At 38.2% G+C, this 288,358-nt stretch overlaps 4 protein-coding genes, 1 long non-coding RNA gene and 1 pseudogene across 16 annotated transcripts; 4 read left to right on the top strand and 2 right to left on the bottom strand.

The window, feature by feature from the left end:
• Nucleotides 1-58,093: 58,093 nt before the first annotated feature.
• sle (slender lobes) lies at nucleotides 58,094-164,069 on the bottom strand. Its single transcript, XM_067760355.1, has 7 exons — nucleotides 163,911-164,069; nucleotides 163,619-163,723; nucleotides 100,468-104,987; nucleotides 80,224-80,335; nucleotides 77,431-77,519; nucleotides 61,389-61,485; nucleotides 58,094-58,852 (listed from the first exon to the last, which is right to left on the bottom strand). Exons 1-7 carry the CDS (start codon nucleotides 163,945-163,947, stop codon nucleotides 58,290-58,292), a joined length of 5,523 nt encoding a protein of 1,840 aa, XP_067616456.1. The 5' UTR covers nucleotides 163,948-164,069; the 3' UTR covers nucleotides 58,094-58,289.
• Nucleotides 164,070-174,782: 10,713 nt separating this feature from the next.
• LOC137237100 (formylglycine-generating enzyme) lies at nucleotides 174,783-177,468 on the top strand. The gene is made up of 3 exons (XM_067760353.1): nucleotides 174,783-175,392; nucleotides 175,455-175,626; nucleotides 175,692-177,468. The coding sequence occupies exons 1-3, from the start codon at nucleotides 174,858-174,860 to the stop codon at nucleotides 175,999-176,001; spliced, it is 1,017 nt and encodes a 338-aa protein (XP_067616454.1). The 5' UTR covers nucleotides 174,783-174,857; the 3' UTR covers nucleotides 176,002-177,468.
• On the bottom strand, nucleotides 175,654-177,504 carry LOC137237101 (leukocyte receptor cluster member 1 homolog). Its single transcript, XM_067760354.1, has 3 exons — nucleotides 177,099-177,504; nucleotides 176,943-177,042; nucleotides 175,654-176,884 (listed from the first exon to the last, which is right to left on the bottom strand). The coding sequence occupies exons 1-3, from the start codon at nucleotides 177,119-177,121 to the stop codon at nucleotides 176,048-176,050; spliced, it is 960 nt and encodes a 319-aa protein (XP_067616455.1). The 5' UTR covers nucleotides 177,122-177,504; the 3' UTR covers nucleotides 175,654-176,047.
• Nucleotides 177,505-191,325: 13,821 nt separating this feature from the next.
• Nucleotides 191,326-285,485, top strand: LOC137237099 (succinate--CoA ligase [ADP/GDP-forming] subunit alpha, mitochondrial-like). 12 transcript variants are annotated; one of them, XM_067760347.1, is made up of 9 exons: nucleotides 191,326-191,498; nucleotides 191,574-191,825; nucleotides 194,528-194,730; nucleotides 195,369-195,443; nucleotides 276,919-277,092; nucleotides 277,169-277,269; nucleotides 277,356-277,395; nucleotides 282,496-282,676; nucleotides 282,747-283,558. In XM_067760347.1, exons 4-8 carry the CDS (start codon nucleotides 195,371-195,373, stop codon nucleotides 282,516-282,518), a joined length of 411 nt encoding a protein of 136 aa, XP_067616448.1. In that variant the 5' UTR covers nucleotides 191,326-191,498; nucleotides 191,574-191,825; nucleotides 194,528-194,730; nucleotides 195,369-195,370; the 3' UTR covers nucleotides 282,519-282,676; nucleotides 282,747-283,558. The 12 variants fall into 12 exon arrangements, 6 of the variants coding, with proteins under 6 accessions (XP_067616448.1, XP_067616449.1, XP_067616452.1 ...); XM_067760351.1 differs by having other exon boundaries at nucleotides 191,336-191,498; nucleotides 277,165-277,269; XM_067760348.1 differs by having other exon boundaries at nucleotides 191,326-191,825.
• Nucleotides 241,124-241,741, top strand: LOC137249633 (probable trafficking protein particle complex subunit 13 homolog; annotated as a pseudogene).
• A 357-nt stretch (nucleotides 285,486-285,842) lies between the features above and the next one.
• LOC137242025 (uncharacterized) lies at nucleotides 285,843-287,862 on the top strand. The gene is made up of 2 exons (XR_010950055.1): nucleotides 285,843-286,980; nucleotides 287,051-287,862. It is a non-coding gene; the product is annotated as an uncharacterized lncRNA (long non-coding RNA).
• The last annotated feature ends 496 nt before the right edge of the window (nucleotides 287,863-288,358 follow it).

The following is a 288,358-nucleotide window of genomic DNA, read 5'->3' as shown; positions in this document are numbered from 1 at the left end:
TCTATTTTTGTATCTATATTTGACAAAGACACCTCTGTTGCTGACATTAAGTCCCATGTTGCTTCTAGATATTTCACAAGCTTTTGATCGCGTATGGCATTACGGACTTTTCTATAAAGCAAAATACACCCTCCCTATAAACTTCTTCTTATTTATACAATCATATCTAAAAGATCGTTATTTCTTCGTTAAACAAGGTGTGGAGCAGACTACCCTTTATGAGTGCTTAGCAAGCGTCCCGCAAGGCAGTGTAATGGGCCCAATACTTTATCTACTTTACACATATGACCACCCAATAACAGAAGGCGTCACTATAGGCACGTTTGCCGATGATACTGCTGTGCTGGCCGTTGATCCTAACCCTGCGTGGCTTCACTCGAGCTCCAAGGAAGTTTAAATAAAATTACCCATTGGCTGAAGGGATGGAGGATCAAATCCAATGAATCAAAATCCGTTCAAGTGATACATTTGGCAAAATATATTGGATGCTAAAAAAAAAAATAAAGGCTGATGGTATGACGATAAGAAAATTTAATTATGAAAGAAATATTTCCTCTTTTAGAATTGATGTTTATTCAAAACATTTCGAATCACTTTTAAATAGATCGTTTTGGCCGCCCGGGGCTTTTGTTCGCGAGTTCCTTCATAATACAAATGAGAATATCACCCAAATTCCTCGTCAAAGCTCTGGTCCAAAAACTTGAATTTCAATTCTGCCTTCAGTATATATTACCAGAACGTTAGAGTTTTAAACTCAAAGTTAACCGATTTGTACTGAAAATCTTTTCACTGTAATTACAATATTATTGCTTTTACTGAAACTTGGTTGAAACCACATGTTTTTAATTCCGAAATTTTTTTGTGACGAGTATCAGTCTTATAGAAATGATCGCTTAAACAGAACCGGGGGTGGTGTCTTGCTGGCTGTACATTCTTCAATACCATACGAGGAGGTTAATTACCAGCTACTGATAACATCGAATTTAAATGAGTCCGAATCCTGCTAGACAGAGGACGGATTTACTTAGTGGTTTGCTACATTCCTCCCTCATCTGATCAATTAGTGTATATAGCATTGTGGATAAGACAAGTGTGATAACTTCTGCATATATACAATGATATATATATATACCACAATGGCATGTTTCACTGACAGAAACTGCTCATTCGATGATGAAACCATGTGACTCAGTGCTTGTCTTGGGCGATTTTAACCTCCTGCCGGATATATCATCAGATAAATATTTTTTCAAATAAGTACGGAAAACTTTTAGATTTAGCCTTTGTGGATGACGTATGAAAATTCTCTGTGACCCGATGTGTGCCTATAGTTTTACCTGGAGATGTTTACCATCCGTCCCTCGAGATAGTTTACGAAACCATGGGCAACGTTTATGGTTGCATAAATAAACCAGGTGTTTATACCAGTCGTTTTGATTTTTCGAGAGCCAATTTCAAAAAATTAAATGAAGAACTTTCTAAAATAACTTGGCCTCAACATAATTCAGAACATTTTTTATTTTAATAGTATCATTTATACCTTATTTGAAAAGTATTTGCCGAAACGTATTTGTCCATATAATGAGCCAATGTAAGCCTGGATCACTAAAAAACTAAAATCTTTGAAAAACGTTACTTCAAATTATATAAGAAGACTGGCTTACATTCCGATTACGTTGTTATGCTATTCTGCGTCATAAGTATTTGAACTTGATAAAAAGTGCTATAAAGCTTACGTCTGTAAAATTATGAAGAAAATTATTAGCAACCCGCGGTCGTTTTATGGTTTCGTAAATTCTAAACGTGGGGTAAAGAGTTTTCCTTCTGATATGAAGTTTAATGGTAACATTTCTAACGACAATCAAGAGATTGCGAGGTTCTTCGCTCTATTTTTCAAAACTAATTATTCCGGCGAGATTGCTTTGCCACCTGGGAAATATCCTTATGAACTCCTACAAGTAATTCAATATCTGCTCCACATTTATTACCTGAAGATATTTTATTGTACCTAAATACCCTAAAAGAATCTTTTACGTACGGCCCTGATTTAATTCCCACATGCTTTCTTAAAAAATGTCCAGAATGCATCTGCCAAACTCTTACTGATCTGTTTAACCTATCTTTGAAGTATGGAATTTTCCCGACGGTATGGAAAGAATCCTTTCTCATCTCTCTCCATAAAAGTGGCCTTAAGTCGACCATTGAAACCTATCGTGGCATAGCTAGACTATCCGATATGCCTAAGTTGTTCGAAGCAATCGTCACAAGTCACCTAACATTTTCGATTTCAACATTAATTGCAAGTTCTCAGCATGGGTTCTGTAAAGGCAAATCAATCATCAAATTTAGTTCACAACTCACATTTCGAACGGGTTCAGAGAAAATCTTCACATAAACTCGAGCAAGCATTTTCAACCTAGTCTCCCTCGTTAGATTTCCTCCTATCTTTGTGGCAGAACACAAAGAGTAATCTTTAAAAATATGTTTCCCTGTATCATTAGTGTCACCTCTGGTGTTCCTCAGGGCAGCCATCTTGGCCCGATTCTGTTTTTGCTATTTATAAACGACTAGCAGACCAGGCAGACGTTGTTCTGCCCTAAATTTGGTCTATCTGCACACATCTTAATAAGCTCTTTCCGTCTAACTCTGCCTCCCCCCTCTTATATTTTCCTTAATCTTTTATTCGCTCCTCCCTCCCTCTTTTTCGATTCATCTATTTCGTCTCACTCTATCTCTTTCTCAGTCTTCTTCTCCTACTCTCTTTTCTCTTCTCTCAATTTCTTCTCATTCTCCTTCATCTCTTATTGCCAGTAGGGTGGTCCTAATCCCAGTCCCAGTCCGTCTCTGGTCTAGTTCCCGGAAAAAAGGATCGTAAATATTAATACAGGCAAATTAATACAATAATTTCAGGCAAATCGAATAGGACGTACACAGGTACATATATAGGTATGTGGGTATTTTTAATTCATGTCTTTATCTCGGCTTATTTATCAGTTTTGCCAGGTTGATGCTACTAAATCGAATATTACAATGGAAATTACTTTAAAGCTCTCAGCAATAGCTTTCATTTGATATCCATAATACACACACATTGTACAGGTATCCGGTCGACGTTTTGGCCTATATCTCAAGACCCTTGTCACTCAGCGATATAAAAATTACTCTGTACTAAAGCACACATCAACAGCTTTCATTTGCTATCCATATTACACACACCTTCTAGGGGTATCCGGGTCCACGTTTTGGCCTATATCTCGAGACCCTAGTCACCCAGCGATATAAGAATTACTCTGCACTAAAGCACACATCAACAGCTTCAATTTGATACCCATAATGTAAAAACACATCCTAGTATTACCCTGATCCACATTTTGGCCTTTATCTCGAGACCCTATTCACCCAGGGATATGAAAATTACCCTGTACTAAAGCACTCATCTACAGCTTTCATTTGATATCCATTTTGCATAAACACATTTTAGGGGTGCCCGGGTCCACGTTTTGGCCTATATCTCGAGACCCTAGTCACCAATAGGTATGAAAACTACCCTGTACTAAAGCACTCATCAGCAGCTTTCATTTGATATCCAAGTGTATAAAAACATTCTAGGGGTGCCCTGGTCCACGTTTTGGCCTATATCTCGAGACCCTAGTCACCAATAGGTATGAAAACTACCCTGTAGTAAAGCACTCAGCAACAGCTTTCATTTGATATCCATATTGTATAAACACATTCTAGGGGTGCCCGGGTCCACGTTTTGGCCTATATATCGAGACCCGAGTCACCCAGGTGTACGAAAAATACTCAGTATCAAAGTACTCATAAACAGATTCCATTTGATACCCATATTGTACAAACACATCCCAGGATTACCCAGGTCCACGTTTTGATATCAAGACCCTAGCCAGAACGGGATAAAAAGTATCGTATGTCCGTTCCCTGGTTATAAGCTACCTCTCCACCAATTTTCAGCCAAATTGGTTCATCCGTTCTTGAGTTATGCGTAGTGTAACTAACACCACTTTCTTTTATATAGTATTTTTCTAAAAAAAAATCATAACTCAAGAATGGCTAAACCGATTTGGGATTTCAAAATCAACTGACCATCATCTCTCCTTCCTGTATCTTTCCTAAAAATTTCATGGCAATCTTTCTATCCGTTCTCGAGTTATGGAGTGACAATCAAAATGTACACTTCTTTTTATATATATAGAGATCTCTGCAACTATAAAATATTCTAAAATCTTGATTTATGCTGATGATGCTTACGCGTCGATTGAAAACCGTTCTTTACTTCAGACGGATTTAAATTGCTTGGTGCAATATGAACCATATGCCGCTTAATCTTCAAAATGTAAATTTATGTGATCTTATGTGTATTTTGCGTAGGAATTTACAACCATATTCTTACACAATTAACAATCAAAACCCTGAAAGTGTTAATTTTTTGAAAACTTGGGAGTTACAATGGACTGAAAACTTAGCTCAACTCTCATATAAGTGCCACTGTCAATATAGCTAAAGTCCATATTGACAGGCTCGAGTAAATACAAAAACAGACTGGTAAAATCAATCGAAATACGGGTCAATTCAACCGAAATTTCTGTCAATTTTTATCCATCGTAACAAGATGTTGAATCAACTGCGCACAAATCGTTGATTCGTAATTGACCGTTTTAGTAGTCAAATAAACAAAAAAAGTTGTTTCATTATACTTTACCCATAAAAAATAAAAATAAAAAATAAATGTAAGGCGCGATAACCTCCGAAGAGATCTAAGGCCGAGCTTCTCTTCCAATTTGCGTCGTGCTCCTCTTGATTTTCCCTACAAATTGGCCGGACGGGACCTACATGTTTTATGCCGACTCCGAACGGCATCTGCAAAGCAGATGAGTTTTCACTGAGAGCTTTTCATGGCAGAAATACACCCGGAGTGCTTGCAAACACTGCCGAGGGGCGACCCCGCTTAGAAAAATTTTCTTCTAATTGAAAAATCTTATTTCTAAAATTTTGATGTTGCTTTGCCCGGGAGTTGAACCCAGGGCATACGGTGTGATAGGCGGAGCACGCTACCATCACACCACGGTGGCCGCCAATTATTATTTAACAATTATTTCTCTCGCTCTAGGAATACCAATCGAAACTGTTAATATGAAAGGGATTTCTGTTCTTTTGAAATTACCAGTGCAAACTGTTAATTAACAGAGTTTATTGTGGAAATAACACTACCAGTGAAATCTATTGAATTAACAGATATTCTGTTTTTTTTTCTAGATTAAAAGCGTAAATATTTACATCAACAGAGTTTTCTGTTCATATGACATTAATACCTGTGGAAAAAATAAAAGCCGAATAAATATATACTTAAACTTACGCAGTTTTTTTTATTTGTATAAATTACACATAAGTACATTTCATTTCTAATGGTTTTATTGCTATATTTAGTAATATTAATTAAAATAATAATAACTTAAATCTGATTTCAAATAAACAAAACTTGTTCCAAAGTACCATCGACAGCTTTTTACGAAAGTATGTTGCCATATATATACGTATATATGTGTATACATAAATACGCATGTTTGCTACATACATATTCACACACGTGTCAGTACGGTCCCATGGTGGAATCACCAGGTGAAATAAATAAAAAAAGACGGAAGATGTACACTATCTGAAATGGTAGTGATGTATTTTCGACGGTCAGAAGAGGGTAAAATTTTTACGCGCTTTGAAGAAATAGGACTAGAAAAATAAATACCTTGCTATGAAAGCCATTATAGAAATTGCTGTTTTCAGCATATCAGTGCCACCTAACGCCAATGCAAAATTGAATACATAGGACCAGTGCGAGTTAACATTACTTTTAGGAAGGAATAAAAATAAAACAAGTAAGGAAGGCTGAGTTCGGGTGTAACCGAACATTACATACTCAGTTGAGAGCTGTGGAGACAAAGTAAGGGAAAATCGCCATGTTGTAAAAAGAACCTAGGGTAACCCTGGAATGTGTTTGTATGACATGTGTATCAAATGGAAAATATTAAAGAGTATTTTAAAAGGGCGTGGGCCTAAGTTCTATAGATCGACGCCGTTTCGAGATATCGCCATAAAGGTGGACCAGGCCTCACTCTAGAATTTGTTTGTACGATATGGGTATCAAATGAAATGTGTTAATGATAATTTTAAAAGGGAGTGGGCCTAAGTTCTATAGGTGGACGCCTTTTCGAGATATCGCCATAAAGGTGGACCAGGGGTGACTCTAGAATTTATTTTGTACGATATGGGTATCAAACGAAAGGTGTTAATAAGTGTTTTAAAAGGGCGTGGGCCTAAGTTCTATAGATGGACGCCGTTTCGAGATATCGCCATAAAGATGGATCAGGGGTGACTCTAGAATTTGTTTTGTACGATATGGGTATCAAATGAAAGGTATTAATGAGTATTTTAAAAGGGCGGGGGCCTAAGCTCTATAGATGGACGCCGTTTCGAGATATCGCCATAAAGGTGGACCAGGGGTGACTCTAGAATTTATTTTGTACAATATGGGTATTAAACGAAAGGTGTTAATAAGTGTTTTAAAAGGGCGTGGGCCTAAGTTCTATAGATGGACGCCGTTTCGAGATATCGCCATAAAGATGGATCAGGGGTGACTCTAGAATGCGTTTGTACAATATGGGTATCAGATGAAAGGTGTTAATGTGTATTTTAAAAGGGCGTGGGCCTTAGTTCTATAGGTGGACGCCTTTTCGAGATATCGCCATAAAGGTGGACCAGGGGTGACTCTAGAATGCGTTTGTACGATATGGGTATCAAATGAAAGGTGTTAATGAGTATTTTAAAAGGACGTGCGCCTTAGTTCTATAGGTGGACGCTTTTTCGAAATATCGCCATAAAGGTGGACCAGGGGTGACTCTAGAATTTGTTTGTACGATATGGGTATCAAATGAAAGGTGTTAATGAGTATTTTAAAAAGGAGTCGGCCTTAGTTCTATATGTGGACGCCTTTTCGAGATATCGCCATAAACGTGGACCAGGGGTGACTCTAGAGTTTGTTTGTACTATGTGGGTATCAAATGAAAGGTGTTAATGAGTATTTTAAAAGGGCGTGGGCCTTAGTTCTATAGGTGGATGCCTTTTCGAGATATCGCCATAAACGTGGACCTGGGGTGACTCTAGAATTTGTTTGTACGATATGGGTATCAAATGAAAGGTGTTAATGAGTATTTTAAAATGGTGTGGGCCTTAGTTCTTAAGGTGGACGCCTTTTCGAAATATCGCCATAAAGGTGGACCAGGGGCGACTCTAGAATTTGTTTGTACGATATGGGTATCAAATGAAAGGTGTTAATGAGTATTTTAAAAAGGAGTGGGCCTTAGTTCTATATGTGGACGCCTTTTCGAGATATCGCCATAAACGTGGACCAGGGGTGACTCTAGAATGTGTTTGTACGATATGGGTATCAAATTAAAGGTATTAATGAGGGTTTTAAAAGGGAGTGGCCCTTAGTTGTATATGTGAAGGCGTTTTCGAGATATCGACCAAAATGTGGACCAGGGTGATCCAGAACATCATCTGTCGGGTACCGCTAATTTATTTATATATATAATACCACAAAGCTCTCAGTGAAAACTCATCTGCCTTGCAGATGCCGTTCGGAGTCGGCATAAAACATGTAGGTCCCGTCCGGCCAATTTGTATGGAAAATCAAGAGGAGCACGACGCAAATTGGAAGAGAAGCTCGGCCTTAGATCTCTTCGGAGGTTATCGCGCCTCACATTTAATTTAGCGCCAATTAAGTAAGTAAGTAAGTGATATAATACCACGAACAGTATTCCTTCTAAGATTCCAAGGGCTTTTGATTTCGCCCTGCAAAACTTTTTCATTTTCTTCTACTTAATATGGTAGGTGTCACACCCATTTTACACCCAATTACCATGTTTCATCCCTTTTTTCGTATTTGGTATATAATTATGGCATTTTTTTCATTTTTCGTAATTTTCGATATCGAAAAAGTGGGTGTGGTCATAGTCGGATTTCAGCCATTTTTTACACCAATACAAAGTGAGTTCAGATAAGTACGTCAACTGAGTTTAGTAAAGATATATCGATTTTTGCTCAAGTTATCGTATTAACGGCCGAGCGGAAGGACAGACGGTCGACTATGTATAAAAACTGGGCGTGGCTTCAACCGATTTCGCCCTTTTTCACAGAAAACAGTTATCGTCATTAAAAGTATCCTAGACAAATTAAATGAAAAAGGGCGGAGCCACGCCCATTTTGAAATTTTATTATATTTTTGTATTTTGTTGCACCATATCATTACTGGAGTTGAATGTTGACATAATTTACTTATATACTGTAAAGATATTAACTTTTCTTTTAAAATTTGAATTTAAAAAAAAAAATTTTTAAAAAGTGGGCGTAGTCGTTCTCCGATTTTGCTAATTTTTATTAAACAGGCATATAGTAATAAGTGTAACGTTCCTGCCAAATTTCATCATGATATCTTCAACGACTGCCAAATTACAGCTTGCAAAACTTCTAAATTACCTTCTTTTAAAAGTGGGCGGTGCCACGCCCATTGTCCAAAATTTTACTAGTTTTCTATTTTGCGTCATAAGTTCAACTCACCTACCAAGTTTCATCGCTTTATCCGTATTTGGTAAGGAATTATCGGACTTTTTCGATTTTTCGAAATTTTCGATATCGAAAAAGTGGGCGTGGTTATTGTCCGATATCGTTCATTTTAAACGGACGGACATGGATCCATCGAATTTTTTTTCGATACTGATGATTTTGATATATAGTAGTCTATATCTATCTCGATTCCTTTATACCTGTACAACCAACCGTTATCCAATCAAAGTTAATATACTCTGTGAGCTCTGCTCAACTGAGTATAAAAATCAATTTGGCCACTTTAACTGACCTCAATTTCAACTGCAGTTGAAACTTTCATTGAAAAACCGGACATAAAAGAAACATGTGTTATTGATATAAAGTACATACATATGTACGTCAGTTATTTAGTTGTACTTTTCTGCCTTTGGCGGAACTTAAATGGGTTTCGGGTTCGATGAAAAGTTTTACAGTCACACTTGGAAGTGATCGCGATAGTCTTAAATGTGTTTCCGTCCCTTAAAATTCATTGAAATGTTCATCGGCTTTATTGTTTTTCTCGTTGAGAGTCGGGATTAAAAAATATGCTCTTCTAATATATAATAACAAACTTAATCAGAAGATCCCCCAAAAATTCTTGACAGTTGAATTCATGATGTATTACTAATGTTACCAAGTTATTATTTACCAAAATATGTCAGGGGATAGACTAGCCCAGTGGCATTCGGCCTAGATCGATAAGATGCTGATCCGAAGCGAGCTGGATTCATATCTTCTAAATCACAATCTTTAAGTGTAACATTCCTCCCATCTTAGTGTTCGGATTTTTAGGTCCAAACAGCAACAGTGAGTTAAAATTTTTTGTATATTTAGAATACCGTTTAGCCGAAGTTTTTTCAAAATAAGGTATAATACGACAATTTTCGTGTTCTTGTAGGAATGAGAAAAATATTCTTCGAAAGTCTTCACTAGTACTGTACAGGGGAGAATCCTTGGTTGAATATGACGTGAATGCAAATAGTTTGTTTTAACAAAGACCCTTTTTCAATTTTTTGGGAACAAATTAAACATATTGTAACGAATTTACTTGCAAATTCTCTTATTTGCCCTTTTGCTAAGTTCGTATCACTAAACTGTTGAATAAATAACTCCAATATTGAATAATGGAAAAATGGCCTTTATTAAAGTACTTCACAATAACACTTATACTTTGCAACTAGCTGGCTTAATAACCAAACTGAAATGAAACTGACTTTCAAAATAATACTGCTATGGCTAGCTAGATAGCGTCTTAATCGAAACTGCCTGCTTGATAGCTCAAATTAAACTGAATTCCAGCGCCTCTACATTTGCTGCCTTTTATACTCCCTGATTTCAACGTTCGCATCTTCTAGGCGCTTCCATTTCCAGAGTCTACTAGATGCCATCAGCTCTCAAACTTCTCAGCTGTAACTACAATTGCACGATTTTATAGCCTCTCTCATTGCATACTTTCAGGAGTATCTCAGATATATGCATGTGTTTGTGCATTGATTCTCCGCTGCTCGTATACGTACATGGTACATATGTGTAGACGCAATTATTGTTTCGTTTATGTAGATACATAATGATTGATTTATGGATGTGCATGATATCACTGTTTATCATCGGCTTAGAGGTAGCAGCACCCCTTAGTTTTGCTAATATTCGTAACACTGCCCTCCGCCTAAGTCTGTTCGTCCCGATTAGACAAATCTGCCGCTCTAAACGTTGCAAGCTTTTCCAAATGGACCACTTTTATTTTGGTTCGTGGTTTACCGATGCTTTGTATGCGGTACACTACATCGCTGATCCGTTTAAAAACTTTGTATGGGTCTTCCCGATTACACTGCAATTTCGGGGACAAACTTTTTTTACGTTGTGGGTTGTATAACAGCACCAAATCTCCTGCCTGAAAACCTTCTGAATTAATTGCTTTATCGTATCTGGCTTTCATCTTGTCACTCATAATCTTTGTTCGTTGCCTTATCAGATCATGTATTTCTCTTAGCTCTTCTTCCAAATCACTAGTGGATTTCTTGACATTTCTCTCCGCATTGGCATCTATCCCAAACTTCAAATCAGCTGGCAGTGTAAGGTCATTGCCAAAAATTACTTTGCAGGGGTTTGGCCCGTTGTCTCATGCACTGCTGATCGGTAAGCCATCAAGAATAATGGTATGCGGGTATCCCACTCTTTATGGTATTTGTCTACTACTTTCCTTAAGTGCTCCTCCAATGTTCTATTGAATCGTTCTACCATACCATCGGATTGAGGATGCAATGCAGTTGTCCGTGTTTTTCGAATGCCCAATGATTTACACATTTCCTGGAACACAGCTGATTCGAAATTCCTGCCTTGGTCAGAATGTAACTCCAGTGGTACACCACCACCTTGCAACCCAATTGTTTATAAACACTTCTGCTACCGTTTCCGCTTCTTGATTTGGGATTGGGTATACCTCTGGCCATTTGCTGAAATAATCCATAACTACCAGTACATATTTGTTTCCGCCGTTGCTAGTAGGAAATGTACCGGCGACATCCATAGCGATCCTTTCAAATGGCGCACCTGAGTTATATTGCTTCATCTGGCCATGACTTGGGGTTCTGGGCCCTTTCGCTCTGCTGCAAACCTCGCAGTTCGCAATCCACTCAGTGACCGACTGACGGCAACCAACCCAATAGAACCTCTGTTTAATCTTCTCGAGCGTCTTCGTGATTCCAATATGACCTCCGCTTGCTGAGCACGTCAGGAATCCTCTTTCTGGGAACAACTATTAGTTTCTTCTTGCATTGAACGTCATGCTGAACATATACCCAGTAGATATTGCGGGAAAGGCGGCCGCGGCAAGGTCGTTGGTCAGGCTTCGTGATATGGGATATAGACTTTCTGACCGCGGACACTCTAGCCTTCTTACCAGTTTCGACTTCATCCCGGACAGAACGGAATACTGTATGCCGATAACTGCTCCCTATACAACCTTCACCTCAGTTATTCCAGAGAGAGAGGATTGGGGAAGAGGAATTATCTGGGGCATGGGACCCGTTAACTTGTTCACGGATGGGTCAAAGCTGGATGGAAAGGTTGGTGGGGGGGTCTTTTGTCAAGAGCTAAATTTAAGCCGCAAGTTTAAGTTGGCTGATCACTGCAGTGTATTCCAAGCGGAAATTGCTGCGATTAAGGATGCGGTGGATGGAATGCTATCCAGTGCTACCACGGTTAGGGAATTTAACATCTACTCTGATAGCCAAGCGGCTATTAAGGCCTTGAGCTCAACTACAGTGCGATCGAGGGTGGTCTGGGAGTGCCTGACCTCACTTGCGATTGCATCGAATTATTTTACAATTAAGATTATCTGGGTCCCGGGCCATAGTGATATCCCGGGTAACTGTCAAGCGGATCTCTTAGCCCGCATCGGAACAACTGAACCGGATGAAGATGGCTGTAGCGATTTCGGGATCCCGCTGGCCACCTGTGGATTGCTCCTCCATAGCTGGGCCTCGAATCAGCTCAGCAAACGTTGGGCGGATACCACGTCTTGCAGGGTAGCAAGATCTTTCTGGCCAAAAGTGGATGGCAGGAGGTCTGCTGAAATAATTGGGTTCACTAAGGCTCACCTATCAATGGTCATTGGGGTTTTGACAGGGCACTGTCCCATGGGTATCAATGCGGTACGTCTCAATATACTGGAAACTCCATCCTGCTGCAGCTGTATGGAGGATGATGAGGTGGAATCACCAAATCACTTTATGCTTGATTATCCAGCTTTTGCCAGAATTAGGCGAAAGTACTTCGGTCGCGACTCACTTGAATCTCCCGAGGATATATCCAAAGTTGAGATCGGTATCATTCGGAGCTTTATCGTTGCTACCCAACGATTCTCTAAGTAGCTAGATCTAAGTATGTGGTATCACAACGGACCTTCGTGTTGTCCAAGTGAGCTATCCTTATCAGGGCAGCTACCACCTAACCTATCCTATCCTATTCTTCTTGCATTTACCATCCTCACTCTCCCATACTCGATGAAGGCAACCGGATATCAATTCTAAACTGTTCCACTGTGCCCAATATGACTTCGCAATGGGACTCTCTGCTGACATCTCTTCTCTGTTTGGTCTTTCGTTTCGTTCGAGCCTTGCATAACACGTGACAGATCTGTATCTTCTAGCTGACACTTTCTTAGCTGTTCCTTGTCCCATTCATCTGTACATGTTATATTCATTAGCCGGACATCTATAATGTCTTCTTTAGCCTCGGCTTTTGAACAGTGCTTGCATTCCAAACTACATGGTCTTCGTGACATTGCATCGGCATTTCCATGGGTACTACCTTTTCGATGCTCAATGGAAAAGTCATAGCTTTGTAGTCGCTCGATTCACCGTGCCAATTGTCCTTCCGGATTACGGAACTGCAGAAGCCATTTTAAAGCTGCGTGATCTGTCCTGACACGGAATCGCTGGCCGTAGAGGTATTTGTGAAAATGTTTAATGCACTCTACCAATGCCAACAACTCTCTCCGCGTAACGCAGTAGTTCCTCTCTGGTTTTCCAATCGAATGGCTGTAATATGCAACTACCTTATCCTGTCCATCGACCAGTTGTGATAAAACGCCTCCTATAGCATATCCGCTCGCATTTGTATCTAGAAAAAACGTTGCTCCTGGAATCGGATATGCCAACATTGGGGCAGTGCACAAACGCTCTTTCAATGTTTGGAAAGCTACTTCTTGCTCCTTCTTCCATTCAAAAGCTTTATTTTTTCTTGTTAGCTCGTGGAGACTATGGGCTACGCTGGCAAAATTTGGTACACATCGGCGGTAATATGTGCACAGCCCAAAGAAACTTCTCAATTCATGCAGATTCTGTGGTCTTGGCCAATCCTTTACTGCCTCTATCTTTTCATTCGCTGTACGGATACCTTCTGTCGTTACCTTGTGACCCAAATAATTTACTTCCTTTTTAAACAGCGCACACTTTGTGGGACTTAACTTCAGACCAGCGCCAGCTATTCTCTGGAAAACTTAATCTAAATTTTTAAGATGTCCATCAAAGTTCTTGCCCAATACGATGATGTCGTCCAGGTACACCAAGCATGTTTTCCAATGTAGTCCTTTCAATACCTGATCCATGAGTCTCTCGAAAGTAGCTGGTGCATTACATAGTCCAAAGGGCATTACTGTAAATTACCAAAGACCATCTCCGACGCTGAAGGCTGTTTTCTCTTTAACTTCCTCCTTCACCTCCACTTACCAGCAGCCGCTTTTCAAGTCCAGTGTGGAAAACCATTTCGTAACAGAGAACGAGTCCAGATTGTCGTCAATTCTTGGCAATGGGTAGCTATCCTTTTTCGTCACGTCATTCAACTTCCGGTAGTCCACTCAAAACCTCATTTTCCATCCTTTTTCTTTACAAGTACTACCGGTGAGCACCAGGGACTAGCTGATGGTTCGATAACGCCGCTGTCGCTCATTCCTTGTATAATTTGACTGACAACTTCCCGCTTCGCCAGTGGAACACTACGTGGAGCTTGACGTTTAGGCCTCGCGTCTACAGTGTTAATTTGATGTTTCACAACATTGGTGCGGCCTGGTTTGGAACCATCCTGGTCAAATATGTTTGCGTACTTTAAGAGCAGTTGCTTTGCCTTACTCTGATAATCTTCCTCTAGCCCCTCCGTCCATGCCGTGATGTCATTTGAAAGATCAGTATTACTAGATGAAAGGTGTTCCTGGAGCTGTTCACAGTTATTTGTGAAAATGTTTAATGCACTCTACCAATGCCAACATCTCTCTCCGCGTAACGCAGTAGTTCCTCTCTGGTTTTCCAATCGAATGGCTGTAATATGCAACTACCTTCTCCTGTCCATCGACCAGTTCTGATAAAACGCCTCCTATAGCATATCCGCTCGCATTTGTATCTAGAATAAACGGTGCTCCTGGAATCGGATATGCCAACATTGGGGCAGTGCACAAACGCTCTTTCAATGTTTGGAAAGCTACTTCTTGCTCCTTCTTCCATTCAAAAGCTTTATTTTTTCTTGTTAGCTCGTGGAGACTATGGGCTACGCTGGCAAAATTTGGTACAAATCGGCGGTAATATGTGCACAGCCCAAGGAAACTTCTCAATTCATGCAGATTCTGTGGTCTTGGCCAATCCTTTACTGCCTCTATCTTTTCATTCGCTGTACGGATACCTTCTGTCGTTACCTTGTGACCCAAATAATTTACTTCCTTTTTAAACAGCGCACACTTTGTGGGACTTAACTTCAGACCAGCGCCAGCTATTCTCTGGAAAACTTAATCTAAATTTTTAAGATGTTCATCAAAGTTCTTGCCCAATACGATGATGTCGTCCAGGTACACCAAGCATGTTTTCCAATGTAGTCCTTTCAATACCTGATCCACGAGTCTCTCGAAAGTAGCTGGTGCATTACGTAGTCCAAAGGGCATTACTGTAAATTACCAAAGACCATCTCCGACGCTGAAGGCTGTTTTCTCTTTGTCTTCCTCCTTCACCTCCACTTGCCAGCAGCCGCTTTTCAAGTCCAGTGTGGAAAACCATTTCGTACCAGAGAACGAGTCCAGATTGTCGTCACTTCTTGGCAATGGGTAGCTATCATTTTTCGTCACGTCATTCAACTTCCGGTAGTCCACTCAAAACCTCATTTTTCCATCCTTTTTCTTTACAAGTACTACCGGTGAGCTCCAGGGACTAGCTGATTGTTCGATAACGCCGCTGTTGCTCATTTCTTGTATAATTTGACTCACAACTTCCCGCTTCGCCAGTGGAACACTACGTGGAGCTTGACGTATCGGCCTCGCGTCTACAGTGTCAATTTGATGTTTCACAACATTGGTGCGGCCTGGTTTGGAACCATCCTGGTCAAATATGTTTGCGTACTTTAAGAGCAGTTGCTTTGCCTTACTCTGATAATCTTCCGCTAGCCCCTCCGTCCATGCCGTGATGTCATTTGAAAGATCAGTATTACTAGATGAAAGGTGTTCCTGGAGCTGTTCGCAGTTAATAATTACTTCAGCCTCTTGGCATCTTCCCAAAATAGCTCCTTTGGTCAGTTTGAGTGGTGACTTGAACTCATTGAGTACTCTTACCGGAATATGTCCATCTTGTTTTGTCATAGCCAGGGTTTTTCCTATAAGTATGTTCGGTGCTGATTTGTTTGCTGCTTCGACAACCCACAATTTGTTTGCCCTACAATCTCCATCAACCTTTGCCCAGATGACTGCTTCGGATTTTGGTGGTATTTGCTGACTCTCTTCCACCAGCACTCGTTTACTGCTGTAGCCTCTCTCGTAGCCGAAATTAACTGGTACATCCATGTTCTTATATCGCATCGTCTTGCTTTGCATGTCGATCTTGATGCCTTATGATTTCATCAATAATCTCTGCCACTATAAAATTGTGTACTACCGTGACGTTCCCAATTGCGACTTCACATGATACTTCTAGAACTGTGCTGTCTTCTCCAGTGGCTGTACGCAATCTTGCTCCATGCAATGGTTTTATCTTCTTGTTGACTAAATCCGCTCGAATAATGGAATGGGACGCACCCGTATCTACAGTCAGTAAACGTTCCTTTCCATCCACATGTCCTCCAGCAGTAAGATTGTTTGACCTTGTTCCAATTTGTGAGATAGAGATTATTGGGCATTCAATTGCGGGAGCCAGCTGTCGCCCCTTGCGGCTGACTCGATTTAGTTTAACGATTGAATGGTCTTGGAGATTTGCTCATCTCCTTCTGCTCGGCGTTTACGACCACCTACATTGTTGGTACTGTTAGGGTTGGTGTTGCGATAACGCGCAATATGCCCTGGGTTGCCGCACTTGAAACATTTCATAACTCTAGAGTTTTTCTGTTGTGATCCCTTCAGTGCTTCCAAAATTGTGTCCAACCAATCTGGCCTTTCTACTTCCACACGATGGGCTTTGTACGCTGGCTTACTCAAAAGTGACGCTGTCCTGAGTCAGTGCATAAGATACCGTTTCAGCAAATGTTTGCTTTGGGCTTGCGTATGTAGCTCGCTTTGTTTCGACGTCCCGTATGCCGTTTATGAAGCTCTGTATTTTTACCCTTTCAGTGTATTCCACGGGTGCGTCCGCATTTGCAAGATGAGCCAATCTTTCAATATCTGAAGCAAACTCCTGCAATGTCTCATTTGCTTTTGGGTAGCGGTTTTGCAACTCAATTTGGAATATCTGTTTTCTATGCTCGCTTCCATAACGTCGTTCTACAGCAGCCATCAATGCTTCATAACTGTTCCGTGCGTACTCTGGAATCGTCTGTAAGATTTCCGCTGCAGGCCCTTTCAATGCCACGAACAGTGCAGCAACTTTATCTTCCGCGTTCCAGTTGTTCACTGGTGCGGTTTTCTCACACTGTAGCTTGAAGACCTGGAAAGGAACAGAACCGTCAAAGGATGGTGTTTTTACCTTTGGATTACTCGCTGAAACTGCTGGGCGATTTAGTTGCAACTCCTGTATACGATCTTTCAAAGCATCCATCTCGGCCTCCATTTTATCTTGTCGTTCACTAAAAGCCTCCAGCTGCGATGAGACTTTGGTTTCCTGTGCCTCCAGCTTCGTTGAGATATGCTCTTCCTGGGCTTCGAGTTGTAATGTTATGCGTGCCTCTTGCTCTTTTAATTGTTCTACAATTTGTGACGCCATGTATGTTTTCTGTTCATCCAATTGTGCTTCAATCTTCGCTGTTATACGGTTGTCCTGCGATTCCAGCTGAGGTGACATTTGCGACGACATTTCGGATATACGTGTCTCCTGTGCTTCCATCTTGGATGTTATACGTGTCTCCTGTGATTCCAATTGAGATGACATTTGCGACGACATTTCGGATATTTGAGCCGATATTGCAGCCAATATCATGTTCAGGTCTGTGTTCGCCATTGTCTGCGGTTTTTCGTTTTTCTCTTAAATTTTTGTTGTTGTCTCGTCCCCATCAGGATAAAAGACATACTCGTCCACATCAATTCCTTCTGCTTCCATTGCCTCTCGTAGCCGTGCCTGAAGTTCGAGTTTAACGCCGCACAGTGTTTCGTGTAGAAGAAGCTAGCTGGACAAAAACAAAGTTCTTATTCCAAGAAAAGTGTAATGAGAAATGAAAGAAAACAAACAAAATAACGGGATTTTTGCTTTTTTTTGATATTTTTGCTCATATATATTGAGTAATTGAAGTAAGAAGGCAGGAGTGGCCGTAAAATGCATTGATTAATTTGCGAAATTCTTGTTGAATATTAAGCTTCATATTTCTTTTAAGTGAACACTTTTATATAATTTTTTTGATGGATTCTAAGCTCGAAGGTAAGTAAAATTTTTTAATAGTAATTCTTTCGCAATTAGAGTATTTTCAATATATTTAGCATTCCGTTATTAAGAAGAAAAGGTATTTTTTCTCTATATTTTTGAATTTAGGGACAAAAAAGTTACATACATCCGCGGACATCCGGGCTAAATTTTACATATGTTATAGTCGCAAGTATTCTCTAATAGTCGAAAGAAAAAACCATTGCGAATTCTTTGCACATCTATTTTTAATTTTTTTTTTTTTGTAGATATAGTTATCTCTACATATAAAATACGATGTATGTACGTACCGGCTCCGACGAGATATTTGAACCTTTAAAGCTGATCTGCAAACGGCAAAGCCAATTCCCAGGTACAGGGAACAAACGCGTAGCCATAAAACACAAAAATAAACGCGCAAGGTCAACAAGAGCACACCAAAAGCAAAAAGGCGAAGATCACTGACTTCAGCCTGCCACAATCAACCGCACCAGTCTCCAAGGCATAAAAACAGGTACATACAAAGCAATCCTAATGCAGGTATAACCACACAGGAACGCTACACAAAACAACCGCATTTGGTAGCATCTACGCTAATACCTGAATGTAATATAAATACTGCACAACTGATAACAAATCAGAACGATCGATCAACGACACTTAAGATGGCAGCACAACAATCATCAACTATTCACCCTGTCGGAAAATCACCAACAGAAAGCAGTTTAGTTATAACCGTACCAAGAAAGGAGTTTTTTGACATTTGGGTTCAACATTCGAAGGAAACCAGATATAAAGAATTATTGAGTTTTGTTGTACTTAAGTATGATTTAAGCGAAGCAGTCGAGTATTCGATAAAAAGTTTAAGCTTACAAATATCGGCATATTCGTCGAAGCTGGATCAAAAGTGGAACACTTCTGGAAGCCATAAGGAGCGATTTTTGAATAAAAACTCGGAGTGGCTTTCGGATCCAGACTTCACATTTACAATAACGGTGGATTCAAAGTTGCCATCAGACATCAGACCAACCAACCACTTCTTCAGGTAACCCCGGCCCCAGAAGACGAACGAAGGACTTTGTTAGCTGCAGTGAAAAAATCAAACGGCGTCGAGTGGATGACCTCTTGCAATCTAGAAGTCCTGGTGAGTTACTTTATGCGGCAGAAGTATCAACGCGTATGTCCGGCAACAGAAATGTTGCTAACATTATACAAAAATCATAGGAAACCACTCAAATATCCGGCAAAAAGATGACATGTGAGCCAGATGCAAGATGCTTGAGCAATATAGAAGCTTTATCATACTACGTAGATAGCAAGTCGACGACTCATGGGTACAAAACGACTCGGAAGTGGAGCATCAAGGCAGGCCATAAGGTTTATCCATCATTTTATAGTCTAAGAAAAGCTAAGGCAGAATGCTATCCAAATGAAATTGATGTGGGTGAAACACGTGCGGAAATTAAAGTCCAGTCCGTATTAGATAAAACTGTTGTACGTTTAGTTTTAGCAAATCAAGAAGTTTTTGTTAGTTTATTACCTACAAACTTGACGTATACTTTAATCAGCAAGTAGGGTTGCGATGAATGCTCTGGCCATAGCACATATAAGCAAAAGTTTACATGCAGTTCTGACACTGATGAGTTTTTGTTTATATTTTCTTTCGTTCCTCTTCAATTACAGGATGAAAAAGGTAACATTGTTTGGCAGAATCCTCGACCTTCTTCTATCATGTATTGTCGTCCAATTAAATTTATTTTTCCTAAGGAAGCAAAAGATTTTATTGTTTTTGAAACGAACAAACCTTTAGAGGAGATAAATGCGTTGTTGCCAACAAAGTACATGCTCGAAGAATACGAAGTTTCCGTAAATCACAATATGCTTCTAACAATGATTAACGGAAAAGTTTGCAATGCTTTGACTGAAACTTCTTCCGCACAAAAGTGTTATATTTGTGGTGCCACTCCAAAAGATATGAATAATGAGTTACGGGACTTTACGCCTAACCGAGATAATCTTGGTTTTGATTTGTCTACTCTCCATGCATAGATAAGATGTCTTGAATGCTTGCTTCACATAAGTTATCGCCTCGAAGTAAAAAAATGGCAGCTTAGGAATGAGGCAGATAAAGAGAGTGTAAAGCTACGTTCCAACGAAATCCAGAATAAATTTAAAAGTGTACTTGGATTGATAGTAGATAAACCAAAACCAGGTTTCTGCAATACCAATGACGGCAACACTGCTCGTAGGTTTTTCGAAAATTCTGAGGCTAGTGTTGAGATTACGGAATTGGATGTAACGCTCATCAAAAGATTCGACACTCCTTCGCGCATTAGCATCTGGGTAAATATAAATATCAAAAGATTTGAAAAATTTGCGGTCGAGACTAAAAAACTATACATAGATCTCTATCCATGGTTTAATATGCCTGTTACAGTTCATAAAATCTTAGTGCATAGTACTGATAATATAAAATCAGCAATTTTACCTATTGGTCAACTTTCTGAGGAAGCACAGGAAGACCGTAACCAAGATTTGAGACGATTCAGCGTTGATAACACATAAAAGCAGTCGCGTGAAGCCATGAATAGAGATCTTATGAATATGTTGCTTATAACATCGGATCCTTTAGTTAACAGTTTTAGGGAGATACCTAAGAAAACATTTAAAAGTCTGACTTCAGAAGTGTTAAATTTACTGTCCCCCGATAATGTTGAGGAGTCAATAAATACCCCAGTTGTTTCAAGCTTTCACAGTAGTGTTGCTGATGCTCATGGCTATTCCACAAGTGACTCATCGAATGTCGAAGTGATGATAGCGAATAATAACATAATTATAAAAGATAACCTACCCTATAACTTTTTGTTGGATCAGGTTTTATTTAATTTAAATCTATTGGCTTTTCTACTTTGTATGATACTTTACTTTTAAATTTTTTTAATAAGTAATTTTCACATAATTAATTTAGATATTTACATTGTTATTATTATTATTGTAATTCACTTTTACATTCCTGACTGGTACTATAAAATAATTTTGTAAAAATTGTAGTGCCAGGATAAATACTCAAATAAATACAAAATATGTATGTACATATGTACAGTCACTCACATAAATAAGTAGACACCCCTTTTTGGACAATTCTTACAATTTTCGCTTTCGCAAATTTATTTTAACTAATTTCCCATAAGAAAATTTGTCACGATCTATAACAAACACTAAATTATATTTATAAAATGTTTGAAAAATTCGACGAATTTTCATAAAAAATTTTAATTTTTTTTTCGGAACCGTTAGAATTTTTTAGAGTATTGAGATTTGTAGTCCATTCAATTTAAGTACAATAAAGTAATATTCTTAAGTCCTTTAAATTTTTTTTGGATCTATGACACTTGTTCACATGAGTTACAGCATATGAAATAAGCAAATGTATGCATATGAAGTAAAATTTTGGAAAAAAATCAAAAAAAATTACGTAGTTGTAATAAATGACTGCATATGAAACGGAAAATCTCATAAAATAATTTTGTTCAGCTAGCTTGTTCTACACGAAACACTGTGCGCCGGTTGTATTCAATCCACGGCTCTCCAACTCCTTCTTTAGTTGCTGGATCTTCAATTCACTGAACTTTGCCATGTCCTTGTTGTCCTCTGGAATTTATTCAACAATTCCTCTTCTGACACCAATTGTAACGAATTTACTTGCAAATCCTCGTATTTGCCCTTTTGCTATGTTCGTATCACTAAACTGTTGAATAAATAACTCCAATATTGAATAATGGAAAAATGGCCTTTATTAAAGTACTTCACAATAACACTTATACTTTGCAACTAGCTGGCTTAATAGCCAAACTGATAGCTTAAATGAAACTGACTTTCAAAATAATACTGCTATGGCTCGGCAGATAGCGTCTTAATCAAAACTGCTTGATAGCTCAAATTAAACTGAATTCCAGCGCCTCTACATTTGCTGCCTTTTATCTTTTATACTCTCTGATTTCAACGTTCGCATCTTCTAGGCGCTTCCATTTCCAGAAGCTACTAGTTGCCATCAGCTCTCAAACTTCTCAGCTTTAACTACAATTGCACGATTTTATAGCCTCTCTCATTGCATACTTTCAGGAGTATCTCAGATATATGCATGTGTTTGTGCATTGATTCTCCGCTGCTCGTATACGTACATGATACATATGTGTAGACGCAATTATTGTTTCGTTTATGTAGATACATAATGATTGATCTATGGATGTGCATGATATCACTGTTTAGCATCGGCTTAGAGATAGCAGCACCCCTTAGTTTTGCTAATATTCGTAACAATATGTATATAATGATAATATCAAAAATATGGGAGTATTAGTTTAGCAAGGCCTTACTTATGGAATAGAACACCAAAGATACCCTAACGGATGAATTTTTGTAATTAAATCCAGTAAAGGTCTATCGATATTCACCTCATAGTTTATGTGATAAAAGTACTAAAAGCGGCATATTTTCCTCCTGAAAAATGCAAAAAGCAACACTTTTTCGGGGACAACATTGGTGACAAATTTTCAGATAGCCGAATGACAGAACAAAGAAGAATTTAGAGCGAGACAATTGACGGCTTACTTCACCTGGTTATTCCACCATAGTAGGGTACAAGAGGACACATTCGCCACTGGGCCACACACGCCAAACCTTGTTTTCTCTAAATTAATCAGTGCTATCCAACTTTAATAATCGACACAATTTACTGCAGTTTACCACCCCTAGTTTAACTTAGTTTGACATTTGATATTTTCAAGGGTTTGTAAACAGTCGCGCATATTCACTTTTTTACCTTGGTAGAGCCATTTTTACATGTAAGTATATTTTGTAATAACTATTAATTTGTGATTTGACAAAGCTTTTCATAAGTGTGATATGTGCTATGCTTCTGTAAATCAGATTTAAAACTAGTTTTACAAAAGTGCTGTGGAGTGCAAAGTTAAATTAACTTTTGTAAGAGTGGGTGCACCTGGGGCACATACGCCAGCTCAAAAGTGGGGTAGTTTCGCCGGCGTATGTGTCCCATGGTGTGGCAGTTTCGCCGGCGCGTGTGCCCCATGAAAATGTAGATGCTCTAAATAAAAAGACTAGATGCTGTAATAAAGTTTTATATTTGGGTTGTTTTTGTGTAAATATGGTTCGCAATTATAAGAAAAAAACTGACCGGGGCAATTTGGATGAGGGAAAATTTAAACTTACAATCAAGGACGTTCTTTCTAAAAAGTTAAACATAAGTGAGTCTTCACGACCATATGGCTTAAGTCGCACAAAATTAAGGGACAGAATAACAAAAATTAGCAAAAAAGAGCCGAAGCACTTGATGACTCGGGAAATTCCTCGGACGACGAACCATTGCTCTTCTCTTCAAAGTACAGCGTAACGCAAGTATTTACAAAAAAACAGGAAAACGAGATAGCAAAGTACTTCAAGGTGTGCTCTAATCTCCAGCATGGATTCACGTACAGCGCTGCGCGGAAGTTTGTTTTCGATTATGCCCATGTGAACGATATAAAAACTCCTGTAACTTGGACAACTACCAAAACAGCAGGAGTTGATTGGATACAAGGCTTCATGAAAAAAACAAAGACTTAAGCTTAAGAAAGCCTGAAAATACTAGCCTATCTCATTGTTCATCTTTCACAAAAGCAGCTGTAATGGCATTTTTCGACAATATATATATTTTGTATTGTAAATATATGTTCAACCCTCTAGACATATATAATTTGGATGAAACTGGTATTACCACACTATTGCCCCCGCCGAGGGGAGGGTTAACGGGGGTCCGAATGGCAGCATTAGAATTCTTCGCACAAGATGCAGACATATCTGTATTCGCGCCATTTAAAAAATATTTGACGACCTCGTACAATGATTTTCTTTTATCTAATCCTGGCCGGGCTATAACTATATACGATATACCTCAGCTGTCAAAAATTCCGTTCCAAAAGGCATTTGTATCTGAGAATATTTGCAAAGGTTTTGCTGCAGCCGGGATATGTCCATTTAACAGGCAAGTATTCCACGAATCAGACTTTGTGGATATAGCTACAGGTCACGCAACTGCTGATAACATTGATGACGCTGAACTTGACACGACCTGCGAATTTCTATCTATACCACAACCTAAAAAGCTCCAGAGCAAGTTCGCCCGTTACCTAAACTCAGAATAACTCATAACTCTTCCAATCCAAAAGAGGGATCATCTAAAATTCTTACATCCTGACTAAACAGGGAAGGAAGAAAAAGAAAGTACTGCATTGAAAAATATATCACCGCGCAAAAGGGCTAAAAGTAGCCTGAATTTTAAAAAGCGTAAACCTTCGGAGGAGTCATCAGAGGATTCAGAACCTATAAGTTAAGCGGATACGGATAAATCAATTTGCTCGGTCACTGACACCGATAATTTGGATATAAATAACTATGTTCTTGTGCGTTTTGAAGGTCAAACAGATAAATTTTATGTTGGTCGAATTGTAGGTGAGTGGGAAGATTTATACGAAATTGAATTTCTACGAAAAAGAAACCAGTCTTGGGTATTTTTTGAACCATCTATTAAAGATGTTTCATACGTACCCAAAACAGATATTGTACTCAAGCTTCCCGAACCTATTCATCCACCTGGAACTTCTCGAGCTGCTGCAACATTTATATTTGAATCCGATTTATCACAATTTAATGTTAACTGAAGTGCATGTTTTGTTCTTAAAAAACGTATATGTTATTTTCATAACAATAAATCCACTAGTTTACTTACAAAAGATTTAGTAAAAATACGAACAGTATACTTATTTCTTTTGAAATAATTTCATAGGTGGTGGCGATTGTACCCCACCCCCTCGGCGTATGTGCCCCATGGATGGGGCAGTTTCGCCAAATTGGGTAAGTTCATATAATCGTTAAAAAAATACTAAGGCAATAAAAAAAGGAGACATACAGATACAAAGACGAAAGCTGAAATGTATATGTTTCCTGGGAAGCAAGCTTCAAGCAAAAACAATTAGGGGTTTGATCTCCACGGCAATCCAAAAAAAAAGTAGCGAATGTGCCCCCTTCTACCCTACATGCTCTAGCAAACCACATTGGCGTCGGTTTCAAGAACTTTATTTCAACATATTCTTAAAAAATTTTCACCGTATTCTTATATTATAATTATAGTTATATTATATTATAGTTATATATAAAATGTTTCCATTTTCTTTGAATTTAAAACAAAAATCGGACAAATAAGTACATACATATGTATGTACTTACTAACCGAACTTCAATTGGGCGTACATCAAATATGCTGGCACACATTAAACATTATACACTTTTTTAAACGCACTTTCACAAAATTTTATTTTTTATAATTTATTTAATTTATATCATGGTACAATTACCAGGTAGAAGCATAAGTGAAAATGCAACCCTCCTGTGCATTTTGTTGTTGCCGATCGAATAAACTGTCAATCGGTCTTTCAATTTCTTCTGCCAAAAGTGATGGAAGAAGAAAAATGTCACATATAATTTTCGTCAACAAAGCCAAAACAAAAAAAGAAAAAAGTTTGTTTCCTGATGAAGCTGGAGGAAAAGGCATTTTTAACGGAAAATAAAGGTAATTAGCTGATTTTTAAATGATATATATTTAATTTATTGTTATTATTTATTTACATATAGCAGCTGAATCATTTCTTCAACGTTTCCAGCGCATCAACTCTTGGTAATTCTATACAACAGCATGACACTGATAATACGCGTCCACAAATATTGAGAGAGGTGTTAACCTCGACAACAATAATCCGAAGGCGGAGGTAAAATATTTTGTGTTGGTCAAGAGATATTTGCAAAAGAAGTTGAAAATTTTCAATTTAAAATTTTCATGTGGGCGTTGTAATGTTGATGATATTTGCACCCACAAAAAAGAAATTGTGGACATAAGTGTTTTGCGCAGATATAGTTTTGGGTTCCAAACCAGTGTTGGACCCACCCAGATTAAAAATACTATGGATCCCACCCCGGTTTCGAAGCACTCCGGGGTAATTTTTCGGTTTTTTGGGAATACCTTTTGAACGAGCTAAAATTTTTCTTTTCCGCCTTCGGATTATTGTTATCGGATTTGGTGCTGCATGTGATCTTGCACTCAAAGAAATGGAATATGATAAGAAATTTATAGATTTTCTTTCGAAACATTTATATGATGGCATCACTTCAAGATTATCACATGGTATATGTAATAGTGATCCAGAGCAAAGCTATAGTGGTTTATTAAATTCATCATTAATGATGGCCTCAAAAGATGTGGCGTTGTCTAGTGCCTCAGCATGTTCTTCTGCATCACTGGAACCTTTGTACGTACTACGTGCGATTGGAACTGATGAGAATATGGCACATAGTTCAATAAGGTATACGAGTTTACCGTACTGAATCGTGTAGTTAATTTGAAAGTATTTTATTGTTAAATTTTTATAGGTTTGGTATTGGCCGGTTACCACCATTGAAGAGGTTGATTATATTACAGATACATGCATCAAACATGTCGAACGTTTAGGTGAAATGTCTCCATTATGGGAGATGGTGCTAGAACCAATTGATTTAAAAAATATCCAATGGTCGCAACAGTAACTTTGTTTATGATATATAAATAAGGGACCGTTTTGTATTGTATGCATCTTTTAATGTATGTATTTATATTCCAAAGCAGTTTAATGTAAAGTGAGATACAACTTTTTAGGAAGTATATAGTTCCTACTTTATCTGCCTAAGGTCGTTATTTTGTAGTATTAACATGATATTGGGAAATGCTATCGCAATTGCTAAATGTTTTTTTAGTGGACCTTATTTTCAATACATGTATGTATGAGTGCTAACGTCACTGTCTTCAAGAGAATTTGACAGTTTAGGATGAGATTGTATATAAAATCCTGAGTTAATAGTATGTCCATGAATAAGTACTGATTTATTTTAAAATTTCATGTATTTTGTAAAGTAAAAATTAATTAATTTAGTAACCTAATAAATATCGAAGATACATATTGTAACGAATTTACTTGCAAATCCTCTTATTTGCCCTTCTGCTAAGTTCGAATCAATAAACTGTTGAATAAATAACTCCAATATTGAATAATGGAAAAATGGCCTTTATTAAAGTACTTCACAATAACACTTATACTTTGCAACGAATAGCTTGCTTAATAACCACACTGACTATACTGCTATTGCTCGCTAGATAGCGTCTTAATCGAAACTGCTTGATAGCTCAAATCAAACTGAATTCCAACGCCTTCTTGCTGCCTTTTATACTCTCTGATTTCAACGTTCGCATCTTCTAGGCGCTTCCGTTTCCAGAATCTACTAGTTGCCATCAGCTCTCAAATTTCTCAGCTGTAACTACAATTGCGCGATTTTATAGCTTCTCTCATTGCATACTTTCAGGAGTATCTCAGATATATGCATGTGTTTGTGCATTGACTCTCCGCTGCTCGTATACGTACATGGCACATATGTGTAGACGCAATTATTGTTTCGTTTATGTAGATACATAATGATTGATCTATGGATGTGCATGATATCACTGTTTAGCATCTGCTTAGAGATAGCAGCACCCCTTAGTTTTGTTAATATTCGTAACACTGCCCTCCACCTAAGTCTGATCGTCCCGATCAGACAAATCTCCCGATCTAAACGCCGCTAGCATCTCCAAATGTACCACTCTTCTAATCCGTGGTTTCCCAGTGGTTTGTATGCGGTAGATGGTATCACTGATCTTCTTCACAACTTTGTACGGGCCTTCCCAACTGCACCGAAATTTGGCTGAAACACCTTTCCGCCGGTGAGGGTTGTTTAACAGTACCAAATCTCCCTCCAAGAAATCTTCCGAATTTTTGTTCTCATTGTACCTGCGTTTTATCTTACTACTACATTATTCTTGATCGATCCCTCGCACTCTGTTGTTTGGCCAATGAACTTCTTCGCAGAGCTTCGCTTGACGGATTGGCTTCGCATAATCAGTATCGTACCCACGTTTCACAACAGTAGTGCGCTATGGCTTGAAACTACCCTCGCATTCTTTCTGGGAAATTCGTTGCTTCGGTTTTGTGCGTCCATTAGTTTTTGTCAATGCCAGTGTTTCTCTCGCAGGTACCTTCGGTTTCGATTTGTTTGGCCCATTCGTTCCATCAACCCTTGCCCTGCTGCCTTTGACTTTTGCGGTTTTTGTCGAATCTCTTTCACCAGCACTCGATTACTGCTGAACCCTTCTTCCAAACTGAAGTTAAGTGGCACATCCTGGTTCTCAAAGTGCATAATCTTTCTTGGTATATCGATTCTTATGTCATGGTCAACTAAGAAGTCCAATCCCAATATGACTTCATCAACGATCTCCGCCACAACGAATTTGTGTAGAACCATGACCTTCCCAATTAGGACTTCACATATCACTTCTCCCTGGACTTGGTTATACTCGCCTGTGACCGTACGCAACCTTGCTCCAGGTAACGGTTTTACTCTTCTGTTGACTAAATCAGATCGGTTCATGGAATGAGATGCGGCCGTATCTACAGTCAGTACAAGCTCCTTGCCATCCACATTCCCTCTGACGGTAAGACTGCTTGATTTGCTTCCAATTTGCGGCACAGATATCATTCAATAGCCGGGGCAAGTTTCCGGCACGCTCTTGCTCATTTCCTCCAGATTTGCATTTACGGCCACCCACATTGTTGGAACTATTAGGACCAACATCGCAATGACGTGCAATGTGAACGGGCTTCCCGCATTTGAAGCATTTGATAACTCTTTCACTCCGCTTTTGCGATCTTTTCAGCGCCTCCAATACGCTGGCTTACTCAAAAGTGAGGCTGTTTCCTGAGTCAGTTCATGCGATACCGTTTCAGCAAATGTTAGTTTTGGATTCGCATATGTAGCTCGCTTCGTTTCCACATCTCGTATGTCATTTATTTTACCCTTTCAGTGTATTCCACGGGTGCGTCCGTATTTGCAAGATGAGCCAATTGTTCAATATCTGAAGCAAACTCCTGCAATGTCTCATTTGCTTTTTGGTAGCGGTTTTGCAACTCAATTTGGAATATCTGTTTTCTATGCTCGCTTCCATAACGTCGTTCTACAGCAGCCATCAATGCTTCATAACTGTTCCGTTCGTACTCTGGAATCGTCTGTAAGATTTCGGCGGCTGGTCCTTTCAATGCTACGAAGAGTGCAGAAACTTTATCTTCAGCATTCCAGTTGTTCACTGTTGCGGTCTTCTCAAATTGTAGCTTAAAGACCTGGAAAGGAACAGACCGTCAAAGGATGGTGTTTTTACCTTTGGATTACTCGCTGAAACTGCTGGACGATTTAGTTGTAACTGCTCGATACGTCCTCTCAAAGCATCCACCTCGGCCTCGATTTTATCCTGTCGACCACGGCCTTCATGAAACTGGGTTAGTTTTTCTTCCATATGCGCTTCAAGTTTAGACGATATACGGTCTTCCTGCTCTTCTAGTTGTGTGGAGATCTGAGATGATATCTGAGCTGAAATACGCGTTTCTTGTGCTTTAATCTGTGATGACATATACGTTTTCTGTTCTTCCAGTTGACTTTCCATCTTGGATGTAATCTGTGTCGACATTTCTGACATACGCGTTTCTTGTGCTTCAATCTTCGATGTAATCTGTGTCGACATTTCTGACATTTGCGACGACATTGATGTTACTGTCGATGTTTGTACAGATATTACAGCCAAAATCTTGTTCAAGTCTGTGCTGGTAACTGTCTGCGATGTTTCGTTTTTCTCTTCAATTTTTATTGTTGTTTCGTCGCCATCAAGATGAAAGACATATTCTTCCACGTTAATTCCTTCTGCTTCCATTGCCTCTCGTAGTCTTGCCTGAAGTTCGAGTTTATTGCCGGTTGTATTCAATCCACGGGCTTCCAACTCCTTTTTCAGTTGCTGGATCCTTAATTCACTTAACTTCGCCATGTCCTCGTTGTGCTCTGCAACTTTGCAATTTATTCAACAATTCCTCTTCTGACACAAATTGTAACGAATTTACCTGCAAATCCTCTTATTTGCCCTTCTGCTAAGTTCGAATCACTAAACTGTTAAATAAATAACTCCAATATTGAATAATGGAAAAATGGCCTTTATTAAAGTACTTCACAATAACACTTATACTTTGCAACGAATAGCTTGCTTAATAACCAAATTGACTATACTGCTATTGCTCGCTAGATAGTGTCTTAATCGAAACTGCTTGATAGCTCAAATCAAAACAAAAGCGCCTCTACATTTGCTGCCTTTTATACTCTCTGATTTCAACGTTCGCATCTTCTAGGCTCTTCCATTTCCAGAATCTACTAGTTGCCATCAGCTCTCAAATTTCTCAGCTGTAACTACAATTGGATGATTTTATAGCCTCTCTCATTGCATACTTTCAGCAGTATCTAAGATATATGCATGTGTTTGTGCATTGATTCTCCGCTGCTCGTATACGTACATGGTACATATGTGTAGACGCAATTATTGTTTCGTTTATGTAGATACATAATGATTGATCTATCAATGTGCATGATATCACTGTTTAGCATCGGCTTAGAGATGGCAGCACCCCTTAGTTTTGCTAATATTCGTAACAATATATACATAATAAAGTTTAATGTTGGAAACTTGTCGTGTCGGTATTTCTTTGAAGGATATGTACTTCATGTCTTGAGATGTAATCTTTTTTATTTAAAAAAGCGCGAGTGTGTTGAAAATTTTAAATTGAGTCGCTATGCCACAAAAGTTTCGGGTTCAGCGCCATTGCATGCCTGTTTTGATCCAATTTTTCATTTGGCTCCTCTGTTCGGAACCGATTTTGCTTTCGGTTTAATTTGTGGATACTAGTTCGGTTGTAGTGCTGACTTCAATTACGGTTCCGGGTTTTCCTTCTGGCTCTAGCCAGGAGGCCTTTGTAGCAATTTCGGCTTTAGGCTGGATCTAGTATCGGTACCTGTTATGGAAAAAGTTCGGCTTGGAATATTTCCGTTTTCAACTCCAGTATCGGTTATACTCCAGTTTTTTTTCTTTTCAACATGTGGATGATATAAATAATCCAAAAATAAATCTATACCATGTAAAACATAATTATCTAGCAATATTTTCTCTTCGTAAACTGTTTGTGGCCCTGATAAGGGCCGCTTTTCGTAGGTATGATTGTTCAGCAATTTTTTTCTCTTTGTTGACTAGTGGTGGCCCTGATAAGGTCCGTTTTGCGTATACTTGTGTAGCATATTTTCGCTCTTTGTAAACTAATGGTGGCCCTGAAACTAGGGGAGCTTACTGCGTCTGGGTTTCACAGCTTATTCGTGGTACATCATGCATATCCGTTTGTGTGCTGCAGCTGTTCCGTGCCAAGTATTGGCCTTTCGCTCCAACGGTGTCACTTAAAAAAAAGGGAACATGTAGAAGGGACTTTATTATTTATGTTTCGTCCTTCCTTCACGTTGTAGCGGTGAAAGTATTGTCCGATATTTTGGTAGATAACTGTGGGAATGACCGTTGGGAACGATGAAACAACTTCCATTTTTTACAAGCTCTTGATTAGCACTGCTAAGTCATACATAAAATTCTATTAAATTTTTTATCTTACAACATTCGGGAAACTGGATATTTACATCAAAGACGGTAAATATAGCGATGGAGTGGAGTTGGGCATCAAATTTACTCTCTGAGCTCCCACAATAAGGTCACAGGCCTGAAAATGGAGCGAACAATTTAAGTCATTTTAAGGAAGCTAACGCCACAAACTTTTTCCCAATATTTCCTCTTCCTTGATCTCGCGGGGTAATTCCTTACTTTAGCTCACAACTGCAAAAACTCGTGCAGGAGAGGTGTCAAAAATGCGTTTTGGACTCAGGACGACGAATCCGAAAGCGAATATTAAAAATCCTATTTCTGTCAAAAAATATTCCCAAAAAACTGAAAAACGGCACCGGAGAGCGGCGGTGGAATCCATAGTATTTTTGCGCAGATCGCCTATCTGCATTGGCGGCCTTCGGCCGCGCTTATAAAAATTACCATGAGGACCAAATTTATATCCGCGCAAAACACTTTTAACCACAGTTTTTTTTTGTGGGTACACACACCATCAAAATTACAACAGCCACATGAAAATTTTCCACTTTGTTTGTAAATATATCTGGAAAGAAATAAAATTTTCAATTTCCGTTTTCGGATTCATGGTCCTGGGTCCAAAGCGCGTCTTTTGACACCTCTCCCGATATTTTTGGACGAGTTTTAGTAGTTGTGAGCTAAAGTAAAGAATTACCTAATAAATTGTCACATAAAAAGTAAATAAACAAAAAATGTAAACATAAACAAAGTTTGACTTTTTATAACCAGCTTCGAATGAAAAAACATGTAAAATGCAACTCTGATGCTTTTACCTGGTTATTATATATACCATGATTTATAGCATGGCGCCGCCATATTGAACACCCTGTCAAAACGCTGAAAAGCAGCCATATTGAACATCCTGTTAGGCATTTGACAGATAAGATATCACACTTAGTTATCATTCACAATGAAATCAGCTTTTGTTTTAAGTGTGTATACAGAAAATGAGACTACCAATTAATATTGTCACGGATATTAGCATCACTAAGCTATACCATCACTAAGGTGATGCTAAGGCTATGTTAAGCGATATTTACGTCAATAATCAAATCATGTATACACATATATAAGGCAGCCGAGAGATGTCACACACAAATGCATTTACTTATACGCCTATGTGTGCGCGAGAGACTGTAAACTACAAACATTCACATCAATAATTCAATCATTATCTATCTACATAAACGAATAAATAATTGCGTCTATACATATGTGCCATGTACGTATACGAGCAGCGGAGAGTCAATGCGCAAACACATGCATATATCTGAGATACTCCTATAAGTATGCAATGAGAAAAACTAAAAAATTGTGCAATTGTAGTTACAGCTGAGATGTTTGAGAGCTAATGGACTAGTACATTCTGGAAGCGCCTAGAAGATGCGAATGTTAAAATCAAAGAGTATAAAAGGCGACAGATGTAGAGGCGCTGGAATTCAGTTTGATTTGAGTTGTAAAGCAGTTACGACTAAGACGATATCTAGCGAGCAATAGCAGTATTATTTGGAAAGTCAGTTCATTTAAGCTATCAGTTTGGTTATTAAGCTATTCGTTGCACAGTTTGAGTGTTATTGTGAAGTATTTTAATAAAGGCCATTTTTCCATTATTCAATATTGGAGTTATTTATTCAACAGTTTAGCGATACGAACCTAGCAAAAGGGCAAATAAGAGGATTTGCAGCAAATTCGTTACAATTGGTGTCAGAAGTGGGATTGTTGAATAAATTCCAGAGGACAACAAGGACATGGCAAAGTTCAGTGAATTGAAGATCGAGCAACTGAAGAAGGAGTTGGAGAACCGTGGATTGAATACAAGCGGCGTTAAACTTGAACTTCAGGCACGGCTACGAGAGGCAATGGAAGCAGAAGGAATTGATATGGAAAAGTATGTCTTTCATCTTGATGGCGAGGAGACAACAAAAATTGAAGAGAAAAACGAAACATCGCAGACGGTTACCAGCACAGACTTGAACATGATATTGGCTGCAATATCTGCACAAACATCGACAGTAGCATCAACGTCGTCGAAATTGGCATCCCAACTGGAATCGCAAAAGACAGAAATAACATCTCAACTGGAATCTCAATAGACACGTATAACATCAAAGATTGAAGCACAAGAGGCACGTATAACAGAAATGTCATCACAAATATCCACAAATATGTCATCACAGCTGGAAGAACAAAAGACATATATGGCAACACAACTGAAAGAACAAGAGACACGCATAACAGTACAACTAGAAGCACAAGAGGCGCGTATATCATCAAAACTCGAAGCGCGCATGGACGAAAAAATTATGCAGTTTGAAGAAAAATTCGAGGCAGAGGTTGAGATGGTCGTATACAGGAATTGCAACTTAATCGGCCGGCTGCTTCAGCGAGTAATACGAAGGTAAAAACTCCATCTTTTTTTACAGTTTGAGAAGACCGCAGCAGTGAACAACTGCAATGCGGAAGATAAAGTTGCTGCACTGTTCGTGGCATTGAAAGGGGCCAGCAGCGGAAATCCTACAGACGATTCCCGAAGGAGAGCGGAACAATTATGAAGCATTGATGGCTGCTGTAGAACGACGTTATGGAAGCGAGCATAAAAAACAGATATTCCAAATTGAGTTGCAAAACCGCTACCAAAAAGCAAATGAGACATTGCAGGAGTTTGCTTCAGATATTGAAAGATTGGCTCATCTTGCAAATGCGGACGCACCCGTGGAATACTCTGAAAGGGTAAAAATCCAGAGTTTCATAAATGGCATACGGGACGTGGAAACGAAGCGAGCTACATACGCAAACCCAAAGCTGACATTTGCTGAAACGGTATCACATGCATTGTCTCAGGAAGCGGCCTCACTATTGAGTAAACCAGCATACAAAGCTCATCGTGTGGAAGTGGAAAGACCAGATTGGGTAGACACAATTTTGGAAGAACTGAAGGGATCACAACAGAAAAATGCCGGAGTTATTAAATGTTTCAAGTGCGGCAACCCAGGTCATATTGCACGACATTGCAGCAGCGGTCCCGATAGCTCCAACAATGTGGGTGGTCGTAAAAGCAGAGCAGAAGGTGATGAGCAAATCTCCAAGACCACTAAATCGTTAAACTAAATCGAGTCAGCCGCAAGGGGCGACAGCTGGCTCCCGCAATTGAATGCCCCATAATCTCTATCTCGCAGATTGGAAGAAGATCGAGCAATCTTAATGTTGGAGGACATGTGGACGGAAAGGAACGTTTACTGACTGTAGATACGGGTGCATCTCATTCCATCATTCGAGCGGATTTAGTCAACAAAAAGATAAGACCATTGCTTGGAGCAAGATTACGTACAGCCACGGGAGAAGACACCCAGGTAATTGGAGAAGTAGAATGTGAAGTCGCAATTGGGAACGTCACGATAGTACACAATTTTATAGTGGCAGAAATTGTTGATGAAATCATAATTGGAGTGGACTTCTTAATCGACCAGGGCATCAAGATCGACATGCAAAGCAAGACGATGCGATATAAAAACATGGATGTACCACTTAATTTCGGCTACGAGAGAGGCTACAGCAGTAAACGAGTGCTGGTGGAAGAGAGTCAGCAAATACCACCAAAATCCGAAGCAGTCATCTGGGCAAAGATTGATGAAGATTGTGGGACAAACAAATTGTGGTTTGTCGAAGCAGCAAACAAATCAGCACTTAACATACTTGTAGGAAAAACCCTGGCTATGACAAAACAAGATGGACGTATTCCGGTAAGAGTACTCAATGAGTTCAAGTCACCATTCAAACTGACTAAAGGAGCTATTTTGGGAAGATGCCAAGAGGCTGAAGTAGTTATTAACTGTGAACAGCTCCAGGAACACGTTTCAGCTAGTAATACTGATCTTTCAAATGACATCACGGCATGGACGCAGGGGCTAGAGGAAGCATATCAGAGTAAGGCAAAACAACTGCTCCTAAAGTACGCGAACATATTTGACCAGGATGATTCTAAACCATGCCGCACCAACGTTGTGAAACATCAAATTGACACTGGAGATGCGAGGCCGATCCGTCAAGCTCCACGTAGTGTTCCACTGGGGCACAGGAAGTTGTGAGTCAAATCATTCAATAAATGAGCGACAGCGGCGTCATCGAATCATCAACTAGTCCATGGAGCTCACCGGTAGTACTTGTAAAGAATAAGGATGGAAAATGAGGTTTTGCGTGGATTAGCGGAAGTTGAATGATGTAACCAAAAAGGATAGCTACCCATTGCCAAGAATTGACGACACTCTGGACTCGCTATCTGGTACGAAATGGTTTTCCACGCTGGACTTGAAAAGCGGCTACTGGCAAGTGGAGGTGAAGCAGGAAGATAAAGAGAAAACAGCCTTCAGTGTAGGTGATGCTCTTTGGCAATTTACAGTGATGCCTTTTGGACTTTGTAATGCACCAGCTACTTTTGAGAGACTCATGGACCAGGTACTGAAAGGACTACATTGGAAAACATGCTTGGTGTACCTGGACGACATCATCGTATTGGGCAAGAATTTTGATGAACATCTTAGGAACTTGGAGGAAGTTTTCCAAAGAATAGCTGGCGCTGGTCTGAAGTTAAGTCCCAAAAAGTGTGCGCTGTTTAAAAAGGAAGTAAATTATTTGGGTCACAAGATAACGACAGAGGGCATCTGCACTGCGGACGAAAAGATAGAGGCTGTAAAGGATTGGCCAAGACCACAGAACCTACATGAATTAAGAAGTTTCCTTGGGCTGTGCACATATTACCGCCGATTTGTACCAAATTTTTCCAGCGTAGCCCATAGCCTCCATGAGCTTACAAGAAAAAATAAAGCTTTTGAATGGAAGAAGGAGCAAGAAGTGGCTTTCCAAAAATTGAAGGAGCGTTTGTGCACTGCCCCAATGTTAGCATATCCGATTCCAGGAGCAACATTTATTCTAGATACAGATGCGAGTGGATATGCTATAGGAGGCGTTTTATCACAACTGGTCGATGGATAGGAGAAGGTAGTTGCATATTACAGCCGTTCGATTGGAAAACCAGAGAGGAACTACTGTGTTACGCGGAGAGAGCTGTTGGCATTGGTAGAGTGCATTAAACATTTTCTCAAATACCTCTACGGCCAGCGATTCCGTGTCAGGACAGATCACGCAGCGTTGAAATGGCTTCTGCAGTTCCGTAATCCGGAAGGACCATTGGCACGGTGGATCGAGCGACTACAAAGCTATGACTTTTCCATTGAGCATCGAAAAGGTAGTACCCATGGAAATGCCGATGCAATGTCACGAAGGCCATGTAGTTTGGAATGCAAGCACTGTTCAAAGGCCGAGGCCAAAGAAGTCATTATAGATGTCCGGCTAATGACTATAACGTGTACGGATGAATGGAACAAGGAACAACTAAGAAAGTGTCAGCTAGAAGATACAGATCTGTCACATGTTATGCAAGGGCTCGAACGAAACGAAAGACCAAGCAGAGAGGAGATGTCAGTAGAGAGTCCCATTGCGAAGTCATATTGGGCACAGTGGAACAGTTTAGAATTGATATCCGGTTGCTTGCATCGAGTATGGGAGAGTGAGGATGGTCAATGCAAGAAGAAACTGATAGTTGTTCCCAGAAAGAGGATTCCTGACGTGCTCAGCGAGCTGCACAATGGTCCAAGTGGAGGTCATCTTGGAATCACGAAGATACTCGAGAAAATTAAGCAGAGATTCTATTGGGTTGGTTGCCGTCAGTCGGTCACCGAGTGGATTGCCAATTGCGAGATATGCAACAGAGCGAAAGGGCCCAAAACCCGAAGTCATGGCCAGATGAATCAGTATATTTGAGGTGCACCATGGATCGCCATGGATGTCGCAGGTCCATTTCCTACTAGCAACCGCGGAAACAAATACGTACTGGTGGTTATGGATTATTTCAGTAAATGGCCAGAGGTATACCCAATCCCAAACCAGTAAGCAGAAACAGTAGCAGAAGTGGTTAAAAACGAATGGGTTGCAAGGTATGGTGTACCAATGGAGTTACATTCTGACCAAGGCAGGAATTTTGAATCAGCTGTGTTCCAAGAAATGTGCAAGAAGTTGGGCATTCGAAAAACACGGACCACTGCATTGCATCCTCAGTCCGATGGTATGGTGGAACGTTTCAATAGAACATTGGAGGAGCATTTAAGGAAAGTAGTATACAAGTACCATAAGGACTGGGATACACACATATCATTATTCTTGATGGCCTACCGATCGGCAATACATGACACAACGGGCCAAACTCCCGCAAATGTAATTTTTGGCAATGACCTTCGACTGCCAGCTGATTTGAAGTATGGGATAGATGCCGATGCGGAGAGGAATGTCAAGAAATCCACTGGTGTCTTGGAAGAAGAGCTGAGAAAGATACACGATCTGGTAAGGCAACGAGCAAAGATTATGAGTGACAAGATGAAAGCGAGGTACGATAAAGCAATTAATTCGGAAGGGTTTCAGGAAGGAGATTTGGTGCTGCTATACAACCCACAACGAAAAAAAGGTTTGTCCCCGAAATTGCAGTGTAACTGGGAAGGCCCATACAAAGTTGTAAAACGGATCAACGATGTAGTGTACCGCATACAAACCACGAACCAAAATGAAAGTGGTTCATTTGGAGAGATTAGCAGCGTTTAGATCGAGAGATTTGTCTGATCGGGACGATCAGACTTAGGTGGAGGGCAGTGTCACGGATATTAGCATCACTAAGCTATACCATCACTAAGGCGATGCTAAGGCCATGCTAAGCGATATTTACGTCAATAATCAAATCATGTATACACATATATAAGGCAGCCGAGAGATGTCAAACACAAATGCATTTACTTATACGCCTATGTTTGCGCGAAAGACTGTAAACTACAAACATTCACATCAATAATTCAATCATTATCTATCTACATAAACGAATAAATAATTGCGTCTACACATATGTGCCATATACATATACGAGCAGCGGAGAGTCAATGCGCAAAGACATGCATATATCTGAGATACTCCTATAAGTATGCAATGAGAAAAACTATAAAATTGTGCAATTGTAGTTACAGCTGAGATGTTTGAGAGCTAATGGACTAGTACATTCTGGAAGCGCCTAGAAGATGCGAATGTTAAAATCAAAGAGTATAAAAGGCGACAGATGTAGAGGCGCTGGAATTCAGTTTGATTTGAGTTGTAAAGCAGTTACGACTAAAACGATATCTAGCGAGCAATACAGTATTATTTGGAAAGTCAGTTCATTTAAGCTATCAGTTTGGTTATTAAGCTATTCGTTGCACAGTTTGAGTGTTATTGTGAAGTATTTTAATAAAGGCCATTTTTCCATTATTCAATATTGGAGTTATTTATTCAACAGTTTAGCGATACGAACCTAGCAAAAGGGCAAATAAGAGGATTTGCAGCAAATTCGTTACAATATTCATTTTTAAAATATTGTTAATAGATAAAATATGAGCAGTCAGTTATGCAAATATTTTAAAATATGTAAATAACGTAATGTACTAGTCGTCTTAAAAAAATTTTGAAAAACACTATTGAACAAATTATTTAAGTAATCGAACAGCGATTTAACAAGTGATCCAGGCTGTTAACTATTGTGAACGTTGTTTTCAAACATTCGCCACTTGTATGAATTCACAATGATTTCTTCTCTCGCATGTAGAGTTGGCACACTTGATTGTTTCGAACAAAACTTGGAGTATAAATGTTTGAGATGACATTAACTTGTAAGTTATAGAAAAGTAAAGAATCAAATCGCGGAAAGGCGCAATTTTGCATTTCGCTTGGAGGAGAAGTTGCAAAATTGTACCCGATAAATAGGTGTCCCGGTATCGCAAAATTTTTTGCAGTGTTATGCACAGTAAATTCAAAAAAGGGTTTTTTCGTTTTGTATTAATAACTGAAACACTAGTTTTTTGTTGTTTTTGCAATGTTTGTGTTTTTTTTTTTTTTTTTTTTTGATTTGGTGGTTTTCTTATTTTGGTGTTTTTTTTTCGTCATAAGTACAAAGTAGAGAGCACAGTGAGCGTAAAATTCTCTTTGAAATTTACGCATGCATTGACTGTTGTTCGGTGTTGAAATGACCAGTGAGATCAATTGTGTTACCAAAAAAATTAGTTAGATTGATTAGGAATCTGTCAATTTTACAGAATTTTGTTAACTTAAGAGCGACAATTTCTCTTTTGTTGAAATGAATAAACTAATGTGTTCGCTTGACAAAGAACTCGGTTGAATTAACCATAATTCGATCAATTTCACCGAATCTCCGTTAAGTCAAGAACTACAGAACCGATTTGTTGATTTTACTAGCACCATTTCTTTCAGTGTGCCTTAAGGAATTTTAAATGGGGCTCTTTATTTAATCTTGCACCTTACACTAATCGATTAACCAATCTTCCAACTCTTGCAATCGAAGGGAAATGCTTGGCGTAATATTTATGACAAAACTAGCAGACCCGGCAGACGTTGTTCTGCCCTAAATTTGGTCTATCTGCATACATTTTAATAAGCTTTTTCCGTCTAAATCTGCCCTCCCCCCGTTACACTTTTTCCTAATCTTTTTATTCACTCCTCCCTCCGTCGCTTCATCTATCTCCATCTTCGTCGCATTCTATCTCTTTCCGAGTCTCCTTCTCTCTTTTCTCATCTCTCCAGTTTTTCTCACTCTTCTTCATCTCCCATTGCCAGTCCCAGAGAGTTGTATGTATTTTGTTCAAGTCCCATTCCGAGTCTCAGTCACAGTCCCACTCCAAGTCTCAGTCTCAGTCCCAGTCCCAGTCCGCCTCTGGTCTACTTCCCGGAAAAAGCATCGTAAATACTTATATAGGCAAATTTATATATCAAATTTCAGGCAAATCGAATAGGACGTATGTAAATAGGTATGTGGGTATTATTAATTCATGTCTTTATTTCGGCTTCGCATGCATATTTATCAGTTTTGCCAGGTTGATGCGACTACATCGAATATCACAATGAAAATTACTTTAAAGCTCTCGGCAACAGCTTTAATTTGATATCCATAATACACACACATTCTAGGGGTATCCGGGTCCATGTTTGGAGTATATCTCGAGACTCTTGTCACCCAGCGGTGTAAAACTTACTCTTTACTAAAGCATACATCAACAGCTTTAATTTGGTACCCATAAAGTAAAAACACTGTTAAGTGTATCCGGGTCCACTTTTTGACTTATATCTCGAGACCCTAGTAACCCAGCGGCATAAAACTTACTCTGTACTAAAGCATACATCAACAGCTTTCATTTGATATTAATATTCTATAAACACATTCTAGGGGTACCCGGGTCCACGTTTTGGCCTATATCTCGAGACCCTAGTCACCCAGGGGTATGAAAATTACCCTCTACGAAAGCACTCATCAAGAGCTTTCATTTGATATCCATATTCTATAAACACATTCTAGGGGTACCCGGGTCCACGTTTTCGCCTATATCTCGAGACCCTGTTCGTCGATCGCAACCAAACCTATGTGCAAACCACCGCGTGAGGTATGCGCATATTATGTGAAAGTTTGAACAAAATCGACCGGATAGTGTTTGATTCTATAAGCGTCACACAAACGGACATTCATTTATATACATATATTTTTTTTCAAATTTTGAATTTTTTCTAAAAAAAATCATAACTCAAGAATGGCTAAACCGATTTGAGATTTCAAAATCAACTAACCATCACCTCTCCTTCCTGTATCTTTCCTAAAAATTCCATGGCAATCTTTCTATCCGTTCTCGAGTTATGGAGTGACAATCAAAATGTACACTTCTTTTTATATTTATGACAAAACTACTGAATGAATCGATTTCAAGCCAATTTCTTCCGAACGAAGTGAACTTTAGTGTTCCCTGTCGAACTACGAGACCTCTTCATTTAAAACAATGTACAACGAATATCGAACTTAACGAATCTTTCCGGTGTTTGTGCCTAGATTATAACTCTAACTCAAACACATTTGATATGACGGACTCCCTTTTTTCTATAAAAAAGACTGTTCTTATCTCTCTTAGTCGTTAATGCAGTATATGCATTCTATTCTATTAATTTAGTTCTACCCTCAGCTGATGATATTTCTTCTCTAGCTGAGCAGTTTTAGATCACAACGCTTGATCCTGAACAAATGATCTTGAAATAGTCCAGAAAAAGTCACGAAATGACCCCGACGGGGTCTCGAAAGGATCCCGAAAACCATCCACAAAAGATACCGAAATACTCCCAAAAAAGTCCCGAAATGACCATGACGGGATCCCGAAAACTATCCAGTAATGATCCCGGAAGAGCCCCAAATGATCACGAAGTGGTCCCGAAATTACCCCGACGGGCTTCCGGACGGATCCCGAAAACTATCCAGAAATAGTCCCTGAAGGGTCCCCAAATGATTCTGAAATAGTGCATTTGACAGGTCTAACGCAACGAGTACTGTCCTATGGTGGGGGTTTTGATTTAATCCGAAATTTATCTGATTGCTAACGGCATTTAGAGCGGTGATAGTGCTATGTAATTTTCGGAAGCCATGCTGATGATTGTCTAGTTGCAAATTTGCATTAAAGTAGGCAAGCAGAATAGCTTCAAGTGTCTGGGCTACTGGCGATAGGAGAGATATCGGACGATAAGGGACAAGTTGAAGACATGAGCTAGATAATTAAATCCCTCTTTGCCTAGGGTTTTAAGCATCGGCATGGCTATGCCGTCTGGGCCCACTGCTTGAGATGTTTTAGCATGAACGATGGCATTCTCAACCTCTTTGGCGGTGATGGTAATTGGGGCGCGCTGTATTTATGCTTGTGTGCGCGTCTGTTGGACCGCCGTCTAATTTTGTCAACCATAGAATGCATTACATATTGTCTGCAAAAAGCGCTCGCGCATTTTTTCGCATCCGACATCACTTTATCGCCCAAGGCGTTGGAAATTTTGTCATTGTGCTTAGACGGATTCGATAGGGACTTTACGGTGGACCAAAGATTACCCAGTTTTTTCGTGCTGTTGAAGGCGGCTTTAAAATCGACGAAGAAGTGATGTGTGCTAAATCTTTTTTAGCGGGTTTTTTCAAGAATTGGCGCATAGTAAAGATCCAGTCGATGTTGGATTTACCAGGTCTGAAACCGCACTGATAAGGTCCAGTCAGCCGATTCCCGATGGGCTTCAATCTTTCGCACACTAAGCTTCTGGACTGAACAAAGAAAACTTAGGTTCCACATACCGAGTGTATTTCTGCCATGAAATAGTGAAAACTCATCTGCCTTGCATATTCAGTTCGGAGTCGGCGTAAAACACGTAGGTTCCATCCCGCCAATTTCTAGGAAAAATGAAAAGGTGTATCGCGCCCTATATTTTTATTTAAAGGCGTCTCGTTACTCTTATCAACTCGTGGTAGCTTTCACCTACTCTTCTTGTTGCGCTCGCTTTTAACGTAGCACAGTGTAACTTTTTCCAATGGAGCAATTCATTTGAAATTTTGCAGTATGGTTGCAGAAACCTAAGTCTGATTTGAGAATAAAAATGGGCATAATCCGCCCACTTTTTCTCCTTGCCCTCATATAAGGTGAAATTTCACATAATCATATTTTCTACTTGAAAAGCATTTTCCAGTGCCAATATATGTAAATAAAAATTGTTTATATTTCTTAACTTTAGCTTAGAGGCTTTTGATTAATATTTAAACAATTTTATTTTCCAAGTCAAACACAACATATATTTGTAAAAACTGAATCGAAACACAAACTTATAAATAAAAAGTGATATTTTAACTGGTATAAAGTTAGTCGGAGTCAATACCGTCGACATGCTCTGGTTCAGATAATAAGCCAATAACTTCACTCGTTAATGCTCGCCGCTTTGACCTAGGGGGTTTCCGCAAACTGTTTATGAACGGGTCTGACGATATCAGCAATCTGTGCAGCAAATCCAAGTTACTGCAAATTCTTCACTTTTTTGTGGTGAAAAGTTCATGATACTTTCGTGCATCTTTGTTTCTGGACTCTTGAGCTTCTTCCGAAAGTTGACCAATGGGAAGAATAGCAGACACGATTATACTCTTTCCATGAAACAGAATTTTATGTACGCTCACTGGCATATTGTACCAAGCACATTCCGATAAATATAGTACCCTTGTCTCTGTCACATAGTGGTAAAAAGCCTCGGAATTTATTTGAAACCCACATCCTATGCATGAAAGTATTGGATGAAACCTTTTCAAAAGATTGATGTTTATGCCGGTTATGTCTGATGTTATTTCAGGATCTCCAAAGAATCTTCTCGCAGTGTTGTCATCATTTGTGTTGCCGGTTTTTGCTTTGTCATATCAATCAAAAGACCAACTTCTTTCCTCAATCTATTTTGGATATGTTCTTTCTTCTTTTTCATCTTTTCCTTATTTTCTTCGCCCCACACACACCAGGTCTTCATTTCCATTCGATAAGCGATGTGTAGCATACATTCTATGCATCGTATTCAAGAATGTAAAGGGGAAATTCCGAAAGCAAGCATGCTTTTGTCAACATTTCGCTCTGACATGCGAGCCCTGTTCATATTGTAACGAATTTTGGGAAATTCCGCTTATTTGCAACCTTCTGCTAACGTTCGAATCACTAAACCGTTGAATAAATAACTCCAATATTCAAAAATGCAAAATGGTCTTTATTGGACTACTTTCACAATAACACTTCTATTTCTCAACAGATAGCGTGCCTAAATCAAACTGACTCCATGATTGCTCATCTTGCTCTTTTATACTCTTCGATTTCCTCGTTCGCATACTTCTAGGCGTTTCTAGAATTTAACTTAGTTGCCAGCTATAACTACATATGCACGCTATAGCTTCTCATATGCGCGTGTATATGTGAGTGATACTTGCACAAATGATTGCCTACTTTTGTGAGCATCTCAGATAAGATATATGCATGTGTTCGTGCGCTTCTCTCCGCTGCGTGTACGTACATATGTGTAGACATAATGATTAATTCGTTTATGTAGACAAAGAGGATAGATATAATAAGAGCCGTCACTCGTTATTTTTTAGGCATTTACTCGATGTAAACTGTGAGGTAGTCGCTACTTTTTGTTTGGGCGAGATTATTAAATTCTCGAATTATTTAATTCTCTTTCCAAAAATCACGTTTGCATAAAGTGCCTACACCGCATGGATAAATGGGAGGCAATTCAAAAATGTACCTCATAAAAAAAGTAGCGACTACCTCACAGTTTACATCGAGTAAATGCCTGAAAAATAACGAGTGACGGCTCTTATTACAAAGAGGATAAATATAATAAGAGCCGTCACTCGTTATTTTTTTGGCATTTACTCGATGTAAACTATGAATTAGTCGCTACTTTTGTTTTATGAGGGACATTTTTGAATTGCCTTCCATTTATCCATGCGGTGTTGTCACTTTATGCAAACGTGTTTTTTGGAAAGAGAATTAAATAATTAATTAAATACACTCGGAAAAATAAACACAAATACCCCATGAAAATGTATAGAAGACATTTATAAACATCTCGCCCAAAAAAAAAGTAGCGACTACCTCATAGTTTACATCGAGTAAATGCGTAAAAAATAACGAGTGACGGCTCTTATTATATTTATCCTCTTTGCTTATTATATCTATCCTCTTTGATGTAGATACAAGTGACTGCTTAGTAGTTAGTGCTTAGAAATGATAGTAAGAAATGATAGTGTTGCTAATATTCGTCACAATCAGGGCTGTCATGGAATCCAAGTCGGTTTTGCGTTTTGTCGGAATTACAAACCAATATTGATTTAAATTTGTGTCATAAAACCGTATTGGTTTTGCTCTTTTCGAATGTAAATAAAACCGATGATCGAATCAGCTGTTTTGCGGTTCACCGGCAATTTTGATGTTAATTTTTTTGGAAAAATTTTATAAAATAGTTGTTTTGTGAATTTAAACAGAAATAAACAAATTTATTGACATCAAAATGGCATCAGCAGTTGTAGCAGTTATTTTATTAGAAGAAGAAAGTTGCGAGGTCAAAAGGAAAATTTTGAGAGATCGCAGCAATCCACTTGAGTTTCCAGAGACAGCGTAGTTAAAAATATTTCTTAATGTGGGTTTATAAATATTTATAGTGTATTTGCAGTTACATTGCATACTATCGCATAAACAAAGAGGCTTTCCGAATGGTATTGGACACCATTGAAGGACGCTTAACTCGCTCGTAAGTTCTGCCAGTGCTGCAACTAGTTAGCAAGGATTCTAGCATGAGTGTAGGTAGAAGCACGGTGTCAACGAATTTAGATGATGTACTTCGTTCAATTGCAAGGAAATACAACTAGGAAAAAATGAAATGCAACAGCATTCAACTGATTGGATTGTTTCCGATAGCAAAATCGATATTATCGGATTCTGTGCTTAATTATTTTGCGAGTTCGTACTAATCCATTAAGATATGCCCTCTTTGCAGCCCATGAAGGTAAACTCCAAAAATAATTAAAATACTTAACTCGTGCATCTTCGTCCATTGCCGAACAAACGAAACTTCGTTCGGTTTTTTTTCTGCCAGGTGCTTACATGTTTGTTTCCTGATTTCCCTTCCCTTTTTTTTAATAAATACAACATCGTTTAAATTCTTTTCATTTTTTACCCATTTCAATCCTTCATATTTTTTTCCTAAAAGTCTCAATCTCCGATTTTTTTGTATTCGTTTCCCCTTCCCTGTTTTACCTTCTGACTCAATTTCTTCGCTATCTTTCGGGTTTACCTCTGGTATATAAAATAATGCAGTCTCTTCGTTAAGGAAGCATCCCGTTGCTTCCATATTTTGACCGCTATCACTGTTGAGGTCCTCGAATAAGCCGGTTTCTTCATTGAGATTGCATCCCATTTTTTCCATATTTCAACTGTCCAAAAATGTACAATTATGGTAATTTAAAGCGTTATTTTAAGTCTATGACTTTTTACCTGTTTTAAAGCTTGGATTTCAATAATAGGATGGTTAATATCTATGTATAGTCTTCGGGACACCTGAACTATAAGTACATAGCTTTTTTTTAAATAATTTTTTTACACAAAAATAAAAGCAGGTTCGCCTGCAATCAAAAACAAATATACGCAAGTAGATGTATAACTGATTTTACAGAGCATTTCTACTACTGAGAGCATATAGCTGTTTTTGATAACTTCTAACCAAAGAAAGATATCAGAAAACGGCGAATGCAGAAATGTGGCTAGCAGATAGTGCTAAATAAATATGTAATAAAAGAAAATCGAGAAAAAACATATAACACAATTTGTTGGCGCAGCGACGATATGTACGTTCTACTACAATATTCCTTATTTTAAGTCGAAAAGTATATCATAAGCAACGGAAGAGCTCTTGGAATATTTCATGCAGCCATCCAGAAGGCTTAAATAGATTTTGGCATATCGCACCCCCGCTTCAGAAGTGACATAAGTAGAAAAACAACAATATTCAGACCAATTCTAAATATTTTCGCGGAATTTTGTTCTCGCGGATTTTTTTATTCCCGCGGAAAAATTCCTCCAATTCTGTTCTCCTAGGGAGAACAATAATTGGGGAATAGGAATTTCGAATTTTCGAAGTCAGCTGTTTTGTCAATTGAAATTTCGTTGCACATTTCTTATTTTGTTTACAAAATTGAAAAGTTTAATTATTGTTGCAAATTTGTTGGAAATTAAGAAATAAAATATAAACAATGCACAGTATTTATTGCATTTCATGTGGTATTCACTGAAATGAGTAATGAATTGGTGCCACAACAACATCAACAGCGGAACATAAGAAGAAGACGGCCGCATAACACAAATCTGCCGGAGTTGCCTGATTTCATTCAGCAAAGCAATTTTCTGGCGGCCAAGTTGAGTTGAATTTCTCCTTCGTCATATGCCAAAATCTATTTAAGCCTTATTAAAAAATCCTTGCGCAATTTCTGGATGGCTGCATCAAATATGTATACCAAGAGCTCTACCGTTGCTTATGATATACTTTCCGACTTAAAATAAAGAATATTGTGGTTGTAGTTGTTGTTGTATTAACAGTGAGAATATTGTGGTAGAATGTAAATACATATTTTAGCACAAATTTGTACAAATAAGTGTTCTTTCTTAAAAGAACCAATTTCCTTTAACTATTTTGATGCATTCCCTTTAATTTAACAAGTGAAAAAACTCTTATGAAATGGCAGAGAAATCTCCCTCTCCCTCACATTCATAATACCTACTTTTCTCCCATAACCGGTTTCCGCTTTTTCGAACATTGTTCAGAATAGGAGGAAAGGGAGAAGTGAAAAAACTCACAAGGAATTTTTATTTAGAATACGAGGAATGGGAGAACGGAAAAAACTCCCACGGAATTTTCGTTTAGAATTGGGCTGACAATTTTTTGGCTCATGACTAAGTGCACTAATTTTATTAGTACTCAAAGCAGATCTCTGGTGTGCTTTGACTGTTTTGTAATTAAGCATTTTGTTTTATCAAAAAAACTACACACAATTTTTTATTATTTGATATAATAGAGTTAGATACATAAAAAATACCAGTGAAGCTAATAATAAAAAAAAATTTTTTTAAGCGGTTTTATTGAAAACAATTCTTACATTCAGTAACAATAATACTAAAAGCTAGAAAATAATTAGGTAGGACCTAGGTGCTAGTCATCACACTCCTCATCAATCCAGAGCGTTGATCAGACAATTAAATAAAAGCGTTGGGCGCGTCAAATTTCTATTGATAGTCATAAGTAAGACCAACTGAACCTTAATCAGGTTATGCTACGCCTCACATTTTTAGAAATTTCACGCGCCCAGCGCTTTTATTTGTCCGATAAATGCCCTAGATTGATGAGGGGTGTGATGACTAGTACCTAGGTCCTACCTAATTGTTTTCTAGCTTTTACTATTATTATTACTGAATGTAAGAATTGTTTTCAATAAAACCGTTTAACTAAAATTTTTTTTTTTAATTATTTTATTTTCAAGTTTTTAGTCTTTATTTAATTGCCTATTATTTCTCATTCTATTTAGTTCATTTAGTGACTCATTATTACAAGGACTCCTTCCTGACAATTTGTTACAATCTAAGTCCTCAATACATAATCCTTCCAAAGACTTTACTCGACTCTGCGCCACGTATGCTTGTCCCTCCTCGAACTCCAAAATATTTTGATGTCACTTCTACCGGACTGTATGTAATATTTGTTCCAAATATGAGTCAAATCGGATATCATAGGTCGCTTTCTATTCATGTACATATGTATTATGTGTTCCAAATATGAACCAAATCGGTCCACAAATACGATTTTTTTGAATATCTCGATCCTTACGTCACCTAGCGGCGATTTTTTCACAGGCCGAATAGAAAATTAGTAAAATTTTGGACAATGGGCGTGGCACCACCCACTTTTAAAAGAAGGTAAATTAAAAGTTTTGGAAGCTGTAATTTGGCAGTCGTTGAAGATACATTATGAAATTTGGCAGAAAAGTTACTCCTCTTACTATATGTGAGCTAAATAAAAATTAGCAAAATCGGATGACGAACACGCCCACTTTTTAAAAAGAAAAATTTTAAAAGTCAAATTTTAACAAAAATTTAATATATTTACAGTATATAAGTAAATTATGTCAACATTCAACTCCAGTAATGATTTGGTGCAACGAAATACAAAAATAAAAGAAAATTTCAAAATGGGCGTGGCTCCGCCCTTTTTATTTAATTTGTCTAGAAAACTTTTAATGATATAAGTCAAACAAAAATTTACCAATCCTTGTGAAATTTGGTTAGGACGTATCTTCTATGACGGTAACTGTTTTCTGTGAAAATGGGCGAAATCGGTTGAAGCCACGCCCAGTTTTTATACACAGTCGACCGTCTGTCCTTCCGCTCGGCCGTTACCATGATAACTTGAGCAAAAATCGATATATTTTTACTAACCTTAGTTCACGTACTTATCTGAAATCACTTTATCTTGGGCTATGACCACGCCCACTTTTTCGATATCGAAAATTTCGAAAAATGAAAAAAATGCCACAAGTCTATACCAAATACGAAAAAAGGGATGAAACATGGTGATAGGATTGGCTTTTTGACGCAAAATATAACTTAAGAAAAAACTTTGTAAAATGGGTGTGACACCTACCATATTATGTAGAAGAAAATGAAAAAGTTCTGCAGGGTGAAATCAAAAGCCCTTGTAATCATGGCAGGAATACTGTTCGTGGTATTACATAAATAAATTAACGGTACCCGACAGATGATGTTCTGGGTCACCCTTGTCCACATTTTGGTCGATATCCCGAAAACGCCTTCACATATACAACTAAGGGCCACTCCCTTTTAAAACCCTCATTAATACCTTTAATTTGATACCCATATCGTACAAACACATTCTAGAGTCACCCCTGGTCCACCTTTATGGCGATATCTCGAAAAGGCGTCCACCTTTAGAACTAAGGCCCGATCCCTTTTAAACTACTCGTTAATACCTTCCATTTGATACCCATGTCATACAAACACATTCCAGGGTTACCGAAGGTTCATTTTCCTAAATGGTGATTTTCCCTTATTTTATCTCACAAGCTCTCAGCTGAGTATGCAATGTTCGGTTACACCCGAACTTAGCCTTCCTTAGTTGTTTATCTTATTATTGCATTGTCATCGGGTTCTGAACTATATTCCAAGTTTCAAGCTTGTAGCTTATCGGGGAAGTAACAGTCAAGCTAAATAGAATCGTTTAAAAACAAAATATGTAAATGAACACAATTCATGCTTTTTCCACCTTAAGTCTGCATAAGCATTTATTAAGAACAAATAAATTATCAACTTCCAATTTTTACAATTTACTTGTGCAATTTTTATGTTTACTCAAGTACATATAATATTGTCACGGATATTAGCATCGCTAAGTTATACCATCACTAAGGCAATGCTAAGGCCACGATAAGCAGTATTTACGTCAATAATCAAATCATGTATACACATATATAAGGCAGCAGAAAGATGTCACACACAGATGCATTTACTTATGCGCCTAGGTATGCGCGAGAGACTGTAAACTACAAACATTCATATCAATAATTCAATCATTATGTATCTACGAATAAATAAAACGAATAAATAATTGCGTCTACACATATCTACGTATACGAGCAGCGGAGCGGCAATGCACAGACACATGCATATATATAAATTCGTTACAATATTGCATACAAATCAATAAAAAATAAAATGAAAATACTAAAGCGCATGTACATTAGATTGGAACGAAGCCTTACCTTTCTGTAATTTCCATTATCAATAGTAACTGCATTTTAAGGAAGCATACCTAAAACGGATTTCCGTATATGAAAATGCTCAGGATGAAAAAGGAATTGATTAAGCCATGTCCGTCCGTCATTCTGTGATCACGATAACTTGAGTAATCGTATTGGAATTTGGTATATGGGTTCCTTGACACTCATCTCCCATCGCTATTTAAAATGACCGAAATCAGCGAGCGTATTTTTTTGTTGCAAAATAGATATAACAAGTAAGGAAGTCTAAGTTCGGGTGAAACCGAACATTACATACCCAGCTGTACACTTGAAATGTTGTTGTTGTTTGTTTTGTGGGCTTAATAGTCTTCCAAGGTTTACAGGCGGCTTACATATACATATGGTTCTATTCTGCAATAATTAAAGCTTTAAAAAAGCAAAAAGGATACAGAGGCTAACACCAATGATCTTGAGCGGGTAATAATGCAGTTTTCCTTCAGATATGAGGATTTCCCTACTGCTTATTTTAACTGTTAAACACCAAATTTTTCGTCGAGTTATGGCTCCAGAAACGTTGAGAAATGCATTGTAAGAAAGGGGCAGTGTCACGCCCATTTTTCAAGATTTGCATTTTTTCTCATTTCTTGATTTAACTTATTATTTCCTGCTATAAGTCAAATATGTGTACCCAATTTTGTTACGATATGTAAATTTTTCTTCGAGTTATGGCTCCCGAAACATTGAAAATTGTTTAGACATAAAAGGGGCGGTGCCACGCCCATTTTTTTAAATTTTACTGTTTTCCAATTTAATGTTTTAATTCAACTTAGAAAGTAAAATTCTATTGATACAAAGCTCTTTTTCGCTAAGATATACCTTATTATTTTCGTCTACGACCCTTTTAAAAAACTTTTATATAAAAGTAGGCGTGGTCTTTAACCGATCTCGTCCATTTTTTCTAGAAATATTTTCTGCTATAGGGAAAATTTGTTTACCCAATTTTATTGCGATCCGTTAATTTTTCTTCGAGTTATGGCTCCCGAAACACAGAAAATTGCTTAGTCATAAGAGGGGCCACGCCCGTTTGTTTAAATTTGAAGTTTTTTCTATTTATTGTTATAAATCCACTTGGGAAATGAAATACCATTCCCTTTTTATATATATAGCTTATTTTATTCGGCCAATTTGTAGGGAAAAGCAAGAGGAGCACGACGCAAATTGGAAGAGAAGCTCGGCCTTAGATCTCTTCGGAGGTTATCGCGCCTTACAATTATTTTTTTTTTATTTTATTCGTCCATGATCCTTTTAAAAATCTTTTATATAAAAGTGGGCGTGGTCCTAAACAGATTCCTTTAATTTTTCTTCAAAGCATTCCTTATAGTAAAGGCAACCTCTCTGCCGAATTTTGTTACGATAGGTTTCACGATTTTGGATTTGTTTTCAAGAATGTTATATATATAAAAAGTGGGCGTGGTTATCATCCGATTTCGCTCATTTTCAATACCAATCTATTCTGGGTCCAGATAAGCTCGTGTACCAAATTTGGTGAAGATATCTCAATATTTACTCAAGTTATCGTGTTAACGGACAGACGGACGGACGGACATGGCTCAATCAAATTTTTTTTCGATACTGATGATTTTTATATATGGAAGTCTATATCTATCTCGATTCCTTTATACTGTTACGAATATTAGCAACACTAAGGGGACTGTCACCTCTAAGCGATGCTAAGCAGTGACTTGTATGCACATCAACATATCAATCATTATGTCTACACAGATGTACGTACACGCAGCGGAGAAGAGACGCACAAACACATGCAGATATCTTATCTGAGATGCTCCCAAAAGTATGCAATTATAAGGAAGTGTCGCTGACAAATACACGCGCATATGAGAGCCTATACACGTGCATCTGTAGTTATAGTTATATAGCAGTAACTAAGTAAATTCTGGAAAAGCCTAGAACTATGCAACGAGGAAACCAGACAGTATAAAAGGCGGCAACAGTAGAGGCACGACAATCAGTTTCATTTAAGACGCTATCTGGCGAGCAATAGTAGTTTTATTTTGAAAGTAGTCTAATAAAGGCCATTTTGCTTTGTTGAATAGTGGAGTTTTTTATTCAACAGTTTAGTGATTCGAACGTTGGTAGAAGATTGGAAATAAGAGGAATTGCAGTAAATTCGTTACAATACCTTTACAACCAACCGTTATCCAAAGTTAATATACTCTGTGTGCAAAGCACGCTGAGTATAAAAATGATCGTTCAGCACTAGCTGTAGTCACAGGAATTGAAAGATATAACAGTAATCTAGTGCATACTTCAGGAAAGCTGCAAGACATGATTTTTTATTATTAATAAATTAGCGAGGTTTCTTTACGCGACGATTTTTCTATTTCGTTTCTGAAAGTGGATCCAAAACTGAGAATTTCTCTGGCAAATGATTCAGATATGTTTTTTTTTTATATATCTCAACAAATTCTAGAGTTTTTTTTTAATAGAACAGTGTCATTTAAAACTTTTAAAGTGGAAGGCTACAAAAAACTTGTATTTTAAACAATTTCATTCATTGGAATGAAACGAGATTTCAGTTGATTTATAATGATGTCCAATATTCGATAAAATATGTTCACTTTGAACAAACTTTCCCGATCTTGGAGACGCTCATCTTCGCAAAGCTCATCAAAATGGCGTTTTACCATCCTCTGGTGAGTTTTAGAAAATTCAGGGGTGAACGACCATTTTTCTGCTACACTATTCGCTTCCATTTCAAATTTATATCGATACCTTTCCACTTCTTCTAGACAAATTTTCAAACGTTAAGGCATTTGAAAGATCGGTGGCTTTAGACTGAAGTGCTTTAGAGGCTGCATCTTGCAATGGAAAACCAATAACATAGCAAAATTGTAGTTTTGGATCTTCTTTTCTTATTTCATCCGATTTTCAATTTAACAGTATGTTTTCCTTAGTAGGGTTTAATATTTTTATTGTTATTGAAGTTAAAGACTCACTTTCTTTATTAGATATAAAACTTGATAAAATATTCCATCTTTTGATACTATGCCCTAAAAAATTTTTAATTTTTTGATTTGTTTCAAAAAATTTTTGCATATCTATAACCTCTCTCACGTGTAACTTGTATATCTCTAAAAATTAATCAACTTCTTTTTGTTTAGTTTGGTTGAAATGCTTAACGATTAATTCAAAATTGTATTATGGTCTTTAGTTGTCTCACTTTGAATTTTAAGCAGAACTTAGAAAATAAACTTTTCAAATAAAATAAAATACTCAGGTACAAAGTAAAAAATATTTTTGAGCTCGCGGCCTCTTGGGTCGGGGGCCCTTGGCATTTTGCCAGCCCTGCCACCCTATCGTTGCGCCACTGATTCTACGACTCTTTTAATACCTATATGTCACTACTTAATTTTCTCTGTACTTTTCCTGTATTTTCTCTTATATTTTTTGTCGCCCTCCTTCCTAATACGGTTTCAGTACTGACGAAAATGTGTAAACTACATTTCAAAAACTACCGAAAATGGCACAATAATAAATGTGTCGTTTCAGGACGTTTTGCTAGAGCCAAATACCAAAGATCAAAAGTGTCACTTGGGGCCATCTAGCGGAAAGCTTTGAAGATTTAGGTTGTGTCGGTTTTCTAGCGTAGGGGGCTAAACTTATGTCATTCAAAAATGCCTTAATACCAAAAATTGATTTTTTTGAGTTGTGTCACTTCTGAAGCGGGGTTGCGATATGTCGAAAGGCGAACTCAACTCGACTTGGCCGCCAGAAAATTGCTTTGCTGAATGGAAGCAGGCAACTCCGGCGGATTTGTGTTATTCCGCCGTCTTCTTGTTGTTGTTGTATTAACAGTGCTTCGTCCCATGCAATTGGCATGACCACTCAAAAATTGTCAAGTTCCCCTGTTTCAACAGGGGCGGACCATAATGAGATAGGATTACAGGCGTAGGTTCCACATTACAATTGACAAGATGGTTGGTGTCATGTGCGGACACATCACATGCAGGACATACATTACGTATGTCGGGGTTGATTCTGGATAGGTAAGAGTTTAACCTGTTACAGTATCCAGAACGAAGTTGGGCCAGGGTGTCTCGTGTCTCCCTTGGTAGTGTTCTTTCTTCTTCTGCAAGGGTGGGATATTGCTCCTTTTCTTCTTGTGCTCCTCTGTTGATGTTGCTGTGGCACCAATTCATTACTCATTTCAGTGAATACCACATGAAATGCAATACTGTGCATTGTTTATATTTTATTTCTTAATTTCAAACAAATTTGCAACAATAATTAAACTTTTCAATTTATTTGAAGACAATAAGAAATGTGCAACGAAATTTCAATTGACAAAAGAGCTGACTTCGAAAATTCGAAATTCCTATTCCCCAATTATTGTTCTCCCTAGGAGCAAAGAATTGGAGGAATTTTTCCGCAGGAATAAAAAAACCGAGAGAACAAAATTCCTATTTAAAATTGGGCTGATCGTAAAATTGTTTTTATAGGAAATATTTGATATATAAAGAGGCGTGGTTATATTCCAATTACGTCCATATTTAGTGGGTTACGCTGGCTAGGCCATTTTATGCGAACGAAAGGTGACGCTCCGGCTAAGAAAATATTTTTACCGGAACTCGGCTATGGAAGCAGATGAAGAGGGCGGCCCCACTCTGCTAGAAGGACCAGATGGAAACAATTTAGACTCCCTTGGTGTGACAAATTGGCGAAGAACCGACTTGCGCGCCTTGTTGGACGGCCAGAACTGTTTAAATGGTTAAGCGCCAATTAAGTAAGTAAATAAGTCGTGGTCGAAAGAAGTGGTATGCCAAATTTAATTACGGTACCTTTATTCAAACGAAAGTTATTGCATTCTGCCGATGAGTTTAAGGGGGATAGACTGACATATGACGGATGGATGAACGAAAACTTCAAAAATAAATTTTTTCATTTGGGACACCGTCCAAGAACTCAACTTCAAACAAATTCAAGGTGACCAGACAAAACCCTGCTTATGCTTAAATTTTCCATATAGAAGTTCCGCCTACAATCAATAAAGGTGATATTTCAATATAACAAAATAAAATTACAGTGTTCGCTTTTAAATTTAAGAGGTTTTGTACCACCACCAAGAAGTTGGCGGTTCAATTTATAACTGCTACAGCAACCCGTGGCGAATGCTGCAATTTTCTCCTGGAAGGTAGGGTTGGATGACCTAGGAGGTTCAATGTGTTCGTAAAAAATCGTTCCACAGATATTCGGGCTTGGACCTTACCTCCGGAACGTACCAAATAAATATGCTCAAAGGAAAATCAGCATCGATAAAACTCACCAAAAACATTGGGAGAGCCTTCTTATCGCTGCAAGAAAAAGTAGAAGCACGAAAAGGAGTTGCCCTGCAATAGTAATGTCTTGCCAACGGCTTCGCTGGTCATGTTAGAGACGTTGGCTACAAACTGCATTTAAAGAGATGGTTGGTGTCATGTGGGACACATTGCAAGCAGAACATGCATTATGTATGTCGGGGCTTGACTCTGGATATGTAAAAATTTAACCTGCTACAGATCTGGATCGAAGTTGAGCTAAAGTGACGCCCGTCACCCTAGAGAGAGTGTTTTCCTCTTCTGCGAGCTCAGGATATTTATTATTAAGAACGGGGTTCGCCGGGAAATTTCTGGCATAGGGGTCCGACGCCTTTTTGTGAATATCACTGAGGATCTGCTTATGTTTTTTCTTCATACAGCTGTGTTCCCAGGTGCCCTATTTCCTCATAATAGTTGCGGAGAACACCTCTTAAACCACTGGGGGGTGTAATCTCTTCAATCAGGGATTCAAGGGGTTGTGTAGCGCAATATATAGCTTCTCCAACCCAATTGTCAACCTCACCTTCGAGCGGCGAATCGCGTCTCACTAACAGACGAGGCTCTGGCGACCCCAAGCTCCTCATGGAACTTGGGGGTGGGGAGGGAGGGATGGCCTGAAGGTTTAATGTGGCCATATAAATCGTTCCCGAGATGGTCGGGCCAGCACCTTAATGGTGCTGTGTTACCGGAGCGTATCGGATCTGTATCCGACAAAGGACCATCACATCGATAACACTCCCCAAAGCCTTCGGGGAGTAACCTAATCGCTACAACAACAACAACATCTCTTCAATCAGATGTCTGTTAGGATGCTCAGGTTTCTGGATATTTAACAGAAACTGTTTGTTCAGCATTTCACATCTCTCCCTGATGGGGAGTACTATCGCCTTATTGTGTAGGTTGTGTTCTGGGGACATAAGACAACCCGTAGCGATTCTGAGAGCAGTGTTTTGGCAGGTCGGTAGCTTCTTCCAGTGAGTAGTCTTTAAGCTTGGCATCATATCGGGGTCGCGTAGCATGCAAGCCAATTGTTTTGTAAGTGGTGATGAGCGTATCTTTATCTTTTCCCCCAAGTGCTGCCGGAAAGAGATTTAAGAATTTTATTAAGGATCTGGGTTTTAGCTACAATTTCTGTTGCATGCTCGCCAAAATGTAGATCCTGATCGAACGTCACATCCAGTGTTTTTGAATGTAACACGGTCGGTAGCGGAATGCCATCGACGTCGCTGTCCAATATGGTCGACATTTGCCATGTCCATGTTGTAAATAAGGCCACCGATGATTTGGTCGGTGACAAATTTCGCGAGGCGAAAAAACTGGAGAGATCAAGGGGAAAGCTGTTTATTTTATTACATAGCTCATAAATGCGTGCGCCGGGACCAGCGGCCATTATCGTGTGACTCCTTCTGGTGGCGAAGGGAGGTTCCATATGTAGAAGTTAAACAAAAGCGAAGATAGAACACCACCCACTGGTACCTCTTGTTTATTTCTTGTGGGCTTAGATGTTATTTCCTGAATTGCACCGATGATTGCCGACCAGACAGATAATTTGCAGTCCACCTTTTGAAACTTATAGGACCCTTCCATCGACAACCTCATTTGGAACCAGAGGAATGGAGAGAGTTCCACGTACTTGGGAAAGACAGGTGGGGGAAGATTTTGATCGAGCTTATTGGCATCAATTTTCGCAAAACAGTGATAGCTGACGTGACATGTTACGCAATAGCCGGAATCGTCTAGGCGGTTGATGGTACTTTTTATTTGTGGGAATTAATTAATACCATGATTTCCTTCGCCTACTTATTTTTTGTAATTATTTGCAGTGTTAGTTTAAAATTAAACACATGTTAGACAATTTTGAAACATAAACATGTAATGAATTTATTAATTATAACAGCTTAAGAAAGCGAAATAAACAATTAGGACAGACTTGTGTATATGGTTATGTGTATGCAAGGATGCATTCATAGTTTATAATAAAATAACGGAAATTTCAAAATATATAAATGGAGTGATATTTCATATACGAAAAACATTTTTATTTTTCATAACTAAAAATGATTACGCTTAATACATTGGCGTTCTTTGCGTTGCAACAATTCATGCGATGACTCTCTTAGTACGTTTTTGCGCAACATAGTGGAATTTTTGAAGTTCAATGCATTTAAGGTAGAGCTGTTATCAACTGATCTACAGGCACTTGAATGTAACTTTAATCGCTTTTTATCGTTGGAGCTAGGTAATATTTCCTCTATAAATACCCCCGATTGTGACCATTGTGGTTTAGGTAAGATATGTTCGGGATCCACGATTTTGCGTTTACGTTTTTGTACAACATTATGAGAAGCACGTCGCAATTCTGGAACTTTATCCTGACCAGCAAAAAGTATATGGCGTACTTTAAAACCAAGGTTGCGTGGTGTAATTGAGCTCTCATGAAATCCACTTGCACTTGGTTTTTTTGTTGGTGTGACTGGTTCTTCCAATACAACACCAGTAGGCAATTCAATTTTGTTAAATATGTCACGTTTCTTTTTCTTTGGTGCTAGCACCTCCTCTATGACTTCACCACTTGCACAATTTAAACGTTGGAACACTGGAGACTTGTTTTTACCTTTAAAGAAAAGATGTATTTTTACGTACGAATATTTTGATAACTTTAACCGAGATAAGCAGATTTTATTGTAAACAGATGCAAATCAAAGTTTTCACACTTCGAGATAGTTGTGCAAATTTTTTTTTTAAATTGCCTTCGTTAAATTCTTTTTTTTCGACATTTAAAAAAAATACATATATCGTTAGCTTAATGTGAAATTGTGCTAGTCACTTTTTTGGAAAATTGGTTTTTAATGCAGTTTTAAAACTGAATTCAAAACACATCGATCACAAGAAAAAATATTTAAATTTTTAATTTTTACGTGCTGTTTGCAATGATGTGTAAATGTGCTAAGTTGTCAGCTGGCAAAAAAAAATGTGCTAAGTTAACCAGTCAATAATATCAATCTGAATAACTAGCCATTTCTTTGTGCGCGCATTTTATTTACTTATTTAATTCATTCAGTCTACAAGTACATGCTTTGTTGTTGTTGTATTAACGATAAAGACACTCCCCGAAGGCTTTGGGCCGATGTTGATGGTCCTTTGCCGCATATAGATCCGATACGTTCCTGTAACAAAGTACTATTAAGGTACTAGTCTGACCATCTCGGGAACGATTTACATGACCACATTAAACCTTCTAGGCCATCCCGTCCTCCCCACCCCCTAGTTCCATGAGGAACTTGGGGTCGCCGGAGCCTCGGCTGTCAATGAAACAGAGTTCGCCACGGGTAGGTGAGGTTGGCAATTGGATTGGAGAAGCTATATATTGCGCTGGGAACCCCTTGAGAGGGTTGCCTACACAACTCCTTGAAATTGGATTCACCCAATTGAGACATACCTTTGGTGTTTGATAAATGCTTTGCGCTGACCATAAGCTACTTCAATTCTTATATCTCGATAACTACATGCGGTTACACACTAGTTAAAAATAGAAAACAATTCAAGCTTAAACTAATATAAGCTGTTATTAAAATTAAGGATACTACTGAATTGATTTGCTAGATGTATAGTCCTAGTTATAGGTCCATTCATAGCATAATTCGTTTTATTAGTTATTTAGATAAATAATCTATTATGCCGAAGATCACGCATTGGAAAATATGGAAGGAACAAATTAGATAAATCAGAGCAATTCGTGTTAAAGTTTATTACATTATAGGCAAGCATGAGTGAGATAAAAGTTCTTCTGTCATGCAGAACAAGCAATTTGTGCCTGCTGGTATATGATGGGAGGCCGTCTGGCCAGTGAAGCATACGTAAAGCAATTTTGTAAAAATTTGTGGTACTTTCTTAATTTTATAGGAGTTAGATTCATAGAAAGGATTCCATATTATTGAGCAATATTCAATACCACTTCTGACCAAGGATATATAAAGTGCATTGCGTCATAGGGTACTTAAAATCACTGGTGTTACGTCTACTGAACCCAACTATTGCAAAAAGTTTTGAAACAATGAAGTCAATGTGACTAGAAAAAGAGAGTTTGGAGTCAAAAATTACACCAAGTCTTTACTCTCTTTGCAACGATTAAGAGATTTAGCATTTGTTTGTAGATAAAGTATGTGGCAGTTTTCTTTATGGAATAAGACACAACACAGCATTTGTTTGAATTTAAAAGTAAATTATTGTCTGCGCACCTTCCGGCAAAAGAGTCCAGATCAGAACTGTTAGAAATAGTTTGACAAATAAATAGTATTTTTTGTGAAATATATAGTTTTAGTGTTATATTTCGATCATTAAAGGGGAGAAGTGATGGGGAAACATATTGAGTAAAAAGTGCTAAGTCAGGAGAAAAAATTTGTTTTGAGTGCGGAAATTGTGTGGAAGCCATAAAATAGCTGCTGGGTTGGCATACATGATTTTTATTTATCTTTTTCAAAGCTTCTACACTCAAAAACATTGCAATTAAGGTATCCTCATTGACAGTTTTGAAAAAAAGAATGTTATTTCAAAAGTTATTCATTTTTTTCGTGACCTGTAAAATTCGTAAGAAGTGACTTAGCACATTTTCACATTAAGTTAACGATATGAATTTTGTAATGAAGTATATGCGAATAAATATCGAAAACGTTTTCGGAAAAATTTGAAAAGTCCAGAAATTTTCTCTGAACTTAAGTTTAAGTTACTGTTTCTCAAAATTGTTGACAATTTCTTTTCAAAGCGTTTCAGATTTTCTTCCATATGAAAAAATTGTCAAAAATCAATACGAATTTTTAGAGACCTATAACTTGTTCTTTGTCATACACAAACTGATTGAGCCGAAAAATTGCATACTCAAATAAATTGTTCGAAGTTTTCGTACAGTTTTATCGAATTTTTTCGATAACAGTTTTGATTGATGTGTGAAAAAATTCACATGTTTTTTCTTAAAATATCGAAAAGAGTTTAATTGACAAAATTGCCACTCTTCGTTAAAGAGACATATGTAACTGTCATTAAATCTGAGTTTTATAATGAAACTGTATGAAAAAGAAAACTTCGCTTGCGTTTTCCCCAAATATAAAAGATTTGGATTTTCTGTTTAAAATAAAAATTGTGATGTATCTTACATTTCTTTTTTGCAAGTTTGGTCTTTGAACCTTGATCGGAGACTGCATTCAATATTTCCGTAGGAAGACGCCTATCACCGAAATGCTCTCCACTTATCTGAGAAAGAGAAAACATATAAATTTAGTTTATATATTTAAGAAAACGTATTTATGATGTGATGTATATTGGAACGATTTTCCGTCATCCCTTGTCAAATTTGTTTTCGAGACAAACCGGTTTCGGCATTGTGCCATCATCAGTTTTCTCTTCAGAAGAAAATCGACACTGATGTCGGAAAATCAACAAAACGAAATAGTGTGACGAATATTAGTGAGATTAAGTGATACTCACATCACTAGTCTGATGCTAAGTAAATGAAGCTATAACAACAATAAAGCAGGCAGTCACTTGTATCTACATAAACGAATCAATCATTATGTCTACACATATGTACGTACACGCAGCGGAGAAGAGACGCACAAACACATGCATATATCTTATCTGAGATGCTCCCAAAAGTAGGCAATTATCTGTGGAAGTGTCACTCACATATACACGCGCATATGAGAAGCTATACACGTGCATCTGTAGTTATAATTTTATAGCAGTAACTAAGTAAATTCTGGAAAGGCCTAGAAGTATGGAACGAGGAAATCGAAGAATATAAAATAGCGCAATCTGAGCAATCAGCAATCAGGTTGATTTAAGCAAGCTATCAGTTGCGAAGTATAAGTGTTATTTTGAAGTACTTTAATAAAGGGTATTTTGTATTATTGAATAGTGGAGTTATTTATTCAACAGTTTAGTGATTCGAACGTTAGTAGAAGGAATAGAAAGAAGAAGGAAAGAATATGAGGAATTGCCCAAAATTCGTAACAATTGGTGTCAGAAGTGGGATTGTTGAATAAAATCTGGAGATTTCGAATACAACTTGGACATAGCAAAGTTAAGTGAATTAAGGATCCAGCAACTGAAAAAGGAGTTGGAGAACCGTGGATTGGAGTTGGAAGGAATTAATGTGGACGAGTATGTCTTTTATCCTGATGTGGAAGAATCAACAACAAAAATTGAAGAGAAAAACGAAACATCGCAGACAGTTACCAGCACAGACTTGAACATGATATTGGCTCCAATATCTGCACAAACAGCGACAGTAACATCAATGCCGTCGCAAATGTCATCTCAACTGGAAGAACAGAAGACATCTATGGCATCGCAACTGGAAATACAGGAGGCACGCATTTCAGAAATGTCCTCACAATGTCATATCAACTGGCAGAACAGAAGACAAGTATAGCATCCCAACTAGAATCCCAGGAGAACCGTATAACATCCAAGATGGAAGCACAAGAAACGCGTATTTCAGAACTGTCGACACAGATCACATCCAAGATGGAAACACAGCTAGAAGAACAGAAGACATATATGGCCGAGCAGTTGAAAGCACAAGAGGCTCGCATATCTTCTCAGCTGTCAGAACAGGAAGCAAGGGTATCATCAAAACTGGAAGAGCAGGATGCAAAAATCGCTCAATCTCAGGCAGAAGTCGACGATCTAAAAGGTCGTATGGAGCAGTTGCAACTAAATCGCCCAGCTGTTTCAGCAAGCAATCCAAAGGTAAAAACACCATCCGTTGACGGTTCTGTTCATTTCCAGGCCTTTAAGCTACAGTTTGAGAAGACCGCAGCAGTGAACAACTGGAATGCTGATGATAAAGTTGCAGCTCTCTTCGTAGCATTGAAGGGGCCAGCAGCCGAAATCCTACAGACGATTCCCGAAGGAGAGCGGAACAACTATGAAGCATTGATGGCCGCTGTTGAGAGACGTTAAAGATCGATAACTTGCCCCAGCTATTGAATGTCGTGTGATACCTATCTCGCAAACTGGAAGGAAATCGAGCAGTCTTACCGTCAAAGGAAATGTGGATGACAAGGAGCATGTACTGACTGTAGATACGGGCGCATCTCATTCTTTAATCCGATCTGATTTGGTCCAAAGGAGAGTAAAGCCATTACCTGGAGCAAGATTGCGTACGATTACTGGCGAGTATAACCAAGTCCGGGGAGAAGTTATCTATGAAGTCTTAATTGGGAAGGTCATGGTTCTACACAAATTCGTTGTGGCGGAGATCGTTGATGAAGTCATATTGGGAGTGGACTTCTTGGTTGACCATGACATCAAGATCGAAATGCAAAGAAGGGTGGTGCGTTATGAGAACCAGGATGTGCCACTTAACTCCAGGTTGGAAAAAGGGTTCAGCAGTAATCGAGTGCTGGTGAAAGAGATTCGACAAAAACCACAAAAGTCAAAGGCAGCAGATCGGGCAAGGGTTGATGGAACGAATGGGCCAAACAAATCAAAACCGAAGGTACCTGCGAGAAAAACACTGGCATTGACAAACCCCAACGGACGCACTAAAACGACTGAAAGAATTTTCCAGAAAGACTGCAAGGGTGGTTTCAAGCCAGCGCGTACTACTGTTGTGAAACGTCAGGACGATACTGATGATGCAAAGCAAATCCGGCAAGCGCAAGCTCTACGAAGTCGTTCATTGGCCAAACAACAGAGTGTGAGGAAACGGCCCAGGGTAATGAGTAGTAAGATGAAACACAGGTACGACAAGAAAAATAATTCGGAAGGTTTCCGGGAGGGAGATTTGGTACTGCTATAGAACCCTCACCGGCGGAAAGGTGTTCCGTCCAAATTTTGGTGCAGTTGGGAAGGCCCGTGCAGAGTTGTGAAGAGGATCGGTGATGTCATCTATCGCATACAAACAATGGGAAACCACAAAATAGAAGGGTAGTTCATTTGGAGAGGCTAACAGCGGTTAGATCGAGAGATTTGTCTGATAGAGGCGATCAGACTTAGGCGGAGGGCAGTGTGATGAATATTAGTGACACTAAGTGATACTCACATCACTAGTCTGATGCTAAGTAAATGAAGCCACAACAACAATAAAGCAGGTCCGTCACTTGTATCTACATAAACGAATCAATCATTATGTCTACACATATGTGCGTACATGCGGCGGAGAAGAAACGCACAAAACACATGCATATATCTTATTTGAGATGCTCCCAAAAGTTGGCAATTATCTGTGGAAGTGTCACTCACATATACAGGAAACTATACATGTACATCTGTAGTTATAATTTTATAGCAGTAATTAAGTAAATTCTGGTAACGCCTAGAAGTATGGATCGAGGAAATCGAAGAGTATAAAAGAGCGCAATCTGAGCAATCAGCAATCAGTTTGTATTAAGTAAGCTATCAGTTGCGAAGTATCAGGTGTATGCATATGAAACCGGTATTGGCATCTAGCGGTCAGTAGGCACAATTGTTTAATTTTCTGCTTCCATTTGGATAAATCGGCGATAGAATCTCATCGAATGCTTGTCGAAGCTTACGGAGAGCACGCTCTTGGTCGTACGCAGTACACAAGTTTTAAAGTAATTTTGATATGAGAAACGCTGACCGTGGCAAACCAAAGAAATTGTTCGAGGACGTCGAATTGCAGGCTTTGCTGGATGAAGACGATAGTCAGACGCAAAAACAGCTCGCAGAACAACTAAATGTGTCCCAGACACCCATTTCCAGACGTTTGAAATCCATGGGAAAGATCATGAAAACCGGAAGGTGGGTGCCACATGAGCTGAACGACAGACAGCAGGAAAACCGGAAAATATGTGAAATGCTGCTCGCCAGACAAAAAAGAAAGTCGTTTTTGCATCGGATCGTTACTGGCGATGAAAAGTGGATTTATTTCGTGAATCCCAAACGCAAGAGATCGTATGCGGACCCTGGCCAACCAGCACAATCGTCCCCAAGACCAAATCACTTCGGAAAAAAGAAAATTCTCTGTGTTTCTGGGATCAGCGTGGTGTAACCTGGTATGAGCTTCTAAAACCAGGCGAAACTGTTAATGGTCAACGCTACCAACAACAATTGGCCAATTTGAACCATGCTCTGCGCCAAAAACGCCCAGAATATGAAATTAGGCATGACAAAGCGATTTTTCTCGATGACAATGCACTATCACACCGAACAAAACCGACTCGGGAATTGGTTGAGTTGTACAGCTGGCAACCGCTACCCCACCCCGCTTACTCTCCAGACTTGGCTCCATCTGACTTTCACTTATTTGCATCGATGTGGCACGCACTTAGCAAAGAGCGCTTCACTTCTTACGAAAATGTCGGAAAATGACTCGATGACTCGTTAGCTTCAAAACACGAAGACTTTTTTCGGCGAGGTATCCATGAATTGCCTGAGAGCTGGTCAAAATGTGTAGCTAGCGACGGCGCTTACTTTGAATAAAATATTCGTTACCATTCTCTTGAAATAAATGTGTTTTTTTTTTTTTTTAATAAAAAATACCGGTTTCATATGCATACACCTGATATAAGTGTTATTGTGAAGTACTTTAATAACGGCCATTTTGCATTATTGAATAGTGGAGTTATTTATTCAACAGTTTAGTGAATCGAACGTTAGTAGAAGGTTGCAAATAAGAGGAATTGTCCAAAATTCGTAACAATAGGTATTTATTATAAATCTTCAATTCCAAATTTTCAGTTTTATTTAGAAGGGAAACTTTATATTGTTTTTTTAAGCAATCAAACGTATTTCTATTGTAATTGATTCCTAAATATAGGGAAAATTAAATAAAAGGCGCGATATACCACTGAAGAGATTTAGGCCGAGCTTCTCTTAAAATTTGCGTTGTGCTCCTTTTTATTTTTCATACAAAACGGCGGGACGGAACCTATAATTTTACGCCTACTCTGACCGTCATCTGCAAGGCAGATGAGTTTTCACTGAGAACATTTTCATGGCAGAAATACACTCGAAGTGCTTGCCAAATCACTTGTTTCTGAATTTTTGATGCTGCTTTGTCGGGCTTGAGCCCATGATTTTCGGGTGGTAGGCTGAGCCCGCTACCACCACACGACGGCTTGGGAACTGAATTCCTCTCCACAAACTGTTCACTCTTTAAAAATTCTGAAACGGAATCCTGACCTACATACGTGAACATCCAACCCTTGTTATAAACCCAAATTTAGCTCAAAAACTTGTGATGGAATCGAATGCCAAATAAAAGTGAGAATTTTTCAGAAATAGTTACAAATATTTACGTCGTATTTGAGGAAAATGTTTAGTTGCGTTGCTACCAACTCGGAATTGTTTCAGACTATTTCGTATTGATAAAAATTGTTTTAGGGATCACTCAGGACGATTTCTGGATAAAATCGGGACTACTTTTGGATCATTTGAAGACTACTTCAGAATGGTTTTGAGTTTTTTTTTTTGAGAATATTTCACTGAAATACAGATTTACTTTATGGCGGCCTATTCGGATGCCCCGAAACGTACATGTTTAAGGTAACTTTGCTTAAAACTTAGTAGGTTACAAATATTGTGAGCGTGGTCTATAAAGAAATATATAAGGATTTTCATTGCATTAACTTTAACTCTCCAGGGAAGTTTATTTTAGGCCCATTTGCATAACGGCAAGTTGTCGTTTTACCTCAGAAGGTTAAAACTCGTACAATTTTGACAAATTTTAAAAATAACTCCGAGTTAAAAAGTTCTGCAGACGGCTCTTAAGGGGTTTGACCACCTTTGAGCATTTGGTTAGGTGAGGTTGTCTGATTTGTCCGTTAGGATGTATGTTGTTGTAGAATTTCCCTTGGCTTGAGAGTGTGTGTGTTGTTGTTGTAGTGTTTCGCCCCGTCCAATAGGTGCGACGACTTACTCATAAATTGTCATCAATATCCTCTAACAGGAGTCCAAGGAAATTTGCAGTTGCAACAGGGGTGGACCAGAGAGAAAGGGGTGTTACAGGTGCAATATTGCAATTGAAAAGATGGCTGGTGTCATGTGGAACACGTTACAAGTAGGATATACATTATGTGCGTCGAGATTGATTCTGGATAGGTAAAAGTTTAACTTGTTATAGTATCCAGATGGAAGTTGAGCTAAAGTGACGCCCGTCTCTCTGAGGAGGTTGCTTTCCTCTACTGCGTGTTTGGGGTATTTGACTTTAAGGACGAACATCACCTTTTCGTCATGCGGCTGAGTTCTGAGGTGCTTATTCCCCCATAATGCTTGCGGATATAACTTCCTAAGTCCATGGGGTGCGGGACCCTCTTCAACCAGAAGTCTGTTGGGATGCACAGGTTTCTGGGTATTCAGTAGAAACTGTTTGCTCAACGCTTCATTTCTCTCCTATGGGGAGTACTCTCGCCTCACTGTGTAAATGATGTTCTGACATAAGACAACTCATAGCAGTTCTGAAGCGCTGTTCTAATATGCCTGTAATTTCTTCAAGCGAGTAACTTTTACGCTCGGCAACCATATCGGGGACGCGTAGCATGCAGGCGGCCGGGCAATTGCTTGAGTGAGCGACTCTTTATCTTTTCCCCCAAGTGCTGCCAGCAAGAGATTTGAGGCATTTATTACGGCTGTGGATTTTAGGTACAATTGCGGCTACATGCTCTCGAAAATGTAGATCCTGATTGAACGTGACACCCAATATGCCATCGACGTGGTGGAAATCCACGATCGACATGTGAGAGATTCGATACGTAGAATTTAAATAAAAGCGGGGATAGGGCACTCTGTGCAGTCCCTTCATAAATTCTTCTGGGTTTATATATTGCGTTCCTGAATTGCACCGAATGACCAGACAGATAATTTGCAGTGCACCTTTTGAGACTAGGAGGAAGGGAGGACCCTTCCAAGTCTTGCAGTAACGTGCCGTGGTTTACTGCATCAAAAGCTTTTGATAAGTCTAGCGCTGTGAGTACTGTTCTAGGATAAGGTTATTGATTCAATCCGCAATTTATCTGTGTGTTGATGGCGTTTAGTGCGGTGGTAGTGCCATGTTATAGGGGAGCAGTATGTCTTCGAGTGCTACTTGCGATAGGAGAGATATCGGATGATATGGTTATCCTACGTTAGCTGGTAATGCTCTTTTCTCTTCAAACAATAAATGGTCGTGCAGTTGCTGCCACTCTCGCCAGGCTGTCCACCCGCTCATTACCTTCGATCGATATGATTCTCCTATGTTAGCTGGTAGTGCTCCTTGGCTCCTGGCAGAAGCGGCTCAGGCCCAATGGATAGTGCATTCGCTGCCTGTCCGCCTGATCATTACCCTCCACTCCCTTTTGGCCTGGAACCCAGGCCAGCGGTACTTGCTTAAGCTTTTTCAAGCGATCCCAGTTTTTGCTGAATTTATTTCGAACGCCGATATTACCATAAGTGCGGCTTGACTATCGCTGATTATGGCGATAGTTGCTGAAGGTTCAGCTCAGCACACTGATTTATGGCGTACACCTCCACTTGAAATATTATCGGGTATTCTCCCAGACTCCGTTCCATTACTTCTATTAGTTTGGAACCATCGGCATACACATTTATCGCATATATCAAGTCTCTAAAAGATCCATGGGAAACTAAGTAGCCTGTCCGCCCAATTTTTGGTGACGTTTTATCACAACGGCCGTATGGTCTGCGCTCAAGCTGACCCGAGGCATTGAGTCTCGTTGCGTTTTCTAATGCTATGTTCTTCGGCACCAGGTCCGCAGGTGCAATGTGCAGAATGGCATTCAGTGCAGCCGTCGGGGTTGTTTTCAGGACTCCCGTTATGCTAAGCAATGATTGCCTTCATACCTCCACTAAATTTTTGAGGTACGTTCTGTTCATTCTCTCCTCTAATTTGAGCTTCCACGACAACTAACTGCCTAGAATGATTCCTAAATATTTTGTACAGGTTTCTCTGGCAGGCTCCCTTCCGCCTTGCTTAGGCCTAGTCCAATTAGAAACTTATACCTCCTAGTAAACAAGACCATATGCGTCTTCTCCGCGCCCGATCAATCAAAAAGCTTATGGTTAAGGCACTTTTCACTTATGACAACTGCAATGTTTTCTGCGTACGCCGTAAGTTTGAGGGGTCTCTAATCGAGCCGCCTGAGAAGCTGGTTGACGACCAGACGTTCAAAGCCGAGATGATAATAACCCGACCTGTGGCGCGTCTACAGCTCTCACTGCAGAGTAATTATCCTGCAATTAAGCGTACAGCTTGCTTCCTCCCGTTTCATTTTGAGCATTAAGCTAATAAGCTCCCTTTCTAAAGATCTCGAACTTTCAGTAGCCATCTGTCCGAAACGATTGCTAGGATCAACCAATGCCACAATCAGTGACTGCTTTATCACGTCACTCATACTCTCGGCAACAGCCGGAGTCTTATCTGCTACTTTCAAATCCGTGATTGGTTAATCGCCACTTTTTATGCCCCCTCACGGACTTGTAGTTAGGTAGTTGCTAAATCGTCATTGAGGTCCATCTGTCCTACACCTTTGGACTCCTTTGTCTTGTTCATACGGCTGGCCTGTCTCGCAGCCATGGGGCTGCGTCCCTCTCTGCCAGGCTCGTCGCCTTCAGCCCAGCGTTGCCTCTTCATTCTGCAGCTCGAAGCTTCTTCCTCGTACCGGTTGTAGTACACGCACACTCCAAGTGCTCATTCTCGTGGTCTGTTGGGAGAACTACCTCTGCCTAACGCTTGATCATTCTAAGTGCAACACGGTACTACGAGGAAGTTCACACCTTCCGTTCCATTACGAAGTTCGTTGACTCTCCACTACTTTCGCCCACCGAGTCTGACGCATCGCTTTTTGCGCTTTTGTCTTCATTGTGACCCCGTTTCTCCCTCTCGAAATTCCCTAATTTCCATAAGATCTCCTAGTTACCATTATACTCAGCGGTATAATATAGACCGCCGTCCGCCAAAACGGCGATCTTTACTGTGGGAAGGCCATCGTTACTTCCCGAGACGACCCGGTATAGGGACCCCAGCGGGTTAGGGGGTCAGAATATTCTCGCTGTAGGTATGCCTGTCGTAAGAGGCGACTAAAATACCAGATTGAAGGGGCTGTGTAGTGCAACCCTTCAGGTTGCCAGCGCAATATATAGCTTCTCCAAATCCAATTGTCAACTTTACCTATCCGCGGCGAATCCTGTTTCACTAACAGACGAGGCTCTGGCGACCCCAAGCTCTCATTTAACTTGGGGTGGGGAGGGAGGGGATGGCCTGAAGGTTTAATGTGGCCACATAAATCGTTCCCGAGATGGTCCGGCTAGCACCTTAATGGTGCTGTGGTACCGGAGCGTACCGGATCTGCATCCGACAAAGGACCATTACATCGATAACACTCCCCAAAGCCTTCGGGGAGCAACCTTCTCGCTACAACAACAAAAACCCGGTATAGGGAAGGCTCCGTTGGAATACAGCCGAATATATCTCCTGGCTGGAAATCACCCAATAGGCATAACACCCTGGATTAGGGGAGTCGGCAGTTCTTAGCCACCTACATCCCGCCGCCCTCTCATGAGACTCAGCCGCATATTCGGGCGTTATGGAGTTCGGCTGAGGGCTTACACCATCGGCAAGGTGCTTACCCTAGTAAGCGTATTTCGATTTATATATGGGAGTTACCACCAAATCAGATCCCCCTGAGCTAATAAAAAAATTGCATTTTGCACCATCCAAAAACATTTTCATGGATTCAACTAACGTTTCTCCATTATTAGTTAAAAGTTTTTTTTTTGCATTTGGATATTGTGACGTGGATAATTTAAAAAATCTTTAAAATCATAATCGTAGTTGCAAAGATTTTTTACGAAGTTGCCCTTCTTTTAAAAACATCAAATTAAGCTGCGTGAGTTTGACATACTTATTCCCTAATTCGAAACAAATCTTAAGACAACATCTAAACTTTAAAAGAAATGGTGTCGCGACCGTAACAGGAAAAGGGGAAAAAGTTTAACAACATGAGAACTAGAATTTTCGCTAATTTGATTCTTTGCATATGTGTTAAGTCAAACAGTATCTAAATATTACAATGCTAAAATTTCAATAAGAAGTGTTAGACCGTTTTCTAACTTTTATACCTGTCCTTAATAATTACATTACAATTTTTAATCCAGACATTTTTTTAGCCAAGCTGGAAACGTTTTGGAGATGTTCACCATAGTTTGGATCAAGATGACTTCAAGATATTTTACGCCAATATTGATATCACACGAAATGAGCTATTTAGACTATCAAGATATGATGCATTTTATTTGATAAAGCAATCGGTTGTGGAAATATCACCCAAAATACACTAAAATATCTAACAATGCGCCGGCGGTAAACCGAGATGTCGCGACCGCAACGTTTTAAAATGCTTATAAATCAAAAAGGGGTCAAGATTTTTTCTTTGAACGCCGCATCGATCAAATTTAGATATGGTTAAGATATGGTATGGCTCTTACTGAGTTTACGTTTACAGCGTATGGTATTAAATTGACCTTACCTGGGCACTACCAATACACTTTTTATTTGTAATTTGCCTGACTATATTTCTTACATCTTGCAGTGTTATAATAACCCAATCACTACTTTGACAGTTTTCTTTGCCGCTCACGCCCAGTGCTGCTACCGCTAGGTATGAATTGCTCCATAAGAATACATGCAAATGGTGCTGTGTTACCGGAGCGTACCGGATCTGTATCCAGCAATGGACCATCACACGGATTACGCTCCCCAAAGCCTTCGGGGAGTAACCTTATCGCTACAACAACAACACAATACATGCAAATAATATTTTGCCGCGTAGTGTAGTGCAAGCTCAGTGTGTCTTTAGCTTAACTATGGAAAATCCCATATTCTAGAAACACCAATAAATTTATTCAACAAAAAAGCGATTATTTGAAATTATATGTATGTATATGGGGCGTATCACACGGGTTCGAATATTTCGTAAACACTTCAAAAATAAATAAAATAAAAAATTGCAGCACCCTTTTTTTTTTATAACTTATTTATTTAATCAATGAGTGATATACTGTTGTAAAGATATTCAGTCAGGGCACAATTCGTCCGAAGAACTCATCAACCTATCTGGCCACTTGCAGAACGGCACATTATCTTCAAAACCAAGCACAATAGATCTAAATAAAGGTCGCAGTGCATCGAGGTCTGATAATAATACTATTTTTTTAACCCAGAGTTAATTTTAAAATTTGTAAAATCATATGGCCCGTAATCATAGTCGCTGATTAAAATACTCTTTAATTAAAATCTTGCCTTAATTTAAAATGGGATTTAAAATTTTGGTCTGTCATAGACATATTAAACACAGTTTTCAGGTAAAATAAGCATGGACAGGGTATCCGCATTAAAAAAAGGTATTGATTGGTGCTATGAAGAAATTTTAAAAGTTCACCCTGTTCCTTACAATCGTGGTTACTTGACTCCACGTATAAAAAATGGTAATTTTTTACTTGACAAATGCCGTCTTCCAGTGAGTTTTACAGCTCCGTCTCACGCTCAATTCTCACGGGAATGCTCTGGATCATTAGCCGTGTTTTTCAACACGCATATATCCGTTTACGCTTAAACTTTATATGGACTGCTAAGCGACAAACTTTAAATACACCTCTGAAATTGCTGCGCATAAATTTTGTCCTACTAAATTTCAATACGCATTATACTCCGATGTAACTGAAATATGTGCCTTTGTTTCACCCTCTACACTAATTCTATGTATTCTATGTGTGTCCACAATTCATCGCAACTGATTCAAGCGCAAACGAAACGTATACGCGTGTAAAAAAAAACACGGCTATTGAGAGACTTGAGAAGCAGATGTCGTCAAATTTTCGCACACGTGAAATGTGATGCCGCCGCTGTTTTTCATTTAACTCATACGGCGAAAGGCTAAGCAGCGACATCTATTTTTGAAAAAGTGGGTTTATTAAAGGCAGCGTTGCCAAACTAAAAAGAAGTAATTCCAGTGAGCCAGATAATTTGGGCTCACAAATTGAACCAGACTTCTATCTGGATTTATCTGGCTCAAATCGTTGTTGTTGCATTTACATGTAAAATTATTTATCTGGCTCAGGATTTTGCCACCGGATGATGGCAAATAACGCTTACAATAGCACAAAAATTGTCAAAGGAGTATCTGAAAACGCGTTTTTATCATAGTCCGGTGGCGGATAATTATCATTCAATTCTATGTAAGTTATTAGCAAACGTTTTGTAAAAATTCGCTGTTTTTTATCAGCCGTCAATTTAAAATTGAGTGCACAATCTTTTAATTGAACATGACCATCTAAGAGGGTGAGAAAGAGGGGAAATAGTTCAGCAGCGCCGCACCAAGCAGTTCTTAAAATTTTTGTTGCTAATTCTTGTTGTATTCCGTGTTTTATTTCACGATTTCTTTTAAGAGGAATTGGCAAATGTAAAGGGGAATAGAAGACACAAAAGGAAATGTCAGCAGAGTTGAATTCAAGAATTCTGTAATGTAATTCAATAATTAGAAGTCGGAAATAAGAAACTGTTCTTTTATTAATAGATATTCACAAAAAACCGAATAATTACACTCAAACGCCTTTTTAGTTAATTCTTTCCTGTGTACAACAATATCACCAAAATTACATCAACCACATGAAAGTCTTAAACATTTTTTTTTTTGCAAAAATATCTTGATGGAGTACAAGTATTACTTTGCCGCCTTCGGATTATTGCTCCCGAAATTTTTTGACATGTATTAAAAATCGACGCCTGTGGTAAATAATTCTTTCCATTGAATATTTATTTCTAAATTTAATGCCAAAATCAGTATAGGAAGCTACTTTTTCCTCAAAAGATACTAAAATATCAAAACTCACAAATATCTTTGAATGCGGAACAGTTTAATTAAAGACGTATATTTGCTTGTCGGGGAAGCCTTTTTTCACTTCCATTTAAGTTCATCTAGTTTAAATAGCAAATTGTTTAATTTCTCGCAACTTTTGACAGCAGACCACAAAAAAAAAGAAGGTAATTCTTAAAATTATGAGGTTGTCATTTTTTATTTAAAAGCGTATTATTAAAGTCTCTCTTGACGTCGAAGTTTAGCATATCGTTCCCCAATCTATAGGATTGGGTAATTTTCAAAGGAGTTGCTAGAAACTTTATGCGATGTAGATATTTTTTAGTACAGTTAAAGGGCCATTACTCTGTATCGAGAAGAAAGAAATTCCTTACACCCTTGCACCCCGACGTTATGCGATTAGGGCTAAAATTTTCTATGCTTAAGTATACCTGGGTTTTGCTTTTGAAATAACATTTTTTGCTGATAGAGAATTTTTCAAAATGTGAATAAATACCACTTGAGATAAGTCTAGTTTCTGTTATAATTGCTGATAGAGGGTATTGAGTATAAGCCGTTTATAAAATTTACATTTTATATTTAGCTTCTGACATTAAATGCAGGATCAGATCGAAGGGCCTTAAATTTGTGTAACTGGTGCGTTCTCTGAGTGTTGCTTATTTGCTCTAGAAAACGTGGAATACTTTCTACGTTTACTGCGCTTCCTAGACTGGGAGAAATGCCCTATTATTTTATTTGAAAATTTTTAAATTCGAAGGCTTACTAGAAGGCACCCGTATAAGTCTCAGGTAAAGTGCTGTAGGAAACACGTGTGGGCAGACATGAAGTTTGCCAACTGAACGCAATATAGGTTGTTCCCAGGTATCGTTGATGGTCAGCGATGTTAACTTGAACTTTAACTCACTTTTTATGACGATAAAAAGTATGCCGGGAGATTTGAAAATGCGAATAGCTTTTGAAATAATAGTCCAGTTCAATAAGATATCTGCTTGATTTGACAGTACCTTACATTGAGCAGCCGTTCGATGTTAGGGATTTCAAGACGCCAAAGTTGAATGTTGCAGTATCTAAATGGAAAACCACCTTGGGGCAGGGTCGCTGTTGACTGAGGCCCTAGATCCCTACAATTTAAGCGTTCACTGTGCCGTGCTAAAGATTATTTTCGATGGAAGAATGTCGTTAAATGTTTTTATTTTCTATTCCAATTCCCATAATTTTGAAACAAATAAAAATATGGAAAAAATGATTTAGTTGAGATGCTAGCACAAAATGGAATAATCTGTTTCATTGTCAGGTTGTTAACATGACAACCGATAACTGACAAACGAATTACTTTCTTAATTGGCGCTTAACCGTTTAAACGATTATTGCGGTCCAACAAGGCACCAGTCTCTCCTTTGTCTTGTCAACAGGTGCCAATTGGTCACATCAAGGTAATTTAAATCGTTATCCACCTGGTCCTTCTAGCGGAGTGGAGGGCGGGTTCGATAAAAATACTTTTTTAGCCGAAGCATTCTCTTTCATTCGCCAGCGTAGCCGCTTTGTTTTAATTCTCTGGACGATGTTGGTGTCTGCATAAAGCTTACACAGTTCATCATTAAATCTTTTTCGGTACGCGCCGTACCGGCCGCGAGTTCTCTTGAACACTTTAACAGCCGCCTCATGGTGCTGCTGCACCATACAGCAGAACAGGTACGATAAGTGCATGTAGAGCATAATTTTCGTTTGCCGGAAGAAGGCTTTACTTTTCAGTTGCGTGCCTAGTCCAAAGTAGCAATTATTGCTGGTTTTCAAAGCTGATGCAGGTGTTTGTGTTAATGCTGCTTCTCAAATAAACGAAGTCTTTGGCAAGCGCTCCGAGTTTATTTCTGCCATGAACAGCTCTCAGTGAAAACTCATCTGCCTTGCAGATGCCGTTCGGAGTCAGCTTAAAACATGTAGGTCCCGTCCGGCCAATTTGTAGGAAAAATCAAGAGGAGTACGACGCAAATTGGAAGAGAAGCTCGACCTAAAATCTCTTCGGAGGTTATCGCGCCTTACATTAATTTTTTTTATTTTCTTAAAAGTGACGAGGTTGCCGAGGTGCAAATGCGCTGACTCTTTGCTTGATGACAGCAGGTATTTTGTGTTCTCCTCCTTAACGATCACACAACTTCTCCGCTTCTATTCCAGTTTGGAGAAAGCACAACTTACGGCGCGGGCGCTAGTAACTGCACGCTCATATAGAATATTGTTCCACAGGTGCTAAGTTCTGCAGCTAGTATACTTTTCTCTAGCCTCAAAGTAAACAAATCGCTCGATAGGAGGTTACCATGTCTAAAACCTCATTTAGTTTCAAACGGCTCGGAGAGAGCCACCCAATTCTGACTGAGATGATGGTGTTGCTCAAAGTCATTTTGCAGAGCCGCATAAGTTTAAAAAAGCAAACCAAATTCAGACGTAGCTTCATATAGTCAGCTCCTTTACGTGCTGTCGAAGGCGGCTTTAAAAACGTTTAAGAGGTGATGTGTATCAATTCTTTTTTCGCGTGTTGTTTCAAGATTTGGCGCATAGTGAAAATCTGATCAACGGTAGATTTATCAGATCTGAAGCCGCGCTGATAAGGTCCAATCAGCCGATTAATCGTGGGCTTCAACCTTGCGCACAATACAATTGACAGAACCTTATATGCGATACTAAGAACGCCAATTCTGCGATAGTTGGTGCAGTTTGCAACATCCCCCGTCTTTTGAACTTGGCGACCACATTCTTTTCGATGCATGTGATTTAATAGCTTCTCGCCGTCTTATTTGAAAAGCTCCGCAGGTAATTCATCAGCACCCGCGGCCTTACTGTTTTTTTAAACCTGGTAATCGCTTTTCTTACTTTGTGAAAGTCGGCTGGAGGGACGAAAATTCCATCATCATCAATTGCGCCCTCGTGTTCATCATCTTCCCTAGGCGTTTCATCGTTTTCTCCTTTTAGAAGCACAGATAAGCGTTCCCTTCATAATTTCAGCACCTTCTGGGCATGGGTACCGGGTCGCCGTTTTAGTTTGGAGGAGTTTGCTCCGGGCTTAAACCTTCGGTCTCTCGCCGGATTTTTGGTAAAATTTGCTGGGGTTATTCCTGGTAGCTAGCAGCTCAAGCGCCTCGCACTCATCTTTTCTTCCTGTAAAGGATCTTCATGTTTCGTTTGCTTTTAACGTAACCCTGTAGAGAAGCAAATTTTCAACTTTTTACCCTGCACACCTCGTGACACACATTTTGGTATAAGAACTAGATAGTTAGTGCTCCAATTAAAAATCATTGCTAGGTTTTTTGATGTAATATAATTCTAAGTTTAATATATTAAATTTAACGAATACATAATTTTTTACCTGCTGTGGAGATTTAATTTTACGAGCTTCATTCATCAAAATTTTAGCTGACGCTCTTAAAGCCTGTTCCAAAGCAACTGTTGATTTTTCTGAAAAGATATATAATTAACTATGTGAACACTCTTAAGCAGTACCTCAGTATTTAAAAATAAAAACAAGTAAAGGGTTAAGTACTGAACTGTCGAAATGTAAGTTCGGTTTTATAAATGACCCTATTTAACAAATGTGCATAATTGCGTTTTCTTTCTGGGAAAAATGTTACCCTCATGCTGCACTCTTACTCTAACGGAAGAGAAAGTGTTGTAGGCATGTTAGCTACACAAGTCATCGATACGAGAATGAATGCAAAATTAGTTCTCATTAAAATTCCATTTTGTTTGAGAACGCTATGTTTCTCTAGTGTTTCCCGAGTCGCCAATACAGATTCCAGAACGAGGGTATTTATTTAATCTTCCTCTAATATTTATCTAGCTTCAGTGTTTGTTGGGTTGGTACTACATACTCAGTACTTAACAGGTCTGCTCTTGAATTTGAATAAAGGATCGAAAAACACATAATTCTTCATAAAAAAAATTTTTATTATGTTTTAAAAGGTTGTATTTGAGTCCAATATTCTAGACAAATAATATGCTACAATAATAGAATAAAATTGTGTAGTGTTTTTTTTTCTTTTGCTCCATGGCGTATACTCAGGGTCCGAAAACCATTTTTTAAGGACTGGTACAAAATGTTCTGAAAATTTAGAGCTCCTTAAACATTTTTAGTAATGACAAAGAGGCTTTTAATAAATTATTTTTGAATTTATGTTTGAAGACATTTTTAAAAATATGTTAGCTTCTGAAGTAACGCCTCCAACAATGAGAATAATGAAAATTAACGAAGAGCTGCGTGAAAAAATGTTGTACATTTGGACGAATCCCAATGTTAGTTACAAAAAGTTGACGAAAGTCACAGGATCATCCGAAGGAGTCACCGCCCAAAACCGACCAACAGACGCACAGGTGGAGAATAATGTTTCATGTCGATAAAAGGTGTTGTCAAAAGTGCAAGTAACACGAACCAAGTAGAGAAACGGTATTGAAAAGCGCAAAAAGAAAAATAATTCAAAACGAAGTGATAAACCGACTTCAAAAAGCGTTTCCCCTATGAGACCAAAATGGCTTGTGTGATCATGGACGAGAAAGTTAAAATTACTTAACAAGCTTCAACGCTTGGCATGTGTTTGCATTACAGGAGCCATGCGAACATGCCCGACGGCGGCAATGGCAGTGCTGATTGAACTAACGCCTCTATACATAATAATTGATCAGGCAGCTTGGAGCACTTTAGTTAACATAGCTAAAGAGGGAGGTGGAAGAGGCAAAGTGATACAGTCACGGAATATAGGAAGCTGAAAGAACAGATTCCACTCATCCAACTTCACGAGAAAGCTAATTAAGTTTGAGAAGCGTGCTATGGAGCAAATGTACGTGGGACACCTCCAGAATTGAAGCTCTTCACCAGGATCACACTCTAATATGATATACCTGTGACTCGAAGACAAAGCAGGGCATCTGAGCGGGGATCTTCAGCCCCAGTACCAAAATGTCCATACCACTCGGAAAATATTCGAGCATCTTCCAAGCCGAAGTTATCACCGTAAGACGATGTGCAGAGATAAATCTACAGCGGGGATACACATATGACAGAATTGTTATACTCCGCAAAAGTCAGGCTGCGCTCAAGGCACTCTTCAAGAGTGTTTGAGTGCGTGGAGAGGTTAAACCGTCTAGGGGCCAATAAAACCATTCGTTTGGCTTGGGTACCTGGACGCAGAGGGGTAAATGGATACTAGCAAGCAGACGGGCCGGCCAGGATGGCAGCGGCCGGAAAGCCAATAGGACCTGAGCCCATCATGCCGATATGTAAGCATGAGGGCTTGCAAAGTCTTGTGAGACCGTGTGAGCTTTTTAGAGTGGATGGACACCAACTTTCCATTATGAAAATGTTTTCGAGCATTTTAAGAATCAAAGGGTTAAAGTGTGGTATGCATATCACTACTTGCAACCGATTGGCACAGGTCCTCAGAGGTGTGGGAGGGAATGAGAATAAAACTTCGTGAACAATTTTTCGAGCAGGACGTCTGCCGGCTGTTTTTTCCATAGATACATAAAATGTGTTGCGGCCACCGTGGTGTGATGGTAGCGTGCTCCGCCTATCACACCGTATGCTCTGGGTTCGCACCCAGGTTTTTCAATTAGAAGAAAATTTTTCTAAGCGGGGTCGCCCCTCGGCAGTGTTTGGCAAGCGCTCCGGGTGTATTTCTGCCATGAAAAGCTCTCAGTGAAAACTCATCTGCCTTGCAGATGCCGTTCGGAGTCGGCATAAAACATGTAGGTCCCGTCCGGCCAATTTGTAGGGAAAATCAAGAGGAGCACGACGCAAATTGGAAGAGAGGCTCGGCCTTAGATCTCTTCGGAGGTTATCGCGCCTTACATTTATTTATTTTACATAAAATGTGTTTTTATAAAAGCGATAAAAAAGAAAAGAGTCAAGCATTTACTTAAAATATAAAATAAAACTTGCATCTGTGATTACTTATAGAAAATATCACTGATTTCATCTACACAAGTTGTTTTAAGGGAGTGTAAACTTGTCATCTCCCTTTTGATTTAAAATGTTTAGCAAATTCCAGACTAAAGATAATATTGTAGCATGGATATATTTTCTAGAACATTGAACCCAAAGAGAAACTTGTATAACCTTTTTTCGAAGCGTCCTAATAAATGTTAGAATGTTACAGAACATACAAACCTTTTAAATGCTTAATATCTTTTGTAGCAATTGACGCATGATTCACTGGTTCCTCTCCCGATGAAGCTGATTGCTTGGAACTCTTTTTAGGTCTTTTGGTCTTCACTTTACTCTAAAATAAAAAAATAAAAACTTAAAAATCAGTATGATATGTACTGGCATTGGGCTGGGTACTTAGAAGATATCACAGCTGTAAAATATTGAAATCAAATTTTATTGACGTCAACGGAGCTAACCGCGCACGTCTAAAGTTGTACAAAAATTGTGTGCAGTTCGATGTATTTTTGGATTAAAAAGCAATATACCCTTCTAACCTGAATACTTGTTCACTAGTTTAACCTTAATCAAATATCGTTACATTTGTTAGATTTTTTATACCGTATATTTTAACTGATTTATTCTACTTGTAATACTACTACTTTTCAATATTAAATTTTTAAAAACCTTGAAAACAAAAAGATATATCTTTTTTCATGGCATGTCATGTCAGTAACGGCTGCGCATACCCGCGATTTTTTGAGTGGTGACCAATTTTGTAAGAGACTGATACCCGTATTGGCAAAAGGTGACAGTGGCAGTCTTAAAATGTAAAACTATATCGATGTACCAAATTTGATTCAAATCGGTTAAGCCGTTTCCGAGCTGGTAGTGGATATATAGGATATACAAAGAAATATAAAAATGGTGAGGTGGCAACCCTACTTAAAAGTATCAATGGAAATGCGGAGTAAAATACTTTTCGTTTGGTACCCATATTGGCATACATATCTCATGTAACCCCGGGTCCCTCCGAAACCGGGGGCTCGATCCATAGTAATTCTGCGCGGAACAGCGTGAATTTACTGTCAAATATTTCCTTTCATAACAATGAAGTGAGACAACTACTTTTTTTAACAGAAATAACTGTTGTTTTAGTTTTGGCCAGCTAGATTGATCAAATTGATCGTGCGGCGCTTTACTATATTTTCTACTCGTTTAAGACTGTTTAGGCCATTTATTGTTCATGTCGAAAATTGGTCGAAAGTGGTATCAACGGATACGCCAGTTATAAGAATCCAGTTGCGAAATTTAACTCTTTATAACTGTTCAAAAGCTATTTAAAAAACAAACACTTTCAATGTCAGCTTAACACGGACTTTGCATCACCGAATTCACCAAGTTATTAACCCTCAAACGGGCAAGGCTGCCTTGGGACAGCCTTTGTTAAAATCCAAATTTTTAGCGGCCGTTGCAATTTTCGCTACAAAGTACATTAATGTTATTTCCTTGGAATTTAGTTATTATGTTATGCTCACTTTTTTATTTTTCTCCGCGCTCGGTGTGCTCATACTTTCATTTTAGAGCGCGATTCGAGTGAGTTTACATCTAAAATTTACTGTTGTGAAGATAAAACATTTAATTGAAAAATAATTGAACTTGTGCTTGTTTGCTTGATTCGAAAATTTAATAGAAAGTTTGGGCGAGTATAAACTTTTGATAAATATATCTAGTGATTGTGTAAATGAAAAAGTACAAATATGGGAAAAAAAAGGTAAAGGCAGCCTTGCCGGTTTACGACGAAAGTTGCATTCTCATAATTGCTGTTCATCATGATCGTTTTTTGTGTTTGCATATGAAAGTATGTAAGTATTATTTCTTTTCTAGAAATGGAAACAAAAGGTCGTGTACTCCGAGAGAAAAGGTTTAGGCTTTCCGACATTACTGAAGAAGAAGTCATTCAACTAATGGAATCGGTAGATACAGACGAAGATTGTGGGGATTTTAGCAGTGATGATGAATTCAATGATCCAGATTTTAGCCCAGATGAAATATCTCCCGAAGACGCTGAATGTATTTCAAATTGTATTAGAGATATGGATGCTAACGGGTCAAAGAATTTTGTTATCAAAGTTTCGACATGTCGCTCATCACCGCGTCATCACCGAAATCAGTAGTCCCACCAAGCTCAGCAGAATCCTTGAAGCATCAGAAAAGAGTACGATCTCCTTTACTAGTGTCAGAAAGTGTTGGTCCTTCGAGTTTACCATCTGGTGGAGGGTTTAATGGTTCAGGTATATATTATGTAATTTTTCCTTACAGAAGTCATTTTTTTTTCAGAATTAACTGAAATATACATAGATTCAAAAGAATTTTCGAACATGACATGGCGTAAGAGGCAGATGCAATAACTTTTCAGGGATACTTCACATTGCCACAGTCAATAAAAGATCTGTCTACTCCAATGGAATTTTTCAACTACTTTCTTTCAGAAAAAATTATATTTTTGATTTCTGAAGAGACGAATCGCGCAGCGCTCGTAGAAAACGTTAATACAACTTTTAAAACCAACCCAGAAGAAATTCGACATTATATTGGAATTTTGCTATACATGTCCTTGTATCGATACCCTGATTTAGAGAGCTACTGGGCAAAAATGCTTTTCCAAAAATACAGAACACCATGCCTGTAAAGAGATAAAGAGATTTATGTTAATAAAAAAATACCTGTCTTTTCATGATGAAAGCCGAAGATTTCAAAAAGGACAAGCGGGCTACGATCCTTTGTTTCGTATACGAAAACTTTCTGAAGAGATAAACAAAATGTTCGACACTATACCAAAAAAAAGTCGCCTGTGTGTTGATGAGCCAATGTGCAACACGAAAATAAGACACCATTTACGCCAAAACATGCCAAATAAGCCACATAAATGGGGTATAAAACTATTTGTACTCTGCGATACTAATGGATTTGCTTATCGCTTTGAAATTTATAATGGCGCAGGAGACAATGTTATCTTACCAAACTCACCGGACTTAGGAAGCACTGCCAATGTTGTTGTTCGCTTGTCCCAAACAATACCAAGAAACCATATCCTTTATTTTGATAATTTTTACACAACGCTTCCGTTATTGGTATATTTACGAGCACTTGGAATTTTTAGTCTAGGTACAATCAGGGTCAATAGGATTGCTAACTGTAAATTGCCTTCCGACCTCGAAGTGAAAAAACAAGGGATAGGATTTTCAGTAAAGTTTTTTGCATCATCGTATGGCGTTGAAATAAATACAGTCCTATGGAAAGACAATAAGAGTGTACAATTAGCGTCAACATACGTTGGAACTGAACCAGGTCAAATCCCACACTTCAGGAGTCAAAGTGCCACCGCTACGATCGGAAACAGAAAAAGTACCTCGAAGTAGACTGTCCTCAGATAATAAGGGAATATAATAAGCATATGGGTGGAGTTGATCTAATGGACGGTCTTATGGGCAGAGCTAAGACACGAAATCCAATGATTCGACTTTTTTATCATCTGATTGATATGGCTGCAACCAACTCGTATATTTTATACCGTCGAACGCTTTCTGAAAAGTCAAACGATTCTAGCTGTAGTACAAGTGGAGAAAAAACCTATCAATTACCACAATTTCACGAAGAAATTGCAGCTGGTCTAGTAGATTACAGGGAGAGACGACCTCCGGGACGAAAAGCAAGTGCACTTCAAAAGGTAAAAGAAGGGGTAGAGATCGGAATAGGCAAGAGAGCAAAGCATCTGGTTGACGACGTTCGTTACGATAGATATGGCCACGTTCCAAAGTGGCTGGAAAGAGAACATGGTAAGAAAAAATGCAAGTTTTGTAAATCATCACAGACGCAATGCATTTGCCAAAAATGCCAAATAAACCTATGCTGTTCGAGTTCGAAAAATTGTTTTGCCGAATACCATTCCAAAAAATAATATTAAAAAGCTTTTACTATGTATTTTATATATATATTTTTGTATAAAATGGTTTTCGTTACTTTCCGTGTCTTTCTATTAAAATATACCGTAACAGGCAAGGATGCTGGTCGAGCAAGTAGGCTTTTCCACTTGCTATACGTGCAAATAAAACGAAAAATTAATACCTTTGTACAACAATTACTATACAACTAATTTGATGCGCTATTAATTAGCGGGTCAATAATATAAGCGGACTGTATCCGATGATGATCCAAAAACTTCATCCTTCACTCAAATCGAACAGCAATGTCCAAGCATTAAAAATGTATTCAATATTCCAGTATAGCGGTGCAAGCGAAGAGAGGTAAATTGTTTTGCTAATTACCTTATGCAACGACCGGTAGGTGGGAGGAAGAGATGCGTATTGCCTACGTTACTTAGTGAGGTGGCGTGATGCTAGAGTGTATTGTTATTGGTTGCGGTACCGACTTCGATGCAGCTGCAGTTTTCTCTCACTACCTATGTAGTTATGAGAATTTTGACAACGAAAAGAACGAAAGTATGTAAAATGTATAAATATGTACATATGAATGTGAAGTTGGTGACGACGATATTGCTGGTATGTAATGTATACCAATACAGTGGGCATGAAACGAAAAGTACGATAAGAAAATTGTTTGAAATGATGTGATTCAACAGATGCCTAAGGCAGCCTTCCTTTTTTCCCTTCTAATGCAGAAATGAAAATAGTTTTTACTTGAAAATCGTATCTACCTTACTTTTTGGTCTACAATTTAACTTAAAAAAATATGTTCCAATTTGCTTTTTAGTTTTGAAGATTTGCCTGTTTGCCCATTTGAGGGTTAAAACAAAACACTAAAAAAGTTATAAAATAAATTTAAGTGCTCACCTTGCATATTTTTTCTCAAAAAATTTATAATGAACAATGAATTAAATAAAATTGTCCGCAAGTTGTTAAAAAAAAGCAAATTACCAGAAAAAGGCACCGATTTAAAAAAAAATTGTATATCCCGATTGTCTAAAAAAATAAGCGAAATCAGTTATGCAAAATCCTTTAGTAGGTTCTAGGGGCATAAACACTCCTTTGAAATGATTCTTACTTACTTAATTGGCGCTTAACCGTCTAAACGGTTATGGCCGTCCAACAAGGCGCGCCAGTCGCTCCTTCGCTCCGCCAACCGGCGCCAATTGGTCACACCAAGGGAGTTTAAATCGTTTTCCACCTGGTCCTTCCAACGGAGTGGGGGCCGCCCTCTACCTCTGCTTCCATAGGCGGGTTCCGATAGAAACACTTTCTTGGCCGGAGCATCATCTTTCATTCGCATAACATGGCCTAGCCAGCGCAGCCGCTGCGTTTTAATTCGCTGGACTATGTTGATGTCTGCGTATAGCTCGTACAGCTCATCATTAAATCTTCTTCGGTACTCGCCATCGCCAACGCGTAGAGGTCCATAAATCTTTCGAAGAACTTTTCTCTCGAACACTCCCAAAGCCGCTTCATCTGCTGTTGTCATGGTCCATGCTTCTGCCCCATATAGCAGGACGGGTACGATAAGTGACTTGTAGAGTATGATTTTCGTTCGCCGAGAGAGGACTTTACTTTTCAATTGCCTACCTAGTCCAAAGTAGCATTTATTGGCAAGATTGATTCTTCGCTGGATTTCAGTGCTGATGTTGTTGCTAATGTTGATGCTGGTTCCCAAATAAACGAAGTCTTTTACTATTTCGAAATTATGGCTGCCAGCAGTAGCGTGGTTGCCAAGGCGCATATGCGCTGACTCTTTGCTCGATGACAGCAGGTACTTCGTTTTGTCCTCATTCACCATCAAACCCATCTTTACCGCTTCTTTTTCCAGCTTGGAGTAAGCAGAACTAACAGCGCGGGTGTTTAGGCCGATGATATCAATGTCATGATTAATGAAAATGAAATGATTATTACCTCATACTAAAGTTGAGGATATATGAGCCCTTTATTTTGAAAGTGGTATAAGTAATTTCATGTCGTTTAAGTTCAGTGGTAATTTGTTGGTATCTCTCCTCGCCTCCTGTTTCTTAGAGTCCAATAGCCAAAAGATGCAATTCTTATTATTAGTATATAATTGTAGAACCATCTATATATTCGTTCGTTCAGAAATAACAATGCGTTTAAGACCATGAGTTGGAAATGACTTACACCACTTTCAAAATAAAGGGCTCATATGTACGTATGAGAAGGGTTGGGCTTATATACAAACATCTGTTGTTTATTTGCGAAACTATACAAAGCGTCTGAAATGTTAATTTTGATTTTCACACTTCATCCTTCAACACCCAAGTCTCCCGGTTTGACATTTCCTAAAGTTGGCGGCCCTATCCAAAACAAGTCACTTGGAGTGATTCACATTGATTATAGCCTATCAACCAAGTTTAAATATCACCTACACGTTACGGCTCCTTTTACCATGTGAGGCTTTGTCCTTCGCAATAACACTCAAAGTGGTGAAGCTAAAACTTTCTCAAGACAGTCGAACTAATGACGGAGTAGCACACACACCTTAACGTAGTGGACAGTCGAAAGAGTGAAAACTGAAGCTACGCGGTCATCCATAATGAGCTCTTATATAATAAGGCCGGAAAACAGCAGTTAACATCTTTCGACTTAAAATCGGGCGACTTTCATTCTAAAATATCGTTTTGATTTAACGAATACTATTGAAATCAATGTTGTGAACACAAATGTCTGCAAATTTTTATCTACATTTTAAAAATTTTATCCAGGGACCTTGTAAAGTTTTAATTATGTAGACGCGCCGAGGATTATACGATTTTCACCCATGAGTTACGCAATAACATCCACTTAGACTGCTTAAGATTTCGATGGCGGCTTCCTTGACCGAATAGTCACTCCCTAACGTTTCAAGGTGTGTCTCTGGTGCGCGACAAAACATCTGTTAGAAAGTCTTCGGAGCTGCACCTAGAGATTCTAGGAAAGTGACGTCGACGAAGGTAGTGCGAAGTAGCAGTCCCATAGCTCTTGTGCTGGCATGTGGTGTGAGGGTCAGAAGGCGTGGTAGCGAATGATGGTCGGGATTGCTACGGTTCGCACATCGGGAATTGGAGCTCTTAAAAACAGCCGAAAAAACTAGAGGCGCCCTGTGCCACGAGAGTCATGAGTATTAATAGCCCATTAATAGCAATCGTAAGTCGCATTTGTGTGTGACCACCAAGGAGCCAGAAATGATTTAAAGAAATTGTGTTCGCGACGATTATTAGGAGTTAACCCCAGGTGAAACTACGCTTTGAACAAGATATACAGACAGTGTGACCATTTTTAGTAAACCTATTTTTTCAGCACACGCAGCAGTACCAATTACAAAGACCGGGGTTAGGTTCGAAGCCTCTCTGGTGTAAGTGAACGAGGGGCAATCAGTCTGCAAGGAGCTACTCCTGAAATTTATTGAACGATCCGCGAGATTTTGAGGCAAAAACTCCGGATTTTTCCGAAATGGCTAAAACGTTGATTTTCTTGAATACATACATTGCGTTTTCGAGATATCGACCAAAATGTGGACCAGGGTGACCCAGAACATCATCTGTCGGGTACCGCTAATTTACTTATATATGTAATACCACGAACAGTATTCCTGCCAAGATTCCAAGGCCTTTTGATTTCGCCCTGCAGAACTTTTTCATTTTCTTCTACTTAATTTGGTAGGTGTTACACCCATTTTCCAAAGTTTTTCTTTTGGCCTTGACGGCCAAAAGGAAGGACAGACGGTCGACTGTGTATAAAAGATGGGCGTAGCTTCAACCGATTTCGCCCATTTTCACAGAAAACAGTTACCGTCATAGAAGCTATGTCCTTAGCAAATTTCACAAGGATTGGTAAATTTTTGTTCGACTTATGGCATTAAAAGTATTCTAAACAATTTAAATAAAAAATGGCGGAGCCACGCCCATTTTGAAATTTTCGTTTACTTTTGTATTTTGTTGCACCAAATCATTACTGGAGTTGAATGTTGACATACATAATTTACTCATATACTGTAAAGATATAACATTTTTTGTTAAAATTAGACTTTTAAAAAATTTGTTTTTAAAAAGTGGGTGTGTTCGTCAATCGATTTCGCTAATTTTTATTTGTTACACATATAGTAATAGGAGTAACGTTCCTGCCAAATTTCATCATTATATCTTCAACGACTGCCAAATTACAGCTTGCAAAACTTTTAAATTACCTTCCTTTTAAAAGTGGGCGGTGCCACGCCCATTGTCCAAAATTTTACTAACTTTCTATTCTGCGTCATAAGGTCAACCCACCTACCATGTTTCATCGCTCTGTCCGTCTTTGGCAACGAATTATCGCACTTTTTCGGTTTTTCGAAATATTCGATATCGAAAAAGTGGGCGTGGTTATAGTCCGATTTCGTTCATTTTAAATAGCGATCTGAGAACAAGTGAAAACAAATTTTTTAAGGAATTTTAAGAGTGACTAAAACCGAAACTTGTTAACATATCCGTGAAAAATAAAAACGGAAGTAAAAGCTGGGCTTGTCATTTTTTCCCTTAAAGCATAGGCTTATCGTTTTTTTCATAAGAAAAAGGCATACCAGATCATTCAATTGAAAGTGAACACATTATGCTTTTCAGCTAAAGGAGAGAGGGGGGATGCGCGCGCATATCAACCAATATGGAGCTATGTGTCACCTATGTACATTAGGGTGGCCCTTCGTTGTATGGAGGAAAAAAAAAGTGTTTGGATTCTTGATCTCACCGCCTAAAAATATGCGAATAGCTCAAAAACGAATATATAAAAAGTTTTAGGCCAATCAAAAAAGATTTAGAGGTGGCGCAAAGGGCTTGAAATCCTGAAAAATTACGAATTTTTACAATTTCGTGCTTCAGGCTTCCATATTTCTAAATCCCAAGAAAATTTACTGCTTTTCCATACCGTAATAAGATCTGTATTTTCTTACTTTTCTAAAATGGACACAATCTTCAAAATCGGTCGATCAGTAACAGAGTTACAGGGCAAAATATATATTGCTTTCGACAAACAAATATGAAAAGTAAATTAAGTCTGTGCAAATGTGTTGATCAGTGAATCATGGTATTCGGGTAAAAACGCTCAAATAAACTTTTTTATACACAAATACATATATCCCTTGAAGCCAAACTTGAAGTTTATTTATTTAAAAAAGTATACACACATATTTTTTTATTAATTTTCTTTCGAAATGCGTGATACCACAACAAATTTAAGCCTGCACTGCAACTTGTTTCTGCAACAAGCATGTCGAAAGAAATCTAAATAAAAAGTATAAAGAAATGAAAATATATATTTTCAAATTGCAAACAACTACAAAAAATTTCTTTGACGTTTTCTTATTAAAACTATACTGCTCTTTAATGAACAAATTTTGAATAGTAGGTTTTTTTTAAATAGATAAATTGCGGCACTTTGCATTGGGATGGAAAATTACTTCCAGAAATAACAGGTCGTGAAAAGGTGGAACGACTTCCGTTGTTACTTACAGTAATACTTACTTACTTACTTAATTGGCGCTTAACCGTCTAAACGGTTATGGCTGTCCAACAAGGCGCGCCAGTCGCTCCTTCGCTCCGCCAACCGGCGCCAATTGGTCACACCAATGGCGAACAGTTAATAGGAGCTCCAAAATTATATGCTGCAACAGGCTCGGAAATAGCTGATACGTTGTATGAACTGTTATTTGAATGAGATCTGAAGGATGATATTGTGGCCTGTTTTTTGTTTTGTTTTGATACAACATCGGTTAACACAGGCGTTATAAAAGGAGCTGCAACGTTATTACAAAAAAAACTTGAGCGAAAGCTTTTGTATCTACCTTGTCGTCATCATATTTATGAAGTTTTGCTGAGAGTTATTTTCCAGTAAATACTAGTAAGGACGTTCAGTTATTTCGGCGATTTCAAGAAAATTGGAAAAACATAGACAAAAATAGTTTTAGAGATTCGCTACAAAATAATGAATTGAAATTACTTTTAAGCGATAGCAAAGATACTATTTAAAAAACCCTCTAAGGAATAGTTGAAAAAGAAAATAGTAAGCTATGACTATAGGGAATTATTGGAATTAACGTCTATATGTCTAGAGGCAAGTGATGGCATAAAGTTTCGTGTACCATAGCCCACTCATCATGTGGATGTCTAATGCGGCAGTTACTCACGAACGTACGTACCAAAAACGTGTCAGCTGACACGACCTGTCTTATGAGTGTGCAATGTAAACGAAAACTCACCGACGTGCAACGCCCGTACGTACGTAGCCCGGAACGTAGAAATCAAAACAATTTTGATTTTTTCCGTAAGAACGTGTCAGCTGATCACTCTCTCACTAGACAGGGTTGCCTAGTAAACTTTTGTGGGCTAATTTTTGACCGTTTGCAGTTTTATGCAAAAACACCTAATTCAAGTTTGAAAAATTGTGAAAATAATTTCGAAATAATTATGTAAAAGTGCAGATTATAAATATGTAATCTATTTGTATTTATTTAATATTAATTCCAGCCTTTTACATCAAAAATTAAATTGGAAAATGTTGATGTTTCCATAAGCATGCATGCAAACTGGTCAATGGCAACAGTGCTTATCTGTAAACAATACACACACAAATATGTTATGTACATGTACACAGACGCACACATTGATTCCTACGGGCTTGAGGGTTCGGTCAAACGTGTTTCGTACGACAAACGCCCGTACGTACGGCACACGTCGGTGGGTAATTGCCGCTTAAGGCATTGTATTGCTTAAAAATCTATTTATTTCGTGAACAGTTTAAACTAACGGAGCATGAAGAGAATTCGATAGCAAGTATATGCGCGTTACTATACAATTCTATGTTAAGCATTGGTTTTACTGTGCCAATCCTCATAGAGCACCTCTTCAAGACTTATCTTTTATTAAAGAAATTTATAAATACAGAAATGTTAATAAAAAAATATCTGACATTGCAATAAAAAAGTTTTGTAACCACCTATGGTACCTGTCTGAAGAATGTATTGCATTGGCATTGTTCGATGATGACGTCTCTTGTACCATGAAGAAAAAGATTGTGGAAAAAATCAAAAGCATAGACAACTGCGACAAGGAAACAGAAAATTTAAAGAGGTTACAGTTAAGGCACAGTGAAATCAATAAATCCATAGAAAAAGATCTACACGATTTTGTAACAGGAATTACAATTTTTTTTTGTCGGTTTGGAATATCATCTCAATTTCTGGAGGTAGATCCACTATACTGGGGAGATAAAAAAGCTAAGGATACTTTTATAAATATAAAAGTAGTTAACGACACAGCAGAACGGGGAGTAGAAGAAGAATATAATAGAATATTTACAAATGACGAACAAGAAAAACAATATTTATTACAAGTTGTAACTGATTACAAAAACGAATTTGAATCACATAATAAATAATAATTAATTAGATCCTAGGAAATAATATCATATTATATACGTGTCAGGTAAAGTTTCACAAGATATATGTATATGTTTTAAAAATGTATTTTCAAAAAAGTTTATAATAAAAAAAATTTTAAACAAACTCATTTACGTATACTCATTATATACACATTCTTGAAGTAATTACACCGTGTTTAAGGCATAATTTATTTTATAACTTTATTATTATTTGACCAATGTTTATTGTTTTAGATTTATTTGAAAGTCAAATATCTCTCGAACTTACTAATAAGACGATAAATTACGTTTCGTCCATAACAAATGAAGTAGGGTTGACCAAATTTAAGAAATTGTAAAAATTCGTCATTTTCAGAACTTCAAGCTCTTTGCGCCACCTCTAGCCCTTTTTCGATTGACCTAAAACTTTTTATATTCTAGTTTTTAGGCTATTCGCATATTTCTAGGGCGTGAGATCGAGAATCGGAACACTTTGGAAAATAAGGGGTACCCTAATGTACATGCGTAATTGATTGATTAGGTTGAACTGGCCGGTCAGGTCAATAAAGACCTCGAATAGACTGAATGACCCCCAGCGGGTTAGGGGGTCAGAATAAACCCGCGGTAGGTATGCCTGTCGTAAGAGGCGACTAAAATACCAGATTTAAGGGGCTGTGTAGCGCAACCCTTTCGGGTTGCCAGCGCAATATATAGCTTCTCTAAACCCAATTGTTAACCTCATCTATCCGTGGCGGATCCTGTTTCATTAACAGACGAGGCTCTGGCGACCCCAAGCTCATCATGGAACTTGGTGGTGGGGAGGGAGGGATGGCCTGAACGTTTAATGTGGCCATATAAATCGTTCCCAAGATGGTCGGGCTAGCACCTTAATGGTGTTGTGTTACCAGGGCGTACCGGATCTGTATCCGGCAAAGGACCATCACATCGATAACACTCCCCAAATTATTCGGGGAGTAACCTTATTACTACAACAACAACAACAACAACAACAACAACATTAGACTGAATGTGTCCATAGTATTACCAGACGGCAAGAACTCTCTCCTCTTAACTCACTCTGTTAACCACCTGTATACTTCTCCGTAGAATATAACCAGTTATGTGCCATGTAGTACAATGCCAGGATAAGAGAAGGAATTTTTCGCTCTATTGCGACCAGCACTAGGTCTTCATAAATTAGACATCATAGAGCAGTATAGGTGCTTCCTTACCACGACTGCCGCTTTTACCCTGCTTCCCATATTCCAGTTAAGAGCCATGGCTCCTGTATCAGCGCCTCTTCAAAAAAACCCTCCTCAAGAGTTAGGAGGTGATCGCACGACGTCACTTTACTTTGTTTAAGGTTTATTTGTAAGACTCGAAGCGCCATTGAGTTTTTTGTCTCTCTCCAACTTCTCCACTACTGCGTTCAGGCTATGAAGGTTCAATTCCTTTCTACTTCCCTTGCTCGAGCGTTTTATGGTTATTTGTAGACCCGAACATCAATGAGCTGTTTGTTGTAAAAATGTGAGGCGTAGCATAACCTGTGTAGAGTTATCTACTTTATTTAAATATACTTTATTTTTGTATTTTATTTTTTGAATTACTTTATTTTTGAATATGATTTCAAAAAAGAAAATTTCGGTGTCAGTGAATTTATAAATTTTAAATATCAATAATAATATAAAGATTTAAATAAATAATAAATAAAATTTTTAAAATATATAGTTTAATTTAAACTATAATGGCGATCCAAAGAATCTGGAAGATTCTAATTATATATTCAACTCACCCTAAATGTTAAGACATTTTTGAAGATCATCATGATGAGGATGATAACCAAAATGGAGATATAAAACTTTTACCAACAGATTTTCTTACTGTCCAATATTTAAAACTAGCAGACCCGACAGACGTTTTTCTGCCCTAAATTTGGTCTATCTGCATATATTTTAATAAGCTTTTTCCGTTTAACTCTGCCCTCGCCCCTCTACACTTTTTCCTAATCTTTGTATTCACTCCTCCCTCCGTATTTTTCGCTTCATCTATCTCCATTTTCGTCTCATTCTATCTCTTTCTCAGTCTCCTTCCCCTTCTCTCTCCTTCTCTTGCTCATCTCTCAAGTGTTTCTCATTCTTCTTCACATCTTATTGCCAGTCCCAGATGGTGGTATGTATTTTGTTCCAGTCCCATTCCGAGTCTCAGTCCCAGTCCCACTCCGAGTCTCAGTCCCAGTCCTAGTCCTAATCACAGTCCCAGTCCGTCTATGGTCTACTTCCCGGAAAAAAGCATCGTAAATACTAATATAGGCAAATTTATATACCAAATTTCAGGCAAATCGAATAGGACGTATGTAAATAGGTATGTGGGTATTATTAATTCATGTGTTTATTTCGGCTTCGCATGCATATTTATCAGTTTTGCCAGGTTGATGCGACTAAATCGAATATCACAATGAAAATTACTTTAAAGCTCTCAGCAACAGCTTTCATTTGATATCCATAAAACACACATATTCTAGGGGTATCCGGGTCCATGTTCTGGCCTATATCTCGAGACCCCAGTCACCCAGAGGTGTAAAACTTACTCTGTACTAAAGCACACATCAACAGTTTCAATTTGATATCCATAATTTAAAAACACATCCTAGTGTTACCCTGATCCACGTTTTGGCCTATATCTCGAGACCCTAGTCACCAATAGGTATGAAAACTACCCTTACTAAAGCACTCATCAACAGCTTCAATTTGATACCCATAATGTAAAAACACTTTCTAGGCGTTCACGGGCCCACGTTTTCGCCTATATCTCGAGACCCTAGTCACCCAGAGGTATGAAAATTACCCTCTACTAAAGTAATCATCAACAGCTTTCATTTGTTATCCATATTCTATAAACATATTCTAGGGGTACCCGGGTCCACGTTTTCGCCTATATCTCGAGACCCTAGTCACCCAGGGATATGAAAATTACCCTATACTGAAGCACTTATCCACAACTTTCATTTGATATCCATATTACACACACATTCTAGGGGTTTCCGAGTCCACGTTTTGGCCTATATTTCGAGACCCAAGTCACCCAGCGGTATAAAAAATAATCTGTAGTAATGCACACATCAACAGCTTCAATTTGATACCCTGTAATGTAAAAAAACACGAAATGACTTTGTTTCGTTTATTAACGTTAAGAACGTCAAATTAACGAACTGATTTTATTTCGTTTTCTGCCATATCAAAACGAAATCAAATCGTTTATGTTGATTATTAATTTCAAACTATGCTGGCAAAGCTGATTGATGGCGGAGTCATTAAAGGTGAAAGCATTAGCCAAGCTGATTGCAACTTTTCTCATGAATTTTGACAGTACGAACATTTCTCAGAGTATTTTTGACATTACCACCAACAAATTACACAAACAAATTACATGGAGTTTGTGTGTGTATGTCCGCTCGCTGTTACCACCTTACGGCTTCACCATGGCTATAGCATTGCCAGCACAATTCAAACATAAAGTATCACGTTTTTGTTAACGTTTTTAACGTTAACGAAAGCTTTTCGTTTCGGTTAAAAACGAAATACAATTTATCTTGATCATTTCTTTATCGATGATATTTCGAAGTGTTTCAACAGAAACGGTGGAAATTTTTTGATAAACGATAAGCTTAACGTTAAGGTGCATCCCTGGTTTTGCCTATATCTCGTGGCCCTAGTCACAAATAGGTATGAAAACTACCCTGTACTAAAGCACTCATCAACAGCTTTCATTTGATATCCATATTGTATAAACACATTCTAGGGGTGCCCGGGTCCACGTTTTGGCCTATATCTCGAGACCCTAGTCACCCAGGGGTACGAAAAATACCCATTATCAAAGTACTCATAAACAGCTTCCATTTGATACCCATATTGTACAAACAAATCCCAGGATTACCTAGGTCCACGTTTTGATCTCAAGACCCTAGCCAGAACGGGATAAAAAGTATCCTATGTCCGTTCCCTGGTTCTAAGCTACCTCTCCACCAATTTTCAGCCAAATTGGTTCATCCGTTCTTGAGTTATGCGTAGCGTAACTAACACCACTTTCTTTTATATATATAGATTAAAATAGGTTGGCACCGCATTTTATCCTGAAGACGTAAAAGATACGTACAATGATGAACTTGTTGAAACCAATGATCAATACTCGATCTTTCAATTTCCCGACGAAGATACAAATCGTTACTTTTTACCATTAAAAAAAATAATAATAATAAATGTAAGGCGCGATAACCTCCGAAGAGATCTAAGGCCGAGCTTTTCTTCCAATTTGCGTCGTTTTCCTCTTTATTTTTCCCTACAAATTGGCCGGACGGGACCTACATGTTTTATGCCGACTCCGAACGGCATCTGCAAGGCAGATGAGTTTTCACTGAGGGCTTTTCATGGCAGAAATACAATCGGAGCGCTTGCCAGACACTGCCGAGGGGCGACCCCGCTTAGAAAAATTTTCTTCTAATTGAAAAATCTTATTTCTAAAATTTTTGATGTTGCTTTGCCCGGGAGTTGAACCCAGGGCATACGGTGTGATAGGCGGAGCACGCTACCATCACACCACGGTGGCCGCCATTACATATCACGAATAATAAGGAAAGGAATTCGAATAAACGAATAAAAAGTTCGAATAAATATTATTCGAATTACAAATACCTGGCGAATAAAAGAAATTATTATTCTAATAATTTTTATTCGAATAATCCCACCGCTAGTATGTATGTATGGGAAGCGCTATCCCCCTGTAGGATTATTGAATCTTTACACACATGTGCATGCTCATATGTACAAGCGATGAGCGTACGACAAACATATTTTTTTTTTATTTTACTATTCTAATAGTACTATTCGAATAATACAATTCGAATAATACTATTCGAATATTACTATTCGAATAATACTATTCGAATATTACTATTCGAATATTACTATTCGAATAATAAGGAAAGGAATTCGAATAAACGAATAAAAAGTTCGAATAAATATTATTCGAATTACGAATACCTGGCGAATAAAAGAAATTATAAAATGTTACGTATACGCAGTGGCACTCATATTTTCAGGTGGTGCGGATATACTTCCGTGTAATTGCTTGGTGTTTAATTAAACAACCAGCTTATCAATAAAAAATATTATAGCGAATGATATCAAGAACAGCATATCACCAGGCCCGCCGAGAGTGGGGGGCGGGTTTCTGAGGGGGCCCGCGATTTAGATGTACTATGACATTTTTTTTTATTCAGGAGGGTCTTTAGTTGTGTAGAGGGTAATTTTCATACCCCTTGGTGATTAGGGTCTCGAGATATATGTCAAAACGTGGGCCAGTGAATGCCTAGACAGTGTTTATACAATATGGATATCAAATGAAAGCTGTTGATGAGTGCAATCATTATCATTTTACAACAACGACATACAAACTCCAGAATATAAATACGAGATTCATATTTAAATAATAACCTCATTTTCAATTCGAAAATAACACAAAGCACTATAAAACAAAGCAATAACTTTGATTTTTAAAATAAAATCAAACAAATTTTTACAATTTTTAAAAATCTCAAAAGATTTCTTAAAATAATTTTTATCGACATATTTTCCAAATATCAATTCAAAAAAAAAAAAAAAAATTATTAAAATTATTAAAATCAATTCTTTCATATTGAAATTAAAATGATATAAAAACGCAATATTAAACTCATTAACATTACACGAATAATTGACAATTTCATATCATCCTCAAACGAATTAAGGAATCAACTTTTTATTCCTTATCAACAACTTGGACATACATTATGATGCAGAGTACAATTAATTATATATTGAACATATATTCTGCATAATACAATTAAGTTTTGAGTAATTGTGCACACAATGTTGCTATCTACTATCATTCAACCTCATTCTAGGTTCTTCAAATACATCGTTATAATTGACAATATTTAACAAACTATTAAGTTATTTTTAACCTCAACAACATAACAATAACTACACCTAAAAAAAGCTATCAAGTACATCGAATCATCAAAAGATTGGGTACTTACATCAATACTAACATAAACTTTTAACGCAATTAACACATAATTCAATTTTATTTTTATTTTTTTTTTTTCAAACTATAACACAAAAATCTTACAGTACTTAATATACACTGTAAGTTAACATAAAAAAAAAAATTTTTTGGCTTCATTGGAGGGGGAGTAAATGTAGAGTTATCCACTTTATTTAAATATACTTTATTTTTGTATTTTATTTTTTGAATTACTTTATTTTTGAATATGCTTCAAAAAAGAAAACTTCTGTGTCAGTGAATTTATAAATTTTAAATATCAATAGTAATATAAAAATTTAAATAGATAATAAATAAAATTAAAAAAAAAAAAATGGTTTAATTTAAACTATAACCTGGTTAAGGTTCAGTTGGTCTTACTTATGACTATCAATAGAAATTTGACGCGTCCAACGCTTTTATTTTATTGTCTGATCAACGCCCTAGATTGATGAGGATGTGATGTACCTAGGACCTACCTAATTATTTTCTAGCTTTTAGTATTATTATTACATAATGTAGGTATTGTTTTCAATAAAACCGTTTAACTTAAAACATTTTTTTAAATATTTCATTTTCAAGTTTTTAGTCTTTATTTAATTGCCCATTATTTCTCATTCTATTTAGTTCATTTAGTGACTCATTATTACAAGGACTCTTTCCTGACAATTTGTTACAATCTAAGTCCTCAATACATAATCCTTCCAAAGACTTTACTCGACTCTGCGCCACGTATGCTTGTCCCTCCTCGAACTCCAAAATATTTTGATGTCATTTCTACCGGACTGTATGTAATATTTGTTCCAAATATGGACCAATTCGGACCACAAATACGATTTTTTTGAATATATCGATCCACGCGCCACCTAGCAGTGTGATCCAAATATTAGCCAAATGGGACCACAAATACGATTTTTTTAATATCTCGATCTTCATTTGCCCGCAATTATTTCAGCAGAAGAACTGTAATTGGAGCTAGAGATGGTCCTGTGTTTGACAAATAGATCTGCTATCTGTTCAGAGTGCGTTGCTATTGAGGACTATGAGAGGATCGGTGGAAAACTGTTGATTTTTTGTGCTCGTATGTTGTTAACTTTCTGCCAAAGTACCCTAGTATCAAGATGTGGGTTTAAGAATTTAAGGAAAATGTTCCAACACTTTTTTTAACTTCTTTACACTACTTATAGCATATCTCCACTTAGAGTTATATTATAGATTTAAGCATCTGAAAGGATTTAACGTTAAATCATACAAGTTTTATCATACAAAATTCAATATCGAAACGAAGACGATTTGAGTTAAATCTTAAACCTTCAATCATTACAATATTTCAGGTATGGCAACCTAAAATTCATGTCATGTAATTTTTTGATATAAAATATTTTAAGGTAGGGATAGTTTTTAAATTCATGTATGAGATCATGATGTAATATAGGTGATGCAACAACATAACCTCACTTTTTCCGTAGCTCTATTTTCCAGTATTTACTTGCATTACAAAAGTATTAAATTTTGATAGTTTCATTTTTCGTATAAAATTCCGCAAAAATTAGTTTTTTGCAAAATTTGTCTATATCCTTTGGGGAACACAAAATTACGTCTAATTTGCCTGTAGATTGAGCAATTTTGATCTGTCCTTTTTCGTTTAAAAAGTTTTCTTTAATATTTTTAATAATATAGTCTAGAGAGTGTCACGGGTTTGACAGCATTTGTTAAGAGTTTGACATGTACGAATTAAAAGCCTTTAACAGGATCATTTTTCATTCATCATTTTTCAAAGACTTCTTGCATTGTAACCTATATTTTCTCCGTGTCCAGGTATTGCTCCTAGTTGTGTGCTAAAGTACAGCTGCCAGCCTATCTGAGCCCACCAAATTAAACAGTATCTGGAATCCGCATCAATCCATCAATTTGAAAGCAAACCCTTGCATAAAAATGTAGTAGGTCTTATATTGAGAACTATGTACCTTACAGTCCATAACAAAGGGGTACTAACGTGTAAAAAGGCAAATCGTAGATAACTGAATTTTAGATTGGGAAATTTAAGATTTTCTAAGTAAATATCAAATTTCAAACCTTGTTTTATCTTTCATTGAGAATTTTAAATAGGTATCTGTTTGGTTAATGAGTAAATTGTAGCTGCAGAAATGTATTGACATTAAAATTCCTAAAAGACAGTAAGTGAACTTTACTGCATTTCACTTCAGTAGTTCTTTATTATCACCTTGTCCACATAGCTTTGTGCGTCGCAGATCAACAACTTGCTCGAATCTACTTCTTTAGGACGTGGTCGAGACTTCGCTTTTGTAACATCAAGCAGCATAGGTAGAACAAAATCCAGTCCAATAGGATGCAGACTGTCTTAAGGAAGGGATAATCGGTGAATTCGGCTAAGAGTAGTAGCCGCAGTCAACCGCAAACAATAAATCTAAAATCCCGTATTAAGAATTCAATATGAGAAGAACTATAAGGTGGTTTTTATTTCGCAGTTGAGAGTATAGAACAGGATATCGCACGTTTTATTGCAAACAGTAGTAATCCAAAATTTTCATTTATTGGGAAAATGCAAACAAAGATTTATTTTTTCATAGGGTTCCATTATGAAAATATTATGAGCTATGGGTATTCTATAAATATCACAATAAAACGTGCAATATATTAAAAAGAGACGCCAGTTCGATACTTTGGCCAATTACACGATGTTTTCGTTGCTTATTTTTGAGGTACATGCATAAAAAATTGTATTTGTTTTAACGATTGAATTTTATTAATTTATTTATTCTATAACCAGAAATGAAAATAGAGCAAGGCGACACCACCAAAGATATATATAGGAGGCAATTAAATAAACCGAATCACGGAGTAAGCTGGTGGCTAGTATTTAAATTTATCCTATTTGGTACAGACGCCAAAGGAAGTTAAGTACGTAAACTATGAGAACCGATCTCCTGATCTGCAAGCATCTCAAACGTAATTGCGGATACTCAACTCTTTCTAGCTAGCGGCTTATTATTATATTTCTTACCTTTTTAAAGTTTTGTTTGGATTCCAATTTGGCACGATTCGCTGCTTCTAATATTTGATCACATCGTTCCAATATGCCACAATAGTCCCTTTTACTGTTCTTAAACGTATTCAGATTGCGCCGAGTTGAACCTTTCTTTACATCTTCGTCTTCTGATTTATCACTTGAATTAGATGATGTGTTGTTCTCCGATAAGCCATTTGATTCAACATTCAAAGTTTCACAAAACGATTTCGATAAGCGCGACTTTTTTTCTTTAATTGAATCCAACTCTCGTTTACGACTTTCAATACTTTCTATAAGTGACTTTGAGGGATTGAATTTCTCTTTTATTAAAAGCTGCATGCTCTTACGTTTCGTTTTTGTTGGACGAATTTTTTCTTCGGTGTCATGAGCATCATTGGCATTCAATGATTGCCGATTCTTTTTTACACATGGAAATTGTAAATTATGTTTTAACATTTCCAGTTTTTCTACTTCCTCTCTATCCAATTGACCTTCATTGCCACTGACAGAATCAATTGAATTAGTTTGGCTTGAATCACTAGATTCAACCCCCAAAAAATTAGAAGGTTCAATCTCTTCTACTCCGGTTTTCATCAAACTTACGCCAATTGTAAATGATCTATGATGTCGGGTTTTGTTTAGCTTAAAATCATTACGCTTGTATTTTGCTTCACAAAAGGATGCACTCCAACCCACGTTTTTTAAACTTACAGACCCAGTAATAATAGAATCAGTACCTGCAACTGATTCCTCATCAACCGTACTTTCGTCATGGTGTGTTCCATTATCTATATTTTGTACCTCTTGTGTTTCCGGAATTTCAACATCTTCCCCTTCATTGTCCCTTTCTGTTTCAGAGTATTCATTTTCAGACTGTGGTACAACATTTTCACATTCTTTGAATTCGTATACGTCGTCTTTGTTGTCATCAATAACTGTGCCTGCAGCTGATTTCGTTGACATAAAAGATTCATTATTCGAATTTAAAGCTTCTTGCATGCTTGGAGCGGGAGTTGATTGAGTCTGATCAGTCTCTTTACCGTCCACATTTATGGAACTTGCCTCAGCTACATCTCCAGAATCTTTGTTTTTGTTTTGATTAATGGGGAGCAATAAACTTTTACGGTTCGTATTTTTTTTACTGTTATTCATAGTTGTTGAAACTACTGAAGGTATATTTGTACTTTTGATTGTAGTACTCACATTCAAAACGTTTAATTCAGTTCCATTTGTTACTTCTAATTCGACATCACAGGTTTTGTTATTGCTGCGTCTCACTACTTTATTTAGACTTTCAGATTTCGATTCGCAATCAAGTAGCTTGTAATTTGAATCACTGGTACAATCTGCCTTGAAACCCTTATTTGTGTTTAAGATTTCTTTTGAATTATTTAAATGCTTATTTTTAGAGTTAACATTCTGTTCTTGTGGTAGAGTTTCATTAATATTTATTTCATCATCTGTTGATGCATCAATCATCTTGGTAACATCGAAGTTGAGTGGCTTTTTTGCATATTTAGAATTATTAAGAGTGTTTCCATTTTCTTCTTTGAACTTTATTGTGGGCTCATCATTTTCACTTTCGCTTGAAGCTAGGATGCCCTTTCTTTGATTTGATAAATTATTTTTATTCTTTTTTGTAATACCGTTAGTTAGTTTTCCTTCATTAAGTTGAGAAAGTTCATTATCTTCGCTTTCGCTGGTTGATAAAATATGACTATTAGGTTTTTTCGTATTACCTTTTTTAGATATATCCTCCATATCTTCATCCTCATCTGAATATTCCAGTAGCGATCCATCTGAATCAGATGTTACAAATGAGGCGTTGTCATCATCACCTTCATTACTTCCATCGCTAATAGTATCTTCACTACCAATCGACTCACCATCTTCTAAAATTTCGTTTTCCTCAATTTCTTTACGCGCATCTTCATCTATAGAGTCCCCGCTTTGATAGTCATCTGGCGCCTCCATGGCCTCATCATCGACGAATTCTAATTTCTGGAAAGAATCATTAGACCATTCACATTCCATATCGCCTGTATTTCCCTCGCTCAATTTCGGCGACGTTTTCTCCTTAACTATGACATTTATATCCTTGGAATCTGGATCTTGATGTTGTTGATTTATTGATGAATTATCGGCAATGATGTCAATTTTGTGATCACTTGTAGCGCATACATTTACATTATGGGTCCAAGATTTGGAAAATGTATCATCATTTTCGTTCTCTTTTTTTTTAATGCCACTATTTGATTTTGTACGCTCGGTGGCAGATGATGCATCGATGTTGTCGGTTGTGAATGGCAGATCTAATGGCTGGTGATGTAAAACTGATGATGTGTGCTTATTAGCTTCATCCTCATTAGTTGTACTACCTTCATTATGTTCAGCAATAGTTAATTCCACTCTTTCACTTATATCTGCTGTAGTTGCTTCTTCTGTTTTCCTAGCAGATTCTATTTGGGAATTCTCTGCATGATCTATAACGCTTGCAGTTATTGTTGCTGGTTCTAATGGCATTTGGTTTGATGGCAATACCGAATCGCACACTGGGGTAGAGCTCTGTAATACCATTGGATTCTTGGGTTTATGTGGTGTGTAATCTTGTCCCATATCCACATTATCCCCAAAATGAACTTCTGATGGATCATTTGCGCTGGCAGATTCCTTAGATTGGTTGGCGCTAACTTCTTCAGAATCAGTACTTGGGTTATCAAAACTAATCATGTTATCTTCATAATTCTTTGAACAATCCTTGGATATATAGTTTTTACATTTAATTGATGCGGGCGTTTTAGGGTAAGAACTCTTAGCCACATCATCATCTTCGAGGTTGTTATTCTGAAATGTCACAGATTTTGAATTTTTTGGTGAGAGAATATTATTTTCATCACACAGTCTAGCAATGACCTTAGGCGATAGTTTTTGCAACATTATAACGCTCTCGACAAGCGACACGGTCGTTTTATTCCTAGGTGGAGATATAAAATTGTCAGTTGAACTAACATCATCACTTCCGGATAATTTTTCTTTATCAGTATTTTCCCTAGAATTTAAGTATGGAATGTCTGATGGTGGAATGATATTTGCTTCCTTTTCCATCGGCTTTGTATTCTCTATGCAGTTCTCTAAGTTAAGATTTTCTGTTTCTACTTTACCATCATTCATCAGCATACCATCCGAAAAGTCCATTGTTTCAATGGCATTTATTTTTGATATTGCTTTTACATCTTCCCCTTTGTCCCCCGTTTTGAAAGTAAAGTTATTACTTGCTAACTTTTCCGATGTTTTAACAATATTACTATCTTTTAAGTCATTATCGACCTCAGATAGTTCAAGATGAAGTGCATCTTCTTGTCTATCAAAATTTTCTCCATTGTTCAGTTTTTCAATCGAATCTTTTTGTGGTGAATCTGGTTGAGCGGTCGTTATGTCATCATTTTCTTTTTTCGTCATACATATAGCCTTTGGGTACGAACTCTCAATATTATTTTCCTCCTTTTCCCCTAGTTTAAATGGTTCTATCTTGCCTGTCTGTAAACTAACATCTTCTTCTTTCTCTTCAACTTGTTTTACCAGAACATCGCCCATCAAATCAATAATTTCAACTGGCGCTAGTGCTGTTTCTCCTGCTTTGTTCTCCTCTTTGGGTTTAAAGTTATTATTTACAAAGCTTTCGCAAGGCGATATATTCGATATGTTCTTTAACGGGGACGTAGATTTTTCAGGAGATCTTAGAATGTGACTACCTTTTAACACCTCGCCATCAAGATGAAGTGCATCCTCGTTTGCATCAAGTACTTCTTTATTATTCTTTTTTGTGACCGAGTCAGATGACTTCGCCATCGAGTCATCCCTTTCGTTTGACCTTTGGCGTATGGGTGCTGGATGCAAGGTATCCGCATTGTTTTGTTCCATTTCATATGATTTTAGTGACACTTCTTCTGTGATTTCGGACTCCATTTTTTCTTTGTGCATATTAGACTTCACTGATTTCTCTACATCATCAGTCACGAGTGTTTCGTCCGACAAATCAATTATTTCAATATTTTCGTTTGAACTGTTTAGCGTTCTTTTTTCCATTTCCTCAATTTTAGGGGAAACATTTTTTTCCCCCTCTTCATCTTTTTCTTCCAAATTGATTATTTCAACATCAGAATCACTTTCTTCGTTTGAAAGTATGTTTCTTCTGGATTTAGTCCCAGTTTTATTCTTTTTGGGGGATACATGATCAATCCTCTTCTTGTCGTCCTCTTGCGGTGGTGATTTAGATTGCAAGCGTGCCGCACGTCTTTTTGTAATAATATTTGTAGCTTCATCTTCTTGGTTAACCTTGTTTGGGGTAGATAATGTAGAAATGCTGCTTCTTCTAGTAGTTCGTCTAGCTGGTGAGTTTTCGGTACTTTGAATGTCCGAGATTGATGTTTTAGATTTTGGCAATACTTTTAATGGGGTACCATTACCAGTTGTTGAGTTGCGGCGAGTCATTCGTAATGAACGTGAAGGGGAACCTGAAAGTATGCTGGTTATTACTAAAATAAAATACACAGAGATGTTGCTTTTATAGGAAAACTTCGCTTTGCTTATTTCGTAAACAGATGTAACTGAAATTTTTAATTTTGTGGGAAAACAAAAATAAAGTTGTCATTTTCGATTGCAATTAAATTTTTTTTTTAATTTTTTTACGCTTTGTTGCAAAAAAAAAATTTCGTCCGTTGCATGCAGGGGATAGTTTCTACATACAAGTACATTTCAGAATACAATAGTAAATCGTACGCGCTTAACTAGGCTTAGTTATAGATACATGCAACATACATTGCGGGTGGTATATGAGCGTTGATTTAAACATATACTCAGGTAAGTATATATACATGTGCATCTTTTGCTACAGTCATTATATAAGGTAATGAGGGATCGAAAACGGCGATTTGTCTAATTGCCAAGGCAATATGTAACAAAATGTTCGATTCATAGGTTGGAGTCTGAAAGCTTTCATTTAGCAACGACCTTTATATTTTCATACTTAAGTCTAGCCAATTTTGTTATAGCCAAAATCTATATATCTGCTATTTTGGATTTCCTAATAGATAGATGGATAGATAATTTATTGAGGATTGCACTGCGACCATTGGTCCATTGTGCCCTCATCTCCTTCACAGAACCTCATCCAAGCAGATTTCTTTGATGAACCCTAGCAGTTCTTTTGGCTTGAGGGAGTGCTCTGGCCATGGTGAGCCCATAAACTTAGCCTTGCGTCTTGAGATTGTGTCACATTCCAGCAGGATAAGGCCCACCGTCTCCGCTGATCGATCACATAATCGGCATGTGTTATTCGATAGTATGCCCAGTTTCTGCATATGGCTGTTCAGTCTACAATGTCCTTAGGTTAGGCCCTATAGCGAGTTGTGCTATAAGCACCTAAATAGCTTCTCGGCCTATTTCCTTTAAGGTGTGCATCAGTGAGCTGCAATTATTCATCTTTTAAGGTTATTAGTGGGCTAACAAAAAAATGAGTATTAGTGCGTACACAAACAAAGAATATCAAGCACTTATATCCACTAAAACACATTTACATAGTCATGCTTCGTAAAATGAATAACCGCTCATAAGCAACGAAGCAGTTCAGTACTCAGTTGTCTTATTGAGCAAGAAAGTCAACTGTGTTATACGAAAACACTAATTGGAATAAGAAAGACTGACAGTGCAATAAAATGAATATGGTAATATCAGTCTTCTGACGCTAGCAACACAACGATGTACACGAAACTAAACTGAATATAGCGCTAAAGAAAAACCTATAATAAACGAAGTATACAGTGTATCATAGCGGAATGATACAAGGTGGCAGCATGGTGACATTCCTACAAACATAAATACAAATTCCATGTACTTTGTTTTTGTAAATTCGATGGACAAATGTCAAAATCGTACGGCACCGGAAGTTGCTGTATCAAAACAAATAAAAAAATGGTATAATCAGCTGTTCCATGCTGCCACCTTGTATCGTTGCGCCATGCAGTGTATTACACACGAAACCAACGTGCTACTGAGTTAATCTGCCGGGCAACGCACAAAATTTGCTTGATGGTTACCTAGCAACGTGTAGTTGTGTGCATATCGGGCGATGCACAGTGTTTCGTGTAGAACAAGCATGCTGGACAAAAACAAAGATCTTATTCCAAGAAAAGTGTAATAAAAAATGAAAGAAAACAAACAAAATAACGGGATTTTTGCTTTTTTTTGATATCTTTGCTCATATATATTGAGTAATTGAAGTAAGCAGGCAGGAGTGGCCGTAAAATGGATTGATTAATTTGCAAAATTCTTTTTGAATATTAAGCTTCATATTTCTTTTGAGTGAATACTTTTATATAATTTTTTGATGGACTCTAAGCTCGAAGGTAAGTAAAATTTTAATAGTAACTCTTTCGCAATTAGAGTATTTTCAATATATTTAACATTCCGTTATTAAGGAGAAAAGGTATTTTTTCTCTATGTTTTTAACTTTAGGGACAAAAAAATTACATACATCCGGGCTAAATTTTACATATGTTAAAGTCGCAAGTATTCTCTAATAGTCGAAAGAAAAAACCATTGCGAATTCTTTGCACATCTATTTTTAATTTTTTTTTTTGTAGATTTAGTTATCTCTACATATAAAATAGGATGTATGCACGTACTAGCTCCGACGAGATATTTGAACCTTTAAAGCTGATCTACAAACGGTAAAACCAATTCCCAGGTACAGGGAATAAACACGTAGCCATAAAACACACAAAAATACACGCGCAAGGTCAACAAGAGCACACCAAAAGCAAAAAGGCGAAGATTACTGACTTTAACCTGCCACAACCTACCGCACCAGTCACCAAGGCATAAAAACAGGTACATACAAAGCAATCATAGGTTGAACTGGCCGGTCCATGAGGACCTCACATAGACTGATTGAGTCTGTAGTGTTCGTAGCAATCCTAATGCAGGTATAACCACACAGGAACGCTACACAAAACAACCCCATTTGGTACCATCTACGCCAATACCTGAATGTAATATAAATACTGCACAACTGCGATCAACGACACTTAAGATGGCAGCACAACAATCACCAACTATTCACCCTGTCGGAAAATCAACAACACAAAGCAGTTTAGTTATAACCGTACCAAGAACGAAGTTTTTTGACATTTGGGTTCAACATTCGAATGAAACCAGATATACAGACCAATTCTAAATATTCTCGCGGAATTTTGTTCTCGCGGTTTTTTTTATTCCCGCGGAAAAATTCCTCCAATTCTGTTCTCCTAGGGAGAACAATAATTGGGGAATAGGAATTTCGAATTTTCGAAGTCAGCTGTTTTGTCAATTGAAATTTCGTTGCACATTTCTTATTTTGTTTAAAAAATTGAAAAGTTTAATTATTGTTGCAAATTTGTTGGAAATTAAGAAATAAAATATAAACGTTGCACAGTATTTATTGCATTTCATGTGGTATTCACTGAAATGAGTAATGAATTGGTGCCACAGCAACATCAACAGCGGAACATAAGAAGAAGACGGCCGCATAACACAAATCTGCCGGAGTTGCCTGCTTTCATTCAGCAAAGCAATTTTCTGGCGGCCAAGTTGAGTTGAATTCGTCCTTCATCATATGCCAAAATCTATTTAAGCCTTATTAAAAAATCCTTGCGCAATTTCTGGATGGCTGCATCAAATTTGTATACCAAGAGCTCTACCGTTGCTTATGATATACTTTTCAACTTAAAATAAAGAATATTGTGGTTGTAGTTGTTGTTGTATTAGAAGTGAGAATATTGTGGTAGAATATAAATACATCTTTTAGCACAAATTTGTACAAATAAGTGTTCTTTCTTAAAATAACCAATTTCCTTTAACTATTTTGATGCATTCCCTTTAATTTAACAAGTGAAAAAACTCCTTTGAAATGGCAGAGAAATCTCCCTCTCACTCACATTCATAATACCTACTTTTCTCCCATAACCGGTTTCCGCTTTTTCGAACATTGTTCAGAATAGGAGGAAAGGGAGAAGTGAAAAAACTCACAAGGAATTTTTATTTAGAATACGAGGAATGGGAGAAGGGAGAAAACTCGCACGGAATTTTCGTTTAGAATTGGGCTGATAAAGAATTATTTAGTTTTGTATTACTTAAGTACGATTTAAGCAAAGCAGCCGAGTATTCGACAAAAAGTTTAAGCTTACAAATATCGGCATATTCGTCGAAGCTGGATCAAAATTGGAACACTTCTGGAAGACATAAGGAGCGATATTTGAATAAAAACTCGGAGTGGCTTTCGGGTCGAGACTTCACATTTGCAATAACGGTGGATTCGAAGTTGCCATCAGACCAACCAACCACTTCTTCAGGTAGCCCCGGAAGACGAAAGAAGGACTTTGTTAGAGTCCTGGTCCGGCAACAGAAATGTTGGTAACTTTATAAAACAATCACAGGAAACCACTCAAAAATCCGGCAAAAAGATGACATGTGAGCCAGATGCAAGATGCTTGAGCAATGTAGAAGCTTTAGCATACTACGTAGATAGCAAGTCGACGACTCATGTGTACAAAACGACTCGGAAGTGGAGCATCAAGGCAGGCCATAAGGTTTATCCATCATTTTATAGTCTAAGAAAAGCTAAGGCATAATGCTATCCAAATGAAATTGATGTGGGTGAAACACGTGCGGAAATTAAAGTCCAGTCCGTATTAGATAAAAATGTTGAGCGTTTAGTTTTAGCAAATCAAGAAGTTTTTGTTAGTTTATTACCTACAAACTTGACGTATACTTTAATCAGCAAGTGGGGTTGCGATGGAAGCTCTGGCCAAAGCACATATAAGCAAAAGTTTACATGCAGTTCTGACTCGGATGAGTTTTTGTTTATATTTTCTTTCGTTCCTCTTCAATTACAGGATGAAAAAGGTAACATTGTTTGGCAGAATCCTCGACCTTCTTCTACCATGTATTGTCGTCCAATTAAATTTATTTTTTCTAAAGAAACAACAGATTTTATTGTTTTTGAAGCGAACAAAGTTTTAGAGGACATAAATGCGTTGTTGCCAACAAAGTACATGCTCGAAGAATACGAAGTTTCCGTAAATCACAATATGCTTCTAACAATGATTGACGGAAAAGTTTGCAATGCTTTGACTGAAACTTCTTCCGCACAAAAGTATTATATTTGTGGTGCCATTCCAAAAGATATGAATAATGAGTTACGGGACTTTACGCCTAACCGAGATAATCTTGGTTTTGGTTTGTCTACTCTCCATGCATGGATAAGATGTTTTGAATGCTTGCTTCAGATAAGTTATCGCCTTGAAGTAAAAAATATCAGCTTAGGAATGAGGCAGATAAAGAGAGTGTAAATCTACGTTCCAACGGAATCCAGAATAAATTTAAAAGTGTACTTGGATTCATAGTAGATAAACCTAAACCAGGTTTCGGCAATACCAATGACGGCAACACTGCTCGTAGGTTTTTCGAAAATTCTGAGGCTAGTGCTGAGATTACGGGATTGGATGTAACGCTCATCAAAATATTTGACACTCTCCTTCGCGCATTAGCATCTGGGTACAATATAAATATCCAAAGATTTGAAAAATTTGCGGTCGAGACTAAAAACTATACATAGATCTCTATCCATGGTTTAATATGCCTGTTACATTTCATAAAATCTTAGTGCATAGTACTGATATTATAAAATCAGCAATTTTACCTCTTGGTCAACTTTCTGAGGAAGCACAGGAAGCCCGTAACAAAGATTTGAGACGATTCAGGGATGATAACACACAAAAGCAGTCGCGTGAAGCCACGAATAGGGACCTTATGAATATGTTGCTTATAACATCGGATCCTTTAGTTAACAGTTTTAGGAAAATTTAAAAGTCTGACTTCAGAAGTCTTAAATTTACTGTCCCCCGATAATGTTGAGGAGTCAATAAATACCCCAGTTGTTTCAAGCTTTCACAGTAGTGTTGCTGATGCTCATGACTATTCCACAAGTGACTCATCGAATGAAAGTGATGATAGCGAATAATAACATAATTATAAAAGATAACCTACCCTATAACTTTTTGTTGGATCAGGTTTTATTTAATTTAAATCTATTGTCTTTTCTACTTTGTATGATACTTTACTTTTAAGTTTTTGTAATAAGTAATTTTCACATAATTAATTTAATTATTTACATTGTTATTATTGTTATTGTAATTAACTTTTACATTCCTGACTGGTACTATAAAATAATTTTGTAAAAATTGTAGTGCCAGGATAAATACTCAAATAAATACAAAATATGTATGTGCATATGTACAGTCACTCACATAAATAAGTATACACCCCTTTTTGGACAATTCTTACAATTTTCGCTTTCGCAAATTTATTTTAACTAATTTCCCATAAGAAAATTTGTCACGATCTATAACAAAAACTAAATTATATTTAAAAAAATTCAAGGTTCAATTTAAAAAAATTTTGAAAAATTCGACGAATTTTCATAAAAAATTTTAATTTTTTTTTTTTGGAATTTTCAGAATTTTTTAGAGTATTGAGATTTTTAGTCCATTCAATTTAAGTAAAATAAAGTAATATTCTTAAGTCCTTTAAATTTGACTTCAACCTGCCACAACCTACCGCACCAGTCACCAAGGCATAAAAACAGGTACATACAAAGCAATCATAGGTTGAACTGGCCGGTCCATGAGGACCTCACATAGACTGATTGAGTCTGCAGTGTTCGTAGCAATCCTAATGCAGGTATAACTACACAGGAAATAGCGAATAATAACATAATTATAAAATATAACCTACCCTATAACTTTTTGTTGGATCAGGTTTTATTTAATTTAAATCTATTGTCTTTTCTACTTTGTATGATACTTTACTTTTAAGCTTTTGTAATAAGTAATTTTCACATAATTAATTTAATTATTTACATTGTTATTATTGTTATTGTAATTCACTTTTACATTCCTGACTGGTACTATAAAATAATTTTGTAAAAATTGTAGTGCCAGGATAAATACTCAAATAAATACAAAATATGTATGTACATATGTACAGTCACTCACATAAATAAGTATATACCCCTTTTTGGACAATTCTTACAATTTTCGCTTTCGCAAATTTATTTTAACTAATTTCCCATAAGAAAATTTGTCACGATCTATAACAAAAACTAAATTATATTTAAAAAATGTTTGAAAACAACCCCATTTGGTACCATCTACGCCAATACCTGAATGTAATATAAAAACTGCATAACTGCGATCAACGACACTTAAGATGGCAGCACAACAATCATCAACTATTCATCCTGCCGGAAAATCAACAACACAAAGCAGTTTAGTTATAACCGTACCAAGAACGAAGTTTTTTGACATTTGGGTTCAACATTCGAAGGAAACCAGATATAAAGAATTATTTAGTTTTGTTTTACTTAAGTACGATTTAAGCAAAGCAGCCGAGTATTCGACAAAAAGTTTAAGCTTACAAATATCGGCATATTCGTCGAAGCTGGATTAAAATTGGAACACTTCTGGAGCGATATTTGAATAAAAACTCGGAGTGGCTTTCGGGTCCAGACTTCACATTTGCAATAACGGTGGATTCGAAGTTGCCATCAGACCAACCAACCACTTCTTCAGGTAACCCCGGCCCCGGAAGACGAAAGAAGGACTTTGTTAGAGTCCTGGTCCGGCAACAGAAATGTTGCTAACTTTATACAACAATCACAGGAAACCACTCAAATATCCGGCGAAAAGATGACATGTGAGCCAGATGCAAGATGCTTGAGCAATACTACGTAGATAGCATGTCGACGACTCATGTGTACAAAACGACTCGGAAGTGGAGCATCAAGGCAGGCCATAAGGTTTATCCATCATTTCATAGTCTAAGAAAAGCTAAGGCATAATGCTATCCAAATGAAATTGATGTGGGTGAAACACGTGCGGAAATTAAAGTCCAGTCCGTATTACATAAAAATGTTGAGCGTTTAGTTTTAGCAAATCAAGAAGTTTTTGTTAGTTTATTACCTACAAACTTGACGTATACTTTAATCAGCAAGTGGGGTTGCGATGGAAGCTCTGGCCATAGCACATATAAGCAAGAGTTTACATGCAGTTCTGACACTGATGAGTTTTTGTTTATATTTTCTTTCGTTCCTCTTCAATTACAGGATGAAAAAGGTAACATTGTTTGGCAGAATCCTCGACCTTCTTCTACCATGTATTGTCGTCCAATTAAATTTATTTTTTCTAAAGAAACAAAAGATTTTATTGTTTTTGAAACGAACAACGTTTTAGAGGAGATAAATGCGTTGTTGCCAACAAAGTACATGCTCGAAGAATACGAAGTTTCCGTAAATCACAATATGCTTCTAACAATGATTGGCGGAAAAGTTTGCAATGCTTTGACTGAAACTTCTTCCGCACAAAAGTATTATATTTGTGGTGCCATTCCAAAAGATATGAATAATGAGTTACGGGAAATTTATTTTAACTAATTTCCCATAAGAAAATTTGTCACGATCTATAACAAAAACAATTATATTTAAAAAATGTTTGAAAAATTCGACGAGTTTTCATAAAAAATTTTTCGGAATTTTCAGAATTTTTTAGAGTATTGAGATTTTTAGTCCATTCAATTTAAGTACAATAAAGTAATATTCTTAAGTCCTTTAAGTTTTTTTGGATCTATATCACTTATTCACATGAGTTACTGTATATGAAATAAGCAAATGTATGCATATGAAGTAAAATTTTCGAAAAAAATAAAAAAAAAGAACATATGGCTGAAAAAAATGACGTAGTTGTAATAAATAACTGCATATGAAACGGAAAATCTTATAAAATAATTTTGTCCAGCTAGCTTGTTCCACACGAAACACTGTGCGATGTCGTGCTCACACGTATTTGTTGTCGACTTCGCGTTGATGAAAATCTAAATTTTTATATTTTTTCGCTTGGCAGCTGGTCTATTTGATCGTGGCCGACGTGGTTGACAAGCATTAATGTGTTAGTTTTGTGAGAACGTACAATGAGCAAAATCGCGGAAGAAAAAGATTTTACGTTGCGGTTTATTGAAACCAACGAATGCAAAGGTCGGATGGAAAAAAAATTGCCAAAAATCAGGTAATTTTCTTAGTGGCTTAAGATTAGCATCTTATTATATTAAAATTGAATAAGCTACAAAACCGCATAATCGAAAAAATTCTTAGAAAAAAGTTCAAACATTTTTATGAAAATTCGCAAAAATTACAAGCAATAAAAAATCGTCATCCGATGACATGTTTACGTCTGCACTCTACAAATTTCAATACAAATGGCGCTTGATGCTTTCTGCTTGTGTGGTGGTCGGGCAAACGACAATCACCCAAAACGCACACAACTACACGTTGCTATGTTAGCCATCAAGCAAATTTTGTGCGTTGCCCGGCAGCTTTAAAGCGACTATGATTTCAGTTTATACTCAACAATGTCATATATGTATGGGACATATGTGTTGTGGGGCACTCGTATGTGTTTTCTATTTTACTAGCTGGCCCGGCAGATGTTATCCAGCCCGGTAATATTCCTGCCAGTGCTTTACAAACTTTTCCTGGAAACGGAAGCATCTGTCATTTAGAAGCCCCTATAAAAAATTCCGCACCTCGCTTCCTATCTCAAGCTTTACCTCCCCGTTCGCTTTCTCCCTCTTTTCTTCTTTAAATATTTCTTTATTTTTCCTTTTTCTTTCCCCTTCCTATTCATTTCCCTTTTCCATTTCCCTTTTTTCCCCGTTTCCTTTCCCTTTTCCTTTCATTTAGAAAAGAGGTGTGGCACTCCCCAATTTAACGCCTTCAGATAAACTTCAAGGATAATAAAACACAAATAGTTCAAATTTAAATTTTATTTATTTGAACGGAATCGAAATCAGTAGAGAGCCATATGATGAACAATGTTTTTTGTTTTGTTTTCCGGCGCAAAAACAAACAACGAAGACGGTTTCCCAACACGCGAACAGGCAACGTACAGCCGACCGTGCGAAAAACAGGGAAATTCGAGATCAATCCCACAGACTTCCAACGATTGGCCTTGCGATTTATTGATTGTCATTGCAAAAGCCAATCGAACGGGAAACTGAATCCGCTTGAATTGGAATGGAAGATCAGATGGAATAATCGGAATTCGTGGGATAAGGACTTCCTCTCCCTTGAATTTGCCCTTGATGATCGTAGCTTGAATCACATTTTTCAACAGTTTCTTGACGGACAACCGCGTACCGTTGCACAATTTCGGATGATTCAGATTCCGCAACATGATTATGATCGATCCCTCTTTCAATTGTAAATTATGCGGCGGAGTTCCTGGCACATCAAGCGAGTTCAAAAATTCTGTCGGATAGTTTGTCGCTTCATCCTCGTCGGGGACGCTGTCAACGGATTTGTACGAATGCAGTTCTCCAGCTATTTGACTTTGAATAATCAAATTCAAGCTATCGACGTCCTTATTCTTCGCTGCAAGTATTGCCCGTTCACTAATCCAATCGAGATTTTTATAATTTTGTGCAATGCCGGGGAACACTTTGGTGATGAGTTCTTCTTTCGACGAACTGGCAAAAATTTGCCGGGAACGATATTAATCCATTGGTAACATCAACAGGTATTTGGCCATTGCCAAGCGCCAGCAGTTGTCTCGAGATTTCAAGAGCCGATGAGTCGTTCTGCAACGCAACTCTCATGTTCGTGGTCAATTTCAACTTCTTGACATGCCGCCACAAAAACGACGATTTCAGGCATGCATTAAGTTCATCGGCAGCAGGAGATTTCGGGATGACAGGTAACGTTTGGCGAAAATCTCCGGAGAGTAATATCATAGCCCCACCAAATTGTCTCGAATCACCTCGTAAGTCCTTCATCGTTCGGTCAACTGCCTCAAAAGCTCGTTTATGAACATCGTGCATTCATCCCAAATGATGATTTTGCATTCTCGCATCAATTTCGCTGTCGCTGAATTCTTGGTCATTGTGCACGTTGGCTTGTCTACCGTGAGTATATTCATCGGCAGTTTTAAAGCTGAATGTGCAGTTCGACCGCATCCAACAATGTGGCAGCAATTCCAGAGGAAGCTACAGCCAACGCAATTTGCCCGAATTGTAGCCAGAATCAAAGAAATGACGAATGTTTTTTCTGTCCCACCGGGAGCATCGAGAAAGTAAATGCCTCCCGTTCCATCGTCAACAGCCTTCATCAGGGAATCGTACACGTTCTTCTGCTCTGCATTCAACAGCTGCACATTTGTTCGGACTCTTTCGGCCAGCTCATCTCGATCATAGTCTTGCTCCCGTTGCAGCTCCCGATTGAATGCATCGTTTATCGAACGATTTGGCGCTGGCATTCCCAATGTTGACACCAGACTGCCGCACATGAGGATGTACATGTCTTCGATCAGAACTAACGCTTCGTTGCGCATGTCGTCATTAATTTGAATATCGAAATTCAAAGTTGTCATGCGAAATCTGCGTAAAATGTCGTCAGCCATCTCGTCCTTATATTTGTCCCACAATGCGGTCGGGTCCGATGGATGACATGCGGCTATGATGATCGCAAACAATGTACGTATTTGATTCGCTGGCGAAGAAACAGTTGCATCGGCGAGAGTGTAGTCCCAATGTGTATCGTTTTCAAGCAAATTCAAACGTTGGCAAGCCTCTCGAAAAGTGGCGCATAGCTCACCATCCACAGTACGCAGGGAATCGAAGGATGTAGGGCCTCTGATGTTAACCAAAAGCAAGCGAAGATAGAAGCATTCGTCTTGGCGTGGATGAACTGTGTATATTCGTCCGAGAGCATCGGTTGAATAGACATCAGTAAAGCCAGCAACACCATTACCTTTTTTCCGCCGTTGAAACCTCTTTGATGCAGCGTTAAATGTATAATAGCGTGGCATTTCCGAATATAGTAAAGCCCTTGTCAACGTTGTAGCTGGTGGCTGTTCTGCTCTTTGCGCTGCATTTGCGTCCGTAAAGTAGACACGCTGGCCGTTCTCCAAGTGTACTGCCAAATGTACCACAGTCGGGTGACGTTCATGAATCGGAAACGAAAACAGCCGCCAAATTGCCTCGTTACAACTCACGTAACGTCCAAGTTGAAATTGTGTTACCTCGTCGTTTGCATTCGTTCAACAATGCCGAATACCGCCATGTCGCTCCCTTTTTCACATATTTGCAAACGTATTTGATGGATTTAATGGAATTGTAGTACTCAACATTGCAGTGAGTTGAGAACGTTTTCGACAAAAGCGGACAATATGGAACGATCGAGCGGTTATCGACGATGGCATTGTTTCCTTTCACTTTCATCACGATTGATTTGCCATTGTCATCTGGAGAACGACGCCGATACAATGGATATCCGTCGATTCCAGAGATTGTGTCAGCCACCAACGGACGGGGGAAACGCTTTGTGCAATTTCCGTTTTCCATGCACGGCGAGTCTGGGTTGTGGACTCCGCAAGGCCCATGGATCATGTTCGTTGTCACAACGGAATACAGCTCCGGATCAGTTTCTGGATCTGGTATTTCGGCCGAAATGATCGAATCAATATCATCTGGACGGATCGTGTTGAGCATCCAAAGCAAAATGTGTGCATGTGGTAAGCCACGCTTCTGCCATTCAGTACATCCAACAACGGATTATGCCAAAAACCTTATGCTTAACGATGTAATCCATGAGCACTTTGATCTTTTGTCTGAACACCCGTGCAATGATGTCATGTCGATCGCTGGATGTTTGTCCTGTCAGGAAGAGATTCGTAATTTCAGGCCATTTCGGGTTGCAAGTGAACGTGATGAATAAATCTGGCCGTCCGTAATTCCGCACATACGTCATCGCATCCTGAGCGTACTCATGCATGTGGCGCGGGCTTCCAACGTAAGTAGCTGGAAGAATGGTCAAACAACCGATGTTGGTTGCGTCTCCTTCAGTAGCCATGGCATCACGCAAGTGTATGTATTCATCTAATCGTAACATGGACTGATTGAAACGAATGAAATTGAGGCGCTCCGTTTCGACCTTGACGTACATGTCAACGCAGTACTGTTGAAACAACCGGCGATATCTCAAGATGATTGTCAACATCGCGCCGAATCATCAAACGATACACATAAAAATTCATTGAGCTGTCCTTCTTATTCGTTTCTTCTCCTGAAATATGAATTCGAACTCGGTTGCAAAATAAAATAGAAGTGATGACTTATAAACAAACCTGTCGTTCGATTAACCATCTTTATATTGAAGTGATATCCATCCTCTCCACGACAGAACATCAACGGGTATTGAAGTGCATCATATGACCGATGCGTCTCGTAAACGCGCTTCAATTGACCACCATCCCGACGGTAAAGAACAATATCGCGTGATTCCTTATTCTCGCCAACAATCATCACTGCGACTTCATTTATAGTGGGAGCATTGAATTGTCTTGCATGGCCTCCAGCGGCTCTTTTGTCTGCTCTAATGATTTTGTGGCCGTGTGAAGGCATCATATCCAATGCTGTTTTGAACAATCTGACCAATTCATTATGCTCATGCAGAAGATTTTGTAATTGTTCGATCATTTCAGGTTTAGTCGCAGTAAGAATTGCACAACGCTGATCTAGTTCAATTGCCGAATCACCAACGAAATAGATCTGAAAGAACTTATGATCTTCGTTCGGCAGTGGTAACAAAGCGCCCGTTCGATGGTGAATTTGCCCTTTAATCTGAATGTTTGGAAGCAATTTCAAAACAATATAACAATAATTGTTCATTTTGATAATAATGGGACATCATTACTTTAAAAGTGGGATTATAGCCTGGTACATCAACAACTTGGGCTCCAAATGATGTCATTTGAAAGCATCCGTTATATTTTTGTGTATTCTCTAGAAAATGTTTTGATTGGATTGTATTTCCATAGAGTAACGAATACAATGGCTATGGCGGGTGGGTTAAAACGGGTAATTTCACTTTGCCACCAGCGCAGCATAAGCCGGGGGTTTCTGATTGAAACTTCAAAGCATTGCAATGCTGGCATAGGACAGACAATGAGCCGATATCAACGCAGCGAAGATCTTTGTAGGCTATTGCGGAATCGTATTCGAAAGCATCGCGATTTAAGCCTACATTTATGACTGGTGTTCTAACAACATTTTGTTGAATTTGTGGTGATGATTGTGCAGCGCGAACTTGTGCAATATGGGCACGTCTCCATTCATTTTCTTCTGGATGTTCCCCTTGCGTTTGATTATCACGGACATTCTGACTAATTATTGCACGGCGTGTACGTCGTCCAAGGTTTGATCGTCTAATATGAGGCATTAGTCAAGCAAATAACTCTAGCTAAAATGCAATAAAGTAATTTTTGACTAATCCTAATAAAAAGAAAATTCTTAAAAAAAAAATACCTACGGAATGAATGTATGGCAATATATGCCCGCAGTTCTAGAAGATAACCTCACTTTTTACACGCAAACTTATTTTCTTAAAAAATGATCGAATTGATAAATATCACAAAAGAATTTCAATTGCTCGTAATGCTTGTACCGTTTGTGGATGTGATACGCGATATATGACTATCCGAAATCAGAAAAATAAATCGGTGAACACGAAAATCAGAAAAACTCGAATCAATTGCAGCAAGAAAAATAGCACATTTGTTTAATAAAAAATGACAATGAGAAAAGTGCACCTGTCAAATTACGCTCAACCTAAGCACAGCGCCATCTGTTATTTATCCCGTTAATTTCTCCACTCAAAATACAATTTTATCACAATGAATTTCACAATTATCCGAAACTTACAGAAACACAGCACCATCTGTTATTTATCTCGTTATATTAATAATCAATTTTCGATTTCTCCAATTTTCCGACTTTTCCGGAGGGTTTTGCCAAAATTTTCATTCGTAAAAACCTTCTCCTAGCAATTACGAAGAACTGAAAAAAAATTTGAGCCAAATCGGTCCTGCCGTTCTCAATTTTCGATTTCTCCAATTTTCCGACTTTTCCGCAGGGTTTTCGCAAAATTTTCTTTCGTAAAAACCTTCCCCTAGCAACTAAGAAGAACTGAAAAAAAATTTGAGCCAAATCGGTCCTGCCGTTCTCAATTTTCGATTTCTCCAATTTTCCGACTTTTCCGCAGGGTTTTCCCAACATTTTCTTTCGTAAAAACCTTCTCCTAGCAATTACGAAGAACTGAAAACAAATTTGAGCCAAATCGGTCCTGCCGTTCTCAATTTTCGATTTCTCCAATTTTCCGCGGGGTTTTCCCAAAATTTTCTTTCGTAAAAACCTTCTCCTAGCAATTACGAAAAACTGAAAAAAAAATTGGAACGAAATCGGTCCTGCCGTTCTCAATTTTCGATTTCTCCAATTTTCCGACTTTTGCGCAGGGTTTCCCCAAAATTTTCTTTCGTAAAAACCTTCCTCTAGCAATTACGAAGAACTGAAAAAAAATTTGAGCCAAATCGGTCCTGCCGTTCTCAATTTTCGATTTCTCCAATTTTCCGACTTTTCCACAGGGTTTTCCCAAAATTTTCTTTCGTAAAAACCTTCTCCTAGCAATTACGAAGAACTGAAAAAAAATTTGAGCCAAATCGGTCCTGCCGTTCTCAATTGATGAATTACTATACATTTTTCACACCATTTTGATAGTCATAAGTAAGACCAACTGAACCTTAATCAGGTTATGCTACGCCTCACATTTTTAGAAATTTCACGCGCCCTAGATTGATGAGGAGTGTGATGACTAGTACCTAGGTCCTACCTAATTGTTTCTAGCTTTTAGTATTATTATTACTGAATGTAAGAATTGTTTTCAATAAAACCGTTTAACTAAATTTTTTTTTTTTAATTATTTTATTTTCAAGTTTTTAGTCTTTATTTAATTGCCTATTATTTCTCATTCTATTTAGTTCATTTAGTGACTCATTGTTACAAGGACGCCTTCCTGACAATTTGTTACAATCTAAGTCCTCAATACATAATCCTTCCAAAGACTTTACTCGTCTCTGCGCCACGTATGCTTGTCCCTCCTCGAACTCCAAAATATTTTGATGTCACTTCTACCGGACTGTATGTAATATTTGTTCCAAATATGAGTCAAATCGGATATCATAGGTCGCTTTCTATTCATGTACATATGTATTATGTGTTCCAAATATGGACCAAATCGGACCACAAATACGATTTTTTGAATATCTCGATCCTTACGTCACCTAGCGGCGATTTTTTCACAGGCCGAATAGAAAATTAGTAAAATTTTGGACAATGGGCGTGGCACCGCCCACTTTTAAAAGAAGGTAAATTAAAAGTTTTGGAAGCTGTAATATGGCAGTCGTTGAAGATACATTATGAAATTTGGCAGAAACGTTACTCCTCTTACTATATGTGAGCTAAATAAAAATTAGCAAAATCGGATGACGAACACGCCCACTTTTTAAAAAGAAAAATTTTAAAAGTCAAATTTTAACAAAAATTTAATATCTTTACAGTATATAAATAAATTATGTCAACATTCAACTCATGTAATGATTTGGTGCAACGAAATACAAAAATAAAAGAAAATTTCAAAATGGGCGTGGCTCCGCCCTTTTTATTTAATTTGTCTAGAAAACTTTTAATGGCATAAGTCAAACAAAAATTTACCAATCCTTGTGAAATTTGGTTAGGACATAGCTTCTATGACGGTAACTGTTTTCTGTGAAAATGGGCGAAATCGGTTGAAGCCACGTCCAGTTTTTATACACAGTCGACCGTCTGTCCTTCCGCTCGGCCGTTACCACGATAACTTGAGCAAAAATCGATATATCTTTACTAACCTTAGTTCACGTCCTTTTTGAAATCACTTTATCTTGGGCTATGACCACGCCCACTTTTTCGATATCGAAAATTTCGAAAAATGAAAAAAAATGCCACAATTCTATACCAAATACGAAAAAAGGTATGAAACATGGCGATAGGATTGGCTTTTTGACGCAAAATATAACTTTAGAAAAAACTTTGTAAAATGGGTGTGACACCTACCATATTAAATAGAAGAAAATGAAAAAGTTCTGCAGGGTGAAATCAAAAGCCTTGTAATCATGGCAGGAATACTGTTCGTGGTATTACATAAATAAATTAACGGTACCCGACAGATGATGTTCTGGGTCACCCTTGTCCACATTTTAGTCGATATCCCGAAAACGCCTTCACATATACAACTAAGGGCCATTCCCTTTTAAAACCCTCATTAATACGTTTAATTTGATACCCATATCGTACAAACACATTCTAGAGTTACCCCTGGTCCACCTTTATGGCGATATCTTGAAAAGGCGTCCACCTATAGAACTAAGACCCACTCCCTTTTAGAATACTCATTAACACCTTTCATTTGATACCCATATCGTACAAACACATTCTACCTACTAGACCCCTGGTCTACCTTTATGGCGATATCTCGAAAAGGCGTCCACCTTTAGAACTAAGGCCCGCTCCCTTTTAAACTACTCGTTAATACCTTCCATTTGATACCCATGTCATACAAACACATTGCAGGGTTACCGAAGGTTCATTTTCCTAAATGGTGATTTTCCCTTATTTTATCTCACAAGCTCTCAGTTGAGTATGCAATGTTCGGTTACACCCAAACTTAGCCTTCCTTAGTTGTTTATCTTATTATTGCATTGTCATCGGGTTCTGAACTATATTCCAAGTTTCAAGCTTGTAGCTTATCGGGGAAGTAACAGTCAAGCTAAATAGAATCGTTTAAAAACAAAATATGTAAATGAACACAACTCATGCTTTTTCCACCTTAAGTCTGCATAAGCATTTATTAAGAACAAATAAATCATCAACTTCCAATTTTTACAATTTACTTGTGCAATTTTTATGTTTACTCAAGCACATATAATATTGCATACAAATCAATTTGGTATATGGGTTCCTTGACACTCATCTCCCATCGCTATTTAAAATGACCGAAATCAGCGAGCGTATTTTTTTTTGTTGCAAAATAGATATAACAAGTAAGGAAGTCTAAGTTCGGGTGAAACCGAACATTACATACCCAGCTGTACACTTGAAATGTTGTTGTTGTTTTGTGTGCTTAATAGTCTTACAAGGTTTACAGGCGGCTTACATATACATATGGTTCTATTCTGCAATAATTAAAGCTTTAAAGAAGCAAAAAGGATACAGAGGCTAACACCAATGATCTTGAGCGGGTAATAATGCAGTTTTCCTTCAGATATGGGGATTTCCTACTGCTTATTTTAAAATAAAGGTATAACAGAACAATAAACATAAACACACAAGTGCCATTGTACTAAAAAGCGTTATTACGAAAAAAGGGGCAAGGTTATTAACGAAATTTTCCAACTTTTACTAGAAATAGCTTTTAACCTGCATCTACGCTCTTTTACAAAATCTTTTATATAAAAGAAGGCGATTTAACCGATTTAGGCCATTTTTACTGAAAATATTTCGTGTTAAACACCAAATTTTTCGTCGAGTTATGGCTCCAGAAACGTTGGGAAATGCATTGTAAGAAAGGGGCAGTGCCACGCCCATTTTTCAAGGTTTGCATTTTTTCCCATTTCTTGTTATAATGGCACAAAATAAGGTTGGCTCAAAGCTATTTTTCGCTAAGATTTAACTTATTATTTCCTGCTATAAGTCAAATATGCGTACCCAATTTTGTTACGATATGTAAATTTTTCTTCGAGTTATGGCTCCCGAAACATTGAAAATTGTTTAGACATAAAAGGGGCGGTGCCACGCCCATTTTTTTAATTTTAGTGTTTTCCAATTTAATGTTTTAATTCAACTTAGAAAGTAAAATTCTATTGATGCAAAGCTTTTTTTCGCTAAGATATACCTTATTATTTTCGTCTACGACCCTTTTAAAAAACTTTTATATAAAAGTAAGCGTGGTCTTTAACCGATCTCGTCCATTTTTTCTAGAAATATTTTCTGCTATAGGGAAAATTTGTGTACCCAATTTTATTACGATCCGTTAATTTTTCTTCGAGTTATGGCTCCCGAAACACAGAAAATTGCTTAGTCATAAGAGGGGCCACGCCCGTTTGTTTAAATTTGAAGTTTTTTCTATTTATTGTTATAAATCCACTTGGGAAATGAAATACCATTCCCTTTTTATATATATAGCTTATTTTCTTCGGCCAATTTGTAGGGAAAAGCAAGAGGAGCACGACGCAAATTGGAAGAGAAGCTCGGCCTTAGATCTCTTCGGAGGTTATCGCGCCTTACAATTATTTTTTTTTTTATTTTATTGTATGCACCTCAATAGATCAATCATTATGTCTACACAGATGTACGTACACGCAGCGGAGAAGAGACGCACAAACACATGCAGATATCTTATCTGAGATGCTCCCAAAAGTATGCAATTATAAGGAAGTGTCGCTCACAAATACAAGCGCATATGAGAGCTATACACGTGCATCTTTAGTTATAGTTATATAGCAGTAACTAAGTAAATTCTGGAAAAGCCCAGAACTATGCAACGAGGAAACCAGACAGTATAAAAGGCGGCAACAGTAGAGGCACGACAATCAGTTTCATTTAAGACGCTATCTGGCGAGCAATAGTAGTTTTATTTTGAAAGTAGTCTAATAAAGGCCATTTTGCTTTGTTGAATAGTGGAGTTATTTATTCAACAGTTTAGTGATTTGAACGTTGGTAGAAGATTGGAAATAAGAGGAATTGCAGTAAATTCGTTACAATACCTTTACAACCAACCGTTATCTCATCAAAATGGCGTTTTACCATCCTCTGGTGAGTTTTAGAAAATTCAGGGGTGAACGACCATTTTTCTGCTACACTATTCGCTTCCATTTCAAAATTTTCAAATTTATATCGATACCTTTCCACTTCTTCTAGACAAATTTTCAAACGTTAAGGCATTTGAAAGATCGGTGGCTTTAGACTGAAGTGCTTTAGAGGCTGCATCTTGCAATGGAAAACCAATAACATAGCAAAATTGTAGTTTTGGATCTTCTTTTCTTATTTCATCTGATTTTCAATTTAACAGTATGTTTTCCTTAGTAGGGTTTAATGTTTTTATTGTTATTGAAGTTAAAGAATCACTTTCTTTATTAGATATAAAACTTGATAAAATATTCCATCTTTTGATATTATGCCCTAAAAAATTTTTAATTTGTTGATTTGTTTCAAAAAAATTTTGCATATCTATAACCTCTCCCATGTGTAACTTGTACATCTTTAAAAATTAATCAACTTCTTTTTGTTTAGTTTGGTTGAAATGCTTAACGATTAATTCAAAATTGTATTATGGTCTTTAGTTGTCTCACTTTGAATTTTAAGCAGAACTTAGAAAATATAAATAAAATAAAATACTCAGGTACAAAGTAAAAAATATTTTTGAGCTCGCGGCCCCTTGGGTCGGGGCCCTTGGCATTTTGCCAGCCCTGCCACCCTATCGTTGCGCCACTGATTCTACGACTCTTTTAATACCTATATGTCACTATTTAATTTTCTCTGTACTTTTCCTGTATTTTCTCTTATATTTTTTGTCGCCCTCCTTCCTAATACGGTTTCAGTACTGACGAAAGTGTGTAAACTACATTTCAAAAACTACCGAAATACAAGAAAAAATACAAACTAGTTCATTAAAAACAAACGAGTCAGTTTGTATTTCGATAGGTTTTTTGACATTCGGCCGTTTTTCCTTGATTTTCTTTAAAAAAGCTTTTTGATTACTTTTGAATTTTTTCCGCTTTGTTGCAAAAAACATCATCTGTTGCATGCAGGGGATATTTTCTACATACAAGCAGCGCTTATCTAGGCGCATAGATACTTGCAAAATTTAGGGCGAATTGTATATGAGCGTTGATTTAAACATATTGTAACGATTTTAGTGAAACTCTGCTTATTTTACACCTTCTACTAACGCTCGTATCGCTAAATCGTTGAATAAATAACTCCAATATTCAATAATGCAAAAATGGTCTTTATTAGACTACTTTGAAAGTATTTCACAATAACACTTATACTTCTCAACCAATAGCGTGCTTAAATCAAACTGCTTACGGACTACTCAGCTTCTGCTGCTTTTATACTCTCTGCCCAAATGTCTAGACGTTTCTTCTTCTAGAATTCTCTACCTGGTTATCAGCCAAACGCGCGTGTATTTGTAGTGTGTAACCATATGCGTGTGTATATGTGAGCGAAGTAGTGGCTGATGATGACATGCGTTTGTATCTCTCTGCTGCTTGTATGTATGTGTACATGATGATAATCTGTTTATGTAGCTTGCTTAAATGTTGTTGTGCCTTTATTTAATAACCTTAGAGATGGTAACATGCGTCACAATATTCTCAGGTAAGTATATACACATGTGCATAATTTGCTACACTCATTATATTGTGACGAATATTAGCAACACTAAAAGATACTATCATCTCTAAAGTCAAAAATCAGTTTGATTTAAGCACGCTATTGGTTGTGAAGTTAAGTGTTATTGTGAGGTACTTTCAAAGTAGACTAATAAAGACCATTTTCGCATTATTGAATACTGGAGTTACTTATTCAACAGTTTAGCGAAACGAACGTTAGTAGAAGATGTAAAATAAGCGGAGTTTCACTAAATTCATTACATTATTATTCATAGAAAACGAGTAAATCAGAAAAAAAACAAAGTTCATGTGAATGCATTTTTAAAGATTGAACAATGAAGAACAAAATATTCTTGCTTCTTTTAGAGAGTTAATTTATATAGAAGGACAACCTCTAACTAGCACGAACGTTATTCAACATGAAATTAAAACAACTATTGATAAACGAATATATTCGAAACTATATCGATATCCTCAAATACATGAAAAATAAATATGTAAACAAATAGATTTTATGTTGAATCAGGGAATCTTAAAAGAGAGTACATCTCCTTATAATAGTCCCTTATGGATTGTACCCAAAAAAATTGATAATAATGGGGAACAACAATGGAGAATCGTTATAGACTATAGGGCTTTAAACAATATTAAGATGATAAATTTTCCATTCCAAATATAGAAAATCTTTTTGATAAGTTAGAACGTTCACAATATTTAACTACCATTGATTTAGCAAAAGGATTCCCCAAAATTCTTGTTAAGGAGGAAGATCGTTTGAACACAGCTTTTTCTACTCCATATGGGCATTATGAATTTGTTCGCATGCCATTTAGATTAAAGAATGATCCTGCAACCTTTCAAAGGCTTATTAATTTTGTATTAAGCGGTTTAATAAATAAGATTTGTGTTGTATATCTTGCTGATATTTTAATTTTTTCAACTAGTTTTCAAGAGCACGTTAATGATATAAAAAGAGTTTTCATAAAATTGAAGGAGGCACCAAGGACCTGCTTGTGTTTTTTTGCTTCATACGGCTGAGTTCTCATGTGCCGTATTTCCGCAAAATGCTTACGGAGATGACACCTTAAGTCCCTAGGCGGTGTTGGCTCATCAATCAAATGGCTGTTGGGATGCCCAGGTTTCTGGGTATTCAACAGGAACTGTTTGGTTAGCATCCCATTTCTCTCCCTGATGGGGAGTATTCTCGCCTCATTGGTTTTCTGGGGACATAAGAAAACAGCCCGTGGCGGTTCTGAGAGCAGTATTTTGGCAGGCCTGTAGCTTCTTCCAGTGGGTAATCTTTAGGCTTGACGACCATATAGGGGACGCGTAGCATGCAATCGGCTGGCCAATTGCTTTGTATATGGTAATGAGCGTTTCTTTATCTTTTCCCAAAGTACTGCCAGCAAGTGATTTGAGGATTTTAGTAGTATGTAAATTCCGGCTCCAGACCAAATGGTGCAAGGAAACGTATATACACACCGACAGACATATATACACAGCAAAAAAAATCACCGCTAGGTGGCGCATCCGTTTTTTCGGCTTGTGTTCTGGCTGATCTTCCGGTTCCGGTTTGTGTTCTGGCTAATCTTCCGCAAATTGGCGCATAAGAAAAAGCTTAGTGGTGTATAAGATAAAGCTTAGAGCTTTTTACCTTTAGCAGAGCTTAGCCGTAAACATGACAGCATATAAATTATATATATATATGTATATATATCAACAAACCGCAAAATACATACCGACACAGACACACCCATCCATATACATACATTTAGATAAGGGCTACTTGTCTCAATGTATATAAGTTGGACATCTTTTGAGTAAAAAAATGTAGTAAATTGTTTAAAGCCGCTCAGCACTCATCTATATTTCACGGATATACATTTCATAAGGATTTTCAGCCGTGTTTAACCAGGATCACTTCTAATAAATAGTTAGACGTATTGCAATGAAACATCAAGTTATAAAAAAACCCGCCATTTTTTGCGAGCAATGTAAAATTCAAGTGAAACAAAACGTCTGGACAGCACACTTGAGAACAAATATACATAAAAAGAATTGTATGTATAATGTAAATAGTAATGTTAAATGAATTAACGCTATGTTTAATAATCGTATTGAGACATACGTTTTGGAAAACGATCAACCCAATTATTTAATTGTTGAACATTTTTTTGAAAAACATTTTAACGAATTATCTGCACTTTTACAGAAATCTATAGAAAAGCATGAAAGCATCAAATTTAACTTTGAGTTATTTTGTAAATATGTATATTCAAATAAAAGAAAATATTGAAGAATTCGCTATAATGCCACACCAAACACTAATGACTGAAGCATTTATGGAGAACAACAATGTTGGTGATATAATTAAGGAAAAGTTTAGTATATTGATTGAAAAAAGGAAAACATTTCAAGAGCGAGATAGTGGTTGGAGTCTAAGTGAAATTATCCATCTAGAAGTAAACATAAATAAATACCAACCAATTAGAGGCTCATTATATATACCACTACCAAAATAGCAGATAAAAAAGCTTGTATTAATATTGTTAACAATGATACATGGACCCATGGAACCCTCAACACATGGACAAAGCTGTTCTTCATATCACATTAGAAATATCCAAGATTCCATTATAACTTTAATTAATAATAAAGTAGTCAATTTTGAAAATTTAAATTTCCCATTACAAATATAAGATATTGAAGTATTTGAATCAAATAATCCAGATATTAGTGTAAATGTGTTTGGTATAGAGGACAATTTGGTAGTAGGACCCTATTATTTAACAAAAGAAGAAAAATCACATCATATTAATCTTATTTCTTTATACAGTGATGATTTCAATGAACGCCATTATGTTTGGATAAAAAATTTAAGTAGATTAATGGGGCATTAAGTTACAAGCCATGAGCATAAATTATATTTTTGCAATACATGTCTAATATATTTTGATAAGGAAGAAAAATTACTAACCCATAAAAAGCATTGTAGAAAAATTTTCACACGCATGCCTACACCTGAGAAAAGAATGCTAAAATTTGAAAACTTCAAAAAACAATTAGATGTACCATTTAATATATATGATGAATTTCATATCAAATCCAATATGCGTTGAACCCGACCCCCTCAGAATTTGATGAAATTTTGCATGGGGTTACTCTTACCCACCCAAACACAACCTCATTTTTAGAAATTGCATTTTCGAAAAATTGTGGGCGTGGCAAGGTATCGAAATATCCGAAAATATTAGAAAAATGACGATAATAGGTACGTTTAAAGTGTGATTACTACGGAATGGCTTTACCGATTTCAAAGATCTTTATACCATTAGAAAGGTATTGAAATAAATTTTCAAAAAAATACACTGTAAAAATTTTTTGTACAAGTAAAACCATCTCTTGTTAACTTTTTTTTTATTTTGCTATTATTGTGTGACAAAAATGGTACCTAGCTATACTTTGGAAGTTATACAGATACAGATACTATGACTAAGTATTTTCATTTCATTTATTTACTGACAGTATTAGCACAATAAGATCTTGTATGATCTTTTTATCTACAATCGTGTTCTAATAGATTCGAACAAGAATCGTATTATCAAATTTTTCAGACACGCACAATAAATATACATACACTTGATAAAGTTAATTTTATATTTTTTTTTTAGATTTAATATACAACTTGCGCAGCTCATACTGCTGACTTTCGGAATATTTGCTTACTTACTAGTTTGTTCAGGTAAACTACGCCTGTCCATGCTAGAGCGTTTGACGTCCAAAAACTTTGTTTTATTTTTTTGTATATCTTTGCTAATTTTTACCAATTCGTAAGATAAATCATGCCCAAAAATGTCTTTAATTTCCTTAGATGTCATGGTGTTTGGTAATAGAGATATTTTTTGCTTATCCAAATTATTTGAGCAGTTTTCGATTTGATATTTCATGTTCTCCAAAATTTGTTCGTAGTAAGCTTTGATCTTCTTTAGGTCTTCTGATAAAGTTGACAGTGAACCACCTCCAAGTAAATCCGAAATACTTTGCACAATTTGCTGTTTTTTTTTTTTGCAGTATGAATCCCTTTCTAAATATTTTCGCTTCATTAGCGATGGATGGCTTCCAAGATGAGGAATAACATGCTTATTTATATTGTCGACGAGTTCGTTGCGTTCGAGTGATTTAGTATAGCTGCTGCATGTTGGAACTTCCTTATATTCTTGATACAATTCACCGCTAGTCAAGATTTCTTGTGCCTCTTCACTTTCCGTTTCAGTAGAACGCTGATTATCAGCAATCTTGATAGCATCCTTAAGTTTAAAGCGACAACTTTCGCAAATACGGCAACGATGAATGTGAGACTGCTGGAAAATGCTCAGATATCAGCGCTGCTTCGTTTAAGCTAATGTTTCGAAGTTGAGAGGAACATTTGCTTGATAGCTGCACACATCTGTATTTATTAGTTGATTCCATATCAATGCCTAGTTTCGTTCTGGTCTGTGTCTATCCGTTGTGTTGTTTTTTTATAGTCCATGGGTGCTGTGGCAGGTAATATCAATCTATGTGTCCGTGGTAAGTAACGTTAATATGCATGTGTGTGTGCGCGGTATTGAAACGTCCGAATTGTTACCTTTTCCAAGGGTTGTTTTTGTAGGTATCTAGACATACCGCTTGTTAGCTAAGCGGTAGGTTGAGGTAGGTAGAAATCGGTGATTTTTGCCGTTTGGTAAATTTTTCGTTTTTGATTGTTCATTGTTACGTGTTTGGTTGCTGTACCTTCTGGCTTGTGCTGTTTTTTGTAAACTAGTTTTAAGGGTTCAAATGTTTCGTCAGAGATAGTGTTGGTTTGTTCGTTTATTATCCTGCCGTCAAATGTTTTTAACTTGTATATCTCCATGTTCTCAAGTACATTGAGCCGCCGACCTTTTCCTTGTACGTGAAGTATTCGAGCCGTTGTTTTGATGTTAGCTGGGGTGGTGCACCCCACTGGAATAAAAATTTTTTACAGTGTATTTTTTCAAAAGGTGATTTTAATACCTTTTTGAAATCGGTTGATTAGTTTACGCGTGATATCAAAATATCAGAAAGTAACCAAGAGATGCATTTACTTAAATAAATTAAAAAAAAAGAAAAAAAAACACCCTTCTAGTTTTCAGATATGTTATATATATTAAATCGACCTTTCTAAACATTTTTTTTTAAATCGCTTGGTCTTTGAAGTGTTTTCCCAGTTTGAAAAAAAATGAAGAAAAAAATTTAAAAAAAAATATTTTTTCAGTGTAATATAGAATCTTTACAGTATATGTTTTCAAAGGTGATTTTAATACCTTTCTAACGGTATAAAAATTTTTGAAATCGGTTGATTAGTTTACGCGTGATATCAAAATATCAGAAAGTAACCAAGAGATGCATTTACTTAAAAAAATTTAAAAAAAAAAAACCCCTTTTAGTTTTCAGATATGTTATATATATTAAATAGACCTTTCTAAAATAAAATTTTATTTTTCAAAATCGCTTGATCTTTGAAGTGTTTTTTCAGTTTTAAATTTTATTTAAAAAAATTTTTTTTTCAGTGTACTAAAAATTTTTACAGTGTATTTTTTTGAAAGCTTATTTCAATACCTTTCTAATGGTATGAAGATCTTTGAAATCGGTAAAGCCATTCCGTAGTAATCAAACTTTAAAAGTACCTATTATGGTCATTTTTCTAATATTTTCGGGTATTTCGATACCTTGCCACGCCCACAATTTTTCGGAAATGCAATTTCTAAAAATGAGGTTGTGTTTGGGTGGGTAAGATGTAACCCCATGCAAAATTTCATCAAATTCTGAGGGGGTCGGGTTCAAAATGTACGTTTTTTTCAGCCTTTGATATGAAATTCATCATATGCAGATTTCGAATGTATTCTAAAACCAATAGATATTCAAAATTCTAGTAGGACTCAATGTGTACAAGAACATATTCCTTATGTCTATTGTTATTTTATTAAGTTCTCATATAATAACCAACTGAATCGTTTTAAAATATATAGCGGTGTTGATGCTACAAAACATTTTTTTAGAAGTATTTTCGATGATGTTTTAGATATTTACCACCTATATTTGAGTAAAATAGTTAGAATGCATCCATTAACTGCCAACCAACTTAGGCGTCAAAACGACGATATATTTTGCCATATTTGTGGAATGGAACTTTTATTAAATGATAGGGTAGCAGACCATTGCCATTTAACTGGTGAATATAGAGGCCCAGCACATAATAAATGTAATTTAGAATATCAGATAGCAAATTTTATTCCAATATTTTTTCATAATTATCTAAATATGATTGTCATTTATTTATTAACGAGTTGTCATCTGTAGAGGGTGATATACATAAATATTATTCCCTTAAACAAAGAGTTGTATATTTCAATATCAAAGAGAATATATGTTAATAATAAAGATACCATTGAACTTAGGTTTTTAGATTCATATCGATTTATGCCTTCTAGCTTAGACGGTTTAGCTAAGAATTTAAGTAATAAGGATTTAGAAATAACAAAGGCTTATTTCCCCAACGATCATCATTTTGATTTAATGAAACGTAAAGTATTTTTCCATATGACTACTTAGATTCAGAAGGACATCTCAACGAAACACAATTACCTGATCGTTCACATTTCTTTAATAAATTATCAAATGAATCATGTAGTATCGATGATTATCAGCATGCACAAAATGTTTGGACAACATTTAATTGTTCCAATTTATTAGATTATTTATTATTATATCTAAAAGTAGATGTGCTACTCCTCAGTGACATTTTTGAAAATTTTAGAAAATTATGTAAAGGAATTACATCTCCAGGATTATCTTGGGACGCAATGCTCAAAATAATTAGAATAGAATTAGAATTGTTTACTGATGAAAACATGCATAATTTTATAATGTCGGGAATTAGGGGCGGGACTGTTCAATGTTGCAAACGGCGTTCAGTTGCTAACAATAAATATTTAAGTGATTACGATGAGACTAAGGCTTCAAATTATATAATTTATTTAGATGTTAATAATTTATATGGTTATGCTATGTCACAATATCTCCCTCATAATAATTTTGAATGGATTGAAAACATAGAGGGTTTGACGTTTTTAGCATACCAGAAGATTCTTTAGTCGGATACATATTAGAAGTAGATTTAGATTATCCCATAACCACTCACAATATTCATAATGATTTACGATTTTGTTTTGAAAATAAAAAAGTTGGATCAATGAAAAACTCAAAGTTGATTGGTGATTTGAGAAAAAATAAAATATATTATTCATTATAGAAATTTACAACAATGTATTAAACATGGACTTGTATTAAAGAAAATTCATAGAATTCTACAATTTATTCAATCAGATTGGCTAAAAAAATATATTGATTTAAATAGAAATAATAGAAATCATAGAACATTAGCAACAAATAAGTTTGAGGAAAATTTCTTTAAATTATTGAATATTGCTGTGTATGGGAAAACTATGGAAAATGTAGATAAAAGAGATGTTAAATTAGTACAAGATTGGGAAAATACTAGTATTGGGGGAAGAGGTAGGAAAAAATTAGGTGCTAGGACCTTAATATCAAAACCAAATTTCCATAGTCTAAGCAAATTTTCTAATAATTTAATAGCTTTGTAAGCCCTCGACTTATTTGACCCCTTGAGTCCGTGATATTGGTGAAGGCCAGTATACGTAAAGTTATAATGTGTAAAAATTATTAAAAAGTAATTGCTCGAAGGGGTTGTGGGACTCCACCCCTCTTCCCATGTTCGAAAAAAATTTCGCTAGTAAACTACTGTCTGTGTCCCAAATTTCATCAAAATCCGTGTAGCCGTTCTGGCGGGATTCAGTCGCAAAGACTAAAAAATATAATAATTAAATTATAACTGTTTCTAGCGGGAACCTCCCCCCTTTTGAAAAATATATAGCTAGTAGATCCTTCTAGACTATTGGCTATACGTGAGCAAAATTTCATCCAAATCGGTCCAGCCGTTCTTGCGTGATTGAGTCACAAAGACAAACGTCTGGACAAACATCCAAACATCTAAACATCCAAACTTTCCCATTTATAATATACTAGCATTTACCCGCGGCCCCGTCCGCAAGGAAAATTTTAAATATATGTGCTATTCGCGTTAGCCTGCTTATTATCTGTTTAAAATTTTGTTTTCTGTCTAATGCATTTTATTTTTGTAATTGAGTAAAAAAAAGAACTAAATGAGCTGATAACCTGATAGGATCCCAAATGATCCCGAAATTATCCAGAAAAAGCTACGAAATGACCCCAACGCTATCGCGGACGGATCCCGAAAACCATCCAGATATGCCCCGAAAGGGTCTCCAAAAGTTCCCCGAATAGTCCCAAAAAAACCCGAAATGAGAGCGACACGATTGTAGACGTATCCAGAGAACCACACAGAAATGATCCCTGAAGGTGTTCCAAAATGATCCCGAAAAGGTTCCGAAATGACCCTGACGGGCTCCCGGGCGGATCTCAAAAACCATCCAAAAAATATCCAGGAAGGGTCCCTAAATTATCCCGACTAACCCCAGAAAAAGTTCCGAAATGACTCCGAGGGGATCCACGATGGATCGCGAAAACCATACAGAAATGATTCCGGAAGGATTCCAAAATGATCCCGAAATAGTCCGGAATTGACCCAGATGGGATCCCGCATAGATCCAGAAATGATCCCGGAAGGGTGCAAAAACTATCCCGGAAAAGTAACAAAAAATCCCGAAATGGCTCCTACGGCATCCCGGACGGATCCAGAAATGATCTCGGAAGGGTCCCCAAATGATCCCAAAATGGTCCCGAAATGACCCTGATGGATGCGGCAAACCATCAAGAAATTATGCCGAAAGGGTCCCAAAATGATCCCGAAATAATACAGAAAAAGTCACGAAACGACACCTAGAGGATCCCCAAATGATCCCGTATTAGCCCCGAAAAGGTCCCGAAATAACCCCGGCGGGATCCCGGACAAATCCCGAAAACCATCCAGAAATGATGCCGGAAGGAATCCCAAATGATTCCGTAAAAGTCCCGCATTGATTCCGACGGGATCCCGAACGGATACCGAAAATCATCCAGAAGTGATGCCGGAAAGGTCCTCAAATTATCACCTAATAGTCCCGAAATGACCCTTAAGGGGTCATGGACGGATCCCATAAACCATCCAGAAATGATCCCGATATAGTCCCGAAGAAGTCCCGAAATGACCCTATCGGGATCTCGAACGCACCCCTAAATGACCCTGATGGGATCCCGGACAGATCCCGAAATCCATCCAGAAATGATCTTGGGAGGGACCCCAAATGATCCCGAAAAAGTCCCGCAATGATTCCGAGGGGATCCTTATCGGATACCGAAAACCATCCAGAAGTGATGCCGGAAAGGTCCTCAAATGATCACCTAATACCAAAATGACCCTGACGGCATCCCGGACTGATCCCAAAATCCATCCAGAAATGATCTTGGGAAGGTCCCAAAATGATCCCGAAATAGTCTCGGAAAAGTCCAGAAATTACCCTGACGGGTTCCCGGACGAATCCTGAAAGCCATCCTTAAATGATCCCGAAAAAGCCATGAAATGACCCCGACATACTCCAGAAAAGGTTCCGAAATGGCTCCGAGGGAATCAACGACGGATCGCGAAAACCATACAGAAATGATTCCGGAAGGATTCCAAAATGATCCCGAAATAGTCCGGAAATGACCCAGATGCGATCCCGCACAGATCCAGAAATGATCCCGGAAGGGTCCAAAAACTATCCCGGAAAAGTAACAAAAAATCCCGAAATGGCTCCTACGGCATCCCGGACGGATCCAGAAATGATCTCAGAAGGGTCCCCAAATGATCCCAAAATGGTCCCGAAATGACCCTGATGGATCCGGCAAACCATCAAGAAATTATGCCGGAAGGGTCCCCAAATTAATCCCGAAATAATACAGAAAGTCACGAAACGACCCCTAGAGGATCCCCAAATGATCCCGTATTAGCCCCGAAAAGGTCCTGAAATAACCCCGACGGGATCCCGGACAAATCCCGAAAACCATCCAGAAATGATGCCGGAAGGAATCCCAAATGATTCCGTAAAAGTCCCGCATTTATTCCGACGGGATCCCGAACGGATACCGAAAATCATCCAGAAGTGATGCCAGAAAGGTCCTCAAATGATCACCTAATAGTCCCGAAATGACCCTTAAGGGGTCATGGACGGATCCCATAAACCATCCAGAAATGATCCCGATATAGTCCCGAAGAAGTCCCGAAATGACCCTGAGGGGATCTCGAACGCACCCCTAAATGACCCTGACGGGATCCCGGACAGATCCCGAAATCCATCCAGAAATTATCTTGGGAGGGACCCCAAATGATCCCGAAAAAATCCCGCAATGATTCCGAGGGGATCCTGATCGGATACCGAAAACCATCCAGAAGTGATGCCGGAAAGGTCCTCAAATGATCACCTAATACCAAAATGACCCTGACGGCATCCCGGACTGATCCCAAAATCCATCCAGAAATGATCTTGGGAAGGTCCCAAAATTATCCCGAAATAGTCTCGGAAAAGTTCAGAAATTACCCTGACGGGTTCCCGGACGAATCCTGAAAGCCATCCGTTGCGTACAACAAGCAAAATAAATGTGTTGGGTTATTAAATTATTGATGTATACGACCTTAGATGCAGGAACTTCTTATTGTACGCAACTTTATGCATTCGTAACGATAGCGGTTGTAAATGAAGTAACACACAAATTTGTATAAACTTTTAACTTTTTAATTACTTCAGCGGGTTGAACTATATAAAATTACATTCAATAAAAGCAAGAGCAAGAAGAAGATCTAAACAATTACATTTCATATTCTTTCATTACATTCCTTCGCATTGGAATAACAGGGTTGCCAGATGGGCACGAACATGCCGGCCGCCTTGAACGACCGATAAGAGTTCGAAATTAAATTCATGTTTACAAATTGAATTCACATTTCAATTACTAAAAATATCTTAGATAGTTAAATATTTACATTTCAAATACATATGTATTAAGAGATCAACATTACAGTACAGACTCATCTTGTGTTGGCAGCAACGTTAGTTTCGCTATAGGCCGAACCAATTCACCATCGGCAGTCTTCAGTCTTACTACGCGTACTAATCCGTCTGTACCAGGATGACACTGAATGACACGCCCAAGTCGCCATTTAGTAGGTGGGCTAGTTGGATCGTGAATGATGACGACGTCATCTTCCTTTAGATTTCCGGAGGAACGAAACCATTTAGCCCTTTGTTGTAGGTTGACGAGATATTCGTTTCGCCAGCGGTACCAAAAATGTTGTCGCATTGCGCTAATAGCTTGCCATCTTTGACGCAACCTTCCTGAGAAATTTTCGGTATCAGGTTCAGGCAGCGCCTTGATTGGCTCACCAATCAGGAAATGACCAGGGGTGAGAACTTCCAGGTCATCAGCATTAGCAGAGTGCCAATAGAGCGGTCGAGAGTTGACGCAAGCTTCAATTTCCGTCAACAGCGTAGAAAATTCTTCGTATGTTAATAATGAATTGCCCCGAGCTCGTTTCAGGTGATATTTAACTCGCTTCACCCCTGTCTCCCAATAGCCACCCATATGTGGCGCGCTCGGCGGGTTAAAGTGCCATGTCAATTGCATATTTGCCAGATACGAGGTAACTTTTTCATCTCTCAAGCAGCGGTGGTAGGCGGCGTATAACTCTTTCTCAGCACCTACGAAATTGGTGCCGTTGTCCGAATAGATATGCTGGCAATAACCCCTTCTATTTATAAATCTCGAAAGAGCGGCAATAAACGCTGGTGAGGAGAGATCTCCGACGAGTTCGAGATGCATTGCCCCAGTACTCATGCATATGAAACTGCATATATATGCCTTGCATGATTTAGCTCCTCTGCCTTGAGAGAACTTGATAAAATAGGGTCCTGCAAAGTCGACAGCGCTGTGCAAAAAACATCGATAACTTGTTAGGCGGCTGCTTGGCAGATCCGACATCGCTTGACCTAGCGGTTGACGGTTTATACGTTTACATTTTACGCAGTTGTGGTAGACTGCGCGAACGAGATTCCGAGAACTCATAACCCAAAAACGACGTTGAAGAACGGTTTGCATAATTTGCGGACCGGCGTGAAGCGTGCTGCGATGAATGTCGAGAACTATTAGCTTAGCCAGGACTGAGTTTTTCGGTAGAATTATAGGGTGTTTGACGTCTGCAGAGACCGAAGCACGTTTTATCCTCCCGCCAACACGGAGAATGCCCTCAGGATCCAAAAACGGTTGAAGCCGGATTAGAGTACTTCGCAATGGTATAGGTTTGTTTGACCTGCAAGAAACAATCTCTTTCGGAAAAGCGTTAGTTTGGATATACTTTACCAGAGTATTTTCAGCGTGACGAATTTCACCGCAGGTGAGAGCGCCAGTAGTGCGTTGACTGCTGATTGTTTGTAGATTTTTGATGAAGCGTATAGCGTAGGCCATAACCCTCTTTAGTTTAGTGTACGAATTATATCTTGCTAATAGGTCCCACTCTTCTGTTGCTTGAGTGAGATGCGATACGGACTTAGTGTTTCGTAATTCGGAACTAGCAGTTGGATCGAGTTTCATCGTTTGTTCCAAATCTTCGTTCGTCGGATGTTGCCACTGATTTTCACCTTCGGATAACCAACTTGGGCCTTGCCACCAAAGACAATGCGCGAGTAGATACGAAGGAGTTAATCCTCTAGATGCGCAGTCCGCTGGATTATCCTCTGAACGGACGTGTCGCCAACACTGAGGAGCCAAAACTTCCTGCACAGCGGCTACGCGGTTCGCTACGAAGACTGACCATCGACTTGGATGACTTTTTAACCAAGCTAGAGTTATAGTCGAGTCAGTCCACGCATATAACCTTTTCATATTACCACCGAAGCTTAGCTGGATCTGCTTGAAAAGTTTAGCGCCTAGATGCGCTGCGCACAATTCTAAGCGTGGAAGGGTCGTACTTTTTAAAGGCGCGACTTTTGCGCGTGCGGCGACTAAAACTACCTTAAATTTTCCATCGAGTATTTGCGTGCGACAGTAAAGTGCGGCAGCGTAGGCGCGTTGCGATGCGTCCGTGAAGACATGGTACTCGTAAATTTCGCCGGTGCCAATCCAACGATTTAATTTGAGTGCAGTGAGCTCAGGCAACTGCTGACGATAAGCAAGCCATTCCTTCGCGACATCGACAGGCACTGGTTCGTCCCAATCAACATCCGCTCGCCAAATTCGCTGCAGCCAAATTTTCGATAAAATTGTACAAGGTGCTATTAATCCGAGTGGATCGAAGATTTTACTTGAGTCCGACAAAAAAGCTCTTTTCGTAAGAATTGCAGGCGTTGGTGTTAAGTTCACTGCTATCGATAAATAATCGTCGCTCGTGTTCCAAATAGTACCCAATGTACGTACTTCATCGCCGTCAGCCAACAAGTGCGAAATTTGTTTCGATGCGTGCGATATATTTTCCTTAAGCTCATTGCAATTTGAGGCCCATTTACGTAACTCGAACCCAGCGTTAGATAGAACTACGGTTATATTACTTTGCAGCTTCATAAGTTCGTCGATAGAAAACGATCCCGTGAGGAGATCGTCCATGTAAAAATCGCGCATGATGACTCTAGCGGCTTCTTTGTGCTCTTCATCGGCATCTAAAGCTGCTTGGTGCAGAGAACGTACGGCCAAGTGTGAAGCCGAAGCGACGCCGTAAGTTACACGGAGCATTCGATAGTCTCGAATAGGTTCGGTTGGTGCATCACGCCAAACTATGCGTTGGTAGTCAGCATCTTCTTCATATACGTGAACTTGTCGATACATTTTTTCGACGTCGGCCATCATAGCGTAGCGATGAGTCCGAAAACGTACCATTATAGAGAACAGATCCTCTTGTAGCTGTGGGCCTATCATTAAAGCGTCGTTCAACGAGAAACCGGTCGATGTTTTCATCGAAGCGTTAAAAACCACTCTAAGTTTAGTGGTGGAACTAGTGTCTTTCACCACAGCATGGTGTGGCATGTAGTAGCTTTTATGCGGTGGCGCATTACCCACGGGCTCCATGTGACCCATACTTAGGAGCTCCCGCATAAACTCGGAATATTGTCGACGTAGCTCGTCATCCATAGCGAAACGTTTTTCCATTCGTAGCAAACTTCGTATAGATATGTTTCTCGACTCACCTAAAGGTACAGACTCCTTAAAAGGCAGGCGAACTATATAGCGCCCGTCTTTGGCGCGGCGGCAATGCTGGCGAAAGTGCTTTTCGCAAGCCTCCTCTTCAACGGTTAAGAATTGCTTAGGCGGAAACTCCTCGAGTTCCCAGAACTTACTCACCATTCTAATGAGTGGCACATCACAATGAAGTGAGAGAAGACCAGTATCGGGACTGGATGAACGCATGGCTTTTCCGAAAAGTACCCAACCGAAAACTGTGTTTTGTGCCATAGGTGTATTAGGCGGCCCCTTACAGAGCCCAGATAGCAAAAATTTATCCATTTCGTCCATCCCTATTAAAACATCGACAGGGCCAGGTTTGGCGGTGCCGATCAGCGAGATCGAGATTTTGTATGTGAGGCCAAGATGGCATCTGTACACAAACGCTAGGTAGATCGTTTGTGATCTTCGGTAATATAAGCGAATTGATTGTAAAATTCGTAGCAAGAGATCGAGGTGTGAGTGAGAGCACGGTCTCTCCTTTAACTTGACCACCATCTGACGAACCAATCCCAGTGACATGAGCTGCCGAAGGTTTTCTAGGTAAACGAAGGCGTTGGATGCAGGCCTCTGTCACGAAGGATGCATGTGAGCCGTTGTCAAACAACACTCGTGCGGGTTGCCATCGACCTGCATGGTCTTGCAGGTAGACTTCCGCAGTTGCCAACAAGATGGCCTTGTCAGCTTCAGCGTGGTGAGATGCTACAGAACCAAGATGCGGTGCATCAGGGTTGGCATTTATAGACGACGTTGCGGTTGAATCATTCATTGTTGAAGACGTAGAATTTTGTATAAAAAGATTGCGTTGCGGCTTTACGAACGGAGAAGCATGCACATTTAGATCAGCACCGGAGGTGTTACTTTCATTGCCACCATGAAGTAGGGTGTGATGTCGACGTCGGCAGATGTTGCATACTGATGAACTACGACACTTTGCTATAAAATGGCCTTTGCTCAAACAATTGAGGCAAGCGCTGTGTTTCTTAATAACTGCAAACCTAGAAGCGACATCTAATTTACGAAAACTTGGGCAAGCGTAGATGTTGTGTTTGGCATTGCAATGCATACAGGGTGCTACGTTCGCTACGGCACTAGAGTTGGAAGACGGTGTGTGCTGTTCACCAACCGCATGAAGGACGTTTGTTGTAGTCTTCGCTGCTACTTTGAGCTGACGCGCTCCTTGGGATGTCGTCGACAGTGTAGTAGTCGTCGGCAACATTTCCAGCGAGCGAGCGCGTATTTCTAAAAATTCGACCAACTCTTCGAAGGTAGGCAAAGCATCCTTGACTAGCGAAAGCTCCCATTGTTTTCTGGTCTCGTAAGCCAGTTTTGAAACCGTGATGTGAATGAGCCAGTCGTCCCAATATTCGACAGGCCTACCTAACGCACGAAGTGAACCAACGTGCTGCATAGTGACGTTTAGAATTTGCTTAATAGCCTTACCAGTATCTCGCGGTGCTTTTTCGATCGCGAAAATAGCTTTAAAATGAGCGTCGACCATGACACGCAAAACTTTGTACCGTGCGGTGAGTAAGTCCCACGCCGCACTGTAGTTGGCATCGCATATTTGTAGACTAATTACAAGTTGAAGTGCCTCACCTTGAAGACAGTTACGCAAATAATGCAATTTCTGACTATCAGACAAGCTCGCATTTTTATGTACGAGTGACTGAAAGGCGTCGTGAAAAGCCAGCCAATTTGTAGGATCGCCGCTAAAAGTGGGTAACTGTAACTTGGGTAGTTGCACTGGGGACGATGAAAAACTTGTTGCCGTAGGTATACGCGGGGTTTCAGGGGTTCCGATGAGACGTTTGAAATTCGCCTTTGCTGTAATGTACCATTCTTCTGCCTGTGCACGCGATTGCTCTTCAACCGCTGCGTTTTCTTCACCGCACGACAACTCTACTTCTTGTTGAGCGTCAGCGAATCGGAGCCACTGCTCCTCGAGAAGTTGTAGATATGTTTCTACCGATTCCTTATCTAAGGCTAACTCATCCTTTTTGCTTGTTACCACATATCGCTTGATTGCATTCAATGCAGAATCGCGCACCTTTAGTTTCGACATGGCGTGATTTGCAGATTTGGGGTTATGTTATACACGTGAAAATGTTACTACTAAATGTGTATTTAAACCCGCACTTGTACCAGCAAAAACCTTTGATTAGCTTTAGAAAAGTTTTACGTTGGTTTTTAACCTTTTTTCAGCACAAAAGATTCAATTCCGATGAAATTTAGTTGCAGATTGTGACTCGCAACTATGTATGTATGTATGTACGTGTGCCGGCAGTATCCCGCTCGAAGGACCAGCTTGTTGCGTACAACAAGCAAAATAAATGTATGTTGGGTTATTAAATTATTGATGTATACGACCTTAGATGCAGGAACTTCTTATTGTACGCAACTTTATGCATTTGTAACGATAGCGGTTGTAAATGAAGTAACACACAAATTTGTATAAACTTTTAACTTTTTAATTACTTCAGCGGGTTGAACTATATAAAATTACATTCAATAAAAGCAAGAGCAAGAAGAAGATCTAAACAATGACATTTCATATTCTTTCATTACATTCCTTCGCATTGGAATAACAGGGTTGCCAGATGGGCACGAACACCATCTCTAAATGATCCCGAAATGACCCTGACTGGACCCCGAAAACTATCCAGAAATGATGCCGGAAATGTCCTCAAATGATCACCTAATAGTTCCGAAAAGACCCTGACGGGATCCCGAACGGATCCCGACAACTATCTAGAAATGATGCCGAAAGGGCCCGCAAATGATCCCGTATTAGTCGAGAAAAAGTCCCGAAATGAACCCGACGGGATGCCGGACGAATCCCAAAAACCATCCAGAAATGATGCCGGAAGGGACACCAAATGATCCCGAAAAAGTCCCGCAATAATTCCGACGGGATCCTGAGCGGATACCGAAAACCATCCAGAAGTGATGCCGAAAAGGTCCTCAAATGATCACCTAATAGTCCCAAAATGACCCTGAGGGCATCCCGGACAGATCCCGAAATCCATCCAGAAATTATCATGGGAGGGTCCCTAAATTATCCCGAAATAGTCTGGGAAAAGTCCAGAAATTACCCTGACGGATCCCGGACGAATCCTGAAAATCAATCTTAAATGATGCCGAAAAAGTCCCGAAATGACCTTGATGGGACCCGGAAAGGATCCCGAAAACTAACCAGAAATGATGCCGGAAAGGTCCTCAAATGATCTCCCAATAGTTCCGAAAAGACCCTGACGGGATCCCGAACGGATCCCGACAACTATCCAGAAATGATACCGAAAGGGCCCGCAAATGATCCCGTATTAGTCGAGAAAAAGTCCCGAAATGACCCCGACGGGATGCCGGACGAATCCCAAAAACCATCCAGAAATGATGTCGGAAGGGACCCCAATGATCCCGAAAAAGTCCCGCAATTATTCCGACGGGAATCTGAACGGATACCGAAAACCATCCAGAAGTGATGCCGGAACGGTCCTCAAATGCTCACCTAATAGTCCCAAAATGACCCTGAGGGCATCCCGGACAAATCCCGAAATCCATCCAGAAATGATCTTGGGAAGGTCCCAAGATGATCCCGAAATAGTCTCGGAAAAGTCCAGAAATTACCCTGACGGGTTCCCGGACGAATCCTGAAAGCCATCCTTTAATGATCCCGAAAAATCCCCGAAATGACCCTGACGGGATCCCGAAAGGATTCCAAAAACTATCCAGAAATGATGCCGGAAAGGTCCTCAAATGATCCCCTAATAGTTCCGAAATGACCGTGACGGGATCTCGAACGGATCCCGACAACTATCCAGAAATTATGCCGAAAGGGTCCGCAAATGATCCCGTATTAGTCGACAAAAAGTCCCGAACGAATCCCAAAAACCATCCAGAAATGATGCCGGTAGGTATCCCAAATGATCCCGAAATAATCCCGAAATGACCTCGTCGGCATCCCGGACGGATACCGAAAATTATCCAGAAATGATGCCGGAAAGGTCCACAAATGATCCCCTAATAGTCCCGAAATTACCCTGATGGGATCCCGGACGGATCCCGAAAACCATCCAGAAATGATGCCGGAAGAGCCCCCAAATGATCCCGAAAAAGTTCCCAAATGAAATGGCTCCTACGGCATCCCGGACGGATCCAGAAATGATCTCGGAAGGGTCCCCAAATGATCCCAAAATGGTGCCGAAATGACCCTGATGGATCCGGCAAACCATCAAGAAATTATGCCGGAAGGGTCCCCAAATGATCCCGAAATAAAACAGAAAAAGTCACGAAACGACCCCTAGAGGATCCCCAAATGATCCCGTATTAGCCCCGAAAAAGTCCCAAAATGACCCTGACGGGATCCCGAAAGGATTCCGAAAACAATACAGAAATGATGCCGGAAAGGTCCTCAAATGATCCCCTAATAGTCCCGAAATGACCGTGACGGGATCCCGGCAACTATCCAGAAATGATGCCGAAAGGGTCCGAAAATGATCCCGTATTAGTCGAAAAAAAGTCCCGAAAGGACGACGGGATCCCGGACGAATCCCAAAAACCATCCAGATATGATGCCGGTAGGTATCCCAAATGATCCCGAAATAGTCCCGAAATGACCTCGTCGGCATCCCGGACGGATCCCGAAAATTATCCAGAAATGATGCCGGAAAGGTTCCCAAATGATCCCCTAATAGTCCCGAAATTACCCTAATGGGATCCCGGAAGGATCCCGAAAACCATCCAGAAATAATGCCGAAAGGGTTCCCAAATGATCCCGTATTAGTCGCGAAAAAGTCCCGAAATGACCCCGACGGGATCCCGGACGGATCCCGAAAACCATCCAGAAATGATGCCGAAAGGGTTCCCAAATGATCCCGTATTAGTCGCGAAAAAGTACCGAAATGACCCCGACGGGATCCCGGACGGATCCCGAAAACCATCCAGAAATGATGCCGGATGAGCCCCAAAGTGATCCCGAAAAAGTCCCCAAATGACCCCGACGAGATCCCGGACGGATCCCGAAAACCATCCAGAAATGATGCCGGAAGAGCCCCCAAATGATCCCGAAAAAGTCCCCAAATGACCCCGACGATATCCCGGACGGATCCCCAAAACCATCCAGAAATGATGCCGGAAGAGCCCCCAAATGATCCCGAAAAAGTCCCCATATGACCCCGACGAGATCCCGCACGGATCCCGAAAACCATCCAGAAATGATGCCGGAAGGGTCCCCAAATGATCGCGAAATAGTCCCGAAATGATTCCGGAATAGTCCCGAAAATGTTCCAAAATAACCCCGACGGGATCCCGGACAGATCCCGTAAACTATACAGAAATGATCCCGGAAGGGTCCCAAAATGATCCCGAAATTACCCCGGTGTAATCCCGGACCGATCCCGAAAACCATCCATAAATGATCCCGGAAGGGTCTCGATATGACCCTTACGATATGACCCTTACGGGATTACAAATAAGGTGAAGCTAATTATAAAACCATGTTAATAAGGCAGCAGGCGCATTGGAGCGAATAAAAAGTTAGATAGAAACATACAGGTAAAGCTAATAAAAGCGTGCTAATAAAAACAATTGATGGAGGGCGGATGGCGGGAGTAGAGGAGAGGACCACTGATCGTTCCTCCAAAATTGTCTAGATCTCGTTCTTTATGTACCAGATACCAAAAACTATTGATTTAGGAGAAAATTTAGATTGAGTTATAACAATTTATGGATTTTACACCAGAGGGGGAGATAAAGGGGGGCGGGCGGAGGGTGTCACTGCTTACTTTGTAAGCCCTCGACTTATTTGACCCATTGAGTCTGTGATATTGGTGAAGGCCAGTATACGTAAAGTTATGTGTAAAAATTATGAAAAATTATTTCTCGAAGGGGTCGTGGGACCCCCACCCCTCTTTCCATATTCGAAAAAAATTTCGCTAGTAGACTACTGTCTGTGTCCCAAATTTCATCAAAATCCGTGTAGCCATTCTGGCGTGATTCAGTCGCAAAGACGAAAAAATATAATAATTAAATTATAACTGTTCCTAGGGGCGGGGACCACGCCCCTTTTGAAAAATATATAGCTAGTAGATCCTTCTAGACTATTGGCTATATGTGTGCAAAATTTCATCCAAATCGGTCCAGCCGTTCTTGCGTTATTGAGTCACAAAGACAAACGTCTGGACAAACATCCAAACATCTTAACATCCAAACTTTCCCATTTATAATATATACTAGCCTTTACCCGCGGCCCCGTCCGCAAGGAAAATTTTAAATATATGGGCTATTCGCGTTAGCCTGCTTATTATCTGTTTAAAATTTTGTTTTCTGTCTAATGCATTTTATTTTTGTAATTGAGTAAAAAAAAGAACTAAATGAGCTGATAACCTGATAGGATCCCAAATGATCCCGAAATTATCCAGAAAAAGCTACGAAATGACCCCAACGCTATCACGGACGGATCCCGAAAACCATCCAGAAATGCCCCGAAAGGGTCTCCAAAAGTTCCCCGAATAGTCCCAAAAAAACCCGAAATGAGAGCGACACGATTCTAGACGTATCCAGAGAACCACACAGAAATGATCCCTGAAGGTGTTCCAAAATGATCCCGAAAAGGTTCCGAAATTACCCTGACGGGCTCCCGGGCGGATCTCAAAAACCATCCAGAAAATATCCAGGAAGGGTCCCTAAATTAACCCGACTAACTCCAGAAAAAGTTCCGAAATGGCTCCGAGGGGATCCACGATGGATCGCGAAAACCATACAGAAATGATTCCGGAAGGATTCCAAAATGATCCCGAAATAGTCCGGAATTGACCCAGATGGGATCCCGCACAGATCCAGAAATGATCCCGGAAGGGTGCAAAAACTATCCCGGAAAAGTAACAAAAAATCCCGAAATGGCTCCTACGGCATCCCGGACGGATCCAGATATGATCTCGGAAGGGTCCCCAAATGATCCCAAAATGGTCTCGAAATGACCCTGATGGATCCGGCAAACCATCAAGAAATTATGCCGAAAGGGTCCCAAAATGATCCCGAAATAATACAGAAAAAGTCACGAAACGACCCCTAGAGGATCCCCAAATGATCCCGTATTAGCCCCGAAAAGGTCCCGAAATAACCCCGACAGGATCCCGGACAAATCCCGAAAACCATCCAGAAATGATGCCGGAAGGAATCCCAAATGATTCCGTAAAAGTCCCGCATTGATTCCGACGGGATCCCGAACGGATACCGAAAATCATCTAGAAGTGATGCCGGAAAGGTCCTCAAATGATCACCTAATAGTCCCGAAATGACCCTTAAGGGGTCATGGGCGGATCCCATAAACCATCCAGAAATGATCCCGATATAGTCCCGAAGAAGTCCCGAAATGACCCTGACGGGATCTCGAACGCACCCCTAAATGACCCTGACGGGATCCCGGACAGATCCCGAAATCCATCCAGAAATGATCTTGGGAGGGACCCCAAATGATCCCGAAAAATTCCCGCAATGATTCTGAGGGGATCCTGATCGGATACCGAAAACCATCCAGAAGCGATGCCGGAAAGGTCCTCAAATGATCACCTAATACCAAAATGACCCTGACGGCATCCCGGACTGATCCCAAAATCCATCCAGAAATGATATTGGGAAGGTCCCAAAATTATCCAGAAATAGTCTCGGAAAACTTCAGAAATTACCCTGACGGGTTCCCGGACGAATCCTGAAAGCCATTTCTAAATGATCCCGAAAAAGTCCCGAAATGACCCTGACTGGACCCCGAAAGGATCCCGAAAACTATCCAGAAATGATGCCGGAAATGTCCTCAAATGATCACCTAATAGTTCCGAAAAGACCCTGACGGGATCCCGAACGGATCCCGACAACTATCTAGAAATGATGCCGAAAGGGCCCGCAAATGATCCCGTATTAGTCGAGAAAAAGTCCCGAAATGAACCCGACGGGATGCCGGACGAATCCCAAAAACCATCCAGAAATGATGCCGGAAGGGACACCAAATGATCCCGAAAAAGTCCCGCAATAATTCCGACGGGATCCTGAGCGGATACCGAAAACCATCCAGAAGTGATGCCGAAAAGGTCCTCAAATGATCACCTAATACCAAAATGACCCTGACGGCATCCCGGACAGATCACGAATTCCATCCAGAAATGATCTTGGGAGGGTCCCAAAATTATCCCGAAATAGTCTGGGAAAAGTCCAGAAATTACCCTGACGGATCCCGGACGAATCCTGAAAACCAATCTTAAATGATGCCGAAAAAGTCCCGAAATGACCCTGATGGGACCCGGAAAGGATCCCGAAAACTAACCAGAAATGATGCCGGAAAGGTCCTCAAATGATCTCGCAATAGTTCCGAAAAGACCCTGACGGGATCCCGAACGGATCCCGACAACTATCCAGAAGTGATACCGAAGGGCCCGCAAATGATCCCGTATTAGTGGAGAAATCGTCCCGAAATGACCCCGACGGGATGCCGGACGAATCCCAAAAACCATCCAGAAATGATGTCGGAAGGGACCCCAATGATCCCGAAAAAGTCCCGCAATTATTCCGACGGGAATCTGAACGGATACCGAAAACCATCCAGAAGTGATGCCGGAACGGTCCTCAAATGCTCACCTAATAGTCCCAAAATGACCCTGAGGGCATCCCGGACAAATCCCGAAATCCATCCAGAAATGATCTTGGGAAGGTCCCAAAATGATCCCGAAATAGTCTCGGAAAAGTCCAGAAATTACCCTGACGGGTTCCGGGACGAATCCTGAAAGCCATCCTTAAATGATCCCGAAAAAGCCCCGAAATGACCCTGACGGGATCCCGAAGGGATTCCAAAAACTATTCAGAAATGATGCCGGAAAGGTCCTCAAATGATCCCCTAATAGTTCCGAAATGACCGTGACGGGATCCCGAACGGATCCCGACAACTATCCAGAAATTATGCCGAAAGGGTCCGCAAATGATCCCGTATTAGTCGATAAAAAGTCCCGAAATGACCCCGACGGGATCCCGGACGAATCCCAAAAACCATCCAGAAATGATGCCGGTAGGTATCCCAAATGATCCCGAAATAATCCCGAAACGACCTCGTCGGCATCCCGGACGGATACCCAAAATTATCCCGAAATGATGCCGGAAAGGTCCACAAATGATCCCCTAATAGTCCTGAAATTACCCTGATGGGATCCTGGACGAATCCCGAAAACCATCCAGAAATGATGCCGGAAGAGCCCTCAAATGATCCCGAAAAAGTCCCCAAATGACCCCGACGATATCCCGGACGGATCCCGAAAACCATCCAGAAATGATGCCGGAAGAGCCCCCAAATGATCCCGAAAAAGTCCCCAAATGACCCGACGAGATCCCGCACGGATCCCGAAAACCATCCAGAAATGATGCCGGAAGAGCCCCAAATGATCCCGAAAAAGTCCCCAAATGACCCCGACATACTCCAGAAAAGGTTCCGAAATGGCTCCGAGGGAATCAACGACGGATCGCGAAAACCATACAGAAATGATTCCGGAAGGATCCCAAAATGATCCCGAAATAGTCCGGAAATGACCCAGATGGGATCCCGCACAGATCCAGAAATGATCCCGGAAGGGTCCAAAAACTATCCCGGAAAAGTAACAAAAAATCCCGAAATGGCTCCTACGGCATCCCGGACGGATCCAGAAATGATTTCGGAAGGGTCCCCAAATGATCCCAAAATGGTCCCGAAATGACCCTGATGGATCCGGCAAACCATCTAGAAATTATGCCGGAAGGGTCCCCAAATGATCCCGAAATAAAACATAAAAAGTCACGAAACGACCCCTAGAGGATCCCCAAATGATCCCGTATTAGCCCCGAAAAAGTCCCAAAATGACCCTGACGGGATCCCGAAAGGATTCCGAAAACAATACAGGAATGATGCCGGAAAGGTCCTCAAATGATCCCCTAATAGTCCCGAAATGACCGTGACGGGATCCCGACAACTATCCAGAAATGATGCCGAAAGGGTCCGCAAATGATCCCGTATTAGTTGAAAAAAAGTCCCGAAAGGACCACGACGGGATCCCGGACGAATCCCAAAAACCATCCAGAAATGATGCCGGTAGGTATCCCAAATTATCCCGAAATAGTCCCGAAATGACCTCGTCGGCATCCCGGACGGATCCCGAAAATTATCCAGAAATGATGCCGGAAAGGTTCCCAAATGATCCCCTAATAGCCCCGAAATTAACCTAATGGGATCCCCGACGGGATCCCGGACGGATCCCGAAAACTATACTGAAATGATCCCGGAAGGGTCCCAAAATGATCCCGAAATAGTCCCGAAATTACCCCGGCGTAATCCCGGACCGATCCCGAAAACCATTCAGAAATGATCCCGGTGGGTCTCGATATGACCCTTACGGGATTACAAATAAGGTGAAGCTAATTATAAAACCATGTTAATAAGGCAGCAGGCGCATTGGAGCGAATAAAAAGTTACATAGAAACATACAGGTAAAGCTAATAAAAGCGTGCTAATAAAAACAATTGATGGAGGGCGGTTGGCGGGAGTAGAGGAGAGGACCACTGATCGTTCCTCCAAAATTGTCTAGATCTCGTTCTGTATGTACCAGATACCAAAAACTATTGATTTAGGAGAAAATTTATATTGAGTTATAACAATTTATAGATTTTACACCAGAGGGGGAGATAAAGGAAGGGGGCGGGCGGAGGGTGTCACTGCTTACTTTGTAAGCCCTCGACTTATTTGACCCCTTGAGTCTGTGATATTGGTGAAGGCCAGTATACGTAAAGTTATGTGTAAAAATTATTGAAAAATAATTTCTCGAAGGGGTCGTGGGACCCCCACCCCTCTTTCCATGTTCGAAAAAAATTTCGCTAGTATACTACTGTCTGTGTTCCAAATTTCATCAAAATCCGTGTAGCCATTCTGGCGTGATTCAGTCGCAAAGACGAAAAAAGATAATAATTAAATTATAACTGTTCCTAGGGGGGGGGGGACCACGCCCCTTTTCAAAAATATATAGTTAGTAGATCCTTCTAGACTATTGGCTATATGTGTGCAAAATTTCATCCAAATCGGTCCAGCCGTTCTTGCGTGATTGAGTCACAAAGACAAACGTCTGGACAAACATCCAAACATCCAAACATCTTCACATCCAAACTTTGCCATTTATAATATATATTAGATTGTAACGAATTTCCTGCAAATCCTCTTATTTGCCCTTTTGCTAGGATCGTATCGCTAAACTGTTGAATAAATAACTCCAATATTGAATAATGGAAAAATGGCCTTTATTAAAATACTTCACAATAACACTCAAACCGTGCAACGAATAGCTTAATAACCAAACTGATAGCTTAAAGGAAACTGACTTTCAAAATAATAGTGCTATTGCTCGCTAGATATCGTCTTACTCGTAACTGCTTGACAATTCAAATCAAACTGAATTACTTCTTACTCGCTTGCCCCGCTTTTATAGTTTACGCTGCATACTTCTAGGCTCTTCGATTTCCAGAACTTACTAGTTGTTTCGGCTACAAAATCGCCAGCCACAACTACGTGCACAAATTATTGCTCTCTCTTGTGACAACTCAGATAAGATATATGCATGTGTTTGTGCATTGCCGCTCCGCTGCTCGTATACGTACATATGTGTAGACGCAATTATTTATTCGTTTATGTAGATACATAAAGATTGAATTATTGATGTGAATGTTTGTAGTTTACAGTCTCTCGCGCGCACATAGGCATACAAGTAAATGCATCTGTGTGTGACATCTCTCTGGGCTGCCTTATATATGTGTATACTTGATTTGATTATTAACGTAAATACTGCTTGGCATGGCCTTAGCATCGCCTTAGTGATGGGATAATTTAGTGATGCTAATAATCCGTGACACTGCCCTTCACCTAAGTCTGATCGTCCCGATCAGACAAATCTCTCGATCTAAACGTTGCTAGCCTTTCCAAATGGACCACTTTCATTTTGGTTCGTGGTTTACCGATGGTTTGTATGCGGTACACTACATCGTTGATCCGTTTTACAACTTTGTATGGGCCTTCCCAATTACACTGCAATTTCGGGCACAAACCTTTTTTACGTTGTGGGTTGTATAACAGCACCAAATCTCCTTCCTGAAAACCTTCTGAATTAATTGCTTTATCATATCTGGCTTTCATCTTGTCACTCATAATCTTTGTTCGTTGCCTTATCAGATCATGTATTTCTCTTAGCTCTTCTTCCAAATCACTAGTGGATTTCCTAACATTTCTCTCCGCATTGGCATCTATCCCAAACTTCAAATCAGCTGGCAGTCTAAGGTCATTGCCAAAAATTACTTTTGCAGGGGTTTAGCCCGTTGTCTCATGCACTGCTGATCGGTAAGCCATCAAGAATAATGGTATGCGGGTATCCCATTCTTTATGGTACTTGTCCACTACTTTCCTTAAGTGCTCCTCCAATGTTCTATTGAATCGTTCTACCATACCATCGGATTGAGGATGCAATGCAGTTGTCCGTGTTTTTCGAATGCCCAATGACTTACACATTTCCTGGAACACAGCTGATTCGAAATTCCTGCCTTGGTCAGAATGTAACTCCATTGGTACACCATACCTTGCAACCCAATTGTTTATAAACACTTCTGCTACCGTTTCCGCTTCTTGATTTGGGATTGGGTATACCTCTGGCCATTTGCTGAAATAATCCATAACTACCAGTACATATTTGTTTCCGCCGTTGCTAGTAGGAAATGGACCGGCGACATCCATAGCGATCCTTTCAAATGGCGCACCTGAGTTATATCGCTTCATCTGGCCATGACTTCGTGTTCTGGGCCCTTTCGCTCTGCTGCAAACCTCGCAGTTCGCAATCCACTCAGTGACCGACTGACGGCAACCAACCCAATAGAATCTCTGTTTAATCTTCTCGAGCGTCTTCGTGATTCCAAGATGACCTCCGCTTGGACCATTATGCAGCTCTCTGAGCACATCAGGAATCCTCTTTCTGGGAACAACTATCAGTATATTCTTGTATTTACCATCCTCACTCTCCCATACTCGATGAAGGCAACCGGATATAAATTCTAAACTGTTCCACTGTGCCCAATATGACTTCGCAATGGGACTCTCTGCTGACATCTCTTCTCTGTTTGGTCTTTCATTTCGTTCGAGCCCTTGCATAACACGTGACAGATCTGCATCTTCTAGCTGGCACTTTCTTAGCTGTTCCTTGTCCCATTCATCTGTACATGTTATAGTCATTAGCCGGACATCTATAATGTCTTCTTTAGCCTCGGCTTTTGAACAGTGCTTGCATTCCAAACTACATGGTCTTCGTGACATTGCATCGGCATTTCCATGGGTACTACCTTTTCGATGCTCAATGGAAAAGTCATAGCTTTGTAGTCGCTCGATCCACCGTGCCAATTGTCCTTCCGGATTACGGAACTGCAGTAGCCATTTTAAAGCTGCGTGATCTGTCCTGACACGGAATCGCTGGCCGTAGAGGTATTTGTGAAAATGTTTAACGCACTCTACCAATGCCAACAGCTCTCTCCGCGTAACGCAGTAGTTCCTCTCTGGTTTTCCAATCGAACGGCTGTAATATGCAACTACCTTCTCCTGTCCATCGACCTGTTGTGATAAAACGCCTCCTATAGCATATCCACTCGCATCTGTATCTAGAATAAATGTTGCTCCTGGCATCGGATATGCTAACATTGGGGCAGTGCACAAACGCTCCTTCAATGTTTGGAAAGCCACTTCTTGCTCCTTCTTCCATTCAAAAGCTTTATTTTTTCTTGTAAGCTCATGTAGGCTATGGGCTACGCTGGAAAAATTTTGTACAAATCGGCGGTAATATGTGCACAGCCCAAGGAAACTTCTTAATTCATGTAGGTTCTGTGGTCTTGGCCAATCCTTTACAGCCTCTATCTTTTCGTTCGCAGTGCAGATGCCCTCTGTCGTTACCTTGTGACCCAAATAATTTACTTCCTTTTTAAACAGCGCACACTTTTTGGGACTTAACTTCAGACCAGCGCCAGCTATTCTTTGGAAAACTTCCTCCAAGTTCTTAAGATGTTCATCGAAATTCTTGCCCAATACGATGATGTCGTCCAGGTACACCAAGCATGTTTTCCAATGTAGTCCTTTCAATACCTGATCCATGAGTCTCTCGAAAGTAGCTGGTGCATTACGTAGTCCAAAGGGCATTACTGTAAATTGCCAAAGACCATCTCCGACGCTGAAGGCTGTTTTCTCTTTGTCTTCCTCCTTTACCTCCACTTGCCAGTAGCCGCTTTTCAAGTCCAGTGTGGAAACCCATTTCGTACCAGAGAGCGAGTCCAGAGTGTCGTCAATTCTTGGCAATGGGTAGCTATCCTTTTTCGTAACGTCATTCAACTTCCGGTAGTCCACGCAAAACCTCATTTTTCCATCCTTCTTCTTTACAAATACTACCGGTGAGCTCCAGGGACTAGCTGATGGTTCGATGACGCCGATGTCGCTCATTTCTTGTATAATTTGACTCACAACTTCCCGCTTCGCCAGTGGAACACTACGGGGAGCTTGACGGATCGGCCTCGCATCTCCAGTGTCAATTTGATGTTTCACAACGTTGGTGCGGCCTGGTTTAGAACCATCCTGGTCAAATATGTTCGCGTACTTTAGAAGCAGTTGTTTTGCCTTACTCTGATATGCTTCCTCTAGCTCCTGCGTCCATGCCGTGATGTCATTTGAAAGATTAGTATTACTAGCTGAAACGTGTTCGTGGAGCTGTTCACAGTTAATAACTACTTCAGCCTCTTGGCATCTTCCCAAAATAGCTCCTTTAGTCAGTTTGAGTGGTGAATTGAACTCATTGAGTACTCTTACCGGAACACGTCCATCTTGTTTTGTCATAGCCAGGGTTTTTCCTACAAGTATGTTCAGTGCTGATTTGTTTGCTGCTTCGACAACCCACAATTTGTTTGTCCCACAATCTCCATCAACCTTTTCCCAGATGACTGCTTCGGATTTTGGTGGTATTCGCTGACTCTCTTCCACCAGCACTCGTTTACTACTGTAGCCTCTCTCGTAGCCGAAATTAAGTGGTACATCCATGTTCTTATATCGCATCGTCTTGCTTTGCATGTCGATCTTGATGCCCTGGTCGATTAAGAAGTCCACTCCAATTATGATTTCATCAACAATCTCTGCCACTATAAAATTGTGTACTACCGTGACGTTCCCAATTGCGACTTCACATGATACTTCTCCTAGAACCGTGCTGTCTTCTCCAGTGGCTGTACGCAATCTTGCTCCATGCAATGGTGTTATCTTCTTGTTGACTAAATCCGCTCGAATGATGGAATGAGATGCACCCGTATCTACAGTCAGTAAACGTTCCTTTCCATCCACATGTCCTCCGACAGTAAGATTGTTTGACCTTCTTCCAATTTGTGAGATAGAGATTATGGGGCATTCAATTGAGGGAGCCAGCTGTCGCCCCTTGCGGCTGACTCGCTTTAGTTTAACGATTGAGTGGACTTGGAGATTTGCTCATCTCCTTCAGCTCTGCGTTTACGGCCACCCACATTGTTGGAGCTATTGGGACCGGTGCTGCAATGCCGTGCAATATGACCTGGGTTGCCGCACTTGAAACATTTAATAACTCCGGCATTTTTCTGTTGTGATCCCTTCAGTGCTTCTAAAATTTTGTCTACCCATTCTGGTCTGTCCACTTCCACACGATGAGCTTTGTATGCTGGTTTACTCAATAGTGAGGCCGTTTCCTGAGTCAATGCATGTGATATCGTTTCAGCAAATGTCAGCTTTGGGTTTGCGTATGTAGCTCGCTTCGTTTCCACGTCCCGTATGCCATTTATGAAACTCTGGATTTTTACCCTTTCAGTGTATTCCACGGGTGCGTCGACATTTGCAAGATGAGCCAATCTTTCAATATCTGAAGCAAACTCCTGCAATGTCTCATTTGCTTTTTGGTAGCGGTTTTGCAACTCAATTTGGAATATCTGTTTTCTATGCTCGCTTCCATAACGTCTCTCGACAGCGGCCATCAATGCTTCATAGTTGTTCCGCTCTCCTTCGGGAATCGTCTGTAGGATTTCGGCTGCTGGCCCTTTCAATGCCACGAACAGAGCTGCAACTTTATCTTCAGCATTCCAGTTGTTAGCTGCCGACGTCTTCTCAAATTGTAGCTTAAAGACCTGGAAAGGAACAGAACCGTCAAAGGATGGTGTTTTTACCTTTGGATTGCATGCTGAAACAGCTGGGCGGTTTAATTGCAACTCTTGTATACGACCTCTCAAAGCATCCACCTCGGCTTCGATTTTTTCCTCAAACTGCGTTATTTTCTCGTCCATACGTGCTTCGAGTTTTGATGATATACGCGCTTCGAGTTGTACTGTTATGCGTGCCTCTTGTTCTTTCAGTTGTGTCTCCATCTTTGATGTAATCTGTGTCGACATTTCTACCATACGCGTTTCTTGTGCTTCAATCTTCGATGTAATCTGTGTCGACATTTCTGACATACGCGTTTCTTGTGCTTCAATCTTCGATGTTATGCGTGTCTCCTGCGATTCTAGTTGGGATGATATATGTGACGACATTGATGAAACTGTCGATGTTTGAGCAGCTATTGCAGCCAATATCATGTTCAAGTCTGTGCTCGTAACTGTCTGCGATGTTTCATTTTTCTCTTCAATTTTTGTTGTTGTCTCGTCCCCATCAGGATAAAAGGCATACTCGTCCACATCAATTCCTTGCGACTCCATTACCTCTCGTAGCCGTGCTTGAAGTTCGATCTTATTGCCGGTTGTATTTAATCCACGGTTCTCCAACTCCTTTTTCAGTTGCTGGATCTTCAATTCACTGAACTTTGCCATGTCCAAGTTGTATTCCCAATCTTCGGAATTTATTCAACAATTCCTCTTCTGACACCAATTGTAACGAATTTCCTGCAAATCCTCTTATTTGCCCTTTTGCTAGGATCGTATCGCTAAACTGTTGAATAAATAACTCCAATATTGAATAATGGAAAAATGGCCTTTATTAAAATACTTCACAATAACACTCAAACCGTGCAACGAATAGCTTAATAACCAAACTGATAGCTTAAAGGAAACTGACTTTCAAAATAATAGTGCTATTGCTCGCTAGATATCGTCTTACTCGTAACTGCTTGACAATTCAAATCAAACTGAATTACTTCTTACTCGCTTGCCCCGCTTTTATAGTTTACGCTGCATACTTCTAGGCTCTTCGATTTCCAGAACTTACTAGTTGTTTCGGCTACAAAATCGCCAGCCACAACTACGTGCACAAATTATTGCTCTCTCTTGTGACAACTCAGATAAGATATATGCATGTGTTTGTGCATTGCCGCTCCGCTGCTCGTATACGTACATATGTGTAGACGCAATTATTTATTCGTTTATGTAGATACATAAAGATTGAATTATTGATGTGAATGTTTGTAGTTTACAGTCTCTCGCGCGCACATAGGCATACAAGTAAATGCATCTGTGTGTGACATCTCTCTGGGCTGCCTTATATATGTGTATACTTGATTTGATTATTAACGTAAATACTGCTTGGCATGGCCTTAGCATCGCCTTAGTGATGGGATAATTTAGTGATGCTAATATCCGTGACAATATATTAGATATTAGATATTAGACTAGATTATGCAAGGCTACTATTTTATTTTTGTTTGCTGTCTACGATTTGTAAGGTAGTCGTTAAACCAAAGTAGCTCTTTTCCTCTTATTCCATACATATACAGCTTTGTTTCAAATGCTCTTTTAAAATCAAGAAATAGCGCTGCTATTATTGTTTTTCGTGGACGCTTCTTCCACTCACTTACAACGAAGTTTATTGCACTTTGGCATGAATGATTCTTACGAAATCCGGAATGGTTTAGAGACAGTATATTATTAGTTTCTAGGTACGTTTGTAGTTTATTTTTCACAACACTTTCCGTTATTTTTTCAAATATTTTAAGAGTATTTATTGGACGAAACTCTTCACATTTTTTTTGTTTTAGCGATTTTTTCAACCGGCACTACCAATGAGTCCTTCCATTCATTTGGGAATACTCCGCTCATTAATGAATGATTTATTAATTTTGTTAAGAAAGGCCCAAGCACATTCCAGTTCTCCAAAATGATCTTTGGGCTCACATTATTCCAATCTTTTTTGTTTTTAAGTTGTTTACAAATTGCCTTTAGTTCGCAAATTGGTATTTCTTTAAAATGAAAGGTTTCAGGACGATGATCAATATTGTTAATATATATTTCGTTATCAATTGAATGGTCTATTAATTCTATGCTCTCAATGAAGTATTTATTGAGTTTATCAGCTATTTCATTTTCATCACTTATTTCTTCGTTTTTATAAACTATTTATAAGAGCCTATTTCGTTTACTTCTTTGCTAAGTATTAAATTTTTGCGTTTTCTCCACATTTCTTTTTGATTTGTTGCGCTCTTGATTTTTTGCTTAAAGTATTTATTTTTTGCCTTTATTATCTCTTGTTTGTATGTTTTACATGCACTTTTATAAATGAACCATGAATTGGTATCGTCCATTACTCTTGCAGCTTAGAATGCTCTAATTTTATTTATTTTTAGCTTCTTTAACGTTGAGTTAAGCCATTTGTTACGACTTGAGCTATTTCTAATCGTTCTACTTCTCGTATTAGCTACCACCAAATCTTGTATACACTTTTCTAGAATAACAGTGTTTTCATTTACATCATATGCGTTACTATGTTTTAGGTTTTTGTTTAAAAGCATTCTATTAAATTCACGCTGGTTGTAGTGGAATTGTTCAATTACTTTGTGCTTTGTGCTATTACCAAATTTCGGAATTTAAAAGCTTTTTTTCATAAACTAAGAGTTTTCTAGAGTTCCGAATGATTATTTTGTAATTTTTAGGACCCCCTCTACCACTCCAAAAAAAAATTGGAAAATCGTGGCACCTTATTCGAAATATTCCCCTCATCCAATCAGACTTAGACAATGTTGCTATCTGGGGTAGAACCAATAACCACCTTGTATGCCATAGACGGTACCCGTTTCTCTACTCTTTGCGAGATTAAGGACTTAGGGTAGTTTTTGATTCGAAATTCTAATTGCTAAGTCGTATTCAGTTCTGGCTTTCATCCGGCGTTTTAGCTCAGATTTCACTGACCCATATACCCTTAAATTATTGTTCACGTCGCTCGTTCGTTCTAAGCTGGAATATGCTTGTTTCATTTGGCGACCATATCATGAATGCCATATCATGAGGGTTGAACGGGTGCAAAGAACTTTTGTTCGATTTGCGTTGCGTTCGCTGAATTTCTCGGAGCCGATTCCCTCATATAAAGATAGATGTGCACTCATAAGCCATCAGTCCCTTCATTGTAGAAGAACCACTATTTCGCTGACTTTTGTTTATGACATTATTAGTGGTGCGATTGAAGCTCCATATCTCATTGAGAGTACCCGTTTCCATATCCCCAACAGGCCTATTCGCAGTAGATATTTTTTATACGGATTTTGCTCGGACCATCGGTTTCTCTTTGCCTACTAAACCCATTTTCAAATCACTTTTAACCGAAATCTTTTCATAGTTAGCTAAGCTTTATTATACTTGTCTGTATCTAGTCTGTAAATTTATTGTTTTACAATTTATTGAGCTGATCAATCTATTTGTTCATTAAATTAAATTATTTGAACTTTAAAATTGCTATCTAGTCTGTAAGGTTTGTAACACCGTAGACTAAATTAAATAAATTAAATTATAAAAATAAATTAAAATAGGGCACCTGAGAACATAGCCGTATGAAGCAAAAAAGCATAAGCAGGTCCTCAGTGATATCCGCAAACAGGCGTCGGACCTCTATGTGAGGAATTGCCTGGCAAATCCAATTCTTAAAGAAAAATATCCAGAACTTGCAGAAGAGGAACGCACTCTCCCTAGGGAAACGCGCGTCACTCTAGCTCAACTTCGATCTGGATACTGTAACAGGTTAAACTCTTTATCTATCCAGAATCAACCCCGACATACAAAATGTCTACCCAGCGCGTTAGAATATAGCCGCGGTAGGTATGCCTGTCGCAAGAGGCGACTAAAATACCAAATAGATTCAAGGGGTTGTGTAGCGCAGCCCTTTCAAGGGGTTGCCAGCGCAATATATAGCTCCTCCAACCCAATTATCAACCTCACCTATCCGTGGCAAATCCTGTTTCATTAACAGCCGAGGCTCTGGCGACCCCGAACTCCTCATTGATCTAGGGGATGGGAGGGTGGTATGGCCTGGAAGGTCGCATGTGGTCATAAAAAATCATTCCGAGATGGTCGGGCTTGGTAAAGGAACGTACCGTATCTGCATCTGGCGATGGACGATCAACATCGATAACACTCCGCAAGGCCTTCGGGGAGTGTCCTTATCGCTACAACAACAACACCGCTCTCAATATGGTCCACCCCTGCTGAAAATGTAAATTTCCTTGGACTCCCGTTAGAGGACTTTGATGACAATTTGTGATCGGTCCACCTATTGGACGGTGCGAAGCACTGCTACAACAACACAATAAATACAAAATACAAATACCCTGGCACAACTTCATTCTGGATACTGTAGCAGGTTAAACTCTTACTTGTCCAGAATCAACCCCGACATAAGTAATGATCTCCCTATGGCCCGCCCCTGTTTCTACCAGTTTCATTAGAGTTTCGTTAAGAGGACTTTGATGACAATTTGTGATTGGTTGTTGTTGTTGTTGTAGCGATTAGGTTACTCCCCGAAGGCTTTGGGGAGTGTTATCGATGTGATGGTCCTTTGTCGGATACAGATCCGATACGCTCCGGTAACACAGCACCATTAAGGTGCTGGCCCGACCATCTCGGGAACGATTTATATGGCCACATTGAACCTTCAGGCCATCCCTCCCTCCCCACCCCCAAGTTCCATGAGGAGCTTGGGGTCGCCAGAGCCTCGTCTGTTAGTGAAACGGGATTCGCCGCTCGAAGGTGAGGTTGACAATTGGGTTGGAGAAGCTATATGTTGCGCTATACAACCCCTTGAATCCCATTTATGATTGTGATTGGTCTCAACCATTGAATGGGGCGAAGCATTGTTAACACAACAAGTAGGCGGTGCCACACCCATGGTTAAAAAAAAATGTATGTATATCGCGATGGCTCCATGCAGCCAACCTATATATCACATTGTAAAGTTAATAACTCAATTTGGTATTGGAATATCGAAGAAATCTATTTATAGAAACTATTTGATATAAAAAAGTGGGCGTGGTTAAATACTGGTTGTAGTCACTTTAAGTAAGAACTTTAGTCGTTGTTGTTGTTGTTGTAGCAATGCTTCGCCCCACCTAATAGCTGCGACCGATCACGAATTGTCATCAATATCCTCTAACGGAAGTCCAAGGAAACTTGCTGTTTCAACAGGGGTAGACCATAATGAAAGGGGTGTTAGAGGCGTTGGTTCCACATTACAATTAAAGAGATGGTTTGTGTCATGTGGGGACACATTTCAAGCGGGGCATACATTTTGTATGTCGGGGTTGATTCTGGATATGTAAGAGTTTAACCTGTTACAGTATCCAGAACGAAGTTGAGCCAGAGTGACTCGCGTTTCCCTGGGAGGTATGTGTTCCTCTTCCGCAAGTTTTGCGTACTGTTTTTTGAGTACTGGATTCACCGGGCAATTCCTGGCATAAAGGTCCGACGCCTGTTTGTGGAGTTCACCAAGGACCTGCTTGTGTTTTTTTGCTTCATACGGCTGAGTTCTCAGGTGCCGTATTTCCTCAAAATGCTTACGGAGATGACTCCTTAAGTCCCTAGGCGGTGTTGGCTCATCAATCAGATGTCTGTTGGGATGCCAAAGTTTCTGGGTATTCAACAGAAACTGTTTGGTTAGCATCTCATTTCTCTCCCTGATGGGGAGTATTCTCGCCTGATTATCTAGATGGTCTTCTGGGGACGTAAGAAGACAGCCCGTGGCGGTTCTTTAGTCGTGGTCAGAAGAAGTGGCTTGTCAAATTTCATTACAATAGCTTTATTCAAATGAAAGTCATTGCAAAAACACATCTAAGATGGGCATTTCTAACTTTAAATTTTCTCCTGTTGAGGCAACCCATTTTATAGGGTTGTTGTTGTAGCGATAAAGGTACAAGCCCGGCCATATCGGCAACAATTGAAAACACATTGAATCTTCTAGGCCGTCGCGCTCCCACTCCCTAGTACCATGAAGAACTTGAGGTCAGCAGATCTCGCGTTCTAAATATGTGTTTGATACATTCATATTTCTAACAGGATTCACCTCGCATAGGTGATATTGACAACTGTATTGCGAGCGCTGTGAATTGCGCCTATCAACCCCTTTTCGGTGTTTGACTGAAGGGGCTACTTGTGGGCAATCGTGTTGCATCAAGGAATCCATTTTTTTTTAGCATCTACGCTGAATAGAACGCATAAAAAACTAAGTCAACATTGATGTTGGAAGAATTTCCAAACAAGTATCAATTTTCATACCATGTCCCAAGATTTTCAATGGAAAATCTAAAGACTTAAAAAATTGGAGTTAACCCATAAAATAAATAAAATAAATGTAAGGCATGTAAGGCGCGATAACCTCCGAAGAGATTTAAGGCCGAGCTTCTCTTCGAATTTGCGTAGTGCTCCTCTTATTTTTATCTACAAATTGGCTGGATGGACCTACTTGTTTTATGCCGATTCCGAACGGCATCTGCAAGGCAGATGAGTTTTCACTGAGCTTTTCATAGCAGAAATACACTCGGTGTGCTTGCCAAACACTGCCGAGGGGCGACACCGCTTAGAAATATTTTTCCTCTAATTGAAAAAACTTGTTTCTAAAATTTTTGATGTAACTTTGCACCACGAGTGAACCCAGTGTGGTAGGCGGATCACGCTAGAATCACACCACGGCGGCCGCTAACCCATAATTAATTTAAAATATAAATTGTGTAATAACTATTGCTATTTTAAAATGTCTGAAAATACTTAACACCATTTTTTTGTTGTTTGCTCTTATTGCGATGTATCCTTTGACTACAAAATATTGAAATGAAATTACTATTTTACAAATATTCATCAAAATAATTGTCTCTGGTAGAAAGGGGTTTGGCACAGATCAAATTTGATCCCAAGCCGGTAGTCGACCGGCCAGGGTAGATTTGTATAAGCGCGGCCGAAAGCCGCCAATGCATAAAGTGTGAAAATATGGGTCTCACCACCCGTTTCGATGCTTTCCGGGTCATTTTTCGGTTTTTGGAAGTATCTCTTGACAGTTTAATATCCAATATATAATCTGCTTATATTTCTAGACGTGTTTTAGCAGTTGTGTGCTAATTTACTCACTGCTCCAGAATTTTACCCGAATTTTAAATTTAATCTTTTATTTTTTAAAACATCTTGTATGTACTTACTTGACTCTGGAATTGATGTAAGTTTAGTAAGCTGAGGAGTAGATGGTCTGCTCCCTGTATCAATGCTATCCACAGAAGTCAATCGTTTACGCAAGGATCGCGTGACTGAAATGGAAGAAAAAAAATTCTGTTCAGATATGCGAAGAAAATTATTTGGATAATAAAGCAGGCGGATCCCGTCGTATTAGATGATTGTTGGAATGCAGACGTCCGACCCGTTAAGAAAAATGGCGTAAAACTCATTCCATCATGGTATGCCATATCCTTATACTATGTATATTATAATACCCACCACGCCCTCCTGAGGAAACATCATCCAAACTATCCATTACTTGTACAACCCTCTTAAATCGTCCTTATTTAATTAAAAACACAAAAATCCACAACCACTACGAATAGTACAATTACTTTACATGTGCTTCTATTGGGCGACTTTTCATCTTCTAGCAAATTGTTGGCTTTCAAACGGTTTTTAAATTTTTCAGGGTTGCAAAAAAGCTTTCTTTCGCTTAAGGGCTAATTAATGGTGACTTAAGGTGTATTTAAAGGTCTTATAACCATAAAACCATAACGAGATAAAACAGCTGACCGCAACTACCTTATGGAAATCCATGATACAAAAAATGGTGGTAGTTCCATTTAGTGTGACGTTATGCGGCAGTTACCCACCGACGTGCATTGTTTACTATATAGTTTGGCAGCTTAAGTAGAGGTTATGTTGCGAATAGAGTGGAAGGCAGTGGACTAGGCAGTCGAATGTCATATAATGAAGGAATGGTGATCGGAGTTTTTTCAAAGTTAAAAAAAAAAATGATAAAAGCTTTAATATAAATAAAACTATTGTTTTAATAACAACAAAAACGACATATATATTTTGTATACATAAATTTATAAGGATTATCTCACTTTAAAATTTGAATTAAATAATCTAAATTTTTTTTTTTAAACTGATTCGAGAACTGTGCGTGTGAATGTTCGAATTTTCACCGATCAGCTGTTAGCTGCGCTACTTGGTAAAATTTACAATGCCGACGTGTGCCGTACGTACGGACGTTTGTCGTACGAAGCACTTTTGACCGAACTCTCAAGCCCGCAGGAATCAATGTGTGCGTGTGTGTATAGGTACATAATATACTACACACATATTTGTGTGTGTATTGTTTACAGATAAGCACTGTTGCCATTGACCATTTTGCATGTATGATTATGGAAACATCAACTTTTTCTAATTTAATTTTTGATATTGTAAAGGGCCGGAATAAATATTAAATAAGTATAAATAGATTACATATTTATAATCTGGACTTTTACATAATTATTTCGAATTATTTTCACAATTTTTCAAACTTTAATTAGGTGCTTTTGCATAAAATTGCAAACGGTCAAAAATTAGCGCACAAAAGTTTACTAGGCAACTCTGTCTAGTGAGAGAGCGATCAGCTGACACGTTCTTACGGAAAAAATTAAAATTGTTTTGATTTCTACGTGCCGGGCTACGTGAGTACGGGCGTTGCACGTCGGTGGGTTTTCGTTTACATTGCACACTCATAAGATAGTCGTGTCAGCTGACACGTTTTTGGTACGTACGTTCATGAGTAACTGCCGCATTAAACACTTGATTTTGCGGGGACGATGACAATTTCACAAGCTACCAGATTGAAAACTGTTACGAATTTTTCTAATTTTGATGGATTTCATAATAACGGATACGACTAAATTACTCTCATAGTTTTTTTAATGAAAAAGAAAAAATGAGCCGCATAAGTTGGAAATATTTTAATACGAAATATCAGCCTAGGATAGAATGTTTTTAATAAGTTTTTCCAGCTCCCGAAAATTGCTTTGGTGGAAGAAACATTGACCGAAGTGTACAAAGCAAGAATATAAGCCTTCTTAAGTGTCCGTGTGTTTGATCAGAACATGTTGCCAAAAGATACACGTTTGTCAATTGACTGCCCGAACAAGGTCCTTATAAACCGAAGCCGCAATTTCTAAAGAGTTTAGCATATTTTATGAAATTGGATGGTGATAAATTGGCTACAAGTCCACATGCCCTCTAGCTCTGCAGGTTACCACTAGTAATGAGAGTTCTTTTGCCCGTTGTACCAGAGGTCACCTTGGGAAAAGCCCCGCCTATATACATTCTGTGCCCTTTTAGCATTAACATTGATGTGGCGTTCCACAAACTTAACAAATTATACACCTCTCACTCACTGCAGACTTTGCAGGTACACTTTTTCTCAACATGCCTTGAGAAATATCGACTGTAGAGGCATGATAATAGGGCCACGCTAGAACAACAGAATTTTCCGTGTATTTTTTTTTCTGTCTAGGGGTCAAGCTGCCATAAAGATATGAGTCATTAACCAATGTATGAGTCATCCACTATTTTTCAGTAAAATTGCATGTTTTACAGATTCTCAATAGATATGCAAACACATACATAAATCATGCTAAAGCATATTATTATTGTCTCAGATGACCATTGCCTTTTCATCCTGAAGGAAAATTCCATTCCGAAAAAACACAATTTCGCCTTAAACAGTAACGGTATGGCAACGGTTCTAGCAAAACAACAATTATTGTGAAACTTCAAAAATCCCCAAATACGTCAAAAAATTTTGAGTGGAACTACCTTCTTTTTTATACCATGATGGAAATCAATGTAATCAATTTATGGTGCCACACCATACCGCTAACGCCATAACTATACCATAGCCAACCAATTGGTTTTTGGTTTTTCGCCATATCCATAACCTAAACAAATTTTAGTTGGTGAATTTAATAACTTTTTGTTGATAATTGCCGTCATCCATTGAGTTTTACAGCTCTGGCTCACACGTAATCCTCACGGGAATGCTCTGAATCATTGAGAGACTTGAGAAGCAGATGTCGTGATATTTTCGCACACGTGAAATGTGATAGGCAGATGTCGCCGCTGTTTTTCATTTAACTCATGCGGCGAAAGGCTAAACAGCGACATCTATTTTTGAAAAAGTAAGTTCATTAAAGGCAGCGTTGCCAAACTAAAGACAAGTAATTAACAAATTATCTGGCTCACAAATTGAACCAGACTTATATCTGGATTTATTTGGGTCAAATCGTTGTTGTTGCATTTACATGCAAAATTATTTATCTGGATCAGGCTCTTTGCCACCGTATGATGGCATTTATTTATTGTTTTTGATACATTTTGACTAGAAGACTTATTTTTTGTAGAATATGTTTGTAATTTTTTCCGTTTTCTTCATTTTTAGGTTAAGGTACCATTAATCGATCACATTTGAGATGGTTATGGATATGGGTATGGTTACGACTATGGCGTTAGGGTTAAAGAGCTAATTAGATTAGATTAGATTGCTATTTATTTTTAATATGTTTACATATTTTTTGATTTCACAATAAATTTAAAATATAACAAATTCATTTTGATTTAGACTTGTATGATATATATATATATATTAAGTAATAAAAAGTAATTAATGGTGAAACCATAACCAGATAAAACAGCTGATCGAACCTACCTTATGAAAATAAATGTAATAGATTAATGGTGCCATGCCATAACGCTAACGCCGTAATCATACCATAGCCAACCAATTGGTTTTTGGGTTTTCGCCAAATCCATAAACGTGAGAGTACTTTCCAAAGTACTTTCACTCTAGTACTCCATGGAGCACCCACAGAGGATCATATGCCAAAGTACTCCAGAAAAACTACTCGCAGATACTCCGCGGAACAGTACTCTCTAAACTGCTCCTGAAATATTACTCCATGGAGTACCGACAAGAGATTACTTGCGAAACTTCTCTCAAAACATTACTCTTTGGAATACTAGCGAAAGGGTACTCGTTAAACCACCCTCGATGGATTACCTAATGAAGTACCTACAGGAGATTATTTAAGAAAGTACTCTCAAAGCATTACTCCTTGGAGTAGCTATGGAAGAGTACTTTAAAACCATAGCTAGAAAAGATGCCACCCAAAATAAAACATAAAATTTATAAAAAAAAAAATTATATTAGTTTCTTTATTCATTTATTTATTTTATTTTTTCACCAATAAAGTTGTTTGTCTTTTAAATGAAATTCACTCCGATAATTCTTTCCGACACAATGGCGCATAGTCATAGTCAAAATAAAATAGGTTTTAAATTTAGTTTCAGCTTTTTTGACAGATAGCTCATAGAAAATTATGTCAAAAAGCTGCAACTAATTTTAAAATCTATTTTATTTTGAATATGATTACGCGCCAATTCCTCTATTCTATAGTATGTATACATAAAACCAGTTGCGTGGTTGCATTTTATCAGAGTTGCCATAGTAAAATTTTATTATCAGTTATTTGTATGCAATATTTTACTTTTGGCAACTCTGTTCGATCGTCATCGTGCCGTGATCACGGTCGTTAAAACACGAGCAATGATCGGCTGATGCTGGTCCGCGAACGCATTGCAAATATGTATGTAATACTTCTATATCGCTACTACTTAACTGTGCAGCCTGTCAAACATTACAGTACAGATATACAACGAGAAAAGGAGACAAAATCTCAAGGCTGTCGTTTAATTTTTGTAAAAAAGGGGCTTAGATATATATGCTGAGTGTGCAGATATAGGTATGTAAATGAGCCCTTAGCCGTTTTTTGAAACGAAAAAAAGCACGGACGAAAAAGAATATGTTAGAAAAAATTTACAAAATTGATATTATTTCAACGCCAATAGCAGTCAGCCCAGTACCTACTCATATTTTGTTTACTTCATCAAAAATTTACTTCATTAAAAAACTCAAAATAAGTAAAATTTTGAAAGCGTTTATATATCGTTTGCTCAAGCTAATTCACTTTAAATTATTTTTAAAAACGTTTAAATGATTTCAAAAATATGAATTCTTCGCCCCGTTTTTTTTTTTTACTATTTATGTAAATAATGTACTTTGTACGGCTGCAGCCCATGCTTAAATAATAAATACATCCAGCCTTGTATTGTATTTGTTGGCCTTTTCATTGTTTAATCGACTAAACTGAGATTTTATAACATTTAGTATGCAGAAGTTGGGTAAAGGGGATTGTGACCCGTTGAACCCCTTTAATTCTTTTTTTACACACGCTAATACAATTCACTAACACTAACAAAGGCCGCGCATGCGCAGAACATACATTTGCACAGTTTCAGCAAATAATGATTGACAGAAAATTTGCACATTACGAAGATAGGAAGGTATTGATATAGAAGTAGTATATATATGATGGTAAAGGAGTATTGTTAGAGTACTCCAACATGAAAAAAATGGAACACGTAATCCAACAATTTTTGCAGGGGAAAAATAGAAAAAAACAAGAGCTAAAGGAAAATGACGTAAAAATTGTCCATAAAAAACAGCTGAACTAATGTTTACATTCGCAATTATAGAAGGTGGCGCATTGCGCATGTAAACATTAGTTGAGCTGTTTTTTAGGTAATAGTCTAGTCGAAGGGTCGACTGCTAATACGCGTCCAAACGTCGCGTCTTGACATCAGTATTAATATCCGAAGGCGGAAATTAAAAATTTTAACTCGTTCAAAAGATATTAACGAAAAACCGAAAAAAGACCCACAGGTACCTCCAAAACCGGGGCTGCGATATACAGTATTTTTGCGCAGAACACCTTTCTACGTTGGCGGCCTTCGGCCGAGCTTATAAAAAATTACCCTGAGTGGGTCCAACACCGGTTTGGAGACCAAAACTATATCCGCACAAAACACTTATGTTCACAAGTTTTTTTGTGGGTACACAACCACATGGAAATCGCCAACTTCAACTACAAATATCTCCGGACGGAGATAAAATTTTCCGCCTTCGGTAATTGTTCTCGAGATTAATACGCGTCTTTTGACACCTCGATATTTTTTGACGCGTATTAGCAGCCGATCCCTTAAATAGACTTTTACCGTTTTTATAGGCAATTTTTACGACATTTTCCTTTAGCTCTTGTTTCTCTCTTTCTTTCATTCACTGATGCAGTCAAGTGTGACGTAAATGCGCAGAACGAAGCATTTTGAACTAGTGAATGCACAATCTCCTATGTGTGATTTGTGTATAATTCCATCATGAGAATCATTAGGGGGACTCATGTAACCGTATAAATGCCTTATAAAGTGTGTAAACGTATAAATTTATCTAGTGCGTAAACGAACTGTCAAATTTTGTATGAAAAATCATTTCATTGTAAACTCAAAGGAATGCAAACTTGCAGACATTACAGCAGGCATTTTCATCAGAAATCTCCAACATCAGCAAGTCATTTTCAAGTATATCTTACTAAAGACATTTTAGTTTTGATTTTTCACTTAATCTTGGCATTTTTTAATTTGTATAACAATAAAAAATTTTTTTTTCACAATAATACAGCTGATAAACAATTAAGTTTATCAGGAATATTACTAGGTGCGTTCATGGATGTAATTTTACACCTTGTAAGTTTATATGCTTTCATGAGTCCCCCTATTATTTTAAAGGCAATTTTTACGTCATTTTCTTTTAGCTCTTGTTTCTTTCATTCGCTGAAGGAGTCAAGTGTGACGTAGCTGGGCAGAACGAAGCAATTTCTTGTGTGTGAATTGTGGAATCATTGGTCATAGTACAGGTTTACAAGTATGATATGCATGAGAAGGAAGCAAATCCTTTCTCTTTCTAACACATTCCAGTTTGACACTTCGGTCAGTGTCAAACTATTGTGGAACTCAGTGGAACCTGCGTGGAACATGCGTTTGACACTGAACGAAGTGTCAAAATTACCGGGGTTGCTGTCGTTGGAAGCGACGCAGGGAAACAAAAAAAGGAGCGGAATATCAGATATGGGTTGCTGTGATGGTATATTTTTTGAATGAATTTAGTATGAAAATTTAGTGCACCTATATGGGTCCTACAGAAATATATGCAAAAGTCTTGAATTGGGATATCTGAGGACGCGTAGTTTTTCCAGTATTAGGAATACAAACACGGGTGCTAAGTTTTTCTACCCGTTCAAAAGTTCTCCGAGAAAAACTGTTTGAAACCAATGTTGACTGCAATAACCCGTCCAAAACTGTGGAAAGAGAAATGAAAAGACGCGTTTCGTCCTGTTATCAATAGTCCAAAGGCAAAAAAGTATTCGAATTATTGGAAGCGAGGCAAAAATGCGTCTACTAATACCTCCCCCAACGGTTTTGGTCGTGTTTTAGCAATCGTCCCCGGTAATAAAGTATCACAATTTGTTAATCAAAATTGTTCAAAACATACGAATTTTAAAGAGGGATGTGTAATTTTACGATAAAAATTTTACGCAGTTTTCGTTAGCAGCTACTACATTTTTCTTGGACCTAAGAAGTGCAACAGTGCCAAATAGAATCCACACAAAAAACAAACAAGAACAAGCATTTTATCAGGTGAGCGTGGCTGTGTATGTGCGTGCTGCTACATATCCTACTTGTAGACCTGTACCAGGGATGCACCTTAACGTTAAGCTAATCGTTTATCAAAAAATTTCCACCGTTTCCGTTGCAACACTTCGAAATATTATCGATAAAGAAATTATCAAGATAAATTGTATCTCGTTTTTAACCGAAACGAAAAGCTTCGTTAACGTTAAAAACGTTAACAAAAACGTGATACTTTATGTTTGAATTGTGCTGGCAATGCTATAGCCATGGTGAAGCCGTAAGGTGGCAACAACGAGCGCACATACACACACAAACTCTATGTAATTTGTTTGTGTAATTCGTTGTTGGTAATGTCAAAAATACTCTGAGAAATGTTGGTACTGTCAAAATTCATGAGAAAAGTTGCAATCAGCTTGGCTAATGCTTTCACCTTTAATGACTCCGCCATCAATCAGCTTTGCCAGCATAGTTTGAAATTAATAATCAACATAAACGATTTGATTTCGTTTTGATATGGCAGAAAACGAAACGAAATCATTTCGTTAATTTGACGATCTTAACGTTAATAAACGAAACGAAATGACTTCGTTTCGTTTATTAACGTTGATTATCGTAACGAAATGATATCGTTTCGTTGGTTAAGCATGCCTGACCTGTACTATGTCATTGGTATCAGCAAAAGTATTGATACCGACATTCATCGTTTTCATTTCTCCAATTGTGAATTCACAATGATTTCTCCATAGCCATATCCATGGTTCAATTATGTACAGGTTGGCTCATCTCATCAGGTGATTTTATTTATGTCATTGCATGGTCGAAGGGATTGTCAAAAGGAGATGGCAAACTCAAAATGAAACCAACACACTGGCAACATTTTAGTTACACATACAAAAACTGCTAAGTTTAATGTTTCCATTCCATACCATTCGCACCAACACCAATACACAGATTTTGACAATTTGAACAGACATAAGGGGGACTCATGTAACCGTATAAATGCCTTATAAAGTGTGTAAACGTATAAATTTATCTAGTGCGTAAACGAGCTGTAAAATTTTGTATGAAAAATCATTTACACAATTTGTATAAATTTACGCGCACATTTCATTTAGGGGACTCATGTAACCGTATAAATGCCTTATAAAGTGTGTAAACGTATAAATTTATCTAGTGCGTAAACCAGCTGTCAAATTTTGTATGAAAAATCATTTACACAATTTGTATAAATTTACGCGCACATTTCATTGTGTAAACTCGATAAACTCAAAGGAATGCAACCTTGCAGACATTACAGCAGGCGTTTCCTTCAGAAATCTCCAATATCAGCAAGTAAAGGCGTTTTAGTTTTGATTTTTCACTTAATCTTGGCATTTTTTAATTTGTATAACAATCAAAAAAAATTTGTTTGGCAATAATACAGCTGATAAACAATCAAGTTTATCAAGAGTATTACTAGGTGCGTTCATATAACAGCGTGTGTAAATGGATATAATTTTACACCTTATAAGTTTATATGCTTTCATGAGTCCCCCTATTGTGTAAACGCGGTAAACTCAAAGGAATGCAACCTTGAAGACATTACAGCAGGCATTTTCATCAGAAATCTCCAACATCAGCAAGTAAAGGCGTTTTAGTTTTGATTTTTCACTTAATCTTGGCATTTTTAATTTGTATAACAATCAAAAAAATTTTGTTTGGCAATAATACAGCTGATAAACAGTCAAGTTTATCAAGAGTATTACTAGGTGCGTTCATATAACCGCGTGTGTAAATTGATATAATTTTACACCTTATAAGTTTATATGCTTTCATGAGTTCCCCTATATTTTGTTGCTTTACAGGGGGTCAATTCCCTGTGAAAAAATGAAAAATGTACACTCATTGAGAACTCATTTGCACACATAATTTACACTTTAAATTTTCATGCGATTCTGTAAATTATTGTGCACATTGTTTTGCTGAATGAGCGCTGAATGTAAAAGTCTTATGTCATTGAGAAAATATTTATCAAACGCCGTGAAAACAAAAAAGTCATTCTGTAACAGTGCGTATGAGTTTTGAATGTCACAATAGTGTACACTGGCTGCCAAGAAAACTCACGAAGTTTTTATCAGTGAGTTTTTTTGTTCACAGTTTTGCTTTACAGAATCAGAATTTCACAGTTTACACAATTTCTTGTGTACACTTTAAAACTCACAGTTAGCGAATAGGGCCCCAGATGAGCCAACCTGTATATAGTTGAACCATGGGTGCATACCTGGCTCACACGAAAAGACAATACCATAGTAAACAATGGACAAGACCGGAATACTAAAAAAATGTGTGAAAAACACAATTGAGAAAATGATTTAAGTACTCGAACAGCGATGTAACAGGTGATGCAGGCCATTGTGAATTCATACCATTGGCGAATGTTTGAAAAAAAAAAACGTTCACAATAGTAAACAGCATCGAACACCAGTTCAATCGCTGTTCGATTAACAAAATCATTTACTCAATAGTGTTTTTCGAACATTTTTGTAGACGACTGGTATATTGCATTATTTAAATATTTTAAAATGTTTGCTTAACTGGTTGCTCACATTTTCTCTATTAATTAGATTTTAGAAATGAATATTAATATGTATTCTGATTTTCTGTGTACACATTTTAAAGAAAAGCTAAATTGAAACAGAAATGGGCAATTCATGGCATTTCGATTTAATAATCGCGAGCACAAAACAAACCTGTCTTCCATTCTCTGGCTATTCGCGAGTCGCGACAGACATTCTCTCTGTCAGCTATTATTTGACAGATTTTTCACTTGTATGAACAAAGATGACTTGATACGAAACTATATCATTCATACTATGAATCATGGTTCAATTATATGGTTGGCTCATCTGTAAAGCAACAAAATATGTCTGTTAAAATTGTCAAAATCTGTGTATTGGTGTTGGTGCGAATTATATGGAATGGAAACATAAAACCATGGTTCAACCAAAGAGGATAAATACAATAAGAGCCGTCACTCGTTATTTTTTTGGCATTTACTCGATGTATACTGAGAGGTAGTCGCTACTTTTTTTTTGGACGAGATGTTTATAAATGTCTTATATACATTTTCGTGGGGTATTTGTGTTTATTTTTCGACTGTATTTAATTAATTAATTTAATTCTTTTTCCCAAAATCACAGTTGCACAAGGGGCCTACACGGCATGGATAAATGTGAGACAATTAAAAATGTCCCTCTCAGAAAACATTCGGCATCAATTTTTCCAATTTCCAGCGAGATACTCGCCACAAAATAACGAGTGACGGCTCTTACTGTATTTATCCTCTTTGGTTCAACTATATACAGGTTGGCTCATCTGTAAAGCAACATATGTCTGTTCAAATTGTCAAAATCTGTGTATTGGTGTTGGTGCGAATGGTATGGAATGGAAACATAAAACTTAGCAGTTTTTGTATGTGTAAATAAAATGTTGCCAATGTGTTGGTTTCATTTTGAGTTTGCCATCTCCTTTTGACAATCCCTTCGACCATGCAATGACATAAATAAAATCAGCTGATGAGATGAGCCAACCTGTACATAATTGAACCATGCATAAAACTTAGCAGTTTTTGTATGTGTAAGAAAATTTTGCCAATGTGTTGGTTTCATTTTGAGTTTGCCATCTTTTGACAATCCCTTCGGCCATGCAATGAAGTAATAAAATCAGCCGATGAGATGAGCCAACCATATAATTGAACCATGTGTATGAATTCACAATGATCCCTTCATTCCTCTTACCGATTTTTTGTGTTTTTGTTCTCTATCACTTTCCCAAATTTTTTGCAAGAAAAATATTTTTACAATGATGTTACGAATCAGCTTAATTTATGTTTATTTTAATTGCTTATTTGTATTTGTTTTATTGGATTGTGGGTGCAACAAGGGACTAGATCGGCAAGATAATACATTTAGCTCCACTCTAAGACACATTGATGATGTCCCAGTTTGTAAAAAACGAACCAGGATCAGTACACGTTATCGCGATTACTACCCTGAGGATCCAACAATGTCCTTCATACCAGGTGGAAAATATTTAATAGGCACCGATGAACCACACTTCCCAAGTGACGGTGAAGCGCCAGAGCGTTTGGTTAAAATAGCGGACTTTTATTTAGACAAATTCGAAGTTTCAAACGAAAAATTCAGAAGTTTCGTAAAATCTACCAACTACACCACCGAAGCAGAAGGTTTCGGCGATAGTTTTATATTTAAGACGCTTTTAACGCCCCAAACTCAAGAGAAATACGTGGATTTTCGTGTTGTAAGCGCACCATGGTGGTTTAAGATCAAAGGAATTTCATGGCGTCATCCACAGGGCGAACAGAGTAACGTAGAAGGTTAGTTTTTAAATGCATTAAGGTATTTTATCCGATTATAAATATACTCGTTCCCCTCTAAGACTTGTTAGAGCATCCGGTTGTTCATATTTCTTGGCATGACGCGATAGCTTATTGCAATTGGGCTGGAAAACGTTTACCCACTGAAGCCGAATGGGAAGTGGCTTGTCGTGGCGGAAAGAAGCGAAAACTATTTCCTTGGGGAAATAAACTATCACCACGTGGAGAGCATTGGCAAGTTCACAGCTCTATATCAATATATTTTAGGAATTGTAAATAGTTTATTCCAACTTAATTAGGCTTAACATTTGGCAGGGCGATTTTCCTGATGGAAATACAGTAAAAGATGGTTATACCACAACATGTCCGGTTAAAAAGTTTCGTCAAAATGACTATGATATGCATAATATTGTAGGAAACGTTTGGGAATGGACTCAAGATTTCTGGAATAAAGATGAAGTAGGTGCAAATGCACAACATGTGAAGAAAGGGGGATCATATCTATGTCATAAGTCTTACTGCTATCGTTATCGATGTGCTGCTCGCTCTCAAAATACGGCAGATAGCTCATCTGGAAATTTAGGTTTTCGTTGTGCAAAGAATGTATGAAATAAGTATATATCCAAAGTTTATCAATATATAAATTTTATACAACTTAAATCATATTTTGCTTTGCTATTTCCGGGTTAAACTGACTATTATATTTCTGGACTACTCGTGGTATTGGAATTGATTTTATGGTTGTATTTTCCGACATGTTTGTGGGTGCAAGTAGAGCTTCTTGACGAACACGCTCATTAGCTTCCCGTATTAGCCTTTCTCTACGAAGATTTTCCAACTTTTTTCTTTTGATTTGTTGTCTTTCTTCAAAATCAATTTCATCTGAGCTATATGTACATCTTGTTCTAGACTTTTCTCTTTTACGTTTTTTGTACTTCTTTGCTTTTTTGGCTTTTTTATGTTTCGTAAAATGTTGCTCCTGATGTTCGCGCTTCCGCTTTTTACTCTTTGTGTTATAATTGATAGATGTACTCAATTCTTTACTCGTAAGCTTCGAAGTGGTAGACTCAATATTTTTAGTAGCCAAAGTGGGAATCAGTGAATTAATAAGAGTTAGAGGATCTTGTGATTGTTTATTTTTCAAGTCTTTTTCGGCGAATGTGGAGTCACCAACTTCTGCACGTTTAGGTGCTACTTCATACCAACTTCGCGACTTGAGCGCTTCATTCGTATCTTGGCCTAAATACATTAAGTATCCAATTTGCTTTTCATATTTTTCCCTCTCTTCCTTTTTCTCATCCTCTAAAGCTTTGTTTGTCTTTTTAATGTGTGATTTGTAATCAGCAAACAAATTAACATGCTCCTGACCATCAATTTTACACCCAACCAATGTTGTAGATTCGTTCGGTGGGTTTTTGGTTTTGTTGACGTCATTGTGAGGCCAAGCTAAGCCCGATTTTTTCCTCAAAAAGTTTATTCGCGCTTCACTTTCCTGAAATAAAAGTACTCTTTGTTTATTTGGAAATAATTTAACATTATGGGATATTTACAGCTAACAAGAGTTTTTCCTGCCGTTTTCGTTCTTCTTCTTTGGCTTCAGCTTCATCCCTTCGTACACGAGCGATATTATCTTTCGTTCGTACATGCCATCTGAAACATTATTTTTTTACTCCTGACAGGAAATCCAATATATTAACATCACAAACCTTTTCTTAGGAAGAATATTCATTTTTTCTTGTAGTGCTAGAACAAGCTAGATAAGCGCCTATAAGTTATTTAGGAGTTGGATTTTATACAATGTACCACCATTTTCTAACTTGTGTTGATATTTAGGTGTACAGGGGGTCCTAAAAATCTCCAAAATGTAATCCGCAGCTCAAGGACACTTAGTTTATGAAATATCAGAGTAACATTCCAACTTAGTCCCGCACCTAAAATTCGTATCACATATCGATAGGGGTACCAAAAGACGCGTATTTTCGTCAATATTCAGTATCCAAAGCAGTAATTATATTTTTTACACCGTTTAAAAGTTATTCGCGAAATACCTGTGGGTACTATTGTTTTGCAATTAAATGAGCGATAACACGTGACCAGTGTTACCAGGTTAGCCTTTTCGAGGCTAGACTTAGCTTCGAAATTTGGGGTTTAGCTTCGTGACTTTTTTCTAGCCTTTTTTACTCCGAATGTATTTTTAAAAATTTCTAAAATAAAATAATTTCAATAGTTCCTGTAACACCTAATACCTAATAATATGAGTTCTCTACAAAAGATTAATTCTTTTTCTGCTGAAAATTCGTTGAAAATTTCAAAGCCAGATGTATTTTCTTACTTTGAAAAAGAGAAATATAGTTATTCTTCAAGTCAAATAGCATTAATAGAGCTGCAGTGGCGAAAACTTATAACTATACAACGGAAAAATGTACACTCCACCATGGAATTTTGGTCGGAAGTCCGAGAACATAAAAATGTATTAAACGAACCTCCTTTTTAGAACTTGGCGAATTCATATTTAATTTTTAGTATTACCACTCAGTAGCGCGGAGGTTGAAAGAATTTTTAGTGGCATGAAAATTCTGAAAACTAAAGGAACAAACTAAAAATTAAAATGCTTAATGCGCTGCTTAATATTAGAAGCTCGTTAAAACGCTTATCTAAATGTTGTAATGACTTTGAAATTACCGATGATCTCTCTGGTAAATAGCCAAACTTTATACCCAGACTTAAGCTCTTCTGATTCTTCAGACGGGGAATATTTTATATAAATAATTAGTTTGTAATATTTTTTATATGTATATACACATATGCAATCATTTAAAGTAATTCCATGTGCTAGTCAAGGAAAATGTGCCTGATATGTTTTGAAACAGGAATTTATGCATAAGTTATGTTTATAAGTTTTTATTTACAAATGTGTAAACTAAAATATAAAAAAAATTTAATGAATTAACCAAATAATTTCTGGCCTTTTTTAGCTTCTTTTTTTCTAAATTTAGCCTTTTCTAGCAATTTTTTTTTGCCAATCTAGCTTCTTTTCTTTGCATCACATGACAACAGTGCACATGAAGGTAGTGAATAGTGTTGCCAGCTCCGCAACAGTAAAATTTACTTGTGTTTTTCTGTGGGTAGAACAATATAAGGTGGTGACAGGTCGACATAAATGCAAACATACACTAGCTGTGTTTTTTTTCACATCTATATACGTTTACGCTTAATCTTTATATGGACTGCTAAGACGGCCCATACATGACACAAAAGTCATGCGCAAATATAAAACGACGAAATTTGTGCAAATGAAAATTTTGACATACACGGCCCAAAAAAACACTGCACAATATTCATTTTTAAAGTAGCGCAACAAATGAAACATATGTTTTAATTGTATAAAAAAGGCACTAATTGTTTAAAAAATCACTCTTTATTTTCCACAGTGCTGGTAATTCACGGTATAAGTCGAAAAACTCGAACCAGAAGCGTTTATTTTCCATTGTATTTATAAAATATATATTTTAAATGCAAGACCAACTCAACTCATTGCAGCACTGCGCAATATTCATTTTTCAACTAGCGCAACAAATGAAACATGTGTTCTAATTGCATAAAAATTATTATGTATTATTGAATTTGTGTGAATTCCTGTTACAAGCTAGAGATGGTCCTTACGCCTTCGATATTAACATTTTTAAGCAATAATTTCTGATGTTATATTATCAGGAACCACAGGTAAACAGTGTAAGATTCGCCACACACGAAGAAAAAAGCATGTGCAATATTTGCAGACATGCGTAAATATCAAAATCGTTTTGATTTTAGCGCAGTTCTCTGCGCAAATAGCGCAACCAGTGCACACACCGGGCAAATACTTCTGCAAATTGGTAATTGGCACAAGGATACTTGAGCCGTGTAATTGGCGTATAAGCGACGAACTTTAAATACACCTCTGAAATTGCTACGCATAAAATTAGTACTACTAAATTTCAATACGCATTATACTCAGATGTAACTGAAATATGTGTCTATGTTTCACCCTCTGCACTAATTCTATGTATTCTATGCGCGTCCACTATTTATCAAAACTGATTGAGCTATATGTTATACTATTGCTCGGGAGTATTTTTGGACATACAGCAAGCTTTCGATCGGGGTGGCACCCAGGCCTTCTTTGCAAATTAAAAATCATTTTCCTTTGCCATTCTATCAAATGCTAAAATCGTATCTGAGCGATCGCTGCTTCTATGTAAAACACAGGAATGAGCGTTCCGAAATACACTCAATTGAGGCCGGGGTACCTCAAGGTAGTGCGCTGGGACCTGTCCTTTATACGATATTCACTTCTGACTTTCCAACGAAATGGATGTTAAAGTGAATACCGACAAATCTGGTCATGTGACTTTCACTACCAGAAGAGAAAACCGTCCTCAAGTATACATAAATGCCACACCTATTCCCCAGAAGAACTAAGTAAGATATCTTGGAATGCACCTAGATCGAAAACTTACGTGGAAAGACCATAATAAAGCAAAGCGCTAACAACTTAAAATAAAGACAAACAAAATGTACTGGCTCCTTGGAGAAAAGTCTGAACTAAGTCTTGAGAACAAAATCCGATTATAAAAAGCGATTTTAAAACCAGTTGTTGTTGTTGTTGTAGCAATGCTTCGCCCCACCTAACAGCCGCGACCGATCAAAAATTGTCATCAATATCCTCTAACGGGAGTCCAAGGAAACTTGCCGAGGGGTGGACCATAAGAAAAGGGGTGTTAGATTTCCTAAAAATGCTTACGGAGATGACTCCTTAAGCCCCTAGGCGGTGCTGGTTCATCAATAAGATGTCTGTTGGGATGCTCAGGTTTCTGGGTATTCAACAGGAACTGTTTGGTCAGCATCTCATCTCTCCCTGATGGGTAGTATTCTCGCCTCATTATGCCGATGGTGTTCTGGGGACATAAGAAGACAGCCTGTGGCGATTCTGAGAGCAGTATTTTGGCAGGCCTGTAGTTTCTTCCAGTGGGTAATTTTAAGGCTTGGTGACCATATGGGTGACGCGTAGCACGTAATCGGCTGGCTAATTGCTTTGTATGTAGTCATGAGCGTTTCTTTATCTTTTCCCCAGGTACTGCCAGCGAGTGATTTGAGGATTTTGTTACGGCTCTGAATTCTCGGAACAATTGCGGCTGCGTGCTCACCAAAATGTAGATCCTGATCAAACGTCACACCCAAGATTTTGGGGTGTAGGAAATTCGGTAGCGTAGTGCCATCGACGTCGATGTTCAAAATGGTCGACATTTGGGACGTCCATGTTGTAAATAAGGTCGCGGACGATTTAGTCGGTGATAATGCCAGGTTTCGCGAGGCGAAAAAACTGGAGAGATCAGGGAGGTAGCCGTTTATTTTATTGCATAGCGCATCGATCTTTGGTCCTGGGCCTGTGGCCATTATTGTGCAGTCATCGGCGTAGGAAAGGTAGCTTAGATGGTGAAGGTAGCTTAGATATGTAGAAATTAAACAAAAGTGGGGATAGGACACCACCCTGTGGGTCCCCTTGTTTAATTCTCCTTGGTTTTGATGTTTCGTTTCTAAATTGCACCGATGCCTGCCGACCACCCAGATAATTTGCGGTCCACCTTTTGAGACATGGGGGAAGGGTAGACCCTTACAGGTTTTGCAGTAACGAGCCATGGTTGACCGTATCAAAAGCTTTTGATAGGTCTAGCGCTACGAGTACTGTTCTATGGTGGGGGTATTGATTTAAACCGCAATTTATCTGGGTGCTAATGGCATTTAGCGCGGTGGTAGTGCTATGGAGTTTTCTGAAGCCATGCTGATGAGAGGCTAGCTGCAAATTTGCTTGGAAATAAGGGAGCAAGATGGCTTCAAGCGTCTTTGCTACTGGCGATAGGAGAGATATCGGACGATACGACTCACCTATGTTAGCTGGTTTCCCAGGCTTTATTAGCGGGACCACCTTGGCCATTTTCTATTTCTCGGGTATGACAAAGGTGGAAAGAGACAGGTTGAAGACATGCGCTAAATATTTGAAACCCTCTTTCCCTAGGCTTTTAAGCATCGGCATGGCTATGCCGTCTGGGCCCACTGCTTTGGATGGTTTAGCGCGACCAATGGCGTTCTCAACCTCTTTAGCGGTGATGGTGATTGGTGACGCGCTGAATTTGTGTTTATGTGCGTGTCTATTGGCTCTCCGTCTATCTTTGTCGACCGTAGAATGCATTATATATTGTCGGCAGAAAGCGCTCGCGCATTTTTTCGCATCCGACAGCACTTTGTCGCCAAAGGCGATGGAATCTTTGTCTTTGTGCTTAGTCGAATTCGATAGGGACTTTACGGTGGACCAAAGTTTACCCACACCGGTAGAGAGGTTACAACCTCTTAGGTGCTCCTCCCATTTCGCCCGCTTGTGTTCGTCCACAAGCAATCTGATGCGTTGGTTTATATCCCTTATTTGGGGGTCGCCTGGATCAAGCTGTCTTATAAGGTCACGTTCTCTCGCTAAGTTTGCGGCCTCCGCCGGGAAGTGGGGCCGGATTTCGGGAATTCTCTCGGCGGCAATGAAACGTGCCGAGGCGGATTCAATGACCTTACGGAAGGCACGCTCCCCTTGGCGGGCATCAGTCGGGATAGGGAGGGAAGCAAAGCGGTTGTACGTAAAAGATTTATATTCTTCCCACTTTCCTTTTTTGAAGTTTATTAAAGTGCGTTTTTCGGTGACGATGAAGTCGGTGGTACGCTCGAGCGAAATAAGTATGGGCAGGTGGTCAGATGCCAAAGTTACCATCGGCTGCCAGTTGACGCAGTTTACGAGTTCTGCGCTCACGATTGAGATATCTGGCGAGCTGTGACAGCTTCCTACCATACGTGTGGGGGCGTATCCGTTTATTGTGCAGAACGTCGTTTCCTCTATTTGATCCGCCAACATCTCACCCCTACTGTCCGCCCGCAAGTTTGAATGCCATAGATCGTGATGGGCATTGAAATCGCCTAAGATAATGCGATTGTTGCCAGTGAGTAAGGCTCTGATATTAGGGCGGTATCCACTGGGGCAACAGGTGGCAGGAGGGATGTAGATGTTGATGTTTTCGAGGTTTGCATCGCCTGACCGGACAGATAGGCCTTGACGTTCTAAGGCATTGTCCCTGCGGTCCATGCCAGGATCAAATATATAATATTGCACAGAGTGGTGTATGATAAACCCGAGGCCGCCTCCATTTCCGCTCTCGCGGTCTTTCCTGTGGACATTATACCAAGAGCAGGTATGCAATGGAGATCTTGCTGTGAGTTTAGTCTCTTGAATCGCAGCAATGCGGATGTTGTGCCGCTTCATGAAATCGACTATCTCCGTAATCTTCCCAGTTAGTCCATTACAGTTTAACTGCAGAATTCTGAAGTGCATAAGGGGAGACGCCGCCAATCTCGGGGTAAGTGACGGGTGACTACGCCTGGGTTGTGCAAGGCCAGGACGCAATTGCTGTTGTGGCCCTGGGACTGGGTTTCCTTGGGCAAGCATTGGGGTACCCGAATGATTTGGGTTTGCGACCTGGCAACATGGTGCGATGAAACCCGTCGGGGGGTTTGCCGTCGCGGAGACCAGAACATCTAGGAAAGTGGCACCACCCAAGGCAGGAGCTGCATTGGGCGGATGTCGCAAACCTATATATTATGTGCTGGCAAACGGTGCAAACGGAGGTAGGGACTAAGAGTCTGTTTCCCTGACCTGCACGATTGCTGCCGGAAAAGAGGGGGCAGAAGACGGGGGCAGGGGCTGATGCTCAGCATTGCTACCGACTCTACTACGAAGGTAATAGTTATGAGTGGTAGCAGCTGTTTGAGTTGTTGGCGCCGTGGGGCGCGCGCAGCAGCGGGTACTTGTTGTGGTTTGCTGAGCAGCGGGGCTGCTGGAAGGTAGTGGGGGGGGGGGCGCTTAGGCGTAGACTACGGGACGCCCTTAGGCGTGAACAGCAAGGAGTCACAAAAGATTTATAAAAGTTACGTGGACGTCGGGTTTTGGGATCAAGCCCAGAACAACCTGTCCGATGCAACCATCCCTTGCACGAGACACACTGAACAGAGTATGACCGTCCTAAAAAGATTCTTTTCCGACAGATGCAGCAAAATCATTTCTCAGGACCGGGGTCAGGAGACGAACCCGGATTGGATTCGATGCCTTCCCGGAGTAAGAGAATATGGAGCAGTCCTGCTGCAGGAGCTGCTGGGAGGATGACAATTTGTGGGAGGGACGCAACAAATTAAATGGGGTCACACTGAAATTACAGTCCTTGGTCGGGAAAAATCCCGAGTCGCTCCGGTACATAGAACCGACTGCCTTGGGAATGCGTTTAAAACCAGTCTGGACATACGGTATACAGCTGTGGGGCACGGTTGCCAATTCCAATATCGAAATTCTGCAGCGATACCAATCAAAGACATTTAGAATGATACTAAATGCGCCATGGTTTTTTAAAAACGAAAGTATACATAGTGACCTTGAAATTCCCTATGTCAAGGAAGAGGTGAGAAGGCTATCCAATAGATACTTGAACTTCAAACTAAGCGATCACAGCAATACCCTTGCAATATGCTTATTAGATGATAGTGAAGAAACAAAATGATTTAACGTCCTTGATTTGCCTTTTAGAAAATAAGTATTTATGCTCATACATATCTACACATGTATACCAAATATATATGCCATAATTGTTAAAAAACCAAAAATTGAATTGAAGTAATACTGCATGAAATATGTTTTATATTTATTTTTATACTCAGCTACTTGTTAAATTTATCACATTTGATGAATGTTAACATGGCAGATTGCAAATAAAGTAATATTATTAAAATAAAAAAAATATGTTATACAAAGAAATACAACAGAAGGTTGTGTCTCCGCTTTTCGGTACACCGTGTGCTGTAGCTAGTTGTTTAACCATTGCCGCTAGATGGGTCTCCTAAGCATTATCTAAGCGAGGATAGGCGTTTTTTTCACGCGCAAAAGAAACGTATACGCGTGTAAAAAAATACGGCTTACGTTTCACCCTCTGCACTAATTCTATGCTCGTCCACTATTTATCACAACTGATTCAGCTATATGTTATACACAGAAATACAACAGAGGGTTGTGTATCCGCTTTTCGGTACACTCTGTGCTGTACCTAGTTGTTTAACCACTGCCGCTAGATGGGTCTCCTAAGTATTATCTATGCGAGGATAGGCGTTTTTTTCACGCGCAAACGAAACGTATACGCCTGGAAAAAAAACACGGCTACTATCAATATATTTTATTTTTGTAGTTCTTTGAATAATTTGTAATCTAATATTATTTGGGGTGTTGACATTGCTCGGGAGTCCGAGGAAACTTGCAGGTTTAATAGGGGGGACCATAGTGAGAGGGGTGGTAGAGGCGTTGGTTCCATCGTACAATTGAAGAGATTGTTGGTGTCATGTGAGCACAGATTGTAAGCAGGGCATACATTTTGTATGTCGGGGTTGATTCTGGATAGGTAAGAGTTTAACCTGTTACAGTTCCCAAGTCGAAGTTGAGTCACGCGCTCTCCCATTTCATCAAGCAATCTGATGCGTTGATACAACAATTTTGACAAATTATTTAACAGTGCTAGTCATGAATAGCATGAGCTATAAAAATTGAACATTTATAATAATAAATTAAATTAATTTAATTAAATTAAATATAACAGATAATAATTAAATATTTATGTATTTTTAGATATAAATCTTAAAACTAAAGAAAAGTAATTAATAAATATTAAAAGACAGTAGTGATGATAACCTTTGGCTGATTATAGATACATAGGCGCATAATCATAGTCAAAATAAAATAGACTTCAAATTTAGTTGCAGCTTTTTGACATAGTTTTTTTTTTAAATTTAAAACCTATTTTATTTTGACTATGATTATGCGCCATAGTATTTAAAAATAAAGAAAGAAGAAACTGAGAAATTAAAAGAGAGTTAGAAATAAACGTTTTAACAATAACAACTTGAGATCCAGTTTAAGAGTCGTAAAAAATGACGTTACCCTTTTTTGAACTGCAGAGCATTACTTAAGAGTTGGAGACTTGTAGGTAGGGAGTTCCAAAGACGTATTACAGTAACAAATAATTGGCGTTCAGAGGTTAGCGTGCGGTATCTAATGTGCGTAAGAAGAAGCACCGATCTTGATGATTGCAGAAAAATAAGCTTACGATATAGATAATCAGGTTCCTTCGTATTGTTACGAATATTAGCAACACTAAGGGGTACTGTCATCCCTAAGTCGATACTAAACAGTGATATCATGCACATCCATAAATCAATCATTATGTATCTACATAAACGAATCAATAATTATGTCTACACATATGTACGTACACGCAGCGGAGCAACGCACAAACACATGCATATATCTTATCTGAGGTGTTCACAAGAGAGGGCAATAATTTGTGAAGGTATTACTCACGCGCATATGAGAAGCTGTAAACGGAGTTGTGGCTGGTGATTTTTTAGCTGATAACTAACTAGTAAGTTCTGGAATGGAAAAGCCTAGAAGTATGCAACGAGAAATCAAAAAGTATAAAAGGCCGCGACAGTAGAGACGCGAGAGTTAGTTTCATTTAAGCTATCAATCAGTTGAGTTAAGCAAGCTATCAGTAAGCGAAGTATAAGTGTTATTGTGAAGTACTTTAATAAAGGCCATTTTTGCATTATTGAAGATTGGAGTTATTTATTCAACAGTTTAGTGATTCGTACTTAGCAGAAGGTTGCAAATAAGAGGATTTGCAGTAAATTCGTTACAGTATGTATGCATTTATGGAGGAAGGACAGTGTTTTGACTTTTAAAAGATTTTCGAAAGAAGTTTTTAGCAACCTTTCAGCATGATGTGATTCGTGTTCAAGTCTTTTCAACATATCTAGCAATGTTGTTGTAAACAACATTTAGTTTGTTCTTGCACAAATAGTCACAGTTTGAGTAAAGCTCACAATCATAGAGTAGCGTAGGTATTAAGTACGCTTTAGCCAGAAGTAGTCTTGAAAGCAAAGGCGTAAAATACAGTGTTAACCATATTTTACGAACCATGCCATACACTTTTCCAACCGTTCTAACAATATGATCTTTCCATGCCAATGTTTTGTTAAAAACTACACCTAAGTTTTTCGCCGTATCTACGTATTCTATAAAGGAATTGTCAAACACTACATTCTCTAAATCATTAGTGGGAAAAGACCTTCTATGAATAACAATACATTTTGACTTATTCGGGTTTATACATAAGCCATTCATAGTAGCCCATGAAAATATTCGATTCAAATCGTGGTTTAAGTTATTTTTGCACAAGCCAATTTGATCACGAGGACAACACGTATACAACTGCACATCATCAGCGTAGATATGAACATTACAATACTTAAGGACATCGGGTAAGTCATTGATATACAGAACAAATAACAGAGGACCCAGGATAGAGCCTTGAGGGATGCCTCTTAAGACATGTAGGAAGTCAAACTTTTTACCATCTATACATACTGCTTGAGTCCTCGCCAAGATATGATCTTGTAAGGGCAACATCATGACCAGAGAAATTAAATATGTTTTCCAGCTTCCTACAGAGCAGAGTACGGTCTACAGAATCAAAAGCTTTAGGGTGGTCGAGAAGTGTTAAGAAGTCAATGTAACTTTCATCCACTCGCTCACGAATTTCTTCTGTCACAGATAATAGTGCCGTTGTACAGCTGTATACCACGGGCGCGTCCGCATTTGCCAAATGAGCCAACTTTTCAACATCCGAAGGAAACTCCTGCAATGTCTCATTTGCTTTTTGGTAACGGTTTTGCAACTCAATTTGGTATATCTGTTTTCTATGCTCGCTTCCATAACGTCTCTCGACAGTGGCCATCAATGCTTCGTAACTGTTCCGTTCATACTCCGGAATCGTCTGTAAGATTTCCGCTGCAGCCCCTTTCAATGCCACGAACAGTGCAGCAACTTCATCTTCCGCATTCCAGTTGTTCACTGCTGCTGTCTTCTCAAACTGTGGCTTAAAGACGTGAAAAGGAACAGAACCGTCAAAAGATGGAGTTTTTACCTTCGTATTACTCGCTGAAGCAGCAGGGCGATTAAGTTGCAATTCCTGTATACGACCTCTCAAAGCATCCACCTTTGGCTCGAATTTTTCTTCAAACTGCATTATTTTTTCGTCCATGCGCGCTTCGAGTTTTGATGATATACGCGCCTCTTGTGCTTCTAGTTGTACTGTGATGCGTTTCTCTTGTTCTTTCAGTTGAGTTGCCATATATGTCTTTTGTTCTTCCAGTTGAGTTTCCATCTTGGATGTAATCTGTGTCGACATTTCTGAAATGGGTGCCTCCTGTATTTCCATTTGTGATGCCATATATGTCTACTGTTTTTCCAGTTGAGATGACATTTGCGACGACATTGATGTTACTGTCGATGTTTGTGCAGATATTGCAGCCAAACTCATGTTCAAGGCTGTGCTCGTAACTGTCTGCGATGTTTCATTTTTCTCTTCAATTTTTGTTGTTGATTCTTCCACATCAGGATAAAAGGCATACTCGTCCACATTAATTCCTTCCAACTCGAATACCTCTCGTAGCCGTGCTTGAAGTTCGATCTTATTGCCGGTTGTATTCAATCCACGGTTCTCCAACTCCTTTTTCAGTTGCTGAATCCTTAATTCACTCAACTTTGCCATGTCCAAGTTGTATTCGAAATCTCCAGATTTTATTCAACAATTCCTCTTCTGACACCAATTGTAACGAATTTTTGGTGGTATTCCTCTTATTTCAAATCTTCTGCTAACGTTCGACACACTAAACTGTTGAGTAAATAACTCCAATATTGAATAATGCAAAAAATGGTCTTTATTAGACTACTGGAAAATAATACTTATACTTCGCAACTGATAGCTTGCTTAACTCAAACTGACTTGTCGTGCCTCAACTGTTGCTGCTTTTATACTGCCTGGTTTCGTTGGCATATATCTAGGCGGTTTTATTTCTAGAATTTACTAGTTAGTTACCAGCTATTAAATTACCAGCTATAACTACGTTTATAGCTTCTCATATGTGCGTGTATATGTGAGTGATACTTGCACAAATTATTGCCTACTTTTGAGCGCATCTCAGATAAGATATAAGCATGTGTTTGTGCGTTTTCTCTCCGCTGCGTGTACGTACATATGTGTTGACATAATGGTTGACTTGTTGATGTGTGATGTCACTGCTTAGTGTTGGTTTAGAGATGATAGTATTCGTTAGCGTTGCTAATATTCGTCACAATACGATTTGCCGATGTACAATACGTTCAGAGACCTTACAGAGGAAATGGAGTATGTCTATTGGTCGATATTCATTATTTTGTTTGCGGATTGGAATTACTTTTGCAGCTTTTCAGTATATTTTGGGAAGACACCGGTCGTCAAAATTGAGCTGACCAAGTAAGTAATGTGGGGAAGTATTTTGGGAAGAATGACTTTTAAAAACTTTGAACATATACCATCAAACCCCATTGCGTTAGGCTTCACAGAAAGTATGGCTTGGACAACATCACAATTATCCACACAGCCAAACTCAAGAGGGCTAGTGTCAACATTAACACGCACGGAGTAGTTATCAATACATACATTGTCGGCTGAGTTTGGTAGTCTTACAAAATTATTATTTATTTCGTTGATGTCAACACCAGGGGGATGAGACAAGTCACTTTTGGGCTTTCCAATTCCTATTTGTCTGATTTTGTTCCACTTTTCTTTTGTATTCAAAGCAGAACTAAACTTATACTTAAAATAATTTGCCTTGGCCAACATTATGGCTTTGTTTGAAACAGGGATGCACCTTAAGCTAAGGCCACACTGAGCTGCACTACACTGCGCCTCAAAATATTATTTGCATGTATTCTTATGGAACAATTCACACCTAGCGGCAGCAGCACTACGCGGCGTGGCCATGACCGGCAATGTTGATCAAATAGGCAAAAAAGTGAAGCGCCGCTGCCGCTACATGTCGCGCCGCTTAGTGTGCACGCACCTTTAACGTTAAGCTAATCGTTTATCAAAAAATTTCCACCGTTTCCGTTGAAACACTTCGAAATATTATCGATAAAGAAATTATCAAGATAAATTGTATCTCTTTTTTAACCGAAACGAAAAGCTTTCGTTAACGTAAAAAACGTTAACAAAAGCGTGATACTTTATGTTCGAATTGTGCTGGCAATGCCATAGCCATGGTGAAGCCGTAAGGTGGTAACAGCGAGCGGACATACACACAAACTCCATGTAATTTGTTTGTGTAATTCGTTGGTGGTAATGTCAAAAATACTCTGAGAAATGTTCGTACTGTCAAAATTCATGAGAAAAGTTGCAATTAGCTTGGCTAATGCTTTCACTTTTAATGAATCCGCCATCAATCAGCTTTGCCAGCATAGTTTGAAATTAATAATCAACATAAACGATTTGATTTCGTTTTGATATGGCAGAAAACGAAACAAAATCATTTCGTTAATTTGACGTTCTTAACGTTAATAAACGAAACTAAATGACTTTGTTTCGTTTATTAACGTTAATTATCGTAACGAAATGATATCGGTTCGTTGGTTAAGCATGCCTGTAGCGGAATTCACCAACTTATAACGATGCGATTTGTCGAGATTTTAATTAACGATTTTGTCGCTTGCCTTATCGATTGTGCTATTCACTAACTTAGTTTTAACGAATCGAAATAAATTACATTTAAATTTCGTTTTAATAGTAGAAAGGTGGCAGCACAGCTTAACGAAACCTAAAAAATGCGAAAAGCACAAAAGGAGTGCCAAAAATAAATAAATTCCGCATACTAACTGCTTTTAAAAGTTTTTACATATTTTAACAAATGCTAAGTAAATGCGGTATTAATTTTTTTTTTCTCTGTTGATATCGCAGTTATTCTTGTACCCCTTAATTGACCATCAAGTTTAGTAATAATATCATGAGCCAAGTCTAAGGTTAGTCGGTACAGCTTTAGAAACTCCGTTGCATTCAAGTGGAATGGGTCATCTACTTCTCTATGAACCACTGGCGATGGACTTAGTAATTCCTCATTTTGTGATAAAACGTACGCAAAGTACTCAAATGCCATTTGATTTATAAATAAAGAAGCTTTTCGTGTTTGAAAGTATTTAATTAAAGTTCCGATTTTCTTTTTTAACTAAAATTGCCAGTAATATTAATATCGTGATTTTTAACGCAGCCAATTTACTTGCCGTTTATTTAACGACACAGCTGATAGTCGATAAACGAATATCGATACAAATAGTTACTAAATAACGAAATCGTTATAGGTATCGATTCGCAAATAAAGCGATGGCAAATCTCGTTAAAAAAGTTAGTGAATTCCACTACTGGTTTGAAGTAAAGCCGTTACTCACGAACGTACGTAGAAAAAACGTGTCAGCTGACACGACCTATCTTATGAGTGTGCAATGTAAACGAAAACTCACGGACGTGCAACGCCCGTACGTACGTATCCCGGAACGTAGAAATCAAAACAATTTTGATTTTTTCCGTAACAACGTGTCAGCTGATCGCTCTCTCACTAGACAGAGTTGCCTAGTAAACTTTTGTGCGCAAATTTTTGACCGTTTGCATTTTTATGCAAAAACGCCTAATTAAAGTTTGAAATATTGTGAAAATAATTCGAAATAATTATGCAAAAGTGCTGATTATAAATATTTAATCTATTTATACTTATTTAATAGTATTCCGGCCTTTTACAATATCAAAAATTAAATTGGAAAAAGTTGATGTTTCCATAAGCATACATGCAAAATGGTCAATGGCAACAGTGCTTATCTGTAACAAACACACACAAATATCTTATGTACATGTACACAGACGCACACATTGATTCCTACGGGCTTGAGAGTTCGGTCAAACGTGCTTCGTACGACAAACGTCCTTACGTACGGCACACGTCGGTGGGTAACTGCCGCATAAGCCGAGCTGTTTTAAGCAGCTTTGCGCTTCGACTGTTTTGTACCATTTCCACCGTGAGTAGGCTTGGTTACGAAAGTGGATTAGGTGTTCTAATGTAGCATTGCACCAAAGGTCATTATTGTATTTAGGTGTTTTTATTTTTAGTGGAACGTGATCACCGAATAATTTATTTATTTTATCCTGCAGAAACTTTGTTTGGTCATCAACCGATGTTAATGTACGAATCAAACTCCATTCAACCGACTCTATGGATTCAGCAAGAGAATAATAATCTATACTACTGTAATCGCGATACGCGAACGAACTTGGCCTACATGATGTTTGGAAGTTATAATTTATGAATATCAGGTCGTGTTTTGAGAAGCTGGAGGCGGATAGTTGCGTGTAGTGAATCATTTTATGAAGATCATTGACAAAAAATAAATCTAACAGAGCAGAGTTAGTATTTGTGAAATGCGTTGGTATGCACAATTTGTGGGGAAAAGTCCCAGAGATTCCAAGCTTTGTTTTAAACTGGCATCCACCAGTAGGTTACTATTAAAATCTCCAGCGATGATAATGTTGTCATAGTCTATTAGTAACGATTGAAGAAATTCAAAAAACGCAGAACAATTTACTAGTCGATTCAATTTACAGGACATACTAATTTTACATATGTATATAGCAACACCACCACCATGGCCATTTCTATCAGCTCTGAAAAGTTGGTATCCACTTATCTTCACCATTTCATTTTTATGAAATGCTGTCTTATAACGTCACGTTCTCTCGCTAGAGTTGCGGCCTCTGCTGGAAATGTGGCCGGATTTCTGTGATTCTGAGGGCAGTGTTTTGGCAGGCCTGAATTTTCTTCCTAGTGAGTAACCTTTATGCTTGGCGACCATATCGGGGACGCGTAGCACGCAATCGGCCGGCCAACTGCTTTGTAAGTGGTAATCAGCGTTTCTTTATCTTTGCCCCAAGTGCTGCCGGCAAGAGATTTAAGAATTTTATTACGGATCTGAGTTTTAGGTACAATTGCGGTTGCATGCTCTCCAAAATGTAGATCCTGATCGACGTCACACACAAGATTTTGGGGTGTAAGACAGTCCGTAGCGTGGTGCTATCGACGCGGATGTCCAATATGGTTGACATTTGCCGTGTCCATGTTGTAAATAAGGTCGCCGATGATTTGGTCGGTGACAATGTCAGGTTTCGTGAGCCGAAAAAAGTGGAGAGATCAGGAAGATAGCTGTTTATTTTATTACAAAGCGCATCAAAATGTGTGGCAATTATTGTGCAGTCATCGGCGTAGGATTCATCGATATGTTTGCCTGGGACTGGCCATTGTTGTGCACTCATCGGCGTAGGAAATGATAGTGACTCCTTCTGGTGGTGAAGGTGGTTTCGATATGTAGAAGTTATACAAAAGCGGGGATAGGACACCACCTTGTGGTACCCCTTGCTTAATTATTCTGGGCTTAGATGATATTTTTCTGAATTGAACCGATGCTTGCGGGCCAGACAGATAATTTTCGGTCCACCTTTTGAGACTTGGATGAAGGGAGGACCCTTCCAAGTCTCGCAGTAGCATGCCGTGGTTGACCGTATCAAAAGCTTTTCGTGTTAATTCAGACGATCAGGGGACCGTTCCACAAAAGAAAGAAAAAATTATCAGAATAAGTTTACTTGCATTATAAAACTTGTATTTTTTTGTGAAAGTTCCAGCCTCTTCATTGAAAATGGGGCACATAATAGACGGTCTTTGCGCGATATAAATACGAAACAATAGTAGCCGATATCTTTTCATTCTTTCTGCAGAAATAATTATAAATTTCAAGGGTAAGGAGAAGAGCAAAAGTCGTTTTCATAAGTAATACAGGCAAAAAGTACCACTAATTAGTTGCTTATTTCGTAAAAATTAATTTAACACTTTCTGTTTTGAAAACAATGATGAAAGTTATAGACTTCGGGTTCGGATCAAACAATCTGTAGCGAAAAAATTCATTGAAGACTGCTGCACGACTAAGAAGTGGACAGATACCGCCATAAATTACCCTTTAAATTCACTGCCCACAATCGTGATAAAGAAAGATCCAGAGAGAAAAGAAAAAATTCAGTGAGAAGATGCTGTTCGAGATAGCCCCGCTCCCATAGTGTTTGCACAGAAAGCCAAGTCCTCTCTGCTTAACAAAGCTAAGGATACAAAGTGATTCATACATCAAAACCTGATTATATGTGTGATAGAACACATATTTATCGAATCGGATGCCATTGTGAAAAGACAAGAACATCCTCATTGAGACCAGAGATAGGAGCACACACTTCTTGAAGCCAAATACTTCATTACTCGCGGGCGGTCGTCTTAGAAGACTACAAGTGGCCAGCAGACCTCCTAATTCCGTACTGACAGTAACCCTGTCAGACAGGATCAGCGGTAATCCATCAATTGCGGATGACCAGAATTCAGGAATTTCGTATTTCCTCGTTCCGTTTTACTAGGGTTTACCGAAGTACCCCTACGTAATATCACCCAAGGTAGCCAGAAACTTACCCCTAACAATGTCTGCCAAGACATCAGCGAATGCCACCACACCTTGGCAGCTTATACATTTAAAGTTCTGTAGCATTTCGCTTAAGACCGTTATTCAGAGCAGAGCAGGAAGCATATTTCTTAAGAGTCAATAACGATTTCAACATTTTCAAGAAGAGATTTTAAGTTATTGGGAAGCTAACTGTGATAATATTCCAAAACATGTAGACATAATCCAACTTCCGGTAGTACTATGAAAATGGGGCCATAAGTCGCAGAGTATAGCCTCATAATTCATTAGGTACATGCAATGCATAAGTAGCCGCTGCACATATATGTAGATGGTTACAAGAGGATTTCAGCACATTTACTATTTTTTTAAACGAATATAAGCCGTGTTTTTTTTTTTATACGTATATACGTCTACATATACGCGGAAAAAAACGCTTATCCTCACTTAGATAATGCTTAGGCGACCCATCTAGCGGCAGTGGTTAAATAACTAGCTACAGAACAGGGTGTACCTAAAATCGGAGGCACAAACCCAGTGCACGGACTTTCCCACTTTATTGGTAGATCTACCAACTTTTTAGCTAACTTTCATTTTCTACCACTTCTACCACCAAAGCCCAAACTTCTACCGACATTTGCCATTGTAAGGAAGTTAAGAAACGATTAAATTCCGAAGACGAAAAGTTACATCTTTTGGAATATTTTGATGCAAAAAATATTCAATCTAGTTGACAACGATTGTTCCCTTACTTAAATGGAAATTCTTAACAATGAATGGCGATCATTAATGTTATAAATTAGTGAAAATAAGTAGAAAATGTAAGTATTTTGTGAAATGTGTTTATTTTAAAATAAATCTAAGAAGTGAAGTGATTTAATAATAAGTTGCTAGGAGCGAAAATATCGTTATGCGAAGGCGTCTGTAATATGTACTTACATATGTATGTATGTATGTAGTGAGACCATTGCTTGCTTCACAAATTGTAAATATGTATGCATGTACATATCGTATCGTGGGTGATAGTGCAAAACGTGCAATGTCAGTTATGCATTTTTCTGGTTAATAGCCTATTAGACGCATTTATGAAAAAATTGACATGTTTTGTTTTGTATGCAGAATCATCGTCGGATTGAAGACGCCATCGCATAGGGCATTTTAGCTCCTCGTAAAGCCAATGTGGCGTTTATAGTAATGTGCTAGGACAGCGGCCGAGCGCTAAAAATATATAGTGGTACCCAGAGACGCGTTTTAAAATATCGCATGCATATTTTTAAACACTTCCCGAATTTTTGTATTTTTTCGCAAACATTTTTGAAAATGGTTTGCATAGATTGAGTTACACATTTCATGGAAGTAGAAAATAAATGATGAAATTCGTTAGTAAAATTTACTGCTATTTTCGTGTTCGTAGCTGTAAGAGTGAAAATTATAATTTTAAAAACTTAAAATTTTTCAGAAATGGCAGAACCCGACAATCTCTTAAATCTCCTGAAGGTGTGGGGGCTGGAAAACACATTTTCTAAACTACAATGTAAGTTACTTTATAATAATTTTTTTTAATGTTGTAATTGCATATAAATGGACCTACTGTAACACAGAAGCCGGCATTGGATGGCAAGAAATTGGGAAAAATGCTATTTCTAAAACTAAGGTTGTGTTTGTATAGGTAAAATGTACCTCTATGCAAACTTTCATCAAAATCTGAGGGGGTCGGGACCAATGCATATCGGCTTTGATATAAAATTCATCTTTTATTAAATGCATGCAAAAAAGTTTTCAGAATTCGCTGGATGTAAGTTGGAGTCTCCAATTCTTCGAAATTGGGGTCTTAATTCACAGGTATTATTTTCAGTGTCTGTATGTATACCTGTGATCACAAAAAAAAGCAGTCAAAATTATTGAAAAAAATCTAAAAATCAATGTTGACTTTTATTATTTCTGAAAATGTCTAGTAAAAATTTTTGAATTTTTATTAATATTGTCAAAAACGTCTAAAATTTCCTACTTTTTTCAAACACGTTTTAAAAGTTACTTCGTTCAGTTTTCGGTATAACATTTATTCAATTAATAACCGAAAAAATGTTTAAAAAGTTGTGACTGCTATTTTTGTGAACATAATTGTACATTAGGTCGTTCCTTATGTACACTTGAATATGATAAATTTTGGTCAAAAAACTGCTACGTTGCATTAGATTTCGCCCGGCAAAGTAACCCTTTTTTAATGGACAGCTTTATTTATTTATACATTTATAAGGATTTGAGAGCTATTTTGATAAAATCTAAAGCTGGATATATGTAGTTTCGATTTCATTCGAACTTCGACTTCGTCAGTTTTCAATTATTTTTGTAATATTTTTTTATTCAATGTTTAATAGGCTACATATTTTTGTTGCCGTGGTAAAAACCCTCGGGAAAGCTTTACAACCGCTATTTCAATGCCCGTAAAAAGCGTAGACTATCACTAACAAGTTCAGCTAGTACCATAAGGGGCACAGAGTCGTTTTACAAAGACAGTATTGTATTGTATTGTATTGTATTGTATTGTATAATCTTTATTTTCTCGTAAATATTTACAATTTCTAGAGTATTACAATATGAAATAAAAATACAAATAAGAAAATAGATAATGACATTAAATGCTCATTCAAAGAGCACAGGAAATGCCATTTCATTCGTTTAGTATTATAAATGCTTGTGGGGCGCATAATATTAACAAATTATAACTAATTGCTTACAATTGAAAAGATATAAATATGTATAAGGAAAACAAACAAATTCAAAATTAGAGATGTCAAGGTACTTTCATCAAATGGAAAAAGAAAAAAGAAAAAAAACATCGATGCTAATGGACACAGATACTTATATTTTAGGTCTCAAAAGAGTTTCAATGCCCTCATGATTGAAACCAAGTAGCCACTGTTTCACTTCCCTCAGAAACGCTGCTAACCTTCTAATGAGTCGTATCTCAGCAGGTAGTTTGTTATATAGATTACGTGATACGATGGTGTAGAAGTTACGAAAAAGTGCGGTGCGAAAGCTAGGGACTTTTGTTTGAGATAACGTCTTATTTCTCAGATTGTAAAGGTTGTATATTGGGCTTTGCGTATACCCGCTCCTTATAAACAAATTTTTAAAACTTTAAAATAGTATAAGTGCCGCACAGGAAGAATATTTAATTTTTTGAATAGCTCCATAGAGTGTGTTAAACGACCAGCTTTACATATTCTTCGGATTAGATACTTCTGTAGGATTAAAAGCGGATGGATCTTACTAGCGTAGGCACCACCCCAACAACTGACTCCGCATTGTAATTTTGAATGGATTAGTCCATGATACACCAATAACAATATTCTATTGGAACACAGTTTTTTAAGTTATAGAAAGAACGAAGAGCTGATAACATATAAGATTTCATTGCAGAAATATGCGATGACCAACTTAGATTTTGATCGAATATAACACCCAAATATTTGAAATTAGAGGAGACTTCGATCTCAAAACATTTACTGTCACAACTTATTTTCTCATCAAAACTTACAGTTTTGTTATTTTGAGTACAAGTAGTTGAACACAAACTATGCCGCATACATATAGAACTATGAAAGACAACCTCGTTTTAATGAGGTATTTCCTTCCCGCAAAGGTTGAAATACATCAACTTCGTTTTGCTGCTTACCACGAGCTTATGCCTTGCGAACCAAGATCTTAAAAGGTAAACATCGTGATTAATATCAGCAAAAAGATTAAATTCATTTTTCGATCCATATGCGATGGCAATGTCATGAGCAAAGACTGTTACTTTACCAATAAGAGGCAAAGATAATATTGAATTAATATATACACACCGGATGCCCTGGGTTCAAACCCCGGGCAAAGCAACATCAAAAATTTTAGAAATAAGGTTTTTCAATTAGAAGAAAATTTTTCTAAGCGGGGTCGCCCCTCGGCAGTGTTTGGCAAGCGCTCCGGGTGTATTTCTGCCATGAAAAGCTCTCAGTGAAAACTCATCTGCCATGCCGTTCGGAGTCGGCATAAAATCATGTAGGTCCCGTCCGGCCAATTTGTAGGGAAAATCAAGAGGAGCACGACGCAAATTGGAAGAGAAGCTCGGCCTTAGATCTCTTCGGAGGTTATCGCGCCTTATATTTATTTTTATACCTTTCATGAAAATGAAATGGTATATTAATTTCGTCACGAAACCGAAAATTGTAAGTCCTTAAAGGAAAATAGATAGACCCACCATTAAGTATACCGAAATAATCAGGTTGAAGAGCTGAGTTGATTTAGCCATGTCCGTCTGTCCGTCTGTCCGTCTGTCCGTCTGTCTGTTTGTATGCAAACTAGTCCCTCAATTTTTGAGATATCTTGATAAAATTTGGTGAGCAGGTGTATTTGGGTGTCCGATTAGACATTTGTCGGAACCGACCGGATCGGACCACTATAGCATATATCCTCCATACAACCGATTTTTCAGAAAAAGAGGATTTTTGTAATATCTTACCCAATTTAACAGATTGAAGCTTCAAACTTCACCATATACTTTCGTATATTGCACATATTGTTGCCTGAAAAAATTTATGAGATCGGTCGTATATATAGTATATATCCCCCACAACCGATTGTTCAGATAAGGAACTTTTCGTAATTACTGCCCTATTTTAAGAGCTAGAGGCTTCAAATTTCAGCGAATGCTTACGTATATAGCATATATTGTTGTCTGAAAAAATCATAAAGATCGGTGGTATATATAGTATATATATGGTGGTATATATAGTATATATATATATATATATATATATATATATATATTTTCGCAAATTTTAGCTCCATTTTAACAGCTAGAAGCTTCAAATTTCACCGAATATTTACTTATATAGCATATATTGTTGTCTGAAAAAATCACAGAGATCGGTTGTATATATAGTATATATCTCATACAACCGATTGTTCAGATAAGAAACTTTTCGCAATTTCTACCCCATTTTAACAGCTATAAGCTTCAAATTTCACTGATTGCTTACGTATATAGCATATATTGTTGTCTGAAAAAATCATAGAGATCGGTTGTATATATAGTATATATCTCATACAACCGATTGTTCAGATAAGAAACTTTTCGCAATTTCTACCCCATTTTAACAGCTATAAGCTTCAAATTTCACTGATTGCTTACGTATATAGCATATATTGATGTCTGAAAAAATCATTGAGATCGGTGGTATAAATAGTATATATCTCATACAACCGATTGTTCAGATAAGAAACTTTGCGCAATTTCTGCCTCGTTTTAACAGTTAGAAGCTTCAAATTTCACAAAATGCTTTCGTATATAGCATATATTGTTGTCTGAAAAAATCATAGAGATCGGTGGTATATATATTATATACTTCATATAAACTGTCATATTGACCCCTTTTTTACGGCTAGAAGCTTCAAGATTCATCAAATTTCATCAAATAGTTACGTTTACGTCATATATTTTTGAAATACGTGATTCGTAGCCATAGTTTTTACATGCAGACCACAAAAAACGTGAAGCATTGCATCCTCACACAGATTACCTACCTATTTTTATACCTTTCATGAAAATGAAATGGTATATTAATTTCGTCACGAAACCGAAAATTGTAAGTCCTTAAAGGAAAATAGATAGACCCACCATTAAGTATACCGAAATAATCAGGTTGAAGAGCTGAGTTGATTTAGCCATGTCCGTCTGTCCGTCTGTCCGTCTGTCTGTTTGTATGCAAACTAGTCCCTCAATTTTTGAGATATCTTGATAAAATTTGGTGAGCAGGTGTATTTGGGTGTCCGATTAGACATTTGTCGGAACCGACCGGATCGGACCACTATAGCATATATCCTCCATACAACCGATTTTTCAGAAAAAGAGGATTTTTGTAATATCTTACCCAATTTAACAGATTGAAGCTTCAAACTTCACCATATACTTTCGTATATTGCACATATTGTTGCCTGAAAAAATTTATGAGATCGGTCGTATATATAGTATATATCCCCCACAACCGATTGTTCAGATAAGGAACTTTTCGTAATTACTGCCCTATTTTAAGAGCTAGAGGCTTCAAATTTCAGCGAATGCTTACGTATATAGCATATATTGTTGTCTGAAAAAATCATAAAGATCGGTGGTATATATAGTATATATATGGTGGTATATATAGTATATATATATATAGTATATATATATATATATTCGCAAATTTTAGCCCCATTTTAACAGCTAGAAGCTTCAAATTTCACCGAATATTTACTTATATAGCATATATTGTTGTCTGAAAAAATCATAGAGATCGGTTGTATATATAGTATATATCTCATACAACCGATTGTTCAGATAAGAAGCTTTTCGCAATTTCTACCCCATTTTAACAGCTATAAGCTTCAAATTTCACTGATTGCTTACGTATATAGCATATATTCATGTCTGAAAAAATCATTGAGATCGGTGGTATAAATAGTATATATCTCATACAACCGATTGTTCAGATAAGAAACTTTGCGCAATTTCTGCCCCGTTTTAACAGTTAGAAGCTTCAAATTTCACAAAATGCTTTCGTATATAGCATATATTGTTGTCTGAAAAAATCATAGAGATCGGTGGTATATATATTATATACTTCATATAAACTGTCATATTGACCCCTTTTTTACGGCTAGAAGCTTCAAGATTCATCAAATTTCATCAAATAGTTACGTTTACGTCATATATTTTTGAAATACGTGATTCGTAGCCATAGTTTTTACATGCAGACCACAAAAAACGTGAAGCATTGCATCCTCACACAGATTACCTACCTATTTTTATACCTTTCATGAAAATGAAATGGTATATTAATTTCGTCACGAAACCGAAAATTGTAAGTCCTTAAAGGAAAATAGATAGACCCACCATTAAGTATACCGAAATAATCAGGTTGAAGAGCTGAGTTGATTTAGCCATGTCCGTCTGTCCGTCTGTCTGTTTGTATGCAAACTAGTCCCTCAATTTTTGAGATATCTTGATAAAATTTGGTGAGCAGGTGTATTTGGGTGTCCGATTAGACATTTGTCGGAACCGACCGGATCGGACCACTATAGCATATATCCTCCATACAACCGATTTTTCAGAAAAAGAGGATTTTTGTAATATCTTACCCAATTTAACAGATTGAAGCTTCAAACTTCACCATATACTTTCGTATATTGCACATATTGTTGCCTGAAAAAATTTATGAGATCGGTCGTATATATAGTATATATCCCCCACAACCGATTGTTCAGATAAGGAACTTTTCGTAATTACTGCCCTATTTTAAGAGCTAGAGGCTTCAAATTTCAGCGAATGCTTACGTATATAGCATATATTGTTGTCTGAAAAAATCATAAAGATCGGTGGTATATATAGTATATATATGGTGGTATATATAGTATATATATATAGTATATATATATAGTATATATATATATATTTTCGCAAATTTTAGCCCCATTTTAACAGCTAGAAGCTTCAAATTTCACCGAATATTTACTTATATAGCATATATTGTTGTCTGAAAAAATCATAGAGATCGGTTGTATATATAGTATATATCTCATACAACCGATTGTTCAGATAAGAAACTTTTCGCAATTTCTACCCCATTTTAACAGCTATAAGCTTCAAATTTCACTGATTGCTTACGTATATAGCATATATTGATGTCTGAAAAAATCATTGAGATCGGTGGTATAAATAGTATATATCTCATACAACCGATTGTTCAGATAAGAAACTTTGCGCAATTTCTGCCCCGTTTTAACAGTTAGAAGCTTCAAATTTCACAAAATGCTTTCGTATATAGCATATATTGTTGTCTGAAAAAATCATAGAGATCGGTGGTATATATATTATATACTTCATATAAACTGTCATATTGACCCCTTTTTTACGGCTAGAAGCTTCAAGATTCATCAAATTTCATCAAATAGTTACGTTTACGTCATATATTTTTGAAATACGTGATTCGTAGCCATAGTTTTTACATGCAGACCACAAAAAACGTGAAGCATTGCATCCTCACACAGATTACCTACCTATTTTTAAACCTTTCATGAAAATGAAATGGTATATTAATTTCGTCACGAAACCGAAAATTGTAAGTCCTTAAAGGAAAATAGATAGACCCACCATTAAGTATACCGAAATAATCAGGTTGAAGAGCTGAGTTGATTTAGCCATGTCCGTCTGTCCGTCTGTCTATTTGTATGCAAACTAGTCCCTCAATTTTTGAGATATCTTGATAAAATTTGGTGAGCAGGTGTATTTGGGTGTCCGATTAGACATTTGTCGGAACCGACCGGATCGGACCACTATAGCATATATCCTCCATACAACCGATTTTTCAGAAAAGGAGGATTTTTGTAATATCTTACCCAATTTAACAGATTGAAGCTTCAAACTTCACCATATACTTTCGTATATTGGACATATTGTTGCCTGAAAAAATTTATGAGATCGGTCGTATATATAGTATATATCCCCACAACCGATTGTTCAGATAAGGAACTTTTCGTAATTACTGCCCTATTTTAAGAGCTAGAGGCTTCAAATTTCAGCGAATGCTTACGTATATAGCATATATTGTTGTCTGAAAAAATCATAAAGATCGGTGGTATATATAGTATATATATGGTGGTATATATAGTATATATATATAGTATATATATATATATTTTCGCAAATTTTAGCCCCATTTTAACAGCTAGAAGCTTCAAATTTCACCGAATATTTACTTATATAGCATATATTGTTGTCTGAAAAAATCATAGAGATCGGTTGTATATATAGTATATATCTCATACAACCGATTGTTCAGATAAGAAACTTTTCGCAATTTCTACCCCATTTTAACAGCTATAAGCTTCAAATTTCACTGATTGCTTACGTATATAGCATATATTGTTGTCTGAAAAAATCATAGAGATCGGTTGTATATATAGTATATATCTCATACAACCGATTGTTCAGATAAGAAACTTTTCGCAATTTCTACCCCATTTTAACAGCTAGAAGCTTCAAATTTCACCAACTGCTCACGTGTAAAGCATATATTGATGTCTGAAAAAATCATTGAGATCGGTGGTATAAATAGTATATATCTCATACAACCGATTGTTCAGATAAGAAACTTTGCGCAATTTCTGCCCCGTTTTAACAGTTAGAAGCTTCAAATTTCACAAAATGCTTTCGTATATAGCATATATTGTTGTCTGAAAAAATCATAGAGATCGGTGGTATATATATTATATACTTCATATAAACTGTCATATTGACCCCTTTTTTACGGCTAGAAGCTTCAAGATTCATCAAATTTCATCAAATAGTTACGTTTACGTCATATATTTTTGAAATACGTGATTCGTAGCCATAGTTTTTACATGCAGACCACAAAAAACGTGAAGCATTGCATCCTCACACAGATTACCTACCTATTTTTATACCTTTCATGAAAATGAAATGGTATATTAATTTCGTCACGAAACCGAAAATTGTAAGTCCTTAAAGGAAAATAGATAGACCCACCATTAAGTATACCGAAATAATCAGGTTGAAGAGCTGAGTTGATTTAGCCATGTCCGTCTGTCCGTCTGTCCGTCTGTCTGTTTGTATGCAAACTAGTCCCTCAATTTTTGAGATATCTTGATAAAATTTGGTGAGCAGGTGCATTTGGGTGTCCGATTAGACATTTGTCGGAACCGACCGGATCGGACCACTATAGCATATATCCTCCATACAACCGATTTTTCAGAAAAAGAGGATTTTTGTAATATCTTACCCACTTTAACAGATTGAAGCTTCAAACTTCACCATATACTTTCGTATATTGCACATATTGTTGCCTGAAAAAATTTATGAGATCGGTCGTATATATAGTATATATCCCCCACAACCGATTGTTCAGATAAGGAACTTTTCGTAATTACTGTCCTATTTTAAGAGCTAGAGGCTTCAAATTTCAGCGAATGCTTACGTATATAGCATATATTGTTGTCTGAAAAAATCATAAAGATCGGTGGTATATATAGTATATATATGGTGGTATATATAGTATATATATATAGTATATATATATAGTATATATATATATATTTTCGCAAATTTTAGCCCCATTTTAACAGCTAGAAGCTTCAAATTTCACCGAATATTTACTTATATAGCATATATTGTTGTCTGAAAAAATCATAGAGATCGGTTGTATATATAGTATATATCTCATACAACCGATTGTTCAGATAAGAAACTTTTCGCAATTTCTACCCCATTTTAACAGCTATAAGCTTCAAATTTCACTGATTGCTTACGTATATAGCATATATTGATGTCTGAAAAAATCATTGAGATCGGTGGTATAAATAGTATATATCTCATACAACCGATTGTTCAGATAAGAAACTTTGCGCAATTTCTGCCCCGTTTTAACAGTTAGAAGCTTCAAATTTCACAAAATGCTTTCGTATATAGCATATATTGTTGTCTGAAAAAATCATAGAGATCGGTGGTATATATATTATATACTTCATATAAACTGTCATATTGACCCCTTTTTTACGGCTAGAAGCTTCAAGATTCATCAAATTTCATCAAATAGTTACGTTTACGTCATATATTTTTGAAATACGTGATTCGTAGCCATAGTTTTTACATGCAGACCACAAAAATCGTGAAGCATTGCATCCTCACACAGATTACCTACCTATTTTTATACCTTTCATGAAAATGAAATGGTATATTAATTTCGTCACGAAACCGAAAATTGTAAGTCCTTAAAGGAAAATAGATAGACCCACCATTAAGTATACCGAAATAATCAGGTTGAAGAGCTGAGTTGATTTAGCCATGTCCGTCTGTCCGTCTGTCCGTCTGTCCGTCTGTCTGTTTGTATGCAAACTAGTCCCTCAATTTTTGAGATATCTTGATAAAATTTGGTGAGCAGGTGTATTTGGGTGTCCGATTAGACATTTGTCGGAACCGACCGGATCGGACCACTATAGCATATATCCTCCATACAACCGATTTTTCAGAAAAAGAGGATTTTTGTAATATCTTACCCAATTTAACAGATTGAAGCTTCACACTTCACCATATACTTTCGTATATTGCACATATTGTTGCCTGAAAAAATTTATGAGATCGGTCGTATATATAGTATATATCCCCCACAACCGATTGTTCAGATAAGGAACTTTTCGTAATTACTGCCCTATTTTAAGAGCTAGAGGCTTCAAATTTCAGCGAATGCTTACGTATATAGCATATATTGTTGTCTGAAAAAATCATAAAGATCGGTGGTATATATAGTATATATATGGTGGTATATATAGTATATATATATAGTATATATATATATATTTTCGCAAATTTTAGCCCCATTTTAACAGCTAGAAGCTTCAAATTTCACCGAATATTTACTTATATAGCATATATTGTTGTCTGAAAAAATCATAGAGATCGGTTGTATATATAGTATATATCTCATACAACCGATTGTTCAGATAAGAAACTTTTCGCAATTTCTACCCCATTTTAACAGCTATAAGCTTCAAATTTCACTGATTGCTTACGTATATAGCATATATTGTTGTCTGAAAAAATCATAGAGATCGGTTGTATATATAGTATATATCTCATACAACCGATTGTTCAGATAAGAAACTTTTCGCAATTTCTACCCCATTTTAACAGCTAGAAGCTTCAAATTTCACCAACTGCTCACGTGTAAAGCATATATTGATGTCTGAAAAAATCATTGAGATCGGTGGTATAAATAGTATATATCTCATACAACCGATTGTTCAGATAAGAAACTTTGCGCAATTTCTGCCCCGTTTTAACAGTTAGAAGCTTCAAATTTCACAAAATGCTTTCGTATATAGCATATATTGTTGTCTGAAAAAATCATAGAGATCGGTGGTATATATATTATATACTTCATATAAACTGTCATATTGACCCCTTTTTTACGGCTAGAAGCTTCAAGATTCATCAAATTTCATCAAATAGTTACGTTTACGTCATATATTTTTGAAATACGTGATTCGTAGCCATAGTTTTTACATGCAGACCACAAAAAACGTGAAGCATTGCATCCTCACACAGATTACCTACCTATTTTTATACCTTTCATGAAAATGAAATGGTATATTAATTTCGTCACGAAACCGAAAATTGTAAGTCCTTAAAGGAAAATAGATAGACCCACCATTAAGTATACCGAAATAATCAGGTTGAAGAGCTGAGTTGATTTAGCCATGTCCGTCTGTCCGTCTGTCCGTCTGTCTGTTTGTATGCAAACTAGTCCCTCAATTTTTGAGATATCTTGATAAAATTTGGTGAGCAGGTGCATTTGGGTGTCCGATTAGACATTTGTCGGAACCGACCGGATCGGACCACTATAGCATATATCCTCCATACAACCGATTTTTCAGAAAAAGAGGATTTTTGTAATATCTTACCCACTTTAACAGATTGAAGCTTCAAACTTCACCATATACTTTCGTATATTGCACATATTGTTGCCTGAAAAAATTTATGAGATCGGTCGTATATATAGTATATATCCCCCACAACCGATTGTTCAGATAAGGAACTTTTCGTAATTACTGTCCTATTTTAAGAGCTAGAGGCTTCAAATTTCAGCGAATGCTTACGTATATAGCATATATTGTTGTCTGAAAAAATCATAAAGATCGGTGGTATATATAGTATATATATGGTGGTATATATAGTATATATATATAGTATATATATATAGTATATATATATAGTATATATATATATATTTTCGCAAATTTTAGCCCCATTTTAACAGCTAGAAGCTTCAAATTTCACCGAATATTTACTTATATAGCATATATTGTTGTCTGAAAAAATCATAGAGATCGGTTGTATATATAGTATATATCTCATACAACCGATTGTTCAGATAAGAAACTTTTCGCAATTTCTACCCCATTTTAACAGCTATAAGCTTCAAATTTCACTGATTGCTTACGTATATAGCATATATTGATGTCTGAAAAAATCATTGAGATCGGTGGTATAAATAGTATATATCTCATACAACCGATTGTTCAGATAAGAAACTTTGCGCAATTTCTGCCCCGTTTTAACAGTTAGAAGCTTCAAATTTCACAAAATGCTTTCGTATATAGCATATATTGTTGTCTGAAAAAATCATAGAGATCGGTGGTATATATATTATATACTTCATATAAACTGTCATATTGACCCCTTTTTTACGGCTAGAAGCTTCAAGATTCATCAAATTTCATCAAATAGTTACGTTTACGTCATATATTTTTGAAATACGTGATTCGTAGCCATAGTTTTTACATGCAGACCACAAAAAACGTGAAGCATTGCATCCTCACACAGATTACCTACCTATTTTTATACCTTTCATGAAAATGAAATGGTATATTAATTTCGTCACGAAACCGAAAATTGTAAGTCCTTAAAGGAAAATAGATAGACCCACCATTAAGTATACCGAAATAATCAGGTTGAAGAGCTGAGTTGATTTAGCCATGTCCGTCTGTCCGTCTGTCCGTCTGTCCGTCTGTCTGTTTGTATGCAAACTAGTCCCTCAATTTTTGAGATATCTTGATAAAATTTGGTGAGCAGGTGTATTTGGGTGTCCGATTAGACATTTGTCGGAACCAACCGGATCGGACCACTATAGCATATATCCTCCATACAACCGATTTTTCAGAAAAAGAGGATTTTTGTAATATCTTACCCAATTTAACAGATTGAAGCTTCAAACTTCACCATATACTTTCGTATATTGCACATATTGTTGCCTGAAAAAATTTATGAGATCGGTCGTATATATAGTATATATCCCCCACAACCGATTGTTCAGATAAGGAACTTTTCGTAATTACTGCCCTATTTTAAGAGCTAGAGGCTTCAAATTTCAGCGAATGCTTACGTATATAGCATATATTGTTGTCTGAAAAAATCATAAAGATCGGTGGTATATATAGTATATATATGGTGGTATATATAGTATATATATAGTATATATATATATATTTTCGCAAATTTTAGCCCCATTTTAACAGCTAGAAGCTTCAAATTTCACCGAATATTTACTTATATAGCATATATTGTTGTCTGAAAAAATCATAGAGATCGGTTGTATATATAGTATATATCTCATACAACCGATTGTTCAGATAAGAAACTTTTCGCAATTTCTACCCCATTTTAACAGCTATAAGCTTCAAATTTCACTGATTGCTTACGCATATAGCATATATTGTTGTCTGAAAAAATCATAGAGATCGGTTGTATATATAGTATATATCTCATACAACCGATTGTTCAGATAAGAAACTTTTCGCAATTTCTACCCCATTTTAACAGCTAGAAGCTTCAAATTTCACCAACTGCTTACGTGTAAAGCATATATTGATGTCTGAAAAAATCATTGAGATCGGTGGTATAAATAGTATATATCTCATACAACCGATTGTTCAGATAAGAAACTTTGCGCAATTTCTGCCCCGTTTTAACAGTTAGAAGCTTCAAATTTCACAAAATGCTTTCGTATATAGCATATATTGTTGTCTGAAAAAATCATAGAGATCGGTGGTATATATATTATATACTTCATATAAACTGTCATATTGACCCCTTTTTTACGGCTAGAAGCTTCAAGATTCATCAAATTTCATCAAATAGTTACGTTTACGTCATATATTTTTGAAATACGTGATTCGTAGCCATAGTTTTTACATGCAGACCACAAAAAACGTGAAGCATTGCATCCTCACACAGATTACCTACCTATTTTTATACCTTTCATGAAAATGAAATGGTATATTAATTTCGTCACGAAACCGAAAATTGTAAGTCCTTAAAGGAAAATAGATAGACCCACCATTAAGTATACCGAAATAATCAGGTTGAAGAGCTGAGTTGATTTAGCCATGTCCGTCTGTCCGTCTGTCCGTCTGTCTGTTTTTATGCAAACTAGTCCCTCAATTTTTGAGATATCTTGATAAAATTTGGTGAGCAGGTGTATTTGGGTGTCCGATTAGACATTTGTCGGAACCGACCGGATCGGACCACTATAGCATATATCCTCCATACAACCGATTTTTCAGAAAAAGAGGATTTTTGTAATATCTTACCCAATTGAACAGATTGAAGCTTCAAACTTCACCATATACTTTCGTATATTGCACATATTGTTGCCTGAAAAAATTTATGAGATCGGTCGTATATATAGTATATATCCCCCACAACCGATTGTTCAGATAAGGAACTTTTCGTAATTACTGCCCTATTTTAAGAGCTAGAGGCTTCAAATTTCAGCGAATGCTTACGTATATAGCATATATTGTTGTCTGAAAAAATCATAAAGATCGGTGGTATATATAGTATATATATGGTGGTATATATAGTATATATATATATATTTTCGCAAATTTTAGCCCCATTTTAACAGCTAGAAGCTTCAAATTTCACCGAATATTTACTTATATAGCATATATTGTTGTCTGAAAAAATCATAGAGATCGGTTGTATATATAGTATATATCTCATACAACCGATTGTTCAGATAAGAAACTTTTCGCAATTTCTACCCCATTTTAACAGCTATAAGCTTCAAATTGCACTGATTGCTTACGTATATAGCATATATTGTTGTCTGAAAAAATCATAGAGATCGGTTGTATATATAGTATATATCTCATACAACCGATTGTTCAGATAAGAAACTTTTCGCAATTTCTACCCCATTTTAACAGCTAGAAGCTTCAAATTTCACCAACTGCTTACGTGTAAAGCATATATTGATGTCTGAAAAAATCATTGAGATCGGTGGTATAAATAGTATATATCTCATACAACCGATTGTTCAGATAAGAAACTTTGCGCAATTTCTGCCCCGTTTTAACAGTTAGAAGCTTCAAATTTCACAAAATGCTTTCGTATATAGCATATATTGTTGTCTGAAAAAATCATAGAGATCGGTGGTATATATATTATATACTTCATATAAACTGTCATATTGACCCCTTTTTTACGGCTAGAAGCTTCAAGATTCATCAAATTTCATCAAATAGTTACGTTTACGTCATATATTTTTGAAATACGTGATTCGTAGCCATAGTTTTTACATGCAGACCACAAAAAACGTGAAGCATTGCATCCTCACACAGATTACCTACCTATTTTTATACCTTTCATGAAAATGAAATGGTATATTAATTTCGTCACGAAACCGAAAATTGTAAGTCCTTAAAGGAAAATAGATAGACCCACCATTAAGTATACCGAAATAATCAGGTTGAAGAGCTGAGTTGATTTAGCCATGTCCGTCTGTCCGTCTGTCCGTCTGTCCGTCTGTCTGTTTGTATGCAAACTAATCCCTCAATTTTTGAGATATCTTGATAAAATTTGGTGAGCAGGTGTATTTGGGTGTCCGATTAGACATTTGTCGGAACCGACCGGATCGGACCACTATAGCATATATCCTCCATACAACCGATTTTTCAGAAAAAGAGGATTTTTGTAATATCTTACCCAATTTAACACATTGAAGCTTCAAACTTCACCATATACTTTCGTATATTGCACATATTGTTGCCTGAAAAAATTTATGAGATCGGCGGTATATATAGTATATATCCTCCACAACCGATTGTTCAGATAAGGAACTTTTCGTAATTACTGCCCTATTTTAAGAGCTAGAGGCTTCAAATTTCAGCGAATGCTTACGTATATAGCATATATTGTTGTCTGAAAAAATCATAAAGATCGGTGGTATATATAGTATATATATGGTGGTATATATAGTATATATATATAGTATATATATATAGTATATATATATAGTATATATATATATATTTTCGCAAATTTTAGCCCCATTTTAACAGCTAGAAGCTTCAAATTTCACCGAATATTTACTTATATAGCATATATTGTTGTCTGAGAAAATCATAGATACCGGTGGTATATATAGTATATATCCCATACAGCCGATTGTTCAGATAAGAAACTTTGCGCAATTTCTTCCCCATTTTAACAGTTATAAGCTTCAAATTTCACCGATTGCTTACGTATATAGTATGTATTGTTGTGTCAAAAAATCATAGAGATCGGTGATATATATAATATATATATGATGGTATATATAGTATATATATAGTATATATATATTTTTTTTACGATTTCGGCCCCGTTTTAACAGCTAGAAGCTTCAAATTTCACCAACTGCTTACGTGTATAGCATATATTGATGTCTGAAAAAATCATTGAGATCGGTGGTACACATAGTATATATCTCATACAACCGATTGTTCAGATAAGAAATTTTGCGCAATTTCTGCCCCGTTTTAACAGTTAGAAGCTTCAAATTTCACAAAATGCTTACGTATATAGCATATATTGTTGTCTGAAAAAATCATAGAGATCGGTCGTATATATATTATATACTTCATATAAACTGTCATTTTGACCCCTTTTTTACGGCTAGAATATTCAAAATTCATCAAATTTCATCAAATAGTTACGTTTTCGTCATATATTTTTGAAATACGAGATTCGTAGTCATAGTTTTTACACGCAGACCACAAAAAAACCTGAAACTTTGCATCCTCACACAAAGTACCTACCTGTTTTTATACCTTTCATGAAAATGAAATGGTATATTAATTTCGTCACGAAACCGAAAATTGTAAGTCCTTAAAGGAAAATAGATAGACCCACCATTAAGTATACCGAAATAATCAGGTTGAAGAGCTGAGTTGATTTAGCCATGTCCGTCTGTCCGTCTGTCTGTTTGTATGCAAACTAGTCCCTCAATTTTTGAGATATCTTGATAAAATTTGGTGAGCAGGTGTATTTGGGTATCCGATTAGACATTTGTCGGAACCGACCGGATCGGACCACTATAGCATATATCCTCCATACAACCGATTTTTCAGAAAAAGAGGATTTTTGTAATATCTTACCCAATTTAACAGATTGAAGCTTCAAACTTCACCATATACTTTCGTATATTGCACATATTGTTGCCTGAAAAAATTTATGAGATCGGTCGTATATATAGTATATAACCCCCATAACCGATTGTTCAGATAAGGAACTTTTCGTAATTACTGCCCTATTTTAAGAGCTAGAGGCTTCAAATTTCAGCGAATGCTTACGTATATAGCATATATTGTTGTCTGAAAAAATCATAAAGATCGGTGGTATATATAGTATATATATGGTGGTATATATAGTATATATATGGTGGTATATATAGTATATATATATAGTATATATATATAGTATATATATATATATATTTTCGCAAATTTTAGCCCCATTTTAACAGCTAGAAGCTTCAAATTTCACCGAATATTTACTTATATAGCATATATTGTTGTCTGAAAAAATCATAGAGATCGGTTGTATATATAGTATATATCTCATACAACCTATTGTTCAGATAAGAAACTTTTCGCAATTTCTACCCCATTTTAACAGCTATAAGCTTCAAGTTTCACTGATTGCTTACGTATATAGCATATATTGTTGTCTGAAAAAATCATAGAGATCGGTTGTATATATAGTATATATCTCATACAACCGATTGTTCAGATAAGAAACTTTTCGCAATTTCTACCCCATTTTAACAGCTAGAAGCTTCAAATTTCACCAACTGCTTACGTGTAAAGCATATATTGATGTCTGAAAAAATCATTGAGATCGGGGTTATAAATAGTATATATCTCATACAACCGATTGTTCAGATAAGAAACTTTGCGCAATTTCTGCTCCGTTTTAACAGTTAGAAGCTTCAAATTTCACAAAATGCTTTCGCATATAGCATATATTGTTGTCTGAAAAAATCATAGAGATCGGTGGTATATATATTATATACTTCATATAAACTGTCATATTGACCCCTTTTTTACGGCTAGAAGCTTCAAGATTCATCAAATTTCATCAAATAGTTACGTTTACGTCATATATTTTTGAAATACGTGATTCGTAGCCATAGTTTTTACATGCAGACCACAAAAAACGTGAAGCATTGCATCCTCACACAGATTACCTACCTATTTTTATACCTTTCATGAAAATGAAATGGTATATTAATTTCGTCACGAAACCGAAAATTGTAAGTCCTTAAAGGAAAATAGATAGACCCACCATTAAGTATACCGAAATAATCAGGTTGAAGAGCTGAGTTGATTTAGCCATGTCCGTCTGTCCGTCTGTCCGTCTGTCTGTTTGTATGCAAACTAGTCCCTCAATTTTTGAGATATCTTGATAAAATTTGGTGAGCAGGTGTATTTGGGTGTCCGATTAGACATTTGTCGGAACCGACCGGATCGGACCACTATAGCATATATCCTCCATACAACCAATTTTTCAGAAAAACAGGGTTTTTGTAATATCTTACCCAATTTAACAGATTGAAGCTTCAAACTTCACCATATACTTTCGTATATTGGACATATTGTTGCCTGAAAAAATTTATGAGATCGGTCGTATATATTGTATATATCCCCCACAACCGATTGTTCAGATAAGGAACTTTTCGTAATTACTGCCCTATTTTAAGAGCTAGAGGCTTCAAATTTCAGCGAATGCTTACGTATATAGCATATATTGTTGTATGAAAAAATCATAAAGATCGGTGGTATATATAGTATATATATGGTGGTATATATAGTATATATATATATTTTCGCAAATTTTAGCCCCATTTTAACAGCTAGAAGCTTCAAATTTCACCGAATATTTACTTATATAGCATATATTGTTGTCTGAAAAAATCATAGAGATCGGTTGTATATATAGTATATATCTCATACAACCGATTGTTCAGATAAGAAACTTTTCGCAATTTCTACCCCATTTTAACAGCTATAAGCTTCAAATTTCACTGATTGCTTAAGTATATAGCATATATTGTTGTCTGAAAAAATCATAGAGATCGGTTGTATATATAGTATATATCTCATACAACCGATTGTTCAGATAAGAAACTTTTCGCAATTTCTACCCCATTTTAACAGCTAGAAGCTTCAAATTTCACCAACTGCTTACGTGTAAAACATATATTGATGTCTGAAAAAATCATTGAGATCGGTTGTATATATAGTATATATCTCATACAACCGATTGTTCAGATAAGAAACTTTGCGCAATTTCTGCCCCGTTTTAACAGTTAGAAGCTTCAAATTTCACAAAATGCTTACGTATATAGCATATATTGTTGTCTGAAAAAATCATAGAGATCGGTCGTATATATATTATATACTTCATATAAACTGTCATTTTGACCCCTTTTTTACGGCTAGAATCTTCAAAATTCATCAAATTTCATCAAATAGTTACGTTTTCGTCATATATTTTTGAAATACGAGATTCGTAGTCATAGTTTTTACACGCAGACCACAAAAAAACCTGAAACTTTGCATCCTCACACAAAGTACCTACCTGTTTTTATACCTTTCATGAAAATGAAATGGTATATTAATTTCGTCACGAAACCGAAAATTGTAAGTCCTTAAAGGAAAATAGATAGACCCACCATTAAGTATACCGAAATAATCAGGTTGAAGAGCTGAGTTGATTTAGCCATGTCCGTCTGTCCGTCTGTCCGTCTGTCTGTTTGTATGCAAACTAGTCCCTCAATTTTTGAGATATCTTGATAAAATTTGGTGAGCAGGTGTATTTGGGTGTCCGATTAGACATTTGTCGGAACCGACCGGATCGGACCACTATAGCATATATCCTCCATACAACCGATTTTTCAGAAAAAGAGGATTTTTGTAATATCTTACCCAATTTAACAGATTGAAGCTTCAAACTTCACCATATACTTTCGTATATTGCACATATTGTTGCCTGACAAAATTTATGAGATCGGTCGTATATATAGTATATATCCCCCACAACCGATTGTTCAGATAAGGAACTTTTCGTAATTACTGCCCTATTTTAAGAGCTAGAGGCTTCAAATTTCAGCGAATGCTTACGTATATAGCATATATTGTTGTCTGAAAAAATCATAAAGATCGGTGGTATATATAGTATATATATAGTATATATATATAGTATATATATATATATTTTCGCAAATTTTAGCCCCATTTTAACAGCTAGAAGCTTCAAATTTCACCGAATATTTACTTATATAGCATATATTGTTGTCTGAGAAAATCATAGATACCGGTGGTATATATAGTATATATCCCATACAGCCGATTGTTCAGATAAGAAACTTTGCGCAATTTCTTCCCCATTTTAACAGTTATAAGCTTCAAATTTCACCGATTGCTTACGTATATAGTATGTATTGTTGTGTCAAAAAATCATAGAGATCGGTGATATATATAATATATATATGATGGTATATATAGTATATATATAGTATATATATATTTTTTTTACGATTTCGGCCCCGTTTTAACAGCTAGAAGCTTCAAATTTCACCAACTGCTTACGTGTATAGCATATATTGATGTCTGAAAAAATCATTGAGATCGGTGGTACACATAGTATATATCTCATACAACCGATTGTTCAGATAAGAAATTTTGCGCAATTTCTGCCCCGTTTTAACAGTTAGAAGCTTCAAATTTCACAAAATGCTTACGTATATAGCATATATTGTTGTCTGAAAAAATCATAGAGATCGGTCGTATATATATTATATACTTCATATAAACTGTCATTTTGACCCCTTTTTTACGGCTAGAATCTTCAAAATTCATCAAATTTCATCAAATAGTTACGTTTTCGTCATATATTTTTGAAATACGAGATTCGTAGTCATAGTTTTTACACGCAGACCACAAAAAAACCTGAAACTTTGCATCCTCACACAAAGTACCTACCTGTTTTTATACCTTTCATGAAAATGAAATGGTATATTAATTTCGTCACGAAACCGAAAATTGTAAGTCCTTAAAGGAAAATAGATAGACCCACCATTAAGTATACCGAAATAATCAGGTTGAAGAGCTGAGTTGATTTAGCCATGTCCGTCTGTCCGTCTGTCCGTCTGTCTGTTTGTATGCAAACTAGTCCCTCAATTTTTGAGATATCTTGATAAAATTTGGTGAGCAGGTGTATTTGGGTATCCGATTAGACATTTGTCGGAACCGACCGGATCGGACCACTATAGCATATATCCTCCATACAACCGATTTTTCAGAAAAAGAGGATTTTTGTAATATCTTACCCAATTTAACAGATTGAAGCTTCAAACTTCACCATATACTTTCGTATATTGCACATATTGTTGCCTGAAAAAATTTATGAGATCGGTCGTATATATAGTATATAACCCCCATAACCGATTGTTCAGATAAGGAACTTTTCGTAATTACTGCCCTATTTTAAGAGCTAGAGGCTTCAAATTTCAGCGAATGCTTACGTATATAGCATATATTGTTGTCTGAAAAAATCATAAAGATCGGTGGTATATATAGTATATATATGGTGGTATATATAGTATATATATGGTGGTATATATAGTATATATATATAGTATATATATATAGTATATATATATATATATTTTCGCAAATTTTAGCCCCATTTTAACAGCTAGAAGCTTCAAATTTCACCGAATATTTACTTATATAGCATATATTGTTGTCTGAAAAAATCATAGAGATCGGTTGTATATATAGTATATATCTCATACAACCTATTGTTCAGATAAGAAACTTTTCGCAATTTCTACCCCATTTTAACAGCTATAAGCTTCAAGTTTCACTGATTGCTTACGTATATAGCATATATTGTTGTCTGAAAAAATCATAGAGATCGGTTGTATATATAGTATATATCTCATACAACCGATTGTTCAGATAAGAAACTTTTCGCAATTTCTACCCCATTTTAACAGCTAGAAGCTTCAAATTTCACCAACTGCTTACGTGTAAAGCATATATTGATGTCTGAAAAAATCATTGAGATCGGGGTTATAAATAGTATATATCTCATACAACCGATTGTTCAGATAAGAAACTTTGCGCAATTTCTGCTCCGTTTTAACAGTTAGAAGCTTCAAATTTCACAAAATGCTTTCGCATATAGCATATATTGTTGTCTGAAAAAATCATAGAGATCGGTGGTATATATATTATATACTTCATATAAACTGTCATATTGACCCCTTTTTTACGGCTAGAAGCTTCAAGATTCATCAAATTTCATCAAATAGTTACGTTTACGTCATATATTTTTGAAATACGTGATTCGTAGCCATAGTTTTTACATGCAGACCACAAAAAACGTGAAGCATTGCATCCTCACACAGATTACCTACCTATTTTTATACCTTTCATGAAAATGAAATGGTATATTAATTTCGTCACGAAACCGAAAATTGTAAGTCCTTAAAGGAAAATAGATAGACCCACCATTAAGTATACCGAAATAATCAGGTTGAAGAGCTGAGTTGATTTAGCCATGTCCGTCTGTCCGTCTGTCCGTCTGTCTGTTTGTATGCAAACTAGTCCCTCAATTTTTGAGATATCTTGATAAAATTTGGTGAGCAGGTGTATTTGGGTGTCCGATTAGACATTTGTCGGAACCGACCGGATCGGACCACTATAGCATATATCCTCCATACAACCAATTTTTCAGAAAAACAGGGTTTTTGTAATATCTTACCCAATTTAACAGATTGAAGCTTCAAACTTCACCATATACTTTCGTATATTGGACATATTGTTGCCTGAAAAAATTTATGAGATCGGTCGTATATATTGTATATATCCCCCACAACCGATTGTTCAGATAAGGAACTTTTCGTAATTACTGCCCTATTTTAAGAGCTAGAGGCTTCAAATTTCAGCGAATGCTTACGTATATAGCATATATTGTTGTATGAAAAAATCATAAAGATCGGTGGTATATATAGTATATATATGGTGGTATATATAGTATATATATATATTTTCGCAAATTTTAGCCCCATTTTAACAGCTAGAAGCTTCAAATTTCACCGAATATTTACTTATATAGCATATATTGTTGTCTGAAAAAATCATAGAGATCGGTTGTATATATAGTATATATCTCATACAACCGATTGTTCAGATAAGAAACTTTTCGCAATTTCTACCCCATTTTAACAGCTATAAGCTTCAAATTTCACTGATTGCTTAAGTATATAGCATATATTGTTGTCTGAAAAAATCATAGAGATCGGTTGTATATATAGTATATATCTCATACAACCGATTGTTCAGATAAGAAACTTTTCGCAATTTCTACCCCATTTTAACAGCTAGAAGCTTCAAATTTCACCAACTGCTTACGTGTAAAGCATATATTGATGTCTGAAAAAATTATTGAGATCGGTTGTATATATAGTATATATCTCATACAACCGATTGTTCAGATAAGAAACTTTGCGCAATTTCTGCCCCGTTTTAACAGTTAGAAGCTTCAAATTTCACAAAATGCTTACGTATATAGCATATATTGTTGTCTGAAAAAATCATAGAGATCGGTCGTATATATATTATATACTTCATATAAACTGTCATTTTGACCCCTTTTTTACGGCTAGAATCTTCAAAATTCATCAAATTTCATCAAATAGTTACGTTTTCGTCATATATTTTTGAAATACGAGATTCGTAGTCATAGTTTTTACACGCAGACCACAAAAAAACCTGAAACTTTGCATCCTCACACAAAGTACCTACCTGTTTTTATACCTTTCATGAAAATGAAATGGTATATTAATTTCGTCACGAAACCGAAAATTGTAAGTCCTTAAAGGAAAATAGATAGACCCACCATTAAGTATACCGAAATAATCAGGTTGAAGAGCTGAGTTGATTTAGCCATGTCCGTCTGTCCGTCTGTCCGTCTGTCTGTTTGTATGCAAACTAGTCCCTCAATTTTTGAGATATCTTGATAAAATTTGGTGAGCAGGTGTATTTGGGTGTCCGATTAGACATTTGTCGGAACCGACCGGATCGGACCACTATAGCATATATCCTCCATACAACCGATTTTTCAGAAAAAGAGGATTTTTGTAATATCTTACCCAATTTAACAGATTGAAGCTTCAAACTTCACCATATACTTTCGTATATTGCACATATTGTTGCCTGACAAAATTTATGAGATCGGTCGTATATATAGTATATATCCCCCACAACCGATTGTTCAGATAAGGAACTTTTCGTAATTACTGCCCTATTTTAAGAGCTAGAGGCTTCAAATTTCAGCGAATGCTTACGTATATAGCATATATTGTTGTCTGAAAAAATCATAAAGATCGGTGGTATATATAGTATATATATGGTGGTATATATAGTATATATATATAGTATATATATATATTTTTTCGCAAATTTTAGCCCCATTTTAACAGCTAGAAGCTTCAAATTTCACCGAATATTTACTTATATAGCATATATTGTTGTCTGAAAAAATCATAGAGATCGGTTGTATATATAGTATATATCTCATACAACCGATTGTTCAGATAAGAAACTTTTCGCAATTTCTACCCCATTTTAACAGCTATAAGCTTCAAATTTCACTGATTGCTTACGTATATAGCATATATTGATGTCTGAAAAAATCATTGAGATCGGTGGTATAAATAGTATATATCTCATACAACCGATTGTTCAGATAAGAAACTTTGCGCAATTTCTGCCCCGTTTTAACAGTTAGAAGCTTCAAATTTCACAAAATGCTTTCGTATATAGCATATATTGTTGTCTGAAAAGATCATAGAGATCGGTGGTATATATATTATATACTTCATATAAACTGTCATATTGACCCCTTTTTTACGGCTAGAAGCTTCAAGATTCATCAAATTTCATCAAATAGTTACGTTTACGTCATATATTTTTGAAATACGTGATTCGTAGCCATAGTTTTTACATGCAGACCACAAAAAACGTGAAGCATTGCATCCTCACACAGATTACCTACCTATTTTTATACCTTTCATGAAAATGAAATGGTATATTAATTTCGTCACGAAACCGAAAATTGTAAGTCCTTAAAGGAAAATAGATAGACCCACCATTAAGTATACCGAAATAATCAGGTTGAAGAGCTGAGTTGATTTAGCCATGTCCGTCTGTCCGTCCGTCTGTTTGTATGCAAACTAGTCCCTCAATTTTTGAGATATCTTGATAAAATTTGGTGAGCAGGTGTATTTGGGTGTCCGATTAGACATTTGTCGGAACCGACCGGATCGGGCCACTATAGCATATATCCTCCATACAACCGATTTTTCAGAAAAAGAGGATTTTTGTAATATCTTACCCAATTTAACAGATTGAAGCTTCAAACTTCACCATATACTTTCGTATATTGCACATATTGTTGCCTGAAAAAATTTATGAGATCGGTCGTATATATAGTATATATCCCCCACAACCGATTGTTCAGATAAGGAACTTTTCGTAATTAATTTTAATTAATTTTAAGAGCTAGAGGCTTCAAATTTCAGCGAATGCTTACGTATATAGCATATATTGTTGTCTGAAAAAATCATAAAGATCGGTGGTATATATAGTATATATATGGTGGTATATATAGTATATATATATATAGTATATATATATATATATTCGCAAATTTTAGCCCCATTTTAACAGCTAGAAGCTTCAAATTTCACCGAATATTTACTTATATAGCATATATTGTTGTCTGAAAAAATCATAGAGATCGGTTGTATATATAGTATATATCTCATACAACCGATTGTTCAGATAAGAAACTTTTCGCAATTTCTACACCATTTTAACAGCTAGAAGCTTCAAATTTCACCAACTGCTTACGTGTAAAGCATATATTGATGTCTGAAAAAATCATTGAGATCGGTGGTATAAATAGTATATATCTCATACAACCGATTGTTCAGATAAGAAACTTTGCGCAATTTCTGCCCCGTTTTAACAGTTAGAAGCTTCAAATTTCACAAAATGCTTTCGTATATAGCATATATTGTTGTCTGAAAAAATCATAGAGATCGGTGGTATATATATTATATACTTCATATAAACTGTCATATTGACCCCTTTTTTACGGCTAGAAGCTTCAAGATTCATCAAATTTCATCAAATAGTTACGTTTACGTCATATATTTTTGAAATACGTGATTCGTAGCCATAGTTTTTACATGCAGACCACAAAAAACGTGAAGCATTGCATCCTCACACAGATTACCTACCTATTTTTATACCTTTCATGAAAATGAAATGGTATATTAATTTCGTCACGAAACCGAAAATTGTAAGTCCTTAAAGGAAAATAGGTAGACCCACCATTAAGTATACCGAAATAATCAGGTTGAAGAGCTGAGTTGATTTAGCCATGTCCGTCTGTCCGTCTGTCTGTTTGTATGCAAACTAGTCCCTCAATTTTTGAGATATCTTGATAAAATTTGGTGAGCAGGTGTATTTGGGTGTCCGATTAGACATTTGTCGGAACCGACCGGATCGGACCACTATAGCATATATCCTCCATACAACCGATTTTTCAGAAAAAGAGGATTTTTGTAATATCTTACCCAATTTAACAGATTGAAGCTTCAAACTTCACCATATACTTTCGTATATTGCACATATTGTTGCCTGAAAAAATTTATGAGATCGGTCGTATATATAGTATATATCCCCCACAACCGATTGTTCAGATAAGGAACTTTTCGTAATTACTGCCCTATTTTAAGAGCTAGAGGCTTCAAATTTCAGCGAATGCTTACGTATATAGCATATATTGTTGTCTGAAAAAATCATAAAGATCGGTGGTATATATAGTATATATATGGTGGTATATATAGTATATATATATAGTATATATATATATATTTTCGCAAATTTTAGCCCCATTTTAACAGCTAGAAGCTTCAAATTTCACCGAATATTTACTTATATAACATATATTGTTGTCTGAAAAAATCATAGAGATCGGTTGTATATATAGTATATATCTCATACAACCGATTGTTCAGATAAGAAACTTTTCGCAATTTCTACCCCATTTTAACAGCTATAAGCTTCAAATTTCACTGATTGCTTACGTATATAGCATATATTGATGTCTGAAAAAATCATTGAGATCGGTGGTATAAATAGTATATATCTCATACAACCGATTGTTCAGATAAGAAACTTTGCGCAATTTCTGCCCCGTTTTAACAGTTAGAAGCTTCAAATTTCACAAAATGCTTTCGTATATAGCATATATTGTTGTCTGAAAAAATCATAGAGATCGGTGGTATATATATTATATACTTCATATAAACTGTCATATTGACCCCTTTTTTACGGCTAGAAGCTTCAAGATTCATCAAATTTCATCAAATAGTTACGTTTACGTCATATATTTTTGAAATACGTGATTCGTAGCCATAGTTTTTACATGCAGACCACAAAAAACGTGAAGCATTGCATCCTCACACAGATTACCTACCTATTTTTATACCTTTCATGAAAATGAAATGGTATATTAATTTCGTCACGAAACCGAAAATTGTAAGTCCTTAAAGGAAAATAGATAGACCCACCATTAAGTATACCGAAATAATCAGGTTGAAGAGCTGAGTTGATTTAGCCATGTCCGTCTGTCCGTCTGTCCGTCTGTCTGTTTGTATGCAAACTAGTCCCTCAATTTTTGAGATATCTTGATAAAATTTGGTGAGCAGGTGTATTTGGGTGTCCGATTAGACATTTGTCGGAACCGACCGGATCGGACCACTATAGCATATATCCTCCATACAACCGATTTTTCAGAAAAAGAGGATTTTTGTAATATCTTACCCAATTTAACAGATTGAAGCTTCAAACTTCACCATATACTTTCGTATATTGCACATATTGTTGCCTGAAAAAATTTATGAGATCGGTCGTATATATAGTATATATCCCCCACAACCGATTGTTCAGATAAGGAACTTTTCGTAATTACTGCCCTATTTTAAGAGCTAGAGGCTTCAAATTTCAGCGAATGCTTACGTATATAGCATATATTGTTGTCTGAAAAAATCATAAAGATCGGTGGAATATATAGTATATATATGGTGGTATATATAGTATATATATATAGTATATATATATATATATTTTCGCAAATTTTAGCCCCATTTTAACAGCTAGAAGCTTCAAATTTCACCGAATATTTACTTATATAGCATATATTGTTGTCTGAAAAAATCATAGAGATCGGTTGTATATATAGTATATATCTCATACAACCGATTGTTCAGATAAGAAACTTTTCGCAATTTCTACCCCATTTTAACAGCTATAAGCTTCAAATTTCACTGATTGCTTACGTATATAGCATATATTGATGTCTGAAAAAATCATTGAGATCGGTGGTATAAATAGTATATATCTCATACAACCGATTGTTCAGATAAGAAACTTTGCGCAATTTCTGCCCCGTTTTAACAGTTAGAAGCTTCAAATTTCACAAAATGCTTTCGTATATAGCATATATTGTTGTCTGAAAAAATCATAGAGATCGGTGGTATATATATTATATACTTCATATAAACTGTCATATTGACCCCTTTTTTACGGCTAGAAGCTTCAAGATTCATCAAATTTCATCAAATAGTTACGTTTACGTCATATATTTTTGAAATACGTGATTCGTAGCCATAGTTTTTACATGCAGACCACAAAAAACGTGAAGCATTGCATCCTCACACAGATTACCTACCTATTTTTTATTTTATATTTATCTTAAAAATCGTTTAGATATGTTCAAATTTCACCAAATGCTTACGTGTATAGCATATATTGTTGTCTGAGAAAATCATAGATACCGGTGGTATATATAGTATATATCCCATACAACCGATTGTTCAGATAAGAAACTTTGCGCAATTTCTTCCCCATTTTAACAGTTATAAGCTTCAAATTTCACCGATTGCTTACGTATATAGTATGTATTGTTGTGTCAAAAAATCATAGAGATCGGTGATATATATAATATATATATGATGGTATATATAGTATATATATAGTATATATATATTTTTTTTACGATTTCGACCCCGTTTTAACAGCTAGAAGCTTCAAATTTCACCAACTGCTTACGTGTATAGTATATATTGATGTCTGAAAAAATCATTGAGATCGGTGGTACACATAGTATATATCTCATACAACCGATTGTTCAGATAAGAAACTTTGCGCAATTTCTGCCCCGTTTTAACAGTTAGAAGCTTCAAATTTCACAAAATGCTTACGTATATAGCATATATTGTTGTCTGAAAAAATCATAGAGATCGGTCGTATATATATTATATACTTCATATAAACTGTCATTTTGACCCCTTTTTTCCGGCTAGAATCTTCAAAATTCATCAAATTTCATCAAATAGTTACGTTTTCGTCATATATTTTTGAAATACGTGATTCGTAGTCATAGTTTTTACACGCAGACCACAAAAAACCTGAAACTTTGCATCCTCACACAAAGTACCTACCTGTTTTTTATTTTATATTTATCTTAAAAATCGTTAAGGTATGTAGATCTGTTCACTATATATTTCTTATCTTATACATCCGATTATTCGGAGATTACGAACGGGATAAGATTATTGTTCAGCCCCATTCATGAAAGGTATGAAGTCTTCGGCACAGCCGAAGACAGTCCCGTTCTTACTTGTTTTTTTTAAAATAAGATTGGTCCAAGAACCGAACCCTGTGGAACCCCTAGGGTTATGGGCCTGGGTTCACTTAGATTATTTCCAACTTTAACTCTCTGAACTCTATTATCTAGATATGACGTAAACCAATTAATAATGTTACCACGAAAATCTGCGTAGCTAAGCTTGCTTATTAGAATACTATGATCAACCATATCAAATGCCTTTATTATGTCTACAAAGAGATTCGCACAACATTTTTTATCATCAATTGACTTATAAATAAAGGAAGAAAAATCTAGAAGAGCATCTTCAGTAGAAAGCCCGGAAATAAAACCAAATTGCTTAGGGCTAAAAAATTTAACTTTGATTAAATACGACAGCACCCTATTTTTTACTGCTTTCTCAAAAATTTTTGAAATTGAAGATAAAAGAGATATGGGCCTGTAGTAATTTTTGCCATTTTTATTCCCCTTTTTAAAGAGTGGTATAACCGTAGCGCATTTTAAGTGAGCAGGAAATACTCCGGAGGCTATACTTAAATTAAATAAATGTTTTAAAATATCAACAATGTTAAATGCTCTTTAACTTTCGATTTGATATGTTGTCATTACCACATGAATTAGAGTTACTAAGAGATTTAATTATATTAATAATTTCTGCGCCTGTAATGGCATCAAAGAAAAAACTGTTACTCGGCGGAAGAAATTCGGTATGTATTGGGTTTGTGTAGCAGGTGCAGGGTTTAAGATTACTGCTTAAATCGGAGGCTTTTTCTACGTTGACAAAGAAATCATTGAGTTCGTTTGCAACTTCCCGAGGCTCCGACACATCTGCACCATTCACGTTTAATATGAGCGAGTCGCACTTTCTTTTAGAATTACGGTTGATTATTCTATTTACAGCATCCCATTCTTTTTTGGAGTTGCCCTGCGCTATGAAAAAAGGTTTTGAAAATATTTATCGCGCCTTGTACGTATTTCTTTGTTTACCCTTTTAGTCAAGTGAAAGCTCCTCCGTTCCACTTCGGATGACAACCTTTTAGAAATATTTAAATCTTGGCTAAAATATAACGACTCGCCACTAGAGGAAGTCCAGGATACGAACCTTCACTGCAAGAAGAAAGTCCATAATAAATTTAGATATTGTGGATGTAGTTTCCGAGTGGCCACTCTATAAGAATGCCACCCTACTACCGACTCTGGTAAACATTTTGAATAACACATTATGTATGTTATGGTAATATATTGTAACGAATTTGCTGCAAATCCTCTTATTTGCCCCTTTTGCTAGGTTCGTATCGCTAAACTGTTGAATAAATAACTCCAATATTGAATAATGGAAAAATGGCCTTTATTAAAATGCTTCACAATAACACTCAAACTGTGCAACGAATAGCTTAATAACCAAACTGATAGCTCAAATGAAACTCCACTAATCAAAATAATACTGGTATTGCTCGCTAGATATCTTCTTAGTCGTAATTGCTGATCAACTCAAATCAAACTGAATTACTTCTTACTCGCCTGCACTGCTTTTATAGTTTACGCTGCATACTTCTAGGCTCTTCGATTTCCAGAAGTTACTAGTTGTTTCGGCTACAAAATCGCCAGCCACAACTACGTGCACAAATTATTGCCCTCTCTTGTGACCACTGAGATAAGATATATGCATGTGTTTGTGCATTGCCGCTCCGCTGCTCGTATACGTACATATGTGTAGATGCAATTATTTATTCGTTTATGTAGATACATAAAGATTGAATTATTGATGTGAATGTTTGTAGTTAACAGTCTCTCGCGCGCACATAGCCGTATAAGTAAATGCATCTGTGTGTGACATCTCTCTGGGCTGCCTTATATATGTGTATACTTGATTTGATTATTAACGTAAATACTGCTTGGCATGGCCTTAGCATCGCCTTAGTGATGGGATAACTTAGGGGTGGTAATATCCGTGACACTGCCCTCCACCTAAGTCTGATCGTCCCGATCAGACAAATCTCTCGATCTAAACGTTGCCAGCCTTTCTAAATGGACCACTTTCATTTTGGTTCGTGGTTTACCGATGGTTTGTATGCGGTACACTACATCGTTGATCCGTTTTACAACTTTGTATGGGCCTTCCCAATTACACTGCAATTTCGGGGACAAACCTTTTTTACGTTGTGGGTTGTATAACAGCACCAAATCTCCTTCCTGAAAACCTTCGGAATTAATTGCTTTATCGTATCTGGCTTTCATCTTGTCACTCATAATCTTTGTTCGTTGCCTTATCAGATCATGTATTTCTCTTAGCTCTTCTTCCAAATCACTAGTGGATTTCCTGACATTTCTCTCCGCATTGGCATCTATCCCAAACTTCAAATCAGCTGGCAGTCTAAGGTCATTGCCAAAAATTACTTTTGCAGGGGTTTGGCCCGTTGTCTCATGCACTGCTGATCGATAAGCCATCAAGAATAATGGTATGCGGGTATCCCATTCTTTATGGTACTTGTCTACTACTTTCCTTAAGTGCTCCTCCAATGTTCTATTGAATCGTTCTACCATACCATCGGATTGAGGATGCAATGCAGTTGTCCGTGTTTTTCGAATGCCCAATGACTTACACATTTCCTGGAACACAGCTGATTCGAAATTCCTGCCTTGGTCAGAATGTAACTCCATTGGTACACCATACCTTGCAACCCATTCGTTTTTAACCACTTCTGCTACTGTTTCTGCTTCTTGGTTTGGGATTGGGTATACCTCTGGCCATTTACTGAAATAATCCATAACCACCAGTACGTATTTGTTTCCGCGGTTACTAGTAGGAAATGGACCTGCGACATCCATGGCGATCCTTTCAAATGGCGCACCTGAGTTATATTGCTTCATCTGGCCATGACTTCGTGTTCTGGGCCCTTTCGCTCTGCTGCAAACCTCGCAGTTCGCAATCCACTCAGTGACCGACTGACGGCAACCAACCCAATAGAATCTCTGTTTAATCTTCTCGAGCGTCTTCGTGATTCCAAGATGACCTCCGCTTGGACCATTATGCAGCTCGCTGAGCACGTCAGGAATCCTCTTTCTGGGAACAACTATCAGTTTATTCTTGTATTTACCATCCTCACTCTCCCATACTCGATGAAGGCAACCGGATATCAATTCTAGACTGTTCCACTGTGCCCAATATGACTTCGCAATGGGACTCTCTGCTGACATCTCTTCTCTGTTTGGTCTTTCATTTCGTTCGAGCCCTTGCATAACACGTGACAGATCTGCATCTTCTAGCTGGCACTTTCTTAGCTGTTCCTTCTCCCATTCATCTGTACATGTTATATTCATTAGCCGGACATCTATAATGTCTTCTTTAGCCTCGGCTTTTGAACAGTGCTTGCATTCCAAACTACATGGTCTTCGTGACATTGCATCAGCATTTCCATGGGTACTACCTTTTCGATGCTCAATGGAAAAGTCGTAGCTTTGTAGTCGCTCGATCCACCGTGCCAATTGTCCTTCCGGATTACGGAACTGCAGAAGCCATTTCAACGCTGCGTGATCTGTCCTGACACGGAATCGCTGGCCGTAGAGGTATTTGTGAAAATGTTTGACGCATTCTACCAATGCCAACAGCTCTCTCCGCGTAACGCAGTAGTTCCTCTCTGGTTTTCCAATCGAACGGCTGTAATATGCAACTACCTTCTCCTGTCCATCGGCCAGTTGTGATAAAACGCCTCCTATAGCATATCCACTCGCATCTGTATCTAGAATAAATGTTGCTCCTGGAATCGGATATGCTAACATTGGGGCAGTGCACAAACGCTCCTTCAATGTTTGGAAAGCCACTTCTTGCTCCTTCTTCCATTCAAAAGCTTTGTTTTTTCTTGTAAGCTCATGGAGGCTATGGGCTACGCTGGAAAAATTTGGTACAAATCGGCGGTAATATGTGCACAGCCCAAGAAAACTTCTCAATTCATGTAGGTTCTGTGGTCTTGGCCAATCCTTTACAGCCTCTATTTTTTCGTTCGCAGTGCAGATGCCCTCTGTCGTTACCTTGTGACCCAAATAATTGACTTCCTTTTTAAACAGCGTACACTTTTTGGGACTTAACTTCAGACCAGCGCCAGCTATTCTCTGGAAAACTTCCTCCAAGTTCTTAAGATGTTCATCAAGTTCTTGCCCAATACGATGATGTCGTCCAGGTACACCAAGCATGTTTTCCAATGTAGTCCTTTCAGTACCTGGTCCATGAGTCTCTCAAAAGTAGCTGGTGCATTACATAGTCCAAAGGGCATTACTGTAAATTGCCAAAGACCATCTCCGACGCTGAAGGCTGTTTTCTCTTTGTCTTCTTCCTTTACCTCCACTTGCCAGTAGCCGCTTTTCAAGTCCAGTGTGGAAAACCATTTCGTACCAGAGAGCGAGTCCAGAGTGTCGTCAATTCTTGGCAATGGGTAGCTATCCTTTTTCGTAACGTCATTCAACTTCCGGTAGTCCACGCAAAACCTCATTTTTCCATCCTTCTTCTTTACAAGTACTACCGGTGAGCTCCAGGGACTAGCTGATGGTTCGATGACGCCGCTGTCGCTCATTTCTTGTATAATTTGACTCACAACTTGCCGCTTCGCCAGTGGAACACTACGTGGAGCTTGACGGATCGGCCTCGCATCTCCAGTGTCAATTTGATGTTTCACAACGTTGGTGCGGCCTGGTTTAGAACCATCCTGGTCAAATATGTTCGCGTACTTTAGGAGCAGTTGTTTTGCCTTACTCTGATATGCTCCCTCTAGCCCCTGCGTCCATGCCGTGATGTCATTTGAAAGATTAGTATTACTGGCTGAAACGTGTTCCTGGAGCTGTTCACAGTTAATAATTACTTCAGCCTCTTGGCATTTTCCCAAAATAGCTCCTTTAGTCAGTTTGAGTGGTGAATTGAACTCATTGAGTACTCTTACCGGAACACGTCCATCTTGTTTTGTCATAGCCAGGGTTTTTCCTACAAGTATGTTCAGTGTTGATCTGTTTGCTGCTTCGACAACCCACAATTTGTTTGTCCCACAATCTCCATCAACCTTTGCCCAGATGACTGCTTCGGATTTTGGTGGTATTCGCTGACTCTCTTCCACCAGCACTCGTTTACTGCTGTAGCCTCTCTCGTAGCCGAAATTAAGTGGTACATCCATGTTCTTATATCGCATCGTCTTGCTTTGCATGTCGATCTTGATGCCCTGGTCGATTAAGAAATCCACTCCAATTATGATTTCATCAACAATCTCTGCCACTATAAAATTGTGTACTACCGTGACGTTCCCAATTGCGACTTCACATGATACTTCTCCTAGAACCGTGCTGTCTTCTCCAGTGGCTGTACGCAATCTTGCTCCATGCAATGGTGTTATCTTCTTGTTGACTAAATCCGCTCGAATGATGGAATGAGATGCACCCGTATCTACAGTCAGTAAACGTTCCTTTCCATCCACATGTCCTCCGACAGTAAGATTGTTTGACCTTCTTCCAATTTGTGAGATAGAGATTATGGGGCATTCAATTGAGGGAGCCAGCTGTCGCCCCTTGCGGCTGACTCGCTTTAGTTTAACGATTGAGTGGACTTGGAGATTTGCTCATCTCCTTCAGCTCTGCGTTTACGGCCACCCACATTGTTGGAGCTATTCGGACCGGTGCTGCAATGTCGTGCAATATGACCTGGGTTGCCGCACTTGAAACACTTAATAACTCCGGCATTTTTCTGTTGTGATCCCTTCAGTGCTTCCAAAATTGTGTCTACCCATTCTGGCCTTTCTACTTCTACACGATGAGCCTTATATGCTGGTTTACTTAATAGGGAGGCAGTTTCCTGAGTCAATGCATGTGATACCGTTTCAGCAAATGTGAGCTTTGGGTTTGCGTATGTAGCTCGCTTCGTTTCCACGTCCCGTATGCCATTTATAAAACTCTGGATTTTTACCCTCTCGGTGTATTCCACGGGTGCGTCCGCATTTGCGAGGTGAGCCAACCTTTCAACATCCGAGGCAAACTCCTGCAAAGTCTCATTCGCTCTTTGGTGACGGTTTTGCAACTCAATTTGGAATATCTGTTTCCTATGCTCGCTTCCGTAACGTCTCTCGACAGCGGCCATCAATGCTTCATAGTTGTTCCGCTCTCCTTCGGGAATCGTCTGTAGGATTTCGGCTGCTGGCCCCTTCAATGCCACGAACAGTGCAGCAACTTTATCTTCAGCATTCCATTGGTTCACTGCTGCGGTCTTCTCAAACTGTAGCTTGAACACCTGGAAAGGAACAGAACCGTCAAAGGATGGTGTTTTTACCTTTGGATTACTCGCTGAAGCAGCCGGCCGATTAAGTTGCAATTCCTGTATACGACCTCTCAACGCATCCACCTCTGCCTCGAATTTTTCTTCAAACTGCATTATTTTTTCGTCCATGCGCGCTTCGAGTTTTGATGATATACGCGCCTCTTGTGCTTCTAGTTGTACTGTTATGCGTGCCTCTTGTTCTTTCAGTTGGGTTGCCATATATGTCTTTTGTTCTTCCAGCTGTGATGACATATTTGTGGATATTTGTGATGATATTTCTGTTATACGTGCCTCTTGTGCTTCCATCTTGGATGTTAAAAGTGTCTCCTGCGATTCTAGTTGTGATGCCATATATGTCTTCTGTTCTTCCATCTTGGATGTTATACGGTTCTCCTGCGATTCTAGTTGTGATGCCATATATGTCTTCTGTTCTGCCAGTTGAGATGACACTGTCGATGTTTGAGCAGATATTGCAGCTAAAATCATGTTCAAATCTGTACTGGTAACCGTCTGCGGTGTTTCGTTCTTCTCTTCAATTTTTGTTGTCTCCTCGCCATCAAGATGAAAGACATGCTCTTCCACATCAATTCCTTCTGCTTCCATTGCTTCTCGTAGCCGTGCCTGAAGTTCGAGTTTAACGCCGCTTGTATTCAATCCACGGCTCTCCAACTCCTTCTTCAGTTGCGGGATCTTCAATTCACTTAACTTTGCCATGTCCTTGTTGTCCTCCGGAATTTATTCAACAATTCCTCTCCTGACACCAATTGTAACGAATTTGCTGCAAATCCTCTTATTTGCCCCTTTTGCTAGGTTCGTATCGCTAAACTGTTGAATAAATAACTCCAATATTGAATAATGGAAAAATGGCCTTTATTAAAATGCTTCACAATAACACTCAAACTGTGCAACGAATAGCTTAATAACCAAACTGATAGCTCAAATGAAACTCCACTAATCAAAATAATACTGGTATTGCTCGCTAGATATCTTCTTAGTCGTAATTGCTGATCAACTCAAATCAAACTGAATTACTTCTTACTCGCCTGCACTGCTTTTATAGTTTACGCTGCATACTTCTAGGCTCTTCGATTTCCAGAAGTTACTAGTTGTTTCGGCTACAAAATCGCCCAGCCACAACTACGTGCACAAATTATTGCCCTCTCTTGTGACCACTGAGATAAGATATATGCATGTGTTTGTGCATTGCCGCTCCGCTGCTCGTATACGTACATATGTGTAGATGCAATTATTTATTCGTTTATGTAGATACATAAAGATTGAATTATTGATGTGAATGTTTGTAGTTAACAGTCTCTCGCGCGCACATAGCCGTATAAGTAAATGCATCTGTGTGTGACATCTCTCTGGGCTGCCTTATATATGTGTATACTTGATTTGATTATTAACGTAAATACTGCTTGGCATGGCCTTAGCATCGCCTTAGTGATGGGATAACTTAGGGGTGGTAATATCCGTGACAATATATTTAATTGAATTTTAATTTCAGATTGAATCCGATTTCAACGTGATTTTTAAAAATACAGAGGTTTATTTTTTTGCAATGTGGGAGAAAGTTTTACCCCACGTCCACAAAATATTTAGTGACGGGATAAAGGACAAAGCATCCAGGGAACTATGTTCCAAGCTAGACTACAAATCAATAGACGACAGTGACCATATTTTTTTGAAAGTGGTTCTAGAAAAAAAAAACACTAATAATTTTTTTTACTTGTACCTAGATTAAATAAAACAAACCGAAATACAATACTTGCACCTTATAATAAAATAAAATACAGCTAAATCAAATTAAAAACATAATGATATAAAAAAAAATTAAATGAATAAAATAAAATACAATTAAAACAAAAAAAAATTAAAATAAGATAAGATAAGATAAGACAAGATAAAATAAATATTAAAAGAATCAATAAAATGAAAAAATAAAATAAAATAAAATGTGATAAAATAAAATAAACTGAAATAAAACAAAATAAATTGCAATAAAATATGATAAAATAACATAAACTGAAATAAAACAAAATAAATTACAAAAAAGTAAATAACAGAAAATAAAATAAAAAACATAGTAAATAAAATTATAACATAAAATAAAATAATAAAATAAAATAAAACAAAACGAAATACAACTATTTGTAATAATATAAAATAAAATAAAATACAGTAAAATAAAATACAATAAAAAAGAACAACAAAAAAAAGAAAAAAAATACAATAAAATAAATAAAAATATAATACACTAAAGTAAAATAAGATCAGACAAAATAAAATACATAATATATTTATAAATAAAATAATAAAAAATAAATAAAAAAGAGGAAATTAAAACAAAATGAAATAATATAAAATTGGATGAAACAAAATAAAATTAATTAAAGTAAAATTAAATGAAAATTAAACAAAATACTATAAAACAAAATTTCTATTTTTTCCCATAGCGTCATTGCTCATTAGGGCATTATTGCACGACTAATTATATACGGCCACCGTGGTGTGTTGGTAGCGTGCTCCGCCTACCACACCGTATGCCCTGGGTTCAAACCCCGGGCAAAGCAACATCAAAATTTTAGAAATAAGGTTTTTCAATTAGAAGTAAATTTTTCTAAGCGGGGTCACCCCTCGGCAGTGTCTGGCAAGCGCTCCGGGTGTATTTCTGCCATGAAAAGCTCTCAGTGAAAACTCATCTGCCTTGCAGATGCCGTTCGGAGTCGGCATAAAACATGTAGGTCCCGTCCGGCCAATTTGTAGGGAAAATCAAGAGGAGCACGACGCAAATTGGAAGAGAAGCTCGGCCTTAGATCTATTCGGAGGTTATCGCGCCTTACATTTATTTTATTTTTAATTATATACAATTTTTTAAAATTTTATTGAGCTCAAGGCCGGTTTTCAATAAAACAAATAAATATATTATTGTTTTAATTTATTTTTACTCAATATTTCTAATTCAGTCTGAATTCATCATCAGGAGCTAGAAATAACGAAAAAATCCCTTTTTTATACACAAACAAACAATTTTTAAAACAAAACATCACTACTTACTTCTTCAGCTGTTATTAGAAGACTAAATCGTTTAATACTAATTATATGTAACAAAGGTATTGAACAGAATAAAACAGAAAATATAAACAAACCAAAGAACAGTTTTTGTAAACAAAAATATTGAAAAACATCAATACATAAGACGGCAAAACAGTAACGATTCAGCTGATCATCCTAGCGTTGGTGTTGTTGTCTCCAAGACGATGGTGTAAATATGCATGTACATTCATACATATATGTATATGTTTATGAAAAATGCATTAGGGGTGTCTGTTGTTTTTTATAAGGTTGCGGTATGCATATGCACAATTAGAAGTGTCGGATTTGAAAATAATTTTCTTGTCATTAGGTGTGTCTACTATATGTAACATTTCTAAAATGAATCTTTTATTGTAATTTTTCTCTTCTTCCAAGACGGTGACATTTTCGAAGTCCGGGTAATGCCCTGTATCTCTACAATGTGATGTTAAAGCTGTTTTGTTTTCCGAAAAATTATTCCTTAATTTTATATTTGATTTGTGAGCGGATACCCTTGTCTTAAGTTTACATTTTGTAATCCCTACATATACTTTCTGGCATAAGTGAGACCCGTCGCCATTACAAGGAATCTTGTATAATCGGACTTTTCATACTTGGATATTTTATCCTTAACATTGCTGAAAATGCACCGGAGCGTATTGTCATACGTAAAGGCTAGTCGTACGTTTTCCTTATCATATAAGTTCGAATACTTTATCCTTTCCGATAGCCCAGCGACATATGTTACAATTTTGTATATTTTATCCTGCGATGTTTCTCTCACATTTTCACCACTGGGTCGATAATAGTGGTTATAAATCAGTTTTTTATATTAATTTGATGGGGAAGTTGTTGTCCTCTAACGTCTTTTTAATTATCTTTATGTTTTTGCTATGGTATATATTGTCGCTGATGGACAGAACCCGCCGCACAAAGTTGTTGGCCGTATTAATAATTATTTTCTTCTCGTGTTGCGAGTTGAAGTTGATGAGTCTTCCCCATCTGTTGGCTTCTTAAACCAATCCATAGTGATCATGTTGTTTTTCTTAATAACAAGAATGTCCAAGAACGGTAGCTTTCTTCCACTTCTATTGTAAATTTGACAGCTCTATGGTATCCGTTTAGAAGGCCCAGCATTACTTCTATGTCTTCCGTTCTGATCATGGCGAATAAGTCGTCGACGTATTTTGTCAGCAATCGTGGTTTGTTGACCGAATTCTCCTCGAATCTGGTAAGCAGCTCCTCCATCACGATATCTGCTATAACGGGCGAAGCTGGCGAACCCATGGGCATCCCCGAACGCTGCTCATATATCTTATCATTGTATTTGAAATACCTGTTCTCTTTTATGCAGAACTTCACCACTGTCAGAAAAAGCTCTTTGGTCATGGACGTGTACTCCTTTATTTTAATCCATTTTTACTATTATCTCGAGGGCTAAATCTGCAGAGATACTGGGGAACAACGAGACGACATCGAATGACACTAAACTCTCATCATCGTTAACATATGTGTCTTTGATTTTGTTCTTAAATTCTATTGCATCTTTAACGTTGTACTTAGATGAGGTGGTTTTTTGTTTGTGTATAAAAAAGGGCTTTTTTCGTTTTGTGTATTTCTAGCTCCTGATGATGAATTCAGACTGAATTCGAAATATTGAGTAAAAATAAATTAAAACAATAACATATTTATTTGTTTTATTGAAAACCGGCCTTGAGCTCAATAAAATTTTAAAATATTTTATATTAACGGCAAAAAACATTCTACTTTAATTATATACGACTAAAACAATTGTAACTTTTTTAATATGTACAATATTATTTATTTATTTATTTATTAAGCCAATTCGAATACAAAATCTTACAGGCTAAGTAGAAATATGTGGTAACAGTAGGCAAATTACTAGTATAAATAAATGGCTTACTTATAAAAAGGGTTTATTGTACTTATAAAGCGCTCTTTTGAGCAAGAAAAATCTGTTTCCAAATAATTTAAAATTCTATTAAACTCAATCAAGGTAATTGGAGCATTGATTGCATAAAGAGCTTTGAAAAGACGAACATTGAAGAATTCAGAGTTCCTAAGTGTATAAATATTTAGCACTAGGCACTTATAGATTTGCTAACTCAGAATTCAAACGATAAACAAAGTTACAAAATTGAATTTATTTAAATTAAAGAAAATTAAAGAATTAAAAAACTGCGCGATAGCGGACGGGCGATTAAAACCGATGAACGGGCACGAAAGATGCGTGTAAGCGGGTTGTTTAAAAAAAAACTAAAGAGAGTAGTGAGCGCGGTGGTGGTTGCCTTGCGGTTGGCCGCACTGGCCGGGTGTTGCCAGGGGGGGGGGGGGGGGGGGAGGGGGCGGACTTAGTCCGAAAATTCGATCATGTCTTCAACATGCTCCCCTCCTTCTCAAAGGGAACCCTGCCGATTTTAAAGCTTCGATAACTTGGGTCATGGAGTTCAAAGTGGACTGTATATTATGACCGCCTGACAAAATATCGTCAACATATGTTTCGTTTAATAAAATGTTTTTAGCGAGCGGATATTCGTCTTGACAGTCATGGGCGAGTTTGTGTAGGGTTGGAATTGCCAAATATGGTGCGCAATTTACACCAAAAGTAACTGCTTTCAGTCGAAAATCTTCTATCGGCAGAGTTGCGTGTTTTCGAAAAACGATTCTATGAAAATCTTTATCTTCTTCATGGATGAGTATTTGGCGATACATTTACTCAATATCGCCGTTAAAAACAAACTTATAAAATCGCCATTTAAGTATAACGAGCATTAACTCGTTTTGTAGTATGGGTCCTGTAGGGAGGACGTCGTTCAACAAGTTGCCAGAATGTGTCATTTTTGATGCGTTGAAGACGACTCGCACTTTTGTGGTTTTGCTGTCGGGTTTTGTGACAGCATGATGGGGTAGATAAAATGATAGATATTTACCATCTCTAATTATGTCTCGTTGGGAGGCGGGTTCCATGTGATCCATGGTTAAATATTCATTAAGGACTTCAAAATATTTGTCTCTTAATTCGGGTTTTCTTTCGAGGGTGCGTTCGATACTGATGTACTGCTGTTGTGCTGCGGGTCGTGAATGACCGAGTGCCAGATTGGCTGGAAATTCCAATTTGAATGGTAGTTTGACTCTGTAGCGTCCATCTTCCTCACGAATTTTGGTTGTCCGAGAGAGTGCTTCGCAGTATTCATCATCTGCTGATCGTTGTTGGGTTTGGTGAACTGCTTCCTGTTCCCAAAATTGTCTCAAAAGTTGATTGATGGGGCCATCGGTGCATTGATTAACGTGAGTGCTGAAGGTTGGTACTTTTTCAGCTACAGGACCGCTTAATATCCATCCGAATATTGTGTTTTGGGCAAGTAATGTTCCACTAACATTTCGTAGGAGCCCTTCGGTGAGGATTTGCGGGGTGATATCGCTGCCAATTACCACATCGATTTTCGATGGTATCGAATACTGTGGATCGAATAACGGTAAATGGGACAGTTCTTCGAGCGATGCTTGAAACTCTGACTGTGGGCAAGAACTTAGTTTCGGCAAAATTATTGCTTGTGCGTTTGGGTTAAGTATGCCGAACAGAATGTTATCTGGCAGACTTTATTGGCATTTTTCACAACCGTTCCACCCATTCTAGATATCTGGTGGAGAGGCTCTTTTGTTGGTAGACCAATAAGCTTTTTTATACGAGATGATACAAAAGCTTTTTGTGAATCTTGGTCTATTAGGGCACGAATTTTATGAAATTCGCCAGCATAGTATACTGTGAACTGTTGAACTCTGTGTGATATGCATGGGTTCTATTATTGTTAGAATGGGTCGAGTTTTGATTTACCGTTCGTGGTGTAAAACTCGAAAATTGGGGTTTCGCCTTGCCTGGTCTATAGGTACTTAGTCTCTCTACTACCTCGTATCTGCTGGTCAAAAATTTATTCATATCATCCCAAAGTGGGAGTTCTTTTCGGGAGCTGAGGGATTGTTCCCATGTGAAAGGCATTCACTTGGCAGCTTGGATGAGCAGAGGTAAACGAGGATTGGGTCACAGTCCGTTGTCGGGATTCCTTGGGTGTTAAGGGTTGACATGCAGATGTTGATTGTTGTCAGCGTCTTCAGTTGATTGTCGACAAGTATCCTTTGGTTCTCGTACCTAGCTCTGAGCGCTTCCCAAGTAAGCTCGAAGTTATCATTGCTCAGTGGGTATTGTTTGACAATAAGTCCAGCTTGTCCTTTTGTTTTCAGGCGTAGGTGGTATAATTTTTGAGCGGGTGATAATTTAGGGTGGTTTTTATAGACTGCCGTGAACATATCTTTGAAGGATGGCCAGTCTTCGTATCCACCGTGGAAGACTTCAGTGTCACATGCTGGTACTTTCAAATAGCAACCATTTGAGTTTGAGTAATTTATTGGGTGGGCGGGAATTTGTTGTTCGCTGGTGCTAGCAGTGTTGAAAGTTTGTGAGGCTTCCATAATTTCAGATTTGCATGTTTGATAGGTTTCCATGCATTTTGCGAATTTTTGCTCAACCGAGCCGCTAACATCTGTGTAATTATCTGAGAAACTTACTTCTCGATGGGACTCTAGCACCTTTGCCCATATTTTATCAAGGTCTTCTAATTTGACCTTAAGCATACACTCTGGTAAATCAGTAGCTTGGGAGGGTGACATTCTTGAGCAGTAAACCTCTAATTGGTTACCGTCATATATAAATTCCTGCAGGCATTGGTTTGCAGTGGTCATTTTTTGGGTTGGGTTTGTTTTTGGGATTATAATTTAATGTAATTTATCAAGAAATGGGAGCTTTTATTAAGCTGTGAAAATCGAAAAAAATGTTGTCAAAAGGGCAAACAAATTTTTTTTTTCAAACCAGCCCAATGTACGCTTGGTTTTTAATACGGGCTTGTCTCAGCGCTTCTAAGTACAAGTAATATGAGTATATAAATGGGTGGGTGTTCACTGGGTTTTTTTCAGACCCGCCTAATGTATGCTTGTTTGTTACATGTACTTGTCTCAGCGCTTCTGAGTACAAGTAATGTGGGTATATACGTATGTATATATATAATATATGGGTAAAATATATTTGCCGGTAAACTGTGGTGTACCAGCAATACCTTTTTGGTTGCAAATGCCAATGTACTTGATCTGTATTGACAAAGTAAATGTATGCAAAATATGTTACCGATGATCTCCTTTGTTGCTTCCTTCTATTATGTAGTTACATATGGTCATGCAATTACTTTGTTGAGGGTGCATTTTTGGCTTATGCAAAAAGATATACAAGTGCGTGTGGGTGTTATGTAGATTTGTATGCAAAATTATCTTGGGTGCGCCGGTAAAAGAAGCTTTAAGAAAAGTGACAAAAATTTGGCAAAGTTCGTTGCTATGGGTTTTTTATAAAATATATTTTATGTAATATATGTAGTATGTAAGAGTAAATTGGGCAGCGGCAAATTTCACGCTGGAAAAATATGTAGCTCGGGTGATATTACCGAACTAAGTGGGTATCAGAAATCTGCTTTCAGTACTAAAAAAATTAGTGCACTTAGTCATGAGCCAAAAAATTGTGTCTAAATGTGTACTTAGTCAAGTACAGAAAAATACTATGAGTGAGCACTTAAAATAGAAAATACATACGAGTGCCCCGCAACACATATGTCCCATACATATGTATATGACATTAGCTGTGTTTTTTTTCACGTCGATATACGTTTACGCTTAAACTTTATATGGACTGCTAAGCGACAAACTTTAAGTACACCTCTGAAATTGCTACGCATAAAATTAGTACTACATACTAAATTTCAATACGCATTATACTCAGATGTAACTAAAATATGTGTCCACGTTTCACCATCTGCACTAATTCAATGTATTCTATGCGCGTCCACAATCTATCACAACTGATTCAGCTATATGTTATACACAGAAATACAATAGAGGGTTGTTTCTCCGCTTTTCGGTACACCCTGTAGCTGTAGCTAGTTGTTTAACCACTGTCGCTAGATGGGTCTCCTAAGCATTATCTAAGCGAGGATAGGCGACTTTTTCACGCGCAAACGAAACGTATACGCGTGTAAAAAAAAACACGACTAATTTTGAGTATAAACTGAAATCATAGTCGCTTTAACTCAGTAGCATGTTTGTTTCGTGTGTGATACACTGTATACTTCGTTTATTATCGGCTTTTCTTTAGCGCTGTATTCAGTTAAGTTTCGTGTACATCGTTGTGTTACTACCGTTAGAAGACTGATATGACTATATTCATTTTATTGCACTGTTAATCTTACTGATTCCAATTAGTGTTTTCGTATAACACAGTTGACTTTCTTGGTCAATAAGACAATTGAGTACTGAACTGCTTCGTGGCTTATGAGCGGTTATAAGTGCTTGTTTTAGTGGATATAAGTGTTTGATATTCTTTGTTTGTGTACGCACTAATACTAATCTTTTGGTTAGTCCACTAATAACCTTAAAAGATGAATAATTGCAGCTCACTGGTGGGTATATACATATTGTGACGAATACTAGCAACACTAATACGCCAATTACACGGCACAAGTATCCTTGTGCCAATTACCAATTTGCACAAGGATTTGCCCGGTGTGTGCAGTGTTTGCGCTATTTGCGCAGAGAACTGCGCTAAAATCAAAACAATTTTGATATTTACGCATGTCTGCAAATGTTGCACATGCTTTTTTCTTCGTGTGTGGTGAATCTTACACAGTTTACCTGTGGTTTCTGATAACATAACATCGCTTAAAAATTTTATTATCGAAGGCGTAAAAACCATCTCTAGCTTGTACCAGGAATTCAATAAAAGTGAAAAAGCGTAATTATAAATAAAATGGAAAATAAACGCTTCTGGTGCGAGTTTTTTGACTTATATCGTGAATTACCAGCACTGTGGAAAATAAGGAGTGCTGATTACAGCAATAGAACGCTAAAAAGCTAAAATTCATGTTATTGCCACAATATTTCGGTTCCATATATTTAGGTAAAATTTTCAAATGTCCTGCAGCATTTGTAGGTGATAATGCGATCTTTTTTCTATTGCAGGTGAAACATTTGCTAGCTACATTTGTGTGCATAACTGCACCACCTATTCTGTGGATGGTGTTACTGTTAAAGCCGATTTACAGTCTAATACATTAAAACCCTGCGACTAGCGAACAATGTTGGAAAATTAGATATTGTATGGCGCTCGAATCTTGGCGAAAAAGGACGTTTGCAAACGAGTCAATTGCAACGATAGGTATGTGCATATCAAGAACACTGAAATAGTTGATTCAATAACAATATTAATTTTACCATTGGTTTTATATTTCAGCCCTTTGAATACAAAGATGTACGCCTCGAAGTTATTGATGCACAAAATATTGTCAAAATAGGTGAAGCTTTTACGTTTGTTTGTCATTTGACCAATACTGCAGAACGTCCAATCGATTTAGTCGTCAAATTAGAAACACAACTTGAATTCAATTGTGATTATAGTGGTGCTGCAGAGTTTTCAATTGGTAAATTAGCATCAGGTGAACAACGTGAATTTCCGCTTACGGTGTGTCCAGCGCGTTTGGGACTTATCAAAATTAGTCCGTTGCTACTAACAAATATACTACAAAAGGAACAGTATATAATAGAAAAAGTGGTTGATGTATTTGTTGTAGATACAGATTATCATGAAGATGAAGCATTCCAAGTTAATAAATTTGTACGGTACGATAATGCAAGGCCAAAGCAAATGGAGGAGCGTACGCTGCAGCTGCAAGTGGTTTGAGACAAGTTTTAAAGGACATGTATAAGCTATTTATAAGGTGTTGATGTGTTTGGAGAAACATTTGAAATTGCTCGAAGTATTTCGTAGAGGAAATGTGTAAGCATTTAGCAAACGTCTGGGGAAGTAGTTATGGCCTTACCGCAGTAAGGGGCGCTGCTGTGGCGGACGGTTCTTTCCCCGTATATAATACTGGACCGCTGAGCCCGCCTTGTCGGGCAGGTGGTCGTACGACCAAGATGAACAACTCATTACCTGAATGTAATAAGGAGGATGTAAAGAGGAGGACTGAGTCGCAATCCAAGGACGACAAATACGAATTAAGCGATGCGTCGGACTCGGGGAGCGAGAGTAGTGCTGATTCAATGAACTCCGTGTTGGAGAAGCACACAAATGAAAACGGAGTAGAAGAGTGGAGAAGGGTACGGAGCAGAGGAAGTAAAAGAGCTCTCTCGCAGTACCGTGCAGCACTAAGAATTGTACAACGCTTGGGAGCAGTGGTCGACCCAACAGAAGTGGAGATCGAGCGCTTGGAAAGGGCCCATGAAGCGGTAGAAGTAGGTCGAAGGCAGTTCAAAAGGTTTGCTGCGAGAAACCCTCGGTTCTGCAACCGGTACGAGGAGGAAGAAGCGTCGAATGGCAGAATGAAGAGACAACGTTCGGCAGAAGGCGACAAGCCTGCTTTCAAGAGGCAGAAAGGACCCAGTCCTAGAGCCGCGAGGCAGGGCAGTCGCATAGACAAGACAAGTAGGCCCAAAGCTGTAAGACAGATGGGTTCCAATAGCGAGGTAGCAACTACCTCGAAAGCTGCCAGTCAGAGGGAAGTTCCAACTACGGAAGTAGGAGATAAGCCAAAGGGAGATAACGCTAAGACTCCGTCTTTCTCGGAGGCGCTAAAGGGAGTTAACGCGAAGACTCCGGTGTTCTCGGAGGTTCCAAAGGGAGATAACACTAAGACTCCTGCTTTTCCCGAGAAGATGAGTGATGTGGCAAAGCAGTCACTGACTGTGGCGCTGGTTGATCGTAGCAGTCCGTTCGGACAAATGACTACTGAAAGGTGGAGATCTGTGGAAAGGGAGCTTATTAGCTTAATGCTTAAGATGATGCGGGAACAACCAAGTAAGCCCCTTCCAACCTTTGATTCGGGGGGATGGTATAATGGTGTGAAGATGATAGCGTGCGACAACATCGCGAGCTTGCGGTGGCTGGAGGAAGTCGTTCCAAACCTCCAAAGGCAAGGCACGAACGCGCGGTTTGAGGTGGTGGATAAAGCGCAAATCCCCACGGTACCAAAAGTTAAGGTATGGATGCCATGCGTGATGAAGTCGGAGGATACACTGCGACTTCTGCAGAATCAGAATCCGAACATACCGACACAGGATTGGAAGGTACTTACTGTATCTCGGCCTACCGAGGATGGTCAGTTCTACATCTTCCAAATAAACAAGCAGGCGGAGGATATTTTGTCACGCAGCTTGGCAAAATGTCCTTTGGCACTGGCAAAATTTACATGCGACTCAGGAAAAGAAGTCCCGAGGATAAAAATCGCGCAGAGGAACACACGGCACAACATTCACGAGGGGCTGAAGGGGGCCTCGAATACTCTAAACCAAAAGGGCAAGAGGAGGACGACGACGTCAAGACGAAGGTGCTGGAGGGGTACAAACAGCCCAATGGTGCTGCGAGTCCTACAGATAAACCTCCAACACAGTAAAGTGGCGTCGAGCGAACTCCTCCTAACCCTTGAGGAGGGTTCGTTTGACGTGGCGCTGATCCAGGAGCCGTGGCTCTCATCGGGAGGAAAGGTTTCTGGACTTAGCGCGCGCGGGCTTGGCGTTTACTACGCACAAACGGAAGGGCGGGTGCGAGCTGTAGTAATGGTAAGGAAACAGCTGCATTCATATATGCTGCCTAATTACACCACCGAGGATCTCGTAGCGGTGGCCGTTGAGCAAAAGAATAAGCAGGCATTTATCCTGGCGTCCTGCTACATGGCCCATGCTGCGGAGGTTCCACCAATGGAGTGCAAAAGGCTAGTACAGGAGGAAGGGCGCAAAGGGCGGTTGGTCATAGGCGCAGATGCAAATGCGCACCACAATGCGTGGGGAGGAGCAGATACGAACGAGAGAGGCGAATCTCTATTTTGTTACATCCTGCAAACCAATTTGCAGATAGCCAACAGGGGAAATGTTCCTACATACATTGGTCCAACATCCAGCAATGTTCTGGATATTACATTGAGCTCCGAGCGTGATATATCAAGGTATGATTGGATGGTTCTCGATAGACCATCCTTCTCCGACCATGCGTATATAAGCTTCAGCATCCCACTAAAGAGGGTAGAGAAGGGAGGAACCTTTAGAAACCCTAGGGCAACGAATTGGACTAAATTCCAGAAACATGTAGAAACGAAACTGGGACAACCCAAAGAGGTTGCTAATGTAGAGGAACTGGAGGAGTCGAATGAATTCCTAACAAGGACGCTTATGACTGCGTATAACAAAGCTTGCCCTCTAAGAAGATTCAGAGGAAAAGCAAAGCCGCCATGGTGGAGCTGAGTCTTCTAAGAAGACAGGTAAAAGAAATGTTTAAACTCGCAAAGACCGCGGAAAGCGAAGCGTGTCGGGACGAGTACAGGGATCTACTGAGGATCTACAAGCGTGAAATTACCAGGGCGAAGAGAAACTCATGGAAAAGTTTCTGTACGGACATAGAGTGCTCCAGTGAAACAGCACGGTTGAAAAAAGTCCTAGCAAAGGGAAACATAGTCCAGGGACTAATAAAGAAAGAGAACGGGGAATGGTCACGTGATAGTGAGGAATCCCTTGAGGTGCTTCTCGATACACATTTCCCATCGGGAGACAGTTTAGAAGAACCAGCAGACATCACTCACACTTCGATCACGGAGCTAGTGGTGCCGGGCTTGGTGACCGATACCAAGATCGAGTGGGCAGTGAAGACGTTTTCTAAGTTTAAATCGCCGGGCCCAGATGGTATATTCCCGGCCATGCTACAAGTCTCAAGTAGGGCAGTCGTGGAATGGCTTAAAATAATATTCGATGGGTGCATAAGACTGAATCATGTACCGCACTCTTGGAGAACTGCTCGTGTAGATTTTCTACCAAAGGCGGGGAAGATCGGTCACGTGTATCCCAAAGACTATAGACCCATTAGCTTAACATCATTTCTGCTCAAAACCTTTGAGAGGCTGATAGATGTGTACATAAAGCCCAACGTGGATGAAAAGCTGCTCTCCACAACACAGCATGCGTACACCAAAGGCAAGTCGGTAGACACCGCATTGCATAGGGTGGTAATAAGCATAGAGAAATCCCTGGAATATAAGGAGTATGCTCTAGGAGTCTTCTTGGACATTGCCGGGGCTTTCAATAATGTTGCAAAATGGGCGATTATGGATGGTCTTAATTACATTAAAGTACATCCTGCCTTAATCAGATGGATCGGCTGCATGTTAAATTGCAGAAAGATTACATCACAATGGGGATTGTACGAGGCCACGAAATCAGTGGACAGGGGCACGCCGCAGGGAGGGGTGCTATCACCTCTGCTGTGGACACTGGTCATCAACAAACTGCTCAGGCAATTCGATGAGGGACCCGTAAAACTTACGGCTTACGCAGATGACGTTGCAATTGTCATAAGTGGAAAATGCCTTCCAACGATTAGTTCTTTGATGGATCGGGCGCTTCGGGATATTCATACCTGGGCATCTAATGTCGGGCTGAAAGTCAATGCGGAGAAGACGGATATGGTCTTGTTTACAAAGAGGTACAAGGTCATAAATTGGACCAGGCCTAAGTTAGGAGCGGTGACCTTACAGGAGAAACCTTGCACAAAATATCTAGGAATCATCCTAGACAGTAAGCTGTCATGGAAGCTCAACTTGGAGGAGAGGGTCAAGAAGGCCTCAACGGCACTCTATGCATGTAAAAGAATGCTGGGGTGTACGTGGGGCCTATCGCCCTCTCTTTCTCATTGGGTTTTTACAGCGATTGTAAGCCCTATTCTATACTATGGAGTTCTTGTTTGGTGGAAAGCCACACAAAAAACAACATACCTCAAAAAATTAGAGGGGGTATGCAGACTATCGATGCTTTGCATTACGGGAGCCCTGAAAACAACCCCGACGGCTGCACTGTATGCCATTCTGCACATTCCACCTGTAGACCTGGTAGCAAAGAACAAAGCGTTAACGACCGCAACCAGGCTCGATGCTTCGGGGCAGCTTGAGCGCCGACCATATGGCCATAGTAGTATAGCGTCCTCAGTCACAAGACGAACAGACTACATGATTCCCTACCTGCACTTTGAGGGAGATCTTAAGGCCACAATAGAGGTGGACGGTTGGCGCAAGGGTGCGCAAATGGCGGACGAGGCGATACATGTGTACACCGATGGTTCCAAAATAGTGGAAGGAGTAGGGTCTGCGGTATACTGCGCTGATCCGGAATTAAGCAGATCCTACAGGCTGCCGGATTACTGTAGCGTTTTCCAAGCGGAAATATTAGCCGTAACCAAAGCAGTAGAAACCCTGGAAGAGAATAGCTTAAGCTGCAACCGTGTTAACTTTTATATTGACAGTCAAGCAGCAATTAAGGCAATAATCTCGCATAGCACAGCATCTAAATGCGTGTTAGAGTGTAAGCAGTCTCTGGAGAGAATCGGGACAGGGAGAAGCATACATCTATATTGGGTCCCAGGGCATATGGGAATAGATGGGAATGAAAAAGCGGACGAATTAGCTAAAAAGGGCGCATCCCTTGAAGCTCGCTCAGTAGACGTCCCAATTAGATTGGGCGAGATTAAGCGAATGCGAGAGGTGCACATGATCGACCAAGCAGAAAAGGCGTGGGTTCAAGCGCGGGGCTGTAAAGTGTCGAAGATTATGTGTAGGTCTTACGACCTTAGACTAACACAGTTGCTTCTATCATTAAAAAGAGAGGACTGTAGACTCATGACGGGTATTCTGACTGGACACTGCCTTCTGGCGTCACATGCCTTTAAATTAGGCTTGGTCAGTGATAGCAGGTGTAGGAAGTGCGGTTTGGAGGAGGAAACGATCGAGCACGTTCTGTGCTCGTGCCCTGCACTTGCCAGGCTAAGACTCCAGATATTAGGAGTGATACAGCTGTCAGATCTAGAAGCAGCAAGTGGCTTAAGTCCTAGGAAGCTTCTAGTATTTGCCAAGAGGACGGAGTTATTTTATAACATAGGTCCTGGTTTTTGATAGGGTTTTTCAGTTTGGTCGTTAAAACTAACTTCTGGTAACACTACGGACTCAATCAGTCTATGTGAGGTCCTCATGGACCGGCCAGTTCAACCTACCTACCTAGCAAACGTTAGAAAAGCTATTGTTTGTATTTAATAGGTTTAAATAAAAATGTTACACTGTAAATTTAATCATAATTATCATACCGATGGGTTTGTATCACTGCGTTCACTGAACTTTGGACATCTTTTTTTACTTGTTGGAAAGGGTTTCTTAAGTTCATCTCAAATTTTTTCTTCCATTCAATCGGGTGGTATAAATTTGCCCCGTAAACTAGTTTTTGTTGTTGTAGCAATGTTTCGCCCCACCTAATAGCTGCGACCGATCACAAATTGTCATCAATATCCTCTAACGGGAGTCCAAGGAAACTTGCTGTTTCGACAGGGGTGGACCATAGTGAAAGGGGTGTTAGAGGCGTTGGTTCCACATTACAATTAAAGAGATGGTTGGTGTCATGTGGGGACACATTGCAAGCGGGCATACATTTTGTATGTCGGGGTTGATTCTGGATATGTAAGAGTTTAACCTGTTACAGTATCCAGAACGAAGTTGAGCCAGAGTGACTCGTGTTTCCCTGGGGAGTATGCGTTCCTCTTCCGCAAGTTTTGGGTACTGTTCCCTGAGTACTGGATCTAAACTGTTTTCAATTAGAAAAAAAAGCTCAGATAACTTCGACTGCCTGCGCTAAAGCAATTTAATTTTTTCTTTTTATTTCGGTTACCATTGTGTACACCCGCCGGCATATGATGCTATGGTAACTACTTCTTGTAGGGAAGGGAACTTGAGGTACTCATAATTAACCACTGGTTGGTTTTTCCAATACAGTACAAACGGGTCGACAGGGTCTACTATTTCACACGTCACACCCTCTCGCCAAGGTTGCAGCCTCCGTTGTGAAATTCGTTCGGATTTTTGCAGAGGGAATAAAAGATCCTTCGACCTTGGGAGGGCGACAAAAGGTGTTCACCGTCGCATTTTGATGACTAATTTAACTTTCCTCCATATCAATAAACTTTGATTACTCCTCGCGACTAAATACTGACTTTGTATGTGTAAACAGCAACTAAAAGCTAAACAGCTATAGTTCATATATTTTTTTATTTTGACTCATAAATACAAATGTAAATACATATTATATTAGTTGCTTATTACTATTGGCATTTTTGTTTACGAGTTTATTATACACTTTATCTTGCCATGGAACTGTGCCAACAGAACTAAAATATATTCTAAGGGCCTCATTCTCTATTACGAAACGAACGTTCGTTTCGCCTCAGAGACGAATCGCTAATGTATTTGCACTATGTTAAATGATGGCAACATATCATTTGACAATTGCTTTCGCCTTTCCGATTGACATAAAGTAAGAAACGTAAAGGCCGAAAGAAAATGATAGATAATACCATTGCTAGACGAAATCGTTTGGAAGCGAATCGTTCGTCTCAGCTTTCGTTCGCAATACAGAATGAAGCCCTAAATTTGTTTCTCATATGTTTTGCATTTGCGGATGCATTTCTATTCGCTGTGGAACTTAAAGAATATAACACATCTCCCTTTTCTTGCGATCCAGGGGTTTCGAAAGCTTCTGTGGTTTCCACATTTGAACAGGGCTCAGCAGTAAAATATGTTTCACATTTTGATTTACGCAAGAAGTTGTGCAAATAACAACACGGCAAAACAAATGGATTTATCTGGCGAGAAATTTAAAGTATTCAAAAGGATTCTAAAACGCGAAATAGCCTATAATTAAATATTATATCACTCTTCTCGAGGGAGTTGTGGCTGAAAGGTTTCATTATATTTTCCATTAGTGGAAATGCGTCGTCAGCAACAAACACAAATGGCATTTTTTCATTATATCCTGGAAGCAATTCAGGTTTTGGTAGTCGTAATTTATTTTCTTTAAGCTGCTTGAAAAACTTGGTTTGACTAAATAAACCAGCATCTGAAGCTCTTCCATTTGCACCAACATCGACCATCAAAAATTCATAATTTGCATTTACTACAGCCATCATAATAATAGAGAAATGATTTTTATAATTAAAGTAAAACGACCCCGAGCCAGGTGGTTTTTTTATGTTAACGTGCTTGCCGTCAATCGCACCGATGCAGTGAGGAAAATTCCATCGCTGGTTAAAGGCGTTTGCTTCCATCTTCCACTCGTTTTCATTTGTTGGCAACTGTAAGATGATTGAAATGTATTAATTGTTTAAAATATGTAACAAATACCTTTATGTAGTCTTTTAGCTCTTCTATTATAGCATCACAAGTCTCGCTTACAATCTTGCCGATAGCTTGTGGAGAAATTGCTGTAAGGAATTTTAGGTCCTCAAAACTATTGCCGCTTGCCAAAAAACGCAATGTTATAGTTAAACGATGACGCGCAGGAATAGCTTTCCTCATCATAGTGTCTCGTTTGTTAATTCGATGCGCTACTTTAGACAAAAGTACTTCAAATGTTTCTTTATCCATTCTACATAATTTTTAAAGTCACGTTGAGACGTAAACTCAAGTTTCCGTTACCCTTTTGCTTTCTTTTCTTTCTTTTTAATGCAATCGAAAGAAGTAAAGCCGCACTTGCCTTCTTTATGCAATTAGAACACATGATTCGTTTGTTGCGCTAGTTTAAAAATGAATATTGCGCAGTGTTTTTGAGCCGTGTATGTCAAAATTCTCCTTTGCACAAATTTCGTCGTTTTATATTTGCGCATGGCTTTTGTGTCGTGTATGGGCCGTATAAGGGGTACTGTCATCTCTTAGCCGATGCTAAGCAGTGACTTGTATGCACATAAATAATTCAATCATTATGTCTAAACATATGTACGTACATGCAGCGGAGAAGCAACGCACAGCCACATGCATATATCTGAGATACTCCCGAAAGTATGCAATGGTTGCGCAAGGGTCGCTGACACATACAAGCGCATGGGGTTTGAGAGAAGCTATAAAATCATGTATCTGTAGTTACATCTGAGTAATTTTATAGCTGATAACTAACTAGTAAGTTCTGGAAATAGAAAAGCCTAGAAATATGCAACGAGGAAACCAAACAATATAAAAGGCGGCAACAGTAGAGGTACGACAATCAGTTTGATTTAGGACGCTATCTGGCGAGCAATAGTAGTGTTATTCTGAAATACTTTAATAAAGACCATTTTTGCATTATTGAATAGTGGAGTTATTTATTCAACAGTTTAGTGATTCGAACGTTAGTAGAAGGTTGCAAAAAAGCGGAATTGCACTGAATTCGTTGCAATTGGTGTCAGAAGAAGAATTGTTGAATAAATTCTGAAGACTTCGAATACAACTTGGACATGGCAAAGTGGAGTGAATTGAAGATCCAGCAACTAAAGAAGGAGTTGGAGAGCCGTGGATTGAATACAACCGGCAATAAACTCGAACTTCAGGCACGACTACGAAAGGCAATGGAATTAGAAGGAATTAACGTGGAAGAGTACGTATTTCCTCTTGAGGGCGAGGAGACAACAAAAATTGAAGAGAAAAATGAAACATCGCAGACAGTTACGAGCACAGACTTGAACATGATTTTAGCCGCAATATCTGCTCAAACATCGACCGTGTCATCTCAACGAATATCCGAAAAGTCGGCACAAATTTCAGCACAGGTATCATCGCAGATCTCTGCACAATTGGAAGCGTGTATGGACGAAAAAATAACGCAGTTTGAGGAAAAGGTCGAGGTGGATGCTTTGAGAGGACGTATCCAGGAGTTGCAACTTAATCGTCCGGCTGCTTCAGCGAGTAATACGAAGGTAAAAACTCCATCTTTTGACGGTTCTGTTCCTTTCCAGGTCTTTAAGCTACAGATCGAGAAGATCGCAGCAGTGAACAACTGGAATGCTGAAGATAAAGTTGCTGCACTGTTCGTGGCCTGCAGCTGAAATCCTACAGACGATTCCCGAAGTAGAGCGGAACAACTATGAAGAATTGATGGCCGCTGTCGAGAGACGTTATGGAAGCGAGCATAGAAAACAGATATACCAAATTGAGTTGCAAAACTGTCACCAAAAAGCGAATGAGACTTTGCAGGAGTTTGCCTCGTATGTTGAAAGATTGGCTCATCTCGCAAATGCGAGAGGGCAAAAATCCAGAGTTTCATAAATGGCATACGGGACGTGGAAACGAAGCGAGCTACATACGCAAACCCAAAGCTGACATTTGCTGAAACGGTATCACATGCATTGACTCAGGAAACTGCTTTTAAGTAAACCAGCATATAAGGCTCATCGTGTGGAAGTAGAAAGACCAGAGAGGGTAGACACAATTTTGGAAGCATTGAAGGGTACACAGCAGAAGAATAATGATGCAGTCAAATGCTTTAAGTGTGGAAAGCCAGGGCACATTGCGCGTTATTGCCACACCAATCCTAACAGTTCTAACAATGTGGGTGGTGGTAAACGCAGGGCTGAAGGAGATGAGCAGATCTCCAAGACCAATCAATCGTTAAACTAAAGCGAGTCAGCCACAAGGGACGACAGCTGGCTCCCTCAATTGAATACCCCATAATCTCTATCTCACAAATTGGAAGAAGGTCAAACAATCTTACTGTCGGAGGACATGTGGATGGAAAGGAACGTTTACTGACTGTAGATACGGGTGCATCTCATTCCATCATTCGAGCGGATTTAGTCAACAAGAAAATAAGACCATTGCATGGAGCAAGATTGCGTACAGCCACTGGAGAAGACACCACGGTTCTAGGAGAAGTATCATGTGAAGTCGCATTTGGGAACGTCACGGCAGTACACAATTTTATAGTGGCAGATATTGTTGATAAAATCATAATTGGAGTGGACTTCTACCAAGGCATCAAGATCGACATGCAAAGCAAGATGATGCGATATGAGAACATGGATGTGCCACTTAATTTCGGCTACGAGAGAGACTACAGCAGTAAGCGAGTGCTGGTGGAAGAGAGTCCTCAAATACCACCAAAATCAGAAGCAGTCATCTGGGCAAAGGTTGATGGAGATTGTGGACAAACAAATTGTGGATTGTCGAAGCAGCAAACAAATCAACGCCGAACGTACTTGTAGGAAAAACCCTGGCTATAACAAAGCAAGATGGGGTTATCCCGGTAAGAGTACTGAATGAGTTCAAGTCACCACTCAAACTGATCAAAGGAGCTATTTTGGGAAGATGCCAAGAGGCTTAAGTAATAATCAATTGAGAACAGCTCAAGGAAGAGGTTTCAACCAGCAATATTTATCTTTCAGATGACATCATGGCATGAACGGAGGGACTAGAAGAAGACTATCAGAGTAAGGCAAAACAACTGCTCCTAAAGTACGCAAACATATTTGACCAGGATGGTTCCAAACCAGGCCGCGCTAATGTTGTGAAACATCAAATTTACACTGGAGACGCGAGGCCGATAAGCCTCGTAGTATTCCACTGGCGAAGCGGGAAGTTGCGAGTCAAATAGTAATGAGCGACAGCGGCGTCATCGAACCATCATCTAGTCCATGGAGTTCACCGGAGGTACTTGTAAAGAAGAAGGATGGAAAAATGAGGTTTTGCGTGGACTTCCGGAAGTTGAATGACGTTACGAAAAAGGATAGCTACCCATTGCCAAGAATTGACGACACTCTGGACTCGCTCTCTGGTACGAAATGGTTTTCCACACTGGACTTGAAAGGCGGCTATTGGCAAGTGGAAGTGAAGGCAGAAGACAAAGAGAAAACAGCCTTCAGTGTCGGTGATGGTCTTTGGCAATTTACAGTGATGCCCTTTGGACTATGTAATGCAACAGCTACTTTCGAGAGACGCATGGATCAGGTATTGAAAGGACTACACTGGAAAACAATCTTGGTGTACCTGGACGACATCATCGTATTGGGCAAGAACTTTGATGAACATCTTAAGAACTTGGAGGAATTTTTCCAGAGAATAGCTGGCGCTGGTCTGAAACTAAGTCCCAAAAAGTGTGCGCTGTTTAAAAAGGAAGTAAATAATTTGAGTCACAAGGTAACGACAGAGGGCATCTGCACTGCGAACGAAAAGATGGAGGCTGTAAAGGATTGGCCAAGACCACACAACCTGTATGAATTGAGAAGTTTCCTTGGGCTGTGCACATATTACCGCCGATTTGTACCAAACTTTTCCAGCGTAGCCCATAGTCTCCACGAGCTAACAAGGAAAAATAAAGCTTTTGAGTGGAAGAAGGAGAAAGAAGTGGCTTTCCAAACATTGAAGGAGCGTTTGTGCACTGCCCCTATGTTGGCATATCCGATTCCAGGAGCAACATTTATTCTAGATACAGATGCGAGCGGATATGCTATAGGAGGCGTTTTATCACAACTGGTTGATGGACAGGAGAAGGTAGTTGCATATTACAGCCGTTCAATTGGGAAATAGAGTTGTGCTTTATCGTTCATTTCAGAGATTCGATTCTTTAGTTCTTTTTCTGATGAACGAATAAGTTGTTCTTTTTGTTAATCTGTTCTTTTTTGTTTTCAAGCAAATTTGTTCACTGCTGCTTGCACCCGCTAAAAAAGCAAACAAGTATAGATGAGGGTGTGTATGCAGCAATGCTTTGTGTAGGTATATTTAAATGTGTTATGAATAAATAAGTTAATATATACATATATGTTTAATTAACTTCAAAAAAAGTTAAAAAAAAATAAAATAAACTGAAATAAAACAAAATAAATTACAAAAAAGTAAATAACAGAAAATAAAATAAAAAAACATAGTAAATAAAATTATAACATAAAATAAAATAATAAAATAAAATAAAACAAAACGAAATACAATACTTTGTAATAATATAAAATAAAATAAAATACATTAAAATAAAATACAATAAAAAAGAACAACAAAAACAAAATAAAAAAAAAAAACAAAATAAAATACAATAAAATAAATAAAAATATAATACACTAATGTAAAATAAGATCAGACAAAATAAAATAAATAATATATTTATAAATAAAATAATAAAAAATAAATAAAAAAGAAAATTAAAACAAAATGAAATAGTGTAAAATTAGGTGAAACAAAATAAAATTAATTAAAGTAAAATGAAATGAAAATTAAATAAAATACTATAAAACAAAATTTCTATTGTTTCCCATAGCGTCATTGCTCATTTTGGCATTATTGCACGACTAATTATATACGCCTAAAACAATTGTAACTTTTTTAAAATGTACAATATTATTTATTTATTTATTTATTAAGCCAATTCGAATACAAAATCTTACAGGCTAAGTAGAAATATATGGTAACAGTAGGCAAATTACTAGTATAAATAAATGGCTTACTTATAAAAAGGGTTTATTGTACTTATAAAGCACTCTTTAGCACTCTTAGTCCGAAAAGTCGATCATGTCTTCAACATGCTCCCCTCCTTCTCAAAGGGAACCCTGCCGATTTTAAAGCTTCGATAACTTGGGTCATGGAGTTCAAAGTGGACTGTATATTATGACCGCCTGACAAAATATCGTCAACATATGTTTCGTTTAATAAAATGTTTTTAGCGAGCGCATATTCGTCTTGACAGTCGTGGGCGAGTTTGTTTAGGGTTCGAATTGCCAAATATGGTGCGCAATTTACACCAAAAATAACTGTTTTCAGTTGAAAATCTTCTATCGGCAGAGTTGTGTGTTTTCGAATAACGATTCTATGAAAATCTTTATCTTCTTCATGGATGAGTATTTGGCGATACATTTTCTCAATATCACCGTTAAAAACAAACATATAAAGTCGCCATTTAAGTATAACGAGCATTAAGTCGTTTTGTAGTATGGGGCCTGTACGGAGGACGTCGTTCAACGAGTTGCCATAATGTGTCATTTTTGATGCGTTGAAGACGACTCGCACTTTTGTGGTTTTGCTGTCGGCTTTTATGACGGCATGATGGGGTAGATAAAATGATAGATATTTACCATCTCTAATTATCTCTCGTTGGGAGTCGAGTTCCATGTGATCCATGGTTAAGGACTTCAAAATATTTGTCTCTTAATTCGGGTTTTCTTTCGAGGGTGCGTTCGATGCTGATGTACTGCTGTTGTGCTGCGGGTCGTGAATGACCGAGTGCCAGATTGGCTGGAAATTCCAATTTGAATGGTAGTTTGACTCTGTAGCGTCCATCTTCCTCACGAATTGTGGTTGTCCGAGAGAGTGCTTCGCAGTATTCATCATCTGCTGATCGTTGTTGGGTTTGGTGAACTTCTTCCTGTTCCCGAAATTGTCTCAAAAGTTGATTGATGGGGTCATCGGTGCATTCCGTGACATGAGTGCTGAAGGTTGATACCTTTTCAGCTACAGGGCCGCTTAATATCCATCCGAATATTGTGTTTTGGGCAAGTAATGTTCCACTCACATTTCGTAGGAGCCCTTCGGTGAGGATATGCGGGGTGATATCGCTGCCAATTACCACATCGATTTCCGATGGTATCGAATACTGTGGATCGAATAACGGTAAATGGGACAGTTCTTCGAGCGATGCTTGAAACTCTGACTGTGGGAAAGAACTTAGTTAGTTTCGGCAATATTATTGCTTGTGCGTCTGGTGGAGAGACTCTTTTGTGGGTAGACCAACAAACTTTTTTATACGGGATGATACAAACGTTTTTTGTGAATCTTGGACCATTAGGGCACGAATTTTATGAAATTCGCCAGCATAGTATACTGATACTACTGCTGTTGGTAGTAGGGTGATTCCATGATTACTCGAAAAGAGTGTAGAAACCGGGTTTTTATCCTGAGACTGTTGGGAGGAGGTGGCTCTTGTGGCTGCTTTCGACGTTGAGGGTCGCTCGAATTTTATGAAATTCGCCAGCATAGTATACTGATACTACTGCTGTTGGTAGTAGGGTGATTCCATGATTACTCGAAAAGAGTGTAGAAACCGGGTTTTTATCCTGAGACTGTTGGGAGGAGGTGGCTCTTGTGGCTGCTTTCGACGTTGAGGGGTGCCGACTAGGGCATTTTGAGCTCTGGGGTTCGGTTGTGATTGTTGGGGTTTGGGCTACAAATGCAGTAGCGAATGATGACGCTTTTGGCAATAAACGCACGTGAAATTACTTTTACATTCTTTCTTGGGGTGTGACGTTGACAAACAGTTTTCGCAATAACTATTTTCTCTCACAAATTTGATTCGGTCTGATACCGATAAATTCCTAAACCTGACGTAAGATTTGACTGCGTGGTATTGATTACATAATCTACAAGAAGCCGTTTTATTGAACTCAGTGTGATATGCATGGGTTCTATTATTGTTAGATTGGGTCGAGTTTTGATTTACCGTTCGTGGTGTAAAACTCGAAAATTGGGGTTTCGCTTTGCCTGGTCTATAGGTACTTAGTCTCTCTACTACCTCGTATCTGCTGATCAAAAATTTATTCATATCATCCCAAAGTGGGAGTTCTTTCGGGAGCTGAGGGATTGTTCCCATAGTGAAAGGCTTTCACTTGGCAGCTTGGATGAGCAGAGGTAAACGAGGATTGGGTCCCAGTTCGTTGTCGGGATTCCTTGGGTGTTAAGGGTTGACATGGAGTTGTTGATTGTTGTCTGCATCTTCTGTATTTGTTCTCCATTTTCTGTGAATATTGTGGGCAGGTTGAACAGCGTCTTCAGTTGATTGTCGACAGGTATCCTTTGGTTCTCGTACCTAGCTCTCAGCGCTTCCCAAGCAAGCTCCGAAATTATCATCGGTCCGTGGGTATTGTTTGACAATAAGTCCAGCTTGTCCTTTTGTTTTCAGGCGTAGGTGGTATAATTTTTGAGCGGGTGATAATTTAGGGTGGTTTTTGTAGACTGCCGTGAACATATCTCTGAAGGATGGCCAGTCTTCGTATCCACCGTGGAAGACTTCGATGTCACATGCTGGTATTGTCAAATAACAACCATTTGAGTTTGAGTCATTTATTGGGTGGGCGGGTATTTGTTGTTCGTTGGCGCTAGCAGTGTTGAAAGCTTGTGAGGCTTCCATAATTTCAGATTTGCATGTTTGATAGGTTTCCATGCATTTAGCGAATTTTTGCTCAACCGAGCCGCTAACATCTGTGTAATTACTCCTCTGTGAAACTTACTTCTCGATGGGACCCTAGCACCTTTGCCCATATTTTATCAAGGTCTTCTAATTTGACCTTAAGCATACACTCATTTACCAGCTTGGGAGGGTGACCATCTTGAGCAGTAAACCTCTAATTGGTTACCGTCATATATAAATTCCTGCAGGCATTGGTTTGCAGTGGTCATTTTTTGGGTTTGGTTTGTTTTTGGCATTATAATTTAATGTAATTTATCAAGAAATGGGAGCTTTTATTAAGCTGTGAAAATCGAAAAAAATGTTGTCAAAAGGGCAAACAATTTTTTTTTGAAACCAGCCTAATGTACGCTTGGTTTTTAATACGGGCTTGTCTCAGCGCTTCTGAGTACAAATAATGTGAATATATAAACGGGTGGGTGTTCACTGGTTTTTTTTCAGACCCGCCTAATGTATGCTGGGTTCCTTGTTATATGTACTTGTCTCAGCGCTTCTGAGTACAAGTAATGTGGGTATATACGTATGTATTAAAATATATTTTCCGGTAAACTGTGGTGTACCAACAATACCTTTTTGGTTGCAAATGCCAATGTACTTGATCTGTATTGACAAAGTAAATGTATGCAAAATATGTTACCGATGATCTTCTTTGTTGCTTCCTTCTATTATGTAGTTACATATGGTCATGCAATTACTTTGTTGAGGGTGCATTTTTGGCTTATGCAAAAAGCTATACAAGTGCGTGTGGGTGTTATGTAGATTTGTATGCAAAATTATCTTGGGTGCACCGGTAACATAAACTTTAAGAAAAGTGACAAAAATTTGGAAAAGTACGTTGCTATGGGATTTTTATAAAATATATTTTATGTAATATGTAGTATATAAGGTTAAATTGGGCAGCGGTGAATTTCACGCTGAATAAATATGTAGCTCGGGTGATATTACCGAACTAAGTGGGTATCAGAGATCTGCTTTGAGTACTAAAAAAATTAGTGCACTTAGTCATGAGCCAAACAATTTTGTCTAAATGTGTAGGTACTTAGTCAAGTACAGAAAAATACTATGAGTGAGCACTTAAAATAGAAAATACATACGAGTGCCCCGCAACACATATGTCCCATACATATATGACATAAGCTGTGTTTTTTTTTACGTCGATATACGTTTACGCTTAAACTTTATATGGTCTGCTAAGCGACAAACTTTATGTACATCTCTGAAATTGCTACGCAAAAAATTAGTACTACGTACTAAATTTCAATACGCATTATACTCAGATGTAACTAAAATATGTGTCCACGTTTCACCCTCTGCACTAATTCCATGTATTCTATGCGCGTCCACAATCTACCACAACTGATTCAGCTATATGTTATACACAGAAATACAACAGAGGGTTGTTTCTCCGCTTATCGGTACACCCTGTAGATGTAGCTAGTTGTTTAACCACTGTCGCTAGATGGGTCTCCTAAGCATTATCTAAGCGAGGATAGGCGTTTTTTTCACGCGCAAACGAAACGTATAAGCCTGTAAAAAAAACCCCGGCTATTGTTGATTATAAACTGAAATCATAGTCGCTTTAACTCAGTAGCATGTTGGTTTCGTGTGGGATACACTCTATACTTCGTTTATTATCGGTTTTTCTTTAGCGCTGTATTCAGTTTAGTTTCGTGTACATCGTTGTGTTGCTACCGTCAGAAGACTGATATGACTATATTAATTTTATTGCACTGTTAATCTTACTGATTCCAATTAGTATTTTCGTATAACACAGTTGACTTTCTTGCTCAATAAGACAATTGAGTACTGAACTGCTTCGTGGCTTATGAGCGGTTATAAGTGCTTGTTTTAGTGGATATAAGTGCTTGATATTCTTTGCTTGTGTACGCACTAATACTAATTTTTTGGTTAGTCCACTAATAACATTAAAAGATGAATAATTGCAGCTCACTGGTGGGTATATACATATTGTGACGAATACTAACAACACTAAGGGGTACTGTCATCTCTAAGCCAATGCTAAGCAGTGACTTGTGTGCACATCAATAATTCAATCATTATGTCTACACATATTTACGTACACGCAGCGGAGAAGCAACGCACAGAAAGAGATATTCCCGAAAGTATGCAATGGTTGTGCAAGTGTCGCTGACACACAAGCGCATGGGTTTGAGAGAAGCTATCAAATCATGCATCTGTAGTTACAGCTGAGTAATTTTATAGCTGATAACTAACTAGTAAGTTCTGGAAATAGAAAAGCCTAGAAATATGCAACGAGGAAACCAGACAATATAAAAGGCAGCAACAGTAGAGGCACGACAATCAGTTTGATTTAAGACGCTATATGGCGAGCAATAGTAGTGTTATTCTGAAATACTTTAATAAAGACCATTTTTGCATTATTGAATAGTGGAGTTATTTATTCAACAGTTTAGTGATTCGAACGTTAGTAGAAGGTTGCAAATAAGCGGAATTGCACTGAATTCGTTACAATTGGTGTCTGAAGAGGAATTGTTGAATAAATTCCGAAGACTTCGAATACAACTTGGACATGACAAAGTGGAGTGAATTCAAGATCCAGCAACTAAAGAAGGAGTTGGAGAGCCGGTGATTGAATGTGTCGTTCCTCTTGAGGGCGAGGAGACAACAAAAATTGAAGAGAAAAATGAAACATCGCAGACAGTTACGAGCACAGACTTGAACATGATTTTAGCCGCAATATCTGCTCAAACATCGACCGTGTCATCTCAACTGGCAAAACAGAAGACATATATGGAATCGCAGGAGAACCGTATAACAGCGAAGATTGAAGCACAAGAAATGCGTATAACAGAAATGTCATCACAAATATCCACAAATATGTCATCACAATTGGAAGAGCAGAAGACATATATGGCATCCCAACTGGAAGAGCAAAAGGCATATATGGTATCCCAACTGGAATCACAGGAGACACGTATCTCAGAGATATCGTCAGAAATAACATCTAAAATTGAAGCACAAGACGCACGAATATCCGAAATGTGGAAGCGCCTATGGACGAAAAAATAACGCAGTTTGAGGAAAAAATCGAGGCCGAGGTGGATGCTTTGAGAGGACGTATCCAGGAGTTGCAACTTAATTGTCCGGCTGCTTCAGCGAGTAATACGAAGGTAAAAACTCCATCTTTTGACGGTTCTGTTCCTTTCCAGGTCTTTAAGCTACAGATCCAGAAGACCGCAGCAGTGAACAACTGTAATGCTGAAGATAAAGTTGCTGCAGTGTTCGTGGCATTTAAAGGGCCTGCAGCTGAAATCCTACAGACGATTCCCGAAGGAGAGCTGAACAACTATGAAGCATTGATGGCCGCTGTCGAGAGACGTTATGGAAGCGAGCATAGAAAACAGATATACCAAATTGAGTTGCAAAACCGTCACCAAAGAGCGAATGAGACGTTGCAGGTGTTTGCCTCGTATGTTGAAAGATTGGCTCATCTCGCAAATGCGAGAGGGCAAAAATCCAGAGTTTCATAAATGGCATACGGGACGTGGAAACGAAGCGAGCTATATACGCAAACCCAAAGCTGACATTTGCTGAAACGGTATCACATGCATTGACTCAGGAAACTGCCTTTAAGTAAACCAGCATATAAGGCTCATCGTGTGGAAGTAGAAAGACCAGAGAGGGTAGACACAATTTTGGAAGCATTGAAGGGTACGCAGCAGAAGAATAATGATGCAGTCAAATGCTTTAAGTGTGGAAAGCCAGGGCACATTGCGCGTTATTGTCACACCAACCTTAACAGTTCTAACAATGTGGGTGGTCGTAAACGCAGAGCTGAAGGAGATGAGCAGATATCCAAGACCAATCAATCGTTAAACTAAAGCGAGTCAGCCGCAAGGGGCGACAGCTGGCTCCCTCAATTGAATTCCCCATAATCTCTATCTGACAAATTGGAAGAAGTTCAAACAATCTTACTGTCGAAGAACATGTGGATGGAAAGGAACGTTTACTGACTGTATATACGGGTGCATCTCATTCCATCATTCGAACGGATTTAGTCAACAAGAAAATAAGACCATTGCATGGAGCGAGATTGCATACAGCCACTGGAGAAGACACCACGGTTCTAGGAGAAGTATCATGTGAAGTCGCAATTGGGAACGTCACGGTAGTACACAATTTTATAGTGCCAGAGATTGTTGATGAAATCATAATTGGAGTGGACTTCTTAATCGACCAAGGCATCAAGATCGACATGCAAAGCAAGATGATGCGATATGCGAACATGGATGTGTCACTTAATTTCGGCTACGAGAGAGACTATAGCAGTAAGCGAGTGCTGGTGGAAGAGAGTCAGCAAATACCACCAAAATCAGAAGCAGTCATCTGGGCAAAGGTTGATGGAGAATGTGGGACAAACAAACTGTGGGTTGTCGAAGCAGCAAACAAATCAACGCCGAACGTACTTGTAGGAAAAACCCTGGCTATAACAAAGCAAGATGGAGTTATCCCGCTAAGAGTACTCAATGAGTTCAAGTCACCACTCAAATTGACCAGAGGAGCTATTTTAGGAAGATGCCAAGAGGCTGAAGTAATTATCAATTGAGAACAGCTCCAGAAAGCGGTTTCAACCAGCAATATTGATCTTTCAGATGACAGCATGGCATGGACGGATGGACTAGAGGAAGACTATCAGAGTAAGGCAAAACAACTGCTCCTAAAGTACGCAAACATATTTGACCAGGATGGTTCCAAACCAGGCCACACCAATGTTGTGAAACATTAAATTTACACTGGAGACGCGAGGCCGATACGTCAAGCTCCTCGTAGTGTTCCACTGGCGAAGCGGGAAGTTGTGAGTCAAATAGTACAAGAAATGAGCGACAGCGGCGTCATCGAACCATCAGCTAGTCCATGGAGTTCACCGGAGGTACTTGTAAAGAAGAAGGATGGAAAAATGAGGTTTTACGTGGACTACCGGAAGTTGAATGACGTTACGAAAAAGGATAGCAACCCATTGCCAAGAATTGACGACACTCTGGACTCGCTCTCTGGTACGAAATGGTTTTCCACACTGGACTTGAAAGGCGGCTATTGGCAAGTGGAAGTGAATGAGGAAGACAAAGAGAAAACAGCCTTCAGTGTCGGAGATGGTCTTTGGCAATTTACAGTGATGCCCTTTGAACTATGTAATGCAACAGCTACCTTCGAGAGACGCATGGTTCAGGTATTGAAAGGACTACATTGGAAAACAATCTTGGTGTACCTGGACGACATCATCGTATTGGGCAAGAACTTTGATGAACATCTTAAGAACTTGGAGGAAGTTTTCCAGAGAATAGCTGGCGCTGGTCTGAAACTAAGTCCCAAAAAGTGTGCGCTGTTTAAAAAGGAAGTAAATAATTTGAGCCACAAGGTAACGACGGAGGGCATCTGCACTGCGAACGAAAAGATAGAGGCTGCAAAGGATTGGCCAAAACCACAGAACCTGCATGAATTGGGAAGTTTCCTTGGGCTGTGCACATATTACCGCCGATTTGTACCAAACTTTTCCAGCGTAGCTCATATCCTCCATGAGCTTACAAGAAAAAATAAAGCTTTTGAATGGAGCAAGAAGTTGCTTTCCAAACATTGAAGGAGCGTTTGTGCACTGCCCCAATGTTGGCATATCCGATTCCAGGAGCAACATTTATTCTAGATACAGATGCGAGTGGATATGCTAAAGAAGGCGTTTTATCACAACTGGTTGATGGACAGGAGAAGGTAGTTGCATATTACAGCCGTTCAATTGGGAAATAGAGTTGTTCTTCTTGTTCATCTGTTCTTTTTTGTTTTCAAGCAAATTTGTTCACTGCTGCTTGCACCCGCGAAAAAAGCCACCAAGTATAGACGAGGGTGTGTATGCAGCAATGCTTTGCGTAGGTATATTTAAATGAGTAATGAATAAATAAGTTAATATATATATGTATAATTAACTTCAAAAAAAGTAAAAAATTTCGGAAGATCCAGAAAATTGAAAGAGTACAGACACAAATTGAAATATGATATTATCAATTTTAATAAATGTAATTAGTTTCTTACAAAAGATGTTTTTCATAATTTGTCCATACATATATTGTTTTAGCAGTGCCACACACAAAGATGACCACACATATCTTTAGTGTAAGTGGCATCATCGACATTCGTGCTCAGAATTTCTGCGAATGTATGTATGAATTTACAATGTTCGAGAACGAGAAGTGAGAAAGAATAACATTAGATAAAACGAACTAAAGGAACAAATGAACTAAAAGAACAAATAGAACCGAAATCGAAGATCTAGTTCACTTGTTCAGTTGAGAGACCCGGTCAATTGAGCAAGTTCAGAACGAAACGACCCAACTCTATTGGGAAACCAGAGAGGAACTACTGCGTTACATGGAGAGAGCTGTTGGCATTGGTAGAGTGCATTAAACATTTTCACAAATACCTCTATGGCCAGCTATTCCGCCTCAGGACAGATCACGCAGCGTTGAAATGGCTTCTGCAGTTCCGTAATCCAGAAGAACAATTGGCACGGTGGATCGAGCGGCTACAAAGCTATGACTTTTCCATTGAGCATCGGAAAGGTAGTACCCATGGGAGTGCCGATGCAATGTCACGAAGACCATGTAGATATGGTTTTTTTCCAATTATGGTTTTCAACCAAGACATTTTTTTTCTCAAATGTATATTTTTTCTCAAAATTTTTGTAAAAAAAGTTATTTAATTTTTAATGTAAACACAATAACAGTAACCTTTTTCTGTTGTTTTTATTTTGTAAATAAAAATTGCAATTGTGTTTTGTTTTGTAAAATAAAAATTTATTTGTTTTCACCACCCTAATGTGTAGCACTTATGTACTTATGTAAGTTTTATATGTAGGTATTTTGTAATAAGTAAATTCAAATTTTTTCTTTTCACACCTTAATGCTTGTTTTATTTATTTTATAGATTTGTGTGTATGGATATATGCATGTAAAAATTTTTTTTTTTAATAAAATAAGTTTTTTTTTAACAAACGTAAGCGGGTAGTTTAAAAAAAAAACTAAAGAGAGTAGTGAGCGCGGTGCTGGTTGCAGGCACAGCTGACCGCACTGGCCAGGTGTTGCCAGACGGAGGGGGCGGACTTAGCCGAAAATTGGATCATGTCTTCAACACTAAGCGCTCTGGCAGGAATGTCAATGAAAATCCTGTCAAGGAGCATTGGGCAGTTAGTCGCACCGCGAAAAACGTCAAAAATAAAGGACAGCGACAAAATTATTCTCCTGTTCTGCAGTGACTTTAAATTAATCAATAGGCATCTAGCTTCATAAGTCGGAATGTGTTCAGAGAAGCGTAAGCTGCGCAAAGCAAAATATAAGAATACTTTCTGGATCCCTTCGATCCTTGCACTATGGCAATCATGATACTGCAAGCAAATGAAACAGGCATAATCAAGTTTAGAGCGCACAAACGCTGTATACAAAAGCTTTAGCGTATAAGGGTCAGTAAACTCCGAGCTATGACGCCTAAGAAATGCAAGCATGGTATACGATTTCGAGATGCAAAGGTTAATATGGTTTGCGAAAGTAAATTTGGAGTCAAAAGTTACTCCCAGATCTTTTATTTCACTAACCCATGTAAGGGGCGAGTTAGATAAATGGTATGAGGGGTCAATGACATTAACGCGTTTTAAAAAAGTTTTATGAAAACATTTTTTTAAGTTAAGAGTTAACCGATTGCTATTACACCATGTACTTAAATTATCCAAATCTTATTGCATCAATTCAGAGTCATGCTGACTGTGAATAAGTGAATAGATTTTTAAATCATCCTCATATAGTATGATATTAAGAATAGTGGTCCTAGGATGCTTCCTTGTGGGACACCAGAACAGGCAACGAAAGGCGAAGACCTCACATTGTCCACAACAACCCTACAACTGCGGGTTTGTAGGTATGATTCAATCCATTTTAGAAACATGGAGTGGAGACCCATACAGGCCAGCTTCTTAACCAGGACTATATGAGAAACCCGATCAAAAGCATTAGAAAAGTTCGTATATACTGTGTCAACCTGACTCCCAGACTGAAAAACTGCGATGCAGTCATCAGAAAAATAGCTAAGTTAGTCAAAGTTGAGCGTCCGGGAAGAAAGCCATGTTGCTCTGGACACTATTCCTAACGAAAAGAAGTAACTTTTCGTGGATTATGCAATCAAAAAGCTTTGACGTGGCGGAAAGTTTTGAAACGGGTCTGTAGTTGCTAATATCATTTTTATTGCCACTCTTAAAAATAGGTGTAATAAAAGCCAGTTTCCACACGGCAATGAAAGTACCCGAGGAAAGGGAACTATTAAATATTAATAAAAGGGGATAAACAAGAGCTTCGCACTGCTTAAATAAAATTGCTGACAGACCATCAACATTGGGATTTGATGACTGTTTAAGTCGAGAGATGCCACAAACGACATCATCAAAAGACAGTGCAAGATTTCCAAAATTTATCGATGGTTGTATGTTGAAACTAATGTCACCACTATTATCAGGGTCGGACGCGAAGTTGGCCATGAAAAACTCAGCGAACAGATTTGCCGCATCAGCTGGAGTATCAGCAGCTTTAACGCCAAGGAAGAGAGAGGAGGGAATATTCGACACAGATTTTTTCGAGTTAACAAAATTCCAAAATGATTTAGGATTTTTTTTAAGTTTTCTACAAAACTAGCACATCCTGTGATGTTAGCATTTCCGTCCTTGCGAAAGACGTTATATAACATGGGGTCGAAGTACTCCGCGCTATGAAAGTTATCATTCCTTAACATTATTTAAAAATTACAATAAATATTTGTATTTTATTATTAAAAACATTTTATAAATATTTTTAACTGCGTTTTGTTCATTCAACGGGTATTATGGTAGATTAGAAATTAAAAGATATGGCTGTTATTTTAACAGTATTCATAGTTGGTTTAAATCTAACAGCATATCTGTTATTTCAACAGCATTCACAGCTGTTTTACAGCTAACAGACTATCTGTTATTTCAGCAGTTAAAACTTTTACTTTCAATTCGTCAGTAATCTCTTTTAATTTAACACAAATACTGTTGTTTTTAGGACAACAGAAATTACTGTTGTTCAAGCGTCAGTTTCAAAATGACGAAAATATGTTGATTTAACAGGGTCACTGTTAATATGAAGACAACAGATGTTTCGTTTTCGGATTAATAATTTTGATGCTGTTAAATTAACAGCTTCGAGCAATGGATAAGAATTGACAGTAATTTTGGTTGATCCTACCCATATTTTGGTTGATTTTACTAGCTTTTTTTCTCTGTGTATATGATAAGGAAAAAATAGAAAAGATATTTTCCGACGATATTCTTAAAGGATGGATAAAATTGGTAACTGAAAAGAGTTTTCTAGAAAAAAATTTGAGTGAATAAATATGCTCCTTAGCAATATTACCTCACAGTAGTGCAGCCGCAGAAAGGTCGTTCTCTATAATGAACGACATAAAAACCGCCAAGCGTAATGGACTAAAAATTTCAAGCATTTCCAATCAAATATTAATAAAATAGCATTGTATCGGGCGGACTTTATTTTATAAAAAATTTGAATTTGTGGAAGGTAATTTTGTTCCTTGTATTTAATAACACCCATATGGCACTAGATTTTTCTTTTGTTTTTTCTGACAATTTTTTTTTGTTGAGAATTCGGTTTTTATTTTGAAAAAATTGTGCACAAATTCAAACAAGAAATAAAGTGTATGAAAGAAATGTAGTAGTCATCTACTCGCAAATATTTTCCTGCGCTATTTTCATCAGTTTTTTGGATAACGGTTGGTTGTACAGGCATAAATGAATCCAGATAGATATAGACTTCCATATATCAAAATCATCAGTATCGAAAAAAATTTGATTGAGCCATGTCCGTCCATCTGTCCGTTAACATGATAACTTGAGTAAATTTTGAGGTATATTGATGAAATTTGGTATGTAGGTTCCTGGGTACTCATCTCAGATCGTTATTTAAAATGAACGATATCGGACTATAACCACGCCTACTTTTTCGATATCGAAAATTTCGAAAAACGGTAAAAATGCGATAATTCATTACCAAAGACGGATAAAGCGATGATGGTAGGTGGGTTGATCTTGTGACGCAGAATAGAAAATTAGTAAAATTTTGGACAATGGGCGTGGCACCGCCCACTTTTAAAAGAAGGTAATTTAAAAGTTTTGCAAGTTGTAATTTGGCAGTCGTTGAAGATGTAATGAAATTAGGCAGGAACCTTACTACTATTACTATATATGTGCTAAATATAAATCAGCAAAATCGGATGAAGAACACGACCACTTTAAAAAAAAAATTTTTTAAGTCAAATTTTACCATAAAATTGTAAGTAAATTATGTCAACATTCACCTCCAGTAATGATATGGTGCAACAAAATACAAAAATAAAAGACAATTTCAAAATGGGCGTGGCTCCGCCCTTTTTCATTTAATTTGTCTAGAATCCTTTTAATGCCATAAGTCGAACAAAAATTTACCAATCCTTGTGAAATTTGGTAGGGGCCTAAGTTCTATGACGATAACAGTTTTCTGTGAAAATGGGCGAAATTGGTTGAAGCCACGCCCAGTTTTTATACACAATCGATCGTCTGTTCTTCCTCTCGGCCATTAACTTGAGCACAAATAGATATATCTTTACTAAACTTAGTTCACGTATTTATCTTAACTCACTTTATCTTGGTATAAAAAATGGCCGAAATCCGACTATGACCACGCCCACTTTTTCGAAATCGAAAATTACGAAAAATTAAAAAAAATGCCATAATTCTATACCAAATACGAAAAAAGGGATGAAACATGGTAATTGGATTGGTTTATTGACGCAAAATATAACTTTAAGAAAAAATTTGTAAAATGGGTGTGACACCTACCATATTAGGTAGAAGAAAATGAAAAAGTTCTGCAGGGAGAAATCAAAAGGAATCTTGGCAGGAATACTGTTCGTGGTATTACATATATAAATAAATTAGCGGTACCCGACAGATGATGTTCTGGGTCACCCTGGTCCACATTTTGGTCGATATCTCGAAAACGCCTTCACATATATAACTTTTAAAACCCTCATTAATACCTTTAATTTGATACCCATATCGTACAAACACATTATAGAGTCACCCCTGGTCCTCCTTTATGACGTTATCTCGAAAAAGCGTCCACCTATAGAACTAAGGCACACTGCCTTTTAAATAATCATTAACACCTTTTATTTGATTCCCATATCGTACAAACACATTCTAGAGTTACCCCTGGTCCACCTTTATGGCGATATCAGGAAAAGGCGTCCACCAATAATACTAAGGCCCACTCCCTTTTAAAATACTCATTAACACCACTCATTTCATACCCTTTATCGCGATATCTCGAAAAGGCGTCCACCAATAGAACTAAGGCCCACTCCCTTTTAAAATACTCACTAACACCTTTCATTTGACACCCATATCGTAGAAACGCATTGTAGAGTCACCCCTGGTCCACCTTTATGGCGATATCCCGAAATGGCGTCCACCTATGGAACTATGGCCCACTCCCTTTTAAAATACTCTTTAATACCTTCCGTTTGATACCCATGTCATACAAACACATTCCAGGGTTACCCTAGGTTCATTTTCCTACATGGTGATTTTCCCCTATTTTGTCCCAAAGCTCTCAGCTGAGTATGTAATGTTCGGTTACGTCCGAACTTAGCCTTCCTTACTTTTATTTAAGTAAACGATAACGTGCCAAAGTCGGTTATTTTGTGACAGAAAAATACTGGTACATTTTAAAATTGTTGTTGTAATTAGACGTATCGGTAAAGTTTCCTCAGTATTTCAAACTCAAAATACAGGAAAAAAGCAATAGGGCATAAGCTATGTAGAAAGTTACATGAATTTTTTTTATTTTGTTTACATAATTTTTTTTAAGTGTTATTTCCTTGAAATGTGCTTTATCTGTTTTACAATAAAATATGAATTGTTTTGTACAAATATAAAGTGTAGCTATTGTTTTCTTTGAAAAAAAAAAAAAATACATTCTACCAACTTCTAACACTATTTGAATTTTTCGTCTATCAACATTCTCTTTTTAAAGGTCCGTGCACTGCACAAACCTCTGGTAGCCATAATGTATAACATATAGCTGAATCAGTTGCGATTAATAGTGGACACGCATAGAATACATAGAATTAGTGTAGAGGGTGAAACATAGACACATTTTTCAGTTGCATCTGATTATAATGCGTATTGAAATTTAGTAGTACAAATTTTATGCGCAGCAATTTCAGAGGTGTATTTAAAGTTTGACGCTTTGCAGTGAATATAAAGTTTAAGCATAAACGTCGATAGATGTAAAAAAACCACGGCTATTATAAAAGTTAACACGGTTGCAGTTTAAGCTATTCTCTTCCAGTGTTTCTAATGCTTTGGTTACGGCTAATACTTCCGCTTGGAAAACGCTACAGTAATCTGGCAGCATGTAGGATCTGTTTATTTCCGGATCATCACAGTATACCGCAGACTCTACTCCTTCCACTACTTTGGAACCATCTGTGTACTAGAAATATACGCCGCCGATAAACCCCGCCGCCGCCGCCGATTTTAGTCGTTTTTCGCACGCCGCCGCCGAATGTCAAAAATATTGGCGCGGCGGCGTCCGGCGCGTTAGTGTATTTTCTACTCGTTTAAGACTGTTTATGCCATTTATTGTTCATGTCGAAAATTGGTCGGACATGGTCGAAAGTGGTATCAGCGGATGCGCATCACTGCCAGTTATAAGAAACTCATTGCGAAAATTAACTCTTTCTAACTGTTCAAAAGTTATTAAAAAAAAAAAGAGCCCTTTCGATGTCAGCTTAACACGGACTTTGCATCACCCAATTCACCAAGTTATTAAAACAAAACACTAAAAGAAAAATTTTATAATAAATTTATACGCTCACTTTGCATATTTTTTTTTTTTCAAAAAATTAATAATGAACAATGAATTAAAATAAAATGACCCAGGCGAACATGTTTTCAAATTGTCCTCAAGTTGTTAAAAAAAGCAAATTACCCAAAAAAGGTGCCGATTTAAAAAAAAAATTACATTGTGATTGGCTGAAGGAATAAGCGAAATCAGCGAGGCAAAATCCTTTAGTAGGCTCTAGGGGCATAAACACTTCTTTGAAATGATTCTTACCTCATATTTAAGGTGAGGATATATGTACATACAAACTATACAATAGCGTCTGAAATGTTAATTTTGATTTTCACCCTTCATCCTTCAACACCCAAGTCTCCCGGTTTGACATTTCCTAAAGTTAGCGACCCTACCCAAAACTTGTCCCTTGGAGTGAATCACATTGTTTATAGCCTACCAACCAAGTTTAAATATAACCTACGCGTTACGGCTCCTTTTACAAATGTGAATACGTGGGCACATATATTTACCAGGTGAGGCTTTGTCCTTCGCAAGAACACTCAAAGTGGTGAAGCAAAAGCTTCCTAAGACAGTCGATCTAATTACCGTGTGTACTACTACCCTAACGTAGTGGACAGTCGAACTAGTCGGAAATTGAAGCTACGCGTTCATCCATAATGGGGCCGGAAAAAAGCAGTTTACATCTTTCACCTTAAAATCGGTCGACTTTCATCCTAAAATATCGTTTTGATTTAACGAAGACTATTGAAATCAATGTTTTGAACACAAACGTCTGCAAACTTTGGTCTACATTTTAAAAATTTTATTCAGGGTCCTTGTAAAATTTTAGTTATGTAGATGCGCCGAGGATTATACGATTTTTACCAACGAGTTACACAAATGACATCCCCTTAGATGTGGAGGAAGATGTAGAAGGAAGAGAAAAAACAAGACTGACACTGGAAGGCCTTCGAATACAGCAAAGAATAAAAAAGCTGTAAATTTTAAGGACCATGTGGACAATATTAAATGCGCTTACGCCACGGCGATCAATGAAAATAAATAAAATAAATATTTCAGTAAATTAATATGTTTTAAGTGGAAAAATTGTAAAATACAATTAATCTAAGTTTAGTAGAAAATGCTATATACTTTGTCGATGTTCATAAATTATTTTATGTTTTTTGTCCAATAAACAGACTTCCTGAGGAAGGTGCAAAATAGCACCGAAACATGTAGAAGAAAAAACCTTGTTTTTTGCTTTAAAACCAACGGCCGAAAAGCTCCATAAGACACAAAACATCCACCTAGACTGCTTATGAATTCGAGGGCGGCATCCTTGGCCGAATGGTCACTCCCCAATGTTTCAAGGTCTTTCTCTGGTGTATTTCGGCAGCATAGCGCGACAAAAACATCCGTTAGAAAGTCTTCGGAGCTGCACCTAGAGCTTCTAGGAAAGTGACGTCGTCGAAGGTACATATGAATTCGAAGTCGCAGTCCTAGAGCTTCTGTGCTGGCATACGGTGTGAGGGTCAGGAGGCGTCGTAGCGACTGGTGGTCGGGATTGCCACTGTTCGCACATCGGGAATTGTAGCTCTTAATCATCGGGAATTTGTAGCTCGAAAAAATTGGATGCGCCGTGTGCCACGAGAGTCATGAGTATTAATAGACCAATAATAGCAACCGTAAGTCGCCTTTGTGCGTGACCGCCAAGTAGCCACAAATGATTTAAAGAAATTGTGTTCGCGATAATTATTAGGAGTTAACCCCAGGTGAAACTACGCTTTGCACGACATATACAGACAAAAGTGTGACCATTTTATGTATCTCTATTTCTTTTCAGAAGACGCAGCAGTACCAATTCCAAAGACCGGGGTTAGGTTCGAAGCCTCCTGGAGTAAGGGACAATCCCTCCGCAAAGAGCTACTCCTGAAAATTTTTGAACGATCTGCGAGTTTTTGAGGCAAAACCCCGGATCTTTCCGAAATGTCCTAAACCATACAAATAAAACCTTTCCTAAATGTTTTTTTTTAAATAGAAAAATCAAGCTGTTTAAAGTAAGAGCACCGGCGTACGCCGGCGCCCCGCCGCCGCTGGTATATAATATAGCCTACGCCGCCGCTGCCGATAAAGTGATCGGCGTAAACCTCTACTGTGTACACATGTATCGCCTCGTCCGCCATTTGAGCACCCTTGCGCCAACCGCCCACCTCTATTGTGGTCTTAAGATCTCCCTCGAAGCGCATATAGGAAATCAGGTAGTCTGTTCGTCTTGTGATTGATGACGCTATACTACTATGGGGATATGGTCGGCGCTCAAGCTGCCCCGAGGCACCGAGGTTGATTGCAGTTGTTAACGCTATGTTCTTTGCTATCAGGTCTACAGGTGGAATGTGCAGAATAGCATACAGTGCAGCCGTCGGGGTTGTTTTCAAGGCTCCCGTAATGCTAAGCATTGATAGTTTGCATACCCCCTCAAATTTTATGAGATAGGTTGTTTTTTGTGTGGCTTTCCACTAAACAAGAACTCCATAGTAGAGAATAGGGCTTACAATCGCTGTAAAAACCCAATAAGAAAGAAAGGGCGATAAGCCTCTCGAACATCCCAGCATTCCTTTACATGCATAAAGTGCCGTTGAGGCCTTCTTCACCCTCTCCACGTTGAGTTTCCATGACAGCTTATTGTCTAGGATGATTCCTAGATATTTTGTGCAAGGTTTCTGCTATAGGGTCACCCCTCCTTACTTTGGCCAGACCTGTAAAGTACTGAGTACATACTTGTACTAGTACCAAATAAATACAAGTACTCAAGTACTTCGAATCTAAGTACAAAGTATAAGTACTACAGTACTTGTACTTCGAATTCGAAAGAACAAGTAGATATACTTACGAAATACTTGAAGTACACGAAAGTACTTTTTGAGATAAAATATATATAAATTGTACAACAGCTAACAATATTAAAGTAGTTTTGTGGTTGCCTTCATTAGTACTAGCTTTTCAAACGAAAAGTCCGTCATTGATTGCCTTCTAGGACTATAAACAATGTCTGCTAAGGAAAATAAACGCTCTACTGGGTCGGAGGAAGCTAAGGCGGTATTTATTTTGAGTGATATGTCCTTCATAAACGGATAACTCTGAAGTATATTGAAATCTGTTGATGTATCATTAAAATACCTGTGAAGATCTTCTTCAACCGTTTTGTCAAAGTTAGGTGATCGTAAGGGTGCTGGTTGATCCGCTTCAAACCCTTTCAATGCTTATCAAAGTACTCCGAAAGTACTTGCAAGTATTTACTTGTACTTCAACAATTCAAGTAAAAGTACTTCGATACTTATACTTGTACTAATTTTTCGAAGTACTGAGGTACTGATAGGGGAAAAGGAACAGAGCCGTAAAAAGATGGATTTTTTACCTTCGTGTTACTTGCTGAAGCATCCGGACGATTAAGTTGCAGCTCCTGGATACGTCTTCTCAAAGCGTCCACCTCGAACCTGATTTTTTCTTCAAACTGCATTATTTTCTCGTCCATACGCGCTTCGAGTTTTGATGATATGCGCGCCTCCTGCGCTTCGAGTTGTACTATTATGCGTGTCTCTTGTTCTTTCAGTTGAGTTTCCATCTTTGATGTAATCTGTGTCGATATTTCTGAAATACGCATTTCTTGTGCTTAAATCTTCATGCTATGCTATGCGTGTCGCCTGCGATTCCAGTTGGGATGCTATATATGTTTTCTGTTCTTCCAGTTGAGATGCGATTTGTCTTTCCTGGGCTTAAATCTTGGATTTTACTGTCGGTTTTCGTGCAGATATTGCAGCCAATATAATGTTCAAGTCTGTGCTGGTAACTGTCTACAATGTTTCGTTTTTCTCTTCAATTTTTGTTGTTGCTTCATTAACGTCGATTCCTTCCAATTCCATAGCTTCCCTTAGTCGTGCACGAAGTTCGGATTTATTGCCGGATGTATTCAATCCACTGCTCTACAACTCCTTCCTCAGTTGCGGAATCTTCAATTCACTCAACTTTGCTATGTCCTTGTTGTGCTCTGCAACTCTGGAATTTATTCATCAATTCCTCTTCTGACACCAATTGTAACGAATTCTGGGGAATTTCGATTATTATGCACGTTCTGCTAACGTTCGTATCGCTGAACTGTCGAATAAATAACTCCAATATTCAGTATAGCAAACTGGTCTTTATTTAGATTACTTTGGGAATAGCAATTCACAATTATACTTCACAACCAATAGCGTGTTGAAATCAAAACTGATTCGTTATTACTCTGCTTGCGCTGCTTTTATACTCTCGGTTTCCTCGTTCACCCATTTCTCCTAAGGTCTAGAAATTTCGCGAACAGTTGTATCTCATGCTTGGTTAGTTACCAACTATATACATGTATATCTGTAGGCCACGCCTCGCACATAGCCATATGCGTGTGTATGTGTGAGTAACTACTTCGGCTGATGACTACATATTTGTGTGTTTGGGATATCACTTCGTCGCTTTCTACATAAGAGTGGCTGCTTCATTGTTGTTGTGCATTTATTTAGCATCACCCTAGTGATGCTAATATTCGTTACAATATCCCCCGTCTGCTTGTTTGTTTGTAAGATGTAGAACTGACCTTACTCCAAAGGCCGAGATATAGTAAGTACCTTCCAATCCTGTGTCGGTATGTTCGGATTCTGATTCTGCAGAAGTCGCAGTGTATTCTCCGACTTCATCACGCATGATATCCATATCTTAACCTTGTGGCGCCACAGTCAGGGACTGCTTTGCCACATCACTCATCTTCTCGGGAAAAGCCGGAGTCTTAGTGTTATTTCCCTTTGGCACCTCCGAGAAAGTCGGAGGCTTGGCGTTACCTCCCTTTAGCACCTCCGAGAAAGCCGGAGTCTTAGCGTTATCTCCCTTTGGCTTATCTCCTACTTCCGTAGTTGGCACATCGCCATTTTTGACCTCGTTATTGGGGCCCATCTGTCTTACAGCTTTAGGCCTACTTGTCTTGCTATGCGACTACCCTGCCTTGCACCTCTGGGACTGGGTCCTTTCTGCCTCTTGAAAGCAGGCCTGTCGCCTTCCGCGGAACGTTGCCTCTTGATTCCGCCTTTCAACGCTTCTTCCTCCTCGTACCGGTTACAGTACCGAGGGTTTCTCAGGGCAAACCTGCCTCCGACCTACCTCTACCGCCTCATGAGCTCATTTCAAGCGCTCGATCTCCACTTCTGTTGGGTCGACCACTGCTCCCAGGCGTTGGCCAATTCTTAGTGCGGCACGGTACTGAGAGAGAGCTCTCTTACTTCCTCTGCTCGGTACCCATCTCCACTCTACTACTGCGTTTTCATTTGTATGCTTTTCCAACACGTTTTTCATTGAATCAGCACTACTCATGCTTTCCGAGTCCTATAAATCGCTTAATGCGTTTTTTTCGTCCTTGGATTGTGACGCAGTCCTCCTCTTCGCCTTATTACAATTAGGTAATGAGTCGTTCATCTTGGTCGTACGACCACCTGCCCGGCAAGGCGGGCTCAACGGTCCAGTATTATATACGGAGAAAGAACCGTCCGCAGCAGCGCCCTTAACTGTGGTAAGGCCTACAATACTTCCCGAGGTGGCCCGGCATCGGGAAGGCTACGTTCAAATACAGCCGAATTTTTCCCCTGGCTGCAAATCGTCCAATAGGCACGGTCCGCATAACACCCCGGATTAGGTTCTTGGTCACCAACAGCCCGCCGCTCTCCCATAAGGCGAAACGGCGTAGATGCCAGTCCTAAACCCCTCCGCCTCGGAGTCGGGCGATATGGAGTTCGGCTAAGCCCTCACACCAACGACAAGGTGCCTACCCAAGTGAGAGTTACTTTTGGTAAACAGTCAGAATAAATAAACAATGGCCTTCCTCAAGGTAGCTGTTTATCGTCGAAACTTTTTAATATTTACACTGCCAAATTACATAATAGCTTTGTTTCATTTACATATATGTATACACATATACCCTTAAGCTTTATATGGACTGCTAGGCGTTAAGCGTTATCTCCTCTTCTGAAATTAGTCCGCATAAATTTCGTACTACTAAATTTCAATTCGTATTATACTCAGATGCAACTGAAACTCTATGTATTACCGCTACAAATGGAGCCTCCCCACTATTCACCGCAACCGATTCAGCTATAGGTTATACAGTATGGCCAACCATGATGGCCCCTACAAGACGGAGGTAACCAGTTCACCCACACATTCAAAGCTTTTTTCGCTCTCCACTAACACATCGACGTTTCATGCTGTCATCGAAATGACAGTTCATTAATTATTCCGGAAAAATTGAAACGCAAAAAAAATATAAATTGTTTACAACGAAAAATATCTTGTGCCTTTAGTTGTGACATGTGACGGAAATTAAAAATTTTGTTGCAGAGAACACCTTTTTGCGTTGGCGACCTTCGCCCAAAATAACATTAAGTTAATTTGAGTTGTGACATGTGACGGAAATTAAGAATATTGCTGCAGAGACCATCTTTTTGCGTTGGCGGCCTTCGCCCAAAATAATATTAAGGGTAAAGTTTTACAAGACGGTACACCACCTAATTTAAAAATATCAAATAATAATAAAAACGGAGCTCGAAGCGCGCCTTTTTATTCCACGTTTGATAATTTTTGATAAAAATTGGGTGGTGCACCGTCTTTTAAATCGTTACCATATTAAGTTGTATAGAATCGACGGGATGGCCTACAAGGTTTTATGTCAACTAAATCGCTCCCGATATGGTCGGGCTAGTACCTTAATGGTTCCCGGAACGTACCCGATCTGCATCCGGCAAAGGACCACCAAAGTCCATAACGGGGAGTGTCCTTATCGTTACAACAACAACAACATTATTTACTTTCTGATTTTCATTCATACGTATGTGCATTTTTAAATAATAAAAAAAATGTTATATTTTTCTAATAGATAGCATATCCGCCGGGTTGCGATTCAGCTCAGAATATGCCAAAATCAAAGGAAATCTACAAAAACAAGGTACTTTACAAGCAACATGCTTTGGAATACGGTACCAAACTGGTTGGATGTATTTCCCTAAAAAAGGCTGGAACTACGCATCTTGTTTTGCCAGTATTTGCTTCGGTAATTTATATTGATTTGTAGTGATTAAAACTTGCAATAGTAGATAATGTAATGTGAATTAAAATTGAATAGGTAGCCGGAGCAAAAAAGGCAACTGATCGGCCTGCAACTGTTATTTATGTGGTGCCACCGGGAGCTGCTGCTGCTATCCTAGAAGCATTAGAAGCAGAAATGTCTTTGATTTTTTGCATCACCAAAGTTGTGCCATAACATGATAGGGTTCGCGTTAAGCACGCTCTCTTAAGGCAAACAAAATCGCGTCTAGTCAGGCCCGATTGTCCAGGAATCATCGCACCAGAAAGGGTAAGTAAATTGGCTACCATATTAAATATATAAGCAACATGTATGAATTTTTTAGTGATAATTTGTCATGCTTTTTTTGATAATCAACTGAAGAATGCAAATACGACAGAGTTCGAAGTTCATGTGAAAACCAATTAATTTTTTTAATTAGCATTTGGAGAGAAAAATACATATGTATGTATGCATAGAACTGCATAGAAGGGGAGGAAAAATGAATTATTATCAGTAGATTTGCAAGATTTTTGTCATTTCCCCTGCATCGCAGTTGTCATTACATTGCGTTAAGAGAGGACATCAACACCTTACTACCCACAGCCAGTTAAAATTATTGTAAATTTTGCTCTTTTCATCACTGTTTCAAAACGTGGAAAGTTATATATCGAGCATTCCATGGAGAATGGTGCATTTTAGCAGACTTTCGCATTGCCGGCATTATTAATATTCAATCCCTAGAAGGTTTAATGTAGTCATATCAATAGTTCCCGAGATGGTGGGGCTAGTACCACAATGGTGCTTGTTACCCGAACGTAGATAGATAGATCATTTATTGAGGATTGCACAGTGACTTGCACATCTCCTTCACAGCACCTCATCCTAGCCGACTTCCTTGATGAACACCAGCAGTGTTCTTTGCTTGAGGGATTAAATGTGGGAATGCTCTGGCCATGGTGAGCCCATAAACTTAGCCCTACGTCTTGAAATTGCGCCGCAATCTAGAAGGATATGGTCCACCGTCTGCTGATCCATCACAAAATCGGTATGTGTTGTTCGATACTATACCCAGCTTTTGCATGTGACTGTTCAGTCTACAGTGTCTTGTAAGAATAGCCGTTGGGGTTCTTAGGTTATCTTTTTGAGAGGCCTATTAATGCCCTATATCGAGTTGTCCTGTAACCCCCTAACAGTAACTTAGATTGACTCAGGCCTGGCATATTGCACCAGTGTTCTTCCCTATTTCCCTTTCTTCTACTAATAGATGCCCCTGTGGGCCAACTGGCAGGAACGGCTCGGGATCGATGGGTCATGCAGTTGCTGCCTCTCTTACCGTGTTGTCCGCCTGTTGTTGTTGTAGTAGCAGTGCTTCGCCCCATCCAATAGGTGCGACCGATCACAAATTGTCATCAATGTCCTCTAACGGGAGTCCAAAGAAACTTTCTGTTTCAACAGGGGTGGGCCATAATGAGAGGAGTGTTAGAGGCGTTGGTTGCACAATACAGTTAAAGAGATGGTTCGTGACATGTGGGGACACATTACAAGCAGGACAATGTTTTGTATGTCGGGGTTGATTGTGGATAGGTAAGAGTTTAACCTGTTACGTTATCCAGCTCGAAGTTGGGCTAGAGTGACTACTCTCGTTTCCCTAGGAAGAGTGCGTTCCTCCTCTGCTAGTTTTGTTCTTTGAGTACAGGAATCACCGGCATAGAGGTCCGACGCCTGTTTGTGGAGTTCACTGAAGACATGCTTGTGTTTTTTAGCTTCAAACGGCTGTGTTCTCAGGTGCCGTATTTCCTCATAATGTAATGAGGCCGTGAACAACAAGAGCCACAAAAGATTTATAAAAGTTACGAGGACGCTGGATTTTGGAATCTAGCCCAGAGCAACCTGTCCGATGCAACCATCCCTTGCACGTGAAACACTGACAAGAGTATTTATTTTTTTAATTTAATTTATTTATTATTACGGCTGTTTAGGCCCAAAACTTAAACTACTAAGTACAATTCATTGTTATAATCACTTATTTCTATTGAATATGCTGTTGGAATGCCATGTGATTCCGATCAGCATATTTACTAGCGTGACAGAGGGACGAGTCTGGGAGCCACTCATTAAAGGAAGGTTGGAAAGGACGCGTTTCCAATCCTCCAGTGCTCCCAGCTTAAGACAACAAAATTTGGAACTTATATTTTTCAATTATATGTGTATTTTAAGCTTTCGGAATGTATTAGTCTCCGATCAATGAAGCTAAACATGTCTTTGGATGTTGGAAATTGAAAATAAGTGTATCCAATCACCCCTCAACTTTGTTTAGTAAAGACGCTGTCGGAATGCATGAAGATTCCGATTAGCACAGCTCAACATATAATGGGAGGTTGAAAAGGACGTGTTTCCAATCCCCCTTGCTCCAACTTTTATTTGGCCTTATTTTCGTTAATTTTGTTACACATTATATAATTTTATTGTTATATTTATGCTGTCGGAATGCGAATGATTCCGATCAGCAACAGTAAATACCAGCTGGAAATACCGAATTCCAGCGAAATTAGTTGTTGGAACTGTCTGGAGTTACAGGTGGCGACCGATTTTCTTTTCCTTAGGGCCGGATGCATTGTATTTTGCTGCTACCATTATTACCATTCCCTTTTCGCGCTCCAGTATCGGTATATCATGTAAAAAAATAAAAGAAAAAAAAACTATCTTATTGGAAGGGTTTTACAATGCTCCAATAAACTTTTTTTAAAAGTATTGAAGTTATTACTACTTTTTATGTGATTAGGAAGTTCATTGAAATATTTCAGGCCCTTATATATATGACCGTCCTAAAAAGATTCTTTTCCGGCAAACGCAGCAAACCCATTTCTCAGTACTGGGGTCAGGAGAAGGACCCGGATTGGGGTCGATACCTTCCCGGAAGAGGAGAGTATGGCGCAGACCCGCTGCAAGGATCTGCTGGGGGGTTGACAATTTGTGGGAGAGACGCAACAAATTAAACATGGAGTCCGCCTGCTCATTGCCCTCCACTCCCCTGTGGCCTAGGACCCAGGCCAACAGTACTACGTTGTGTGCTCCTAATTGATTCAGCTTTTCTACGCACTGAAGGACAAGTGCTGACTTTATTTCGAACGCCGCAAGTGCCTTTAGTGGAACCTGACTGCCTGACTGAGTATGGCAATTGTTTCTTTGGGGTATCAGCGCTGAAGGTTCAGCTTAGCGCACTAACTTATGGCAAATACTTCCGCTCGAAAATGCTCGGATGTGCTTTTAGAGTTACTGATATTTTGGTTCTGGGTCCGAAAACTCTGGCTCCAATCCCCTCTGGCGTCTTCGAGCCATCTATGTACCTTCCGATCTTGAGCCTAGTAATACATTGCACCCGCCTATACCTATACAGCCGTACCAAGAGACGGAGCAGCCCATTACATATTGGCACAACCGGAGCACTGCTGGACATCCATCCTATATGAAAGCTATGCATTCAAAAGTGTTTGTACCAGTGGCTGGTGCACACCGAACTGGACCAATGTATGCTATATTGAGGCCTTCACAAATACCAAGCTATGTTTATGTAAATGATGTTACTGCTAATGTCAATTTGCACGGTTGAGCACATACAGTACCTACGTTTATACAAGGTGGAACACCACACTACCTACATGGCGATGTAGCCACCGATCAGGTTGTTGTAAGAGATTAATTAAAATATGTTATTCATAAACACTGATTCTTATATTTTTATTATCATTAAACTGTAGACTAGACTCATGACGGGTATTCTTACTGGATACTGCCTTCTGGCGTCACATGCCTTTAAATTAGGCTTGGTCAGTGATAGCAGATGTAGGAAGTGCGAGTTGGAGGAGGAAACGATCGATTTCATTCTGTGCTCGTGCCCTGCGCTTGCCGGGCTAAGACTCCAGCTGACAGATGTCAGATCTAGAAGCAGCAAGTGGCTTAAGTTCTAGGAAGCCGCTAACCCGCTGGAGCCATGAGAAGCGTGGGTGCACTTTGGGTGTCCCAAGACAAGTTCCGTACCTGCTCCGAATAATTTGATAGATAGATAGATTAGATAGGGATCTGTTCTAGGTCCAACTCTTTGGAATGCGGTGTATGGCGGGGTGCTACAAAACCACCTTCCCGGAGGCACGGAAATTGTCGGCTATGCAGATGATATTGTCGTGGTAGCAGTGGCCAAGAAACTTGATCTGCTCCAAGGATTATGTAATGACGCCATGGGAAGAATAGAGGAATGGTTGACGAACACGGGGCTGGAGATGGCTAGCAATAACACAGAAGTGGTTCTGATGAGCTCAAAGCGGACTGTGGATGAGTTGGTCCTAACCATAGGAGATTTTCAAATAAATTCAAAGCCCTCCTTGAAATATCTAGGAGTAATCATTGACTCAAAACTAACTTTTAGGGAGGACTTCAGGGCGGTGGGGGACAAAGTTTCTAGAGTTAGTGGAACCCTAACGCGAATAATGCCCAACATCGGCGGCCCAAGCGAAGCTACCCGTCAGCGATTATCCAACGTAACCAGCTCTATAATATTATATGCAGCACCAGTATGGCACAGATCTAAAATGGTCCACCAAAAAGATATACTAGCAGCCTACCGCATTACTGCTATACGAATAGCATGTGCTGTTCCGACGACGCGATCCATGTTTTATCCAGGAAAATCCCAGTAGATCTACTCTCAGGTGAAATGGCCGATCTGTATGGCATTGGATTCAGCCGACCATCTGAAGATGCTAAGAAAACCGCAAGGTCACGAACAATAGTTAGGTGGCAAGAACGGCGGGAAGATTCGAGAAAAGAGCGCTGAACCTTCATGCTAGTCCGGAATATAGCGGAATGGTACGAGCGAAAACACGGCAAACTAAATTACCATCTCACACAGATATTGAGCGGGCACGGTGGCTTAAGGAATATCTACATAAGCGTGGGATAGAGGAGGATCCTTTCTGTCCAAGCTGTCCGTCCGAATTGAAAGGCGCAGAACATGTAATATTTCACTGCCCTCGTTTTCACGGCGAAAGACTGTAAACAGAGTTTTTGGAGAGGAACCTTCCATTAGGAATTTAGTTCCACGAATTTGCGGACAAATAGATTGTTGGATTGCTGTGAGCAAGATGGCCTTTATAGTAATGACGAAATTGATAATGCATGCCGAAAGGGAGCGTAGAGAAATGCGCATACGAAGTAGTGGCGACTAAATCGCCTTTGAAGTTACTTTACCAGGTCCTGATTCTAGTTATCTGAAATTTCTCTTGTGCCTTTGGAAAAGAGCTATGTGTGGAGCCCTATTTATGGAACACTTTTCGGCTTATATTAAAAACTTTTAATCTATTCTTACTGATATGAGTTTTTTTTTCATTCTAGGTAATTTGATTTTGACGATGTGAGGATAGAAATATCCCAAATATTCCAGCTGTGGCTGTAAGAACATACATTTGCTCAAATTAGAAGAAAACTGCACGGTTGAGCACATCCAGTATCTACGTTTATACAAGGAGGAACACCACACTACTTTCACGGGGATGTAGCCACCGATCACGTTGTTGTAAGAGCTTATTTTAAATATGTTATTCATAAACACTGATTCTAATATTTTGTTTTGGTTTTTACTTTAGAGTCAACCTGTTATATAAGCGATGTCAGCTATGCCTGTAACTTAAGCGCCTTCAGATGTAATAGTTACCGCGGACGCGGTCACAGGAGTAGTTCACTACGTGGGGATTACACTAATCAAGGACTTTCAATATCGGAAGGATTTCCAGCACTATAACACACCAACAATATGTGCAATCACCCGAATAAATTGTACAACAAACGTTAACACCACATCATCAGCCAGCAACAACAACAACAAACGCAACAAGTTGAAACTTCTAAACAATTAATGACTAGTGAACCACCAACATATCCGCAATATGCGCAAACATCAACACCAACATGTGTCGCCTACTTTGCAACACGGTGAAGATGGCCAAGGCCATTCTGATTCTAATACTGATAAAGGCGAACCATTGGCAAATTTAAAAACTCAAACAGACCACGAAAAATGTTGATGATGGTATTAATTCTAGTACGGATAGTAAAGAATTTAAACCTAGGAAAAAAGCTAAACTTGATAAAAACTTAACCGAAGATGACAATGTTTCTAATTCTAATACTAAGGAAGATGAACCTTTGATAAATATGAAGCTTAAAACAGAGTTATCAAAAAATGACGATGATGATAATGATGTTGATGCAAAGTCCAATGTTGAAAATGATGAAAATTATGAAACAGAATCTGAAAATAGTATGAGTGTGGATTATAACCTGAAGCAAAACTGTCATATCCTGTACGGCCAGAATTAGATGTTAAGAAAAGAGCCTACATAAAGAGGCTCAGTATATTTATGGAAAATTTATCATGAGACAATGCCCAATGTATGTATTTCAATTAAATTCAGCACATTGTTGGAAAAAGCATCTAAACTTTATGCATCGTGTAGAGAAACCAGAACATTTACAATTTAAATATAACGAACGTGGTGCAAAATGTAAATTTTGTGTTATCCAAGCAGCTACACCAAGCTTCAACAAATTATTGGACCATGAGATTTCTCATATGCCTAATAGTCATTATTTAAAATGTAAATTATGCGATTGGAAGACGAAAATACATTCAAGTATGAATTTTTATTTACGTGTACAACACGCTGAAACAATTGATGTAACAACGAAAAGTTTAGAATTGAATGTTTGTCCATTATTGTTATATTTATGCTGTCGGAATGCGAATGATTCCGATCAGCAACAGTAAATACCAGCTGGAAATACCGAATTCCAGCGAAATTAGTTGTTGGAACTGTCTGGAGTTACAGGTGGCGACCGATTTTCTTTTCCTTAGGGCCGGATGCATTGTATTTTGCTGCTACCATTATTACCATTCCCTTTTCGCGCTCCAGTATCGGTATATCATGTAAAAAAATAAAAGAAAAAAAAACTATCTTATTGGAAGGGTTTTACAATGCTCCAATAAACTTTTTTTAAAAGTATTGAAGTTATTACTACTTTTTATGTGATTAGGAAGTTCATTGAAATATTTCAGGCCCTTATATATATGACCGTCCTAAAAAGATTCTTTTCCGGCAAACGCAGCAAACCCATTTCTCAGTACTGGGGTCAGGAGAAGGACCCGGATTGGGGTCGATACCTTCCCGGAAGAGGAGAGTATGGCGCAGACCCGCTGCAAGGATCTGCTGGGGGGTTGACAATTTGTGGGAGAGACGCAACAAATTAAACATGGAGTCCGCCTGCTCATTGCCCTCCACTCCCCTGTGGCCTAGGACCCAGGCCAACAGTACTACGTTGTGTGCTCCTAATTGATTCAGCTTTTCTACGCACTGAAGGACAAGTGCTGACTTTATTTCGAACGCCGCAAGTGCCTTTAGTGGAACCTGACTGCCTGACTGAGTATGGCAATTGTTTCTTTGGGGTATCAGCGCTGAAGGTTCAGCTTAGCGCACTAACTTATGGCAAATACTTCCGCTCGAAAATGCTCGGATGTGCTTTTAGAGTTACTGATATTTTGGTTCTGGGTCCGAAAACTCTGGCTCCAATCCCCTCTGGCGTCTTCGAGCCATCTATGTACCTTCCGATCTTGAGCCTAGTAATACATTGCACCCGCCTATACCTATACAGCCGTACCAAGAGACGGAGCAGCCCATTACATATTGGCACAACCGGAGCACTGCTGGACATCCATCCTATATGAAAGCTATGCATTCAAAAGTGTTTGTACCAGTGGCTGGTGCACACCGAACTGGACCAATGTATGCTATATTGAGGCCTTCACAAATACCAAGCTATGTTTATGTAAATGATGTTACTGCTAATGTCAATTTGCACGGTTGAGCACATACAGTACCTACGTTTATACAAGGTGGAACACCACACTACCTACATGGCGATGTAGCCACCGATCAGGTTGTTGTAAGAGATTAATTAAAATATGTTATTCATAAACACTGATTCTTATATTTTTATTATCATTAAACTGTAGACTAGACTCATGACGGGTATTCTTACTGGATACTGCCTTCTGGCGTCACATGCCTTTAAATTAGGCTTGGTCAGTGATAGCAGATGTAGGAAGTGCGAGTTGGAGGAGGAAACGATCGATTTCATTCTGTGCTCGTGCCCTGCGCTTGCCGGGCTAAGACTCCAGCTGACAGATGTCAGATCTAGAAGCAGCAAGTGGCTTAAGTTCTAGGAAGCCGCTAACCCGCTGGAGCCATGAGAAGCGTGGGTGCACTTTGGGTGTCCCAAGACAAGTTCCGTACCTGCTCCGAATAATTTGATAGATAGATAGATTAGATAGGGATCTGTTCTATGTCCAACTCTTTGGAATGCGGTGTATGGCGGGGTGCTACAAAACCACCTTCCCGGAGGCACGGAAATTGTCGGCTATGCAGATGATATTGTCGTGGTAGCAGTGGCCAAGAAACTTGATCTGCTCCAAGGATTATGTAATGACGCCATGGGAAGAATAGAGGAATGGTTGACGAACACGGGGCTGGAGATGGCTAGCAATAACACAGAAGTGGTTCTGATGAGCTCAAAGCGGACTGGGGATGAGTTGGTCCTAACCATAGGAGATTTTCAAATAAATTCAAAGCCCTCCTTGAAATATCTAGGAGTAATCATTGACTCAAAACTAACTTTTAGGGAGGACTTCAGGGCGGTGGGGGACAAAGTTTCTAGAGTTAGTGGAACCCTAACGCGAATAATGCCCAACATCGGCGGCCCAAGCGAAGCTACCCGTCAGCGATTATCCAACGTAACCAGCTCTATAATATTATATGCAGCACCAGTATGGCACAGATCTAAAATGGTCCACCAAAAAGATATACTAGCAGCCTACCGCATTACTGCTATACGAATAGCATGTGCTGTTCCGACGACGCGATCCATGTTTTATCCAGGAAAATCCCAGTAGATCTACTCTCAGGTGAAATGGCCGATCTGTATGGCATTGGATTCAGCCGACCATCTGAAGATGCTAAGAAAACCGCAAGGTCACGAACAATAGTTAGGTGGCAAGAACGGCGGGAAGATTCGAGAAAAGAGCGCTGAACCTTCATGCTAGTCCGGAATATAGCGGAATGGTACGAGCGAAAACACGGCAAACTAAATTACCATCTCACACAGATATTGAGCGGGCACGGTGGCTTAAGGAATATCTACATAAGCGTGGGATAGAGGAGGATCCTTTCTGTCCAAGCTGTCCGTCCGAATTGGAAGGCGCAGAACATGTAATATTTCACTGCCCTCGTTTTCACGGCGAAAGACTGTAAACAGAGTTTTTGGAGAGGAACCTTCCATTAGGAATTTAGTTCCACGAATTTGCGGACAAATAGATTGTTGGATTGCTGTGAGCAAGATGGCCTTTATAGTAATGACGAAATTGATAATGCATGCCGAAAGGGAGCGTAGAGAAATGCGCATACGAAGTAGTGGCGACTAAATCGCCTTTGAAGTTACTTTACCAGGTCCTGATTCTAGTTATCTGAAATTTCTCTTGTGCCTTTGGAAAAGAGCTATGTGTGGAGCCCTATTTATGGAACACTTTTCGGCTTATATTAAAAACTTTTAATCTATTCTTACTGATATGAGTTTTTTTTTCATTCTAGGTAATTTGATTTTGACGATGTGAGGATAGAAATATCCCAAATATTCCAGCTGTGGCTGTAAGAACATACATTTGCTCAAATTAGAAGAAAACTGCACGGTTGAGCACATCCAGTATCTACGTTTATACAAGGAGGAACACCACACTACTTTCACGGGGATGTAGCCACCGATCACGTTGTTGTAAGAGCTTATTTTAAATATGTTATTCATAAACACTGATTCTAATATTTTGTTTTGGTTTTTACTTTAGAGTCAACCTGTTATATAAGCGATGTCAGCTATGCCTATAACTTAAGCGCCTTCAGATGTAATAGTTACCGCGGACGCGGTCACAGGAGTAGTTCACTACGTGGGGATTACACTAATCAAGGACTTTCAATATCGGAAGGATTTCCAGCACTATAACACACCAACAATATGTGCAATCACCCGAATAAATTGTACAACAAACGTTAACACCACATCATCAGCCAGCAACAACAACAACAAACGCAACAAGTTGAAACTTCTAAACAATTAATGACTAGTGAACCACCAACATATCCGCAATATGCGCAAACATCAACACCAACATGTGTCGCCTACTTTGCAACACGGTGAAGATGGCCAAGGCCATTCTGATTCTAATACTGATAAAGGCGAACCATTGGCAAATTTAAAAACTCAAACAGACCACGAAAAATGTTGATGATGGTATTAATTCTAGTACGGATAGTAAAGAATTTAAACCTAGGAAAAAAGCTAAACTTGATAAAAACTTAACCGAAGATGACAATGTTTCTAATTCTAATACTAAGGAAGATGAACCTTTGATAAATATGAAGCTTAAAACAGAGTTATCAAAAAATGACGATGATGATAATGATGTTGATGCAAAGTCCAATGTTGAAAATGATGAAAATTATGAAACAGAATCTGAAAATAGTATGAGTGTGGATTATAACCTGAAGCAAAACTGTCATATCCTGTACGGCCAGAATTAGATGTTAAGAAAAGAGCCTACATAAAGAGGCTCAGTATATTTATGGAAAATTTATCATGAGACAATGCCCAATGTATGTATTTCAATTAAATTCAGCACATTGTTGGAAAAAGCATCTAAACTTTATGCATCGTGTAGAGAAACCAGAACATTTACAATTTAAATATAACGAACGTGGTGCAAAATGTAAATTTTGTGTTATCCAAGCAGCTACACCAAGCTTCAACAAATTATTGGACCATGAGATTTCTCATATGCCTAATAGTCATTATTTAAAATGTAAATTATGCGATTGGAAGACGAAAATACATTCAAGTATGAATTTTTATTTACGTGTACAACACGCTGAAACAATTGATGTAACAACGAAAAGTTTAGAATTGAATGTTTGTCCATATTGTAATCACAATGGTATTTACGCAAACACTTAATACATCTTTTCTATGTTTAGAATGTGGTGAATAATTTAGAACAAATACAAGTTTACGTGTACACCACAAGATTTGAACGGAAATATCTTGAGGGTATGGTTACACCTATGTGGCATCTACAAGATATTTATAATTACTAGTATGG

This window comes from Eurosta solidaginis, chromosome 1 (genome assembly GCF_040869045.1).
Source record: "Eurosta solidaginis isolate ZX-2024a chromosome 1, ASM4086904v1, whole genome shotgun sequence".
NCBI classification, from domain to species: Eukaryota; Metazoa; Arthropoda; class Insecta; order Diptera; family Tephritidae; genus Eurosta; species Eurosta solidaginis.
Note: the sequence above shows the minus strand (reverse complement) of the source record. Positions and strands in the feature narration are given on the sequence as shown.

What these genes read in the sequence shown, in the direction of transcription:
- LOC137237100 (XM_067760353.1), top strand. Translation starts at nt 174,858, where the DNA reads ATGATGTTACGAATCAGCTTAATTTATGTTTATTTTAATTGCTTATTT. An exon ending in CGAACAGAGTAACGTAGAAG is followed by an intron (nt 175,393 to 175,454) that starts GTTAGTTTTTAA and finishes TTCCCCTCTAAG; the next exon opens with ACTTGTTAGAGCATCCGGTT. An exon ending in TCACCACGTGGAGAGCATTG is followed by an intron (nt 175,627 to 175,691) that starts GCAAGTTCACAG and finishes CAACTTAATTAG; the next exon opens with GCTTAACATTTGGCAGGGCG.
- sle (XM_067760355.1), bottom strand. Translation starts at nt 163,947, where the DNA reads ATGGATAGTTTGGATGATGTTTCCTCAGGAGGGCGTG. An exon ending in TGTTTCCTCAGGAGGGCGTG is followed by an intron (nt 163,724 to 163,910) that starts GTGGGTATTATA and finishes CTTCCATTTCAG; the next exon opens with TCACGCGATCCTTGCGTAAA. An exon ending in CAAACTTGCAAAAAAGAAAT is followed by an intron (nt 58,853 to 61,388) that starts GTAAGATACATC and finishes TTTTCTTTAAAG; the next exon opens with GTAAAAACAAGTCTCCAGTG.
- LOC137237099 (XM_067760347.1), top strand. Translation starts at nt 195,371, where the DNA reads ATGGCAGAACCCGACAATCTCTTAAATCTCCTGAAGGTGTGGGGGCTG. An exon ending in CACATTTTCTAAACTACAAT is followed by an intron (nt 195,444 to 276,918) that starts GTAAGTTACTTT and finishes TTTTTCTAATAG; the next exon opens with ATAGCATATCCGCCGGGTTG. An exon ending in TTTTGCCAGTATTTGCTTCG is followed by an intron (nt 277,093 to 277,168) that starts GTAATTTATATT and finishes TTGAATAGGTAG; the next exon opens with CCGGAGCAAAAAAGGCAACT.
- LOC137237101 (XM_067760354.1), bottom strand. Translation starts at nt 177,121, where the DNA reads ATGAATATTCTTCCTAAGAAAAG. An exon ending in AATATTCTTCCTAAGAAAAG is followed by an intron (nt 177,043 to 177,098) that starts GTTTGTGATGTT and finishes ATAATGTTTCAG; the next exon opens with ATGGCATGTACGAACGAAAG. An exon ending in AGGAAAAACTCTTGTTAGCT is followed by an intron (nt 176,885 to 176,942) that starts GTAAATATCCCA and finishes CTTTTATTTCAG; the next exon opens with GAAAGTGAAGCGCGAATAAA.